Source organism: Panicum hallii, chromosome 6 (genome assembly GCF_002211085.1).
Source record: "Panicum hallii strain FIL2 chromosome 6, PHallii_v3.1, whole genome shotgun sequence".
Taxonomy (NCBI): Eukaryota; Viridiplantae; Streptophyta; class Magnoliopsida; order Poales; family Poaceae; genus Panicum; species Panicum hallii.
This window is the reverse complement of record NC_038047.1, coordinates 42,099,988-42,367,259: the sequence shown is the minus strand read 5'-3', so window position 1 is coordinate 42,367,259 and position 267,272 is coordinate 42,099,988. Positions and strand designations below refer to the sequence as shown.

The 267,272-nt window shown below is 49.5% G+C and overlaps 40 protein-coding genes, 2 non-coding genes and 4 pseudogenes across 63 annotated transcripts in view; 24 read left to right on the top strand and 22 right to left on the bottom strand.

Moving 5' to 3' along the window:
• Positions 1-650, top strand: part of LOC112897521 — a 1,378-nt gene extending 728 nt beyond the window's left edge. Inside the window, exon 2 of the mRNA XM_025965829.1 lies at positions 1-650. This exon is cut by the window's left edge and continues 174 nt beyond it. Within this exon, the coding sequence (XP_025821614.1) occupies positions 1-396 (396 nt within the window). The 3' untranslated portion in view covers positions 397-650.
• A 1,150-nt stretch (positions 651-1,800) lies between these two features.
• LOC112897736 (probable LRR receptor-like serine/threonine-protein kinase At4g31250) lies at positions 1,801-4,368 on the bottom strand. Its single transcript, XM_025966131.1, has 3 exons — positions 3,655-4,368; positions 2,782-3,570; positions 1,801-2,691 (listed from the first exon to the last, which is right to left on the bottom strand). The coding sequence occupies exons 1-3, from the start codon at positions 4,346-4,348 to the stop codon at positions 1,982-1,984; spliced, it is 2,193 nt and encodes a 730-aa protein (XP_025821916.1). The 5' UTR covers positions 4,349-4,368; the 3' UTR covers positions 1,801-1,981.
• Positions 4,369-5,810: 1,442 nt separating this feature from the next.
• LOC112897259 lies at positions 5,811-7,451 on the bottom strand. Its single transcript, XM_025965525.1, has 2 exons — positions 6,150-7,451; positions 5,811-6,060 (listed from the first exon to the last, which is right to left on the bottom strand). The coding sequence occupies exons 1-2, from the start codon at positions 7,414-7,416 to the stop codon at positions 5,924-5,926; spliced, it is 1,404 nt and encodes a 467-aa protein (XP_025821310.1). The 5' UTR covers positions 7,417-7,451; the 3' UTR covers positions 5,811-5,923.
• Positions 7,452-8,337: 886 nt separating this feature from the next.
• LOC112897387 (ranBP2-type zinc finger protein At1g67325) lies at positions 8,338-12,292 on the top strand. 2 transcript variants are annotated; one of them, XM_025965675.1, is made up of 10 exons: positions 8,338-8,596; positions 8,813-8,858; positions 8,960-9,072; positions 9,196-9,478; positions 9,887-9,948; positions 10,171-10,222; positions 10,312-10,421; positions 11,070-11,100; positions 11,337-11,488; positions 12,088-12,292. In XM_025965675.1, the coding sequence occupies exons 1-10, from the start codon at positions 8,585-8,587 to the stop codon at positions 12,163-12,165; spliced, it is 939 nt and encodes a 312-aa protein (XP_025821460.1). In that variant the 5' UTR covers positions 8,338-8,584; the 3' UTR covers positions 12,166-12,292. The 2 variants fall into 2 exon arrangements, with proteins under 2 accessions (XP_025821460.1, XP_025821461.1); XM_025965676.1 differs by lacking the exon at positions 12,088-12,292 and adding an exon at positions 11,638-11,975 and having other exon boundaries at positions 8,339-8,596.
• Positions 12,293-14,989: 2,697 nt separating this feature from the next.
• On the top strand, positions 14,990-15,763 carry LOC112898348 (ethylene-responsive transcription factor ABI4-like). The gene has a single exon (XM_025966682.1). It carries the CDS (start codon positions 14,990-14,992, stop codon positions 15,761-15,763), a length of 774 nt encoding a protein of 257 aa, XP_025822467.1.
• Positions 15,764-16,764: 1,001 nt separating this feature from the next.
• TRNAE-CUC lies at positions 16,765-16,837 on the top strand. Its single transcript has one exon. It is a non-coding gene; the product is annotated as a tRNA-Glu (tRNA).
• A 2,963-nt stretch (positions 16,838-19,800) lies between these two features.
• LOC112898347 (ethylene-responsive transcription factor ERF017-like) lies at positions 19,801-21,411 on the top strand. Its single transcript, XM_025966680.1, has 2 exons — positions 19,801-20,193; positions 21,346-21,411. The coding sequence occupies exons 1-2, from the start codon at positions 19,801-19,803 to the stop codon at positions 21,409-21,411; spliced, it is 459 nt and encodes a 152-aa protein (XP_025822465.1).
• Positions 21,412-23,390: 1,979 nt separating this feature from the next.
• On the top strand, positions 23,391-23,993 carry LOC112898346 (ethylene-responsive transcription factor ERF011-like). Its single transcript, XM_025966679.1, has one exon. It carries the CDS (start codon positions 23,391-23,393, stop codon positions 23,991-23,993), a length of 603 nt encoding a protein of 200 aa, XP_025822464.1.
• A 1,088-nt stretch (positions 23,994-25,081) lies between these two features.
• On the top strand, positions 25,082-25,154 carry TRNAE-CUC. Its single transcript has one exon. It is a non-coding gene; the product is annotated as a tRNA-Glu (tRNA).
• A 186-nt stretch (positions 25,155-25,340) lies between these two features.
• LOC112896980 lies at positions 25,341-27,111 on the bottom strand. The gene is made up of 5 exons (XM_025965132.1): positions 26,318-27,111; positions 26,167-26,212; positions 25,934-26,019; positions 25,716-25,774; positions 25,341-25,555 (listed from the first exon to the last, which is right to left on the bottom strand). The coding sequence occupies exons 1-5, from the start codon at positions 26,837-26,839 to the stop codon at positions 25,453-25,455; spliced, it is 816 nt and encodes a 271-aa protein (XP_025820917.1). The 5' UTR covers positions 26,840-27,111; the 3' UTR covers positions 25,341-25,452.
• Positions 27,112-27,311: 200 nt separating this feature from the next.
• Positions 27,312-29,677, bottom strand: LOC112896981 (putative L-ascorbate peroxidase 6). The gene is made up of 8 exons (XM_025965133.1): positions 29,587-29,677; positions 29,190-29,317; positions 28,719-28,761; positions 28,529-28,625; positions 28,308-28,391; positions 28,003-28,127; positions 27,767-27,833; positions 27,312-27,569 (listed from the first exon to the last, which is right to left on the bottom strand). Exons 2-8 carry the CDS (start codon positions 29,223-29,225, stop codon positions 27,467-27,469), a joined length of 555 nt encoding a protein of 184 aa, XP_025820918.1. The 5' UTR covers positions 29,226-29,317; positions 29,587-29,677; the 3' UTR covers positions 27,312-27,466.
• Positions 29,678-30,667: 990 nt separating this feature from the next.
• LOC112896979 (chitinase-like protein 1) lies at positions 30,668-32,584 on the bottom strand. Its single transcript, XM_025965131.1, has 3 exons — positions 32,104-32,584; positions 31,406-31,562; positions 30,668-31,310 (listed from the first exon to the last, which is right to left on the bottom strand). Exons 1-3 carry the CDS (start codon positions 32,456-32,458, stop codon positions 30,905-30,907), a joined length of 918 nt encoding a protein of 305 aa, XP_025820916.1. The 5' UTR covers positions 32,459-32,584; the 3' UTR covers positions 30,668-30,904.
• A 1,069-nt stretch (positions 32,585-33,653) lies between these two features.
• On the top strand, positions 33,654-38,213 carry LOC112896458 (chaperone protein dnaJ 10-like). The gene is made up of 10 exons (XM_025964433.1): positions 33,654-33,961; positions 34,056-34,115; positions 35,220-35,302; positions 35,734-35,893; positions 36,034-36,163; positions 36,790-36,948; positions 37,081-37,259; positions 37,364-37,444; positions 37,528-37,665; positions 37,793-38,213. Exons 1-10 carry the CDS (start codon positions 33,875-33,877, stop codon positions 37,892-37,894), a joined length of 1,179 nt encoding a protein of 392 aa, XP_025820218.1. The 5' UTR covers positions 33,654-33,874; the 3' UTR covers positions 37,895-38,213.
• Positions 38,214-38,449: 236 nt separating this feature from the next.
• On the top strand, positions 38,450-42,529 carry LOC112896457 (nuclear mitotic apparatus protein 1). 2 transcript variants are annotated; one of them, XM_025964432.1, is made up of 4 exons: positions 38,450-38,696; positions 38,779-39,991; positions 40,751-41,437; positions 41,556-42,529. In XM_025964432.1, the coding sequence occupies exons 2-4, from the start codon at positions 38,885-38,887 to the stop codon at positions 42,141-42,143; spliced, it is 2,382 nt and encodes a 793-aa protein (XP_025820217.1). In that variant the 5' UTR covers positions 38,450-38,696; positions 38,779-38,884; the 3' UTR covers positions 42,144-42,529. The 2 variants fall into 2 exon arrangements, with proteins under 2 accessions (XP_025820217.1, XP_025820216.1); XM_025964431.1 differs by having other exon boundaries at positions 38,450-39,991.
• Positions 42,530-42,852: 323 nt separating this feature from the next.
• On the top strand, positions 42,853-44,719 carry LOC112896459 (tetraketide alpha-pyrone reductase 1-like). The gene is made up of 5 exons (XM_025964434.1): positions 42,853-43,041; positions 43,176-43,342; positions 43,581-43,775; positions 43,878-44,040; positions 44,216-44,719. Exons 1-5 carry the CDS (start codon positions 42,921-42,923, stop codon positions 44,578-44,580), a joined length of 1,011 nt encoding a protein of 336 aa, XP_025820219.1. The 5' UTR covers positions 42,853-42,920; the 3' UTR covers positions 44,581-44,719.
• A 519-nt stretch (positions 44,720-45,238) lies between these two features.
• Positions 45,239-46,645, top strand: LOC112897150 (transcription termination factor MTERF6, chloroplastic/mitochondrial). 2 transcript variants are annotated; one of them, XM_025965367.1, is made up of 2 exons: positions 45,239-45,335; positions 45,499-46,645. In XM_025965367.1, exon 2 carries the CDS (start codon positions 45,510-45,512, stop codon positions 46,506-46,508), a length of 999 nt encoding a protein of 332 aa, XP_025821152.1. In that variant the 5' UTR covers positions 45,239-45,335; positions 45,499-45,509; the 3' UTR covers positions 46,509-46,645. The 2 variants fall into 2 exon arrangements, with proteins under 2 accessions (XP_025821152.1, XP_025821153.1); XM_025965368.1 differs by having other exon boundaries at positions 45,246-45,335; positions 45,504-46,645.
• A 167-nt stretch (positions 46,646-46,812) lies between these two features.
• On the bottom strand, positions 46,813-51,064 carry LOC112897149. Of its 4 annotated transcripts, none has more exons than XM_025965365.1 (13): positions 50,896-51,064; positions 50,365-50,782; positions 50,148-50,268; positions 49,516-49,576; positions 49,274-49,387; positions 48,758-48,889; positions 48,563-48,682; positions 48,012-48,406; positions 47,837-47,936; positions 47,685-47,744; positions 47,505-47,591; positions 47,283-47,405; positions 46,813-47,200 (listed from the first exon to the last, which is right to left on the bottom strand). In XM_025965365.1, the coding sequence occupies exons 3-13, from the start codon at positions 50,234-50,236 to the stop codon at positions 46,901-46,903; spliced, it is 1,581 nt and encodes a 526-aa protein (XP_025821150.1). In that variant the 5' UTR covers positions 50,237-50,268; positions 50,365-50,782; positions 50,896-51,064; the 3' UTR covers positions 46,813-46,900. The 4 variants fall into 4 exon arrangements, with proteins under 4 accessions (XP_025821150.1, XP_025821148.1, XP_025821149.1 ...); XM_025965363.1 differs by having other exon boundaries at positions 48,012-48,415; positions 50,896-51,056; XM_025965364.1 differs by lacking the exon at positions 50,896-51,064 and having other exon boundaries at positions 48,012-48,415; positions 50,365-50,814.
• Positions 51,065-54,961: 3,897 nt separating this feature from the next.
• Positions 54,962-56,438, top strand: LOC112897935 (annotated as a pseudogene).
• A 284-nt stretch (positions 56,439-56,722) lies between these two features.
• On the top strand, positions 56,723-58,012 carry LOC112897825 (annotated as a pseudogene).
• Positions 58,013-58,802: 790 nt separating this feature from the next.
• Positions 58,803-62,101, bottom strand: LOC112897748 (probable L-type lectin-domain containing receptor kinase S.5). The gene is made up of 2 exons (XM_025966141.1): positions 60,656-62,101; positions 58,803-60,180 (listed from the first exon to the last, which is right to left on the bottom strand). Exons 1-2 carry the CDS (start codon positions 62,007-62,009, stop codon positions 59,333-59,335), a joined length of 2,202 nt encoding a protein of 733 aa, XP_025821926.1. The 5' UTR covers positions 62,010-62,101; the 3' UTR covers positions 58,803-59,332.
• A 51,280-nt stretch (positions 62,102-113,381) lies between these two features.
• Positions 113,382-116,503, bottom strand: LOC112896392 (probable L-type lectin-domain containing receptor kinase S.5). Its single transcript, XM_025964348.1, has 2 exons — positions 115,053-116,503; positions 113,382-114,553 (listed from the first exon to the last, which is right to left on the bottom strand). Exons 1-2 carry the CDS (start codon positions 116,404-116,406, stop codon positions 113,673-113,675), a joined length of 2,235 nt encoding a protein of 744 aa, XP_025820133.1. The 5' UTR covers positions 116,407-116,503; the 3' UTR covers positions 113,382-113,672.
• Positions 116,504-122,361: 5,858 nt separating this feature from the next.
• On the bottom strand, positions 122,362-127,858 carry LOC112896447 (squamosa promoter-binding-like protein 15). The gene is made up of 11 exons (XM_025964410.1): positions 127,531-127,858; positions 126,704-127,436; positions 126,285-126,478; positions 125,354-126,198; positions 125,170-125,244; positions 124,953-125,060; positions 124,751-124,868; positions 124,480-124,615; positions 124,254-124,398; positions 123,550-124,158; positions 122,362-123,457 (listed from the first exon to the last, which is right to left on the bottom strand). Exons 2-11 carry the CDS (start codon positions 127,381-127,383, stop codon positions 123,041-123,043), a joined length of 3,327 nt encoding a protein of 1,108 aa, XP_025820195.1. The 5' UTR covers positions 127,384-127,436; positions 127,531-127,858; the 3' UTR covers positions 122,362-123,040.
• A 13,564-nt stretch (positions 127,859-141,422) lies between these two features.
• Positions 141,423-143,411, bottom strand: LOC112897133 (squamosa promoter-binding-like protein 15). Of its 3 annotated transcripts, none has more exons than XM_025965339.1 (3): positions 143,068-143,411; positions 142,624-142,820; positions 141,423-141,875 (listed from the first exon to the last, which is right to left on the bottom strand). In XM_025965339.1, the coding sequence occupies exons 1-3, from the start codon at positions 143,376-143,378 to the stop codon at positions 141,856-141,858; spliced, it is 528 nt and encodes a 175-aa protein (XP_025821124.1). In that variant the 5' UTR covers positions 143,379-143,411; the 3' UTR covers positions 141,423-141,855. The 3 variants fall into 3 exon arrangements, with proteins under 3 accessions (XP_025821124.1, XP_025821125.1, XP_025821123.1); XM_025965340.1 differs by having other exon boundaries at positions 142,675-142,820; XM_025965338.1 differs by having other exon boundaries at positions 141,423-142,820.
• A 1,733-nt stretch (positions 143,412-145,144) lies between these two features.
• LOC112897035 (SAC3 family protein C) lies at positions 145,145-150,366 on the top strand. Of its 2 annotated transcripts, none has more exons than XM_025965218.1 (9): positions 145,145-145,310; positions 146,389-146,741; positions 146,919-147,019; positions 147,939-148,160; positions 148,837-148,903; positions 149,035-149,116; positions 149,350-149,446; positions 149,863-149,955; positions 150,040-150,366. In XM_025965218.1, exons 2-9 carry the CDS (start codon positions 146,486-146,488, stop codon positions 150,193-150,195), a joined length of 1,074 nt encoding a protein of 357 aa, XP_025821003.1. In that variant the 5' UTR covers positions 145,145-145,310; positions 146,389-146,485; the 3' UTR covers positions 150,196-150,366. The 2 variants fall into 2 exon arrangements, with proteins under 2 accessions (XP_025821003.1, XP_025821002.1); XM_025965217.1 differs by having other exon boundaries at positions 145,148-145,310; positions 148,682-148,903; positions 149,031-149,116.
• A 162-nt stretch (positions 150,367-150,528) lies between these two features.
• On the bottom strand, positions 150,529-151,382 carry LOC112897036 (calvin cycle protein CP12-3, chloroplastic-like). The gene has a single exon (XM_025965219.1). The coding sequence runs from the start codon at positions 151,241-151,243 to the stop codon at positions 150,824-150,826; it is 420 nt and encodes a 139-aa protein (XP_025821004.1). The 5' UTR covers positions 151,244-151,382; the 3' UTR covers positions 150,529-150,823.
• Positions 151,383-151,511: 129 nt separating this feature from the next.
• LOC112897034 (serine/threonine-protein phosphatase 7) lies at positions 151,512-155,912 on the bottom strand. Of its 2 annotated transcripts, XM_025965216.1 has the most exons (6): positions 155,226-155,891; positions 153,828-154,331; positions 152,402-152,548; positions 152,122-152,229; positions 151,861-151,976; positions 151,512-151,779 (listed from the first exon to the last, which is right to left on the bottom strand). In XM_025965216.1, the coding sequence occupies exons 1-5, from the start codon at positions 155,691-155,693 to the stop codon at positions 151,887-151,889; spliced, it is 1,317 nt and encodes a 438-aa protein (XP_025821001.1). In that variant the 5' UTR covers positions 155,694-155,891; the 3' UTR covers positions 151,512-151,779; positions 151,861-151,886. The 2 variants fall into 2 exon arrangements, 1 of the variants encoding a protein (XP_025821001.1); XR_003229570.1 differs by lacking the exons at positions 151,512-151,779; positions 151,861-151,976 and having other exon boundaries at positions 152,216-152,229; positions 152,402-152,537; positions 155,226-155,912.
• A 186-nt stretch (positions 155,913-156,098) lies between these two features.
• LOC112897032 (putative disease resistance protein RGA3) lies at positions 156,099-160,315 on the top strand. Of its 6 annotated transcripts, XM_025965209.1 has the most exons (7): positions 156,099-156,450; positions 156,643-157,061; positions 157,211-157,288; positions 157,455-157,557; positions 157,640-157,763; positions 157,848-158,019; positions 158,539-160,315. In XM_025965209.1, the coding sequence occupies exon 7, from the start codon at positions 158,548-158,550 to the stop codon at positions 160,288-160,290; it is 1,743 nt and encodes a 580-aa protein (XP_025820994.1). In that variant the 5' UTR covers positions 156,099-156,450; positions 156,643-157,061; positions 157,211-157,288; positions 157,455-157,557; positions 157,640-157,763; positions 157,848-158,019; positions 158,539-158,547; the 3' UTR covers positions 160,291-160,315. The 6 variants fall into 6 exon arrangements, 5 of the variants coding, with proteins under 5 accessions (XP_025820994.1, XP_025820992.1, XP_025820993.1 ...); XM_025965207.1 differs by lacking the exon at positions 157,640-157,763 and having other exon boundaries at positions 157,375-157,557; XM_025965208.1 differs by lacking the exons at positions 157,640-157,763; positions 157,848-158,019 and having other exon boundaries at positions 157,457-157,557.
• A 132-nt stretch (positions 160,316-160,447) lies between these two features.
• Positions 160,448-164,346, top strand: LOC112897033 (disease resistance protein RGA2-like). 4 transcript variants are annotated; one of them, XM_025965214.1, is made up of 5 exons: positions 160,448-162,236; positions 162,404-162,465; positions 163,083-163,190; positions 163,620-163,825; positions 163,914-164,346. In XM_025965214.1, exon 1 carries the CDS (start codon positions 160,525-160,527, stop codon positions 162,211-162,213), a length of 1,689 nt encoding a protein of 562 aa, XP_025820999.1. In that variant the 5' UTR covers positions 160,448-160,524; the 3' UTR covers positions 162,214-162,236; positions 162,404-162,465; positions 163,083-163,190; positions 163,620-163,825; positions 163,914-164,346. The 4 variants fall into 4 exon arrangements, with proteins under 4 accessions (XP_025820999.1, XP_025821000.1, XP_025820997.1 ...); XM_025965215.1 differs by having other exon boundaries at positions 162,404-162,468; positions 163,087-163,190; positions 163,620-163,792; XM_025965212.1 differs by having other exon boundaries at positions 162,404-162,468; positions 163,087-163,190.
• Positions 164,347-164,749: 403 nt separating this feature from the next.
• On the bottom strand, positions 164,750-166,699 carry LOC112897095. The gene is made up of 3 exons (XM_025965294.1): positions 166,413-166,699; positions 165,316-165,390; positions 164,750-165,220 (listed from the first exon to the last, which is right to left on the bottom strand). Exons 1-3 carry the CDS (start codon positions 166,581-166,583, stop codon positions 165,167-165,169), a joined length of 300 nt encoding a protein of 99 aa, XP_025821079.1. The 5' UTR covers positions 166,584-166,699; the 3' UTR covers positions 164,750-165,166.
• A 1,091-nt stretch (positions 166,700-167,790) lies between these two features.
• On the bottom strand, positions 167,791-172,292 carry LOC112896992 (3-hydroxy-3-methylglutaryl-coenzyme A reductase). Its single transcript, XM_025965148.1, has 4 exons — positions 171,187-172,292; positions 170,680-170,861; positions 169,262-169,608; positions 167,791-168,698 (listed from the first exon to the last, which is right to left on the bottom strand). The coding sequence occupies exons 1-4, from the start codon at positions 172,107-172,109 to the stop codon at positions 168,456-168,458; spliced, it is 1,695 nt and encodes a 564-aa protein (XP_025820933.1). The 5' UTR covers positions 172,110-172,292; the 3' UTR covers positions 167,791-168,455.
• Positions 172,293-176,514: 4,222 nt separating this feature from the next.
• On the bottom strand, positions 176,515-178,627 carry LOC112897744 (cyclin-dependent kinase B2-1). The gene is made up of 6 exons (XM_025966137.1): positions 177,909-178,627; positions 177,611-177,784; positions 177,415-177,508; positions 177,245-177,314; positions 177,011-177,149; positions 176,515-176,929 (listed from the first exon to the last, which is right to left on the bottom strand). Exons 1-6 carry the CDS (start codon positions 178,317-178,319, stop codon positions 176,837-176,839), a joined length of 981 nt encoding a protein of 326 aa, XP_025821922.1. The 5' UTR covers positions 178,320-178,627; the 3' UTR covers positions 176,515-176,836.
• A 128-nt stretch (positions 178,628-178,755) lies between these two features.
• On the bottom strand, positions 178,756-180,636 carry LOC112897745 (psbP domain-containing protein 3, chloroplastic). Its single transcript, XM_025966138.1, has 8 exons — positions 180,248-180,636; positions 180,061-180,126; positions 179,836-179,916; positions 179,669-179,751; positions 179,487-179,562; positions 179,238-179,356; positions 179,085-179,132; positions 178,756-179,000 (listed from the first exon to the last, which is right to left on the bottom strand). The coding sequence occupies exons 1-8, from the start codon at positions 180,522-180,524 to the stop codon at positions 178,974-178,976; spliced, it is 777 nt and encodes a 258-aa protein (XP_025821923.1). The 5' UTR covers positions 180,525-180,636; the 3' UTR covers positions 178,756-178,973.
• Positions 180,637-187,463: 6,827 nt separating this feature from the next.
• Positions 187,464-191,287, top strand: LOC112897507 (AT-hook motif nuclear-localized protein 10). Of its 2 annotated transcripts, none has more exons than XM_025965811.1 (6): positions 187,464-187,729; positions 188,109-188,718; positions 189,195-189,247; positions 189,959-190,090; positions 190,295-190,456; positions 190,678-191,287. In XM_025965811.1, exons 2-6 carry the CDS (start codon positions 188,217-188,219, stop codon positions 190,921-190,923), a joined length of 1,095 nt encoding a protein of 364 aa, XP_025821596.1. In that variant the 5' UTR covers positions 187,464-187,729; positions 188,109-188,216; the 3' UTR covers positions 190,924-191,287. The 2 variants fall into 2 exon arrangements, with proteins under 2 accessions (XP_025821596.1, XP_025821595.1); XM_025965810.1 differs by having other exon boundaries at positions 187,467-187,629.
• A 361-nt stretch (positions 191,288-191,648) lies between these two features.
• LOC112897905 (geranylgeranyl transferase type-2 subunit beta 1-like) lies at positions 191,649-196,323 on the bottom strand. Of its 3 annotated transcripts, none has more exons than XM_025966302.1 (9): positions 196,163-196,322; positions 195,926-196,079; positions 195,680-195,796; positions 195,450-195,516; positions 192,998-193,146; positions 192,511-192,644; positions 192,311-192,409; positions 192,129-192,204; positions 191,690-192,010 (listed from the first exon to the last, which is right to left on the bottom strand). In XM_025966302.1, exons 1-9 carry the CDS (start codon positions 196,214-196,216, stop codon positions 191,916-191,918), a joined length of 945 nt encoding a protein of 314 aa, XP_025822087.1. In that variant the 5' UTR covers positions 196,217-196,322; the 3' UTR covers positions 191,690-191,915. The 3 variants fall into 3 exon arrangements, with proteins under 3 accessions (XP_025822089.1, XP_025822087.1, XP_025822088.1); XM_025966303.1 differs by having other exon boundaries at positions 195,926-196,076; positions 196,163-196,291; XM_025966304.1 differs by lacking the exon at positions 192,998-193,146 and having other exon boundaries at positions 191,649-192,010; positions 195,450-195,521; positions 196,163-196,323.
• A 1,773-nt stretch (positions 196,324-198,096) lies between these two features.
• On the bottom strand, positions 198,097-201,785 carry LOC112897818 (annotated as a pseudogene).
• A 713-nt stretch (positions 201,786-202,498) lies between these two features.
• LOC112898597 (heavy metal-associated isoprenylated plant protein 44-like) lies at positions 202,499-203,858 on the bottom strand. Its single transcript, XM_025966949.1, has 3 exons — positions 203,805-203,858; positions 203,151-203,223; positions 202,499-202,928 (listed from the first exon to the last, which is right to left on the bottom strand). Exons 1-3 carry the CDS (start codon positions 203,808-203,810, stop codon positions 202,738-202,740), a joined length of 270 nt encoding a protein of 89 aa, XP_025822734.1. The 5' UTR covers positions 203,811-203,858; the 3' UTR covers positions 202,499-202,737.
• Positions 203,859-204,947: 1,089 nt separating this feature from the next.
• LOC112897686 lies at positions 204,948-207,449 on the bottom strand. Its single transcript, XM_025966040.1, has 2 exons — positions 206,911-207,449; positions 204,948-205,600 (listed from the first exon to the last, which is right to left on the bottom strand). Exons 1-2 carry the CDS (start codon positions 207,342-207,344, stop codon positions 205,258-205,260), a joined length of 777 nt encoding a protein of 258 aa, XP_025821825.1. The 5' UTR covers positions 207,345-207,449; the 3' UTR covers positions 204,948-205,257.
• A 3,497-nt stretch (positions 207,450-210,946) lies between these two features.
• Positions 210,947-215,085, top strand: LOC112897073 (aminoacylase-1). Its single transcript, XM_025965266.1, has 5 exons — positions 210,947-211,466; positions 212,167-212,619; positions 213,454-213,591; positions 214,337-214,576; positions 214,651-215,085. The coding sequence occupies exons 1-5, from the start codon at positions 211,038-211,040 to the stop codon at positions 214,762-214,764; spliced, it is 1,374 nt and encodes a 457-aa protein (XP_025821051.1). The 5' UTR covers positions 210,947-211,037; the 3' UTR covers positions 214,765-215,085.
• Positions 215,086-215,451: 366 nt separating this feature from the next.
• On the top strand, positions 215,452-217,679 carry LOC112897419 (pentatricopeptide repeat-containing protein At2g03880, mitochondrial). Its single transcript, XM_025965711.1, has one exon. It carries the CDS (start codon positions 215,465-215,467, stop codon positions 217,385-217,387), a length of 1,923 nt encoding a protein of 640 aa, XP_025821496.1. The 5' UTR covers positions 215,452-215,464; the 3' UTR covers positions 217,388-217,679.
• A 195-nt stretch (positions 217,680-217,874) lies between these two features.
• Positions 217,875-221,080, top strand: LOC112897379. The gene is made up of 2 exons (XM_025965665.1): positions 217,875-218,402; positions 220,549-221,080. Exons 1-2 carry the CDS (start codon positions 217,971-217,973, stop codon positions 220,720-220,722), a joined length of 606 nt encoding a protein of 201 aa, XP_025821450.1. The 5' UTR covers positions 217,875-217,970; the 3' UTR covers positions 220,723-221,080.
• A 2,258-nt stretch (positions 221,081-223,338) lies between these two features.
• LOC112897111 (plant intracellular Ras-group-related LRR protein 4) lies at positions 223,339-226,919 on the top strand. Its single transcript, XM_025965309.1, has 3 exons — positions 223,339-224,756; positions 225,092-226,005; positions 226,101-226,919. Exons 1-3 carry the CDS (start codon positions 224,087-224,089, stop codon positions 226,242-226,244), a joined length of 1,728 nt encoding a protein of 575 aa, XP_025821094.1. The 5' UTR covers positions 223,339-224,086; the 3' UTR covers positions 226,245-226,919.
• Positions 226,920-228,432: 1,513 nt separating this feature from the next.
• Positions 228,433-232,814, bottom strand: LOC112898345 (annotated as a pseudogene).
• Positions 232,815-234,971: 2,157 nt separating this feature from the next.
• Positions 234,972-237,652, bottom strand: LOC112897335 (wall-associated receptor kinase 2-like). The gene is made up of 3 exons (XM_025965612.1): positions 237,258-237,652; positions 236,590-237,031; positions 234,972-236,436 (listed from the first exon to the last, which is right to left on the bottom strand). The coding sequence occupies exons 1-3, from the start codon at positions 237,270-237,272 to the stop codon at positions 235,388-235,390; spliced, it is 1,506 nt and encodes a 501-aa protein (XP_025821397.1). The 5' UTR covers positions 237,273-237,652; the 3' UTR covers positions 234,972-235,387.
• A 10,918-nt stretch (positions 237,653-248,570) lies between these two features.
• Positions 248,571-249,082, top strand: LOC112898617. The gene has a single exon (XM_025966972.1). The coding sequence runs from the start codon at positions 248,616-248,618 to the stop codon at positions 249,015-249,017; it is 402 nt and encodes a 133-aa protein (XP_025822757.1). The 5' UTR covers positions 248,571-248,615; the 3' UTR covers positions 249,018-249,082.
• Positions 249,083-250,887: 1,805 nt separating this feature from the next.
• LOC112897574 lies at positions 250,888-252,237 on the top strand. The gene has a single exon (XM_025965908.1). The coding sequence runs from the start codon at positions 251,373-251,375 to the stop codon at positions 251,862-251,864; it is 492 nt and encodes a 163-aa protein (XP_025821693.1). The 5' UTR covers positions 250,888-251,372; the 3' UTR covers positions 251,865-252,237.
• A 6,377-nt stretch (positions 252,238-258,614) lies between these two features.
• On the top strand, positions 258,615-260,737 carry LOC112897866 (protein CUP-SHAPED COTYLEDON 3-like). The gene is made up of 2 exons (XM_025966253.1): positions 258,615-259,115; positions 260,210-260,737. Exons 1-2 carry the CDS (start codon positions 258,615-258,617, stop codon positions 260,735-260,737), a joined length of 1,029 nt encoding a protein of 342 aa, XP_025822038.1.
• Positions 260,738-267,272: the final 6,535 nt, after the last annotated feature.

Sequence of the window (267,272 nt, the reverse complement as noted above, 5' to 3'; positions counted from 1 at the left end):
TACATGATGGCGCTCAAGTACGTCGTCCTCCTCCTCGTCTTCCTGCTCGCCTTCCTCAGCCACAGCCTCGCCATCTGCACGCTCAACCAGGCCTCCTTCCTCGTCAACGCGCTCTCCCCGTCGCCGGGGCTCCACCTCCCGCTCACCAGGGACTACGTCGCCGACGTCATGGAGAGGGGGTTCCTGCTCAACCTCGCCGGCAACCGGTTCTTCTTCGCCGGCGCGCCGCTCCTGCTCTGGATCTTCGGGCCCGCCCTGCCGTGCCTCTGCTCCATGGCCATGCTCCCGATACTCTACAACATCGACATGGTAGAGTACGTCCAGAAAGGGAGCAGCAATGGCGAGGCCAGAGTGGACATGGTGGATACCGAGAGTGATCAGAGCACTGAAGTCTGATGAGCTGATGATTGCAAGTTCAGACAGGCAGAAATTCAAGCAAGAAGCATCAGCATGGAATATGCTCTACATTGGTGCCCATTCAACTGTAGCATGTTGTAATTTGTTGGGATGCATCTGTGCAAGCCAGGCTTCCTTTTCACTGGCAACTAACTAGCAACTGGCTAGTGGGTTGGGTTGGTTATTTTCTTTATTGTATTTGTAAGGAATATCCATGGCATATTGACACGACAATGCAGTAATGCTTCAGTCAATTGGTAGTGCGCCGTTCCACGTCACAAGAAGGCGTTTCCTTCTTGATTCAGGGGGCTAATTTTTTTTTAGATAATGAAAAAAAATTCCGACTTCAAACCCCTCCAGAGAGGGTATCAGTCCGCAATTATTATAAATACAAACTCAGAGTTTAGGCCGCACTGTGTTTAAAATTAATATCCAATAATACGCAAAATAAAGGGCGGCAATGCAATCCATGGAACATGAAGAACTGCATAGTTGAAGAATGTAGAAGCTGGCATGCTTCGACTAGCCGCTCCCGTCAATCATCAATGTGCTGCAACAGAGCCCACAACCAGAGGCAATATGTCCCCCCTAAACAGCACTTGCAAAAAAAAAAATTTGGTCTACAATTGTTAAACACAGTATCATGGCTCTCGTCAATAACATTGTATTGTGCTTGTGCCCTCCATATTTAGACCAGTTATTAAACAAATATTCTATCTTTACTGGTGGTATATGTAACACAAAATGAATTGCACGCTATAAAAATTTTGCATAATGACATTCAACAAAGAGGTGTTGGATAGTTTCCTGCTTATAAAAAGCAACAAGCTTAATTCCCATTCCAATTCCTTCTAGCTAAGTTGTCTTTCGCTAGCATCACTCTTGACAATTCAGGGGGCTACATAGTGAGTTTGAGGGCATAATAAGTTTCAAGCAGGGAAAAATTTCTCGGTGAAAAAAACAAGAAAATCGATAATCGCGTTTATCGCTAGTGACCGTTTTGTCAAAAATTCTCGGTACTGTGCCCACCTCTTTCCTCCTAGCCCATATATTTTCTCATTTTTATGCATTGTGATGTCTTATTTTTCATATTAGATATTTTGGAGATAATCTAGATTATTTTGTGTACGGTTTGAGGGATTTTTTTCTAAATTTTGTCCGATAAATTTTCTAAAAATCCGATAAACGCGTTTATCGACAACCTCCGGTTTTTCCCCTTACCGGTAAAAGTTAACCCTGGTTTCAAGTCCAATTACGAACTACTCTTGACAATTTGCACAAAACGAACTTCTGTTGAATTTGCTGAGAATTTATCTGAGATGGATGAATTTTGCATAATGACATTTAACAAAGAGGCGTTGGACGAAGTTTGAAATCCCAAACGACCACTGTCCTGAGCAAACGAAACTAAGATCCGTGTTATATATATAAGAAGATACATCTTTTCTACCACCGGCAACAGAGATAAGCGTACACATTACTAGTTCACGTTTTATCGTGTCGGCATGCATGTCGCATCGAGCCCAGTACGATGCACACACGACGCGATCCCAAATTGATCCCCGTGCCGGTTCATGTCGATCCATCAGTTGATGGCGACATCATTGAGGTCCTCCTCGTCGTTCACCGACGAGTAGAAGGACTGGTCCTCGCTGGCGCGGTCCGTCGCCTTGAGCTCCTCGATCCTGTCGACGGCGGTCTTGAGCTCCCACCGGCTGTCCACGTTGGTCTCGCAGCACGCCATGCCGATCCTGATCAGCTTCACCATCTCCGCCCTGTCCTCGTCGTCCTCGACCTTCAGGTCCGGGTCCACCACGGCGCGCAGCCACTCGCCCTCCGGCGTCGAGCCCACGACGCTCACCAGGTCGCTGCTGCTGCCCGCCGCCGCCGGCTTCTGCTGGGACGACGACGACGCCGACGGCTCGGCCGCCGCGCCTGCCTTGGGGAGGTCGTAGCTCGCCGGCCTCCCGGCGAGGATCTCGAGGATGAGCAGGCCGAGGCACCAGACGTCGCTCTTCTTGGAGGAGCGGCCGAACTGCTTCCGCTCGGGGGACTTGAAGGCCACCATGAGCTGCGCGGCGTGCGACTGGTTCATCACCGGCACCAGCGCGTAGTCGGTGAGCAGCGGCTCGTACTGGCCGTTGAGCAGGATGTTGGACGACTTGAGGTGGCCATGCGGCACCGTGAGCATGCACAGCTCGTCGTACAGGTAGCTCAGCGCCCGCGCCACGCCCTTGACGATCTTCAGCCGCGCGCTCCAGTGCAGCACCGCTTTCTTCAACCCGCGGCCCTCGCCTGCGTTCGTGCGAGCACCAAGCAATGAGCCTCGAAAAAAAATGGAGAATGATTTTTTTTTTAGCTGATCAGGAGATGATGGCTAGTCACCATGGAGGAGGTTGGCCAAGCTCCTGTTGGGGACGTAGTCGTGGATGAGGAGCTTCTCTTCCTTGCGGTAGTAGTAGGCGACGAGCCGGAGGAGGTTGGGGTGGCTGAGCCGGCCGAGCCGCCGCATGTGCTCCTCAAAGTCCTCCCGGCCCACCCGGTTCATCTCCTTGAACCGCTTGACGACGACGGAGTGCCCGCTCGTCAGCGTGGCGCGGTAGCACACGCCGAGGTTGGCGGTGCCGAGCACCTCCGCCGTCGCCTTGAGCAGGTCCTGCAGCTCGAAGAACCGGCCGCGGTCGTCGCGCACGAAGGTCAGCCGCCCCAGCTCCACCTTCCGCGCCGTGCTGCCGCCCGCGCGGCTGCTGCGCTCCTCGCCACCGCATCCCGCCGCGGCGGCGCCGGCGGCGCCGGCTGCAGCCGGCGCAGCCCCGCGCGCCGCGCTGGCTTCGGCTTTCGCCGCAGGCTGCGGCTCGACCCTCGGCCCCGAGGGCTTCGTCGAAGCGGCCGGGCCGAAGTTCTTGGTCGTGTCCCGCCGCTTGTGCAGCGCGACGAACGCCACGCCGGCGATCGCCAGCGTGCCAAGGACCGCGGCGAGGATGCCGTAGGACGTGAAGCCCTCGGCGGGCTTCTGAACTTCTTGCTTCCCGTCATCAGCGGACGCGCCCGTGGACGCCGCGGCGTCCGGTGCGGCCCCTGCTTTGTCGGAGGTCGGCACTGGCGCCTTTACTGCCGGCGGCGGAGTGGCCTCGCATTTGGCACCAAGCGGCGCACCGCAAAGCTTCTTGTTGCCTGCATCGTACAACAACAAATCACATGCTTTACACGTAGACGTTGAAGGAACAGCATGGTCTAGAAATCCATGGCGTGGCTCACCGGCGAACATGTCGGATTTGATGTTCTTGAGGCTCGCCGGGATCTCCCCCTCGAGCTCATTGTTTGCGATATTGACATCCTTCAATTCCTTCTGTTTCAGATCAGGGATTTTGCCCTGGAACTTGTTGTCGTTGAGCTGCAGGTCGAGGAGCCTGGGCAAGTCGGCGAGCGACGCCGGGATGGGGCCGGAGAAGTTATTGTTGGAGAGGACGATCTTCTTGAGCCAGCCCATCCCGGCGAACGCGTCGGCGGGGATCGTCCCGGAGAACTCGTTGCCGGACAGGAAGATAGCACGGAGGCCACTGAGCCCCCTGACGTCGGGCATCGGGCCGGCGAACTCGTTGTCCATGAAGCTCAGCGTGCGGAGGCCGGACAGGCGCTTGAGGGCGCCCAGGTCGAGCTTGCCGGAGAGGCTCATCCCCTCGAGCTGCAGGCCGTGCACGCCGTTCTTGTTGCACATGACGCCGGCCCATTTGGATTCGTCGCCGTTGCAGGGGCTCGTGCCGGGGGCCCAGCTGCTGAGCGCGCCGCCGCCGTCCTTGATCCCGGACTTGAGCTGGAGGAGCGCGTCGGCGTCGTCGGGCGCGAGGGCCAGCGGGAGGCGCGCGGCGTCAGCGGTCAGCAGCAGCAGGAGGAGGAGGCACCCGGCCGGCAGCAGGAGGTGGCGCGCTAGCGACGGCGGCGCCGCGGCCATGTCCGGGGCGGCGGGGACGGGGAGCCAGCCCGCCGGCGCCAGCGCTTGACGACGGCGGGTGATGCGGCCGGCGGCAACGCTGCGGCCCTGCTCTCGTCGGGCGCGCGCGAGTGGGAGGCCGGCCGCAGCTTTCCAGGGAGGGGGGAAGCGGGAGGTCGACGCGAAGGGAGGCGGAGAAGGGGGAGGAGAGTGGATTCAGGAGCCACCCGCCCGCGCACGCGCGCGTGGCGAGGATGGTGGCGAGAGAGATGAGGCGCGCGCATGGCATGCGGCTGCCGGTGCGTGGCCAAGAATAGCAATGTGCCTTGCTTTTTTCTTTTGAAGAAACGCAATGTGCCTTGCTGCCACCGGCCGTGGGGCGCGCTCCGATGAGGTTGTCAAATCGTTGCAGCGCCTCTGAGCTGCTCCCTCCGTCCCAATATACAAAATGTATCTATCTTTGGTTAAAAACTAAAAAATATATTTAATTCTCTCTGTCAACACTAATATTATTGCATCAATATACATGCGTACGGAGAGAATATGCCTTATATCATGGGACTTGAGTAAAAAGTAATTACGCAGGACGGAGGGAGTAGTAATAAACGTGGCTAAGGCATTAGCAAGAACGTGGATTTCCCGCTTGCACATGAGACCATAACGCTTATTTGGCCATTCATTTTGTTTTGAAAGATATGCAGAAAAATGAAATATTGGTGAGAGAATAGATGGTTGGACGAATATCAGTAAAAAAGATCAGTTGAACGTACGGCTGTGGAGGTGTCTTCCCCAACAAGATGGGAACAAACCTAGCCTTGCCAATTTGCCATGACTCACCTCAATCAGGCCATTTCAACTGGATCAAGCCATTATAAAGAAAAAACTAGATCAAGCGGGGGTGCTACCTTTGTGAGAGCAAGTTTCTCCAAGCCTAAAAGGGCATAACTATTTTCTACCTATTTTTAACTATGGCTTATTTATACCACCAACACTTTAAAATAATTTTAGACATATCTGTGATTGTTTTTGCCATCTCTTCTCGTCTTGTGGGCCTCATCTTACACCAATAAGGCCATCACAAACCAATAACAAAAAAAATATTCTCAATAAAACTAAAAACTATTCTACACATAAAGTTTTCAAAAGTAAGAAATAACAATTTCTATTGGTAAGACGATACGAAATTACTTTGGAGAAAATAAAATATTCTGATGAAAAAAAGGAAAAACACAAAACAATAAGAAAAATGTTTCAACAATGTAGCAGAATTGTCCCGTTGTCGAGCCATTAAAATTATTATGGAGAAAAATAAAAACGTTCCGCCAAGAAGGGCTTTTGATTTGGGCTAGAATAAGTTTCCATTTCTTTAATTTCTTTTTGAGTACAAAAAGGCACATCCGCACATGTCAAAGTAGCATGTTAAACCGGAGGATCATATCACGTCATACGTTTATATGAATACAGATACTACTATCTACTGTTGTAATATAAGGATCATTCATCCCACATTTCTTTTGAGACGAATACGTACCCTGGCGAGCAAAAAATAGTAGCACTACTACGTGTAAGACTATCTTGACACGTGTACACGGGGTCCTACTGGAGGACCACAACTTTGCTGAGGATCCATAGCACCAGAGTCATCTCGAAGACGAAGATGGTGTGGAGGAGACCCCTGTCGAGCGTGAAGCCGAACAGGGTGATCCCTCCGCCGTTGTGGCGAAGGTACGTCACTGCAGAGCACAGCAACAAAAAATTAGCATCACTTGATGGCAGCAAATCAATGGTCAAAATCACAAGTTCGATTGCATTGGTGAAGTACCGAGCGCTTGTCTGCTCTTGTACGAGAACGCCCCGCCGGGCTCCGCCTGGGATACGGCCGCCGACGAGCCGGAGACGCGGGACGCGTCGACGTCGCTCGCCGACGTGCTGTCCGGCGAGGACTTGCCGTGGTGCATGGCGGCCACCATGCTCATGTGCCACTGGCTGGCGATGGACACCATCCTCTGCGCCCTGTGCGTGATCCTCGCCGCGCCGAACAGGCACATGAAGAAGCCGCTCAGCTGCACCGCCAAGCCGACCAGGAGGTCGCCGGTGTTGGAGAAGCTCTTGGCGTCCCCGGAGGAGAGGACGACGAGGAGCGCGCCGAGCTGGCTGACGGTGATGGTGACGAGGCAGCAGATGATGAACACCCGGTACCGGTGGCTGGTGGCCAGAAGCTGCTTTCGGATGCGGCGGTGCTCGGCGAAGATCTCGGCGGCGGCGGCGCGCGCCTCGACGTCGAACATGTGGTGGATGCCCTCGAAGCGCAGGATCTGGAGCTCGCAGGTGAGGCGGAACAGCACGCACACCAGCAGGAACACCCCCGTGCGGTACACCCACGACGCCACCGTGGCGACCAGCGCCACCGCGCGCCAGGGGACCCGCCACGGCGGGAGGAGCGGCGGGAGCACCACGCCCAGCGCCGCGGGGGGATCCACCCGGACGGTGCAGAAGAAGAAGACGGCCTTGTGCGCGGCCTCGACGCAGAGGGACGGGAGGAGGAGCGCCGCCAGGAGGCGGAACGCGCGGTCCAGCTCCCGCGCGTAGCCGCGGCGGACGTAGGTGGTGTCGTCGCGAAGCGCACCGTCCAGGAACAGGAGCTGGCGCAGGCCGCCGAAGCGGCGGAAGAAGACGGCTAGCGTGGCGAAGGAGATGGCGGCGAGACCCGTGACAGGCACCTGGGCGACGCGGTTGAAGGTGATGGCGGACGCGGAGGCCGGGGACAGCGCGGCGTCGGCGCGGAGCGAGACCGAGACGGCGGCCGGCACCAGGAGCGCCAGCGCCAGGAACGCCGCGTACGAGGCGGCGCGCCCGGCGCGGGTGGAGTGGTCGAGCGCGCACCACTGCAGGAACACCCGGAAGCTGCGCAGCTCGTCGTGGATCACCGACTTGCACCGTGCGTACGCCGGGTTCAGCAGCAGCGGCCGCTGCGACGGCGGCGCCAGTGGCTGCGGCGGAGGCGGCGCCATCAGCGGCGGGCACTCCGACTCCGATTCCAACGCCGACGCCGGCGACGAGCCCTGCTCCTCCTCGTCAGAGTACTCCATTGCGCTAGCTAGCTAGCTCGTAGAAGCTTCGACACAGTTGAGAATGAAGCCGTCGAGTCGCAGGATCGGAGTAGGATTTATAGCCGAACATGTGGCGATCGATGAGCGGTGAGGTGCCATCCATGGCGCGCAAGTGTGCGTGAGGACTGAGGAGACGGGAGGGGAAAGGAGAGGCGCGAGAGGGGAGGCCCGTGACCGTTCACAAGGGCGGCGAGCGAGGTCGAAGGCTCGCAGCAGCTCGGTCGTGTATGTGTGTAATGCATCAAAAGCGAGCCAAGACGGGGACTACCAGGCACGCATAGGCGCGGGGGGTGCAGTAGCTGAAAGCAAGAAAAGGACAGAGCAGGAGTTGATCTTCTTGGTTGCCTTTGCTGCAGGTCTTCGATGCACACCTTGCTCATGCACTTGTTTTGCCTTTCATCAGAGGTTGTCAATTCAATTATTGAACTATTTTGGTCTTACAGAATACGATGGAAATGAACTGAGATGATAGCTCAGAACTAACCATCCGATGGACACTTGCATGCGTACTCTTGTGTTTGAGCCTCTGGTTTACTACCGTGCTGTCAAATTCTATTTTTCAAAGAGTACATAGTGACAAAGGCATGCTTATTTGTCATTAAAACTTTCACACTTCGTTTAAGAAATACATTTTAAATTTCATCCTCTACCACAAAAGTATAAATTCTTACAGCATTGTAATTTGTAAATCTAAAAAACAGAAGAAAATGTACATATTTTTGTTGAGGAGAAGAGGAAAATATAGACATGGGCCGGAGCATGCTGCCACGTGAGATCGATCAAAGGGCCCACCAACCCGAGCTGGGCCTAAATGTCACCCTCATCTAGCCCGCACGGCGGAGCAAACCAGCCACGAGTTCCCAGTGGAGTCCCCTGTCCCGTCCGTGCAAGTACACCGCAGGCCGACGCGGCGGAGGCAAAAGCCAATCTGCACCCCGGAAATTTCCCAAGCCGAAATCGCGACAGGAAGGGGAGGGAGCACGCGAGCGCAAAACCCTAGCCCGCTGCTCCGCCGGACTCCCCTCCTCCTCCTCCCTCGCTCGCCGCCCGTATCCGCGGCGTCCGGGGCTCTCCCTCTCCGCTCCGAGGAGCGCAAGGCCTCCCGCCGCGCCGTCCGCCGACCGCCACCGCCGGGTCGCCGCCACCCATGTCTTCTCAGGTACCGCCCCGCTACTTCCTCTTCCTTCCTCGCGCCGCCCTCCTCGATTCCGCCGGTTGATTAGGGTTCGAGCAGGTGTCGCGCTCCATTACTCCATTAGTCGCGGCTGGAAGCTTGCTAGCGTTGCTGGATTTGGACTCTGTACTGTGCTCGTCGATCTCCCTCTGGATCCCAGACATCCGCCGGATCTAACGATATTCGTGTGTGGGTTTGCAGGTCGACAGCCGCAGCCAATCCGCTGGGAAGCGCGCGCGCACCGACGGTAGTTTACCCCGCCGCCTCCTTGTTTTTTGTCACTTCTGATACCTAAGCTGCATCTGAGTGGGTTTCCCCCTTCCTGGGGGACAAATGTACGTGTCTCAGGCAGCCGGCGTGAGGACGACTGGGTTTGCCCCAGCTGCAAGAATGTCAACTTTGCCTTCCGCACCACTTGCAACATGCGGAACTGCAACCAGTCCAGGCCAGCAGATCACACGGTACATAACGGCTTTTGCCTCGCTTTATTCATGTTGTCTACTGAGTAGAGTGTACCTGCAAGTACTTCCGCATGTCGCTAGCGCTTTTGCATTTACCGCGTGTTGCTGTTGCTTGCCATTCAGAAGGCCATGCAAAAGCCTATGCAAACTCCGCCCCACTACACCACATCAGGGGGTTACATGGGCCCAGGGACGCCTCCGTCGATGTACCTTGGTGGGGGTGCTCCCCCGTATGGCACGTCCATGTTTAATGGACCTGCAATGCCGCCGCGCTATGGCATTCCTCAGTTCCCTGGGAGTTCGGCGTATCCATATGGATATGGTGGTCGCGTACCGATGGGGAACCTCTACGGGCCAATGCAAATGGCAGGGCCACCTCCATATTCTGGTGGATCTATGATGGGAGGTAACAAGGTCTTCGGTTATGATATGCATGCCATATTTTGATATTGCCTTGCATTACTTAATCTACCTATCAGATTAAGTAGGCAAAATCCTATGTTTTCAATCCTTCCTTTTATGCAAACCATAGTGTGTAAACAATTGGATTTTACAGAACATAAGAACAACATTTCTTTTCACTTGATCCTCATTTATTCATTTATCATAGATACTTCTTCATTTATCATAGATACTTAGCTTGTCCAGCAGACCAGCACTGCCTCTTTGGGGACTATTTACTTTTGCGTTCTGCCACGTGTCCTCAATGACACTTCCTCGATTGGGGGTCATGATGCATGTTTCCCAATCCAAAGTTCTCCATGTGTTCACTCACAAGTGACAAGACTTATCTCATTTACTGTCCCATGAATAGGTGGAATCTATGGAATGCCCATGGACAGATATGGCTTAATTCCTCCTAGTCCTAGTGCAATGGTATGCTCTTCTGATTACCCTTCTGTACATGCTGCTCATGCTAATTTGAGTTAACTACTGCTATCTTAAATGAAGAATTATCTACACATTGGTTGCTGTTACTTTGCATTCCCTCTTTTATGATAATTATAATTTGTGTCTACTCCATTTCTCAATATGTGATAGTTATAATTTGTGTCTACTCCATTTCTCAATGTGTTCATTGCTTCTTGAACTTGAAAGGGCACAAGGGCTGGCTCATATTCTGATGAAGGTTCCCAGAAGAAGCCTGCAGGTATAAATTATTGAATTTGTAGTTTTTACTGATTTTAAATCATTACTACTTGGTTAATCTCTGCCTATTCTCCTGCACTATCACTGTAGGAGCTGGACGTGATAATGATTGGGAGTGTCCAAATTGCCACAACATCAACTTCGCCTTTCGCACAGTCTGTAATATGAGAAAGTGCAACACACCAAGACCTGAAAACCAGGTCTGAGACAGATGAGCGATTCGATATAACTACTTTCAGTTTCATGTATTTGGAACTAAAATCATTTCAGCTTTTTCTGCAATTATCGATAGTCAGTTAGTACTGTAACTTTGCATATGTGCTTGAAGTTGATTATGCTGCCACAAGATTAGTCATGTGTTTGGAGTGTACATGTCTTCATTGTATACTATTGTTCTAAATGGTCTGCTTATGTATGCCTTGATGTCTCTGGTATGCAGTAACTCATCATTGCATTTGTATGCTTGTTCATTTATTGGACATCAGAATCTCAGTACTTTTGATCACCTTTTCTGTGGTAAAAAAAAAGTTAATACAACTTTCTCTTGTTGAGTGTTCATGAACCTTATCAAAGAAATCGCTCATTTAACTGACAATTTGTTGCTACATGACTCATGCCATTGCAACTGTTTGATGTTCATTAGTCATTACTGTTGGTGTGGTATGTGATAAGCTAAACCAAAACACTTTTGTGAACTTTTAGCAAACAAGTTTTGACTATTTTTTTATATAAAAGTAGTTCTCTTTCATCTAAACTTGGGTCTACATTTCTAATGCTTGGGCTTCTGTATATCGTTTATAGAGCCAAGTATACTTTACTGATTGCTTGCATATCTACTCTTTCTGCAGGGATCTAAGCCTGATGGTTCAAGAGGCTCAAGTAAGTTTCCATACCATAAATGCTTTCTGCTGCTTTTATTGCCAGATTTTTTTTGTATTTAAAATGCCTTTAATTTAGTTAATTTAGAAAACTTTATTATCACTAGAGTTTCTTCACAGGCAATTAGTTTGTTTTCTTTGGAGTTTTACGCATAACCTATGAACTAGTTTATCATAGGTTTATGTAATTTATTCAATCAACTTTATTTAATTTCACACCCAACCTCTCATTGATAGAACCAAAGATGCCAGAGGGCAGTTGGAAGTGCGAGCAGTGCAATAACATAAACTATCCATTCAGAACAAAATGCAATCGTCCTCAATGTGGAGCAGAGAAGCCACTGCAGACAAACAATACAAATGATTCAGCAACAGATCAGGACAATCAGGTCTGTGTTTCATGACCTCCAGTATGATCAGGACATATGCCACACCTTTATTTTGAACATTAAGTTGCATATTAAAGTTATTTTTAATCATTTTCTTGCCTCATGTTTGCTTGCGCATAGCTTGATATATCGTGTCCTTACTGTTACAGTGAGTCCTAGAACAGTAATGAGGGTCAAGAAGGTCCAGCGTCATCGTCAAGGTTCAGTCTGAATGTGGGGTCCATCTGTGTCAGTAGTCACTGCTGTCGTTACAAGTTTCTTCCCCTCGAGACCTTAGTTGAGTCGGGGTCCTAATGGTAAACACGTTGGAGTTGGCAATGGAGTCTTGCCTTTTATAATCACTACAGATTTTGGTCACGAACATCTATTTGTCATGTGAATTGGTCATCTTGCCTTTCCTGGCTGAACTTGGTTACTTGTCTTTGTTACTGATACTCTGGGTAAATTGCCATCTTTATATGAAATTTCTCTAGTTGTCTGTGTCATAGATTGTCACCCCTCTGCTATGAAGTATCACTACTGTTCATCATTTTTTTTGTTTTGTTAATGCTGTGTTTCTGGTTGTTTTTCTTTTCAATTCATGGTTTGGTATTTTACAGGTGTTTTTTCTGAATGGTTGGCGATGGCAACCTTTTTTACCTTCCAAAACAATGTTCTTAGGGATGTTAGCAACTTAGCAATGTGATCTATTAAGATACTTAGGAGAGCACTTCCCCTGGTAGTTACTTTTGCTTGTAGTGACTGTTAGGTCTGAAACAAGTCAACAGTGGACATTTCAGTTGCATGACTGCATATGTTTTATCATCTTCCATGTCCTCCGGGGATTACCGCGTTCAAGTTTCACCATTCTCATGTGCTTGGTTAGAAGAGGTGCTCCTTGGTGAAAGTGATGTGCATCATCACATTGTGCAGTGGTAGACCATCACCTTGCATGCTTGTCTCGATTGTGACTACTTCACTGACATAGTGCCATTGGAACTAGTTTTTGTCATGTAACATTACGAAGCTTTTATCAAAGCTGCGACTTCTGCATGAATCTCAAGACAACAGTGAGCAGACAGACAGATCTTCCTGGTGATGTGGCTGGAGCACCAATGAGTTCTCACGAGTTGTGGATGGCAGCACTCAGCGAGTTGCGGAACAGTCTTACAAACTGATCTGCTACCGTTTCATATTGGAAAACAAAGGTGAGAAATTTGCGCCACGTGGATATGCTTCTGTAATGAGCGTCTGGCAGCGCTATAGGAAGGTTGATATGGTAAGCATTGTGATGGTCAGGGGCCATTGTCTTGATGTAACCATTTCAGTATCTGTTTGGAGTGTCTTGTTTCCTTTTATCCTTTCCTTTATTTGTTCCTTATGCCTAAGCTGGAGCACGCTACTATTGTTCCGTACTCCTAATGTAAGTTTTTCACTTTTCTAAATTTTACCGGAGATAATCCCCCCATGCCATCTGTTACCGAATGTTTCCACCAAAAAAGTTGTTTGATGCACACATGCGAAGGAGAGCTTTAAAGTGGCAGACGCATTATCAAAAGAAAACGTGGCGGACAAAGGGCGTGAACTGTTTTTATAGGTTGAGGATTATTGTAACATTTGATGAGCGCGGTACGGACATTCAAGGGGCCAAGAATTGTTAGGATTAGACCCATTCTTTTCTTGCACCACGACTACTTAGAAAAAACAGCAAAGAACACGGAAGAGACGGCACAAATACTACAATGGAATTAACTACGATAGTATTTCCAAAATAAATAATTAAATACAATAATATTACCTGTATTTTTCTGAAAACTGAGAGTTTAATGCCCTCTAAATTTACATTAAACAAAAGAGCACATGCTAAACTGAGAGTTAATGTGGTATACACAAGGCCCAGGTCGTATGCAGATTGTATTGAATTACTAGGCGAGCTCGAAGTTGAACAATACCAAGTCGGAGCGCGCTACGCAAGGGTAGGCGGTTGAGATCACGGAAGCATTTGCCGAATTATGCGGCGGAATTCTCTGAATTCCTGATCACTTTGAGAAACATCGGCAAAGTTTCAATTTGCACTACCTTCCGGTGCAGATATGGATAGAAGCTTCAAGAAATCAAGATCATGATCTGTTACATCCAAGCCTTCGATCTCCACTTCTCCAAGATCAGTCAAGGAGATGTGCTGATTTGCCCACATGTCAAAACAACTAGGTTTTTGAAATCAAAGCATTCGTAAAGCAACTACCAAAACGAGGACGAGGACACGTCTCGTGTGCCAGCGATGGCGATCGGCCCGGCCACGCCAACGGAGATCACAGGAGATACGGCCCAGATGGGTATCTAATTTCGTGCCGAAGCCAAGACATTTCCCTCTCCGATCGTGTTCTACTACTTGCTGAAATACAAACTGATGAATGCAAAGTTATTAGTAGCGGCACAAGTACGTTGGAAAGCTTCATTAGATACCCCATTGTTTTTTTCTTCCGGAAGGTCAGAAAAAAGTTGCTCTTCCTCCGTAAAAATTCTTAGGTGTACTCCAATGTAACACAGTTCAATCCGGGCAGCAGAGAGAGCGCAGTTCCATCCCAGAAAACAGAAGGAAACCGGGACAACGTAATTTGAGATTCAAGCTTCGAAATTTGTGACGTACAATTGATCTCGTATAATGAAAATTTCATCAGTATTATTGGATTTGTTTTTAAAAGTACTTTCATATTAGGGAGATATTAAGAGTCAAATGTTTCCCTCGCATATTTCTCCATCCAATCTCTAGATCAAATGCAAGCCTCGTAAATGCACAATATCCTTGCTATATCCAAATAAAAGCTCTACCTTCGGCTAGGCATATTTCTTACCAATAACACCATATACATATAAGCAACTATTTCCCTCGTATCTATAAATATTTTCCTCACACAATGTAGCTGTTTCTCTTGTACCCACAAACATGCTTGTATTAAATTAAGTTAAATTAAACAAAGCTCTTGGCACGCTTCCCTAAAGAAAAATATTCTTTTTCTCGAAAGATCCCTAGCTAAAGGAAAATATTGAGTGAAAAAACCCATATCCTCTTCCTAATCTGTCCACACCCAATCCATACCCGAAATAAATGCACTACATCCTTGCTAACAAAGTACTAAACCACATGCAGCCTCTCCATCTCTCTGTGTGCGCTCATCTCCCCGTATACGTACTCAGATGTTAGAGATACGATTAGGTGCGAGGCATCCACAAAAAAAGTCAACTTGAGAGATCCCAGCAACGCTTTTTCTAGAAGGATATCCCCATACTAACCTCCCAGTGGCCAGGTTGACTCTGGTCTCTGACAGTCTCACTGCCTCCCAGGTATCCTCCTCAGCCACCGCGTGCGGCCACGTGTCCACCCGCCGCGGCCTTTAAAACCCCCCGCACCGGCACCCCCTGTTTCCCCGCACACCGCGAGCGCAACGCCCTCGTCTCGTCGTCGTCTTGCCCTCGCTCGTATACGAGTGGTATCTTGCAGCGTGCAGGTGACGTGCGGCCATGGCATCCTCGGCGCCGACGAGCGGGAGCAGCGGGGCGGCGAGGAAGGGGTCACGGCGGGGCGGCAGCAGGCGCCCCGCCATCGCGCGTCCGGCGCCGGCGCGGAGGGCTGGCGGCGGGTTGCACAGGGACCTGGGGTGGGTGGGCGTGCGGGAGCGGCTGTGGGGCGGGTTCGCGGCGGAGATCCGCATCCCGAGCAGCCGCTCCAGGGTGTGGATCGGCAGGTTCGACCACGCCTTGCAGGCGGCGCTCGCCTACGACGCCGCCATGTTCCTGTTCTACGGCCAGAAGCTGCCCAAGCTGCGCAGGTACAACTTCCCGGAGACGCCGCGCCCAAACGTCCCCGAGGTCGTGCGCAAAGGGCTCACCGTCGCCAACGTCAAGGCGATCGCGGAGAAGCACGGCCGGAGCTTCGGCCGCTTCCTTCCGCTTCCACCGCCCGTGATCCCTGCCGCACCACCAGCTGCGGCACCGCCGCAGATGGCGGAGGCTGGTGGCGCTGCTGCTGCTGCTGCTGCTGCTGCCGGCGCAGGGGTTGCTCATGCTGCACCCCTGCAGTTGGCGGAGGCTGCCGGCGCAGGAGGGGTTGCTGTTGATGCTACCCCCGCCGGCGCAGGAGCGACCACCGCCGCCGCTGATAGGCATGGCGCCGACGAGGTCTACATAGATGCTGAGATCTTGACCGCTGCTGACTGCCAGCTCCCCTGCAACCCAGACGATGATTTCATCGGGTTGTTGGACCTGGACATGGACCTGATCTTCAGCGAGATCTGATCGATCCTGCATTAGCTACCTGCTGTGTCACCGTGGCAAGCTATAGCTAACCATGTGTGTGAAGAAACGCCGCACTATATATCGTCGTCTGCTACTACATATGTATATACAATAATTCAGTACAACTTTATAGTATCTGGTGCCGGTGTTTGTAATAAGTTCTTGATGGGACCTGTTCTATGCATGTGTCGTCAGTGTTATGGCATACAGATGCTCAACTGCAGCAGCTATTCTTTTTGGCTAGATCCTGGATGCAATTTGTTTATGGAAAAAGTGAAAGGAGGAAGCAAAGGTAGAAGAAAGGAAAAGGCGCGAAAGCTGATCGATGGCGCGAAATTTGATTTGTGAAATCTAATGCGCGAAAACCAACCCATGGTGCGGAATTTGATATTTGAGACGTGGGAGTAGTTTTAACTATTAGTAGTTCATTGTATAATTTCCTAGAATTAAAATTTGAAGAAGTGGAGCAACTGTAGGAGGAGGATTATAGAATTCTTGAAAAAGACTTGGAGCATAGTTGAATTCTAGTTACCATTGATGCTCATCCCATGCAAGTATATGAAGGAATTAACAACTTCTCCTCCCAAGCCACCAGCTAAAGCATGATTAATAGAGCTATGTAACCGAATCATGGCCTTCGTAATATGGCTTAATCTGAGGAATAATTGTAAAATATGATGGCACGTAAATGTTAGTTTTTTCTGCAAAGAAATATCGCGGTGTTACCCATGGTACATATAGGTAACCTCTTGTGCCGGAAGAAAAAGGAGGCCTCCCAGACCATCTATTTACTGCTATTACTTCTTGTATGGCATATACTCCAACAAGGCAGCAACTATTAACATGGATCGTAGTTGCTATTACTAATTGGAGATAGAGATGTAATAATGCAGTGACATCCCCAAAGATGCCTTGAACAAGTCTTCCACACGTACCAAACATTAATGCATCCTTTTTGCCATATCAAAGTCTTAAAGAATTTTCTTTCACCCTCTCTCAAGTCCGTTGTAGTCTAGCTGGTTAGGATACTCGGCTCTCACCCGAGAGACCCGGGTTCGAGTCCCGGCAACGGAAACTTTTTGCTACTTTTTAGTGCATTTTTTTTGCTACTTCCAGTAATTTCTCATCTGCACTCGGAGACAGTTGAGCCGTTGAGTGCGTGGCGCTGGCGCACTGGCAACCAGCGCCACATCGCGTCGATCCCCACATTCCCACGCGGGCCAGCCAGTCTAGACGGCGGGTACGTGCGGTACGGACCAGAGTCCAGCAGTGGCGCTGACGCTGTGCTTCGGCTTGGTCTCGTGCCCAAGTCAGAGGTCTTCCTTTTTTTTTTCAGTTTTGGGGAAAGAAAGTCAGAGGCTTGTACGCGTCGCGGCCGCGCCAGCGCAGAAGCAGCGCCGCGCGGACGCCAAGGCCAAGCGGCCCCGCGCACGCCGCGACACGTACCGTGCGGTGCGCTCCGTAGCCGTTTCTCTCCGCGGGCGCCCTCGCGTCCGAGGTGGCCGCCGGCCAGACTCATCGCCGATCCACCCCTAAGCGGCGCCAGATCGACTACTACGATCCCGTGGGGCGCGAAGGCCGAAGGCTTCGGTGATTTCGGTCGTCCAAGAAAAAAAAAATTCTTACCACCCAATTGCAACCGACTGAACATGGGCAACAAGCAAAAAGCATCGTGGTGACGATATCTGCCCACTAGCTCAATTTCTGTGATGGAAATGTTCTACGAGTAATCCTGATGGAAATGTTCTACTCGATATACAGTGGAAATCCCTCTTTCTCTTCCCATGGTTTGCACGCTTTGATCTATTATAAACAAGTTTAGTGATTGGAAATGTGAGGGGTAGAATGCATGGTACATCGTTAAACTTGCGCCGAATTCTTAAACGGATCGCTCAGCTTGAAAACAGCGCACGATGCATGACTGGTGATGTGGATCCATATACGTGGGCCATTCGTGATTGCTTGCGCGGGTCATTTTAATAAGGACACCGACCTTTCCATCAAACGACAAGTGGCGAGAAGTCACGTGCACCTATCTTAAAAGGAATGTATTGTTCTATGACAAACGATAAATAACAGAAGTTGCATGTAGCTAATATACAAAAGGAATATTTTATCCTTTTAAGAAACAAGTAACGAGAGTTACGCGCTTAGCGGATTGAAACGTGACCGATGAAAAAGAAGATATATAGGTTTTTTTGACATTGCTTGCGTGTCATTTAGTAACAGCATGGGTCTTTCCACCAAAAGACAGGCAGCGAAGAGTCACATGCATCCTATCGTAGGAGGAATGTACGATTATTTCGAGAAACGACAAGTATGCGGTTGGCGAATGCATTACCTATTACGTGGAAGCAATACATGAGCTCTTTGTAGTTATTTCTACGTCATCTAATAACGGAGTTGGTCTAAGAAGTAGCAAGAAGTCATATACACCTAGCACATATAAAGTACTATTTATTCGAGAAATGACAAGTAACACGCAGCTATTATGTAGAAGGTATATATACTATTCAGTTCTTTTGGAAAACAATATGTAATGGGAGTCATGCACTTAGCTAGAGCATAATCGGTGATGTGGGAGCCATACATAAGTTATTTTCCATTACTTGTGTCTCAATTAATAGCGGTGTTAGTTATTTCATCACAATATCATAAAAGGAATATACTATTCTTTCAAGAAGCGACAAGTAACTAGAGTCACACACATCTATCATATAGAAGGAACATACAATTATTTCCAGAATTGACAAGTAATTGAAGTCATATGCGCCCAACGATGATGACCGATGACGTGGGAGGTTAATTATCTTGATAAGTTGGATTAAGCTAATCACAACGGGGGTTTTATATCCCTGTTTCCAAGAATGCCACGTCAGCTTGGGGGATGAGTGAAACACTATGCCTCAATGGAGAGTTTTATTTCACTATTTCCAAAGCTAACCAGTGTAATTAATGCTAGTTGATCTATTGGCGCACGAGATCCCCCATGAAACAACGGCGGTCACAGTGGTCGTTTCACGCCATTTCCAACATCTTGGAAACGAGTTAGCAGAGTGTCGTGGGAATGAAATTGGATCCTTCTCTTCCCTCATTAAATCAGTGCCACATCATTAAAAATGATGATGTGTCATGGTAATTAATGTTATGAAACTCATCATGAAACTCCTATTGTGATTAGCCTTAGTATCTAAAAAATTGCAATAGTTAACACTACTACAAACTCTTAGCATGTATGTAATTTTCCTCTATAGTTAAATTCTGGACACTCTGCTTTAGTGAGTGGTGCAGATGACATTTCCAATCTCTCATAAATTGCCCTACAAATCATATATAGAATCCCTCCATCTAGGCTTAAAAAAGAGGGAGGATCGGATGTGCACCTTTTTCTTTATTAATTTTTTCCCTCAAATACACACGAGAGCCACGTATCTTTATATATATATATATATATATATATATATATATATATTAGAGGAGAAAACTTGAAGTTCAAATTACAAATATTTTTCTTTGTTAATACCGTGTACCAGTAGTTTTGCAGGCCTTGCTTTGGATTAAAAAAGAAGAAGAAGTGAAAATCACATCCTACCACCGCCCAATCTCTCTATCAACAACATCCAACGTAGTAAATGCCACTATATCTATACCAACAAAACCATGTCCCTCGTCTCGACTTCTACTCAACCAACATGTGTATGCATCAATGTAGGCACTACTCTTAACTCTTAGAGATAGATTCGCATCCGTATTCGGTGGCAAAGGCTTCATCATCGTCATTAATCAATCAGATGAGGAAAAAAATCTGTGCACAGTTAACCTTCCATCAGGATGCATCATGACACTCAGAGGATTAAGCTCCCTCATGTATCCTCGTCAGTGAACACTTGCAGCACCATGTCAACTCATGGCGCCTATAAAATCGAACCCTTCCCCAGTTCCCCCTCCGCCGCGCCCCGTCCTCGATCACACCACCGCAGTCTCTTCTACCTCTCGCTCTCGTGTGTAATTTCTTTGCAGCTTGCAGGTGACGTGCTATGGCGAGGAAGGCGGCGCAGGCCCACAGCGTTGGCGGGCAGCAGCCGGCTGCGGCAGCGAGGCAGCTGAAGCGCTCGGCGTGGACCGGCGTGCGGGCCCGGCAGTGGGGCGGGTGGGCGGTGGAGATCCGCGTGCCGCTCTCCCGCCAGAGGCTCTGGGTCGGCGCGTTCGAGACCGACAGGCAGGCGGCGCTCGCCTACGACGCCGCCATATTCTGCTTCTACGGCGAGGACCTGCCGAGGAACCGCAGGTTCAACTTCCCCGCCGCGCCACGCCCCGACATCGGCGAGGTCGTGCGCGCCCGGCTCAGCGTCGCCGCCAAGGACATCGCCAACAGGCACGCCCGGCTCAGCGTCGCCGCCAAGGACATCGCCAACAGACATCGCCAACAGGCACGCTCGAGGCCTCCAGCTGGGCCTCGTTCTTCCGCCGCCAGCGTGCGCCGCAGCCGAAACCCTGCAGCAGGCGGCTGTGGCGGCTGGTCCTTCTGCCGGCGCGGGTGCACCTGCTGCGCCTGCTGCTGGTTACCATGGGCGCAACCCAAACGGCGAGGTAGAAACTACCTTGCGGCTGTGCCTGTGATAGCCCTTGTGCTTGTGTTGTGTCCTGCGATCACTGAAGCATACATGTCTCCGGGGTCTCAATAACATTTCTGGACTGTCTGGTTACACATTTGTAGTCCGTGCAGCAAATTAAATCACTACAGCAAATTTGTTGTGTGTTTCAGTGTGTAAGATGTAACAAGTTCTAGAAATGGAAATTGTTTTACTTGTCCGAAATTGATGCGAATGGCCATGTTACCGTACACAATGGTCAATTGCAGCAGGTATTTTTTGATATTTGGAAATGATCTGGTAGGGTAGAATGTGAAAGGATTAAATTAGAGAGAGAGAGAGAGAGAGAGAGAGAAACCACGAAAACCGACCGTTCATGCAAAATTTGATTTGAAATCTCAGAATGGGCGTGTACAGAATTTCAGCCTCCTACTTGGGTTGAAATTCAAAGCAGTAAACGACACTGCACTAGTCATGAAAAAAATCATGGCCGAGTTGGTATATCATATAATCTAGTCACTGAAAAATGATTTGGCTCATCTGTACGGTGATGTAAACTGCAAATACTTGACTTGTTTCTTCTTCTGTATGGTCGACATGCTATTCAAAACTCATCGTATATTTGGACTGAGATGACATTTGAATTTATTATGGATTACATGTATGATCTTGATGGATTACCTGTGTAATTAATGTAATTATGTTCCTGATGGCCCGATGGTTCATTTCCCCCGCGGGGGCGGCGGGGGGGGGGGGGGGGGGGGTTGGTGTCCTTTGTTATGAGAGTGAAAGACCATTCCTGTCTGATCGCTTTTCATAACGGCTGTAGTGGCATAAACAATACTTGACCAATCAACCTTAGGCCGCCCGGCTACTCAAGAGCAAAACATGTCTTTCCTGTGTCAGCTAACTCCTCATGGTTAGCTATCAGGAATTCTACTCTTCACGGTTATTATGACTTTCTTGATGGTTTTTGTCATCATGAACTAGGGTATTTTCTATGTGATTGCTTACATGTCCTCTAATAATGAGATTGGTCTTTTCCCTAAAAGATAGGTACTCCTAGTAAGAAGTCACATGCATATATCATAGAACAAATGTACTATTCTTCCACGAAATGATAAGTAATGGAGTCGCATGTAGCTACCATGTATATAGAAGGAATATATTGTTCTTTTGAGAAACGATGAACAAAGCCATTGCATGCACTCAGCGATGCCATGACCAATGACGTGGGGCAGTGGAAGCTATATGTAGGACCTTTATGGTTGCTTGTGCGGTATTTAAAAATGATATTATTTTTTTTCGAGAAGTCATGTGCACCTACCATATAAGCAACATATTTTTTCGAGAAACAAAAAGTAATGAGAGTTACACATAGATACTTACTTGTTCTTTCGAGAAATGATACGTAATGGAATTTATGTGCTCAAAGAAAGCGTGTCCATATGTGGACTCTTTTACCATTGCACTTGCTAACAGCATAGGTCTTTCCATCAAAGTACAGAAATAGCAAAGAGCAACGTGCACCTACCATAAAAGAAACATATTATTCTTTCGAGAATCGACAAGTAACGGAAGGATTCACACATCACAACCATATAAAAGAAATATATTGTTTTTTCAAGAAATGATAAGTAACAAGAGTCATGCCCTCAGTCAAGGCATGACCGATGACATAGGAGCCGTACGTGAGCTCCTTTTGATTGATTGCATGACATTTAATAACGGAATTGGTTTTTTTTATCAAAAGACAAGTAGCAAGGATCTACGAGCACCTACCATAAAAGGAACATACTATTTTTTCAAGAAACGACAAGTAACGAGGGTTACACATAGCTACCATATAGAAGGAAAATACATTGTTCTTTTGAGAAATGATTAAGTAACAGGAGTCATGTGCTCAGCCAAGGTATGAATGATGATGTACTAGATGTATGTGGGCTTTTTGCGATTGTCTGTGTGTCAGTCTTGTCTTTCTTACAAAAACAAGTAGCAAGGAGCCACGTGCTTCTAACATAGAAGCAACATGCTATTCTTCAAGAAATGATAAGTACCAGAGTCATGTGTGTACCCTTATTTCAGGAAATGACAAGAAATTCTAATGACATGGGAGCCATATGCGCTAAACTTAAGTAGGTTCTTTGCGATTGCTTACATGTCAATAACAGCTCTATTAAAGTTGCAGTGATCACAAGTTACCAGCTTAACTAATAAGTTTCAACTTGTGGTTTGTGTGGTGCACCACTGTGAAATATTATCATGAAAACTACTTTCTGATATATAGGTGATCCTGGTAGTGCAAATATCAAAACATGGATGCTCTCAAGTAACAAAATATCCAAAACTATGAATAATATCAGCTTTTGATTTTTTTTTTGTTGCATCACAAGACTAAATTGATTTATTATGCCGGTTATTTCCCTTGTAAAGAACTAAAGATCGAGATAAAACAACTAAAGATATAAACCAAGCGAAGCAGCGTGGAAGTTTATCTTCGATGTTGCTAAAACATAAAAGCATTAGAATAAGACACATGGCCTTTTAGCCCTGAAATATGGAAACTGGCATATCTGATTTCCTCACGTCAAGTTGACCAGGACTGCAAGCACTAGAGTTATCTATTTGGTCTTGAAAAATAGTGAGGATATTCACTTTATTTGTTTTAAGCTTGCACTTTTATCTTTGCAGGCTGTGCTTAGAACTAAAAGAAAAATTGAACTTACAAAATGCCACTGTATCTCTACCAACAAGCCGCATCTCCATCTCGACCTACACGCGTATGCATCAATGCAGGCGCTAGACTCTAAGATCTTAGAGATAGAATTGCATCAGCAGCAGCGACCGTTTTTATTCGGTGGAATTGCATCATGCATGACACTCGGCTCCCTCACCACACTCGTCAGTGAGCAAGTTCCGCCTATAAATCCTCCGCCCCGTTCTCACTCGCCCCACACCGCGCCGGGCTCTTCTTCTACCTCGCGCTTGCGTGTTTCTTAGTTCTTGCAGCTTGCAGGTGAGGTGCCGCCATTGCCATGGCGGCGCTGGCGACGAACGGCAGCGGGGCGGCGAGGAGGGGGACGGCCTGGAGCGGCGGCGGGCAGCCGGGTGTGGCGTTCGGGAGGCAGAAGCAGTCGGAGTGGACGGGCGTGCGGCCCCGGAAGTCGGGCCGGTGGGCGGCGGAGATCCGCGTGCCCACGACCCGCGAGAAGCTGTGGATCGGCACGTTCGAGAGCGATCGGCTGGCGGCGCTCGCCTACGACGCCGCCGTCTTCTGCTTCTACGGCGAGGACCTTCCCAAGACGCGCAGGTTCAACTTCCCCGTCGCGCCGCGCCCCGACGTCCCCAAGATCCTGCGCGGCCATCTCAACGTCGCCAGCGTGAAGGCGATCGCCGAGCATCACGCCCGCTCCGTCGACGCCGTCCTCCCGCCGCTGGTGCGCGACGCGGCCGCAGCTCTGGCGGCGGCGGCGACGGCGACGGAGGCTGGTCCTTCTGCAGGCACTACTACTTACCATGACGCCCCGATCGCCATGGCTGATAACAACCCCGTGGCAAGTGCTGTTGATGACGGCCAATTCTCCTTTGACGCCCACGTGATCGCCGGTTTGATGGACCTTGAGCCCGGCGAGTACTGAGTACTGACCTGACCTCATGGCAAGCTGTGCCTGTGCGAACTGCCGAGCCATACCCATGGCTGCGTCGTCTATGTGGGTCTTAATAAGATCTAGATCGTCTGGTGAGTTGACTATATATGTATGTTGTATGCAGCAAATCACGCCACTACAAGTTTGTAGTGCGTGTCGGTATGTAAGATGTAACAACAAGTTCTAAGATCATTGGGAACTGTTTTATGCATCACTTGCAGCAGGTGTTCTTTGCCATTTGAAGGTGATTTTGTAGGGGGCGACATGAATGTAGGAAATGAAAGAAAAAAAAAGAAAAGGCGCGAAAACCGACCGTTTGAAATTTGATTTGAGCTCTAAGAATTGATACTACATATATGATATGATGGACCCATTGATCTTTCTTCATGCTCGGAATTTGTTTTGATTAAGTCTTCCACTTTCACAACTAGCTTTCCTTTTTATCCTCTCTGTCGTGTGCTCTCTTGCATACCATCTCCTTTTCTCTCTTGTTTGTTTTGCTCCAAAGAATAGAAAAGATATGTAAAATTTTTGTCCCATCTATCTCCTCACATGTTTATTTGTCTTGCATAACATAGTACTCTGATAAAAGAAAACTTGCTCTTACTGATGATAAGTGAGATTAAGTTCTTTTAGAGTTCCAAAAAAAGGTTTTCATTCTTTTGCGATTTTTTTTGAAAGGATTCTTTTGCGATTCTTGCAACAAGGTTCTTCTGCATATATACTTCTTCAAAACAGACGGCCGTAACAACCACTTACTGTTTGAGGCACGGGCCAAAGGATCCTGTACAAATTAAATGTTAGAGACGTGGTGAGGTATTCGGTTTTATTTGAACCTTTTTTGTGTACGTGAATTAAATTTATCAACGCCTGCCAACTAACCACGCGTCTCTACAGTGGGCTGCGTGCGTCGTCTTGCGAGTTGCGAACGTGCGCGTGATGGAACATGTCGAAGAGTGAACCCGAGATCTTACGCGTCGGTACACGATCCAAGGGTGGAGAGTGGAATTTCCAGGCTAACGCTTCTGTACCTTTTTATAAACTGTTATATAGCTCACAGATTTCATGTGTGCAGGAAATCCGTTGTAGTCTAGCTGGTTAGGATACTCGGCTCTCACCCGAGAGACCCGGGTTCGAGTCCCGGCAACGGAAACTTTTTGCTATTATTTGGTTATCTGGTGCTGTCGACTTAAGAATCAGTTCACTTGTGCTTCTGTCGCCTTTTTTTTTGGTTATGGTTATAGAAGTAACTGCACTTGATGAGGTTCTTGACTCGGAAACTTTCATGTATTTGAATTTGTCTAATCCTTCAACAATTGTACTATATAAATCAGCAACGGATAACCCTACGAACCATCCCCACATGGATTCCCAGAGCTCTGAATTTGCAACGCCATCCTAGCATGAAACGCTCAAGGCATCGGAGGATCGTGCGCCGGCTCCCTCTACCTCATGAAGAAGCTTCAGGCTGCTGCTGAACCCAGGAATGGTAGTCCCTCAGCAGCTGCTCCCCCAGCACAGGAACAAGCCTGTCCAGCAGGCCTTGCATCAATCTGAAATAAAATTCAGTGCAAGTGTCAGAGCGAAGTAAGCCGGCATAATTTGAGATGTGTTGTGTACTCGGTAAAGCGTCTAGGCAGGGTGTTCTCTTTCAGAGATTGTTCTTTGTGAACTTTTGGGAATCTGAACAATGCAGTAAAAAGGCCTACATACAGGTTGCCTGGTGTCTCCACTGCTGACAATGGAAGCATGCTGAACGGCTTAGTGTAGACCTGTAAATTGCAATCAACATATCAATCAGCTTCAACTATTCTCTTAACTTGACCAAAAAAAAGGATGAAACTTCACAGCCAGAATCCACGAATTTGCTCATTCAGATGTTATGCCACGTAATACAATGTAGCGCCGAGTACTGAATGCAACAAGCACACCTCCAGAGTGACCTCCAAAGTGACATCGATGTCTAAGCGGGGCTCCTCACCATCGTCGCTCCACGTTATACGGTTACTCATAAATGCTGCCAGGATTCAGTAGATTCAGAAATTCGAACGATGGCAGAACAACAAGCACATCATAGATTCTGCAGAGTGGCTAATCGAAGGCATTGTTGCGCAGAGACAAGGAACCTAGGAAGAAATGTTGAACAAAGCAAGCCTGAACATACCTGAAAAGAGTTCGTTCTGCTGCTCAATTGATTCTGAACCCTCAAACTGCAAACACAGGAGGAAAGGAAGAGCTGGAATCAGACAGAGTTCAGAGAAGTTTTCGCATGGCAAGACCAACCGATGGGTCAGACGATGATCGCACGCGCGTACCCTGCACGACAGCATCTCGACGGTGCAGTCGGTGCTCGTCGGGGCGACGCGGAGCTCGAGCACCGGCGCGACCTCGAAGCCCAGGAACCCGATGCGGCGGAGCGCGCACGTGAACGTGCCGGGCCCGGCCCCCGCCGGCGCGAAGCTCTCGAGCGCGCCGGTGTTGAGGAGGGACTCCACGCCGTCGGGGTGCCGCAGGAACTCGCCGACGTCGCCGCCGGAGACGCCGGCCGGGAGCCGGACGCTCTCCCGCCGCCTCGCCGACAGCCGCGCCCGCCGTCCTCGCGCCCTCCCCGGCGCGACCTGGCCCGCCTCGGCGTCGCCCTCGCCGCCGCCGCCGTCAGCCTCGGCGTCGCTGCTTGCCACAGCGATCCTCCATGACGCCCCGTCGCTGCGGCTCTTCTTGGCTGCCTCGCTGCATGGGCCAGCAGCTGCCGCCGCCGCTACTCTTGCCCGTGGTGTGGGGACCGGCTGCCGTTTGGTGATGAAGATGGCCGCAGGCTTGGTGGCGGCGAGCCTCATTCCATCGCCTGCTACAGCTTCAGCTGCGCATCGAACACCGGGCAACTGATCGGAGCTGAGGCGAGGAGAGAGGAGCGAGCCAACCACTGGCTGGAGCCTGGAGCTTATCGTGTTCGTGTTGTTTGCTCAAGTTGTCCAGGCCGCTCAGCTCTACACATCGACACAGATGTGTGGTTGCTGGGCCTGGCAACTGGCATGTATTGCTGTCGAGGCCTGACAAGCGTCTTCTCATACGGGTCGTGCAGGTGTTGCCTGTGTCTGAGGACTCCGAACAGACTCAACTGGTAATCTTGTTGTTCGTTGTAAACTTGTAGATCATCTGGTTGGAGAATTGGAAATATAGGCTGCAGCTTAACTGTTGAACAGCCCATCAATACACGAGCTACATCAAATTGCATGTCAACTCATTGGTGCTCCAGTGGTTTTTTGCAAGAGACTTCGATTCATTGTTGTGGAGAATGAAGGTCGGATGTGTCTACAAGAGTCTTTTGTGTTCAATTGGCATTTTGCCTGTAAAAAACTGCTCTGTTTTTGGTAAAAAAAAATTCTATGAAACTCGTATGTTTCACACGAGCCTCAGCTATATAGGAAAAATTCATTACATTTTACAGAGATAGAAAATTCTAATTAAGCTGTTCTCCACGTGGCTCCACTACCTACCAGCTTGATGTATGCATCCCTGAAGTTGTCGAAAAATCGAGCTTGGTCCTCTGCATAGATCCTAATCCATCTGCAGATGCAAATGTGCAATATTAATAAGCTGATAGAGCATTTGACATTTCCCAAGCATTAGCCCTTAAGCCATCTTATTTGGTTTATTTAAGCTAGATATATTTGCTTACAACGTACAAGATAACGAAGATCAGCGAACTATGCCATGAAAAAAAGATGCAATGTCAATGAACGCAGATCTAGTTCAGAGCCAACCTTAAGCACTCGTCATCTTCAGTGAGTGCCCAATCCGTGCGCAGCCCCACCATTGCTTCCATGCCAGCTTCACAAAGAACAAAATAGTCAGCACAGTAAATTTTGACAAGCTTAAACTTCAAATAAGTTTCAATGGATAAGTCGTGTCTCTTGAGATTCCTAGGAAGATGGAAACAATTTGTGTCAAGAAAATGTGGTCACTGGACAAAGGCATGAAGATAAGCACATGCACTTACATGAAGATGTTTGTGGCTTCTTCTCAAGGAGCACCTTGAAGTAGGTGTTATCAAAAACGATAGGACTCCCGAATCCTTTGCCTCCAATTGTGTGTGCACCAGATAAAACAACCATCTCCTGCGGCCTGTTAATGTCAAATATAACGCCAGGCATGAATCTAACACTACTTGCTTCGTGAAACAAGAATAAATAAAAAATCTGCCGAAATATCACCAAGTGTGAGGTGATGAGGTAAGCTGATTTGATTCCAAATGAAGAACTGAAACCCATCAAGTATGCAGAATATAAGAAAACGAGAACTCACGAAAAACCCTTTGTGCTGAATAATGTTTTTAGGGCAGCTGCATCCAATGTCTCTTCAGGAAGCTTACCAGCTGGATCAGCAGTACTTCAGAAAGAAACACGCTCTTTCAGAAAAATAAGGATAAAAAAATATAGAAACACAATCTGGAATGACTTAAAAAAGCTTTCTTAACATTGCGAGTTGCAAAGAATTGTATAATAAAAATCATTGTGATGTTGCACCTGGAATCTAATCGTCCTAGCCTTACTGGAATTTCAGGCCCACCACAGAGCGCAACTGCCTCAGCACCAGCCACAGCAATCAAGTCCGCCCATGACACTATCGGCAAGTGCATCAGCAAATTTTACTCAAAGTGAAAACTAAAGGTCCATAAAGGAAGTGCAAAACTGCAAATGATGTGAATTTAAATACCTTTCTGAATATCGTCGATTCCTGCTTTCGCTTTTCCTAATATCTGTTCAGTCATGAAGAAATTAAACAGCCATAAGATGACAACATAGAATTCCTCAATAAATATAACAGTATTTAAGACATTAAACACAAAAAAGATAATGCTTGTCTGGAAAACACTCTCAAGGGGGTAAACCTTTATGGATCTATTTAGCCCAGTATTTTCAGGTCTGTCAACTTCATATATTATAGATCCATTCATGCCACCTGAAAGATACTGATATTAATAGTTTGACAGATGTTAAAGTGTAGTTTTTCCTTACTTTATTAATATGCACATCATATTCCATGTACATTTTCTTTTACATATATTATAGCCTTGCTCAGAAGCTAATATTTCAATCTCAACAATTTTATCTATCTTTTAATCCAAAAGAATTTGATAGTGCGCTATGTCAGCCTTAGATCAGTGAAAATATCAAGAAAGCTAACCTGATTTGTCACTAACATCAAAAGTCCCTGCATCATGGAAAACCAAACGAAGCACGCCAGCAGCCTTGGCCTTGGTTAAAACATTCCTCACGCCACTTCGAATGATTGATTCATTGTATGTCTCAGCTCTGTCAAATCAACCATGATCAACTTCTCTTACAGATATCACACTATCATTTTAGAAGCAAGAAACAGCTTTGAGGATGTCTTCTTTTTTACGGATCACTGTACGTGTTCCTTGCTTTTTTTTTTCTAAATTCATGTTTTCACAGTGTTTACCATTTGAAACATCGATAACATGCTCTTATGAATTTCTGATAATAACTTTAAGAACTGAATAGCTATGGAAACTCAGTGATAAAATACAAATAGCAAGGTAGTTATATAATGCACTTACGCGCTTGAGACATCAACATGAGGAAGCAGTAAAGGGAGAAAAATGGCAGAAGCAAACTCTCTCCTTCTATAATGCCAGGAAGATCTAGGACCTGGGGCCACCATACAAAGAAAATTTTAGTTGACCATACTGAATTTTGTGGTGTGGATTCTCCCTAAGCAACAAAAAACGTTACTGACATCAATCTGAAACTTACAGATTGAGTTCATTGAAAATGATTCGGAACCAGGACATATATGCTGTTCTAACTGAAATGCAAAAAAAAAAAAAAAAAACTGCGGTGTACCTGAAAGGGCATCTTCATTTTGCTGCTCAACAAGCTGTGAACATGCCAAATCAGCAGCACATCTACCACCAGCTGCAGAAGCTGTTATCACCAGGTTCCCAGCCCTTTTTCCCCTGCACATCATGATTTCTCAGGTCATTTGCTTCCACGCACACATAACTGAATCATTTGCATAAGAAATGAGCGAGGTTGCTAGCATCACCTGCAGGTACAGCGACTGTAGCTGGAGTAGAAGCTGGAGGAGGAAGATGATGCAAGATAGGGGATGTTGGTGAGCTCCATCCCCTTCCTGCTTGCCTTCTCTGAGTTTGGAACAACACCCACCAGCCTACCACAGCTCTTGAAATGAAAAAAAAAGGGAAAAGACACTACCCACAACCCACTAGTCAGCCTATCACTACCTGGCTGTACATGTGTGGTTCCCAACTTCTGGTCCCCACGAAATCACTTGGATAAGCTGTGTTCCAAAGATATTTATCCATTCGTTTTTAGTCCTGCAGGAATCTGTCTCCGCAGACCCTTGCTTATCTCTTTAAATTAACCGTGAAATTTGACTGTCCGTAATGTCTCTTTCGTTGTGACACAAACATTTGCCTTATTTGTTTGTTTATGGTTTAACAAGATTGGGGACTGACCTGAGTTGTGCCACAAAATAGTAAAATACAAAATGATCCAAGACACACACTGCCAATTGATAGAATTCACAAAATAAACCAACCTAACATCCCCAATTAACTAGAAGTGATGGCAATATATACTACACCATTTGGCACAACAAATCACCATACAAGGGACTAGCAGAAAAAGGTTTTTTTCTCAAACAATATCAAGGAAAGCAGATTCAATGACAGAAACGACTTAATTTACAGTACAGGTAAATTATGACTGGATTTTAATTATCGTCAAGTACATATGTCATATGGCGAACAACTGTTGTTTCACAGACATGATCACTATAGCTTGGGGAAGCCAGTTAGTGGGCCCACGGCCCAGACACACAGGGTAGCATTCACAGATTTTTGAAACAGTTTCTTAGAAGTCGGAACTCTCAGATGATGGATTGAAAGCCACCTGGTCACCACAATCCAAGTTATCTCCAGAGTGCTCACGGCCAACTCCCATCAAGTCGAGATAATGTTGGTAATGGGATATAATGGTGTTCATCTTATCAGTGGACCCTTGACCACAGATATCATCACCATACAGGACGTTCATGGTAGCACCAAATCCAGGATACCTCTTGGACAATGTGTCATTCTTGGTGGGATTCCAGTTACCAACAAACACATCATGAGCAGATGGCTGCTTCCGCTTCATTGGAGTCATCCACCTCCAAACAGCTGCTTCAAATGCTAGGGTGGCATTCTGTTCCAATAGCTCTGGGTGATTCAACAGATCCTGCTTGATACCATTGCCAACGATACCATAGTTGTGGTTCCTGGTGAACATCAACAAGCAGATCCAAAATCATCAATAACATAGCCTACTCAGCTTCTAATAAACATCAATAAAGAAGTGACATATCAGCCTGACCAGTAAACAGGAATAGCGCCTCTGCCATAGTACTCAACTCCTTCAACACAAGGGTACAATTCGTTGCTATCATCACAGTAGCTCTGACTGGGGCTCAATTCATGGTTGTAGCAAAGCCCCCAAGCTGTTTCACCACCAGGCGCTTCATGATATCCACCTGATAGAACACACCATTACAATACTTTTTAGAAGGTACTTGGCAAAAATTCAGATTAATGTGCAGAAAAATTCAAATCAGCCAAATAGAACTACAATATATACCTAACCTTAGCTAATTTGCACCTACAACGTCTATTGTAGTGTTGTTATTTCCAGATTAACATAGATACCAAATTATTCGGAATTTTGGATGAAATCATACTTTTTTTGCTCCACATCTCACAGCATTCGACTATTAGTAAACTGAAAACAAAAAACACACTGTGTTCCCATTTCCTGTGTTCATGGAGCCTATTGCTACCGATATTCTCTGATATTCACTAGCCAAATCCCAAATACATTCCGATCCTCAATTCAACATCAGCTCTCCTAGTCCGACAGTACTGAATATAATCTAGATGCAGATCTAAGCCTACAAGACATAAGTGTAAGTGATCAGGTATTCAGGTGAAATACCAAATCAGAACAGTCTAGCACTGATCCCGGCGCATCAGATTGCTCGATCGGAATAAGGAGTGGAGAGGAGGTGCGAAGCTTACAGGACGTCTTGGCGCCGACATGGCCGAGGAAGGCAGCGACCTCCCTCATGCCCATCTCCTTGCCTCCTGTGGTGCAGAACCCGCGAGGCTCGAAGAGGGCGGCGGCGGTGATGAAGGCCTGGTAGTTCCAGAAGCCGGGGGCGTGGGCCTGGGGATCGTTGCGGTGGGCGAAGAGCTCCTCGAACTGGTACGCCCTGAAGTAGTCGCTGATGGTCTCGTTGCAGCAGAACCGGCTGCCGCTGCACTCCCACCCCTTGTCGCACACCTTCTCGCCGGCCTTCTCCTTCCTCCCCGCCGCCGCCGCCGCCGCCGATACGGCAAGCAGAAGCAGAAGCAATGCCGCCCGTCGGGCCATCGCGGCTGCAGGTGCCTTTTGCCTTCCCAACGAAGCAACTCACTGGCTGCTGAGGAGAAGCGAGGCGCCGATGATTCGGGGGAGTGGGGGAGGAAACGGGTCTGGTCGTCTGGAATGTTGGTGGCCGAAGACGCGGAGGGAGGGGAGGCGGTGAGCTGTTTCCGTTTTGGGGGTATTATCGTCAATTCCTACCTTTCGGTTTTCGAAATCACATTTCACAGCTGCACGCTTAATTTTAAGATATCACAGAGGAGTACTTGCCTCGTTTTTGAATATAATAGCATTTAAGAAGCGCTATATATTTAAAAATAGATGGAATCTGTAACTTATTCACATTTGAGTTACATTTGCTTGTTGATATTCTCTTCGAGAAAAGTTTTGTAAAACTCTAGTCTTTACAGCGAAGCTCTTGAGATGAAGAAATGCTCTTTTCTTAGACAAACTTTAGATTTTTCTAATATAATACTCCCTCTGTAATTATTAGTCGTTTTGAATTATTTTACCTTCAACTTCACCTATTTTACGCAAACTGAGATAATGTAGCGTGAAATCGTTTTACAAGCCCGTGCTAAAATGAACTGAAAGCCGGGTGAAATTAGTTTTTTGACCGCACCGGCTTTGGCTTAAAACAGCCTAATATATTTTACTATGTATATAGACATAATATATTTCTATCTAGATTATATCAATATGGAATGTTGAAAACCGCGGAATATTTTATTATATAGATCAATTTACACAACTAACACATAGTTGCCTTGTACATACCTAGAAAAATAAGATGTTATAATCTTGTATGTAGAATTTCTGAGGCAACCATTATCGCTAAAAAAAAAGTCAATTGTCAAATTGGCCAGTTTTGTGCAAGCAGTCTAAAAAGGAACTGGACCCTTTTGCATAAATAGAAATAGCTTAAACACGCTAGGTTGTTGCTCATTTTATATAAGTATTAATATTCCACGCTAATAACCTAATAACATCATAAATTTTGCTACTGTATAATTGCTTTTGACTTTTGAGCTGTTTGTTTAATAATACAGTTTCTTTTGAGCTGTAATTTGAATTATTTCGCAGAAATGCAATGGCGGAAGATAAAGATTTCGTGGTTTGGACTACGGTCAACCGGGTGGGTCCCGGTCCAACTTGTCCAACGGCTTGTGGGCGTGGTAATCGCTAAATCCTCCACCCAAAAAATTTAGAAAAAGTATAGTCGACGCGCTTGTGTGCGTGGCCGGAACTCAAAAGCCGCCTCCTCCCCCGACCCCGGCGCCCCACCGCCGCCGCCACCGCCTCCCACCGGCCGGCGCATCCCGTCACCTCTCCACCAGACAGATACGCGGACGGATCCGCCCCCACCTGGAGCCCGATCTGTGGGGAGCGGAAAGGGAGATCGGAGCTTGAGTAGAGGGAGCCAAAATGGTGAAGGACACGGGCTACTACGACGTGCTGGGCGTCGACCCGACCGCCACCGAGTCCGAGATCAAGAAGGCGTACTACATCAAGGTAAGCGGCTGGCTCCTCGCTCTCCCTGCTCCCGCTTGCTTTGCTGCGGGCTTTTGATGATTTGATCTGATTCCTTCTTCTGGTGGTTGTGCAGGCGAGGCAGGTCCACCCGGATAAGAACCCGAACGATCCGCAGGCGGCCGAGAAGTTCCAGGTATAAGTGATTTCACCATTGCTCAGCTCTTTGTATCTATACTTTGCTCAAGCAAACAGATGCTGCTGCGAGCAACTCCGCCTATACTGTAGAATCTTCGATTCAATTAGATTAGGGGCTTATTGCATGATCCCAAAATGCTTAGAGTTTAGGCAATGCCTTCTGCCTGCTTTAAATGGGTTTTGATAGCTGGCTAGGCATAATACTTCCCTGTTGAATGACCGTTCACTTCAAGGATATCTGATTACCTTAATGTTGTTGACATATAGTCAAAACAATGTTATATTACAACAAGTATGATAAATATGAATCTATTTCACAAACAACAATTTGGACAAGTGAACAAAATTTACATAAGACATATGATGCATACTCTGTTTTATACTGAAAACTTATGACAAACCTGAGGCTTGAGGTGCTCCGTATCATCTTGTAATGCACATTAAGATAGCCATATTCTTTGCAGCCTACAAAAAAAAATCTGTCTTCTGCTTTAAGAATGGATATGTGTATTAATTATTTCTAAAAGTAAATTGTTTTGGGACTTGATAATTGTGTCATTTTTAGAAATAAGATTGCTCTGACGTGTGAAACTTGTAAATTTCTCAATTCCGCCACAAACTCATTTATCAGGGGTAATATCCTGACTCCTGAGTGTAGGCTGAGTGGAGCGAGTGCTCTTTGCTAGTATGATTATGTTGAGCTAGGCCATTTATCTTAAGCATGCAGATTAAGATGAATCATATCGAGAACCAGGTTGGTGTCTGATGATGACATTGTACTTGGTGATTGTGATGATATGATATACTGCATACTGTGATATGTGATTTTTACATCAAATCTCTCTTCCTCTTCCTCTTCATCTTCCTCGTTCTCCTTCTCCTTTTCATAGATTTGTGCATAAATGCATGGTTACATAGATTCTACATCAGTAATGAATATGTTTTACATTGCTACTAAATGGCTATGCCTATGATTCCTCATGATTAGTTTTAAAATAAGATTTGATACCATTATGTGGCATGACTTCATGAGGAAGGATGTGATGCTCTTTCCACAGTTTTATTTGTATACTATTTTGTACTCAGAAAATTTTCATAACAGGAACTAGGAGAAGCATACCAAGTGCTCAGTGACCCCACACAGCGCCAAGCTTATGACTTGCATGGGAAATCCGGCATCTCAACGTATGTCCAATCACAAATAAATTACGTTCTGCTGCTTGTGAAAGAAACTAGGGCTTGTTGGAACATGGAAAATTTTCCAATTCTTATGGGACTCGAACTAGCTCCTGTCGTTCAAACTAGCCCGAGGTCCTTTTGGCATCAGTTCTGTTCTCTGCAGAAAAAAAAACCCTGAAGTGCTACCAAATAGCATGATTCTGCTGCCGCTTATGAGTAGCAAGCAGAAGCTGATAAGCTGTACCAAAGGGGTGGGGATTAATCTTATAGTTTCATGGGCTCATGACAAAGCATCATGAGTATCATATTTGGAAGTTTTTTAGAGCAAATAATTTTCTTCCACCCAAGATGGGAATTTCTTGGGATAACTAGTGATTCACCTCACGCTGCAAAGAATCTTATAAGAGAACACAATCCTCACTTGCATGGTTCGACAGGGAAGGAATAATTGATCCAGCAGCAATTTTTGCGATGCTATTTGGTAGTGAGCTTTTTGAGGATTACATTGGGCAACTGGCAATGGCATCAATGGCTTCACTTGATAATTTTGGTGAAGATGAACATATTGATGCAAGGAAGCTGCAAGAGAAAATGCAGGTATGGTCTTTTAGCAGGATTGTTTTATATAACTTAAATACTTAATATCAGCATGGTCATTGGCCGCTATCCCATCCATGTTCTAGCATTTCATACTCTTTCTCAACAATATCCTGCTGAATGGAAAACTACAACTGCAGACTGTTCAAAAGGAACGGGAGGAAAAACTTGCAGAGATCCTGAAAAACCGGCTACACATATATGTTCAAGGAAATAAGGAAGAATTCGTCCGGCTTGCTGAAGCTGAGGTGTCCAAACTTAGCAATGCAGGTCTTTGCCAATACTAGTTACCCCCTCTGTACCTCAACTCTAGATATTTTTTCCTTAAGCTCATGCTGCCTGTGATCTTAGTTGGCGTACGGTATTAAATGAGCTGTTCTTGATCCTTTTATTTACCATATTGTTCAATATGAGTATTACTGCATTTGACATCCTTAAAAATTAAAACATTTTACTTTATTTATTTAAAAAAACAATTTACTTTAGTTGAAGCATAACTGTATATCTGATTTCTTTTACAACCACTTATTGAGTTTTTGCCTAAATGCTGCAGAAACTACAAGCACAAGAAGCACATTCAACTTTCTTAATGCCCTCATAACTAGTAACTGAAAGTAGAGTTTGAAACTGATCTCTTTCCTGTAGTAAAAGATGTAGAAAAGATTGAAGCTGGCAGATATGCCATTCTCCCTCGTTCCTGAAGTATATGATAAGAGTCATAGACTCAATAGTCCTATGGGAAATATTTTTGCCAAACCTGTTCTTTGGTGTTATCAGTTATGCACTAAATGTTTTTTCACTTCAGGCCATTCTTTCATCTGTTCTTTCCAGGTAAGCAGTTGTACTCTGTTAACTGAATTTTTCCCTTTTTTTTGTCTTTTTTGCTTATATGGCAGCATATGGAGTTGTTATGTTGAACACTATTGGCTATGTATATTCAAGGCAAGCTGCAAAAGAACTAGGAAAGAAAGTGATATTTTTGGGGGTTCCCTTTGTAGCTGAATGGTTTAGAGACAAAGGTCATTTTATCAAATCTCAAGTAACAGCTGCCACAGGTAAAATATGGATAATCACTATTTATTCAGAATTCTGTCTGGAAATCCTGGAAGCATATAATGCAGCTTTTGGCACCATCTACGTTGATGCGCTATGTTGTTCATGAATATTGCTATCCTATTATTTGGCAGGTGCAATAGCTCTTATGCAGCTGCAAGAGGACTTGAGGAAGTATATGAGTGCTGAGGGCCAGTACACAGAGGAAGAACTTGAAATGTACATGGAGAACCACAAGAAAGTCATGGTTGATTCATTGTGGAAGCTTAACGTTGCTGACATAGAAGCCACCCTATCCCGTGTCTGTCAAATGGTATGTCCCAGCAACTGCACCTTTCATGTGCTTTGCATTCTTCAGTACTTTTAACATGGCTAGCACCTAGCGTAGCTGTGGATTTCTAACACTATCAATACCAGGTGCTTCAAGACAGTAGTGCTAGGAAGGAGGAATTGCGCCTTCGTGCTAAAGGCTTAAAAACTTTAGGAAAGATTTTCCAGGTATTGCTCACTCAAATTCCGTTTGTATATCTATATAGCTGTTGACGTTTCCAATATCTGAGTTGTATTTTTGCTCCACATAGCGGGTTAAGCTCAACCCTAGCGAGGGGGAAGCATCACAAATGAGGAATATAGACAACATGGACGAGGATGATGGCAGCTCCCCTGATTCATCACCAAGGAGGGAGCCACAGTTCACTCCTAATCAGCCTCATGTCCCGGTAACTGCTCCTTATTGTAAACATGATTATTTTGCCATTGTTCACTATCAAGTGATTGATATCTTGGAAAAGCTCTGCCTGACTCTTTTTCATGCTAGCCACTGATTTGATTTCATCTGTTTGCTAGAGCCCGTATGTGGAGGCGCCCCAGGTTAATGGAACCTATTGCTCGTTCAACTTCCCAATGCCTACAGCTCCTCCTGGCGCACAAAGGGATCCAAGGCCATGAGTCCAGATTAAGTCTGCCTGTACCATTATTTCCGTGTAACATTTCCTGTAATACTAGATCATTTGCATGGTGTGCCATTTATACCTGTAGTAGAGGAAACAGAGTTGCCAGGTGCCCTCTGCCCCATTATTTCGGTTGTTTGCGTAGACTGATGCTAGCGCTGTGTACAGGGGTGTTGTGCTGCCGTTGTTGCAGCAGTAGGTCAGCATCGGTGTCCATGTTATGGTGTTATTCTGTTGCCTGTTCGTTCCATTTTGACATATACAGTTGTTATCTTGCATCCATGGAAAATGAAGTTCTGGTGATTGTTTTGCTTTCAGTAAGCAGTCAGGATCAGTGAAGTTTCTCCAGAGAGTTTGCTGTGCACAATTTACAATTTGAAACGTGGTAATTCTGAACTAATCTCATGGGAGACGTCAAATATGCTGTAAAGTTCTTGTGAGTTGGAAAGTGAGGATTGCTTCTGGAGCATTTCTGGTTCAAGTTCCGCTTGGAACGAAAGAAAGCTGTTTAATTGCTGCGAGAATTTGGAACTTTGGGAAAATTCATGTCAGATTCCTGCTCAGTGCCATGATAGAGCTGAAAAGTTCCGTGTACCTCTGTTTCGGGTAAAACTTGCCGTCCAGCTAACTGGGAAGTGAATTGGTAATTCTGGGAACTGGCACTTCGCGACGGCAAATGCTTCTGACTTCTGAACTCTTGCTTTGCTGCTTCCACGCAAGGCATCGTCGTACCCAAACTCTCGCAGAGAAGACGCAGCGCAAGCAGTTCATCGTCCTCCCCAATCTGATCCAGTTTCGTGGTACGCGACAAAGTTAACAGACTCGGAGTCGGAGGCCACGCGATTGCCACCCGAATCACTCCATGATCTAATCATCTACTAGTACGCAGCGGCGGCGGCGCCCAATCCATTGCTGAGTCCACTCCGCCCTCGTCGTCCCCGATCCGTCAAGGTAGCCACCGGTTGTTGGTCAGGAGGCGGCGGCGGCGATGGCGTCCCAGGACGGCGGCGCTGACGCGTGGGGTGGCGGGGACGACGGCAGCTCGCTCTTCGAGGGCATGGTCCTCTTCGCGCCCGAGCCGGCCGCCGCCGAGGAGGCGGCCCCCGTCCCCGCCCCCGCCCCCGATCCCGAGCCGCCCGCGCCGCGCCCCGACTCTGACGCCGGCGCGGCCTCCTCCTCCTCGGCGCCGCCGCCGCTCGACGAGGACCTCTTCTCCGATCTCACCCTCCTCGCCCCGCAGGAGCCGCTCTCGCTCGAGCAGCCGCCGCTCCCGCAGGGCGAGGATCGGGGCCACGCGGCGCCCGCCGCGCTTGCCCCGGCACCCTCGCCTTCGCCTGCCCCCGCTGCTGCTCTCTCCCGGCAGCCGTCCTCCTCGTCGCTCCGGAAGAAGAAGAGGGCCGTGCGCATCGGGTACGGCCGCTCGCCCCAGCCCGCGCCGCCTTCGCCTCCCGCCACAGTTCGTTCCTCTACCGCTGTTACGTTCTCTGCTAGCAGTATTGCCTTCCTGGATGCTTCACCGCAACCTGCCGCTCCTCCTACGCCTGACCAGTACCCGGAGCGGCAAGTTGACGCCTATGCTAACGGCGATGAGGTAGACTCAGAGGTGGTGGTGGATCCGGATACCAACCCTCCTTGTGAGATAGACGAGGAGGTGAAGGAGGAAGATGATCAGAAAGAGGATGAAGTGGCGGGAGTCGCAGCAGCGGTTGGGATCGAGGAGAGGTTGGTTCTTCTCAGATCCCAAATCTCCAGCAAGCTCGACTCCATCCAGCAGATGGCTGCTGCTGTGGTTGCCAGGAAGAGGCAGCTGGCAGGTCGGCGGAGGAAGGTGGCAGAGGAGGCGACTTCAGTGGCATCCAGGCACAAGGATTTGGAGAGGGAGCTGGAGAAGGCCTGCGAGGCCGAGGACTTTGAGAGGGCAGAGAGGATCAGCGACTCCCTAGCTGCGCTTGAGAAGGAGAAGGATCGGCTGCTGACTGCACTGCGTGATGCGGAGCTCGACTATGATTCGGTGGATTCAGAGCTGCAGGGTGTGCTCGAGTCGCGCATTGCAGCAGAGGAGGAAGCTGCCGCTCTTCTGGAGCAATTTGCAAAGGTATCTTGCTTTGCAGAATTCTTTAACCTCACATAGAACTGTGGCTTGAAACAACAATTTTCAAAAATGAAAGTTAGAAACAAATAGGCATCAGAATTTCCACTCTCAAATATTTGTTCTCGCTAAACATATATCATGTTATGGTTTTTACCAGACAGCATAATCTAGAAGTAATCTTGATTTGAAATGAACATTTAGAGGCATGATCTAACAAGGGACTAATTTTTCAGATAAATTCTGTAATGTCATATCATATTGTGTGTATAATGTCACTGTAAAATATGTTGCAAGCTTGAATATTCCAAACAGTTTTTTTTCCTTTTTCCTTTGGTTATTGTGATGCACTGATGCTCCAAGGTGTAGTTATCCACTAGACCACTATATTTATTATGTCAATACTACTTAAGTTTCAAACAAGACAATATTTCCAACTTTTCTGCTCCAGGTTATAGAAGTGAGCAATACTATGATTGAAAAAGGGTATTATTTTACATCGGACTGGTTGCTGTTTAAGTTCGTGAATTAGATTGTTGTGCTGCATCACATAGCTTTGCCCATTTGATCTTCTCTTCCAGTTATGGAACTTACTGCAATCATCCAGTAGCCAACTTAATAAAACCACTGTTAAAAATTAGGTGCAACATACAGCGATCTGACAACAAGCAATTGCTATTTATGCTATAATTGCAAATGGGTTACTGCATTTGGGGTTCTGCTCTTTATTTGATTATTAATACTTAAAAACTCTACCTTTCTTAGGATGCCACTGACCATGCTGATTCAGAGAGCAAGCAAGCAGAAGAAATATCATCCAAAGAAATAGAAGGGTGGCAAACATCAATGGAGTTACTAGAAACAAAGAAGTTGGAGATGGAGGTTGAAACACAATTGGTTTTAGAAGCACGTTCAGGGTTGGAAGGCTCAATAGAGCATCTGGTCGAAGAAGACAAATTAGAGAAAGATACACTTAGCAAAAAAGGAGAAATCCTCGCTGAGGAGTTAGCTGGGCTTCTAGAGTTGGTGAGGTTGAAAGAAGCAGAGATAGCTGAAAACAATGCTCGGATCCATGAGGTTCAAGAAAGAATCAGTGACGTGGTCTCCAGATTCCATGGCTCTCAGTCTGATATTGACTTGAAGCTCAATTCCTTGAAGGAAGCCCAAAGTAAAGGGGATTTGGAGACTGAAGCACTTGTGTTGAAAAAGAATGAAATTGATAGGTTCATCTCTTTAATAGAACAGAAAGATTCAGAGTTGAGGGAAATTATTGGTGCTTGTTCCTCTGAAGCTAAAATTTGCCAGCAATCAGTTGAAATAAGAAGAAAGCTTGCATCATCAATTTTGAAGTCAAGGGAGGATAGAATTGGGTTGCTAAAAATGGAGGAGGAAATTTTGCAAGACATTCAAATGCTTAGGCAAAAAATTACAGATGCAAGAACTAGTCTTCAGGTACATCCGCTATTCTTTTGACTTTTTTTATAGTATTTTACTGATAAAATACTGAGGTTAATGTTTTGTTTTGGATGTAAGATATTCTAAATATTTTACTGAATTTGATGGCTTACAGGAGATATCTTCAAGGAGAACAAGCATACAGCAAGAGATGGATTCATTTAAGCAGAAGTTGAGTTTCATTGAGAAAAGGGGCCCTGAACTGGAGGCTGAAAAGAAAGTTGCTGCTGCTGCAAGAAACTTTAAGGAAGCAGGAAGGATAGCTGCTGAGGCAAAAGCTCTTAATTCTGAAAAGGATGAACTGCACACTAAGTTGGAGAAAGCTGCTACTGATCTGGAGATAATAGAAAAGGATATTATAGCAACTACTGACAAGATACAGGAATGTGAAGGGCTTATTGTACAAAAGGAAAAGGAGTCTGCTATCACAAGTTACAAAAGACTCCGGTTAGATTGTGCTGCTGCTAGAGCAGAATTGACTGCGGCAACTGAAACGGATGATAATGAAGAAGTTGAGATACTACGCAAAGAAGCTGAAGCTGCGGAATCTAAAGCAGTGGAGCTCAAAGCATGTTATGACCTCCGAATAGAGGATGATGAATTCATGTTTCAGCCTGTTGTCCCTATAGCATTCATAACAAATTCAACGGGGCAGCACTTGGTAGAAATTGCTTCATCATTTGGCTTGTCTCCCCAAAAGTGAATTGGACAGCAGACTTGCATAGTACCAGCGCTGTCCGATATGCTGCGTACAAGTTTCTGCCAGCACCTGCACATATTGGAAGGAACATCTGTGGTGGAGTGAACTCTCTCCCTCTTCCAGGCTGTTTTCCTCAATGCCCCCTCTTTAACTCCCCCATTTGGAATACCCTGAACCGGAGTAGGGGTCCTAGGGGAGATCAAGTGTACAACATCCATTTTGCATACTCTTTAGGAATTTTGTTTCCCTATGCATTTTTTGTGTACATTAAACTGTAATTCTTTTCTTGTTCCTGTTTCCATTGAATTACAGTAACATGTATCAATCACTATGTAATCAGAATTCTTTTTGAGAAAAGGGATGTAATTGGAATAAGATGTTCAGGAATAGTTTTTCTTTTGCATCACCGAATCCTGTTGTCGACAGATTAAACCGACCACCAACAGTCGATTCAAACTGATGAAATAATACCTGAGTAAGACCATTTTCTAATAAGGCAGCATATCAGTAGGGAGATAGTTCATGCAATGCATCTAGGTTGGTAATTCATGCCTTTCTAAGCTGTGATATTGTACAGGATGGAAGTAGTTTGATCCAGTGGAAAATGTGGAACGCAGAAGCTGTGAACCTCCAAAGCCGTTGTGGAATCAGCACATGACCAAGCCAACTCTCTACCTACCCAGCTGAGTCACCAGAAAGGGATGACACCCTAGCCATACTGACTTCTCAGAGCATAAAAGACCTTGGATCAAATGCCAGTTGCACCTGCAGTCACAGAGAATGGCGAACACGGCCAAGGGCAAAGTGTGCGTCACCGGAGCATCTGGCTTCATTGCCTCCTGGCTCGTCAAGCGGCTTCTCGAGTCTGGGTACCATGTTCTGGGAACAGTCAGAGATCCAGGTTTGCTTCATCTTGTTCTGATGATCCGAATGAATATAGCATTAATCATTGGTACTAATTTACGCCCTTTCATATTACTTCTTGTCAAATGAACCGTTACTGAAAGTGCAGTCACTTGTTCGATGACTTGATAGGGAATCAGAAGAAAGTAGGGCATCTCTGGGATTTGGAAGGTGCAAAGGAAAGGCTGGAGCTTGTGAGAGCTGATCTCTTGGAAGAAGGGAGCTTTGATGATGCTGTGATGGCTTGTGAGGGTGTCTTCCACACCGCATCTCCGATCATCACTAAATCTGACTCCAAGGTACGCTAAACACTCGCTCTGACCACTTTACTTGTTGGAAATTGAATATTTTCCATGGTTATATCTAGGATCTGCCCAAAACTCGTTTGATTGCAATCCAGATTTCAAAGCAATTGAAGTGGGATAAGAAAAATGAACTAGCTAGCTGACCCACTACTTGCTAGCTGTGTCACCATTTCCATCCCTAGTTATAGCCTTATAAGTCTTGAACAATAAATATGATGATGCAACTTTGCAGGAGGTAATGCTTAATTCAGCGATAAACGGCACTCTGAACGTGCTACGGTCATGCAAGAAGAATCCCTCGCTCAAGAGGGTGGTCCTGACATCTTCATCGTCAACTGTGAGGATCAAGGATGAAGCTGATCTTCCCCCTAACGTGTTGCTGGATGAAACATCATGGAGCTCCATCGAGTACTGCGAGTCTCTCCAGGTGAGCGTAGGACAATCTGATCCAAATTCACGCTCTGATCTTGTGCCAGTGCAAACATTTTCTCTGAAGAGTGTTTGGTCCCTTTCTGATGTGATCCCGTAGATATGGTACGCTGTGGCGAAGATCCTCGCCGAGAAGGCAGCCTGGGAGTTCGCCAAAGAGCACAAGATCGACCTTGTCGCTGTTCTCCCCACCTTTGTCATCGGACCTAATCTGTCTCCTGAGCTCGGCCCCACGTCTTCAGATGTCCTCGGCTTATTCCAAGGTGCGTTGATCATATCTCATCGCACTGTTCATCAGGTTCCGTAAGCCGTAGTTGCTGGTCCATCATCAATGTCGCCATGAATCCATGAGCAGCTTTCCTGCTTCGGGAAGAAGCACACCCTGCACACACATGCTCCAGTTTCTGATGAATGCCAGTGAGAAAAACCATGTCGCAGGAGAGACGGGGAAGTTCACGGCGTACGGGCGGATGGGGTACGTCCACATCGACGACGTGGCGAGCTGCCACATCCTGGCCTACGAGGCCGCCGGCGCCCAGGGGCGGTACATCTGCAACGCGGCGGTGCTGGGCTGCGGCGACCTCGCCGCCCTGCTCGCGAGGCGGTTCCCGGCGTACCCCGTCCCCAGGAGCCTGCCCAGCATCTACGGCGAGCAGTCGTACGGCTACGACACGGCCAAGGCCCGCGCGCTGGGCCTGCGGGAGTTCAAGGGCGTCGAGGAGATGTTCGACGACGCCGTGGAGTCGCTCGTCGGCCACGGCCACCTCCCGGCGGAGAGCGCGAGCACGAGCTCCCTCCTCTGAATTTTTCTAGCGCATGCGTTGTTCCCGGTCGCATGTATGAAGAGATTGTCACTCGACTCGTCGCCCTAGCGCAAAGACACTTGGATTATATTTTCTAATTTCTATGGAACTGGTCTTTGGACTGTCAGTGGCAGCAGAAGTTCAAGATCATGTAGCCAAAAAAGAATAACTGTTGAGATGTGCTCCATCTTCCTCTTTTATCAGTGAAATAGGTACAAATATCGTGCCCGTTCGTTCCAAAAAAAGAAAGTGTTCCATCTTACATTCTTCAAGAATCACTCATGACCCTCGTTCAAAAAAAAGGTGTTCCATCTTGCATTCTTCAAGAATCACTCATGACCCGCGTATTCGATCAAAAAAAATCACTCATGACCCACTGCAAGTACGATATTGGTCAGAATGCAAATCTTTTCCCCACAAAAACTTTATTAACAAATACCCATCAAGAATTTAGGACTTTCTAGAAGTATATTGCAGAGCCCTTTACATCCAAGACCGTATACACGATTTCCTCAAAAAAAAAGGACCGTATACACGACAAAAAACGTTCTTCCCAGTGCATTCAGCCCATGGGCCTACTGGATTGAGTCCTTCCGGCCTATGGGCTTTTGGGCCTTTCAGATGGCTGCAGCTTTCAGTTGATACAGTCAGACTGTCAGAGAGATAAGCAGCGCCACCTTCTCTTATCCTCTCCTCTCCGCTCATCTCGTTCTCGGTTACGCGACCGCATCCACCGTAGGGAAAGGAAGAACAAGGTGATTATTGCCGCGATCTCGAAATCAGCACTGCCGACTTGCGTGTACAAATCCACGCCACCTTCTTCCTCCTCCTCACGAGGAGACTGGTGGCGGCGGCGATGGTGCGCGCTTCGTGTTCGACGATTTGCCTCGCTGACTTCTCATCATTCATGTTGGACAGGGCAGGTGCCGATGGCAAGCTGTGTCAGCAATGCCAAGAGCCTGGCGCAGTGGCTGAGGGAGAACGGGTTCGACGAGGAGACCGTCGCGCGCATGTCGAGGAGGTGCAAGAACCTGCACAGCCTCGACGCCGGCGAGGCCTCGGGCGTCTGGGACTACCTCCTCACCAGCGTCAAGATCGAGCGGCGGAGGCTGCGGCACGTGGTGGCCAAGTGCCCCAAGGTGCTCACCCTGCCCGTGGACGGCAAGCTCGTGCCTACGGTGCAGTGCCTCGCCACGCTGCAGGCCAAGCCCGGGGAGGTGGCGCAGGCCATCGCCAAGTTCCCGCAGATACTCTTCCACAGCGTGGAGGAGAAGCTCTGCCCGCTCCTCGCCTTCTTCCAGACTCTCGGCGTCTCCGAGAAGCAGCTCGCCAAGCTGCTCATGGTCAACCCGCGCCTCATCAGCTACAGCATCGAGGCCAAGTTCTCGCAGATGGTGGACTTCCTTGTAGGCCTAGGCATTGACAAGGAAGGCATGATCGGAAAGATCCTTACCAAGGAGCCTTACATCATGGGGTACAGTGTCGACAAACGGCTGCGTCCCACTGCCAAGTTCCTCAAGTCGGAGGTCGGGTTACAAGGGGCAGATCTCAAAAGGGTGATCATGAGCTTCCCTGATATATTGTCACGAGATGTGGATAAGATTCTGCGGCCCAATTTAGCGTTCTTGCAGAGCTGCGGTTTCAGCAAGGGCCAGGTTATGGCATTGGTGGCTGGATACCCTCCTGTTCTCATCAAGAGCGTCAAGCATTGCTTGGAGCCAAGGATAAAGTTCCTGGTCGAAGAAATGGGACGGGACATGGGTGAGGTGGTAGATTACCCCCAGTTCTTTCGCCATGGCCTCAAGCGGAGCCTGGAGTACCGTCACAAGGTGCTCAAGCAGAATAACTCGAGTTGCAGCCTCAGCGAGATGCTAGACTGTAATCAGAAGAAGTTTGCCATGAAATTTGGTTTGATTGCAGCAGTTTAGGTACTCATCTTGTCCCTAGTTTCAATGTAGTATGTTCTATTTTTCAGGTGATGTTTTGGTTTGTACCTTTGGGTTGTATTGTTCTTGAACATCTGGGTATTGAGAATGCAAATCTCTCATTCAAGTTTCAACTATTATCTTGATTAGTTGATCTTGAGAATATCTATTTTATATGAGAGCAAGAGAGGGCACGTCATGTGGGCTTTCCTTCTGTTAAATACTTGATTGATATCCGCAAATTTGTGATACTGTGGTAAACACTAATAAGTTTAATTTTAAGTTATAACTTTCCTCTCTATGAAACTTTGTCACAGTCACCTATATACAGTCGCACAAATCAGTTTTCCTTGGTTCATTACTTACAAGCACACATATATAGAGGAAAATAGTTTCTACTCAGCCAAACTCCTATGTACAGTGTATCTGAAAGAAGATTTGTAGGGCAACCACTCAACACACTTGTCAATCCTCCTCCTAAGATATTGTCTGATCTCCTTTTGCTGTAGTTCAGGCATGCTCTCACATACCATGTCAATCAGGTCAGGCAACTCTAGTGCAGCATCCTTCGCATAGAAGTGGAGAACTTTGGGTAGGAAGATGATCTGCTTCCTGACCATAACATTTGCTTGAATGAACTCAGTCCTGGCTTGCTCCAGTTGGTGGTATAATTTTTTGGCTGTGTACAGCCTTACCTGCAGAAGCCAATCACAGTAATTATAACTTAGTACCGTAAGGCTGGGATGGTGAAAAATTAGTAAGCAAAGTGGTGCTTACTGGTGGATCTGAAAATGCCCCTGTGGAAAGAGCAAAGTGAGCAATCGGCTCTGGATGACGAAGTGCATATGGATGTATGGAGCTCCCTGATTTTTTCATTGGCGTAAACAGCGTGCGAACCCACTGTAATTGCATGGCCATAGTATGTTAGTGATTATGATGCGATTTTTTTCCTTTGTTTTGAATCTTGACAGCTGATTGCTGTATTGATGAATGCCATACCAGTGAAGGGCGGTGGGACTGACATCCAAGAATTGAGTTCTGAATAATTTGGGAGTTTACTGAATGTCCGCCCACATTATAAGCAGCCTGGAACAGATTGTTCAACACTGTCAGAAATTCATATGTGATTCCATTGTGTTTGTTGATTTGACTTACTGTCAAAAGCATGATGTATTATACCTTCAGAATCATGTCAGTACTTTTCATGCGTTTTTCCTGTAGCCCATAAGCCATGAAAGCCTGTAATATTTCAGAAGGGATGATAGCTATGTATCATGAGGCTAAAAGTGAATATTATTTAAGGTTGCAATAGCTAAAAATATTGAGCATACATGCATAACCAAAGCATTGTGGATATTAATCCAAAAACAGAGTTGCTCTTCATGTGCCATCTTTGTAGGATCAATCTTCTCCAGACGTTTTATCAGCGTTCTGGGACACAAAGTGACCATCTGTAAATCAAGTTTTTTCCCTTCATATATTCTAATCTTTTACACAGTCGCTTACCTGATTGTATCCAGCATTTTAGAGGCATATTCAAATTTGTCTTCATCTATATGTATCCTTGGGAAAATTATCATCCCAGTGTATTGCCCATTACTCCCATCAAATGAACCATAGGTGTCAGAGGTTGTTTCAGCATTGTAATGGCACCGAGGGCTCCAACTATCGACAGGGTTCGTCAGAGAAAAGGAACTCGATGCAGATGATAAAGAAGGAGTGGACGATGTCTCAGAATTTGCCTCTTTCAATGGCCTGCTTGCAAGTTTGCAGTAGACAGCAGAAATGCACCTAAGTATGTCCTCTGAAAGTTTGCAGGAGATCTTGGGCACATATTCAGTTATAGAAGCACTCAAGAAGTTTGCAAGGCTAGACCGCCCTGAAGATGATCTTGATAGCTCCTGCGTATGCTTCAGCAACATCAAAAGCCACGTCAGACACTTTCATTTGGGAAGAATCAACTACTAAGACAGTTAACAGCGGTATCTTTTGCTGGACTTATTTTTTTCAGGTAGATTGATGGTAAATAGGATGAGTGGAAGTGAAGCTATCCATACGCGTTTAGAATCGGAAAGTGTTGGCAGGTTATATGCTGCTGACTCCTTGATATTTCTGAGGCGAAGGGTGCCCTCGTCAGCAGTTTTTCTGCTGCGTTGAAGTTGCGATTCTTGCTCCACCTGATAATCAACTTTTGCCTTAGGATGCAGCATAACCCCTGATCATTGATCCATTCCAGGTGGCAAGGTTTTTACCTGAGCAGAAGCACGAGGAGAGACGCCGAGGTACTGATCAAATGCTGCTCTGTATAAGGACAACAGGTGCAGTTCCTTGCGAACAACTTCCTCCTCAAGGACTGCTATCTCCCAGGCCAAGTCTGCAACAGACTGCATTCAAACAGATTCAGGAATCAAAGATTAAAAGGCGTAAACAGCACGTACATCTGAACTACTCTTTTTGAGAATTCTTACTTCATGTAGTTCAAAATTTGGACATGGAACACAGTTCCTGAGTCCTGACTATAACACATACACACATCATTAAGAAAAAAAGGAGCATAATCATGACCATTGACTTTAATCACTTCTCCCTAGATATGACAAAGCATCATTCTGTTGGCATCATGATATACTAAGTTATTAAGAAGAGGAAACGTGATTCATAAAGAATGGATGGAAGGCCTGCATTTCGACAGCTTTTCTTCAGCTTTCGGAAACAAATAGACCCTCGAGATTAGGATCATGAACCAATTTGTTAGGGTTTGAACTAACCTTTGAAATAGCTCTTTCAGTTCTCTCTGCTGTTGTGATGATGCGATACTCCGGCAATTGGTCCGGGAGGTTAAGCGAATATCTTTTATGGAGCATCTTATTGCGATTGGTTGTCTGCCAATAAGAAAATGTTGTGGAACAAGCAAAATTCAGTAAAAGTAAAAGTAGTGGCTAAAGAATAATTGCATAGATTATTCAGGAATGGAGTACAAGCAAAACGAAAAACAAATTAGATTACCCACAGGTATGTGATCGGAGAGTCGCGGGGATATGTCAGGGACATTTGCATATGTGCTTGTAGCACTGAAAAAATGCAACAATTGATCAAGGTTAGAAATAAACTTAATCAGACACTTGAGGTGTAACTGAAAGCTTGGCAGCTCAGGACGCTGAAAACTGAATAATTTTGTAGTCAAAGATGTATCTTTTTTCAGTCAAAGGAGACAAGGAACATAATAACGTAAAGATGCGGTGCTGGAAAATGATTTTTCAAGTACAACTGTCTATAATGCTGTTCCTGTTCAAGTTCACAGAAAAGGCACGAGCACTCTGCGTTGCTAGAACAGAAACTTCCAACATTACTTGCAGTACATATCACCTGAGAGTCTATTAAAGTGGTCTGCTGAAGACAATGACAGCACAGTAACACACAGACACTTCAAATAAGTTTATGCATAAAATTCTGCTAATGCAACCAAATAAGGATGAAACGGTACTATCCATAAAAAAAGACGGCGATGGAAACCACTAGGATGGCCTTTTATAGAATATATGCTCAGTTTTTGTTTGCTCAAAAAAGAAAAGGAATGTATGGTCACACTGCTAGATGAAGCTATGCCCATCATGCTGAAAAAAAATATTACTGCATGCTAACCTTCTTGAGTGTCGGTGTTGCTGATAAGAAGATGGCGTTTCTGCACAGGATCCTCTCTCCTTGAGCGCCTCTAGTCCTGGGTCCTCCATGGTTGCTGGGCTAGGCTTCAGTCACCAATAACCTGCAAAAACTAACAAGACTGAGCATGTACTACCGCAAGCAATACTCTTCTCCATGCCAAGCTCCAGAGAAGGACAAAGCTCAGGCAAATCCTTACACTGATGAGCCAGCTGAACCCGCTTATCATGAGTTCTTGCTCTGTACCATGAGCTGACACTGCTGAGGAGAACGAAAGAAGAACAGGAGGGCGACGATGATTCAGCTTGGTAAATTTCACTCACTCACCCAACCAGACAGAGAGCTTATATCCCTTGCCATGCAGAGGAATGAAAGGTGAGGTGCAAAAGGACAAGAAGAGCAACTGGGCACAACAAAAACGATGAACAAGAGAGGTCCTAACGCCAGCACAGCTACTGCATAGGCTGACAACTAACAGTGGCTAGGAGGAGGTTAGGAGCTGGTATTTGTGGAGGATAGGATTAGTAGTAGGAGCTAGCTGCTGAGGAGAGCCGAGGTGGCCCACACGCAAGGGCAAGGGCAAAGGACGCCGCAGAGTTAAAGAAAGCGGATGAAACCTGCAGGAAGATACGGTCAGGGCAAAAAAAAAAGATGGAAAGAATAAAGAAAGAAGGAAAGTAGCCAAGGTTAAAAGGAGGCAAAACGAAAGAAAAAAAAGGAACGGAGGTACCCTCAATCATCACGATGTCCCTGCTGCCAAAATGCTAATCCCTCCATTAAAAGATCGAGCAGGGAGAGAGGTGAGCTTGCCAACGGCTCCAAGCTCAACACAGCGGCGATGATGACGATGATGTGGGGTTAGTGCTGGTGCGTGCCGGGCGGAACGGCCAGGGGGCCCGGCCGCCGGCGACGGCGACCCGTACCAGATCTCAGTAATGGCGCGCTTCGTTCGTTCTCGTTTCGCAGAAGACGATAAGCAGATGGATGGGTGTCATTAGGTGATGGCCGGGTCGGAACTGATGGGGATTAGGTCGCGAGCTGCTGCCACCGCAACACACCTTCTCCCGTTTCTTTCTTCTTGGTCGTCGTTCATGGGAGGGGGGTAAAGGGAGCCGCCGCAACCACTGCGCAACTACCGTGCCGTCGATCGCCGGTCGTCTCCGTCCGCAGGCTGCTCCAGCTTATCCACTTCGCGACCGATGCGTTACGATTTGTTGCACTGAAAGTGCGTGGCGCAGTTGACGGGGGGGTTTTTAGACGGGGAGAATCAATCAGGAAACCGGTGTCATTCTCAGCGATCGGGGTCGGAAAATAAAACGGGGATGACGAACAGCAGGTGAGGAATGATTGGGCTCAGCCGATCGGCGTGAAAGGGACGGATGGGGATGCGGGGGGCCAGCAGAGCCGACGCCGATGGGACGTGGACCGGGGAGACGCGCGCGAAAGCCGGCCACCGTCCTGGCCAAGGCCAAAGACGAGAGCGCGCTTACTGGCTGGCTGTCGAGCTCCATGGGCCATGGCGTCCGGTAAAGGAGCCAGGAGGCAGCCAAGGGGACTCACAGAGCGCCTTGGACGCGTCCAAGAAAGGGGCCGGCGGCACAGGAGAAAGAAGAAAGCCGAGCCGTGTCCGCGTCCGCGATCCAGGCATCCAGCGATAAAAACCGGGTCTTTTTACAGCAAAAATCCAACCACGGCGAGTGGGGTCGGTTCGACCGCGGCCTGAAGCTGCAGGCGGCATCCACCTGCTGCCGACGCGCGCGGCCGGACCTGCCTGCCGACGTTTTACAGCGCGGCGGGCCGCTGCTGGCCGATCGACCTCGCCGCGTGGTGGTAGCCGCTGGAGGCTGGAGCGGTGGAGCCGGCGCGCTGACTGAGCGAACTGCTCCTGTGCTTCCCGTGAGCGACCAACAACAAGTAGAGTGAGCCAGGAGCCCAGGAGTAGGATACTGCCTGCACTGCACGGAGATACTCCTACACACACGGTGATGGGGACACTATCTAGGCTGGAGCCTGGAGCGTTGTTGCCATCTCCGGGTCACGGGAGCACTAAACGCCGGGACGGGACGCGGCGGCAACCGACCCGGCCGGCCGGCCGGCCGGCCGGAGCGACGCCGTCTCCGGCCGCTGCCCCTCCGATCCGCCGGTTTCTTTCTCCCGGTGGTTACGAGCAGGAGCGGCGGCGGCCGATGAGCTAGTGATCCTGGATGCTAGTGTCGTTGTCCTCGTCGTCGACTAACTAACTACTGGGAGTGACCATCGATGGATCATGCATGTGAGGCCCCCCGGAAAAGTATGCTGGAACCACGCACGCATACAATTGAACAAGAATTCGAGCGGTTGTTTGTTCGGTTGCTGCGTGACCATATGAATGTGTATCATTCTTCGAGTGCCTTGGTCAAACCTGGAAAATGGCACACTTAATGTTGCGATGGAGACCGTAGGGGAGAGCACCTGCGGGACCAATCAACTCAACGCGTATAAAAAAATAAAAGATGCTTGGATCCAAGTGTTAATATTCAAATGTGCTAAAGTTTAGCACGAACCTATCCAAACATAAGTAATAATGGGGTGGATTAAAGTTTAGTCAAGACTTAAAAACTTTAGCAAAGATACAAGTGCTAATAGGCGCTAAAATTTAATATTTAATTTTAGCCAATCCAAACAGATTTAAAACATACGGTTGACGACGATAATGCTGCTACTGCGTGATGGATTGACGACGAAATGGAACTATTTGTATATATGTCATATATGTAACTATGTACACATATGGCACTCACGCATGATCATGTTGGTCTCATCATCTGGATGGAGTTCAAGTTAAAGGCTAATAATGATCACTTGTGATCAAAAGGAGGAAAAAGGCTAAGGCTAATCAGTGGACACGTGTGGCTCGTCGTGAACCTTGCAGTGCAGTAGGGGATCGAATGGCCGGAGGAGCAGGGACAGGCGAGAGCGCTGTGCGTGTAAGCGCTGCCGTGTCTGTCGGCGGCGGCGCGTGGTGCCCAGGCCATCGTGCGGCGGCGAGCAGCCCAGGTTGTGGCTACGCTCGCAGCGGCGGCAGGCGATCGGGAGCTGAGTCGGCTGGCAAGCACGCCGCAACCGACGGCCGGATCGCCCGCCCGTCCACCGTTTTCTCGCGAGCGCGCCGGCCGGCGAACGATTCCGGAATAGCTAGGCGTCGCCGACGAACTGCGGGTGGTATACCAGTCAACCGATCGATGGATCATTTGAGGGGGCCCACCAAAAAAGGTGCTGAGCCCCCGCAGGCCATGCAATTGGACGAATAATTCGAGCCGTTGCACGGTTGGGGCGTCGTATCGCCACGAGTGCGTGGATTTCTCTTGGGCTCGTACGACGTCGTGGTCATCAGACTCGAGCCGACAGCGTGCTGCCGTGCCGGTTTCCGTTTCGACTAAACGCGCGCGGCTTTGCCGCGCAGCGTCCCGTATTTCGTATCGTCGGTCGGTTGTAATTGATATTTATACATACAATAGTAATTATTATATGTTATGGTCTATAGCCTGTTGTTATACTTGATATATATTTTGGACTCTCTATTGTCTTGACGATACTATTTAATTATGATATTAATTTTGCTATGTGAATGGAACAATCTTTTTTATATTTAGTATTTTTTATTATAGTTTTTTTGTTATCATTAATTTTAGAAAATTTGTTGTCTAGCAAAGCTTTAGTTTGAAACTTTGAGCAATTTTTATATTCAAAACTTTTTGACGTAAAGTTCCCGTGCCAAATTATAGGAAGAATAGATCTTACGTAAATATTTATGAAGATTAATTGTAAACGCGTTTTGAATTGAATATTTTACTATATATAAAGTTGTAGATTTTCAAATTCTGAGCAACTTTTATATTGAACACTTTTTAATTTGCATATTATAGTTATGACATATTGCATGCAAGCATTTGTGCAAACAAATTACGAAAGCGTTTTGATTTTTAAAATTTGCTCTTAATGAAGTTGTAGTTTTTGAACTTTTGATCAAATTATGTATTGCACAACTTTTGATTTCAACGCGTTTTGGTGTTGAAATTGTATGTATAATGTTAGCTCGTGTAAAAGTAACGGATGAAATGGATTATGGTTTGATTTAATTTAAATTCGAAGGTTTTTCTAAAGAAATTTCTGAGAGGAGAACAAGACAATGGGTTGATTTTATGAAAACTTAAGATTTTATTTGTAAATTTCCCTAAACCAGGAAGATTGGACTGCGGCCTGATTTTGAAAAAGATTATGAACTTTTTTCGCAAAATTATATGAGAGTGAAGGTCGAACTGCGAGTTAATTTATCTAAAGTCCGAGGATTTTCTTCCAAAATGGCCAGAACTTGCATGATCTGACCGTCCGCCTCGCTGATCCGACGGTCGGAAATAGCCCGCGATGTGATCACACTCGCTTGCCCTCTTTTGATGGAGTTCGAAATAAAGCCCAAGTTTTCAGGAATAATAAATAAGAGGTCAAAGGCGCAAAGGTAGTAATCAATCAGTGGCACACGTGGCTCATCATGAGCCATTGCAGCGCCGCAACGGTAGCAGCAGAGAGCAAAAGCTGGGCTGTGCGCGGGCCTCCCGCACCGTACCGTCGTCGGGCCCAGCCTCGTCGTGCAACCAGGCCGCCGCATATGGCTTGGTGGCCATTTTGCTCGCTTCGTCCTGTTGGGTTCAATCCCGGGAGCCCAGGCGATAGACCGGTCGGGTGCGGCCCGAGACATATCTCCTCCTCACTTGTTTACAAGGGTCCGGCCCACTTTTTTCGTGCTTTGCGGGGGCGAGCTGCGGTCCACTTCAAAAAACCAAAAGGAAAAGGAGCTCTCTCCCTTCGGCGGCCCACCGGCCCACGCATACGAACGAGTCCGTCCGCCGTGTGTCCTGGGACGACGACGTGTCGGTGTAACCACCATTTCGCGATACCCTTCGCTGCCGGCTGCCATGGCTGAAGCACAAATTCAGATCGAGCATGGCGGCCAGGAGGAGGGAGAGGAGGGCCTCGCCACATCCACGCTTCCAACCTGGGAAGGGTGATGGAAGCCGTTCTTCCTCTTCCAGGGCTGCTGGCTTACGCCCCAGGTCGTCAAGAGCGTCGCGCTCGTGCAGGCCCTGTTCCGGCCGCGCGCCGGCGACGTCGTCCTCGCCACGCACCCCAGGTGCGGCACCACCTGACTCAAGGCCCTCGCCTTCACGGTCGCCAACCGCTCCCGGCACGCGGTCGCCGGCGAAGGCCACCCCGTGCTCACCAGCCACCCTCAGGATCTCGTGCCGTTCTTGGAGCTGCCCTTCCGGGTCCTCCGCCCAGTCGCGGAGCTCGAGGCGCTCCCGTCCCCGAGGCTCCTCAGCACGCACCTCCCGTGCGAGTCGCCGCCCTCGGGTGCGTCGCCGGCTCCTGGCTGCCGGGTCGTGTACCCGTGCCGGGAGCCAAGGACGTGCTCGTGTCCACCGGCACCAGTGGCGGATGCAGGATTTAGCTACTGTTTTTCTTCCTCCTCTCGCCTCCCTTCCCTTCTCTTCCTCTTCAAATTTGTAAAAAATTTGTAGAGAGATTTAGAGGGTTCTATACGATTTCTGGGATAGGAGAGGCTCAAGCCCCCAGACCCACCGCTAGATCCGCCTCTGCGTGACAACAAGGTGCGCAGGGACTTCCACATAGATTTGGATAAGGCTTTCGAGAGCTCTGCGAAGGGGTCACTCTCTACGGGCCTTTCTGGGATCATTGTGCTGGGTATTGGAAGCGGAGCGTGGAGGAGCCCGAAAGGGTTCTCTTCTTGAAGTACGATGAGATGATGGCTAACCCTGCCAAGCATGTGAAGATGCTCGCCAAGTTCCTCGGTGTTCCGTTCTCCAACGAGGAGGGGAGTGCTGGAGTGGTGGAGGAGGTGGTGATGCTCTGCAGCTTCGAGAACCTCAAGAGTCTCCCGGTAAACTCCACGGGAGTGTCCGATCGGATTGGCGGGCTGCCGATGGAGAACTCTTCGTTCTTCAGGTCTGCCAAGGTTGGAGATTGGCGGAGCTACTTGACGGAAGAGATGGCAAGGAAGCTGGACTCCATCATTGAGGAGAAACTAAGAGGATCTGGACTGTCCTTTTGACATCCATGGGTGGGAATCCTCATCTATAGTTGGTAATCTTCTTCGTCCATGAATGGCTGCTGCTCTATGTGCGTCATTTGACATGTCAGGATTTGTGGGGAAAAAAAGTTGAACTCTTGAAGCTCCAACTTTCCAAACACTTGTACTACACTCCAGGTTGCATCGTGTCTGACTACGTCCATGCTTAGCTTGTGCACTTCGGGTGTATGCATGCCTTGATGCTTTGATCTCCTTTGAGATATCAGCTTGCACTTCGGGTGCAAGAACTTTTTCTGAGCTTATCCGAGCCCTTCTTTTTTTTTTGCGTCGGTGGGAGAACTTTTGCTTGGAAAAGCAGGTGATCTTTGGAGAGAGGGAGAGAGAGAGAGAGAACTTTTGCTTTTTTTTATACAACAAACGAGCTTGCAATGGACGCGTATTTCAATACTAGTTCAAAATGCTAGTGCCTCACGGTCCTTGGATGAGCTAGATGCCTTGTCCACGATTAGTTAGTTTAGATTATTTATTTAGCTATCCTGCTATATAACCAGAACTAGATGCCCGTGATCGCAACACAACCGTCTCACGATCACAAGGAGCTAGCCCCTTTCCCCTTCCTCGCGAATTCGCCATGGCTGAAGCACGATCCGAGACCGAGCCCTGCGACCTGGAGGAAGAAGAGAGCCTTGCAGCGCCAACACTTCCAAAGAAAGGAGAAGCATGGCTCGGGACGTGTTCCCCGTCGCGATTCCAAGGCTGCTGGCTCGGGCCGGAGCTCTCGGAGAGCGTCGCGCTCGTGCGAGTTCATTTCCGGCCACGCCCGGACGACATCATCCTCGCCACCTACCCGAAGTGCGGGACAACCTGGCTGAAGGCCCTCCCTTCGCCGTCGCCGGCCGCTCGCGCCACGCCGTCGCCGGCGACGACCACCCGCTGCTCACCAACCTTCCACACGCCCTCGTCGAGAACCTCGAGTTCCCTCTCCGCTACATCTACCCCGTCGCGGAGCTCGAAGCGCTACCCTCCCCGAGGCTCCTCTGCACGCACCTCCCGCACCAGCTGCTACCCTCAGGCGTGCCAGCTCTCGGCTGCCGGGTCGTGTACCTGTGCCGGGAGCCCAAGGACGTGCTGGTGTCCACGTGGCACTACATGAACAAGGTGTACCACGACTCCTTCACGGAGTTTGGCAGGGCCTTCGAGCTCTTCTGTGAGGGGGTCTCGCTGTACGGGCTTGTGTGGAATCACTACCTAGGGTACTTGAAGCAAAGCATGGCGGAGCCCAGCAGGGTTCTCTTCCTGAAGTACGACGAGATGATGGCTGACCCTGCCAACCATGTCAGGATGCTTGCTGAGTTCATCGGCGCCCCGTTCACCGGCGGCGAGGAGAGCAGTGGGGTCGTGCAGGAGATAGCGAGGCTGTGCAGCTTCGAGAATTCGAAGAAACTGCCGGTGAACTCGTCGGGGGTGATCGATCCGATCGGTGGGCTGGCCATAGAGAACTCTGTCTTTTTCAGGACCGCCAACGCCAAGGTTGGGGACTGGAAGAACTACATGACCGAAGTGATGGCGAAGAAGTTGGACCGTGTAGTTGAGGAGAAACTTGGTGGATGCGGTCTTACCTTCTGAACTGAAGCTTGTCATGTCCAAGGAATAAGCTTACAGAGTGAGTGATACTTGTTTGGAATAGCTCGATCTAATTCAAAAATTTCTCCAATCGAGCATGCTGCGTTTTTTACAAATACGAAAATTTTCTTATTGATAAGATTTCAGCGTGATCCCAACAAAAAATATGTATTGCCAATTGCATGCTCGTACAGTAATATATGTTGAATATATAATGTATTTTGGGATAATCTCTGCTTACACTAGCTCGCTGAATTCCGCACAGAACAATTTAATTTCCCTCTGAATCGTGAAAGTTTGACGTTTGTATCCATGTTCGGCGAGGTATCATTATCCATCAATAGGAATTGTACACCTTCGCGTATTTAGTATTTTTTTAATTACACAGTACAACTCAGACACTCACAACGCACGCACGCTCACCCATATAAACATACGTACGAAAATCCTACCCCTATGAGCATCTTCAAAGACCGAACCGGTAAATTCTCGATATTGATAAAGTCACCGTAGGCGCATCGCTGTCGACGGGAATATCACGTACCACTGAAAGTATAACGTCCTTAAATCGTAGAAAATTTGTTCCCACGCAAAATCAAACCCACTATGGCTCTTGTAACCGGCTACCGGCCCTTGCGCACCTTCGCGTGTTTAGTGTTACGCTAAGGATAAATTTCTGGAAAGGTAGCGCCGGGCCAAGAAGGCAGGAACCACAATGCACGCGTGGGCTGTGGCCTGTGGACAATGGGCCAATTGCGCCAGCCCACATAAATTAGCTGCTTAAAGGGAACAAAATAGTTTGTCTCCAAACAAATAAAAAATTAGTTAGCTCCTCTCGTGAAAAAGAAATAAATCCGCTCAAAAATTGAACAGGAAAAATATTACTAGTGTCTCACAAAAATGAAAAAAATACTACCCCCTCTGTTCCAGAAATGTACATAGTTTTAGTTTTATCATTAGTCAAAACTTTTAATTCTAATAAAATTTATAGAAAAATATATAAACATTTAAAATAACAAATAAAGATACTATGGATACATATTTTATGAGGATTTAATTAAACTTATTTGATGTGCTAGATGCTACTAGTGTATTTTCCACAAATTTTATCAGAGTGGAAAAGTTTGACGATTTTTGGATAATCTTTGCTTACACTAACCCCTGGAGCCTTCATTGCCAGGTAACAACATTAGAAAAATCTAAGGTAATTACAGAGGGGATATAAAAAATCAACGAAGCAAGAAAGAGTGGTAAGAATTCAAACAAAACGTAAGCTGGCATTCATGTCCACACGAACAAACAACCATATCACTGGCTCCTCCTCCTGTCTTCCGTCTCGATCATCTTGCCTTCGTGGAGCTCACTCTGCTTTGGACAATTAGTCTTCACGGCGACAATGGCAGATCGAGCGTGTCCAACAGACCAACAGCTTGCGCACGATGATACGATGGATAAGCGGTCACGGCAATGAATCGGAGACTTCCTGCTCGAACGCGTGTCTCAGGCTGCCCTTCATGAAGTTGCCGCTCCACGTCGACGCCGACGTCAAGCTGAGCTGGCTCGCCGTCGTGCCGGCCGTGCTCGACACGGTGTCGAGCCCGCCGTCGGTGGCCGGCCACACGAAGGACGGCTTGAACGGCGGCACCACCGGCGGGGGCACGGAGCCCAGCAGGATCTGCTGGATGGCCGGCGTCCTGGGCCGCTCGGCGGGGGTCGGGTGGCTGCACGCGAGCCCCAGCAGGAGCAGCCGCTCGGCCTGGTCCCGGTCGAACGCGCCGCCGAGCCGCGCGTCGACGGCCTCGAGCGCGCAGCCGTCGCGGTGGAGGCGCCACACCCAGTCCGCCAGGAAGTGGAAGCCGTCGATGTCGCAGCGCGGGCGGCGGCCGCAGACCACCTCGAGCACGACGGCGCCGAAGGCGTAGACGTCGGACTCGCGCGTGGCCTTCTCGGTGTGGAAGCACTCGGGAGCGATGTAGCCGACGGTGCCGTGTACGCCGCCGCCGGCCTCCTCGATGTAGGAGGTCTTGTCGGTCTCGATGGCGCGCGCCAGGCCGAAGTCGCCGAGGCGCGCGCCGAAGGCGGCGTCGAGCATGATGTTGGAGGCCTTGAGGTCGCGGTGCACCACCCGCTGGTCGTACTCGTCGTGCAGGTAGTGCAGCGCCGACGCCACGCCCTGGACGATGCTGTACCGGAGCTCCCACCCCAGCAGCTGCCGCCCCGGCGCCGAGCTGAACAGGTGCTGGTCCAGGCTCCCGTTCGGCATGAATTCGTACACCAGCAGCAGTTCGCCGTTGTCGTGGCTCCACCCTGCCCGTCCAATCCAAAGATGCATGCATTGGTCGACCATGTCAAAGTTTAATTCAGTAAATTTTTTGCAATTTTCTACAGGTAAAAATTCAGTAAAGGTTTTAAGATTCAAAGTTTGCTAAAGAAAATGAGAATGGATCATGAAGGCTGCTGCTCTGTGTTTGCTTTTTTTTAGATCGACTGCTCTGTGTTTGCTGTTGCATTATGAACACAAATGCATGCATGTTGTTTGTTAATCAGCGGGTGGTAGTTCACTGATTAGCGAAGTTTGAACGCATCGCATCGCAGCTGTAAAGTCTTAAACGAAAAATTGTTGTGCGCACATGCATCGCCTGGAAAGCCGAGCGAATGGCGTTCGAGTTGCCATTGTTAATGGACAAACCATGTGCGAGTATCGCCACAGGCGAATAAAAGAATCGAGAAATGGTTAGGCGGCGGCGGCGGCGGCCGGAGCTGAGCAGGAACGGGGGCTTACCGACGAGGCGGACGAGGTGCTTGTGGCGGAGGCGGTTGATGATACTGAGCTCGGCGAGGAAGTCGTTCTGGCCCTGCGTGCTCGCGCGCGAGAACTTCTTGACGGCTACCTCCACCGCGCTCCCGGGGCCGCCGGGGCTGGTGTGGTCGCCGACCACCACGCCCCGGTACACCACCCCGTACCCGCCCTGCCCCAGCTTCATATTCTCGTCGAAGTTGTTGGTCGCCTTGCGGATCTCGCGGTAGTCGAACTCCCGCGGCCCGCCGGCGAGGCTCCGGATCATGGTGCCGGTGATGGCGCTGCTGTCGTCACCGTGCACCTTCCGCCGCTTCACCACGCACACGTACGCCAGGATGGCCGCGGCGGCCAGCGCGGTCACCCCCACGGGCACCCCGATGGCCAGCGCGAGCGTGCGCCTCCTGGCGTCGCCGCCGTCGTCGTCGCAGGGGAGCTTGTCCAGCGTCATGTCCCACGCCAGGACGCAGTTGAGCTGGTACTTGCGCCCCGTCGACGCCGAGAACCCGAAGTAGGACCACTCCGCCGCGGTCGCCCCGAGGTCCAGCGGCGCGGCGAGGACCGCCCGCCCGGGCTTCGCCTTCCCCGCCACGGCCATGAACACCGCAATGCGGCGCGCGGCGCCGTCGTAGTCGACCCAGACTGTGTAATTCGTCGGCTTGGCGGGCGAGATCTCGATGCCGAGGGGCTTGAGCGAGGTGTTGGCGACGGAGACGACGCTGTTGACGTTGAGCCCGACGTGGTTGTCGTCCGGGTCGTAGGGCTGCTTCTCGGTGTCGAGCTCGACGGCGACGATCTGGTTGGTGGCGTTCCCGTCGGTGGCGGCATTGGTGAGGCCGAGGTACCCGCCGGAGCTCCCGGCGGGCGGCTCGTCCGCGGACGGCGCGATGACGAACGCGAACCCCTCCGCCGGCTCCGTGCCGTTGGGCCGGAAGATGTTGATGGTGAAGACGGTGCTGAAGGACGCGACCCTCTTGACCCCGCCGGCGGTGGCGTTGGCCCCGCTGCCATGGCCCTCGCGCTGCCAGAGCCTGAACGGCGTCGCGTAGAGCACGCGGCCGGACTTGTGGGTGAGGAAGTTGGCGGCGTCGTTGAGCGAGTCCGGCGTGATCTGGAGCGCGCCCTGGTTGATGTTGGCGTCGCCGAGCACCGTCACGTTGACGCCGCGGTTCGCGCTGACGAAGCCGGAGAAGCTGAACCCGGTGACATTGCCGCCGTCGCCGGGAGCCGCGGGCACGCGCGGGCCCGCGGTGGCATTGGTGGCGAGCGAAGCGGCGGCTGCTGCCGAGGTGACGGCGGCGGCTAAGAGGATCAGGTGTACGAGGAAGCGGGCGGCCATTAACGAGGAGGAGCAGGAGGCCGAGACCACCACCACTGCTGGGGTTGGCGCCCGTGTGCGTCCCGTGGGCGCTGCACGGCCGCCCTCCTTATTTCCACCGGCTTTCCTGAGAGTTTCTTCTCTCGCCTAAGGGTATAGACGAGAGAAGAAAAATGGAAGCTTTGTTCAGTAGCAAAGCTGCGTTCACATCAGTGTCTTCTCCTGTCCTGTCCTGTAATCCTGTTTGCCTGAACGACAGAGGGCCTGTTTAGTTGCTGTCAGTGTAAACGCAAAAAAAAATTTGCAAAGAAATCTTGCTAATTTGATGTACTAAATGAAGTCTATTTATAAAACTTTTTGCACAGATGGGTTGTAAATCGCGAGACGAATCTAATGATGCTAATTAATCCATGATTAAGCAATAATTAGCGGATGGTTACTGTAGCGTCAGTGTTGCAAAATATGGATTAAGTAGGCTCATTAGATTCGTCTCGCGATTTACAGTCCATCCATGCAAAAATTTTTATAAATAGACTTCATTTAATACTTCAAATTAGCAAGATTTCTTTGAAAATTTTACGTTTACGGTTTTTTTTGCGTTTACAGGGTGGTGGGAACTAAAAGTCCCTGAGCGAGAGAAAAGAAACAGAGATGAAGGTGCCGTCTTTCTTATCTTTTCGGTCTTGTCAATCTGGCAGGTACCATGCCTTTTCGATCAGACATTCCATTTTGTAACCAGATTGAAAATACATTAGTGTGGCACTCAACACTTTTCTTTTCTAAAAAAAGAAGATGATCATATTCATTCTTCTGACAGAAACATGATCATGCAACTGGTGTGGATGGGCCAATCGGCCAGATGATGAAAACAGCATGTGTGCGACTAACTGAACAGTGATATGATGCTCATGTTACCATCAGGCTTCCAGCGTCAAGCAACCCCGGAGAGCAACTGAAGAATGCTTGAGCTGGTCGCGGTCCCGGCAAGCACGGTGTGCAGTGCAGAATGGATTGGAATGTGAACAGTTTGCAGTGCCATTGTCCTCGATCAAACTGCAACTGGTAGCTTGTCGTCGCTCGTACCATGATGCAACTTGAAAGACCAACATCTGGCTGTACTATTGCAGACTGAATTTGGGGTCCTGTTCAGCACGGGGAGCGGCCGAGGAGACGGCAGATGGGATCCACGAGCGGGCGGTCGGTCACCGCGTGGCGCACGCGGTCAGCAGCTGATCGATTGGTTGGGTAGGCTTTCACCTCTCTGTAATCAGCTCGTCAACTTCAGATGGTCAGCAACACACGCGTCGAGATCGAGCACGATTCGCAGCGCCATTTCCGAGCCATTCTTGGCAGAATCCGCGCTGGATCAGGGCCTCGCAAGTTTGTATAACATTTGGAACTTTTTGCTACTGTAGCGTTTTCGTTTGTATTTGATAAATTTTATCTAATCATGGTCTAATTAGGCTTAAAAGATTCGTCTCGTGATGTACAATTAAACTGTAATTAGTTATTTTTTTTTACATACATTTACTGCTCCATGCATGTGTCCCAAAATTGATGTGATGGAGAGAGAGTGTAAAAATTATAACATTTGCAATGCATCTAAACGGGGCCCAGGAATATCACGGCATCACCATGCCATGTTCGGAGCGGTTGCAGGAATGGCCAAGGACCAAGGTGTCGCTTCAGCGCCAAAAATATTGTTCCATTGACCTGGAGCTGGAGAGCGGATTTTGAGCCCCCGGGCGCGGGAGCGCCGGTTATCTGTACGGCTGCGATTTGGTTAAGATTCATGACCTCGTGTACCGTGTAAGTATTCTGCCACAGTATTTAGATGTATTTTGGTGTGTTAGTTTGATCTCCCAGCTCATCGGACCCTAACGGGCCCGATGGGCCACCTCACCCCTGCTTCCTGATCGGGGGCGCCCCAGCTCGTCCCTAGCTGGTGGGCCCCCGTCGCGCCGCGCTGTAAAGTCAGGTGGGGGCCAGCGGCACGGGACACGAGAATGGCCGGCCGCCGCCACCCCACCAACAGTTAAACCCTATCCGATCTAAGTCGTGCGCGGCAGCGACGGGAAGCTCCACCGCCGGCCACCTTCCGCGCCCTCTGCCTCGACCCCGAGCCCGTGGACGCGACCTGGACCTCGGCCACCGCGAGCACGAACGCCTTCCGCTCGACCAACGCGAGCTCCCGCACTACATCGCCATGGCGGGCACGTTGACGTCAGCCGCCACCCAAGGGCACGAAGGTATACCTGTGTCCCTCCCCTGTCTCTCTCTCATCTCTCTCTGTTGCACGGATTGTATTAGCATCAATATTTTTCCTAATCTAATCAATGCGGTAGCCGATCTGGTATTAACATTGGTATCAGAGCCTATCTACTTGCGTTGATTAGTATTGGAAGATTAAGAGAAAAGAACCCTAGAAAAGATCCCAGAAAGAATCCCAGAGCAAACCCCGCGAAACCCTAACCCTAACCCTAACCCTAGATCACGAACAGAAAAGGGGCGGCGGTCAAAGGACCACATACCTGGTTCTCCTTGCGCCGCCCACCGTCGGCGTGCACGGAACGCCGGTGCGCCGACCAGATCCCGCGAGACCTTGGGCCCCGCGAGGACAAAGACTGCGCGAGTCGCCTCAGGGCCGCTCGCCGCGCCACGGATCCGGGCACCACGGCGATGCCGCTCGACGGCGGCGCGCTCACCTTGCGGTGAACGCGCGCGCCGGCGTGGGGGCTCGCCGTGGCGCCGCTCGCTCGGTCGCCGCCGGTCGCTCACTCGCGAGCTCGAGTGGGAAGAAGAGACGCTGGGGGATCGGGGAAAGAATGGGCTAAGGTTAGCGCGTGCGAACGGCGAAGGGATTTTTGTTCTGCCGAGATCCATGCGCAGCCGTCGATCGTGATCGGACGATCGCGGTTGTTCCGCGCGTGAATGGGCTCCTTTTGGCCCAGGCGGGCGAGCAAAATGGCGGCCCGGGCCCAGGTTGCCTCGACCCCGAGCCGCGAGCGCACGCGGGGGCTGCGTTCATGCGGGCCCAGTTGCTGTTGGGCCACCGCCAGATGGTTTGGGCTGGCTGGGCTGGCTTCAGATAGAAATAGTGCATCTTTTTTCCCTTTTCCAGAGATATTTTTCAATAGACTTTGATTGAATTTCATGCATTTCAAATTCAAACTTGATTGAACTTTGATGCACTGCTTATAAAGACAAAATTAGACATAATTTTGATAGATTTTAAGTTTTTCGCTGCAAAGTTTAAATAGTTCCAATTTTTAATGCATACTTGCCTTGTTATTTAAATTTGAACCAACGGGATAATTTGAATTTCGAGGCACATGGATAATTTTGACTTGTAATATTGTTAATTTTTAACCAATGTTAACAATAATAATATTGCAATGATAATGGTATTATCTTTAATAGATATTTTTCATGTATTATTTCTATTTATGCCCAGCGATATTCTAGATTTAATACAAAAAGAGATTATGACTTAATTTTTTCATAGATAATTTTCATGTATTAACTCTAACTCTGCCCAACGGTGTTTTAGATTTAATACACAAGGTTATTGCATATTTTTTAATTTCGACCAACGTCGTATTTTTTACATATGCAATAATTTATTTGACTTTAATGTTTTCACTGCTCATGAATATTTTTCAGGAGGATTATCAATGATGATTTCCATCATTGATATTCCTATATTAAAGGGAGACAATTACAATGAATGGTACAGAAAGCTGGACCTCTATTTCATCATGGGTGAATTGGATTGGGTCCTAGCTACACCGACTCCCACAGAGCCTGTGCCTCCTGAGAGACAAGACACAGACACATATGCTTCTTGGAAGCAAACAGAGCTTTCTTATAAGAAAGTAAGAGCAGATTATGAGAGGCTTTATGCAAAATGGTTCCCTGCCATCAAGAAGTGCTTGGTAGTGGTAAAGAACACGATTGAGCCTGCAATTATGGGCTCAATCCCAGATTGTGCCACTGTCATAGAGTATCTTGAAAAATTAAAGAACCAGTACACTGGTTCTTCAAAAACTTATGCAACCCAGTTGATTAAACAACTGGTTTCAGAAAGATACAATGGTGGTGGCATAAGGGAACACATTCATCGCATGGTCAACCAGAATAACAAGCTAAAGTCATTGGACCTTGCCTTCAAGGAGGATCACATTGTCCATTTGGTTTTTGCTTCGTTGCCCAAAGAATTTGACACATTTGTTGTCAATTATAACACCCAACCACATACTTGGGATATAGAAAAGACCATTACGATGTGTGTTCAGGAGGAGGAAAGGATAAAATCCACCACTGGTGGATCATTAAACTACGTGAACAAGAAGAAGAATGCCAATTACAAAGGCAATTTTTTATCTTCTTCTTCATCCTCTTCTAAAGGCAAAGGCGCTCATCAACACAGACCGCAAGAGGGACAGGCTCTAGTAGAGAAGGATCAGTGTCTCTAGTGCAAAGAAAGGGTTCACTATAAGAAGAATTGTCACTGATATTTAAAGATGATCATGGAAAAGAGAGGTGAGAACATTATTTCTTTCGTAAATGAATCCTTGTATATAGAATATTCGAAAACCACTTGGTGGAGTGATTCAGGAGCAACTGTTCATGTTGCAAATTCATTGCAGGGATTCCATTCGACGAGAACCACTCAAAGAAGCGAAAAGCAAGTTAGAGTGGCAAATGGAGCCCAGGCAGACGTTGAAGCAGTGGGAGACGTTCATTTGGAACTCGACACTGGCTTTATTATAATTCTTAGAGATATCTTCTATGTACCTTCTTTGCATAGAAACTTAATTAGTGTGTCTCGCCTGGATAAAGATGGTTATACCTGTCTATTTGGAGATGGCAGGTGTTTGATTGAATGTAATGATATAGTTATTTCCATTGCATTCAGAAAAAATGATCTTTATTTGATATCGTTATGCGAAAGTGTGAATTCCGTATGCGATAACAATGCGAATGTATTCTCGTCTACATTCGCGAATAGAAAAAGGAAGAGAACTCAAGATGCGTCGTCGAAATTATGGCACTGTCGTTTAGGCCATATTTCGAGGGGGAGAATAGAGAGATTAATTAAAAATGATATTCTTCCTCCATTAGAGTTTTCTGACTTAGAACAATGCATTGAATGCATAAAAGGAAAATTCGCTAAGAAAATAAAGAAAAATGCTAAGAGGAGCACAGGTGTATTATAAATAATTCACACAGATATCTGTAGTCCGTTCAATGTAAAGAGTGTGGATGGTTATGACTCGTTCATAACATTCACAGACGATTATTCCCGTTATGGATACATTTATCCAATTAAAGAAAGATCTGAGGCTTTGGATAAATTTAAAATATTCAAGGCCGAAGTAGAAAATCAACACGATTTAAAGATTAAAATCGTAAGATCCGATCGTGGAGGGGAATACTACGGTCAACATACCGATTATGGCCAAGTCCCAGGACCTTTTGCGAAGTTCCTGATGGAGCAAGGCATAGTAGCCCAGTACTCGATGCCGGGCGAACCTCAGCAGAACGAAGTGGCTAAACGACGCAATCGTACCCTGATGGATATGGTGCGAAGCATGATCAGTTACTCTACATTGCTAGTGAGTTTATGGATCGAGGCTCTGAAAACCGCCATTCATATTCTCAACAGAGTTCCAAGTAAATCGGTGCCAAAAACGCCGTATGAAATGTGGACAGGAAGAGTACCCTCACTGAATCACCTGCGGGTGTGGGGGAGTCCTGCTGAGGCAAAAGTATTTAACCCGACCATTGCAAAACTAGATTCCAAAATAGTATCTTGCCATTTCATTGGCTATCCAGAAAGGTCAAAGGGTTTTCGTTTCTACTACCCAGACAGATCCACAAAATTTGTAGAAACGAGACATGCAGTCTTTCTTGAAGATCAAATGATCAGGGGGAGCGGAACAGCTAGAAAGATTGACCTTGAGGAGAAGCGGGTGTATACACCCAATCCTGTGATTCAAGAATCTTTCTTCTCGCTGCCCGCTGTAACTGCACCGCCAGTGCAAGTCACTACGATGCCAACACCTGCAGTGGCTCCTCCTGTGGTAACGATGGATGAGGAAGTGGAACCTATTCATCAGGCTCCTGACGAGCCCATTGCCACACAAGAAGGGGAGCAACAGCAGCCCCAAATAGATGAGGCACCGTAGGCTAGGCACCGTAGGCTCAGGCCCGTGGGAGACCTCAAAGAACAAGGAAGCGCGCTATTTCTGACGACTACGAAGTCTATAATAGCGAAGAAATTCAAATGGAGGATGATCCCACTTCATTTGAAGAAGCCATGAGAAGTGAACACTCGTCGAAATGGCTTGATGCCATGGAAGATGAAATAAAATCGATGAGTACCAACAAAGTGTGGGACTTAGAGGAAATTCCTAAAGGAGCCAAAACAGTAGGCTGCAAATGGGTCTACAAAACCAAATATGACTCCCAAGAAAATATAGATAAATTTAAAGCACGACTCGTGGCAAAAGGATACACACAAAGAGAAGGAATTGATCACAATGAGACTTTTTCCCCAGTCTCATGTAAAGATTCTTTCAGAATCATAATGGCTCTTGTGGCTCATTATGATCTAGAATTAGATCAGATGGATGTGAAGACAGCATTCCTGAATGGGGATCTAGATGAAACCGTCTATATGGCACAGCCGAAAGGTTTTGTCATGGAAGGTAAAGAAAAATTGGGATGCCGTCTAAAGAAATCGATTTATGGGCTAAAACAAGCTTTAAGACAGTGGTACTTGAAGTTCGATAAAACAATAAAAGAATTCAGGTTCAAAGAAAATATTGAGGATAATTGCGTTTACGCAAAATTCAAGAATGGGAAGTATCTCTTCCTAATCCTGTACGTGGACGACATTCTACTGGTTAGCAGTGATGTCAGTCTGCTACTAGAAATGAAAAAGTTTTTATCCTCGCATTTCGAGATGAAAGATCTTGGTGAAGCAATAGTCGTTCTAGGAATCGAGATTCATCGAGACAGATTGAAAGGGGTATTAGGACTGTCTCAAAAGACATATATAGAAAAGGTCCTAAAGAAATTCAACATGCATAAGTGCAGTGCCTCACTTGCACCTATAGTTAAGGGCGACAGATATGGGGAATTTAAATGCCCCAAGACTCAATATGAAATCGATCAAATGAAAATGGTACCATATGCTTCTGCTGTGGGAAGCTTACAGTATGCACAAGTGTGCACATATCCTGATATAGCTTACGTTATCGGGTTGCTTGGCAGATTCCAGAGTAATCCAGGACCAGAACACTGGAAGTTAGTAAAGAAGGTTCTACGCTATTTGCAAGGAACCAAATGACTCATGTTAACGTACAGAAAAACAGAATCTCTGCGTATCCTAGGATACTCAGACTCCGATTATGCAGGAGATGATAGAAAATCCACGTCAGGATATGTGTTCACCCTAGCCGGGGGAGCAATATCATGGAAAAGTTGCAAACAAACCGTCACTACATCGTCCACAATGTATGCCGAGTTTGTTGCATGTTATGAGGCTACAGGGCAGGTGAACTGGCTAAAGAAGTTCATACCCGGTCTAAGAATGGTTGATGATATATCTAAACCATTACAGTTGTACTGCGATAATGAGCCCGCAGTAATGTATGCACACAACAATAAGACAAGTGGTGCTGCCAAACACATAGATATAAAGTATTATGTTGTGAAAGATAAAGTCCGAGATCAGATTATAAATCTCGAGCATATAAGCACAGCGAAAATACTTGCGGATCCGCTAACGAAAGGCTTACCACCCAGCGTGTTCAAGGAACACGTAGCCGGCATGGGGTTAAGGGATAGCCTGTGATCTTCGGACTACAAGGGCCCAAAAGGTTAAAGAATCCGTCTCTGAATGGAAGCGTGAATTGTAGCTGCTGATCTATCGATAGATGATCGTGACAATGAGGCATGCTCTATACACAAATCTATGACGAAACGCGAAAAAGTAAAAATAAAAGAAAAGTACAGGGTGAGATCAAGGGGAGACTGTTAGTTTGATCTCCGAGCTCATCGGACCCTAACGGGCCCGATGGGCCACCTCACCCCTGCGCCCTGATCGGGGACGCCCCAGCTCGTCCCTAGCTGATGGGCCCCCGTCGCGCCGCGCTATAAAGTCAGGTGGGGGCCAGCGGCACGGGACACGAGAATGGCCGGCCGCCGCCACCCCACCAACAGTTAAACCCTATCCGATCTAAGTCGTGCGCGGCAGCGACGGGAAGCTCCACCGCCGGCCACCTTCCGCGCCCTCTGCCTCGACCCCGAGCCCGTGGACCAGGTCGCCGCGAGCACGAACGCCTTCCGCTCGACCAACGCGAGCTCCCGCACTACATCGCCATGGCGGGCACGTAGACGTTAGCCGCCACCCAAGGGCACGAAGGTATACCCGTGTCCCTCCCCTGTCTCTCTCTATCTCTCTCTGTTGCACGGATTGTATTAGCATCAATGTTTTTCCTAATCTAATTAATGCGGTAGCCGATCCGGTATTATCATGGTCATGAAAAATTAAGAAAAGAAAGATGGATCCGAGAGGGTGGGCACGTATGTGGTGAGAGCAACGGCTTGGGCTGCGGCTGCAAGTACGGAGAGCCATTAGTGGGCTTTACATACACTAGCCGATGAGCACAGAACAGTCGCAGAGAGTCCCACCGCCTGTACTATTTGTAATAAAAAAAATTTCATGTGCTCTCTAGAATTATCTCTGCTCTTACTCTCTCCATATAGCCCCATCCTCCTGTACCAAATAATCATGAATTCTATTTACTTTATTTATACCAGATACCAGAAAGTTGTGCACCACATTCATATTTTTTCCTGGTGTTACATTCAGTTTATGGTTTTCCTCTGCACCAAAAATAGTGTATCTACAAGAAGGGAGAAACTTTCACAATTGTGCACCAAAATAGCCAAAAAATACTGTGCAAAAAAACCATATATTCAGGTACTGAATATTTCTGTAGTTTTCTACCATGGACAAAAATTATATCATCATTAGAAAAGTTTCTGAATACTTTATATGCAAATATATGTACTTAGTTGATTTGTTAGTCTCATTTAGGATATTGTAAAGTTGCAGTATTGATGTGGGGATGTTTCGAGGCACCTGCCACTTGACAATGTCTGCTCCATGGCACAAGAACAAAGGATAGATGTGTGCTTTATATTTGATCAGCAGCAGCACGAATAGTTCAGACTTTAGAGGACTCCGCTTATCAACCGCCTTTATCCATCACCCTTAAGTTTTTTTTTTGAAAAGAATCACCGTTAATTTTTTAAAATCTATGTTTTCCTATCTTGTGCACAGAATATATTTAAGATTTTCATGTACAGATGTTTCTTCATCAGCAGAGAAAGATGCATACACTACAAAATAAGATTGACTATAATTTTTTTATGCACATAGTATTTGCTCACACCACACACAAATACTTAAAGGATAACGTGCACATAGAAGCGTAATTTCTGTGCTAGAATAATTAATACATTGCCCAACAGTTCTAACAGAAAAAACATGCGCAGGCCTTTTCAGTTTCAAAATTCCGAAAAAGAAGTGTATAGTTTTACAAATAATAAAAATATCTAATTGTCTAACATAGAGTATAGATTTGTACATATATTACATGAGAAAACTAGAAAATGGTGAAATATGAGGGTGCACGTGCTTGTATCGAGAATTACACAAAAATTTTGGATGCACATTTCCTAGAACATTATGCACGGATAGATATATCTCTCTCCACTTCCATTGCTAGGTATACTCAGTATTGTATCGAGAACGGGCTAGCACTTGGAAAGGAAGTATTATATCTTGAATGAGCTGGATGGAAAATCATGGTGCAATAGTGTAATATACTTGATTGCACATATTTTTTTTGCACACAAAAAATTGCAGAAAAATGTTTGTTGATGCACATTTATTTCATGAACCATAATATAGATTAACCAAAAGCTACAAGGATGCACGTATTTTTCTGCAAATGAAATATTCACTGAATCTGCAGATGCATAGTCCTGATAAAACAACAAAAAAATTGAGTCAAATTCAACTAAAAGGCTGCACATATTTTGATCATCCCAATAGGATGCACTTGTTTCTGCACTCAACAATCAATCTAAGTTTTTGATACACAATGAAGCAAATTATTCGGTGCAGAAAGAGTGCAATAAAGAAAAACACAAGAATTATAAATGTGGTTGACAGATCCAGCACCCACCGAATGATTCTCACAAGGATAAAAACGGAGTGCACCTCTGCTTGCTTCAGGTGGTGAGAACTGCTCCTTTTTGTTGGCGGTGTTCTGTGAAGCCCGATATTGCCACCAGTTGTTGCACCAGCACCCAGAGCTCCTCCCCAATCAGCTCGAGTGAGATTCTCACTCCAATCTCCACTGTCTTCTTGCATGCTCGCTTTCCAAACCCCGTGAACTCCTGCATGAGTTGGTGCCAATTGCCAAATGCAGATCCGGTTGCAATAGTCTCGCCTCGCAAGAATCATAGGATCTGGCAGCTTCGCAGATCTCTTTACCGCTCCTATTCCGTGTCAGATGTCATCCATGGTGAGCTGGACGAACATCTTTTTTTTGCTGGGAATAGAAATCGTCAAGAGCAAAGAAGGGGACTGGCGGAGGGGATGCGTGAGGTTGAGGGAGGAGAGGAGAGTTTTTTAGTAGAGCAAGGAGAGGAGAGATTTCGGGTACCACGGAGAACTATCCAGATCTAAATATTTTAATCTATGTGTGGGTCCGTATTCTTATATAGTTCACCTGTATTACGAAATATATACAAGAAAGAAAAAGGTATAATTTAAGGCGGTTTACCGATCTCGAAAAAGAGATGCGCGTGCGGAATGCACGCCAAGCCGTGCATATATCCGGCGCTCCCGCTCCCGGCGGCTACTTCTAATTTCCGGAGCTGCGACTCTGACGACAGATCAGTCAGATCCATCCAGGATTCCAGGTCAATCTCTGCTCTTCAACTGCTGCATCGTTCGTTCAGGAACCACAGTTTGACACCAACAGGAACCGAGAACTTTCTGTGCAGTGGCCCGCAAATGCCGTAAGCTCCGTACAGGCTCGAGCTGTTGAGCAGCTCATGGCGCTTTCTCATCTTTTCCTTTTCCACGCGAAGAGGATCAGTAGCTCGTTGCGCTTTTGCGGTGTGAAACTGACGCGGCGGGCGGGGAGACTGGAGACCGGAGAATGGAGAACGGGGAGAAGAATCGTCATCGGGAGGAAAAAGATGCAGCGCAAGCTGGTGCCTGGATCTCGATGGCGACACCACTTTTTGTTGGACAATGATGAGGGCATGCAGCTAGCAGCAGGTACCAAACTTTATTCTTGTTTTCTTCTCTCTCTTTTTTTTCCACATAGGAACTAGTAGGAGCAAATGCTACAAAGTTCTTTTGTGGTGAACTTGCTGCTGCGTCAAGGTAGATTAGAGGTGAATTTACGGTGAGTTCGGGATGGGAGGAAATGGCACGGTTCATCGTGCTGTTGTCGTCTTTGTCGCAAGTCGCCACGGGTTCGAGTCAGGGGGTCATTGTCGTTCGCTGACGCCTGACGCCATGTCCCAAAGTTGCTAAGCTGTTGCTTCGCCTGTACTAATCTTTTAAGGATTGATCGAAATAGTTTTTTATCGAGAACATCTCCAACAGATTACTCATATCTCATATCCAAAACACACACACTCTCTATTACCAATAACTACTTTTATATTTTCTTAATGACTGCTGCAGCTGACTGTCAAAATCCAATCACCAATAGGACTGCTGCAGCTGACTATCAAAATCCAATCACCAATAGGGTAGAGGGATAAATCTAGGGTAGAGGGATAAATCTTCTTCATTTAGGATGGAGGGAGGTGTGTTTTCGTAATTGCCAAAAAAATTTAGATACTGAAGATTGGATTGGTAATCTGCTGGAGCACCTCCAATCACTAACATTAATTTTTTGATACCGGGAGAGGGATGAGTAATCTGTTGAAGTATTGAGAATTGGATTGGTAATCTGCTGGAGCACCTCCTGTCACCAAAACATCATTTTTTTGATATTGGGAAGAGGGATAAGTAATGTGTTGGAGATGCTCATGGTGCATGCAGCTGAAACTGGATCAAGTAGCGCTAGACCGTTGGATCTGGTCCAAACTGAATCAAATGTGGTGTAAACGATTTGAACCTTATGGTCATGTTGCAATGCATATTGGATGTGGGGTTCCCTGGAAGGCTAGAACTCTTAAAAAAATTAAATTTTGAGCTCACTTGTTAAAATTTCCAGCTAGCCGAAACAAACACTAACTCCATTATTTACCTGCTTCCCAGAAACAGATCAAGATCCCCTAACCTGCAGGCGGGTGCAGCTACTTCATGCATTTGGCCTAGATAAGGGGACTTTCAAGTGTTCGGCCATTGTTCAGGAGAAAAACAAGCGGAAAAATGTAAGAATGATGAGAAAAAAAGTAAGCAGCTGACAAATAGATCCCACATATCATAAGAAATATGGGGCCTTACAAAGTAAGAGCAAACCCTACTCATGAAGTAGGGATCGCTGCTCGATTGCTCTAACCTGAAACGACCACCTCCTCGTATTGTCGGTATGAGTTAAGCAATATTTTATCACCTAGTGTATAAAATAATATGCTACTAATTTATTTTTTAATTCGTTTGTGGGCCCTTAAGAAACACTTTTTACCACCGGATTTGCATAGAAATTAGTGAGCAATTATTTTATGTCCTCATCTTAGTCCTTTTTAGAAAAAAGGCTAAACCCATCGGTGGTGGCCACGTTGCACTTTGACTGCTTGATATGGTGCTGACTTAGCATTCCATATCTCTAAAAATATCTTAGAGCAACTCCAGCAGATCCTTTAAACAAACTCTCTACTATAAATTAGAGGCTAAAACTAAAACACGAACTCCAGCAGGATCCCTACGAGAACCTCTATCTTAGGCAGGCCTCCAAATTCAACCCCACACCCCCAAGTCAGAGTCTGCCCTGGATCGCCATCCTTCCGTTTATTCCCGTGGGAGGGGATTTTTCAGCGCACCCTTTTTTTGCCCCGCGCGCCTTTTCTCCCGCGGCAAATCCTTTTCTAATCCGCGTCACTGCCAGAACGGCCGCCGTGCCTTTTTTCCACCCGTCATCCTCCCCAAGCGCCACCGAGCCCTCCACCTCGGATTCCATCTCAGCAACCCTCCCCTCCCCTGGTCCGCCCTTGCAGCTTCTGTCGCCAGCCAAGCAGAATGCCCTCCTGTGCGCCGGCTGCCCTATCCAATCTTGTGCGCTGACTGCCGCCGGCCTGAGCGCTGCGCAAACCCGGCCACTTCCTCAATTCGGCCCCAACCTCCACCACGGGCGCCACTGCAGGCCACGCCGCCCTGCAAGGTCTATTTTTTTTCTCAATTTCATTTGTTTCTGCGTGCATCAATCAATGACCCACCCTTATCGATGACGCACCCTTATCGGTTCGAGTGCAGGCTTCTCTGGCCTGCTCAGATTCAAACAACGCACATGTGATGCAGACTTGCAGCACATGCAAATGCACGTACATTTTTCTCTCCTAAATAATATGTACAGAGATATGAGTTGTGAAGATTGTTGCTATCAATATGGTTGTTCTGAAAATTCAGAACTTATATACGATATGACCATTTGATTTTTGGTTATAGAATATATTCTGAAAATGTAGAAGATTTTTTGATGTACTGTTTGGGAAATTCCTTTTTGCTTAGTCCATACCATATCAATCTGTATAGGTAAATGATATTGGTTTTGATAGTAGTTCATTATAAAGTTCATTGGTAAATTCTCTTATGGCAATTTTTTTAACCGAATAATCATTTCTCTTATTACATGTGTGTGCTAGCAAATTATTTTTCAACTGAATGATCATTTATATTATTAGATGAATTTTTTTCATCAGCTTCTTTTGTTACTTGTGTGCAGTCACATAGTTTTTCAGTAGTTTGACTATGTTCATGTTGTGTGCAGTGAATTGCATAGCAGCAAGAGCTAGTTCTTGGTCGAACTTGTTGTCCGATGAGACCGATGTAGAGGCACTGGGCTTACAAATACCAATCGAAGGCATTGCTAATCTGGCCAGTGGTGGAAAAGGAAGCACCAAAGGCATTGCTAATCCGGCCAATTGTGCATATCGTGGGAGAGTATTAACACATATCCTATTGCTAGAAATGAGCAGCCAAGCACCGCATATTGGAAAAGGATTGCTGAGCACTTCCATACCAGCCGCACATTCCAATCTGACAGGAGCGCAAACTCGTTTGAGCATTGTTGGGATACCATTAAGAGCATGCAAGTGCATTTGTCCATTGATCACTTTTTATAGATTCTATTTTATCCTGATAACTTACACTTGAGTCTTTTTTCAGATTCTTAAAGCCCAAATATTGTGCTCTAGCAAGGCACAATAGAATAAGGCTTTCCAGTTTCTTCACTGCTAGATCAAAGTGAGGAATTATCCTAAATTTCAATCATCAGTAGATAAAATGCATAAGAGGCCAAGACCCAGCAAGTCTTCCATGCCTTCTCAAGGAGGTGCTGAAGAAGAGGAGGGAGATGATGTTGGTGTTTAACCGGCTGCCCACCGAGGGATATACCCAAGGTGGTAAGTTTTAGGTGAGGGAACGCCGAGATCAGAAACTCGAAGGTGCAAGGAACACAAAGGTTAAACAGGTTCGGGCCGCGAGATGCGTAATACCCTACGTCCTGTGTGGTGGTTTGTATTGCCTTTGGTGTAGAATGATCTGAAGATCTTGTTCTGAGATGGGTCCTTGCCCTCCCTTATATATCCGGGAGGTCAGGGTTACAAAGATAGTAACTAACACCAGCTAAGGAATCGTATCAGAACATGTCTCGAGTAGATTCCCTCTGTATCGGTTAGCTCTATCTCCTCCTTAAACGGGATAAATAATAGATAAACGAGATAAATAAGAGATAAGACGGGCTTAATCTCTTAAACCTCTTTAAACTACGTTATGTACACAGTCCCATGGCCCCGGGTCTGACAAGCCCCCGAGCTCTTCGTAGCTGAGTACGGCAGGCTTATCGAGTACTTTCGAAGTAGCCTTCGGCTTCTTCTAAAGCTCCATCTTGAAGTCCTTCTTCGAGTACTTACTTGGCTTCATCGAAGCTATGAGGTGCTCATGCTCCGAATTTTATTTCTAATATGGTTGAATCGAAGAATCAGGCTGAGGGTCGCATTAGTCTATTAATCCTCCTTACTTTTCAAATAAATTTGAAAAATAAGTAGTCGATGTCACGTATCTCGCAGCCCCCGAGCCTTGAATCCAAATCCTCCATATTTGGAGATAAGGGTTCAAAAACCGTGGCATGCAGGTTAAAAATATCTACACGGTAAAATACCAATATGATGATACAAATGATTGAGACTAGATCATAAATTCAAAAAACCCCTCTTTTTAGGCCAATTAACCTTGAAAAAAATGATTAATCGAATATTTAATCTAAACAATCCACCAAATGACCCCTCATCTTCGGAATATTCCCATAAACGACTCTTCAACTTTGGAATAGTAAACTTTTCCCCAACCGCTGGTTATTTAACCCCGCGGCAACAGTGAAAAAGGACTGTGCTTCCAATCTGCAATCTGCCCAAAGCCAGAAAAATCCCCAAACAGAGCCGTGCGCCCGTCGCCATCCTCCCGGCAAAATCCTCCCGCCTAGATCTCCCCGCCCCTCTCCCCGCAGCTCCCGAGCACCTCATGGCGAGCAGATCCGGAGATGGCGCCCAAGAGATCAGAAATCGAAGGGAAAAAGAAGGAGGCTCAGCCATCAACCGGGGATTGGACATACAGTAAGTGTTCCCTCAATGATCTGAATAGGCTAGTTTCCGAGGGGTTGCTGCAAGACAAGAATCTTGTCAACTGGCGCCCCTTTTTCCGTGAACCTTTCCCTATAGAAAATGTTGACGAAATCGTCATATTTTACCATTTTGCCGAATGGGGATTGGCCCTCCCCTCTTGTTCTTTCTTCCGCGGCCTTCTTTATTATTACGGGCTTGAGCTCTATCACCTCAACCCGAACTCCATCTGCCACATTTCGATTTTTATCCATTTCTGTGAAGCTTTCCTCGGAATCGAACCCCTCTGGGATCTTTTCTGCTTCCTCTTCCGCGTCAAACCGCAACTCACCTCGAAACATCTTTCCATTGCAGGGGGCGCCGGCATCCAACTGCGTCAGCAGGCCGGCGACAAGTATCTGACATACAAATTCCCCTCCAACCTTCCCGGGTGGAAAAATCACTGGTTCTATATCGAAAACCATGCTCCCCAACTCCCAGCAAAATCAAACAATCCACCTGTAGTGAGGCCGGAGTGGAATCTTGAACTTTCCAGGGGAGACATGGATCAAGTCGAGGAACTGTTAGACATCATAGAGGCGCATAAGATGACGAGAGTGACCGGCGCATCCGTCATGTTCTCATTTTTCAAACTCCGCGTCCAGGCGATCCAACAATGCCACAAACTTGGATACGAGTACACAGGCGCTAAAGATTCGTCTCGCATGTGCGCAGAGGAATTATCAGACGACTCTGCGCTCCTCCGAGTCAAGCGGGTGTTACTGGACGTGGACGCCGTGCCTTATGTGCCTGAATTGTTTTCCGCGCGAAATCCGCCCAAACTGGTGAGTATTCGACTACTTGTTGTTGAGAACAGCCTCTGTTATGCCATTACTAACCGAGGATCTTCTGCAGGGACACACAGAGTTGTATCGCAGCTACCCGCCACAGACCGACATCCCTCGGCCAGACCACCTTCTCCCCAGCACCGCTGCCGAAGCAAAAAGGGCTCGAGTAGCTGCAGCTCATCACAGCAGCGAGTCCACGGAAGACGAGAGCCCCTGGTGGAGAAGGAAACCGAAGGGGAGGCGAGAAAGGACAACTCCTCCGGGCCAGCCGTGGAGTTGACCGAAGCTCTGCCCTTGGTGCCGCAGGGTCGTCGGGTGGTGCGCAAGCGAAAGGCGCAGGAAATCAAATCTTCCGGGCACTAGTTTGCTGCTTTGTTGTATTGATGAACATCGACATGGTTGCATGCTAATATTATCCATTTGTAGTCCTTCCACCTCTTCTCCCAGGACCGAGCCTGAAGAAGTGGGAGCGGCTCCATCCGCCACCACTGCCGTCCCCATCGCCGTGGCGAAGACCGCACCACCGGCTGGTGAAACCCCACCACCAGCGACCGAAACCCCGCGCCAGGCCTTGCGGGTGAAGAGGGCCGTCAAAAATAAATCCACACTGTAAGTTTGCATCTGGTTGCACGACAAAGATTCTACTCTTTTTTGACTTGTGTGATAACAGACTCGACTTCACCAAGTCTGCAAGCGTCGTGAAGCTCCAGCTGAAGCCAGCCACGACTACCCCAGCCCCCGGGTCATTGACCCGAGAAGAGTCAACAAGCGCGGGGCCAGTCGCAGCTGCTCCAGCCCCCGAGCCGTCAGCCCCTGAAGGGTCGACGTCTGCGGAGCCAGCCCCCGAGGCAGACACGACGCTGCCCGACTTGCCGCCTCCCGAGCTCCAACAAGGCGAAGCCGTAGCTGGTGGCGAGGAACAAGTCGAGGCCCCTGATGCCGCTCGTACAGATGGTACAGGTAAGCATCTGACCGCCCACGGCTAAGTGCCGAGACCCAAGCGCAATATACTGAAAAACATTTGTACTTGCAGGTGCCCAGCAGACACCACCTGAAGAAGCCCAGCAAACACCACCGGAAGGGACCGCCGGGACATCAAAGGGTCCTGGTGAAATACTGAAGGCCGGGCCCGGATATAAGAACGTCATCAACACCGACCTGGTGGATGACCCAATGCTGACAGCCGAGAACATAAGGGGCTTCAGGAAAGCTTACAAGGAACTGTATGACTTTACCATGGTAAGTCCCGAGAACTTGTCTGCTCGTATGCTTTGTCAAATAGTTTTGACTCGATCTTCTCGTTTGTGTAGGATGTGATCACTCACTCGCAGAAGAAATCAGAAAAACTGCGGGCAGTTGTGAGTGGTCACCAAGAACTCGCTGCTCTGGAAAAGCATGTCGACGACAAGAAGATGAAGAACTTGTATCTGCAGAGGGAGCTCGACAAGCTAAAGCAAGAAAGGACTCGAGAGACATGGCTCCTAAAGAATGACTTGCAGAACCTCGAGAAAGCCAACTCCGAGCTCCAACAGCAACTCGAGGAACAGAAGAGGGCGCTCAAGGAGCAAAGGAACGCGCACCAGGAGCAGCTCAAAGAGCAAAAGAAAGCGCACCAAGGTAAGCCATTGCTTCCCTCGAGTACTTGCATTCATCAAGTTACCCTGGATTCTTAAAACTTTTCACCATAGAACTTAGGAAAATCTTAATGTGTAAAGAAGAGCTGCTTACTGACGTGAAGAACCTGTTCTGTCGCCGTACAGATGACATCGAGAGGCTGCAGAAGGTGATCGGCGATACTGAACGACAGTTCGCCGACTACCTTTAGCAAGTCAAGACGCTGGGCGAAAAGGATGAGCAGCGACAGAAGGAGCTGGAGGACCTCAGGGGGGCCGCCTAGGAGCTGATGGACATGGTGGGTCAACTAGAAGAATGCGAAGCAAGCTAGCGGCCCTTGCTAGAGTGTAACATCCCAGTTTTCATCACTATTGAAAGAAATGCAAAGTAAGGGTGTTTGCGTAATTTTATAAAAGTACAAGGCCTTTTATGCAAATATTTGATTTACAAAAGTAACTTTTAAATTTACTCAGGACTAAAGTGTAAAAATGCGAGTCATCATGACATGTCTATCCAATCATTATGACGAGTCTATCCCGTCATAATGATATGTCTATCCAACCATTATGACAAGTCTATCCCGCCATAATGACATGTCTATCCAACCATTATGACAAGTCTATCCCATCATCATGATATGTCATAAATGCTTGCATTTAGGTCCTGAATTTTATAAAGTTTTACCCTTTAGGACAAAAGCAATTCAAATCCGACTTTTGTTCAAAAATTCAGGTGTAAAAACATAAGCTTTGAGTTTTTGAATTTGAGCCCTAAAGCAATGTTGTGGAGTTTGAAAAACTCTTCAACTTTCATTTTGGGCATTTCTTCATTTGAGTTTTGGATTGATGGGAAATTTTGCCTTACAGATGAGTCCCTGCAGTTTTCTGAAATTGCGTATAAGTCCTTGAGGAATTCCATTTCCCTTTCCCCTCTATTTTCCTTCTCCGGTGCTTTCTTTATCTTCACTGACAGCACCATCCCCTTTGATCTATAAATAGGACCCCCCCCTCTTTTGCCATCCACCCATGAGCAAGGTAGATAAGTTGTGGTAAGGTTAGTGCTGGACTAGCCACTTAAAGGTGTGCGTTCCTTCGTGACTTTGTCGCTCCAATAAGGTAAGTGTTAGTCTCCTGGTTAAACTTGAGTACGTAGTATATAGGTTGTGATTCATCTGTTGGTAGGCTCCACCTCGCCATAAATCAGGGTCGTCGCACACAGCGCCGGCCGAGATATTTTTCCGCCGCGCGAACCACCTCACCTCATTTAAAAAGGAAGCCGACGCACCTCCCTGCCGTCCCCCACTCGTGCTCGCTTTCGCTCGCGCACGCGCGACACACCGGCCCCACGACGGGACCGCGCACTGCCGCCGGCACCGCGCCGTGCCGCCCACCTCCGCGTCCCCACCTTGCCCACGCCGCTGCAGCGTCCTCGCCGGCTTTGCCGCCTCGACGCTCGCGTCTTCAGTGCTGCCACTGTTTGAGCTGACAGCGAACTGCCGCAGCCCACGCCGTCGCCGTCCCTGTGCGACGCCGCTGCTGCTCTCCTTGCCTATAAAAGGAGCGAGGCCGTGATGAACTCCACCATCAGCCCTAACACACCGAGCCGCTTCACTTTGCTAGCTGAACCACTTCTCCCGAGCCCAGTTCACTCACGAGACGAAGCTCCAACAGTTGACCCTCTCCTCAAATCATGTACTATCTATTTCTCCTATTTTCATCTCCATTTGAGCTTATTTTATAGCTTGCTTGTGTTGTTTGCCGGTTGCGCCGTTTCCGCCGTAGATCACGGAGTGACCGAGGAGGAGCCGGCCGGGGAGTACGAAGGCCAGTATAGCGCGCCGGAGCCAGAAGACCCGTACCGCGAGCAGGAAGCCGCCGCCGTCGCCGACGCGTACGTAAGCGAAGGCAAGTTTCATCGACCCCTACGTGAGCGGTTGCATCCATGTGAGGACATCTAGTTGTAGCTCTGGTTTAAGATCGATTACATATACCGATGCTCGAGTGATTGAGTGTGCTCATACATGCATATGAGTAGTTATGCATATCCAGAGTTGAGACTAGTATATGAAGGGTTTTGGCTGAAGCTAGGGCAGCTGGGTATGCTGGAGCCGGCGCTACCGTGGTGGTAGACTGGCAGGTGAGTGCTACTGTGGAGGTAGGCTCGAGTTGACATGTTGAGGAATGATTGCTGCCCTGGTGAACCATAAGGACCGAGTTGTTTTGACATCTCACCTAGCTTACTTTAGTACGACCACGGGTTCCGTTATGGGCCGGACTTAGCCTAATCCCACTGGTTAGCCTGACGGTCGCAGGGATGGTTCACGGGTATAGACCATTGGGGTCAGGGCCCGAGGGTTGTGCGGCCGGGCTGGGACGTGACCACGGCTGGGTGTCGGCTATGTCGGTTGTCCGTTCGGGCAGTCGAGCTTGTGGGTACAGTGTACGACCTCTGCAGAGTGTAGAATCCATTCGAATGGTCCGTGTCCACGGAATGGACAGGCTACGGTGTGGTCCTGACAACTAGTGAGCTACCTACTATGGGTTGTGTCGGGAAGAGTTGTATAACTTAAGTTGCATTACTAATGCATTGTGATTAATGTGCATCGTGCATATCATTCCCCTCCCGTAGGGTGAGGTGGAACTTGCTGATTACTTTTGTACTCACCCGTTTATGACTTGTTGCAGAGGATCCTGATTTTGTGCCTGAGGAAGGCGAGTAGTTCGTGCCCTATACCCAAGTCTGGAGTGGTGCCATCGCAGTAGAAGCCACCATGTCAGATGAAGAGTTTACCCTCGCGTTTATCACCGCTATTGTTGTATTCCTAGTTTATGTTATTATTGTAATCGAACGTATTAAATAAAGCTATGTATGACTGTGGCACCACTTGTGTAATGTATTTTCGCCAGAGGCTGCTTTCTGGTGTTTAAATACATGTTTAGCTCCGGTTGTTTAGACCGGGGCGTTTCAAGTGGTATCAGAGCCATGCTTGGCTGTAGGACACGAACCGGTAGTAACGATGACCGTAGGAGCCCTAGGATGGTCAATCCATGAGACCCTATTAGTCCTTAAAACTTTATCCTTATTATGCTAACCCTACCTTTGTAAGTTAGATGGCGGATGACTGGACCACCACCTACTGCATCAACGAAGATGGATTTCCCAGGGTGCTTTATGCTGCCACGGTGCGACTGGGTATTCCGGAACGACCGGAGTATGCGGGTCGCGAGTTCATGGAGCATGGCACCGAAAGCTGTGAGGTCACCGTCCATATTGGCGCCAGTGATAAATACTTGGAAATGCAACCCTGGAGCATCACCGCCACTGGAGCCCGTATGCCTGACATCATTCAACTTGCCGCTCGCAAGGCACTGCGGTACCTGTGCCAGATGTTCGAATGGCACTTGGGTTCCACTCCCATGAAGTACTTTCCACCGTTGGACCGTAGCCGTCCTGCCTGGGCGGCGAGGATCCGCAACCTGGAAAGCCCCGCAGGGACAGAGAAGAACCCCACAGTTGTCGCTATGTCTGGCTATTTGCTTAGCCTCGACGATTTGTGCGACCAACTACATCAGCGTGTGAGAGATTTAATCCAGCGTGCTGAGGGAGCGGAGTCCCGCTGGCATAAGGCTAAGCTGGCCTTAGCTCAGGCAGAAGCCCGAGCGGCTGAAGCTGAAAGCCGCCTCGCCGTGGCTGAAGAAAACCTTAGGGAACAGGCAGATCGCCACAATCAACTCCTTAGGGGTGTTTACCTAGTGGACCGTGCCAAGCGCAAGGAACGCCATCCCAGGACCGCCGCGGAGCCACCAATCCTGGAGGGGATCCCACTGTACCCTTTGTCCCAACCGCGCAGGAGGATTTGCGAATCAGTGCCGCCCACGCCTCCCGCGTCTCCCCGAGATCCCGGAAACAGTGACCCCGAAGACCGTGTTGTAGGGTCCAGTAGTCGAGTCGTCCCGGCCGACCCTTAAAAGTCGAGCCGCGTTATTGTAATCCGTCGTGTCATGTATCCCTGCTTGTTTGAATGAATGCTTGGTGCTTGAATGATTTGTTTGTGTTGTGTGCTATTATATATATATATATATATGCAAATCTACCCTAGTAATAAATTAGGAGAGCCACCTAATCGTACCTTATCCCTTCTTTACCGCAGATGTCCCGTCGTTCGAGTCGAGTCCAGGGACTCCATGCTCAGGAAGACGGTGACGAGGTCAACCCGAGAAACCAGGCCCCTTTGAACGTAGCCCCAGGAGCACCAGAAAATGGACACCCACCGCCGCCACCTCCCCGTGCCCCAGCACCCATTGATCTGGCAGCCATACTGCAGCAGCAGAACCAACTCCTTCAAGTTCTTGTGACCACTCTCACAGCTCAAGCTCAAGGCAATCCTGGCAACAATAGACCTGCAATGCATCATGGCAATGGCAGCAGAATTGCAGATTTCAACCGCTTGCAGCCACCTAAGTTTGGAGGATCTGATAACCCTATTGAGGCGGATGATTGGCTGCGAGAGATTGAAATGAAGCTCGAGGTGGTTCATGCAGATGACAGAGACAAAGTTTTGCTCGCAGTACAACAGTTAAGGGGACCAGCCCTTGCTTGGTGGCAGAGTTATCGGGAAATAAATGAAAACGCTAACGAGATGGTATGGGCTGACTTTGTCAAGAGCTTCAGAGAACATCACATTCCCAGCAGTGTCATGAAGCTCAAGAGGGATGAGTTCAGAAAGCTTCGTCAAGGTGGTATGAATGTGACGGAGTATCTTCATAAGTTCACGGAGTTGTCTCGTTATGCACCAGAGGATATCAATGATGATGAGAAGAAGCAAGAAGCTTTTCTTGGTGGACTAAACCCGGAAATCAGGACCTTGGTTGAAGTCACCACCCACAGTGACTTTAATGCCATGATCAACAGGGCTATCACCACTGAGAGAAATAGGAAGTCAGAACTCAGTGAGCGCAAACGACGATTTGAAAGCAAGAAACCCCAGCAGATGGAGAAGTTCCAGAAGACTCAGTATCCGGCTCACTCAGGCCAGAGGAGCCAGGGTGCAAATTCATTCAAAACGCACCCCGGGTCTTTCCAGAAGCCAGCCCAGTCAGCTCCGGTTATGCAGACCCAGAATACCTCCCGCACCCAACCGACTGGCGGAAGTCAAGTGACCAATGCGAAGGCCTATTTCCACTGCCGCGAAGTCGGACACTACAGAGCCAACTGTCCGTATCTCAATCAGCCAATCCCTTCTATTTTCTCCAACTCTGTTCAAGGACCAAAACAGCCGGCGGGAGCCAACCGTACAGCACCAGCTAGGAGCCAGCAGCAGTCCTTCGGCAAGGCAAAGGTGAACCATGTGAATGTTGAAGAAGCAGAGGATGCACCAGGAGTGATTTTCGGTGAGTTTCTGGTCCAATCAACTCTAGCCTCAGTACTCTTTGATTCTGGAGCATCGCATTCCTTTATATCCTCCCACTTTGTGGAAAAGCATGATATCCCTACTATAGCCCTTAAGAGGCCGTTAATGACACGTTCGCCTGGAGGTCATATACCTTGCCACTTAGGCATCTTAGATATCCCTATAAACCTAAGTGGGGTAGTATTTCTTGCCAACCTAGTAGTCCTTACTTCCAAAGGGATAGATGTCATACTCGGTATGGACTGGCTCACCAAGCACCGAGGAAACATAGCCTGTGCTGAGAGAGCAGTGACAATCACCAACCACCAAGGGTCAACAGTCACATGTCTAATCCAGCCTAGCCTACCAGACTCCATGGTGAACCACATTCAAGCAGAATCCCCAGAAGATGTGCCAGTAGTTCAGGAATTCGCAAATGTATTTCCAGATGAACTACCCGGTATGCCTCCAGAAAGAGATGTAGAGTTCACTATTGACTTAGTCCCCGGAACCAAGCCTATAGCAAAGAATGCCTATCGGTTAGCAGCCCCAGAGCTTGCCGAGTTGAAGAAGCAGCTTGAGGAGCTCCAACAAAAGGGATTTATTAGACCTGCTGCTTCTCCATGGGGAGCCCCAGTGCTCTTTGTGAAGAAGAAAGATGGAAGCATGAGACTTTGTGTGGACTACCATGACCTGAATGCAGTCACCATCAAGAACAAGTACCCTCTGCCCCGGATCGATGACCTGTTTGATCAGCTGAAGGGAGCTAAGTTCTTCTCCAAGATAGATCTGAGATCAGGCTATCATCAGCTCAGAGTGCGACCAGAGGACATCCCTAAGACAGCCTTCAGGACCTGTTATGGCCAGTATGAGTTCACAGTGATGCCTTTTGGTCTAACTAACGCCCCTGCCTTTTTCATGACCCTCATGAATAAGGTGTTTATGGAGGAGTTAGATCGGTTTGTTGTGGTATTCATAGACGACATACTGGTCTACTCTAAGAGTGCTGAGGAGCATGGACAACATCTTAGAGTTGTGCTGGGAAAACTCAGAAAACACCAGCTATATGCCAAGTTTAGCAAGTGTGAATTCTGGATGCAGAGAGTCAGTTTTCTGGGTCATGTCTTAACAGCCGAAGGTGTTGAAGTGGATCCAAAAAAGGTCAAGGCAGTATCAGAATGGAAGCAACCAACCTCAGCCTCGGAGATTAGGAGTTTCTTGGGATTAGCCGGCTATTACCGGAGATTTATAGAAGGTTTCTCTAAGATAGCCCGGCCTATGACCGAGCTGCTCCGAAAGGACACAAAGTTTGTCTGGTCTGAAGCTTGCGAGGGAAGTTTTCAAGAGTTGAAGAGGCGACTAACTTCTGCCCCAGTGCTAGTCTTGCCAGATAATCAGAAGAGCTTTGTCGTTTATTGCGACGCATCCCGACAAGGATTGGGTTGTGTGCTGATGCAAGAAGGAAGAGTTGTAGCTTATGCCTCAAGACAGTTGAGAACACATGAGCAAAACTACCCCACCCATGACTTGGAGTTAGCCGCGGTGGTGCACTCTCTCAAAATTTGGAGACATTATCTAATCGGGAACAAGTGTGAGATCTACACGGATCATAAGAGCCTGAAGTACATTTTCACCCAGTCAGATCTCAACCTTAGACAGAGAAGATGGTTGGAGTTGATCAAAGACTATGATTTGGAAATTCATTACCACCCCGGAAAAGCTAATGTGGTGGCTGATGCGCTCAGTCGTAAAGCGTATTGCCATCACCTAGTTACGCAAGCCCCAGAGCTGAGTGAAGAAATGAGGAAGTTGAACCTAAGGGTTATACGCCACTCCTGCAACCATAATCTTAGTGTTCATCCCATCCTGAATGACCAGATCAAGGAAGCTCAGATGGGGGATGAAAGATTGGTATGGATTAAAGATCGCAACAGTGAAGGCAAAGCGCCAGATTTCCGGATAGATAAGGATGGAGTCTTGTGGTTCAAGAAAAGATTATGTGTGCCTAAGCAAGGTCATTTTCGCAGGACCATCTTGGATGAAGCCCATAACTCCACTTATTCCATTCACCCCGGCACTACGAAAATGTACCTGGACCTTAAGGAGAAGTATTGGTGGAATGGTATGAAGGGGGATATTGCTCGATTCGTAGCTCAGTGTGATGTGTGCAAAAGGGTTAAGGCAGAGCACCAGAAGCCCAGTGGATTACTCCAACCGTTGCCAATTCCAGTATGGAAGTGGGATGAAGTTAGTATGGATTTTATCACCGGTCTACCCAGAACCCAGAGCGGCCATGACTCGGTTTGGGTAATTGTCGATCGACTTACTAAGGTGGCACACTTCATTCCAGTACGTACCAGTTATGGAGGGGATAAATTAGCCAAATTATATATTGAGCGTATTGTGAAATTGCATGGAGTACCTAAGAGGATTGTGTTAGATAGAGGCACCCAGTTCACTTCGAGATTCTGGGGCAGGTTACATGAAGCACTTGGTACAAAGTTGGACTTCAGTTCAGCCTATCATCCCCAGACTGATGGCCAGACCGAAAGAATTAATCAGATCCTTGAAGACATGCTAAGAGCTTGTGTTCTTACTTATGGTAAAAATTGGGAAGACAGTTTGCCATATGCGGAGTTCTCTTACAACAACAGCTACCAGTCCAGTTTGAAGATGTCGCCGTTTGAAGCCCTCTACGGGAGGAAGTGCCGCACACCGCTCATGTGGACTGAAGTCGGTGACCGCATTACTGAGGGCCCAGATTTTATTAAGGAAGCAAAAGAAAAGATAGCGGAAATCAGAGAGAATATAAAGGCAGCTCAGTCCCGCCAGAAAAGTTACGCTGATAAAAGAAGGCGTACTCTCAGCTTCGAAGTTGGGGACTATGTGTACCTTAAAGTTTCACCAATCCGCGGCACACGCAGATTCCAGGTACAGGGAAAGTTGGCCCCACGTTATATTGGACCTTTCCCAATTATCAAGAAAGTGGGAGCGGTAGCCTATAAACTTCAGTTGCCAGCAGAGATGTCAGATGTACACGATGTATTCCACGTGTCCCAACTCAGAAAGTGTCTGCGAGTGCCAGAAGAACAAGTGGCCCCAGAAACAATCGACCTGCAGGATGATCTCAGATATCAAGAAATACCAGTAAAAATTCTAGATATTGTGACGCGAAGAACCCGCAACTCAGCAGTCAAAATTTATCGAGTCCAGTGGAGTGGGCATTCTGAAGCAGACGCAACTTGGGAGAGAGAAGATGCGCTCCGAGCCGAGTTCCCCAGTCTCTTTAGTGGTGAAGCTGAATCTCGGGGATGAGATTCAACCTAAGTGGGGTAGGTTTGTAACATCCCAGTTTTTATCACTATTGAAAGAAATGCAAAGTAAGGGTGTTTGCGTAATTTTATAAAAGTACAAGGCCTTTTATGCAAATATTTAATTTACAAAAGTAACTTTTAAATTTACTCAGGACTAAAGTGTAAAAATGCGAGTCATCATGACATGTCTATCCAATCATTATGACGAGTCTATCCCGTCATAATGACATGTCTATCCAACCATTATGACAAGTCTATCCCGCCATAATGACATGTCTATCCAACCATTATGACAAGTCTATCCCATCATCATGACATGTCATAAATGCTTGCATTTAGGTCCTGAATTTTATAAAGTTTTACCCTTTAGGACAAAAGCAATTCAAATCCGACTTTTGTTCAAAAATTCAGGTGTAAAAACATAAGCTTTGAGTTTTTGAATTTGAGCTCTAAAGCAATGTTGTGGAGTTTGAAAAACTCTTCAACTTTCGTTTTGGGCATTTCTTCATTTGAGTTTTGGATTGAAGGGAAATTTTGCCTTACAGATGAGTCCCTGCAGTTTTCTGAAATTGCGCATAAGTCCTTGAGGAATTCCATTTCCCTTTCCCCTCTATTTTCCTTCTCCGGTGCTTTCTTTATCTTCACTGACAGCACCATCCCCTTTGATCTATAAATAGGACCCCCCCCCTCTTTTGCCATCCACCCATGAGCAAGGTAGATAAGTTGTGGTAAGGTTAGTGCTGGACTAGCCACTTAAAGGTGTGCGTTCCTTCGTGACTTTGTCGCTCCAATAAGGTAAGTGTTAGTCTCCTGGTTAAACTTGAGTACGTAGTATATAGGTTGTGATTCATCTGTTGGTAGGCTCCACCTCGCCATAAATCAGGGTCGTCGCACACAGCGCCGGCCGAGATATTTTTCCGCCGCGCGAACCACCTCACCTCATTTAAAAAGGAAGCCGACGCACCTCCCTGCCGTCCCCCACCCGTGCTCGCTTTCGCTCGCGCACGCGCGACACACCGGCCCCACGACGGGACCGCGCACTGCCGCCGGCACCGCGCCGTGCCGCCCACCTCCGCGTCCCCACCTTGCCCACGCCGCTGCAGCGTCCTCGCCGGCTTTGCCGCCTCGACGCTCGCGTCTTCAGTGCTGCCACTGTTTGAGCTGACAGCGAACTGCCGCAGCCCACGCCGTCGCCGTCCCTGTGCGACGCCGCTGCTGCTCTCCTTGCCTATAAAAGGAGCGAGGCCGTGATGAACTCCACCATCAGCCCTAACACACCGAGCCGCTTCACTTTGCTAGCTGAACCACTTCTCCCGAGCCCAGTTCACTCACGAGACGAAGCTCCAACAGTTGACCCTCTCCTCAAATCATGTACTATCTATTTCTCCTATTTTCATCTCCATTTGAGCTTATTTTATAGCTTGCTTGTGTTGTTTGCCGGTTGCGCCGTTTCCGCCGTAGATCACGGAGTGACCGAGGAGGAGCCGGCCAGGGAGTACGAAGGCCAGTACAGCGCGCCGGTGCCAGAAGACCCGTACCGCGAGCAGGAAGCCGCCGCCGTCGCCGACGCGTACGTAAGCGAAGGCAAGTTTCATCGACCCCTACGTGAGCGGTTGCATCCATGTGAGGACGTCTAGTTGTAGCTCTGGTTTAAGATCGATTACATATACCGATGCTCGAGTGATTGAGTGTGCTCATACATGCATATGAGTAGTTATGCATATCCAGAGTTGAGACTAGTATATGAAGGGTTTTGGCTGAAGCTAGGGCAGCTGGGTATGCTGGAGCCGGCGCTACCGTGGTGGTAGACTGGCAGGTGAGTGCTACTGTGGAGGTAGGCTCGAGTTGACATGTTGAGGAATGATTGCTGCCCTGGTGAACCATAAGGACCGAGTTGTTTTGACATCTCACCTAGCTTACTTTAGTACGACCACGGGTTCCGTTATGGGCCGGACTTAGCCTAATCCCACTGGTTAGCCTGACGGTCGCAGGGATGGTTCACGGGTATAGACCATTGGGGTCAGGGCCCGAGGGTTGTGCGGCCGGGCTGGGACGTGACCACGGCTGGGTGTCGGCTATGTCGGTTGTCCGTTCGGGCAGTCGAGCTTGTGGGTACAGTGTACGACCTCTACAGAGTGTAGAATCCATTCGAATGGTCCGTGTCCACGGAATGGACAGGTTACGGTGTGGTCCTGACAACTAGTGAGCTACCTACTGTGGGTTGTGTCGGGAAGAGTTGTATAACTTAAGTTGCATTACTAATGCATTGTGATTAATGTGCATCGTGCATATCATTCCCCTCCCGTAGGGTGAGGTGGAACTTGCTGAGTACTTTTGTACTCACCTGTTTATGACTTGTTGCAGAGGATCCTGATTTTGTGCCTGAGGAAGGCGAGTAGTTCGTGCCCTATACCCAAGTCTGGAGTGGTGCCGTCGCAGTAGAAGCCACCATGTCAGATGAAGAGTTTACCCTCGCGTTTATCACCGCTATTGTTGTATTCCTAGTTTATGTTATTATTGTAATCGAACGTATTAAATAAAGCTATGTATGACTGTGGCACCACTTGTGTAATGTATTTTCGCCAGAGGCTGCTTTCTGGTGTTTAAATACATGTTTAGCTCCGGTTGTTTAGACCGGGGCGTTTCATAGAGCGACTTCGCGAAGCCCCAAAATAGGCGCTCAAATTCCTCTCAGAAGCTCCGGTCGCATGCGTCAGCAACACCCTCGCGTTTGTGAAGTCCTTCTTGCCAGACGTACAGCTAGAGATATTTGCTCAGGGAATAGCAGCGGACTATACCGAGGAACAATTCAACGAGTACCTCCGAGAAACCCAACCTGTAGCAGAACAAATAGTGCAAAGTGTACTGCAGGATTAGGGTGTAAGAAACAAATACTCATTCCCCTATATATATATTGTATTTGATGTCTCTACTTTTTGTGTGCCTTGGCTGAATTGGCATCCAGGATTCAAAGGCTAAGTAGTAGACACTATCTTGGGTGCAGTGACCCTGAAGGTAGCCATAGCTCTAAGTAGGAACTCATCTAACGGGTTAACCACAACCCGATCGAGCAGTTGTAAACTGCTAGAAAAGAACGTGAGCGTTGTCGCGAGATTGCCGTGCTTAAGCCAGAAAAATGAAACTACCCCGAGTGCATTGACTCTGAATGTAGTCAAGGTCGCTCCTCATATGAGCGCGCTCAATGAGTTATGTAGGAACTCGACAAGCGGATCGAACCCGTTGGGAGCGATCGCGGGCATCACCGCGGGTCTGCCGTGTTTAAGGCAAAAAACAAAACCATCCTGAGTGCAACGACTCAAGATGTAATCGAGGTAGCTCTTCACGCGAGCCCATCCAACAAACAGGGTATAAACCAATCGAACGGATTGATTTTGTTGGAAGAAATGCAGTAGTGAGCGACCATCCAAGGTCGTGGCGGGAGTCAATTCGTAGAAGGTAGGAACGGAGCCGAGGCTTCCGTCGGAACGTGAAGTCGATAAGATATAAACGTGGCCGTAGCCTCCGTAAAATTCATGACAAGTAGTCGATTTTTATATAAACGTTGCACGTGGCCGTAGCCTCCGTATGTTCACAAAGAGATTTACAACCCGAATCTTGTGGCATATGGCCTCCAAATTTATTCGAGGAAAAAGACCGCCTAGGCGCTCGGAGATTCATCTATCCCCGAACATCTTCTCATGGGTAGAACTTGCGTAGGTTCTGGATGTTCCAAGAGTTCAGGACATCTTGGCCCTCAGGGTATTCTAGTCGATATGACCCTGGTCTTGTAACCTGCTTGACGACAAACGGACCTTCCCATCTTGAGTTGAGCTTGTGTAGGCCGGACTCGTCTTGGATGCGACGTAAGACCAAGTCGCCTATGCTGAACGACCACTCCTTCACACTGCGATCGTGATACCGCTGAATCCCCTGCAGGTATCGAGCAAATTGGAGAAGAGCGGTGCAACGAGCCTCCTCAACAGAATCAAACTCTAATTGCCTCGCCTCGTCCATCTCGCCTCCCTTGTACATTTCAACCCTTGGGGATTTCCACATGATATCGGCCGGCAAGATAGCTTCAGATCCGTATACGAGAAAAAACAGAGTTTGTCCTGTGGCTTTGGACGGCTGAGTTTGAAGCCCCCAGACGACATGTGGCAGCTTATATATCCATTTATCTCCCTGCTTGCTATTTTCATCATAGAGTCTTTTCTTGAGGCCATCAATTATCATGCCGTTCGCCCTTTCGACTTGTCCATTGGCCCTTGGGTACGCAACAGAGACATATTTAACCTTGATGCATGCATTTTCACAGAACTCCCAGAACTGGTTGGCCGTGAAATTTGATTCCAAGTCCGTAATGATAGTATTCGGGAAGCCGAAGTGGTGCAAGATATCGGAGATGAAATCAACAGCCCGATCTGGTGTAAGCTTGGCTATCGGCTTGTACTCGATCCACTTGGTAAACTTGTCGATAGCCACCAACACATGAATGAAACCGCCTGGCGCCGTTATGAAGGGCCCAATCATATCAAGGCTCCAGCAAGCGAACGACCAGTATGGCAGTATGGTGATGAGGCTGTAAGCTGGAACATGAGACTGCTTGCCGAAGAATTGACAATTTTGGCACCTGTGCACGAGATCCTCCGCATCGGATACCGCGGTGGGCCACCAGAAACTGGCCTTGTATGCTTTCCCCACCAGCGTTCTTGAAGCTGTGTGGTTACCGCAGACACCCTCGTGGATCTCCCGCAGTATGTCGTAGCCATCTTCCTTTGTGACACACTTCATGAGGACGCCTGACCGAGCGCCGCGCCGATAGAGCTTGTTGTCTACTAGAACAAAACCCTTGCTTTTGCGCATGACGCGTGCCGCCTCTGCACTCTTGGCGTCAATTCCAGCTGGTAGCCTTTGATCTCGTATGAAGTCGATAAAATCCTCTCGCCAGTCCTCCCCCAGCACCATAACCTCTCGATCGCCGCGTCGATGGTTACCCACGGAGAAGACTTGATGGATGGCTGCTTGAGCTCCTGGATAAAAACTTCCAGTGGAACCTAAGCACGAGTGGACCCCAGCTTTGACAAAATATCCGTGCCAACATTGTGCTCTCGTAGCACATGATGAACCTCCAAGCCGGAAAATTTGCTTTCCAACTTGCGCACTTTCTGCACATTGGCGTCGATCATCTCCTTGTTGCAGTCCCACTCTTTGTTGACTTGCTGAATGACAAGAAGAGAGTCGCCGTACACAAATAGTCGCTTGATCCCTAGTGATATCACCAAACGAAGCCCGTGAAGCAAGGCTTCATACTCGGCTTCATTGTTGGATACCTCCCACAGGATCTGAAGGACATACTTCAATTGCTCGCCCTGTGGAGAAATAAGCAGAACCCCAGCGCCGCCGCCATCGAGCTTGAGGGACCCATCAAAAGTACATGGTCCAATGCTCTGGCTTGTCGACCGGCGTTGGAACTTGATTCTCCCTCCATTCAGCCATAAAATCGACTAAGGCTTGAGACTTGATTGCAGTGCATGGCTTGAAGTCGATTGACAAAACCCCCAGTTCCACTGCCCACTTTGATATACGCCCCGTGGTGTCTTGATTATGAAGAATATCCGCCAACGGAAAACCCGTAAACACAGTTGTCGGAGGAATTCTCCAGCCGGGTGGCGGAATGCACCCGCCTAATCCTAGTTAAGGATGGGTTTGGAAGAGACTTAGGAGTGCTCGATTGGCGAACAGATGAACGCTGGAAGGCCACAGAGATTTAGAGTGGTTCGGGCCGCCGAAGCGTAACACCCTACGTCCACTTTGGTGTTGTTTTGCTTGAAGACTGGATGAAGCTTAGCATACAGCTTGTGCTTATGCAGCCTGGAACTTAGAACGTCTAGCGTGAGTGTTTTTGATCCCGTGTTCTAGCGAGTGCATTCTCCCTTTTATAGTCCAAGGGGGATGCTTACACTGAGCGGGACCCCGACATGTGGGTCCGGCCAACAGGAGCTTGTTCTACGAGAGATATGGAGGTCATCTCCTCGAGCTCCTCTCTGTAGTCCTCTCGATCGGGGAGTTGATGTGCGTATCCATAGTCGGGATACGGCCGTGTACAGCCTTGTCTTGTACAGTGTTCGGTGTCAGCGTTGCCCAACAGTGAAGCCGTGCTGTCACTGTTGGGATCGAACCTCCAGTCAGGGGGCGAGCCAGCGCTGACTCGTGCCATGCGCACTGTTACATCGCAAGCCTTAGCACGCCTATTACAGACCATCATCACACGCGCAGCGCCGTGACGGGACTGCACACAGTCCGCGCACTGTGCGCGGTGATACGACGCGCCGCTTTCAGATCAGGCGGGCTTACCGTGGTGTCAGCTTACCTGCCCCGTGTGTCAGTGGCAGGCCGCACCTTTTGACCTTGGCGCGCCCAGCTCACCTACCGCATTGAATGCTGGTAGGTGGAGAGGCGACCCGTAAGGGGCCTCCGGCCGCAGGCACGCGGCGGGGTCAGCCCCGCTCCTCCCGCCGGGCAGCACATGGCGGCTCCGGACCCCTCCCCGGGGGAAAGAGGGGTCCGGGGCCCCCGTGGCCGGCCGGAGCGGGCTGACCTGTGATGGTCTGGCCATCACACGTGGCGGCCCCGGACCTCCCAGGGGAGGCCGGGTCCGCAGGGATTACCCGAAAGCTCTCCCGCCCACGTGGGTGTGCAAAGGCCCTGGACCTCACGGAGCACGGGGAGGGCCCGGAGACCGTGGTCCCAGCAGTCAGGCCCGGAGGCCGTATGCCACGTGGCCCAGAGGCGAGGGGGAGCGTGGATTATGAGAAGTCCCAGGGCCTGGACACCCTAGCAGGAGGTACCCCTATCTGTATGTACCGACAGAGGCCCCCGGGCCCACCTCGGGAGAGGGATGAACCCGCAGGTGGGGCCAAATCCCAACATCGCGCCGGGTGTACAGCTCGTTCCCGCCAGGCGAGGGCACGGATGTCCTTTCGCCCGTAGCGGGAACCCCGAGGGACCCGTCCTCCGCGCGCATCGGGCGCGTCAGACGGTTCAGATTTTTGTCTCATTCGAACCCGCCGCGCGGCTCGGGCGGTTCAGATTCCGCCCTTCCCACGATCCTCCAGCGCCCACGCCAATGACTGGTGGACCCGAGCCCACCGGTCATTGAGTGTGAGGGTAGGGGAAGGCGGCGCTGGCGACCGCTCGGCTTCCCCTCGGTCGCCGCGGGACACAAAGGGAGGAGCAGTCTTTTGCATAAAAGGTATGCGCCGAAGGGAACGGCTACCTTTTCGCTCTCGCCAACAACAGACGCCGTAGCGCCCCTTCGTCTCCGCATCCTTTCCGCGATCAGCTTCCTTGCGCCCGGCACCTCTCTCTTACCTTGCTCCTTCGCGATCCACCCCAACAATTTCCATGGCTTCACTTCCTTTCCCGCGCCGCTTCCAGACCCAGGATCAGCTGGACGCGGTGCGACGCCTTCTAGGGTGGACTGCGCCGGCGAATGTCGGGAAGGTCAAGGCCGGCGAGGTCCCCCTCCGCGAGCTTGCCGCGGGGAGTTCGTCCTCTTCAACTCGTACATTATGTGCGGGTTGGTTCCTCCGATCTCCTCCTTCTTCCTCCTGCTCCTGGAGGAGTTCGGCCTCCAACTTCATCATCTCACCCCCCACTCCGTTCTCCTCGCGGCGGTCTTCGCCCATTTCATGGAGATGTTCGTGGGGGTGCGCCCCTGCACCACCATCTTCAAGCACTTCTACTCCCTGGTCGGGACCGGGAAGAAGCGCGGCGAGATCGGCGCTTACTACTTCCAACTCCGGCACGGGATGTCGGGCGCCTACATCGCCGCCTTCTCCAGCTCCAAGTGGGAGGACTGGCGTGAAGGCTGGGTCATTGCGGTGACGGACCCCCACGACCGCCTAGAACTGCCGGAAGGGGGCCCCCAGAGCGACCGGAGCACCTGGAAGGCCAGGCCGTCAATTCCGGCAGAGCTCGACCCAGTCCCTGAACCGGATCAAGAAGCTGGCAAGGAGCGGCCTGACTTCTATGATGGTGCTGGGCGACTTCCTGAAGCGACGAATCGCCCCCCTGCAGCATCGGTCCCGGATGGCCTACGTGTACACGGGGCTAAACGACTGCTGCAGGATCGCGCGGGGGCCCGGCGGCGACTTCACCCGGGCGGAGCTGGAGGCGGCGATCCGGGCGATTGACCGGCGAGGCGTTCGTTCCAGAGTCCCTGGTCCTCCCGAGCGGGGTGAAGGCCCTGTGCGAGGACCAGGCTCTGCGGTCAACGGTCCTGGCGTCGATGCCGACCCTGGACGAGGGCGGCCCTGGCGGTCCGGCAACTGAGGGGGGACCCCAACCGCGGGCTCCAGATCCCTGGCGCCACACCGGACCGCCAGCAACGCCCCAGCGGAGGTGCCGGGGAGCCGGAACCCAGAGGTCCGGCCCCCGGCGGGAAGGGAAAAGAGAAAGCGCCGGTGCCAGAGCACCGGCAGAAAGACTGTGCGGGTGCTGCCCCGGCCCAAAGGAGCGGCGAGGCTCAGGGGGCGGCACCCGAGCGGCGCAGCCAAGCCGAAGGGAGCAAGTCCCGGAGGCTCCAGCGAGGCGACGGCTCCTTGGTGGGGGAGCCGGCGCCCAAGCGCCAGAAAACCACGGGAGTGGAGGAGCAGAGCGGTGCTGTTCCTCCTCTCCCACAGCACCGGCCTCCACCGGGACGACAGACTCCACCGCCACCACCGTCAGGGCCGCGCCCAGCGACACCACCACCGCCGACCGAGAACAGACCTCCGTCCCCAACGCCGCCGCCAGGGTCCTCGGCAGGGAGGAAGGTCCCCCCGGCCGCCCGGGGCAGATGGGAGTGGTACGACTTCCCGTAAGTGGTCTTATCAAGGTTTTTCATTTTCTTCCTCAGCTTCTGGTGCTTAACCAAACAGGTGGTACGGCAGGCCGCAACCTTCAGATGCTCCAACTGGGGGACCCGGCCCCCAGCCAGCGCCGGAGTCCTCGGCAACGGCCCTAGCAGGGCCTCCGCCAGGAGCAGCCCCTGAAGCCTCCGGTCCCAGTGGTCCGGAGCTGGAGGCTACCATGCTGCCATGTCCAGAAGCCGCCCCCCAGGAGGAGGCGATCAGGCCCACTGCGACGGCAGATGCCCCGGCCACAGCGCCGGGCGCCGAGGTCGGGCCTTCCCCAGCCGAACCGGCAGCTGAGGGAGTCGCTGCTACGGCGGAGGCTGCTAGGCCAGAGGCAGCGGCGACGGCGGCACCGGAGGCAGCGGAGGTGGCGGCTCCGGAGGCAGCAGAGGCTGCGGCTCCGGAGGCCGCCGAAGTCGCCAGTTGCGCCGCCCCACCAGCGGAGGAGGAGGAACCGGAGGTGGTGCTGGGGAGGCCTCTCCTCCCGAGCACAGCGGAGGTCCCACTCCCCCGGCTCATAGCCAAATGCCAACAAGCTCAACTGGAGCTAGAGGCTGGCATACGACGGGAGTGGGAGAAGCTGGAGGCGGAGCGCCAGCGGCTCTCCGACTGGGAGGTCCGCCTGGGGGACCGCATCAACACTGTCTCCGCCCGCTACGCCGAAGAGCGCGCCAAGCTCGCACAGGGACGCGAGCTCCTGCGGGAGGAGCTGGAGCAGGCGCGCTATCGAGAGGCAGCAGTGCTCGAGCGGGAGAAAGCAGCCAACCGGCGGGAAAAGGAGGCCCTCGAGGCGCAAATCGTCGCGGAGAGGCTGAAGGAGGCGGCGACGGCCAGGGAGCGGGCCGCCCGGGAGCTGGCGGAGGCGGCGAGGGAGGCGTTTACAACGGCCGAGGCGCAACAGGCCTCCCTTGCAGAACAGGTGGCGGCGGCAGCGAAGAAAGAAGAAGAGCTGGCCGCCCGAGAGGCAGAGGAGGTGGCCCGGCTGCAGGAGCTCCAGAAGCGGGAAGAGGCCGTAAAGAAGGAGCTGGCAGCCGGGTACCAGAGGCTCCAGGAGCGCGAGGCAGCGCTCCAGGAGAGGGAGGCCAAGGTGGAGGGGCTCCTGGCAGAGCAGCACGCCGGCGCCAACCGATTGACAAGATGGGTTGGCACGGTGAACCCTCTGCTAGAGGCGCTCGGGGCCAACCCCATCTGGGTGCCGGAGGCCCCTTCACCTTACGGCGCCGCACTCCAGCTGCTGGACTCCACCGCCAGGCGGCTACAAGATGCGGAGGCCGGCCTACAGGAGCTCCTGGAGGCAGAAGGACGAGCAGTTGCCCGGGCGATGGCGGAGTACATCCTCACCAGCTTCCGGAGCCATGATCCTGCCGTCCAGCTGACTCCCGTCCTGGTCGGGCCCCTCCAGGCAACGGTAGCCGCTGCGCGGGAAGGAGTCCAGGAGGCAGTGGACCTGGTCGCGGCCCGTCTCCGGCGACGTCCCGAACCTGCAGAGAGCGGAAGCGCCTCCGGACCACCAGAGCAGTAGTGCTAGTATCTTTTTGTTATTTCTTTTGTAATATAATTTTTGTTATTGTAAAATGACTTCGTAATGCTGTACATATTATCAGTGATGCATTTAAACATTTCGTGCGTCTACTTTTTTGAAAAACTTAGCTGTTTTCGAGTACACCGAGGTCCCCTGGCCCCCTGGGAGGTAGTCGCGATAAGTCGGGACTAGCTGCCATAGAACCGAGGTCCTGCACATAACTTATGATCGACGTTTAGTAGACATCCCCACAGGTTCTCGGTCTGGCCAGCAGAGGCCTCTTAAGTTGCGAAGCGAGTCAGAGCTCTAGGACCCATGTTTAAGGGCTAAAAGTGGACCCGGTCCCCTGGTACATGGTTCAAGGTGCAACGGCGCTTACCCTAGGAGGGCAGGGCGTGTAGGTTTAGGGTGCGGAACCAGGCTAAGCGGCTACACAGCCCTGGACCCTAGCAAAGGGCGAGCGCGTTTCCCCGGAGCCAGTTAACAGGGGTCCGGTTCCTTTTTTCCTTTGAGACAGAGGTCCGGGGCTGGGACGGAGCCACGCAACTTAAGAAGCCGCCATGACACAGACGCGGAAAACATGTGAGGGGTTAGCGTAATCAAGAAGCGAAAAGATGTAGACTTGTATAGACTTCAAGGACACATTCGAGAACAAACTTTCCCTTAATGAATTGGTACAGAAGAGTTGTGCGATGTACGCCAGGGGCCGGGTTTACGAGGGCGGACCTCCACCGCCCTGGTCCGCACGTTAATGCTACCAATTACAAGGGAAAAATTCTTCCTCAATCGGGTCCTAGGGATAAAACTTACGGAGGTGTTCAATGTTCCACGGATTAGGTAGTTGCATTCCATCCTCCGCAGCCAAACGAACAGATCCGGGACGGCACACCTTTGTAACCTTGAAGGGCCCCTCCCAGCTGGGGGAGAGTTTGTGCATACCCTCTCGGTTCAGGATCCGCCTTAGGACTAGGTCCCCGACCCGGAGCTCCCTGTAACGCACAAACCGTTGGTGGTAGCGCCGGAGCGCTTGGTTGTACCGTGCGTTTCGGACTGCTGCTCGCCATCTGCGTTCGTCGACGAGGTCCACATCCTGGCGACGCTCCTGTTCCTGCATTTCCTCATCAAAAGACCGGACTCGCAGAGAGCCCATGGTGATCTCCGGGGGAAGGCACGCCTCGGCCCCGTAAACCAAGAAGAAAGGGGTTTCCCCTGTTGCCCGGCTAGGTGTGGTCCGGTTCCCCCATAACACACTTGGGAGTTCTTCAATCCACCTTGCGCCATGCTTCTCAAGGTCACAGTAGGTCCGGATCTTGAGCCCTCTGAGGATCTCAGCGTTGGCCCGCTCAACCTGGCCATTACTTCTGGGGTGCGCCACTGAGGCGAAACAGAGCTGAATGCCCATATCCTCACAGTACTCCTGGAAGTACTGGCTCGTGAACTGGGTCCCATTGTCTGTGATGACGCGGTTCGGGACCCCGAACCGGCACACAATTGACCTGAGAAAAGCAGTTGCTGACGCCTTGGTGATATTGACCACTGGGGTTGCCTCCGGCCACTTAGTGAATTTGTCAATGGCAACATAGAGGTACCGGTACCCGCCAACGGCCCTAGGGAAAGGTCCCAAGATATCCAACCCCCACACCGCAAAGGGCCAAGAGGGAGGAATCATCTGCAGAGCCTGAGCTGGAGTGTGTATTTGCTTTGCGTGGAACTGACACGCTTTGCAGGACCTTACCAACTCAGCTGCATCCTGGAGTGCTGTCGGCCAGTAAAAGCCATGCCGGAAAGCTTTTCCAACCAGCGTGCGGGATGAAGAATGACTTCCGCACTCGCCTCCATGGATCTCCGCAAGCAAGTCGCGGCCCTCTTCCTGGGTGATGCACCGCATGAGGACGCCGTTGGCGCCACGGCGATAGAGATCCCCTTCTACCACCGTGTATCGCTTAGCCATCCGGACAATGCGCTCAGCGGATGCTTGATCTTCAGGAAGGTAATTATCTTTCAGGTAGTCCCGGACCTTAGAGATCCATGCATCGGGACCTTCCTGAGGAGCTGGGCGTGGCTCCCTGAGGTCTCCGGGTCCCTCAAGGGAGCACACGACCCTTGGCGGGCACCACGGATGGAGCGCCGCCGGGACCGCCAGCTTCGAGGTGCTAGTCCGACCCCCTTCGCCCAGGTCGGCAGGCTGGGCGGAAGGCTTCAGCAGACGTCTCTGGAAGACGCCCTCCGGCACGGGTGCCTGGGTCGATGCGCTCGCGGAGAGTGCATCAGCTGCTGTGTTGCCTTCGCGTGGAACATGTTGCAGTTCCAGCACATCGAAGTCCTTCTCCAGCCTCTTCACATAAATGAGGTAAGCTGCGAGCTGGGGGTTGTTGCAGCAACACTCCCCCCGGACCTATCTGATGATGAGTTGGGAGTCCCCTTTGACCAGGAGCTCTCGGACCCCCAGGGACAGAGCCGCCGTAAGTCCGAAGATTAAGGCCTCATACTCCGCCATGTTGTTGGTGGCCTCAAAATCAAGGTGCACCATGTACTTTAGCTGCTCGCCACGTGGGTCGATGAGGACCACACCAGCCCCGGCCCTCTTGCTGCGGGCGGACCCGTCAAAGAAGAGGGTCCAGTGAGGCCTGGTGAAGACCGGAGCCCTGTCCTCCGGACGCGGGAGGTCCGTCCCTTGGTCCGGACCCCCGGAGGCGCTCGGTGCCGGCGTCCATTCCGCGATGAAGTCAGCCAGGATCTGGCTCTTGACGGCGTGACGCGGCTGGAAGTCGAGCTGGAACCCCGCGAGCTCTGCAGCCCACTTGGCAATGTTGCCTGTGGCGTTGGAGTTGTGGAGGATGGCCCTCAATGGATAGGCGGTCACCACCACAATCCTGTGGGCCTGAAAGTAGTGGCGGAGCTTCCTGGACGCAACAAGTATAGCATAAAGGAGCTTATGTGTTTCAGGATACCTGGCCTTTGTCTCATGAAGGACCTCACTGACGTAGTAGACCGGCCTCTGGACGGTCCTGACTCTGCCAGGTGGACTGGATCCTTCAATTTGGGCTGGGGACCCTTCGGCCCCCAAGCTGCTCAGTGCTTCTCCGGGTCGGAGCCCGGCCGGACCCTCCGAAGCAGAGCCGGTTGCTGGAGTGTAGGAGGCCGGACCTCCTTCTCCCGCAGGGGGGTCCACAGGGGCCCCCTGCGAGAGAAACTCGGACCTCTCGGTGACCAGCACCATGCTGATCACTTCGGTTGTTGCTGCAAGATAAAGAAACAGCGTCTCACCTGGGTCCGGAGCGACCAGGACCGGTAAGGAGGTAAGGTACTGCTTCATCTCTTGGAAGGCACGTTGTGCCTCTTCAGTCCATACAAATGGGCCGGACCCCCTCATCAACTTGAAGAAGGGAAGCGCCTTCTCCGCCAGCCTCGAAATGAAACGGCTGAGGGCTGCAAGGGACCCCGCCAACCTCTGTACATCTTTGAGGCGTGTAGGAGGCCTCATTGCCTCGATCGCCCGGACCTTATCCGGGTTGGCCTCGATCCCCCGGTGGGAGACCAGGAAACCAAGGAGCCTTCCCGCCGATACGCCGAAGACGCACTTCTCGGGGTTAAGCTTGGTGGAAGTCGCCCGTAACTTGTCGAAGACTTGAGCTAAGTTTTCTAAGAGGGAATTCGACTCTCTAGTCTTGACAACGATGTCATCAACATACACCTCGACTATATCTCTAACCAAATCACCTAGAGTGATGTTCATCGCTCGAGCAAAGGTGGGTAGAGCATTAAGCAACCCATAAGGCATCACTATATAACAATAAAGACCATCCACTGTTACAAAAGCTGTATGCTTCCTATCATCACTAGCCATCTTGATCTGATGGAAACCAGAATAGGCATCTATGAAGGACAGCAAATCACACCCGGAGGTGGAGTCCACAATCTGATCTATACGCGGGAGTGGATAAGGGTCTTTTGGACATGCCTTGTTAAGATTGGTGTAGTCGATGCACATCCGAAGCTTCCCGTTGGCCTTTGGGACTACAACCGGGTTGGCCAACCATACAGGATGGTAGACCTCCTCGATGAAGCCAGCCTGCAGCAGCTTGCGGACCTCTTCACGGATGAAGTTTTGCCGCTCGATGGACTGCTTGCGTGGCTTCTGCCGGACCGGCCTGGCGTCAGGGTGGATCCTCAGATGATGCTCAATCACCTCCCTAGGGATCCCGGGCATCTGTGACGGTTCCCAAGCGAACACGTCAACATTTGCCCGGAGGAAGGCGATGAGCGCGCTTTCCTATTTCTCTCCCAGGTTACCACCGATGCGGGTGGTCTGGGAGGTCTCCGCTCCGACCTGGACGGTCTTCACGGGTAGATCGTCCGTGTCAGACGGACGGACCTTCGGTGCTTTGGCCAGGGCCTTGGCTCGTGAGGTCGAGGGGTCGGACCCCTGGGTGCCAGCTGCAGGGGCAAGCCCCGTAGCCAGCGCATGGAGCTTTTCGACCGCTACAACAGCAGCGGCCCGATCGCTTTGGACGGTGAGGACGCCCGCCGGAGAGGGCATCTTTAGAACCAGGTACCCGTAGTGGGCAACGGCCATGAACCGGTACAGGGCCGGTCTGCCGATGATAGCGTTGAAGGGGAGGTTAACTTCCGCGACCTCGAACTGCACGTTCTCGGTACGGAAATTGTCCTCCGTCCCGAATGTAACCGGTAAGGTGATGGTCCCTACCGGGTACACGGGATCGGGGCCCACTCCTGAGAATGGGCGTGATGGAGCCAGCTTGGACTCCGGGATCTGCAGGTGCTTGAATGCCGCATAGCTGATGACGTTGAGGCCGGCGCCTCCGTCAATCAGCACATGGTGAAGGCGTACATTGGCGATGGTGGGTGCCGTGATGAGTGGCAGGATCCCTGCACCCGCCATGTTATCTGGGCAGTCGGATGGCCCAAAGGAGATGGTGATGCCCTTCCACCGCTGGTGGGGCGCCGCCCTCGGCACCCCTGGTTTCACCGAGAGGACCTCCCGGCGAAGGGCCTTCACGTCCCGTCGGGAGACGAGCTCCGAACTGCCACCGTACATAACATACAGCTTTTTGCGGCGCTCATCCCCGCCGGACTCGGAATCGGACTGCTGGAACAGTCCCTTGAGGTCTTTATTGGGGGTTTGATACCCCAACTCCCTCTCAGTCGCAGCTGCGTCGGCATCAGAGGCTTTCTCCTTGCCGGACCGCCGCGGAGGGGAGGAGCCTTCCTTGGAGGCTTGGTCACGCCTCTTGCTGAGGCGTTCCGCGAGCTTCTGGATCTCGCGGCACTCAGCGGCGCTGTGGCGAGCCCCAGGATGAACAGGGCACGACCCGGGGTCGGTGCGCTGCTGTCGTGGGCGCTTGCCGCGGGAGTTCTGGCCCCCGGTCGTTGCAGCCGCAACGGCCGGACCCCCGACCCGCGACTTGTCGAAGCTACGGTTCTTCTTGTTCTTCTTCTTGCCGCTGCCAGGGGCAGCGACACTGGGCCCACTCGTTTGAGCGGGTCCTACCTGAGTTGCAGAGTGCCACGCACGGCCTTCTGCAGCTCGGGCGCACTTGTCCGCCAGAGCGAACAGGGTGGTGACGGCTTCCACCTGGTGGGTCGCCAGCTTCTCTAGCATCTTCTCGTCTCGGACCCCCTGTCGGAAAGCCGTGATAATAGATGCATCGGAGATACGTGGGATGGTTCCACGTACCTTAGTGAAGCGGGAGATGAAGGCCCGGAGGGTTTCCCCGGGTTGTTGCCTCACGGCGTGGAGGTGGGCCTCCACGCCATGCTGCTGATACGCACTGGCGAAGTTCGCAGTGAACTGTGCGCAGAGTTCTCCCCAGGAGTGGATGGATCCCGGGGTAAGGTTCATGAGCCAGGTCCGGGCCGGCCCGGTCAAGGCTACATGAAAGTAACTTGCCATAACGGCTTCGTTACCCCCAGCCGCCGTGATGGCGGTGATGTAGACCTGCAGGAACTCCGACGGGTTGGAAGTCCCGTCATATTTTTCCGGCAGGTGAGGCCGAAACTTGGACGGCCAGGCGACTGCTCGGAGGTGGCCTGCGAGCGCTGCGCAGCCCACGCCCGAAACCGGCGCCTGGGCTAATCCTTGCGGCCTGGCCACAGCCGCATCGAGCTCGGGCGCAAGGTCCCGACCCTCAATGTTGAGCCGTCGGTTGCGTGCTCGCTCGATGGAGATCCTAGCATCCTCTCCCGCATGCCTGCGGTTGAGCTCTGCCCGGAGGTCCTCAGTCCGTGCACTCCTCACTGATGGTGAGTGCACAGAACCGGATGCGCCGCCTTGACGACGGCGCTGCCTGGACACAGATCTCCCCGCTGAGCCTGGGGAAGCCTGTGCCAGGTAGAGGAGGCGGTCGACGTCGTCACGCCATTGTCTGTGCGCGTCTGGCGACGCCGCCTCTCCAGGGGGGTTGCGGAGCAACTCCCTGGCTGCCACGAGGGGCCCGCTCGGTGGGAGCACCGATTGGGCCACGGAGTCCCGCTCCGCTGCGCGTGGTGGAGCAGCACGCGGAGCCACCCTGGAGGCGGGATGGCGCGAGGCGCGTGGCGCTGTTGACGCCACTTCTTCACCGATCAGGAGGTCATGGTGACCATTTTCCTGCGCCATCAAGGTCACGGTGGTCGACCAAACGCAAACCAAACCTAAGTCCCCTACCTGGCGCGCCAAATATCGGAGGAATTCTCCAGCCGGGTGGCGGAATGCACCCGCCTAATCCTAGTTAAGGATGAGTTTGGAAGAGACTTAGGAGTGCTCGATCGGCGAACAGATGAACGCTGGAAGGCCACAGAGATTTAGAGTGGTTCGGGCCGCCGAAACGTAACACCCTACGTCCACTTTGGTGTTGTTTTGCTTGAAGACTGGATGAAGCTTAGCATACAGCTTGTGCTTATGCAGCCTGGAACTTAGAACGTCTAGCGTGAGTGTTTTTGATCCCGTGTTCTAGCGAGTGCATTCTCCCTTTTATAGTCCAAGGGGGATGCTTACACTGAGCGGGACCCCGACATGTGGGTCCGGCCAACAGGAGCTTGTTCTACGAGAGATATGGAGGTCATCTCCTCGAGCTCCTCTCTGTAGTCCTCTCGATCGGGGAGTTGATGTGCGTATCCATAGTCGGGATACGGCCGTGTACAGCCTTGTCTTGTACAGTGTTCGGTGTCAGCGTTGCCCAACAGTGAAGCCGTGCTGTCACTGTTGGGATCGAACCTCCAGTCAGGGGGCGAGCCAGCGCTGACTCGTGCCATGCGCACTGTTACATCGCAAGCCTTAGCACGCCTATTACAGACCATCATCACACGTGCAGCGCCGTGACGGGACTGCACACAGTCCGCGCACTGTGCGCGGTGATACGACGCGCCGCTTTCAGATCAGGCGGGCTTACCGTGGTGTCAGCTTACCTGCCCCGTGTGTCAGTGGCAGGCCGCACCTTTTGACCTTGGCGCGCCCAGCTCACCTACCGCATTGAATGCTGGTAGGTGGAGAGGCGACCCGTAAGGGGCCTCCGGCCGCAGGCACGCGGCGGGGTCAGCCCCGCTCCTCCCGTCGGGCAGCACATGGCGGCTCCGGACCCCTCCCCGGGGGAAAGAGGGGTCCGGGGCCCCCGTGGCCGGCCGGAGTGGGCTGACCTGTGATGGTCTGGCCATCACACGTGGCGGCCCCGGACCTCCCAGGGGAGGCCGGGTCCGCAGGGATTACCCGAAAGCTCTCCCGCCCACGTGGGTGTGCAAAGGCCCCGGACCTCACGGAGCACGGGGAGGGCCCGGAGACCGTGGTCCCAGCAGTCAGGCCCGGAGGCCGTATGCCACGTGGCCCAGAGGCGAGGGGGAGCGTGGATTATGAGAAGTCCCAGGGCCTGGACACCCTAGCAGGAGGTACCCCTATCTGTATGTACCGACAACAGTGATCTTGTATTCATCGAAATAATGGCGCAGCTTTGTTGATGCGATTAGGATTGCATATAAAATCTTCTGGACGGCTGGGTACCATACCTTGGATTCGGAGAGTACCTCGCTGACGAAGTAGATAGGCCTCTGCACTCCAAATGCATGGCTTTCCTCGCCTCGCTCGACTACAATAGCACTGCTGACAACATGAGTTGTTGTCACAATGTAAAGTAGTAGATCTTTCCCCGGCAATGGTGCTGTAAGGATCGGAGGAGACTGCGGGTGATGTTTCAGATCTTGCAGAGCCCGCTCGGCCTCCTCCGTCCATTGGAACTTATCTTGGCGTTTCAAGAGCTTGAAGAAGGGTAGTCCTCTCTCCCCGAGTCGGGAGATGAACCTGTTCAGAGCTACCATGCAACCTGTTAATTTTTGCACATTCTTGATTGTGGCCGGAGCCCCCATATCACTAATGGCCGAAATATTTACAGGGTTGGCCTCAATGCCCCGGTTGTTGATGACGAACCCAAGCAATTTCCTTAAAGGTACTCCAAAAATGCACTTGGTTGGGTTGAACTTCCACCGAAATCTGCGCAAACTGCTGAACGTTTCTTCCAAATCTGTAATCAAATCGCTGGAATCCCTATTCTTGATGACCACATCATCCACATAGGCCTCAACGTTCTGATGTAGCTGATCCGTGAAGCACATCTGGATCGCACGCTGGTAGGTTGCTCCTACGTTTTTTAACCCGAAGGACATAGTCTTGTAAGCGTATGTCCCATACGGGGTGATGAACACGGTCTTGATCTGGTCCTCCTCTTTGAGCGCAATCTGATGATATCCTGAATAACAATCAAGGAAGCAAAGAAGGACATAACCAACCGTCGAGTCGACGAAATGATCAATGCATGGCAGCCCAAAGTGATCTTTTGGGCAGTGCTTGTTGAGATCAGTGTAGTCAACACATATTCTCCATTTATTATTTTTTTTGTACAAGGACGGGATTAGCTACCCACTTTGGATGGATCACTTCTTTAATGAATCCATCCGCGAGGAGTTTAGTTATCTCCCGTTTGATGGCCTCACGCTTATCGTGGGCAAACCTTCGCAGGCATTGCTTTTTAGGCACCGCCTTTGGGTGTACAATCAGACTATGCTCGATCAACTCCCTGGGCACCCCTAGCATATCCGCAGGTTTCCACGCGAATATGTCTCGGTTAGCCCGAAGGAAGCTGACGAGCGTGATTTTCTATTTCTCGCCTAAACTCGCGCCGATGATAGCGGTCTTAGATGAATGCCCCTCCTGGAGCTGGATCGTCTTGAGGGCCACGTCGTCAGTCGACTGGATGCTCGACTTGCTGGCCTTTCTCAAGGGGATTTCCTGCCCGGACTGGGAGAGCTGCTGCGCGGCCGCGAGTACTTCCCCTGAAGCATCTGGCACACGAGTAGTCGAAGCGTACTGGATCGCCTCCTGATTGCAGTCATACGACTTCTTCAAGTCGCCTCGGAGAGTAAGTACTCCACTTAGTCCTGGCATCTTGAGAAGCTGATAAACATAATGTGGCACTGCCATAAACTTGGCGAGTGCCGGACGACCCAATATTGCATGGTAAGAAGATTCGAAGCTGACCACTTCGAATTTGATGAACTCGGTGCAGTAGTTCTCCCTTGTGCCGAAGGTGACTGGGAGAACTACCGTACCAAGTGGGTGCGCCGCGTTACCTGGGACGATGCCGTAGAAGGGGGACTTGCTCGGAACCAGCATGTCCTTGAAATCCAAGCCCATCTTCCTCAGAGTGCTGGCGAAGATAAGGTTGAGACCGCTCCCACCATCGATGAGCACCTTGGTGAGCCTGACCTCAGCCACCACAGGATCCAGAACCAGAGGAAACTTGCCGAGCTCCGAGAAACTCGTCCACTGATCGTCGTGAGAGAACGAGATGGGGACCTCCGACCAACGGAGTGGTCGTGGTACCGCCGGCTCGACGAACATGATCTCCCAGAAAAGCAGTTTCTGGTCCCGCCTGGAGCTAAAATCCCCATCTCCCCCGAAGATGACGTTGATGGTCTTCGAAGTGTCCTGGAACTTCGGATTGCACCCTTGGTCCTCTTGGTCATCATCCTCGGGTTCTTTGTCCGCAGGCTTCTTGTTCTTCCTGCCACCACCGGAGTTGCTGAATGTCCTCCGGAGGTGGTAGCAATCGATGGCCGCGTGATTGGCACCTGGATACCATGGGCACTTCTTCTGTAGGAGCTTTTTGAACTCCTCCTGCGTCGTCGATTTCTTGCCCCGCGGGGGACGATCCACAGCCGCGATGAGATCATCTGGCTTGCGCTTTCGGGGTGGACCCGAATAGTCCCGCTGGCCTTTGTCGTTGCGGTTGTCGTTTGGGCGCCTCAGATTGCTATCTTGGCGCCGCGGGAACCGCTCCCGCATCTTCTCCTCCTGTTCGGACCAATCGTGCATCATATCATGAAGGCCCGCAATAGTCTTCGGCCTGTTCCGCCCAAAATCCCTGTAGATGCCTGTGTCGGTGATGCCGTTGTAGAAGCAGTCAATGATGTCGTCCTCCGAGATGTTCGCGATGGTGACACGGACGTCGAAAAAGAGACGTGTGTAGGACCGCAGGAGCTCGTTACGTTCCTGTTTACACTGAGCAAGATTGTGACGAGTACCTACACGAGCGATCGCTCCCTGGAAGTTGTCGATGAAGACCCTCTTGAGTCGTTCCCAGGAGTCGATGGAGTTACTGCTAAGGCTCTCCAACCACGTGAGCGGTGTAGGGTCCAGAGCCATCGGGAAGTAGACGACCTTGGTGATGTTGGAGCCCCCTACGACCTCGATGGCCGTGGAGTACCAACGTAACCACTGCTGAGGAGCCTGCTTGCCATCGTACTTGGTGATGCCGATCGGCTTGAAGCCCTCAGGGTACTTATAGCTACTGAATCGTACAGAGAAAGCTGGGAAGCGATCACTGCAATCAGTTCCTTCAGTCTCGACTTCTTCACGTACCTTACGCCTGGAGTTGATCACGGACCATGCATTGCGGCCTTCGTTGATGTGCTGGCGCAGGTCTTCTGGAGGAGGCCAATGATTGGCCTGCTGCGGGTTGCCCCCTAGAGGTGGCTGCTACCTCCCGCCAGGGGCCTGGCTCCCGCGAACGTTGTCGTTGTTGTGGCTGGGCTGAGGTCGATGGCGTCCGCCAGCCGTTCGGCTATGAGCTTGGCTCCGACTCTCGCCCACGCACTCCTCCCTGATGGTGGGCGCTGGGTTTTGCTGATCCAACTGGATCCAGGCCCTCTGCGCGTAAAGAAGTGCTTGACGCACGTTTGGATCATGGCTGCGCTCGAGAATGGCCGTAACCATGGCAATGTTGGCCACCGGGGTCCTGAAACCCCGTTCACTTACGGCATGGAGGTGATCATTAGATCACTGGCGCCAAAACAACCCGAAGCCCCCTGGCATGCGGTGGCTTCAGGCCCTCCGACCTGGAGCAGAGAGTCCAGGTCCTTCTCTAGCTCGGAAAGGGATCCAGAGACGCTGGCCTCCTGAAGATCAGTGGCCAGGTTACATAAACCGAATTGAGATTGGTTACGCGAGTCCTTAGATTGGAATGATTCCAACCCAAGGGAAGTTGCCGCAGCGCTTGATGAAGTCGAGCCGGGAGCTGACTCCATCCTGATCTTTGCAGCGGATGCATGGATCGACAGGTTGTCAAGATCATTGATAAACTTGTCGAGGTCGCTGCGAGGATCCGCCGCGGGAGTCTTTGGCTTCATGTCAACGAGGAATCGCCGAAAATCGCCCACACCATCTGCGATGCAGACCCACGAGCCAAAAACAAATGTCGTGCCCTAAGAGGGAACTGACCTGGGGAATCGGAAAGATGCCATCAAGCTCGCCGGTGGATCTTCGACGCGCTCCCCTACCTGGCGCGCCAGCTGTCGGTGTTTAACCGGCTGGCCACCGAGGGATATACCCAAGGTGGTAAGTTTTAGGTGAGGGAACACCGAGATCAGGAACTCGAAGATGCAAGGAACACAAAGCTTAAACAGGTTCGGGCCGCGAGGCACGTAATACCCTACGTCATATATGGTGGTTTGTATTGCCTTTGGTGTAGAATGATCTGGAGATCTTATTCTGAGAGGGGTCCCTACCCTCCCTTATATATCCGGGAGGTCAGGGTTACAAAGATACTAACCAACACCAGCTAAGGAATCGTACCAGAACATGTCTCGAATAGATTCCCTCTGTATCGGTTAGCTCTATCTCCTCCTTAAACGGGATAAATAAGAGATAAACGAGATAAATAAGAGATAAGACGGGCTTAATCTCTTAAACCTCTTTAAACTACGTTATGTACACAGTCCCGTGATCCCGGGTCTGACAGATGAGAGTGGTAAGAGTCAAACTCTCGATTTAGCGCAGGCAAACCAAGAGAAGAGGCCAATTGGAAGGAAGCAAGCAAAGCAAAAGTTGAGAACTGGAGAAGATGAAGGATCATACAAAGAAGCCATTCAGGAGTTGATCCTGGATAAGGAGGAGGAGGAGAAATTAAAGGAGGAGAGGTGAGAGGAGGAGAAAAAAATAAGGAGGAAAGGTGGCAAGAGACAAGGATGATTCATCAGCAAAAAATATTTTTGGAAAAGGAAAAGTTGATGTGGGAGCAAGAACAGAGGATCATGTTCTATGATTTGAGCACCATGGATTCAGATAAGAAGACATATGTGTTAGCAATGAGGGCACAAATTGCAGCATAAAAGTTGGCTGCCTTAAGTGGTGGGTTTGGCAGCGGGTTTCATGATGGTAGTGAAGGAGATTCCAGTGGAGCAGCACAATAGGTATGCACTGTGATATTTTCAGTAAGATTTTTTTAACCAGTATATGTTATGCATCTCTGTTCTCTAATACTTATTTGTATTGCTCGTGTGTCTAGACGGATATGCAATTTGGGACAGCTGCAAATATTCAAGTTTATATTCCTGCATGAACTCCCTACAAGCATAGCTGCAAGTATTAAGTTCATGTTCCCGCATGGACTCCCTTTAAGTATTATCTTGTGTTCCAAGAAACCTAAGATTAAATTATTGCACTTTTTCTTTATGACGCTTGATGCTTTATTCAGATTGAGCAACCTGCATGCTTTGGAGCAAACTAAGTTGAGTTATTTATGTCACCATAGGAGGATCTGTACATTTTATGTTGAACTTGCACCGAGTTTGAACTATGTGGTGTGCTGGATAATTTCTATATGCATACGATTTTTATATTGAAATTTTTAAGTTTGAATTGTCATGTTTGAAATCACCATTTTTCATATGGTTCATTGCTATGGTTTAGAAATATTTATGTTTGAATTTTAATGATGTGATATAAAGGATATACATGGAGAATAGGCTGAAATACAAGAGAAAAAGAAATAGAGGCTAAGATCTAGTGACTTTTGCTGAAGTTTGGTGTAAAAAATAGAGCCCCCAAAGTAGAGGAAGCCTCTACTTTCTAAGTAGGGACTCTTATTTAGGAGTTATTTAGTAGAGCGTCTGCTGGAGTGTATTTTTTATTCCACCCTCCAAATTTGAGATAGGATTTATTTGGAGAGTCTGGTGGAGTTGCTCTAAGTTAAAAGCAATTACTAAAATCGCACTCTAACTTCGTTCTTTATCTGCTTCCTAGAAACAAATCAAGGTCCCCTAACGTGCAGGCGGGTGCAGCTATATATGCATCTACCTCAAACTTCATTCATTTGGCCCAAAATACAAGGGACATTGCTCATCAGGAGAAAAAATAAGAGAAACAATACAAGAATGAGGAGGGGGAAAAGAAGAAAAATATAATCAACATTTGCGAGCATTGGATTTGCGTAAATTAGTTAGCAATTTAGTCGGGTCATCATCTTAATTTTAAAACAAACTCCCAACCTGCGGCCACGTTGCACTTTGACTGCTTGACGTGGCGCTCACTTGGCATTTCAGCCTGCCCCTGTTTTATGGTTAAGCTTGTATTCTCAACTTGAACATGAATGCCTATTTCACTTTAAAAAATCAAAGATGAACGAATGCCCTTTATTATTCAACTGATATAAATTTTGAAGACCTCGCTGAAACAGTTGGCAGTACAAAACTAAAATTTCTGACTAGCCCAAACACACTCCATTCTTGATCCTCTTCCCTGAAACCGATCAAGCTCTCCTAATTTGCAGTGCAGGTGCAGCTATATATGCAGCAATGCATTGCACGACCAAATTAAAACTCCTTTAATTACGAAATCGATTTCTACGTGTATTTACATTCCATTCACATGTAAGTTTCTAGAACTGCGACGAATGAAGCAAGCACTCGATCAGCGGCCGGAGGAGAGGGCGGGGAAGTAGCCCTCGCTGCTATTGGGCGCCGTGTGCGGGTGGAAGCTGTCGTAGGAGGTGTCCTGCGTTGCCATCGCCGACGACGCGCCGCCGTTGCCGGTAGTCCCGCTCGTGGTGGAGACCTCAATGTCGCTGAGCTCGAAGTGCGCTCCCCCCTCCGGCGGCCACACGAACTGCGGCTTGAACGGCGGCACCTCCGGCGGCGGCGAGGCCTTGGACAGGACCTGCATCACCTGCGGCATGGTGGGCCGGTCCCCGGGGTTGGGGCTGCTGCACGCCAGCGCCAGCAGCAGCAGCCGGGCGGCCTCGTCGTGGTCGAACCCCGCCGTGCCGAGGCTCTGGTCCACGGCGCCGAGCAGCGCGCCGCGGCCGTGCATCTGCCACACCCAGTCGGCCAGCACCGGGCACCGCGGGTCGGCGCGCAGCGCGTACTGGCCCGTGACCACCTCGAGCACGAGCGCGCCGAAGGCGAACACGTCCGTCTGCCGGGAGGCCTTGTGGCCGACGAAGTACTCCGGCGCGATGAAGCCGCGCGTGCCGGCGACGTTGAGGTCGGTGAAGGAGTTGCGGTCGTGCTCGAGGACGCGCGCCAGGCCGAAGTCGCCGAGCCGCGCGCGGAAGGACGCGTCCAGGAGGACGTTGCTGGCCTTGACGTCGCGGTGGAGCACCATGTGGGTGTACTCGTGGTGGACGTAGTGGAGCCCCGCCGCGACGTCGGCGACCACGGCGTAGCGCCTCTCCCAGCTGAGCGGGGGGCGCTGCTCTTCGGTGACGCCCCGGCGGAACAGGTGCTGGTCCAGGCTGCCGTTGGGCATGTACTCGTACACCAGCAGCAGCTGCCCCTTCTTGTAGCACCAACCTGACATCAGTCACACACAATGCAAGATAACACATTCAGAACTGTGATGCATCGATCAGAAATTCAGAACATCGCTGCATCATAATGCTGAGTCGTTGAAGATTCTTCTGAAATCAAACGACAGAGTTGAAAATTCAGAACGTGCTCATCGCCAGGATGGTTGGACAGATCAGAATAGTAGTAAGTTGTTTGTTCCTACACGATTTCATAAACGCGTTGGAATTTGAGTAGAATATCCGTCGCCTCTACTTCTTCTTCCATGGGGTACTAGTTTACCACTGACGACTCGTCAAGGCATGATGAGAATACAAAGTGGATGTTGCTTGCTCAGCTACTAGAAACTGGTCAGCTCTTATCAGCTAACGAACAATAACGGACAGCTAAATCTCAACCACCAACATTAAACCCAATCTGATAACAATGTGGACCAGGCGTCATCATTCTGATTTGAGATGAAATTAGGCGCGCGATGGAATGAAGCAGGATTTTTTTCACGTACCAATGAGAGGGACGATGTTCTTGTGGCGCAGCCGGTTGATGATCTGGACCTCGGCGAGGAAGTCGCTGACGCCCCTGCTGTCGTCCCGGATGAACCTCTTCACAGCGACCGACATCCCCTCCGACCGGGCGTCGTCGGCGGGGAGCACCCCCTTGTACACCATGCCGTACCCGCCTTTCCCCAGCCGCAGCCGCTCGTCGAAGTTCCGGGTGGCCTTCCTGAGCTTCTCGTACTCGAACCCCCGCGGCATACCGGGGAGGTTGGTCAGCTGGTGCTCCAGCCGCTCCTGCCGCCGCTCCATGGACCGCCTCGCCCGCAGCTTCTTGGTCAGGAAGAAGGCGGCGACGGCGACCGCGGCGACGCTGACGGGCACGACGACGGCGACGATGATGATCCACGTCCTGCTCTTCTTGTCGGGGATGATCTCGATCGACAGGCTCCAGTCGAGGATGCAGTTGAGCTCGAAGCTGGTGCCGGTGGACGCCGAGAAGCCGAGGTACGCCGTCTCGGGGACGTACAAGCTGAGGTCGAGCGGCGACTCGAGCACGGGGGACGGCGGCTTGGGCCTGCCCCTGATGTCCATGTACACCGACATGTGCCGCGCCGCGCCGTCGTACTGGATCCAGACCGTGTAGTTGGTGGCGGTGGTCTCGTTCGTGGCGATCCTGAAGCCCGCGAGGCTCGCCGTCTTGTTGGAGACGACGGAGCCGATGTTGAGGCCGACGTGGTTGTCGTCGGGGTCGTAGCTCTGCTTGAGCGTGTCGAACTCGACGGCCACGAACCGGTTCGCCGCCGGGCCGGCGGCCTCCAGCGTGGAGTTGGTGAGGCCCAGGTAGCCACCGTAGCTCCCGGGGGGCGGCTCGTCGCGGGAGGGCGCGATCACGAAGGTGAGGCCCTCGCCGGGGCTCGCGGCGGTGAGCTGGTACACGTTCATGGAGAAGGTGGCGTTGAACGACACGACCTGGACGCGCGGGGCCTGCTGGGAGGCTGTGGCATTACCGCCGTCGTCGACGCGGCGCCACAGATTGAAGCGGCGGCGCAGGAGCACGGAGCCGGACTTGTTGACCATGATGTCCCGGTAGGTGCCGGCGTTCCCGGTGTCCGGCGTGACCTGGAGCGCGCCCTGGTAGACGCGGGCGTCCTTGCTGTACACCAGCTCGGCCGCCTCCCGCGAGTTCCCCGCCTGGAACGAGGTGTAGTTGTAGGTCGCCACCGCGAGCGGCGGCAGCGGCTGCAGCTGCGCCTCCGCGCGGCCGGCGGCGGCGGAGAGCAGCAGAAGAAAGACGGCGACGAGGCAGCCCAGGAGAGGCGACAGAGGAGAGCGACCACGTCCGCCGCCGCATGCTGGCGCCATGCCGCGCACACGCCGGGCGGGAGTATGGAACACGGCCGCACGGGCGACGGGTGCTGCTGGAGAAAAAGCGCCGCGGAGAAAAGGACCCAAAAGGCGAGAGCGAGAGGGGGGAGGAATCCACGGTGGTGGCGCGCGCGCTATTTGTACCGGTGGGCGGGCGCGGCGCGGCCGAGCCAGCGTTGACGAGGCCGCGGCGCGGGTACCTGGAGAGAGAGGAGGGGTTGGTGCGCGCGCGCGGTGGGGAACTTGCCCGGCGGATTCCTCCCTCACCCGGCCCGCGCTCGCGTCTCGTCCCGGTCCCGGCGAGACGCGGAACGTGCCGGGACAACGGCCTGCTAGTCGGCGACGACACTGACGTGCCGCTACAGAACGCAGGCGTACGGCTTCCGGGGCATTTCTGCTCGTATGGGTGGTGCCCAAAACCTAGTCGCGGTTTCTAGGGCCAGGTCAGGGATCGGCCGGCCGGGACGGTCAACGGGCAGCCGGCAGGGGTCGCCGTCGAGCGTGCGCGCGGCAGCGTGACACCCGGCCGGGGCGTTACGGCAGCGGCTGATGAGGCGCCCGCCGGTCGCCGGAGCCACGCGCGGCGACGTCGCGCTCGGACGCGCGGGCCCCAACGGGCCCCCACCTGCGGCATCAGTTTTGGGGGCTTCCTTGATGACTTGAACAACCGCGCGGGAAGTCAGTCACCTTTCTTTAAACGGGAATTACAGGCATCAGCCGGCCGGCCGGGCTTATCTAATTCAGTGCAGAAACTGCTTGAAATGGCAGCGAGTGAACAAATGCAGAGCAAAAATAGGCTTATCCTAGCACTTCAGTGCTAGTTCCTCATCCTCCAAATTCCAGAAATAAAATACTGAAGCTGCAAGCTATTTTTGAATGGTGAACGATTCCATTAGCGTGTTGGAGTGAGCATTCGTTAAGGGTGAAGTATCTCAGTACCTGGAAACTCCTTGCGCTTTGGATTGAATCTTAGATTGATAAATCGGAAGTGTTCTGCAAGCAAAAATAAAAATAAAAAAGGGTTGACTATTGCCAGATCCGTTGGAATTGTACACCCCTACATAACATCAATTTTCAAATTCAGAGTCAAAACTTGCAGCTAAATATCCGATTATTTAACTGCAAAAATATATTGTTCCATCACCAGGAAGGTTTTCATTGGTCTTCCCCTTTTGTTTTTGCATTTGATGCTTTCATGCTTGGAGATATGTCATTGACTTTTGGGTTAAACTATAAGAACTTGCGCGTAGCGGTGACGAGTGAATTGTCTGTTATCCTACAATTAAACTTATCATGACCACCGCTGCTTTCACTCTCCACGCTTGGGAATTGGAATACACACACATTAAAAACAAAAAAAGAGTTTCCACTAGGCTGAAAATGGACTATGGATCCAATCGCACACCGGTCACATTGTGCGCGATATTCTTCAGAGATCCACGCTTCCTGACAGAATTGCAGCACATAAATAAAGCACCTGCAAGCAAATCCGCATCATCAGTATAGATTCAAACAATTGTCAAATTTTTCAGTGGCGCAACTGAATCTCAAAGTATTATATATAGGTTGTTCAGTCAGTCCATAGTGCCATTTGTGCCTCCGGGTGGAGAATAGTAAGACTTCTGTGTCCATAGCTTATAGCCTTATACTATACCTTGCTGAAGTCTCAGTACTGAACGTTTGGCGATTATCAAGTGTAAACACAGCTATATACACCAAGTACCTGCCTGGGACTTTCTCTCTCTCTCTCTCTTGCTTGATTTCTTCTGAAGTGCTCTCAGGTCTAGTCCTTCAGCACAATCCCATTTGCTTACCCTTCCACCGGTTGGCAAAACCCGTTATGCATTGCAGCTTTCTCTGAAATGCACTTATCAGAATAGTCATTGTCTGAAATGCACTCATCAGGATAGTCGTTGTCTTGCTGAGATATCCGTACGAAATTATTTATCTTTTATTGCACAGTTTCTCCTCAACAGCAGCTCACCTGTTCACACACGAGATGGTCACGATGCAACGCATGAATAGCAAGATCAGGTCAAACTGAAATGGAGGCATCGTGTCATTTTCTGCTAAAGAAAAAAACATTCATCCATTCTGGACGGCAAGGCAAGCTTGGATGGTCAAGCAGACCAAGTGGCCAATCTGCCGGTCATTGGAGTAAGAAGGCAGCTCCAAACAACACCCGAATCCTCACCAGATCACCGAGGAGATGGTCAATGGTGTGCATCTCCATCTCAAGGCGGGGAAAAAAGAGAGGTCAGCATCTCCGATCATCGTAACAGTTTGATAATATGTTAGCAACCGTAGTTTAGACCCCCTAAACGCGTCTCGGGACGACTCTAAAGCAGCAGGTGGACGACAGGTGGAGGGTCAATGTGTATGCATAAGCTGCAGATACCGTACAATTTGACAGTTGCAACCCCTTTGCAATGATCAGAAGCAACTACCCCCTTTTCCCCCTTCCCTGAGGAAAGTATGAGTCACATGTTTCATCTTAATTTGGCTGTTTGTGAGTAATAATCTACCCATAGAAGGAAAAGCAAGTCACTATCTCTTGTTCTTGGCCGCTAGTGAAGTAAAGATTCCCACTTTTTGCAAATTGTATGAAGAACACACGACGAACGAGCATGTTGAATCAGCAGGCCAATAGGAGCAAGGCAGGTGTAGCAAGTTAGCAACTGAAATAGACAACTGCTGCTTTTTCTGGGCAGCCATGGAATTCTCAGAGATTAAAACGAGAGAGATACCAACAATGTATGCAAGAATTTTCTGATGCAGATGTTGGAATGCTAATTGGAGATGATCTGACTAGCTTATGATCGTGGTAACTGCAAATCGAAGTCCCTTTCTATCACCACCCCCACTGCCAGCCTTTCCTTCTCTCCTTACCTGGTAGCGGTAGGTTTCTGAATTCTGAATCCTCGTCAGCTAGCACAGCAGCAAGCTTGCCTTGCCTCTTCAACAAGCTCTCGGAAGTCTGAAAGTTTCAGCAGCTACTGGATTCAGCAAAAGAACAGAGCCTTGGCGAAAGTACCCGGGCTGTACCACCACTAATCTCGTCAGGAAGCCAAGTCTGGGCATTGGGGCATCGCATTTACGGCGAAAGGTGCATCCCCCGTCGCCTTTGTGTGCAAGAGTCTGGGGGCGGGATGGATTTGGCAATGGATTGGACGAGGGCTCCGGCGGAGCGGCCGGCGGCGGCGGGCGAAGCGCGGATCGGGTGCGTTCTGTTGGCGGTTAGGTTGTTAGGTGCTGCCCGATGGGCGGCGTGCGCGCGCACGGGCCCAATCGCGCGGGCATCGGGCTGGGCTGCTGAGCACGGGACGCTTTGTATGGACCGTGGGAAGAAGATAGATGAGGTCGTCATGTGGGCTGCCGAGTCTGACACCGGAGTGGATCGAGCTGGGCCTTCAGTTTGGTAAGCATCAAAACTCGTGCAATAAGTTGTTGGGCCTTGGGATTGTTGGGCCGACCCGACGACGACGAACCAGCAGCAACGTATGCTCGTGGGCTTAAGCCAGCGAGTCCTTTCATTTCAGCCCGCCCATTCAGTTCAGTGGGCTGCTTCCGCTGCAAAGGTCTGGTCTTCTTTGGTTTACATAGGCTTCGGACGGTTTTTCAAAGAAAAGATAGACTTCGGACCATCTCATGTGTTGGGCTTTTGTTTCAAGAATGTTTACTGGTTCTGGCAAGATTTTACCGCGATAAGTAGCTCCTAGTGAACTAAATGCTCCATCCATTTCTCTAAAAAAATGCTTTTTAAGATGCAATCGCAATGCCAGGCACAGCCTAAACAACGAATCGAGCCTCTTAAAAAATGGACTGGTGCCCAAAACTGCCACTCCGTGTTTGGTTGTATGATCTTTTTTGTTTGGTTGTATGATCTCTAGTTTCTTCACACCTCCCTCTGTTAGGTGGGCGTGTGGTTCTCCTCCTCTGTTTCTCTTGATTCTTAGGAATCAACTCTGTAACTGTTTCCTCATTTATTCATTTATGAAGGTTCAGGCTGACCCAATGGGTCCGAATCCGAATCTCCTCGCGCCGCGTCGTGTCACATGGCGACAGCATCCTCCCACCCTGCCGCCGCGGGCGCCCCAGCCGCCCAGCCCGGCCACCGCAGCTGCCGCGGCGGCAGGGTGGTGGCTGGCCTGGCTCTGATTGGATCGCGCCGGCAGGGGCCGCGAGCCCGGAGGAAGCGGACGGCCACGCTGTCGGCGCGCACGGGTAACATGCGAGGGCAGCGCACCCGTCTCAGGCAGGCCACCCCGTCAGCGTCAGGGCACCTCACCCCACGATCCCCAGCCGCGCCCGGCGCCCCCGCGCGCGAAACGTCTCCTCCTCAAAAGTGGTTGGATGCCGCCGCGCACGCCGCACGCGCCCGGGGCCCCGGCGCGGCCGCGCCTGCGTCCGGGCGTCGCGTCTGGACCAGCGGCCACCGATCGTGACGGCTGACGAGGAGTCCAGGACCGTCGCTGGTACAGGCACACCGGCCGCGGACGCGCACTGACACGACTGCGCGCCCGGCGCCCGTCTCGTCCGGAGATGCCATCGCCACGTCCGTTCGACAACCTAGTGTCCGTCCGGATGTGTCTCCGGCTGGCGATCGATCGTGCAGTCATTCGCGGCGTTGGGCTAGTTGCCAATCAGCCCGCACGTGTCGAGGACGCGCCGGTGCCCCCATCCAGAGCTCGAAACTGTGTCCTTTGACCCGTGGAGTCGCTTCACACCGTGCGTCTATCCAGAGGCTGTTTGCAGCTGCCACGCCTGGGCGACTGGACTGCATCAGCAGGGGAGGGAGATGCGAGTCCAAGTTGTGCTCATCGGATCATCCACTCTCCCATGGTGGGCCCACGCCGACGCACACGGCGGCGTCGCCTGCTGCCGTGACGGGCGGCTCGTTGGCGTGTTCGCGAGTCGCTCGCTTCGGCTGCACCCCACTCCTCGTCCTCGGCCGGACGAACGGAGCGGTGGAGTGGCTGGCAGGCGAGACCGGCCACTTTTGCTCCCAAAAGCAAACGCGTTACCGCTCTAGGCCATAACCTCCTCGTGACACCCTCCTCGCCGTGTCCGGACCTGCCGCCGACTGCCGCCGCCCGCACGCAACAACGTCGCCGTGCGCGTGGTCCACCGTCTTTTAGGCGTGAACGGACCGGCGCCGCCTCCTCGTCGTCACCCGCAGCCGTGAACACCAAGGACCTGTCGCCGTTGGTCGACGGAACGAGGGTGTCCGTCGCACGGGAACGGTGAGGAGGGTTCACGTGGCCGTGCCGCGCGACCACAAGAACGCGCAGGGGGCGCACGGGGGCCGCGGCGACCCCACCGATCACTGTGGCGAGGGTTGGCATGGCACCGCACCGCGCCGCGCCGGCACGGCATCGTTCACGAACGTGGCCAGCGCGCGTCCAATCCGACAGCCATGTGGCGAGGGAAAGCTACCGGCCGTGCGACCCGGGCCGCGCGTGCATGCACCTCGCGAGTGCGGCCTGCCGGCCGGTGCCCGGCGGGGCCGGGGGGAAAGGCGTGGCTCCGAGCTGCGCGCATCACGACGCATGGTGCCCACCTTGCCGCGGCCGTGGGTGCGGGGAGATGGAGCCCCCGGGCGGGGCATGTCGCGCCCCGGCCCCGGCTGGCCGCCACTCGCCGGAATCTCCCACCGCCGTGTCCCCGGGGCGATCCGCACACGGCGACGTCCGGAAAGGGCCAAGCAAGGCATCGCATTCTCGTCACGCGGCCCCCGGCGTCCACCACCGGGACGACAGCAACGCACGATGCCAACGCTGCGGCTGGATCAGTACCTTCTTTTTTTCTTTTACGTGACGAGCCACCAGAAAGTTAGTTGCCACACTGTTTTCCTAGAGCCACCAGAGAATGTAGTGCTGATATAAAGTTCGAAACGATAGCAATCAGCACTTCAGCGGGAAGAAAAAAAATCATAGGAAGATGCAAGAGAGCTTATTCAAAATGGAATCTTACGGGGTTATGGTGGGTGTCAAATAAAACAGTAGAAATTCAGGTACACTTCAAATCTGCCTATTTTTTCTATTTAGCTACAAAGGCACTATGAACGATACAGATGTGCAAGCTTCTTTTTCATTTACCCCTGCTACTATCTAAAGACAAGATAGGACGCGTCCATGCTAGAGTACAGTATTTAATACACAAAAAATAAAAAATCTGGAAAAGGTGAGCAAGATAATTAAACACTATCTTTTGATACATGAACCAAGCGATTCGCACGCTTACACCGGCAAAAGACAAAATCAAGGTTACTTACTCATCGTCCAGGAACTGTGATTGCATCCATCTACCTCGTGGATTTGTAGGGGAGCACAGTTGCTATGTCCCTCCCCCACAAAGAGCATGTGCCAACAACTCTGCTCAAGTTCCACACCATTTTGGGTTTTCCCAGTTTTCCTGTAACTTCGCTGTAGCACATATAACATCTCCAGATCCTCATCTATTGACACTTGTTTTACCCCGGGAAGGAGTTGTCCTTCATCAGCAGTACTTTCTGCCACTCATCCATGGATAGAGTTCCAAGGACACTTAAACAGTTAATAAAAAAGTATCTGGTTCCATTCCCTCTGCTTGTAAACTTAACAATACCACATGGCTCAGGTGTCCTTGATGTTTACATTGTACCATAATCCAGCCTCTCCCACTTGAAGGACCTCCCAGAATTAATCCGCAGCAAAGCTCTCATAAATACACATACACAAACGCAGACTGCTGCTATGGCAAGCATTGAATGGATATATGGCCGAGCAAGCAACCCTCGTGACCGCGAAGGCTTCCTTAGCACACCAGACTCCAAAATGGCGCACTGGGAGCAAGATTGCATTTGCAATGCTCGAACCCCACCAACATTTCCTGACTGATCCATACGAATTTCATCCTTATCGACCATTATGGTAACCTGGCTGTTCTTCCTGTCCACCAGCTTTTGCGCTACAAGCTCATTATAAGAATTATGGTTCCTCAACTTGGCATATGTTTCAGGAGACTGACCATCATCATCTAGAACTGACTGCCAGCAGTTTAAACCGATCTGCAGTGATGTATGCATTATCAAAAGAAATATTGAAGTGAAAAACTTAAAAGTGAAAGTGCGAAACGCAAACTAAACTTCACTGAACATACCTGTTGAGGATCATCTGTCAAGGCATCAACTATGTCCTCTGCATTCTCGATTGATGCAGCAAGATGTAACGGAGTTAAACCACCAGGGCCAGGAAAGTTTGGTGGGAAGGGGTAAACTTTGGAATCATCAGGGCAAATTACAACAAACTTTACGAGCAAATGTACCATGCGGCTACTCTTTCTTTTCACTGCTCTGTTCAGAAGATGAACCTCTGCTAGCATCTCCATAGTTTCCTGTGATAGTTCATCACTAACCAAGCTCCTCTTGGCAAGGATATCCAGAAGTGTTTTAGTAAGAGAGAACCAGTCACGCTCACTAGAGAACAGCAAAAGATACTTGAACCGAGGAGTTGAGAACTGAATCAAATCCAAATCAGAAACATCGGATGTACAGGCAGCGGCCCTTTGAAAGAGCCAGCCAAGTTCGTTAAGAAAGTGCAGAACTTGATCCCTTGGCTTTGATTGCCTAGGGTCGTGAACCTGATCATCTGAAGAGACATCAGGAATCTGTGAATCCTCAAGCTCAACTTCAAGGTTTCTCAATTCCTGACAAACACTTGAACTTGCAACAATAACAGGGAAGCTGTTACCCCTGAACCTGTTCTCCACCTGTAAATATCAAACATGGAAGTTGCAATCATCTTTACCAATGTGAACAACTAGTTTCCATATATCAGAAACAATAACAACATTGAATTACGAACCTCAATAAAGCAGCGCCCAAGAATAAGATCTGGTTCTGCTGGCAAGTCAAAGGTCTCAACACCTGAATCATCATATATGGTACCTGGATATGCTGAGCACAGCACTTCTTTGGATATGTACTTCCCCGTGCTGGTACAGTGGATCCTGCATTGAAGCAAGGTTCAGAAAGTCACTAAAATTGCCGATATTATTGTTGATACAGCACTTTTATGACTGAAAACTTACTGGGTGCCAGGAATAGTTAAATTACGACCCTTCAGAATGAGAGAGGTCTTTTGCCCACCAACGACAGCAATTGGTGACACAAAGGTCAACTCAGGGGTATTCCATGTTCTCCACGATTTCGATAAACGGGTCGTTCCTGAAATGAATTAGCAAACTTGGCATCAACAAAATGAAGTGACAGACAAACTCATAAGCAAAAATAAAAGTAAGCTCTCAGATGAACTGGGAAATATTAAAAAAAAATGGCACTATTGACTGGTCGTGTGCATACCCTCATTATATGATACCAGCTTGGAATCAGTTCGAACCAAAAACCTTCCTTCCCTCCAAAAATCCAAATCAGGATTTTGAACTAGCGCATTTACTCTCTGGAGAAGATTTTCTTCAAGCTGTGTTCATATCACAGAGGTTCCGCATTAGATATATTAATTATAGGTGTCTAATTTTGTTGTCTGATTGAAAGGCAAACTTACTTCCTCCCATGCAATAGCTGGCATTGATAGGTACATGGATAGTACAAGGCAACCAGGGCGAATGTATCCTTCCATCTCAGTAGGGCTGTGTTTGAGCCAATTTACAATCTGAACAGAAAAGAAAAGAGAATCATTTCAATGACATAGTCATGTAGTAAACAGGCTAAAGGAGGACTTCAAGTGATACTGTTAAAATATCTAACTAGTTATACCATACCTCGTCACGAAGGTTCCCAGGTATTGTGCTTGGCTCCTTGCCAAACAGCTTGAATATAATCCTACCAGTCCGATCCTATAAAATGGTAAATCAAGAGAATAACGGAATTTAGTATATAGGTAATATATGACATCTTGAAAAAGTGTGCGGACAACTGGAACTGCAAGCTTCTAATATGACCTACCTGTCCATCTGAGTTTGAGGTAGAAGGTGAATGATCTGAACAAGACGTTGAGGCATAACACGACTGATACCCAGGATTTGGTGGTGATCCATTCTCAATTGGCCGATCTGAATCCTTGAACAGTTCAAGTGGTGGTGCACACCATGCCCGACTTGTGCTAACCTCAACCATTGCAGCATCTTCCCCATAATCATGAGGGTGCCTATCCTCCTCATCCACTGAATGTATGGGGAAGAATTTGTGAGTTATAGGTGGAGAGGATGAAGGAGATCTCTCATCCAGAGGATTACTACTCTCTGATGATAAATACTTGTTTGCAGAGTCCATCTTAGGAGGAATGTCCTCCTCAGTGCCACCGAACAGCTGCAGTGACAAGTACGGCCGAGTTTCTTGATCTGTCTGCATGTATGTATGAGGTTGACTTTCGTGAGTGCTGTTGCTTCTCGTGAAACCAGCAGCAGGAAAAGCTCGGATTGATTTATCATGTGAATTTACAACAGTCGCAGGCTCTGTTGAATGACTCTTGCTCTTGTTGTTACCACTGCTGTCACTGCTACCTTGGGACTGAGATGTATTTGTCTCAGGGGTTGAAGTCGCAAGGCCAGTTGATAAAACTGCTAGCAAGTCCATGGTTGACGGCACAGTTTGCTTGTCAATTCCATTAGCCGTCTTTTGCACAGAATCCTCTTGTTGCTCTTGTGAAGCATTCAAATCAACAACTTCTAAAGGAAGAGACTTTGCAACAGAGGTTGTGTTGTTCAATGAATTTATTTTGCTTATAATTTCGACCAGATTCTGTTTATCTGGTATTGGAGCGATGCTAGGCGCTTTACCAGCATTGGAACCTGTGATTGCAACAATAAAATTCAGCACTTGTTAAAAACCACAAAGTTGTGAAAGAGTATACTGAGTGCACAGTGAGTGGTGGTACCTTGCAAGCGTGCAATAACCGTAATCAGATTGACAATATCTTGTGTCCTATTTGCTGCATTTTCTTGGTTTCCAGGTAGCAGCAACTGTGAAGCAACATCTGTTGGCTGAGTTTTTCTTCTCCGTCGGTTGTGTCCGGCGAGCCTACGTCTGCAGCTCCTCTTACCCTCATCAAACTCCGCGAGTGGGTGAAATCTAAACGATTGACCAGAAGAACCAACTTATTAGTAACTACATGCTCTCACTCATAGCCTACCCACAACACTGGCAGCACCATGACAGAGAACCATCTCTCCGGCCCAATACGCACGGCGTATGAAGAAGCGATCAAATCATAAAAACAGATTCCTACGAGTAGCACATCATAACAACAAAAGTTGTCATGAAAGTTTTGGAGGAGGATGCGGTTACTATCATTACCTACTGCACTGCTGGCAGAAGCGCTGCATCTGGCTGGCGACGAGCGCCTTGGTGGTCTTGCTGTGGGTCTCGCAGACCTTGTGCCTCCTGTGGTAATCCTTAGCGCTGGTCAGATCCGCTCGGCAGTCATCCACCTGACACATCGGGTAGCTCGCGCCTCCGTTCGCGCCCCCACCGCCTCCCGATCCCCCAGCGCTCCCCGGCGATCCGGACCGGACCCGCTTGCTCGGCCTGACAACCGGCTCCTGCCCCGTCGCAGCCGACGCGGGCGGGGATGGCGAGGACGCCACGGGGGCCGGCGGGCTGGCGTCCATCGGTGTCGCGGCGTCCTTCCGCAGGCCGAGCTGAAGGTTCAGCGCGCCGTTCCCCTGCCGATGCGCCTCGGCCGCCTTCGCGGCCGCGGAGGCCGGCTGCGGCTGCTGCTGCTGGCCCTGCGCGCCGCCGCCGCCGCCACCGAGGCGGAGCGCGTCGGAGGACGGCCTCGCGGTGAGCGCGCGGCTGTCCCAGTCCCACATCTTGGGGTTCCAGTTCCCGTCCCCCGCTGCCGCCGCCCTGGCCGGCGCCACGGCGGCGGGCCACGGGTGGGCGCGCTTCTTCGCCGCGGCGGCATGGGGCGGCAGCGGCTGGATCTGGTGTAGGAACAGCGGGGGGGCCACCTGCGGCCCCACCTCCCGCTGCATCGCTTCTCAAGGCCTCCTCCTCCCCCGACGCCGCCGGTCCACCCCCGACGGATCTGCACCACGAGGTCGGTCAAACGATCAGCGACGCGGAGGCAGCAGCAGCAGCGGGAGACACCAGCGGCGGCGGCGGCGGTAGGTTCCAGCTACCTGCTCGGCAAGTCTTCGCGGTGGGGGCCAAGTCGCCCGCGTCACGTCACCCGCCCTCGCGGCCGCCCCCCTCCCCAGAAATAGCGCCAGAAATATCCCGCCCGGGAAGGAAGCGATGCTGCGATGCGGGGGGAGAGAGCTAGCGCGAGCGAGCGAGCAGAGGTGGTGGAATCGGCGGTGGAAAGAGCGCGGCGCGCGGGCGGAGGTTGGGGATGGGGGCGAGGGAGGGGAGGAATGGGCTGGTGGCGTGATGCGGCGCTGGAAGGGTGGCGTCAAAGGGGAGGAGAGAGAAAGGGAGGGAGACCGCGGGGAATCGAGGGGGGGAGGACGGCTCGGGCCTGGCCTGGCCTCGGGGTAGCGGGGTGGCGTCCTGGCGCGGCAACAGGGCGCCCCGGCCGGTGGTGGCGTGCGCGTGGGCCGATCCATCCACCGGTGGCAGGCGCGCGTAATTAGCGCGCGGGCGCGGGGGCGGGACGGGGAGCACGCCGTGGGTGGTGGGTGGTGGTGCCGTCCCACGCCGCGCCGTACGACGGGGGCGGGAGGGGGGGTGGCGAGAGCGATCGCGCGTTGCGGGCACGGGTACCGGTGGTACGAGCCCACCACCACCACTCGTGCTCGTACGCGCGGCGTGCGTCGCCCCTGGCCTGGCCAGGCCGGCGTGGTGCGGTGGCGGTGTGCGCGCCTGCTTTTCCCGGTACGGCCCTGTCGCGCCGGCCCCGTCGAGGTGGACTCGGATCCTCTGGCGCCCTCGTACGACGATGCCATCTGCCACATGCATTATTGTACTTGGTACGTACCATATTTACCCCGACAGTACTACTGCGCTTTTTTTTTTACCCTCCGCGTGGTGGGGGAGGTTTGGGTAAAATAGCTGTAGCGCCTGTTTGTTTGGGCTTATAGATTATACAAACGAGGGTATTAGCTAGCTTATATAATCTAGCTTATTTTTTTAGATTAAATAAGCTAAGTCTCGCTGTTTGTTTGCCTAGCTTATTTGGGTCTAGCTTATTTGTCCTAGACGTGTAAAGACAACAATGCCCTTTGGTACTAGACTTATTCATTTGCTTACTATTTTCACAACATTAGCAGTTTTGAAGGTCAGGAAGAGAGGGGCGCGTGGGGAGGGGAGGAGGGAGCGAGCCAGAGAGAGGGGTGCGTGGGGAGCCAGCCAGGGAGAGGGGCGCGTGGGGAGGGGAGGAGGGAGTGGGCTGGCGGGACCCAATGGCAATTACGGGTAATTTGTTCCTCTTTGCCATGGGTAGTGGGTCTTTTGGGTAGAAATAAGTTGAGATAAGCTCCACTTGACTAGCTTATGAGATTGTGGTGTTTTTGACTCTAAATTATATAATCTGAGCAAATAAGTTGCCTGTTTATTTCCTTTACAAATTATTTAAGTTGGTTTGTATAATCTACAGCTTATTTAAGCTCAAACAAACGGACCCGTAGTCGCCAGCCCCGCCTTCTACCCCGAGTGCGACAGCCCTCGATCTTGCCAATAAGCTTTTCCTTTTCTTGATCCACAAGGCGCGAGCTAGCTAATGGTTAGCGTGTCTAATAGAGTATCGGGCGTGAGAAGAATAGAACATAAGATTTGTGGTGAGGCTAATAAGTAAATAAATAAGAAAATTTAGATCCTAAGCCACAGAAAATCAGCAAATGTATAATTTATTGCATTTCCTTGTGTTTTTCTCCCAGAAAAACCCATTATGCCTCGTAACATCCATGCTGCAACCTTTGACCCAATACATGAACTGAGTGGCCGAAGAGCGTTCAACCCTCGACGAACACCAAATCGGGAAGCACAGCTGCCCACTCGTCACCCCCACGGCCGATTCACCGTGCGACCACCGGCGTAGTGCTTGCCCGTCACATCAAGCATCGTTAGCACACTCAACTGTGCAAGGGCGCGTGCTTATCTGACGGTGAGACGGGAGACTCGCACCAGCCGTCAGCTCGTCGCGGGACGGCCCGCCCGAGGGGCAGAACGGGGATGGAAATGCCGTGGTGGAGCGCGAGGACGACGCGCGGGGCCCGCGCCCGGCCTCAATTATTTGTCCTCCCGGCGGATTCCTTTTCCTCCGCCAGCCGCCAGCCGCCCGAGCCCGTCCACGGGGTCTATACGCGCTCGGACGCTTCTGCCCCCCGGCCCCGGCTCGTTTCCCTTCCCCGGCGCCGGCGGGTCGGAGCCCGGCCTCTGCCGCGCAGGCGCCACGCGTGGCGCGGGGTCAGTGGCCGTGCGGCTGCCGGGGGCGGGGCGGGCCCGTGCGGCGCGAGTCCTTATCTGCCAACGAAAAGGTTGCCACTGCACTGGACTGTACTCCCCCTCGAGTAAAAATAAGGCAACAGGCAAATGGTTTATGCGGTCAAATGGCAATCTTTCGGGAAGCTGGAGAGGGAGCGAGGACGTGGATGAATAAAGATTGGACAAGAACTTGTATCCAACCGAGATTTGATCGACCCAAGTGGTTGCTTTTCGCAGTGGAACGCTGAAATTACTTTACCAAACCATGGTCGTTGTGTGTTTATCAATCTTGTTTTGTCTTCAGCTCACCAGGTTTCTCTTCGTCCATGGTCGCTGCGTGTTTATCAAGCTCGATTCGTCTCGTCTCTTTTCGCTGTTAGTTTACTGATACTCAGGGGCGACGCCACGTTTCACTCATCATGCTGCACATGCACCAGGGTCCGAATCAAACTATAGTGTTGTTTATGGAAACCTTGCTTGAAAATTTTGTTGCCAGTTTATAAATGATGAAGTCCGGCACCAGGATCTTCTCTAAACTAGCCTCGCCCCTGCTGATGCTTTGCTTTTGCTACTGGAAAATAAAAACTTTACTTCCGTAGAAGCTGGGAGTAGCAAAAATCCTTTTTTCACAAAAGAAAACGTATCAAATACTTTTGTTAGCCAGATAAAACTGTATGCGCGTTTTTAGTTCTGAGAAATAACTTTGGTGCATGGCAACAGTGTGTTAAATTTTTTGCAAAGTTTTTATCAAGTGCTAGACTGTCATGGTGAGTCTCAAAGCTTACTAATCCGAGGAACCTTACTTAAGATCAAATAATAAACTTAAGGGCGGGAACGTATAAAAAGGATGCAACTGACGTGAAGCTCTCTGGGACACAGAAAAGAACACTTCGGCCATACACCATCCGCGGCCACACATTAGGATGCCAAAACTAGTGATCTTTGTCTAAAAGCTAGGCATCAATATTGTAGGATTCGGCTTCCCATCTCCAATTCCGACACTACTTATTCTCTTCTAATCCAGACACATTTCCACCCCTTTTTTTCTGTACGCATACAACAAAGCAGCAGTAAATGTTTTGCTGCTAAAAAAATTACTGCAGATGGGTAAGCCTAAGCCCGTGCTGACGCTAGCATCTCCGAGAGTGCCAAAAAAATAAGCCTAAAAAATCATGTTTTGGGACCTTGCCAAAAAATATTGAGAGTAAAAAATAACACCTTCTTCAACAGTTTCCAAAAATAGATGCCCAAAAAATTTAAATGGTGCCACCTCACCTAGAGTGGGTCCAGATCCTAATTTTTTTCACCGGATCCTAACAAACTTTGGCTCCTATTGGCCTCTTTTTCTGATCACGGATCTTTTCTACCGGACGCTCACCTCCCATGCCTTGACCCAGCACGCCGCAGCCAACTCCATACTATGCATCTCCCTAGCTCTTGATCTCGTAGAACCTGGCTCCGGTAGAATAATCATCGTGATCAATCTTTGCGGCCAGCTGCGCACATCAGCCAAGAGCGGGCAGGGGCGCAAGTGCGTTGGCAAGAGCAGCTTTGCCATGAGTCGTCATCCATCCCTCTTTCAAAGTCTATTGGACGAATCCTCGTCGGCCGACGATGACGAGCTCATTCTCTCTGCTGCGGAAATCGTGGGAAGTCATTCGCAGCCTACACGGAACACATGGTGGTTCTATCCCAGAACATATTGTCATGTATGGGGATAGAGAAGGAGGGCATGTGAGAATGTATCAAGATTACTTAGCGGATGATCCAACTTATACCCCAACTATATTCCGACGGAGGTTCGTATGTATTAGATTGGTTTAGTTAATCCCTATTGTAAATTATAAAATGGATGTCTTATTTTTCTTTATTTGTACATGTATAGAATGACTCGTGATCTATTTTTACGCATAATGCATGCTGTAGAAGCTCATGACGAGTACTTTATGAAGAAGAAAAATGCAGCCAATATATCTGGATTAAGTTGCTTCCAGAAAGTCACGGCTGCATTCCGTATGCTAACTTATGGAGTACCGGCAGATGCTGCAGATGAGTATGTCCGTATTGCAGAGAGTACTACTATAGAGAGTCTAAAAAGATTGGTCACTGTGGTTATTGAAAATTTTGGAGATGAGTACTTGATATCACCTAATGAGGATGACATAGCTCGACTGCTTGCACTTAGAGAGAAAAGAGGTTTTCCTGGTATGCTAGGTTCATAGATTGCATGCATTGGAAGTGAAAAAATTGTCATTCAGCATGGCAAGATATGTACTCAGGATATGTGCACGAACCTACAATAATTTTAGAAGCCATTGCTTCCAAGGGTCTTTGGATTTGCACGCTTTTTTTTTTACTTGGGTCTCATAATGATATCAACGTTCTTCATCGCTCTCCACTCTTTGCGAAGCTAGCTGAAGGTAAAGCTTCTCAAGTGAATTTTAGCATAAATGGCCACAATTATACAATGGGTTACTATCTTGCTGATGGCATATATCTATCTTGGGCCACGTTTGTGAAGACCATACCACAACCATAGGGCAATAAGAGAAAGTATTTTGCTAAAACACAGGAAGCAATAAGGAAGGACGTGGAATGAGCTTTTGGAGTTCTACAATCTCGTTTCGCCATTGTGCGTGGTGCAGCTTGATTTTGGGATGAAGCGACACTAGAAGACATCATGAAAGTTTGCATCATTATACATAACATGATTATTGAAGACGAGAGGGAAGTGGACCCTAATGATCATTTTGAATACGGTGGAGAAAATATGGTACCTTCCCATGAGCACAATCTTGATCTTGACGAATTTATTTGCGACAAAAAAAATTAGAGACCACGAAATTCACCACCAGCTACAAGAAGACCTAGTGGAGCACCTATGGCAACATCATCCAGATGAATATTAAGTTTTATTTATTGATACTCACCTCCTATCATTATTATTTTTTATGAACAATAATTTGTATTTTAGCAACGTGTGGTCTCTAGAAGAAATAAATAGAACTTTTTCTTTCTTAAATCTTATGTTGCCAATATGATTAATAATATATCCTGATCTTGATATAAATAAGAGAAACAGCGCTTATGTGGCGACTTGTCGTATAGCAATTGTTTCACAATAGTTCAATTGAAACAGCAAAGCGAAGCAAAACAAGTGTTCCATCCACATCCAGCTAACACTGATGACACATCGGAAATCAAAGGAAATAGTTCGAGTACTCAAATTGTATTCAAGGTAAATTGGAAATCTAACAAACTGAAAAATAGATATAACACATGGCGATGAGGACATCTCCACATCTTCACTTGTGCCCGAAGAGCAGTAATTTTATTTGGAGTTGACCAAACTTAAAATGATGCAACATACAAATGTAATAAGATTGTAGCAATGCAAGCATATTCATAAGTGAGGTATCTGAAAAGAAAATATTGTGAGAAAGGAACCTGTCCACTTGAGCTAGTTTGAAACACTACGAGATATGATCCCATCTTGTAGGCTCTTGTAGTATTGCTGCTGCAGGAAAGGCATGGAAACAATGTCCATAATCATAATTCCCTTTTTGTCTAACATTCTCTTGTGCTCCAATTTAATTTTATTTTGCTCCAATTCAGTTTCCTTTATCTCGAGACTTTTTGCCTCATTTGCAGCCCTTGCTTCTTCAACTTCAACCCTTCTCTTTTCTAGCTCAAACCTCTCTTTCTCTAGTGTATATGATTGGTTGTATATCTCCTCTTTCTTCTATTCTTTCTCTGCATCACTCTCCTTTTTTGCCCACAAATGGTCTAAAGCCTCCACACTAGCTCCACCTCGCCACAATGCTTCTTTTACCTTCTTCTTACCCATTGGTCTTTTCCGTACATCTGTCTCTGGAGGTCTATTCTCAGTGATATCCAAGTTGGTACTGTCAACATCGATCGGGGTGGACTTTCTTGGACTTGAATCTGTGTTTGTCTTTTATTTTTTGTTACCAAGTTGCTTCTCAGCTGCCAATTCCTTCTGCTTGTCGTGCCACTTTGTTCGATTTTTCAGTATATTCCAGCAATGCAATAATTGAAATGACTTGTTCTCACAGTCTTCAGCCTTGTAGAAAGCCATTGGCTGCATAAGCTGCACAAGTTGGGTTAATGTAGTTAGTAGTTAGCACATATCTGAATGTAGGAAGAAACGTGATGAAAAATCAAATAATTAATTTTACCTTGTCTTGAAAAGTAACCCCACTCTAATTTCTACCCTCAATGTGGGTTAAACATCCACAAAACTTGTTGACACTCACTAGAATACCTTTCCATTGATGTAAAAGTGAACTCTGAGTGCGATTTGATGTGAATTCTTTGTTTGAGTGGTAGTACTCATAAACCCTCGTCCAAAATGAACCTTTAGTTTGATTAGTGCCTTGCACGGGATCTGTACTAATGTTCAACCAGGCCGACACAAGTAATTTATCCCTATCCTCGTTAAAAATTTTCGCCCTTTTCTGGTTTGGCCTTGCTGAAGGAGTTCTTCTAACAACGGGTGTTTGCTGCTCCTCTTGTGGGCTACCCAAATCATCCAAATTCAGGATACCGTTTCCCTCCAGTATGTTAGTAAAGTATCCCTATCCTTCGATTGTCAATCTCACTGAATGTAAAAGCCTAGAAGCCATAACAAATAAGCCATGAACAAAAGGAAACAGTGCAGCAGAATTACTGTAATGTAGTGAAATGTTTTTATGGTAAAGTGATGCATCTTAAACGCAAAGCTGTGAACCAACAGATAGACTCTACTCTAATTTGACCATTGTTTGAATCAATATTTGGACTTCTAATGCAGCACAACTAACCAAATTGCTTTCTATTCAAACAGACAACATGCATGCAAATCATACTCTCTTTCAAAGTTCGAACTCAACTTTCAGAAATAAACAAGGCAAATATAGTATTACTGCATCACAAACCCATCATATCAGACCAATCATGCATTAGTGTTAACTTCAGTTACTAGTGGCTACGGCAAGCTAATCAGTACAATCCTCGCAGTAGGTGAAACACCTGTTACAGTAAAAATCAAAACATCTAGTCAGTGCAAATTTGATATTTACACTAACAAAGGGATACTTGATAGATTAGTTCTGTCAAATAATGTCTCCTACTCAACACTGACACGTGACGATGGAGTCAATCAAATATTAAAATAATGGAACTTCAAGAAATAATCATGGAGATAAAAATAGAAGCAGATATTCATATGCTGTATAGGAACCAGTTTATTTTCAGACAGTCGAGGGAGGGGATCCAACAACCAGCGACGGGAATAACTCCGATTCAAAAGGGCAGCCTGCGCTGGGCGGAGAAGAGGCGTCTTCGTCGATGGAGGGGAGACGCCGCCGTGGACGGAGGGAATCTGGCGCCGTTGGACAGACGGGAGCTATGATGTGGACGGAGGGGAGCTGTCGCCGTGGATGGATCGGAGGCTGCGCCGGCAGGCCAACGCGACCTGTACGAAGGGAAGGAGGGTCACGGCAATCAGCCACCAGGACGGATGGGAAGCGGCGCGCTTGTACAGAAAATGACGCGAGGAGGGAGGGAAAACAGGCGAGGAAACGCGAGGAGGCGCGCAGGAACCGAGAATGCGCGGGCATCGGCGGTAAATTTTGAGATTGGGAGCGCCGAGCGCTGGCGAAAATCCGGCTCGGGATGACGCTGGTTTTGGGCGCGAGGAAAAATTGGGCAGGTGATTGGGCTACTGTTGTAGACCTGGTTTTTAGTTTTTTAGCCAAAAACAGATTTTTAGGAATGGTTTTTAGCCACACTTGGAGATGCTCTCGCGGTCTACGGTTCGCCTTCACCAACCCTCGATGCGAGCCTAGGACATGGGCCCACCGTACAGGTACGTTTTGCCCCTATTCTTTTTTCTCTCGGACAGGACGGCCCCCGCCTTTGTAAATTGCGGGCGGATCCCATCTCGCAACTGGGGAAACGTCGAGCGCTGCGGATTGTGCTCTGCCCGCCGATGCGACGGCCGCGATCGCGACGGGATTATGAAGCTTTCGCCGTTATTCGTCGCCGGTTCTGAGTCTCGTCAGCTGCTATTCAGCAGCTGCTGCCTCGGAAAAGAAGGTAAAAATCCGGCTTTCTTTCCCCAGCGATTCCGGAGCAACAGTGGAGCTTGGTACTGTGCTGATTTGGTAAGATGGCAACAGTGATCTGACAGCTCATTACCAAAACTAAGCTCAGCTAAAGGAAATTTAATTGGCGCACAACTTTTTGAGAAATACGCATTGGAGCTCCCACGGAATTGGTACGGAATCCTAATCCTCGCTTCCAAAGAGGGCCTAACGCCGCCTCGGCCGTGTTTAACGACACTTGGCACCCCCACCCACAGGTTTCCATCATTTCTTTGTGTGCGCGTAGCCATACTCGCCATGAAAGAAAAAAAAGAAAAACATAGTACAGTGCTAAGGCTACATGGCTATCATCATTGTGAAATATAATACGGCAATCATAGAAGTCCTTGGTCGACCGGGGGATTAGAAAAGTACAGGTCCGGGAAGTGGTCCGTACGTCCATTTTATTTCTTTCTTTCTTTTCCTTCACGTCTGTTTCCTGCGGGTACACGCCCCGTGGGGGGAGAGGCCCTGTCTCGGCGAGGCGCCTGGCGTTTACCGACCGTCGCATGTGCGGTTAGCCGAACCGCATGGTCAAAACAGCGTCCGCTTCAGCCGCCCGATCAAATCTTGCACTGGCTTCTTGGGTTTTTTTAAGCGAGAGAGAGAGAGAGAGGGTGGTGTCAAGAGATAGTTGGCTCGCGAGGAAAATAATTTATATTCTTTGGGCCCCTTTGAAATGGGCAGCGATGCTACTGCTGCGGATCGCACCATTTTTCTTTTTCTTTTTTCTTTTGCTGCTGCTAATCATGGCGTTGTGATCTACTTACTCTTACCGGATTGAATTTTTTTCCCACTGATTTGGAGAGTTAAAAGGGGCGAGCTTGCTGTTTTGAACAATAATAGTGGTGGTCTTTTTTAAAAAAAAACGAAACGGAAGTGTGCATTTCCAGTTTGTGTATGCATTAACCAACGATTTCCGTGTGTTGGCATTTTCTTTGCAAGGAGTTGTACTTGCTATTTCCTACTACAGTTTGTCATATCTTTTCGAATGCTGCCTTATTCCAAATTTCCAATCAAACAGTATTCTCTTCGTTCTAAAAAGGTTATCTATTTTTAATAAGTTTATAAAAAAATGTGTTACCGTGCAAAAACAAAATAAATGTATGGTACCGACATATTTTGTGGTAGATTTGATCAAACTAAAAATTGGTGTATTTTATTGCAAATTTGGTTAGAGTTAGTGAAGTTGACCTACGGAGGAAGGACTATTCTAAACCGAGTCCACCCAAGGAAGCATGGTCCTTTCCTTCTAGATCTACAATTCATAATGTTTGCTCGAGCGTGACAGTGCCATCGAACACCACACTCTCCTCTCTGCAAAAGCCTATTTTTCTTTTAAAGCCGTGCTACCGTCACGCGACGCCGATCACTGTTGGCAGGATGCACTTTGTTTCTACCCTACGATAATAAATCTTTGAAACAATCACTATAATCTTACAAAGAAAAAAAAAGCAGTTCACGTCGTCAAATAAATTACGTACCTTGCTGAGCTGCAAGTGGCCCCCACTTGCCCACTCGCCATCACCCCTTGCCCTCCCTGCGATTTCCTAATCGCCCTCCCCCGTCACGAGCTCCATAGCTAATCAGCTTCTCATGTCACGACGCCCTTGTTTACGCTTCTCCTAGGCGCCCGCGTATTCTAATCCCCCGGAGGTTATCCCGCCCCGCCCAATCCCCGGCCCAGCCACCCGCGGAAAGCGTTGACGCGCCCGCGCCGTGCCCATTGGCGACGAGGTAATCTAGTCCCCCGGGCCGCGGCCGCCGGGCGGCGCGCACGCAAGCACGCCGGCGTCGGCCGTTCCTTTCGCCGGTGCCCCCCCGTGAACGTCGACACCCGCGTCCGTCTCCGCTCGTACGCCTCACGCCCACGTACGACGTACCGGCCGGCTACCTCTCCCTCTCTCCCCCTCGCCGTCGTCATCCCGGCGGACCCGGCCCAGCCGTCGTTCTAGCCTTCTAGGCGGCGTACACGCCTGCGTGCAGCGTACGCGCCACGTGTACGAACGGCCGTGCTCCTAGCTCCGGGCCCGACGACCTGGCTTTTTGGGAACAAGATAATCATGGGTGGGTTGAGATGGAGACGGGTGCGAGCGCGCCACTAGTAGACACAGCCTTCGCCCTGAAGGCTACGCGAGGATTTGGATTTCGATCTCATCAGATGTTATGGTAGTTGGGTATGAAATACGTCTGGGTTCGTCGAGCAGCCAACCGGTTCTACTTTCACACACGAACCAACCCTTGACTGCTGGGAAACATCTTTGGGCAGAGTAGTTATCACCACCTTTGAAAACTCAATTTTTTTCGTAAAAGATGAGGGACTTTGCAAATTTCTGTTCCACCGAGAGCTAGCGAGAGAGCAGTTTTGGTGGCATCCGGGTCTGGGTCCGGACCGGATTCTAGAACGCCGTCTCCCCGGGCACAGCCGGTGCGAGGATTCCCAGCAATCATGGCGCGTCCGCGGCCGCGAGTCGCCGGCGGCCCAGCCCGAACATTTTCCTCCTGCTGCAGGTACGTCGACGATCGCCGGCCGTATCTCCCGCCGCCTATCGCCGGGTGACATGTACGGCCACATGGTTCCCGTCGACGGGATGGGTGGTCGTATTCCCCGAGCGCTCGTTGCCGGTCGCGTCGCGACGGGTGGTGGCGGAGTAGCAGCAGCAGGGGAGGCGCCGCCACGAGGCATATGCCGTGCGCGTCGCCGTCTCCCTGCACGCCGTCGCCGTCGCCTCGCACCGCCCGCCCCGCCCCGCGCCGCGCGTGACGTGACGTGACGCCAGCCTGCGCGCGCGAACGACGGAACGGCCCCTGCGCTTGCGTCCGCTCCAGCCGGGCGGCCAGCGGCAGCCGGGCTCGACGCTTCCGCGGCGCGGCTCGCGCGGCCGCGACGTGACCTGCCCCGCGCGGCGCCCGCCCCCCGACCCCCCTGTCGCTCGTCACATGGCGCGGCTGGCCTCGCTTCCCCCGGCCTCGGCACCGGGCCGTTCCGTGCCGGCGTCGGCGCGCGCGGGCACGGGCGCCGAGACGTCACCCGAGGGTGAACGTGAACGGTGACCCCAAGCCGTGCCGTGCCCCGCAACGTCGATCGGCGCGGCGGCGACAGGATAAGGATAGCGATGGCGAGCGACCGGCCGGCCGGCGCCGGCTGGGCGCGCCCCGGCACGGCACGCAATCACTCGTCCGTGCGACGCGACGCGATGCCGGGCGCTCGGCGCCGCGAGCCACGTGCTCGCGGCGGCGGGTACGGGCTGGGGCCGGCCCAAGCGCAATCATTCCAGGGCCGTACGTCCTCTGCGTGGGCTCTGTGACCTGACCATATTTTCCCCCGCTTTGGGACGCGAGATGCAGCCCTGGGTCCGGACGTCCGGTACTCCGGTCCGGCTGGCCGGCCGGAATTCGAACGGCGACCTGGAGGAGGACGCCGCCGTGCGGGTCTGCCCTGCGGCCGCCTACACGGAACTCGATCCCGTAACAGGCCGGATATTTCCGCGCAACTTGCGCCTGCGCGATCCAAATAGTGTCGCGTTGATGAGGACTCGCGAGCTGCACTGTGTGTGTGTGTGTGTGTGTGTGTGTGTGTGTGGATAAACCATTCGGCCGCGCTTGGCAGGTAGGAATCGGTCAGCGACGAGAGCCGAGCCGAGCCGAGGTTGACTAGGACTTGGACCCGAGCCATCCACCCACTGTGCTTTCGTTCTCACCTCCATTCCCGCGCACCAAGCTGGACGCTGCCACGCGGATCGCCATGCCTAGAGCTCTAGGCCTCTGGCGCGCTCTCCTGGCCCGCCCTGTGAGCCATGACCAGTCGAACAGACAGACCTGCTGCTGGCTAGAGAGTAGAGGCCTCTCTCCGCTGGTCACGCTCGCTACCGGCCGACGACGCAGAAGCCGACCAACCTTTGCGCGAAATTGAATGAGGCGCGTACGTCTCGAGATACGGATACGATCCGCTCGTCGTACGCCGGGCCCGGGGACCCCCCAACCATCGGCGCCAACAGACTGCAGCGTACCAGCAGTACTCGGGGGCAGCTGGCTGGCCGCGCCCCCCGTCCATGTTAGGTCTGAGCTGGTCGGGATCCAGCCGGATCCCTCGTACCGCGTAGGCCGGAGCCCATCCATCCACGGCCACCCATCCGTCCACGGAGATGGAGGGAAGCCGGCCTCGTCGCCGACGGAGAGGGGGTTTCTTTTTCTGCGGAACATGCAGCAGGGCCTGGGGAGCGTGAGTCAATCAGTGTGGCGTGCAAATGCTACCTGTTGCCATGCCCACCTCGAGCATGCTGGTCTGGTCATTGGGCTAGGAGCAGTGGAGTACATCCTCACATGCGCCTGGAATCGGGGGGTAGCTGAGCCTGAGCTGACCATGGTCCAGCGGTTGCTGTTGGAGAAAACAAATCAGGAGAACTTTTCAAAAAAAAATAAAAATAAAAATCAGGAGCCACCTCAAACCGATGCGGCCGCGAGCACGCGTTCGGCGTGTGCGTGTGCTTGACAGGTGTCTAGGTGCTTGTGTGAGTCTAGCTGAGAGCCGTGCTCTGAATCTGTCACCAACGCAGCTATGGGTTGTTCGTTCGAGTCTTTCAGTAAACAAACAGGGGTATCGGGCACCGTACCGATCGTCTGAACATGGCGACATGTTGTCACCTGCACCAGTGGAGGGGTGTTGTTACTCCTCACCTGCCTATCAACAGTTCGGTGATCGCTATTCGTACACACTATCTCGATGACTGATTGAAAAGCGCACACCATGAGGGTGTTCCTGATACCCACTTAGGCTGCGTTCGTTTACCACGGAATGATGGCTTGGAATAATTCCGAGTCGGATTACTTCACAAATTTATATAAACTTTCATCAGTTGGAATAAATCCTGGAATGTTCCGGCACAACCGAACGGCCCCTTAGACTGACTCCAACCCGGCGCAGGCATTTTGGGAAGCCATTTCGCGGTTTGCCTGGCCACGGCATTATGCCGGCCCAGTTTGCCCGCCGCTTCTCCAACGCGCAGAGGCACAATGCCTTTTGCGGCCCATAATCTTCCGTGGCAGTCGCCGTTCGCCTGGTCGCTGGCGTGCGCGAATCGTTTTTTTCTGGGGCTGGCGGTTGGGCGATGTGTTTGCCTTCGGGTCCGCGCGCCTGGCATTTTGCCGTTCCTCTCTCTTCGAATCCATTTTGCCACGCGGGTATGCCTGGCCGGTTGGAGCGTGTGCCTCGCGCTACAGTGCGCCCAAAGCAGGCATTTTGACTTTGCCTCTCGTATTGCCGCCCCGGTTGGAGTCAGTCTTATCCTTGCAGAAATTAGATGGGCCGTGTCCAAATTTTGGGAAGGACACATCATTGCTTGTGCCTACGGTTTTCGAGTTGCCCGCACCAATATTGCTCAGGGTACAGGAACTGGGCCACAAGCGGAAAAACGCTCGCCGCATTCAGATTCAGGGTACAGGTGCAGCTGGAACGCCATGATACTGAAACAAATTCCTGCACTCTCTGATGAAGCAAGGCCGACGACGCATGAACACAGGAATTTCCTTTTTTCCCCCAACACAAGGGGATTTCAATCAAACAGACTTGGCATTTTTCCCGGCCACGAGCTCGTGCGCAAAGACTGCGTCACGAGCTCCTCCGTGTAAGCTGCCCATGCATACATACACTACAATCCGAAACAAGCAGACTATTTACAGTGCGAGATCATATTTATTTCGCTAACACGATCCGCAGCCAAATTAGTGAAGCCACGCGCGCCGCTGATGGCTCGGTCAGTCTTATCGATGCAGATGACGGTGCAGTCCTCGTCGTCGTCGGGTTGTGCGCGCAGAAGGGCTCGAGGGGGTCGCCGGCGGTGGAGGTCGGCCTTGGCCCGGCTCACCTCCACCTCGTCCCACGCCGCACGGCACCCACCTCCCGCCTCCTGCAACAGCGCACACCTTCATTGGCCACCTTCATGTGGCCTGATGATTAACTATGTTGAAAGAAAAGATGGAGTAAGAATGCGAATTCAGAACTGATATAGTCCTATCATAATGTCAACTTTCAAATGTTATGAAGCTACATGCTCCATGGACCACAGCTAGCGATGCAAGTGAGTACCAGGTAGTGTTTTCTAAGACAACTAGTTTAGTCCATTTCTCCCCAAAAATTCACTAAGAACCATGCAGTTATAGTTCGTTTCATCAAGTTTAGGGCCTACCAAGTAACCCAAAACTAGCGGACTTGCATCCCTATGGCAGCTAACCAAGTTCAAACATTCGCATAAATACTCAGCAAGGCATATAAAAAACACTGGACACTAACGCGGAACAAATTAGAATCATATAACTCAATCTCATATTTAGGCATTCAGGCGACATGATGGCATCAAAGTATCAAACTGACATTTGCGCCAAACTGCCAATATAGAAATTTTCAAAAAGAGATGCTAGGATGTTACTGCATGCTTGTCCCTTGAAGCACGCAAGGAGCTCTACCCTACTCAACCAACCAGCCTGCTAAATCATTGCACATTCTCAAAGTAAGCAAGAAATTGCTTCAGGACAGAGAAATCCAAGGAGAATCAAAAAGAAAGAACCAAGCCACATAGTATGCAGTCATCATTTGTCATGCTACATCCTATCTTTGTGCTGAACCTGTCATTACGACAATGAAATTCTGTACTGATTAAATCACAAAGCTGTGAAAGAGTATACTGAGTGCACGGTGAGTGCTAGTACCTTGCAAGCGTGCAATCACCGGAATCAGATTGACAACATCCTGTGCCCTACCTGCTGCATTCTCTTGGTTTCCAGGCAGCATCAGCTGTGGAGCAACATCTGCTGGCCGATTTCTTCTTCTTCGCCACTCGTGGTGTCCGGCGAGCCTACGCCTGCAGCTCCTCTTATGCCCATCGAACTCGGCGAGGCGGTGGAATCTAAACGATTGACCAGACGAAGAACCAGCTTATTAGTAACTGAATAAATCCTCTCATAGATCATATATAGCCTGCACCAACACCGGCAGCAGCGCCATGGCAGAGGACCATCTCGCCGGCCCGTACGGCGCGGCGCGTGAAGCAATTTCAGATCATAAGAACAGATTCCTACGAGTAGCATTGTACTAGCAACAAAAGTTGCCATGGAAATTTCTGGAGGATGCAGACATGGAGTTACTGTCATTACCTGCTGCACTGCTGGCAGAAGCGCTGGATCCTGCTGGCCACGAGCACCTCGGTGGTCACGCTGTGCGCCTGGCAGACCTTGTGCCTCCTGAAGTAAGCGATGGCGCCGGTCAGATCCGCGAGGCAGTGATCCACCTGGCACAGCCTCCGCGCGCAGCCCCGCCGGCTCCCGGCCCCCCGGCCCGGACCAGCGCGCTCGGCCTGACAGCCGGCTCCGGCCCCGCCGCGGCCGGAAGCGGGCGGAGAAGGTGAGGGCGCCATGGGAGCCGGCGGGCTGGCGTCCATCGGGGTCGCGGCGTCCTCCCTCTGCATCGCCGGTTAATCTGCTCGGCAAGTGCTCGGGCAAGTCGCTGGCGTCACGTCAGCCCGCCACCCTCCCACGACCCCAGAATTATACGCCAAATGGGCCGCCCAGCCCAGCACGGCACGGGCCCATCTTGGCACGGTCTGTTCGCGGCATGGCCCAGTCCGGCCCGAGCACGTCGGACCGGGCACGTTAACAGGCTGTGCCGGGCCAGGGCGCCCGATGTGCTGCTCCAATGACCCAGGCACGGCCCGAGGGCAGGTTAATCGGGCCAGGCCGGGCCAGCGAGCACGATGGGCCTTGTCGGCCTGCCAGCCCGTGGGAGGCTAGAGTGGAGAGGCCAAGCGGCCGGCCAGAGGGGCGGTGACCGATGAAGTGCAGAGCGAGAGGTCGAAGGCGCGTGGCGGCGCGGTGAGGCTGGAGGAGCGACAGTCAGAGCGAAGGGCGGAGCGGCGAGGTCGGAGCGTCGTCGCGGGGAGGCCGGAGGGGCAGCACGGGGAGGACGGAGCAGCGGCCAGAGAGAAGGGCGTAACGGCGAGGCCGGAGCGGAAGGCGGGGCAAGAAGGATGGAGGAGCGGCGGCCCGCGCCGAAGCGGAGGGTGGCGAGGAGAGGCCGCCGGCCATCAGGCGCGCGTGAGGGAGAGAAGAAAGAGAGAGGCGGCGGGTGGCGGCTGTCGGCTGGGGAGGGAGAGAAATATTAGGGTTAAAAGGAGAGAGTTGAGTACATATATGACAACATGGGGGCTGCTAATGGGCCGCTGTTGAGCCTGGTTCTTAGTCGGGCTGTGCCTGGGCTAGCACTATGGGACAAGGTGGCGGCCCAGGCACGGCCTGCTCGATCGGGTCGTGCCGGCCCGGGCACTATGGCAACCATGCTAGGACATGCTTGGGTCGTGCTTTTTTCGAGCCGTGCTTTGGGCCGCCCATTTGACCTGGCCCATTTGGCCAACTATACCTAGAAATGGCACCATAAATATCCCCGGGGAGGTGATGTTGAGACAGAGGGAATAGAGGCGGATTCGGCGGTGGAAAGACCACGGCGTGGGAGTGGAGGCTGGGGATGAGGAAGGGAGGCGTGAAGGCGAGGGGAAAGGTAGAGGAGATAGCGGGCGGCCCCGCTGGGAATCAATCAACTGGGGGTACCGCAAGAAAAAGGAGCAATTAGCTTTTCGGAGATTAGTGAACAAATGTTAATCTTTGTAATTTTACGCTTTAAGTTTTGAAAATGAATAGCCCGTTTGTGCTTGAGGGCGGAATAAAATTTTTTAGAAAAAGTAGAAGACAATATTACCTCTGAGTAGATGGAGAGGTTCTTGCATTTTTGCAGTATGCCCCTAAATAAAGAGAAATCACAGAAGACTCTTTTGGCAGGCAATAAGAACATTAAATAGAGTACAATAAAAGTTTATATTAGATCATGTTTGGATCTTCCCAACTAATGATCAGCTAGCTAATTGATAATAGTCTTTTTTAGCTAGATTAGCTAATTAGCCACTAGTTGAGTGTGTTTAGATCCACCAACTAATTGCTAACTATTAATATTAATAGACCATACAACCCCTATGTTACGGCCAAGAGGTGCGGTAGGTGGAAAATTAAACAAAAGGATTGAAGGTAATATGTTTTTAGCTGGATTAGCTGGTTCAATTAGCTAATAAAAAGCTACCGTTCTGATTAGCTAAATAATCCATTAGCTGATATGTTTGAATTTATAATAGCTTAATTTAGCTAGCTAACTATTAACCAATTACTCAGAGGATCTACGGAGGACCTTAAGAGTACAGCCCTTTTCTTCTCCACACCCGCCTGTTCATGGCGGAGTTCCTAGCTGAGGCCTCCCCATCCTCGCCTCCTCTTGCAGTCTCCCGTCTGGTGGCCGCAGCGCCGCTCCTCCCTCGCGGATTGGGGTGAATGGGGTATTGAGGTTCCTTCGTCCCTTGGTGAGTAACCCGAGCTTTCCTCGGACAGAAACCCTTGATGCGAGGCGAGGGTCAGTCTTAGTGCCTAGCCGGATCCACGCATTTCTTCCTCCGCTCTCTGTCTGTTGCGGGGTTCGTGTGCCACGTGGTGCCCTAAATCCAAATATCCAATCCGTACCTGTATCTGCGATTGGGTTAGGCTTCCTTGGTGGTGTTCTTCAGCGCGCGAGATCGATCCACTTATTCAATGGGGGCCGCACCGTAGAAAATACTTTGGTGCCTGTGACAGGGGAAGTTTCTTCCGGGAAAGAAAATGTTGTTTCTCTTCCACTTTGATCTTCCCAGGTTGTTAGTGTATTTGGAACACATCGACCGCACGTATTCTAGTACAAAAGCAAAAGAAATTCACGTTTGGAATGAATTGTCTTGCCTCTCTTCTTATTTATCGTTGCCTCCTATTGAAGAAAAACTAGTTCAACCACAGGCACGGGGTTTGTTTGGAAAGTGAGTTGGAGAAAAGCTTGTCTACGGTGAAGCTGTATGATTTGCACCGCCAGAATTCACATCCTAGTCTTCTTAAGGCATGTTTAAGAGTTTTTAAGACATGTCAAGAATGTAGTTACTTGATTCATTAGGAACGGTTGCATGAAGATTTGCATAGTTTTATATGTTTCTTGGAACAATCTGTTCATTGTAAAGCGAACTACTTTATCTGCTTATCTAGAAAGCTTTGTTTGTTTGTTTTTTGAAATTCTTAGGTATTCAATTCAGTCTTTTCAGTCTTGTATTTATATGGTTCTGATCATAGCTTTTTTAATTGACTTTGTTATATTGGGTCTTTGTTGAAGCTTGTGTGCATGATTATTAGTTTGGTTATACTCTTTTATTCTACTAATATAAGCACTGGTTACAATATTGTGTCCTAGTCCCCGCTAAGAATTATCAAACAAACCCTAAACAGTGCTCTGATTAGAAAGCCAATTTTTGTGTAAATCTACAGAGTAAAATTTTTTATAATAAGTTCAAACATTCAAAACAAGTTTTCTTGTATCACAAATTCACAATGACTGAGCAGTTTAACGTTTGTTGGCTGAAGCAGCTGCTCCAGTCGCTTCCTCAACCACCTCCAACTTTCCAAACTACCCCCAGCCCCCAGGAGCTCCAGATCGAAGCCATCGCATCGCAGGCAGGCAGCCATGGACCGGGGCTCGAGCTCCTCCCGCGGCAGAGGCTGGCAAGGACGGGGACACCACGGTGGCGGCCGCGGTGGCGGAGGCTGGCAAGGATGTGGACGCGGACGCCATGGTGGTGGCGGCGGTGGCAGAGGCCGCCCCTCCCCACCAACTCCTTCCTCCACTGCCTACCGTGCGACGGTCAACCCCACTCCGACACCTGCCAGTACCGTCGACGACGCAGCGCCGATCGTGGGCACCTGCCCTGACATGTGCCCAGGTAATCCCCTCCTTGCTCACATCAGTGCAACCTGCCTGTTTGGTGAAGGCACAACCTGCCGGGTTGATGTTCCCATGGCGCCAATGCACCTACTCGATGAAATTATGCGAGAAGTACGGTCCAGTTTGATCGATTGTGTGGTGATTTACCTTATGGATTCTGTGGTCTCTGTTGCAGCGAGGGAACGAGCACAGAGGGAGCGGCTGAGGGACCTGGCCGTGCTTGAGCGGGTGGGCGGTGACCCTGCACAGACGTCTCCTTCCCTCGCCGTCAAGAAGGTGAGCTGCCCCTTTTGCGATTGGCCCTGCGTTTGTTCATGCTGATGTGTGAGGTTTATACTTCCTTGCTGGTCCTTTTTGCCTGTGTGTGCTTGATAACTTGTAGTCTTCTCCCAATTCAAATGGCCTCACCAGCTTCATCCTTTCATGTGGTAGTTAGGTCAGCGCCGGCTCTTTGTGGATTTATGTCGCTGGATGCATACGTTCATGCAACTGTCCATGTACTTTTGCTTACAGGGAGATCCGCCATGGGTGCTGGAACTGGCGAACTCTTTATGTTAGTTGCGATTTGTGAACTATTGTTGCATATGCCACCGATGTCGGCACCTGCCTTCAGGTGCATTATTTATGTCGAATCATCTCCAGGATAAAAACGAAGCTGTATTGTTATGATCAACAAGGACATATTGCAGACGTTGGCCCTACATTTTAGTTAGACAGGCATTTCCTTTTGCTTGGGATTCGCTCTTTTTCTAGAAAGTCACCGGATAAGAGACAATCCTGGGTTCCTGAATTGCTCGGATGGAAAGTCGGCAAGGAATAGGCTTAATAACTTGTAAAATAATTCCGTTTAATTTGTCATCACATTGGCAGAGAAAGAAACAAGTTTGTGAGAGTAGATGGTGGTAAATCAGTAGAGCCTTTTCTGTAGCACCCTAGAAGGCCATCTTTAAATGATGATAAAATCATAGAACTCTCTGTCCTATATCTTTGTGGTCTTAAACTCTTTACTAACCACCGGAAATTATATATGGTAAGTAGCAATATGGACATTGCAATAGTTAATTTTACCTCCGGTAATGCTTTTCTGTTTGTCTGAATGACTGCAAAACGGCATATATATTATAAAAGAATGAAATAACCTCTAAGTATTCTGTGAATTTCATTTTTCTTTTTCTAACCCCTGTTTTCATGCTAGTTCTGCAGAACTATATCTTCCACAAATGTAATGGCTTCAGATATACGTCCTCTGCCGGTTTTGCGAGAAACAATGGATTATCTTTTGCATTTATTGGATTCTTCAGAGCATCCGTTTGAGACAGTCCATGATTTCATCTTTGATAGGACAAGGTCTATAAGACAAGACCTCAGTATGCAGAATGTAGTGAATCATCAAGCAATTCAAATATATGAGGATGTGGTATATTCCCATCTTGTGAACTCCCCTTATCGCATCAACCATGTTTTGTAATTCCAGATTGTCTTTGTTGTTCTTGAAGCTTCAATTTATAACATTGAACTTTCAATAGAATCTAGTCTCATGACCCTTAAAGCTAACTTTTGGGAGGTCAGATAACAGTTCTCTTGATTCAAAAACCATATTTCATTTAGTTTAAGTTAGATTTTCTGTACTCACAAAACAATCTTAATTTTCCTTTTATTTGCTTGAAGGAATGTTGCAGTGTTTTTTTCTTACCAATTGATCACTCTATGCGCATGATATCAGGCAGGATAACTAAATATGCTCAAATGGTTGTTTAGGTTATCTTTTGTTCCCAATTCAGGAGGGAAATTATGTTTTTTTTTGTCTGAACTATTGTTTAGTGGGTGGTAATTTCTGTCAGGCCTTTTTTTCCATCAGTTTTTACCATTGCTTCCAGTGTAACTTTATATTAAAGTATTCCTCTTTAAGGCTTTATCTAATACCTGCCTACTTCCCAGGTAACATTTCATATTAGGTCCCATCAAAGACTTGCTAGGTCTTGTCAGGATTCAGATGCATCTTCATTGTGTTTCCTAAACATGGAGCAACTAACAAAATGCCTCCTTTCTCTGTTTGATATGTATCACGCAATCCATGAGAGTGATTCCCACAGCAAAAGAGAGGCCGAATATTATTCCTTCTATGTGCTTCTACATTTGGGCTGCAAGATACCCAAAATGGTAATTCTTTCCACATTCTTATTGCTTCCATGTTCAAATTTGTTCTATTTACCTGTTCATGTTATTTATGCTTTACCTTACTCCATCTAGTGAATACTACATAGCCTGACTTTCTGCTTATCTTCAGGTAGATTCACTCTCTTTGTGGTATAGCCAATTAGCTTCTCAAGTTAGACAGTCAAAGGAAATGATATTGGCGAGAAATTTATTAAGGTAACTTCTATATGTATTGTTTGCCAATGTGAACTTTCCTTTTTGTTCATGCTCCTATTTCCATTCTTATCATTGAGCCCAAAGCCTATGGCATCATTTTGACTTTCTGTCTGTGTATCCGGTTGTATGATTTAGTCATAAGAACATCTTGTTGATTCCTAGCTGACTGCCTGACTAATTTCATGCTGAGCCATGTTTTTTGAATCTTAGATAATTGTATATATTTATTGTAGATGCTACCACCTAGGAAACTTCAAGCGCTTCTTTTGCTTGATAGCAGCTGAAGCAACTGATCTTCAGTTGCGGCTTGTGGAGCCGTTTCTCAATGAGGTGAGTCCAGATGAGATGGCAAGGTTGGCATTCTCAGTTGGCATAAACTTCTCTTCTAGACTGGTTTCTTAGCCCTTTTCTTAACAAGCCTATTATTTTTCTCATTGAAATGCCTTTTAAGCCTACATAATACTGAACATATGATTGATTTCGTGGCAAAAGGATTTCAAGTTATTTTGATTGTCAATTAATTGTGTTTTGATCCTTTCATCATATTAAAAGTAAAACCATCTGGAGTTTCTGATGCTGGTGACATTTTTTTTTCCTTTCAATTGTTCTATATCAAAACTAGTACTGTCATTTTTGGGAGGAAAATAAAGAATATGCTATTGTTTGCCTTGCACACAAGCTTGAACTGTGGCTGATCATTTTGTGTTTGGGCATCAACTTCAATCTCTCCAATTTTGCTGCTGAAGGTCCGAGCTAGAGCCTTAATGTACTTTAACCATAGCGGCTACAAACTCCAACACCACCCTTTGGAGCATTTGTCAGAAATCCTGATGATCGAGGTAATCTTTCTGTAAGCTAGAACCTAAGAATTGCACTGCTGTCGGGGATTTGGGAATATCTGACGCTTATTGGCAACCGTTTAGGAGTCGGAACTGGAAACTCTTTGCAGAACATGTGGACTTGAAATCAGGACAAGCGAAGGTACGAAAGCTTTTGTGCCTAAACAGACAAGTTTCAGCCTACCGGCATCCATGCCCCGAAGTAATGGCATTTACATCTCAAGGGAGGTTGGAAGATGAAAAGAGCATTGCAGTTCAGGTTTAATGGATTGTAGAATGTATCAAGAAAGAACTTGTCGTGATGTTACATGTAAACCATTGCTCCATGCCCCCACACGAATACTCGCTACTGTAACAAGAAAATGTGTCGATGACATTGTGTACAATAATAATAGATTTGCACGCGGTTCAGATGGTGTGACAACAAAAAATAAAGTGGTTCATTCTTCGTACGAACTTGTGACAATTTCAAATCGAAGCACGTACGTGTTCTCGTTTTGAATTGCAATCAATCGTATAAAACACTTAAGTGGATGCTACTATCCGTGCCGAATTTTGTGAAGGATTACATCATTGCTCGAAATTGCGAGTTCACCAGTAAGTCACCACGGTCAGAAATGCTCGTCGCATTCAGATTCAGGGTACAGGGGGCAGCTGAAACCGCCATGAACTGAAATAAATTCTTGCGCTCTCTGATGAAGCAGCGCTAATGATGCCTAATCATACCAGTTGTTATTACTAACGTGTCTGTGATAGTTCAATGCAAAGCAGAAACATGTTCTCCCTCTGGAGCCTCGATCGTTCTGCAGGCAGCAAACGAGCATGATGATTCAGAGCAGAAACGAGCCGCGGCGGACGGACGGCGCAGTCAGTCGTCGACGTAGACCACGGCGCAGTCGTCGTCGGCGGGGTTGTCCGCGCAGAAGGGCTCGAGCGGGTCGCCGGGGGCCTCGGCGATGCGGCGGCGGAGGTCGGCCCTGGCCTGGCTCACCTCCTCCACCTCGTCCCACGCCACGCGGCACCCGGCCTCCGCCTCGCGCCCCGCGCACGCCTCCATCGCCTCCGCCACCTTCCGCTCCACCAGCTCCGCCAGCGCCGCCTCCTTCCTCGCCGTCCCCTTGTACCGCCGCTTCGCCGCCGCCGCCGCCACCACCAGCCGCTGCAACTGATGGTGCGTGCAATTGTCGTGGTGCCACGCGCGGGCGGAGGGCGGCGATCGGCGCGTGCCGATGCCGGCGGGGAGAGCCGATGCGGCGGAGAAGAGGGAGGCGAGGCACGGTGACGCCATTGGAGAGATCACCCGTGTGCTCCGATCGGCCGGGCGGAATTGTGGAGAGTTGGGAGGACTGACTAATCGAGGACACGCATAGAAAATTCGGCAAGTTCAGCCGTCGTAGTCTACAAAGAGCCCTTGGCTTTGCTTCCTCATGCTTATCCTCTCCAAAATTTTCCTTCTTACAAATGAAAAAAATGTCAAGCGGAAATCATTCGTTCCATAATAATTTAAAGTTCTTTCTGGCATGGCAGAATCAGGGTCGGCAACGCCAAGAACAAAATTGCAGGGAAACCTGTTGAAACATGCATCATTTGCTGAAAGACTACATCGCAGACAAGCTTCTTCAGATAACATGATATGGATGCAGAGATCTTCCGAAGGCATCGGCAGGAGGAAGGCTCGCAGATTACGATCCTTGCAACCGTCTGATTTTCTCGCATTCAATCTCAAGATGTCATATTTCTGGGTCACTGCGTTTTAGATGCAGATCAACCAAATCTGAACCAACAAATCAGATTGGCACACATGACAGGAGGCTATGCCATCACCTGCAACGTCACTACGTTAGCATCAATTACAACAAAAAATTGATGGCACGCTTCTTTGGTGACAGTTGGCATGATAGGTACAATGATACAAGGCGAGAAAGATATCATCACTGGCTCGACGTGCCACTGTCCATGGCGTCTAGATTCAACTCTTCATCTGAGTCGATCACCTCTTCAAAATCATAGAACGGATGCGCCTGCATAGAAAATAAGTACTCCCGAGTGATTATTTAAATACTGAAACCATAGCCCATAGCCTCAGGTGTGCATCACAGAATCAAGTATTATTCATTATTCAGGCTTCAGGATTTGTTAAGCCTAGGAGCACACTATCTCACATACCGGAGGTCGAGGCTTGACAGCTTCAAAGCTATGGAAAACAGGGGTAGCAAAATCTGGTGGATCAAGGACAATATAAGCTCCGCAGTTGTTGTATCGCTCCTCTGAAGCCTATACCAGGTCCAGAAACAAATATTATTAGAAAACCATGTGGCAAAGACACATAAAACAAAAGTAGAACTTCTACATTAGCCACAAATTTTTCTTAATTCACTAAATACAAATTGGCAATTTGACAGCAAATATTTGTGCATGAACAGCAGATATGTGATAGAAATATAACCTGAAATTGCGGGTAGTCAGGAGCACTGAAGAGAGTAATAAGTTTCCCGCATTCTACTTCATGGTCGATTGTATATCCTTTATCCATTCCTAATAGATCGTGCCGCTTGTCTCTAGCATCTGGACCTTCATGTGACCTGATGATTAACTTTGTTGAAAGAAAAGATGAAGTAAGCATGTGAACTTAAAAAATTGATACAGTTCTACCATGATGCAAACTTTCAAATGCTATCAAGCTACATGCTCAATTTGCCACAAGATATTATTTTTGAACCAAAATGCCAACTGAACAAGTTCAAATATGCCCATAAATACATAGCTAGCTAAATCACATAAGTATGTCATATTTACGGTATCTACGTGCTAGGTTACATACTGAAATCAGTGCCAATACATACATTTTCAAGAAGAGGCTGGGATGTTACTGCATGCTTGTAGCTCAAAGCACACAATGAGTTCTACAAGACTCAACCAATCAGCCATGCTGCTAAATCAATTGCACATTCCCAAAATAAGCAAGAATTTCTTACAGAGAAATTCAAGGAGAATCAAAAGAAAGAACCAAGCCAGACAGTATACAGTCTTAATAATCATCGTTTGTTATGCTCTTAACCAAAAATAAGGCAAGCATTCTGACAACTGACACTTAAGAGATAATTGTGTAATGTTAAAATGCACTAAAATTATCATTTTTAATTTACAGATAACAGTAGGCTAGATACAGACCAATGACAGTAGACTCGCTAAAATATCCAAAATATTCTTTTTTGATGTCAACTTATTTCCATTAAACAAAGTGGGTACGTCGCGGTTTAAGAAATTACCAGGGCAAGCAAACAATAAGCTATGTCATTTGGGTTGACTAGTGATAGATTGAACAGCACACAGCAGGAAGAACCAGCTAGTGGCTTTCCCTATAGAAGCTCTGACTGCTTCTTTTAGGATCTTCTTGCTTGCCTCAAAGTAATCATACGGCTGTGCTTTTATAGCCAGCCCCTAACAAACTAACTAATTATGCTAACAAAGTAATATCAATCCTGATTTGCCTAACAACTTGGTAAAGAAAGATGCTAACAGATTAACCAACTAATCCTCATCTCCTCTAAGTGACATGCTGCTGCCATACTGATGGGGGCCCAGGCCAAGGCCCCCATCCATAACACTATGAGATATATCAATTAGCAGGAAACACATAAATGAACTCCAAATAGCAATAGAATAGCATGTTACTACTCATAGCTCTGTAATCCAAACAAACCAAAAACTTTACAAGAATTTAAAAATGCACGCAGCAATATAAAATGCAAGCGCTTAACTAGCAAAACCGGCACCCTAACACTTCATTATCATCAGTTAGTAATAAATAAATCTATTAACCAACAACTTTCAAATGTAACAGGAACAACAATAAATGAAACACAACGAACCTTCAAATTATTTGCACGCAGAAACTGCTGAGTGATGTCCGGACCCCAAAGCAAACCGATGCCTCTTTCTTGATTCGGTGAAAGACCCATCTGCAAGGAAGGGTCGGACCAAAGCACATCTCCAGGGATCAAATTTTGACCCTCCCAAGGAGGGTCAAGAACAGTTCTCCTTGCCTTCAATAACTCATCCAGGGATCCAAGCCTAATGCAAGTTGGATCAACAGTAAAATTGGCCTTGTTTTTGCGACCTTTCTTTCCCTTTTTTGATCTCTTTGATGGTAACACAACTGTCCCACGGAAGATCCCACCATGGGCGGTGTACACACATCCTGCTATTATTGTTGCTAGAGGAAGGTCCTCAAAACATCTTAAGAACTTCCGATAAACCTGAGGGCCTTGATCTTTATATTTAGTCATTACCTCCTTTTCGAAACCATAAACCGAAGTGCAATACTTGGATTCATGATTCCCTCGGAGAAGAAAAACACAATTCGGAAGTAACACCTGAAAGAATTGAGATATATTAATGACCATCCACTTATGTTTCACACCACTTGATAGTTGAACAGAATTAAGTATAAATTACTATTGGAATGCCACAGGAGTGTGCAATTTAACTGTCAAATATCCAAATATTTTTCACAATGCCGATATGGTGAGGAGATGTGAACAAGTACCAATAATAATTATTGTGAATTGTGCCTCAGAATTCTATGCTGATTCCCGATTCATTGCATACAAAGTAAAATGAGCAAACTCATAATTGTCAAGCCCAATCCAAACAAAAGGTGACATCATTACAGTCATGGCTGACATTATAAGAACTCAGCCTGCTAGCATTACCTATAGAAAAATCTAAATGCCTTTCTAAATGTGCCCATCAACTTAGCAGAATCCACAAACAAACAAAAAGGAACCACCGGTGCTGTAATAGAACACCTAAAATGAGTTGAATAGAACATAGCTTAATGGTCGAATAAATACAACCTAATGGTTGAATGGAGTGGTCAAATAAATACAACCTAATGGTTGAATGGAGTGTAGCATAGGCTACATTTAAGTAGGGCGAGCATGCTAGTAGTGCATGTGAACTGTCAATCTCCAAATATTTCACAACATTTATGTTGGATGCTGAGGAAATGTGAACAGGTACTATCAATGATAAATAGTGTGAATCATGCCTCATAATTCTAAGCTGATTTCAATTAAGTTAAGTCTGGGTAATAAAAGACTAAATGAGCAAACTCGGAATTGTTAACTAAGCCTGCTTGCCGCACCTATCGAAAATCTAAGGTCGGCCGCCCATTCCATAGATCAAACAGAAGAAAACGAAATCGAAACCCGCATATGCTGGGTGGATATCAAGCTTAGAAACGAGTTGAATCTGCGGAATCGAACCTTCCAAGCGAGGAGCAGGAGGAGGGTCTCGAGCCCCCAGGCGCCGCGGTCCACGTAGTCCCCGTTGAAGACGAAGACCCGCTCCTCGGAGGGGAACCCCGCGTCGCGGAGCAAGAAGATGACGTCGTGGAGCTGGCCGTGGACGTCCCCGACGACAACGACGGACTGCCCGGGCCGCGGGTCGACGCGCACGAGGTTGGGCTCGCGGTGCAGGATGGCGGCCGCGGCCAGGACCAGCCGCTGGACAAGCGCAGGCGGGAGCACCGTCGGGAGGCGGTCCGCTGGGAGGTGGCGCGAGCACCAGTCCAGCGTGGACGCCAGCCCCGCCACCCAGTCCCGCGTCAGCGCGCCGCCCTCGGGCCACTCGACCACCGCCGGCGGCAGCGGTGCGTGAGGCGCCGCCGGGGACGGGGACGGGGAGGGATCCATCGCCACGGCGTCGGCGTCGGCGGCGGCCGGCTGCGACATGGCGTGGTCCAGGTTGGACGCGCTGGGTGGGTCTCCCGTGATTTCCTTTGGTTTGGTTGGTTTCTTTCCTTCTTTTGCTGGCAGAATTGCAGCAGGCGTCGTGTGCTTTGGGGGGGAGAACGAGACGAGGGCTCTCGGGCGCTCGGCCGCGCGGGCTCAACCCAGTTGGCTGGCTGCGGCGGGGCCGGCGGCCGCTGCTGCTTTCCTTTTCCTTGCGCGTCCTCAACCCGTGACCTGAACGCTGTTTCAGTTGGCTTTGGCCGCCGCGGAGCCGCGGGTTTCCAATCCAAGGCCGTGGAGCTGACACGGCAGCGAAAGCGAGCCGAGCGCACGGCAGGAAAAGAGGAGGTTTCGTACTCGCGTGGCGGGGCCGAGGGCGCACACGGCCTGTTCGACGAAATGTGTCGCCGGCATCTACCAGCTCGCCGCGTCTCGACCCGGACGTTCTCCTGATCTGATGAACCGGCTCTGTCTGAGCGGTGTTCATCCTCAATGACTCGAACTCGAGTCTTGTCGCGGACTAGCTGTTGTTGGCCGCCACCTCCTGGGGCTAAGCAATCCCAGCCAACCAGCTTTGTCAAGAAACAATGCCGTGCCAGAAGCGGACGCTCCTGGGCTTTCTCCTTTCATTTCATACAGCTGGAGTCACGCCGGAAGTCTGAAACTATCTCTGATTTGCATAGGATCCCTAGGAGAAAAGGAAAGAAGATCAATGCTTGTTTGGAGATGACACAACAGCACATCTGCATGGCACCAGGTATTCCCTTTATTCTCTTTTGTTAACCAACAGCACATCATCCTATTAAACATAGTTTCTTGCCCATGTAACATTTGTTCGCATTTCTTCTTCCGCTTGTACCTTCTGCTTTCACCGCAAATTCCTTCACCAAATATGCTTGCAACTGCTCCAATATTATAGACTCTCTTATCCCACGTTTCCTATCACCAGTCATTACTTAGACTGCAAGTGGAGCTTCCCAACCACCGTATCTTGACCAAGATCCACCAAATGGAGTGCAGACACAACTCGCAAAGCATTTGCAACAAAGTCACTACTTCTTAAGGACTATACACTGACCGCATAGTACATAGTATTTGTTTGAGGTCACTGGTGTGATGAGAAGGTTTGTGCTTGCCTGGAATGTTACTTTAGCCACCCACGTATGTTTATATTTTCCCTGAGACTGACCGACCCTCAACCTCCCTCCCAAGTCCCAACTACTACCTCTGCTGGTTGCTGTCCTTGCTCTGCAACTAAACTAAGCATAGTTGATAACACTTGCTCTCCCAAATCTCCAATCCGCACACACTGCTTGCAGTGTTTAGAGATGTCATGGGCGAAAGCAGCACGTTTCACCTAAACTCCAGGTATTCATACTTCTAACCAAATCCTCTTCATCCCCCCCCCCCCCCCCCAACACACACACACACCAAAAACTGCACTCTCTTCCGCTTCTTTTCACTGGTAATTCCTTAGGCGAATAATATGGACTTCATGTTGTTTCGACAATTCTTAGGTCTAACATCCCAAGTCATCATATGCAAATCATAACAGCTACAAGGGTGCTATTGATCCTGCTCTACTTGATGCTGTGGTATGTTCATCCTACCGTCATCAACTTATATTCACCTGCTTTTACGTTTCCTTATATGTTTGAAGCACCTTTTATTTTCTTTCAAGAACACGCTCGTTTCTCTTCTGATCAAGCGTACATGGCAATCCCATCGATCTTTCCTTTTTGTGCCTTCTTATGCTGCTAGAGACATCCAAGAAGGCTGCCTTTACAGGGTCTGTCTGCATATTAAGCACTCTGGAGGTTCATCAGAGGCTAAAGGGCTACAGATACTGCACTTGCTGTCACAGGTTAGATGTCAATGCCAACAACCACTGTTTAATTTGTGAACTTCCGTCCACTCATTTCTGATCATTGTTCGCACTGCACTAGTCACACTGATAGCGTAACAAGATCGGCTTATGAAGCTCTCTTCTATGGAGCAACCCTCTTTAAACCGAGCAAGCTGATTTGGAAGTCTTGGGCCCCCAGGAAGTGCAAATTCTTTCTCTGGCTGGTCACGCATAATTGCTGCTGGACTGCAGACAGGCTCTCTAGACACGGCCTCCCTCATCCTGACTGCTGCCCTTTTTGCGACCAGGAGGAGGAGACGATCCACCATTTGTTGTGTACCTGCATTTTCTCCTGGCAGTTTTGGCAACAGCTGCTGTGCTGGTTCGTCCTCCCTGACCTGGCACCCCAATCAGTCTTGGTCAGTCTGTTCGAGTGGTGGCAGCAAGCCGGAGACACCCTCAACAAGGATACCCGACAAGGTTTTAATTCACTGGTCGTCCTAGGAGCTTGGATCCTTTGGAAAATGAGGAATGATATAGTGTTTAATGGTGCCTCGCCGAGGACCGATCAGGCCCTTCTTACTGGCACAGAATGAGGCCGATCTCTGGATGCTGGCAGGCGCCAAAGGTTTGTCAGGCATGGTCGCTGCTCGACCTGGTGGTTAGCAGCGTGGGGGGTAGTGTGGTCGACGCTTGTTTGATACGGGCGCGAATGTAATCTGAGGGTGTGGGGGGGGTTTGTGTGTGTTTGTATGGCTATTTTAGCCTTTCTACTTCTTTCTTTATGCAATGATATGCAGCTCTCCTGCATATTCGAGAAAAAACAAGATAATCAGACATGAAAGCACTAAGCCTCGATTAATATAGTTGCAACTCGTAAAACCACCCTATTCTGGAAGACTTCACCTTGCAAACCCTTTTGTTTTCAATATTATATAACTGACACTAATTTCAAAAGTTGATTTGTATCTGCCACTAATTCGAAAATTTGATTTGTAGGGCGAAAACATGGTTTCTATGGAAGCTGCTGTGGTAACAGGAATATTGAAGGTTGTGGGCAACAAGTTAGCTCCACTGGTTATCAAAGAGTACAGGTCTGTAGTGGGTGTCAAAAAGGATCTCCAGGAGCTTCAAAATCTTGCTATGGAGATCAACTCTTGGCTGGAAGCACAAGGAGACAGAGCAGAAGGAAATTGGCTCAAAAAGTTGAAAGATGTAACCTATGATGTTGACGATGTTTTGGATGAGTTCCAGCTAGAGGCTGAAAAAAAGGATGCCAATGCTGATGGTGGCGCAATGTCCCGATTCCGCACAAAACCAAAATCATTTTTGCTTCAGTGCATGGCGGCCTGGAAAATCAAAGACATCAAGAAGCGGTTTGCTGAAATTGTGAACCAAAGAACTGACATCAATGAAATAAAAAATAACATACCAGACGCTCATCCTGCACGACATACAACTGTGGAGTTGCTACCATTACCCAATGTGGATGCCTCATCAGTAATCGGAAGAGATAGAGAGAAGCACCAAATAATATCCAAACTGGTAGAGAGCAAACACCAACAGAAAATCAAGATAGTTTCCATCATTGGACTTGGTGGCTTTGGGAAAACAACCTTGGCTAAACTTGTTTTCAATGATGGGAATATAATTGCAAAGGATTTTGAAGTTAGACTGTGGGTTCATGTGTCGCAAGAATTTGCCGTTCAAAAGCTTGTTGAGAAGTTGTTTGAAGCATTTGCTGAAAATAAATCTGACCACCATCGCTTGCCTCATATGAGCAAAAGAATATCAGAAAAGTTGTCTGAAAAGAGGTTTCTGCTTGTTTTGGACGACGTCTGGACAGAGGACCGAATTCAATGGGAAGAACTCATGGCATTTCTAAATGGGATTGCACCTGGTCCTGGAAGTACGATTTTGCTCACTACTCGGAGTAGAGAAGTTGCGGTAACAGTGGGATCCACTGACCACTTTGACCTGCCATTGTTGTCTCCGAACGACAGCTGGCAACTGTTCCAACAAAGCATAATAATGCCTGCTACAGGTTGGAATTTTCAATTTGAAGAGGTTGGGAATCAGATTGTGAAAAAATGTGGTGGGTTACCGCTGGCAATTAAAGTTCTTGCATGTGCCCTCACTGGCAAGGAACGAATAGAAGAATGGACGGCCATGAGAGACAATAGTTTATTAGATGCAGTGGGTGAAGAAAATAGACTATTTGCTTGCTTGAAGTTGAGCTATTTCCATTTGCCATCCCATCTAAAGCCATGCTTCACAATATGCTCACTTTTTCCCAAAGGCTACATGATTGATAAAGAACGGTTGATTGACCAATGGATTGCCCATGATATGATTGGAGTGGAGGATGGTGTTGATTACTTCGAGTATACTGCCCACAAGTACTTTAATTCTCTCATTCAGAGGTCCTTTCTACAGGATGTAGATGAAAATTCTTATGGAAGAGTAAAATACAGGATGCATGATTTGGTTCATGATCTTGCTCAGTCCATCTTGGGTGACAAAATATCACTTGTCGTGCCAAAGGAGGCATCCAGTTCCACCAGGAGCTACAGATATTTTTCTTTAACTAAACAGACAATCCATTTACTACCCAAAAGTCTCTTCCAGAAAGCACGTGCTCTATATGCTGATAAGTGTGAAGTTGATTGTAAAATATTCGGCATGGCACTAAAGAATGCAAGACACTTGCGCAGTGTCACCATGGATTACGTCGATAAAGAACTAGTATAAGCCGTCATATTGCAGGTAAAAAATCTGAAATATCTTGAGATTTCAAGACAGTATGGTGAAGAAGCACTTCCAGAAGCTATTTCAGATATCTGGAGCCTGCAAGCTCTTCATCTAACATATAGTGATCTTCTCGAATTGCCTAAATCCATAGGTCAGCTGCAGAAGCTAAGAACGCTGAACCTGTCGCACTGTGAAAAACTAAAGTGCTTACCAGATTCTATTGTTGATTGCCAAATGATTTCAAGCATTGATCTTTGTAATTGCAAGCAGCTTACGGTACTGCCAAGCTCTATTGGCAGAAACAAAGTGCTAAGAGTTTTGAGACTAGGCAACACCAAAATGGAGAGGTTACCATCAAGTATCACATCATTGAGAAATTTGGAGTGTTTGGACCTTCACGAGTGTCGGGAGCTGGTAGAGTTGCCTAAAGACATTGGCAACTTGGAGAAGCTTCATGTTTTGAACCTCACAAAATGTGAAAAATTGGGAGGCGTGCCGGTTGGAATCGGACAGCTTAGTTGGCTACAGAAATTGGGTTTGTTTGCTTTGGGGGAGGGTGAAAAGTTCGCAGGAATCTCAGAACTTGCAAATTTACCTAGGATTGGTGGGGAACTAAGTATCAGAGGTATTTATCATGGGCTGGACCCAGAGGATGCATATGCGGCATGCTTAAAACAAATGACAAATTTACAGGGATTGGACCTATGGTGGAGAATGAAGGACGAGGGTGAGGTGAACACTGAAATGGAGCAGGCTGTCCTTGATGGTTTGGAACCACCACCAGGGATTAAAAAGCTAATGATCAGTGGGTATTCAGGTAGGCAATACGCATCGTGGATGCAAAATCGAGTTGATGGCGGAGTAAATGGGCTTCCTTTCTTCCCATTTTTGAGGGTGATGACGCTATTTAAGTTGCCGAACTTGAAGCATCTACATGGGCTTGCGGAGCTGCCTTGTTTGGAGGAGCTTGTGCTGCGAGCAATGCCTTGTCTTGAGACCATAAGCGGAGGCCCATTTCCTTTGCTGGTGAAGTTACTGATGTGTGAACTGCCTAGGTTGGAAGAGGTGTGGATGGTAGCAGAGAGGATCATGCCTGATGAAAAAGAGGGAGGAGGCTGCAGCAATAGCACACCTCATGTGGGACAGCTCCGAGTTGGTAGTTGCTTATCAAATTTGGATATAGTTAAATGTCCTAGGTTGAAGGTGAAGCCATACCTGCCTTCGTCCCTGCACAAGTTGCTGTTGGCCGGCCGCACCGAGCAGCTGCTGCAGTCCTCCAATTTTAGCCAGCTGAAGAAGCTTGTGGTATGGGGGAACGGAGGATTAGGATCTGGGCGTGGGTGGGAGCTTCTGCAACCAATGACGGCACTCGAGTTATTGGAGATTCAGCATTCCAGTGATCTAATTGAGCTGCCAGAGAGTTTGGGGAACCTCAAGTCCCTCCGGTCTCTGCAGGTGTTTGCATGCTCTGCTATTCGCATGCTGCCCATGTCGCTAGGGGACCTTCAGTCTCTGCAAGATTTGACCATTACGATCTGCCATTGCTTCGTCAGCTTTCCACAATCAATAGGGCGTCTCACATCCCTTCAGGTGCTCAAGATACTATTGTGTGATGCACTTCAGCAATTACCCAAATGCCTGGGAGACCTTCGCTCTCTACGCAAACTCTACCTTTCTGGGCTGCCGCGGCTGACTTGCATTCCCCAATTCATTTGCCACCTCACCTCCCTTAAAGAGCTCAAGATCGGGCGCTGTCCAGGCATCAAATCCTTGCCAGAAGGGTTAAAAGGGCTCACTACTCTGCAGGAACTGGACATTCGTGGCTGCCCTGATCTCGCAAGGCACTGCGAGAGGGGGAAGGGTGAGGGCTGGCACCTCATCTCCCACATCCCTCGTCTGCGGATTGGGACAGGAGAAGCTTGACGCCACATCATCATTTTATTAAGGTAAATGTTAACTGCAACTGAAACTCTTGTCGATATGTGCTTGGACCATTTTATTCCTGTTTACATTGTTGTCTTCAGATTACTATCTGTGTTCTTTATGTATATGTATGACCCATCGATATCTATTACGTATTACTTTGTCTTGACATTAATACAAAAAACTGCAGAATATTGGAGCTATGTTCTTTATTTGACTTCCTTATGCCTGGCTTTCTCGGATGGAAAAAAACAGGTAAGTTATATTTTGGATACAACTCCATGATATAATTTTCTTCCTTATGAATCTCAAAGCTAAGAAATTTGTAACTTATGCTAGTACCTTACAAGAAAAAACATAGTTTTTGGCATCTTCTTTCTAAATTTACCCAAGCTTCCCTGTTAGTGAGTTTTTTTGGTGACACTCATCTGGTTTTCAATCTGGATTTTTGTTCCAGAGATTCAAACTCGTAAGTCACCACATTTTTTTAAATATTCCTAAACGTATATATTTTAATTCTGCTAATGTACCTGGCTACATGGTAGAATAAATTAATCCAGGTTGGATGAAGAAACTTGGAACATTTACAACCTGGAACGTTTATAAAATAAATTTAAGGACACCACTGAGTAGTTTGCTATATTAGGTTTTATAAAATAAATTTAAGGACACCACTGAGTAGTTTGCTATATTAGGTTTTCATAAGTTTAAATTGAGTGTAATTCCTAAACAAACAGACTGATTTGTGTTTTCTGAAGAGAGAAATGCTTACTTATCACCCTAAAGTAGACGTCGGTCTTTTTGCATCTACCTCAGTCTCTTCATGTCTGAAGTATTTTGTGCTGAAGTCTAAACTAACATTATTCTGTACAGTTTCAAGCTACGTATGGAAACCCATTGCTAGCAGCTAGAGATTCAAAAAGTTCACCAAAGGGTGCCGAAGCTGGTATTCTTGCAATGGTGGTGCTCATAAGCAGGTATTTGTAATTTGCAATATATTTTAAAAATGGTCATATATTGTGACCTCTGAAAATAAATTTGACCCAATGAAGGATCTTCAAGTTAGTTTTGCATATGATGAGAGGATATCTATTTGTATTAGGTTTTGCTATACTATTTGTCTTGATATCTCAAAATCGTTAATCTGTTTCACAACCCATGTCAATTTTCTTGGGAATTCTTCACGAGTCATGAGGAAAGTAAAGGTGTATCTATTGGTGTATTTTCATTCTGTATCCTAGTTTGATGCTATTAAAAGAGGCCAAAGTAGTTAACATATTAGTGAATGGAAGTATGCACGGTCCTATGCCATCAGTTATGCCTTAGACTCGGTGGATCCTTGGTCTGTGTACGTGTTTTCTTTAAGCAATATTCTGAAATGTAACAATATGATTCTGCTCTTGTAGGCCATGAACAGAGCACACCGTTTGGGTCAAAGGAAAGTGGCGAACGTTCACTGTCTCATCATGTGTGGCGCCCTTGAGGAGAAGGTGATGAGTCTTCAGAGGTTCGAGGTATCAGTTGCCAATGCTGTCATCAATGCTGAGGACTCCAGCTTGAAGACCATGAACACTGACCAGTGCGTGATCTGTTCGCATCCACCCCGAGAAAAGTAAACCTTGGGCAGTTTTTTTTTTTTTGCCATCTAGTGAAACACGTGCAAATGGTTTGTTTCTGATCCTTTCTTTCTCCCATATCAGGCGTCAGTGCTTCCACGAGATTCGAGTGATGATCCGAGTAAAGATTTAAAGAGGAAATCTGGTGGCCAAGGCTTCAAGTCCATTCTCAGTGGGCTGGGCGAGCTTTAGGATCATTCGCAGTATGCGGAGGATCCATGGCGAAGATGAATGGCTGAAGATCACCGGCTCATGTACAGAGTACAGTGTAGATAAATTGGAACGTTTGATCCAGGCGGTTTGCAGATTTTGTCGCCAACTCAGGAAATTCTTTATGTTGTTTGATACTGAAGGAAAAGAGAAGATCACAATATCAAACATGACACGGCTAGCATGCTGGTGGTTGAGTTTACGATCTCAACTTTTGTTAGAAGGTTCAGGGCTGGGAGGGTGTAAAGTTTTGACGAGTCGTATACACTCACTGCTTACATAATTGAAGACTGAATCACCTTTGTTATTCGTGTGTTTGCTGTTTTTAACCCTCCTTCGCGATGTCTCGTGATGGAGTCCTGACTGATGATGCATTTTATCATCAGCTGTGGGGAGCTTGATGGTGTCAAATGTTCGGAGAATAAATTTGGTCTTTGGAGCATTTTAGGCAGACAAAATCAAATGTGGGGTTAAATCGCTTTGTTTTCAGATTAATGCTAAGTGGAACAGCGCAACTAATGACTAGTAACATAAAAGCAGCCACAACTTATAAAACAAAATCATCACCCGTACTTCTGAGAAATCTAGTAGGAACTAAGCCATGAACCGTGCAACAAGTGAATAAAGCCATAACATAAGCCGATATCAGCTCAATCTCATCGCAAATTCAGCCAAAAGCTCATGGAAGGTCATAGGCAGACAGAGTGGGGTCAACAAGTTCGTCTCCACTGTCAGCGAACAACGGTATTATTACTCAGCACTAACAGTATGCCATAGAATAAACGTGTAGTCCCTGTCATGGTGTGCATTGATACAGTAATACATAAACATGTCAACATCCAGATCTAGCTATCAAAAAAGTATAGAAAAGTTCCTCTCCTTTTTTTTCTATTCTGAAAGCATTTACACATCTCTCATGATCTGAGCAAATACGACAGGCGATGGTGACAAATTACTTCCTGGAGCTCAAGAACTCAAACTGTGAAAAACTCCATTTACATGGCTAGCACAAAGCAACAGTTCCATGAAACGTTTATCATTTAGCCACCAGATATGCAGAAAACCATTCCTTGCATTGTTGCGCATAAATGGGTGGCACGTTTTGGTACAGGATGTGCCCAGAGTAACTAATCTTCAGATTTTGAAGGCTCCTTTTTCTTCCCGTAACTAAGGCCAGTATCCTAGTCATCACATGCAGAATTAGCACAGGGAAAATGGGAAATAAGTCAATAGCTATACAGCCTATCTGCCAATAACATATAATGGATGTAGCTACCTGTGGATCAGGAATTGGTTTCCGCTTCTCAACATAACGATAAGGATCCGAAGCAGCAGCCAAAGCAGCTCGCTCCTGGAGTTAAAGGCATATAATTTCTTCAGTGAATGGACAAGGTGATAGCAGTGCAGCTCTGAAGTAATTTTGCCGTATCCACAATCAAAATATTCTCTGAGGAACCAACGACACACAGTTGAATAAAGTACACAAAAAAATGATAGCATGTGACTACATGATATCAACGCTAAGATATACTACATGATATCAACGCTAAGATAAAGAAAAAAACACTAACCGATAGACTATCAGGTGCAACGAGAGATACTGCAAGAAAAAGGGCCCATTTGGTTTATCAACTTTATCAAAGCTAAACTTATGCCAATTGGATGCCATACCAAAGAGCAAAACAATTAAACCACACTTCAGAACACAGGTTTGGAGTGTGGAGGGCTCAGATTACAATTGCAGATTGTAGTTTTACCATCTTTTTATAAGCTCTGTGTGTAGAAGAGCTGCACAGAATTGTAATGTATGAGAGAAACACCATCATTTGCCCCCGATGAAGGGTACTATCCACAATTCTCCTGGTATCATATGATACAGGCGCCCCATTTGCTGCAGCACTACCTATAACCATTACACTACTACAAGAGCACCACTAAAGATTCATAATTTGATTCCCCAGGGAATAAAAACTAAATTAAGAACTAGCCTCCACAGCTCCCTACAGCCACAAGTAATCCGTGGTTCCACGAATCCTCATGTCTTGATTTGGCAAAGAAATAGGAAAACTTCGCATCAAAACCAACCCCAGCGGCAACATTTTTCCAGCAATCCAATGCATATTTACCAGTGACTCAGTGAGCCAAAACCTCTCGGCGCCTAGAGCTACCGAAACAGTTAACAAACTGCTGGATTCAACAGTTCGCCGGGTCTAAAACGAGCAGGCGCGGCTAGATCGATCAACAGACGATAGCAGCCGCTCGTGATCTGATGGCAGCAATTCCACACTGACCCAACTAAAAGTCCCGACTAGTGGCGTAATCCGAATTAGCCGAGAGGGAGGGAAGGGCGCGCGAAGGGGGGTAGGTCCTCACCTCCTGCTCCTTCTGGAGCTCGCGCGCGGGCTTGACCCAGAGGTAGTAGGCGAGGGTCCCGGCGACGGTCCAGGAGGCGAGGTTGCTCCACCCGCGGAGCCCGCCCAGTGCGTTGCCCACGAACGAACGCGCGTTCCCCACCACCCGGCCAAACCCGCTCGCCGGCGCCATCTCCCCCTCCCCCTCCGCTCCGCAAGCGCCGGGACCGACCGGCCGACGACGCCTCCCCGACCCCGACCGCTCTCGCCTTCGTGTCTCGAATTGGTCCGCAAGAAAGAAAAGTGGGGAATGGGAGAAGGCCAGAAGGGCACTGCGCGAGGCAGAAGCAAGTCATCATCTGGGCCGACCGGCCCATGTGCACGTGTCCAGTCGGCCCGTATATGGGCTCATTATTGAGTGAGGCGAGTTACAGAGGCCCATTAGTGGTTGTCTAAAAAAGGCCCGTTAGTGGTTGTCACAAAAAGAGGAGGCCCATTAGTGCTATCTTTATTACATTTTGAACAAGGAAAAAAAACAGTGGGACGAGCGGAAAGCCGGAAAGGCCTTGATGGTTCTCAAACTTTGCAAGGCTACTCTTACGTGTCCGTCCAGACGAAACGGGTTCCCCGGCAGGATCCCGGCCGGCGGTGATGGTGATCTGACGACCCATCCTGCCGGAAGAGGCTTACGACACTCGGACATGGGTAACCCTAACAACCAGGGGCTCCGGTTCCGGCTCGTCACACCTTGCCCGCCCGCCTGCCCCGTGCCCACGGGCGCGCCACGCAATCACGCACCATGCGCTCGGGCCGGCGCGTGCCCGCGCGGCAGCGCCCCCCGGAGCAGGAAGATCACCGGAGATCCCTGCCCCCAGCGCTCGGCCTGTAGCGCACGACCTGTGAACTGTGATCCGCCTGCCTGCCTTGCTGTCCTCCCTTGGCCGGGAGCTCGGCGCCCGGGTGACAAGTGGACGGCATGCGCGGACGCCGCAGAGGCCGCGGCGGAGATCCGGGGATCCCAGAACCGGCCGGCCAGCCGGCACGGCCATGTGCCCGTGCCGGACGGATCCGATCTGCCCACCACGCCGTCACATGCGGGCAGGCCCCTCCGCCGCTCGCCGGACCGAGCAACTTGAGCGCCCCTGACCCGGCGACCGCCCCCACACACGCGCAGAGAGAATCTCGGTTACTTTAAGCCGCCAAAGCAAGCGAGACGGTGATGGCCAGAGCAAGGTGATCTCCATGTCCGTCCAAGTCCAGCCAAGCTTGCTGGGGACGGGCACGTGTGAGGACGCCACCGGAGCGTCCGGTGGCAAAACAAAACCGCCGATGCGGAATCGGGCGGAAACAGAAAGCTTGGGGTGCTGTTGCAACCGGAGAAACGGACATGGAGTAGGAGCTCCGGAAGGGTTAGCCAGTGGCCATGCTTCCCTTTATTTTTTTAATTTTTATCTCACAACCACATCACCGGATTCTCAACACGACAGCGTTCGATTGCGAAAACGGATCAAACAACGAGAAGAGAGAAGAAAATAGTTACAGATCTGAAAAGGGAACAGAAAAAGGTTCACAAGCAGCTGCTTCCTGAAGCAAGGGGGGAGAGATCTACAAGGACCTACACCAACAACAACACAACACTACTTTCTGCACCAAGGTGGTCGAAGCTTTATGAACACGAAACACAGAGGAGGTTGGTTAGCTCGCTTCTTCGGTGGTCAGCGCGCAGGGGACGGCGGCGGCAGGGTTTCATGACCGAGTTGGACGGGCCGGCCACGGTGGCCGGCATCAAGAAAGAAATGGGTCAGCTCCTGAACAAGGAGCTGGCCAATTCACAATCTTGAGGGTTTCGCTTGATGCACACTGTTCGCAGCTCACTTGATGTCGACAGCGAATTCTTCTTTTGGCTCTTGGGAAAGTGACCAGATGTTAAACAACCTCAGCCCTGTCCACACCCAGTCCCTCCAACCCTACCTCTGCGCTTCCACCGGACATGAAAAACTTATTCCACGGCATTTTCACTATCCGGATCCGTCCATTTTTCCCCTGCAACGATCCAAATCCAGGATCAAGGCACGATCTTGGTCATGTCCTTGCTGGATCTGTTGTACTTCATGTGGCTCTTCACGAGCTGGCCGGCGGCGAGCGCGGACAGGAGGGATAGCTCCCCGGCGAGAACACCGCCAGCCACCACGGTGGCCAGCAGCCTCGCGTTTGATCCAGGAGAGTCCCGGTTCGCGCCTTTCACGCCGAGGAGGTCTAGGCATGCTGACTGGGAAGCCAGCTGAGTCCCTCCCCCAACTGTGCCCACCTGCATTTTCGGAAACATTCAGAGCATGATGAACATTGTATGCTTGGAGCATAATTTCAAAGGGTGTTAAACAAATAATCTGAGATGCCTTGATACTGGGTTATGCCATCATAATCAACAAAGAAAAAACACTGCAATAATGTGCCTCATCCTAACATCATCATAAGAGACGAGATGAACAGGAAATAAAAATAAAAGATTCCCTTCTCTTGGGATCAGAAGAAAAATATCCTTTGGGATCAAATCAGATGACCATGCGGACAAAGAAATGTAACCAAACCTAATACATTAAATAAACTCTTTAAACCTAATTCATTATGTCACCTTTTCTTTATGAACAAAGGAACTTGCTAGATGGAAATGCTCAAGAGATTTGAAAGGTCAATTATTCATGGAAAAGGATGCGCAAGTATATAACCCATTGGGGACCATAAGATACGTGCAGAACATTTGTTGCAAAACAAAATCAAAGTGGGACCAATCATAATGTAGACAAAGCATATCACCAACACAAGACGCAGATATGCTAGCGCTTTCATACAAACAAGGGCATTGTTGCGTACCTCGATAGATGGCATCGTGACAGAGATGTGAAGATCTTTTCCATCATTTATGGATTCCAGCATTGTGATGCAGTGAGAGCTTTCTACATTCTGTGCGGGATCCTGGCCAGTGGCAATGAAGATGGCTGTTACGATATTGCTCGCATGAGCGTTGAAACCCCCAAGAGCTCCGGCAATAGCAGAGCCAGCAAGATTCTTGATCATGTTCAGCTCAACTAGTGACTGCACATCAGTTTTTAGAACCTTTTTCACCACTTCCTCCTTGATAACTGCCTCACAAACCACAGACTTCCCACGCCCTTCAATCCAATTCACAGCAGCAGGCTTCTTGTCAGAGCAAAAGTTACCTAATTTGAGGAGCGAAAGATATTGGTTATCTTACGAGAGTAACATAAATACAATTTTTTTCTCTCGAATACGCAGGAGAGCTGCGTATCTTTGTATTAAGAATAACATAAATACGCAGAAGATATTGCTTGGGCGAGAGTAGTACTAGGATGGGTGACCTCTCCTAGGAAGTCCAACATAAATACAATTGTAAAAGATGTTCTGAGCTCTTGTAACTACAATTATGTACGGTTGTTTATGAACACAATTATTCTTATGACCAGCACAAGTCATAGCACGCAGACACAATTATTCTTATGACCAGCACAAGTCATAGCACGCAAAGCTGCCAACTTGGTAATGGTGAACTAGTGATGCGCTGGCTTTTAAATATTCTTTCTTGTGTTTTAAAATATTATGCTGATGAAATCAGGCTACCAGTACAGTCAAATAAGAAAAGCATGGCATATCTAGGATGCTAACATGTGTAAAAGTAGCTTGTGTGCTTTCTCCTGAAGACTAGTAGTATGCATGACCATCAAGAAAAGCTAGTTCCTATTCAGAGTGAGTTTTAGTCAATACTGTCAAAGTCAGTATTGGTTTATGCGCAGTAAACAGGACATTTCGAATGCTCTTTCTGTCACTCCTACATCCTATCCATAGTGACGAGCAACACAAAAATGAAGAAATACAAGAAGTACATATGTCATGCCATGTTGGTTTCACTGACCATCTAAGTTTGAAAAGGCAGAGCTGAATTGAACAAGCCAATGTGTTGTGCGCAAGTATCCCTCACTAATTCGATAGGACAAGTAGTAGTTGGTACTAGTATTTGTATTACCAGTCTTTATACTCATTGTTCACTAAAGACCATTCAGCATGGTCTGATTTCAAACATGATGGCGTTTGCAGGCAAGTAGAAGAGCAAGTGATGAAGAATTTTAGGGGCCTATGCGCACTTTACATTAAATGCGACAAGGAATTTAGGATTTACTAATTCACAATCAAATAATGCGCTGAAATTTGCAAGCAGTCAAGTGACTCAGGTGAGGCTATTCAACTTATCCAAAAAGCAGGAGAGCAAAGCGAACCTGAGATACTAATGACATCCATGTCAGGGAAGTCATCCTGAAGGAAATCCAGCACATTCTGCACGCCCTTTGAGATCATGTTCATACCCATGGCGTCCCCCGTGCTGCAGGTGAATCTCATGTACAGGTTCCTGCCTGCCATCGCGCACTGCACACCCTGCAGCCTAGCGAACCTGCTTGACCTGCTCATATTTGATAGTAATTAGTTCCAGCAATCCAACCATCACGTCATACTCATATCATCATTACATAACAATTTCAAAACCTTGCAAACAGAGAAACTACGAGATGAGAAAAAAATGTGGTTTTGATTAAGACATAGGTGTCTTCCACCAGAGAGCCGTATCGTCGAACATAAGTTGCGTGCTAATCCAGTGCCATTTGTCGCACTCCGGACGCACGAGTCAAAAAGGCCATTAGGATTAAACGTACACAAGCAGTTGCGGCATCAGCACGTAGACATAGCTATCAAGCAATTTTTTCCTTTTTTGAAGTTTCGGAGTTCACCTGTTGAAAACCATGGAGAGCGTCTCGAAATTGTCAGGATCCTCGAGGAATGCCCTGACCTCGGCGGCGCGGCGCGCGGTGGGGAGGCGGGCGACGGGGGCGCGGGTCATCCCGTCGCGGAGCACGACGCTGGTGGCGCCGCCTGACTCCGCGATGGCCTTGCATCCGCGGTTGGTGCTGGCGACGAGGCACCCCTCGGTGGTGGCCATTGGCACGTAGTACCTCTGGCCGTCGAGCAGGAGCGGCCCGGCGATGCCCACGGGCAGCTGCACGTACCCGACCGGCAGCTCGCAGCACTGGCCGAGGATGGAGGCGTAATCGAAGCCGTCGAGCGGGAGCCCCTCGATCTCCCTCCCCGTGATCCTGCGCACCGCCTCGCGCCGGATCCCCGCGGCGCGGCGGCAGTCCCCGAGCCTGGTCTCGAGCACGTAGGACGGGATCTTCCCGGCGACGACCGCGGCGACGATCTCCTCGTCCTCCTCCGGCATTTTCTCGGGCGCGGCAGCGGGGCTCCCCAGCAGCGTGCACGGGGCCGGCGCCTGCCGGGCGGGCGGCGCCGCAGCGGGAGGCGGAGCCCCGGCCCCGACGCCCAGGAAGTCCTCGTCCTCGTCGCTGGAGGAGACGATGGACTGCACGAAGGCGATGCCGAAGAAGCTGAGGAGGTAGATGAGCGAGGCGACGAGGCCGAAGATGGCGAGCATCTCGGCGAGCCCCACGGCGTGTAGCGGCGTGGAGCTGCGGATCTTCTCGCGCCACCGGCGCATCAGGTAGGCGAGCGACGCCGCGAACAGCGCCGAGAAGATGAGGTTGGTGTGCCGGATCGGCAGCGGCAGCGCGTCCCCGGCCTGCACCCTCGGCTGCCGGGGCGCCGCCGCGGCGGGGCCGGCCGCCCCCTGCTGCCCCACCTTGCGGCGCACCTCCATGGCGGGCGGCGCTCACACTTGTTGGTCAACGAGTCAAAGGCGGTGGTGCCAGTGGTCGGGGGGTGTTCCGGGTGGGATGGCCGCGCCGCGAGCCGCGAGGAGGTTGGGTGGAGGAGGCCGGCGGAGGAGCGGCTGTCTCGGGGCGCTCCTCGGGACGCGGGCGGCCACGAGGCCGGCAGCGGCCGGCGCGGGCCCTTTTAATAGCGCCGGAGCGGGAGGCCCCCGCAGCCAGCCCACGACGACGAGCGGAGCCCGGTGCGCTTACCGCACGCACGGGGGCCCACGAGGCCACGAGGGACCACCACGAGGTCGGGTCGGGCCCGCGGCGCGCCGAGGAGCCTCGCGACGCGAAGCGAGCCGGCGTGGGCCCATCGGCCCTCAGGCTCTGGAAGCGTGTGGAGGGAAGAGAGAGAGCCCACCGTGCTCACGCATTTTTCAATTTATTTCATGTTTTTGCTGGACCGGAGTTTGTGGAACGATGCATTTTCGCACGAAAAATTGAATCCGTGGAGCGGAGCAGTTCCACGCAGATCTTAAATTAATCTAAAAATACTAGCTTGTGCCACCGCACGACGAGGAAGCTTGATTTCATTTCTACTGCTACTAGTATATAGTATCAGTATGCATATGTGGTGAAGTCACTGGTTGGTGTCCACCTCCAACTATCGCTCCTAGTTTGAGTTTCGCTTTCACTAGATACTTTCCTTCAAAAAGAAGAATTTTACTAGAGCATTTTTCTTAGGGTACAGCGACGACACCAGTAGCGTCTCCGCGTGACCGTGAAGGTGTTTGGTTGCGAGCAGTAAAGTTCAGTGCTTATCCTGTCGAATCTTTGGATGCTGATTAGAAAGACTAATATGGGGTAATTAGAAAATTAATTATATAGATAGAGTCTAATTTGCGAGATGAATCCATTAAACCTAATTAATTTATCATTAGGAGTTTAATAGATTCACCTAGTAAATTAGTCTCCATTTGTGCAATTAGTTATATATTTAATCTATATTTAATACTCCTAATGATAAATTAATTATATAGATAGAGTCTAATTTGCGAGACGAAACTACTAAACCTAATTAATTTATTATTAGTACATATATATTTGCTGCAGCACCATACTATTAAATTATAAACTAATTAGGTTTAATAGATTCATCTAGTAAATTAGTCTCCATTTGTGCAATTAGTTATATATTTAATCTATATTTAATACTCCTAATCCTAATTAATTAGTAACCAAACATTTGATGCAACAGAGATTAAATTTTAATTCATGGAAACAATCACCGGAGGTTCAGTACTCAACAATTTTGGATCTCGGGCGTTTTGATGAGACGGTCGGAGGATTGATTGATCTGAGCTTCCAAACAGTAGTACAGTACCATGACTCTCTCGGGACCCCGGATGGCTACACTGCATGGCAATATTTAATATGCACGCGTACCACGTGCGTTCGTCCTCTACACATGCACGCACCGGTGGCGACGCGTCCCGGATCTGGAGTCAAGCCTGCTTGCGTACTACGCGCCTGCCTCAAATCGATCGTACGGCTACGGCTCGATCGCAGGCGTGTAATGTGTAGAAGCAGCTATTTCTTTTGAAAAAAAAAATAATGAGGCGAAGTTAACCGGCGAGCGAGAACCGAGGTGGCTGCTGTAGCCACAGCCTCACCTAACGCTCGCGCTGACGTAGTGACGTCTCCACCGCCACAACTGACACTTCCCCCCTGGGCCCTGGGCTGAAGGGAGTCGAAGGGAGGCGTAGCGGCATCATCGTATCCGCGGGTAGGCGGGATCCAGGACGATCCGGCCGGATCGACACGTTTTCCGCGTGGCTGCGATCGACGGCACCGTGCGCCGTCGCCGTCGCCGTCGCGCTATCCTGGCCAGCAGTTCCTGGGCTCCCGGCCGGGACCGGCGCCGGTTGCGCCATCGGGGCCCGTCTGGTTTCACTCACGCATCCAACGTGCATTCGGCGGCACACGAGCGCGCGCGCGCGCCGGCCGCTGGCCGGTAGCCCGGCGGCGGCGAGGGTCGCATGGCGGGCGGGCCGGGCATGCATGGATGGGTCGTCGCGACGCCGCCGGCCGCGCGCGCCTGCCTCCAACGTGCGTGCCGTGCCGATCCTTGTGCGAGACCGGCCCGACGACGAACGAGATAAGCCCCGGCCGGCACACGCGTCGCGGTCGGCGGCGTGCGGCGTTCCGCATCATGCATGGCATGGACGAGTCGTACGCCGCGCCGGCCCGCCGTCGTCCCAACCGCCCGTGGCCCGCGTACGTACGCTGGTACCTCTGGCCCTCGCTCGGCCGTGTCAGTGTCATACTGTCAGCGCAGCCGGCCGGTATGGCGGCGGCGTGCGTGCACCGTGCACGGGTCGGTTCGGCGCTCGTACACAACTTTTCTTCGTGCTTGATTCACCAATGGCGCCCGGCCGATCATGCAGCGCCGGCCGGTGGCTGTTGCACATCGCCCTGCTCCGTCAGTTCGCCCGCTTTGCTACGGTATGGCCGGCCGGCCGGCTGCCGTCCTCCCGGTCGCTCTCCTCGCCCGTTTCGACCTGGCGAAAGCGTTTTGGTAACGGAAAAAGGGAACGCAGTCTTCACGTGTGCATGCATCCTGCCAGGGTGACGGGCGGCATGGGCTCGTTGCTCCAGCTAGCCACTGATACACGCGGCTGGTCCTTGGCGCCGGATGGGATGACCACGGACCACCTAGCGGTGGCGCTCCCAAGCAACCGAAGGGCTAGCCATGCTGGGCTCGTGGCCGGCCGACACTCGGCGCCTTCCCACGGTTTCCAGGAGCGTGGGTATGTATCAATGCGTGCACCTCACCCGACACCTAGCTAGCTAGGTGCAGCGTACGGGACCACCACCCCTGACGCGTGCAGGCAGCTGGGCGCGGGCGGGCGGCGCGTCTCCTCGTCGGACGTCGGCGTGCGCGGCGGAAAGGCCTTGCAAGGACGGCCGGACGCGCAACCATGCCCGTGTTTAGACCCGCCGCGCCGCCGTCCCGGCAGGCGTCGCCAGCTTCTGCTGCTCCTGGCGCGGTGGAACGTAGGCGTAGCACGCGCCCGCCGATGCCTTCCGTTTCGCCGCCCTGGGCCGACGGCCGACGGCGAGAGCAGCCGGAGCGCGCCGTTCCGGCAACAGCTGGCCGTGCCCAGGCGAGACGTGGTGCAGTCAGGACGTGACACGCACGGCTAAATGCGCGCGATCACTGGTCGATTGATTATGTACCTGAAAGTGTTGATGCACCGACGTTTTTCTTCCGAGAACGTAATATTAGGATATCTTTCGTCTGCAAAAATTTCTTACTATAAATACGCGCGTACAATCTATTTCTATAAATATATTCGAGAGATTGAACTGCCAGATCGTTTTCGAGACACACATCATGTACCTGTGCCGAATCGAGAACTTGAACTAGATGAGCAGATTTCAATCCTTGAAATTTTGCCAGCTGATTTACACGCTAAGTTCGACGATGCACCGGTGTTTCATAACTTTCTTTTTCGTACAACCGAGTCCCCCGTTTTCTGGCGTCTTGTGAATCGAGTGGCTAATTATAAGCCCACAGATACGTCGCCTTGCACTTGGACAAAGTACTGATGGTCTCTCGCGGCATCAGTCATCACTCTGATGTGCGCGTGGTTGTTGGCCGTCAGTCTCGCACGTAAACGACGCGCGCGTGCACGCAGACGCAGATCTATCAGTCACGGCCATCCTGACCGTCCCTTGAACGCCACTGGGTTCAGCTCGATGATAGGCAAGGTGTAGTAACGTGCCTGCTCCATGGCCATCCATCGACGGAAGAGGACGGAATGGACAGGGCCGGGGACCGGGAGGGCGGGAGGCTTCTCGACGTCAGTGTACTATCGCCGCGACGAGACAAGACGATGGGACCTAAATCCTCACCATCCAACCCACATGGTGCTCCCAACCCACCATTCTTTCACATATACTGAAGCTTCTGCTTATTTGCAACGCCCATCGAGAGAGAGAGAGAGCCTTCGATCAACACCGTTCTTTCGCAGAACATGGTAGCTTATAGTAGCTATGCACGTGACCTTGAACGCTCGTTTTATTTTTGACAAAACATTCGGAAGTGAGGTAGATCTGGTCTCCATACCCACTTAATTCGTGGTTTGGTACGACGTCATGCCCTCCCGTGAGGCTGGCGCCCCTGTCTCATTCTCAATCATTTTCTTGGTCCTTTTCACCTCCTTTTCACGCCATGGATACAAACCAAAACATGCCGCTCGGCACGTGGCCTCTCCCCTTTACGGGACAGCAGCCTGCCTGCGGCGCCTTCACCGCCGATGGACAACGAGCTGCTGCACAAACAGTGTCCACACAGCTCGAGCAAAACGATCAGGCCACCATGAAAAGTTTCACAAAACCAGGTAGAAGATTGCAGGCCTTCCACTCGTCAACACGAGTGCTTGCTCTTAACAAAATAAGTGATCAATATGAGTTTGCTTTACGCTGAAATCCTTCCGAGTTTATCCATCACAAGCAAAGTGAATGGCACGGCATACAGGAAAGCAGGTACTAGAAAACAGACATACTCTACTACTACTACTACTGTCCTGGAAGCAAAAGCACTGCTACAGGGCAATCAAGTTACACATCAACCAAGCCAAGAATAGGTTATACAAGCCACGCACCTTCATGCCCACCCATGAAGGTTCTCTAAGGATTCCTTATTCCCGCTTCTCGCATCGCTTCAGTACTGCTCCTTGTTCACATCGTTGAAGTATGGGTGCTCCAGGGCCTTCTTCGCAGAGATCCGCCTCGCCGGCTCGTACTCGAGCATTTTCTGCAGCGACAGCAACCAAGTTAAGTTAGAATGCAATCACCACAGCGTAACGCGCTCAGCATTTCATGGTTCAGTACTCACCCCAAGCAGGTCGTAGCCGTCTTCGTCGAGACCGGGGACAAGAGTGGACAGCTTCGTGGGCTTCCACTGCGGGTACTCGTGCCAGTTGGGCAGCTTGCCGACGCCTGGCCACACCTGCTCATTCGGGGTGCCAAGCAGCCTGGCATACAGAAAAGCAAGACGGATCATCGTCAGTATTCAGACGCCCACCAAGAATGTAACACAGGAACAACGAACGGTTGACGAGTATATTACTTGAAGATGTGCAGGAGCTGCTGCAACTCTGAGTCCCCGGGGAATAGTGGGTTGTTAGTGACCAACTCAGCTGCAATTTAGCACCAGATTAGGACATGTATGTGCCACTGTAAATTCTGAATCAAACAGTTCTTATGGACAAAGCATCTCTGGGTCCATCGGAATCGTACCAAATATGCAGCCCACGGACCAGATGTCAACCGGCGTGGCGTAGTGCGTGGCGCCAAGCAGAACCTCGGGTGCCCTGTACCACAGCGTCAGGATCTGCAGACACAACAATTTCAGGTACCGCTGGGAATCGGATCCAAAGAGCAGGGATCAAGCGGAAACATCCATGCGGCTGATGGGGACCAGAAGGATTCATACCTCGTGGGTGTACTTCTTTAGAGGGACGATGATGGCGCGGCTGAGGCCGAGGTCGGCGATCTTGAGCGCCATGGTCTTGCGGTCCATGAGCAGGTTGTGCGGCTTGAGGTCGCGATGCAGCACCCCGCGGCCGTGGACGAAGGCCACGCCCTTGCACAGTTGGTACATCAGGATCTGGGAACACGCAGCATCACCATCCACCGGGATCAGCCACGGCTAACGCATTCGCACAAACACCTCGCGTGCACGGGGGTCGGAGGAAGGGGGTGAAACCACGAGAGGGCAAGGTGTTGATTACCTTGACGGTGAGCGCGGGGATCTTCTCGTGGTTGGCGCGGTGGCCCCGGATGAACTTCTTGAGGTCGGTGTCCATGTACTCGAAGACGAGGTAGAGGATGGTCTGGCCCTCCTTGTTGACGCCCTGCTTGAGGTCGAGCAGGCGCACCACGTGCGGGTCCTGCGACAACATCCGCAGCAGCGAGACCTCCCGCAGCGCGGTGGGGGGCACGCCCTCGTCGTCCTCGGGGAGGCGCGTCTTCTTCAGCGCCACGATCCGGCCCGTCGCCTTCTCCCGGGCCTTGTACACCTTCCCGTACGTGCCCTCGCCCACCTTCTCCAGCTTCTCGTACAGGTCCATGGCGCGCAGCCCGCCGCCCGTGGTCGTCGACGGCGCCGCCGCCGGCTTCGGCTGGTGCTGGAGCGTCGCCATCGCGCGGGTCCGGTCCTCTCGCTCTCTCGCGGTGGATTTGGGCTGGCGGTGGCGGTGGCGGGCGGATCTGGAGTGGGGGAGTGCGTGGATTAGGGGTTGGAATTGGGGGAGGATTTGTATGCGGGAGGGAGCGGGGGGAAGGAGAGAGCCGTTTGAGGGGAGGACGCCGCCGAGGAGGCGCTCCAACGGTTACTTGGGATTTCGAATTTCGAATCCTGTACGCTTTGGGGGGGAAGCCAAGGTCGGCGGAGGTGTGGGCCGGTTTTGCTATCACACGAGTTATGGGCCGAACTGAAAAGCAGGCCTAATGAAGCTGCAGCTCAAGTTCGTAATGATTGGTGCATGAAAAGCCTATGGGCCGTGGGAAGGTGGAAAGGCCGTATCATTTCAGTCTGTTTGTTTGATCTCTAAAAAAAGAAAGAAAGAAAGAAAGAAAGAAAGAAGATTTACTTGTTACACCTCTGAAAGACATGATCACTCATTTTTTACAGTGTTTGAGAAATGAGTATCGCATCTCCTAAGGAACGCCGCATACATGTTGGTCGATTTACAAGCACAAGAGTTTCGTTACTGAACTTGGGTTCCATCAATCCATCCACCTTCTCTTGATCTCTTCTCTGCATACCTCTGAATGCTACACAGAGCGAAGCCCTCTCATGTCAACCTGAACGATCGAACAGCCTGCGAAACGGGCGAAGAAAGCAGAACCCACATTTCAGCTCTCATCAATGGAAGAAGAAGGATAGAATTGGTGCGGGACCTCACCTTCTGTATCTGGGCCCTGTACTTCTCCGACTCCTCGTCGTCGATGTACTGAAACAGGACAGACGCGGGGAGGGGTTACTACTAAGCTTATCAAGTGATTTCAGATGCGCGCGGAAGCGCTCGGTCGAGCCTAGCAGGTGATGGCCGCCTCACCTGGCCTGTCACGGTGTAGAGGCGGTTGTACCAGCCGTTGAACGCCATCCCGATGGCCGAGAGGATGTGCCGCCGCCGCTCGCCGGGGTTCTGCAGCGTGTACTCCACGTAGTACAGACCTGCACCGTGCGCCGCCGAGGTTCAGACGTTCAGGGATCAGGGGTGACGCGATGCATTGTGACTGAGCCACTGATGTGCACGCGGCTCTGAACTCTGAAGAGGGCGATGAGCTGAGGCTGAACTACTAACCGTTCGCAGCCTTGGAATCGATGAGCTTCGCGGCGAGCCCCGGCGGCCTCTGCCAGCTCCTGTCCAGGCCGTTCACCTGCTCACAACGGAGATGAATGGCCATCAGCACTCAGAGCACGACTCGGTAGCGAAAGCATCCAGGTGTGTTCAGATTCGAGCAGGCTCGGCCCCCGAGCGCGTACCAGGCCCTCGGCGAAGGCGTCGACGTCGCCGAAGGACTTGAGGCTGGTGAAGTCCGGCCCGATCCCGGTGATGGCGACGCTGACTGAGAGAGCGGCAGAGCTCACAACGACGCTGATAGCAGGTGCTCACTGCTGACACAAGGTGGAAGAAGAAGAAGGAGGCGTACCGTTGGAGTCGGCGGCCTGCTCGGGGTAGAACGCCGTGACGGACTTGATGCCGCTGGACTCGCCCGCGCCGATCAGCCATCCTGCACAACAATAATAATTGCAGAATCCTTCAAACTGTTTGTCACCTGATTCTGCCTGCTGGTGTTTTTTTCCCCTTCAGTGACCGCCTGATTTTAGCCTGCATGTTCGTTCCTTGTATAAAATGAAATCTGAAGAAGAATCACCTTGTGGAACCGCAATGCTGAACTTGTTGGCCTCATCCTCGTACGTGGTGAAGCCCTCCTGCAACTCTGATCAGCGGACAAGACTGAAGAAACAAGCATCGTTTCGCCGGAACGCATGAACGAACAAGAACACATTTGCAGACCGCAGGCGGGGGGCAAGACCGCGAGAGCATAGAGCCTGCCGTACCGGTGCCCTCGTCCGCCGGGGCACCCGCCGGAGCGAGCGCCGGCGCGGCCACGGCGGAGAGGAGGATGCCGAACACGGCCTCCCTCCGGCCCACCCCTCCTTCAAGTAGAGTTGTGGACCGAGCAGGGCGGCAGTGGCATGCTATTGCCGTCTGCAGCCTCCTCCCGTGGTTGCTGCTGCTGCTGGACTTGCGCCTGAACGACGACGACGGTGACGAGGAGGAAGGGAGGCCGGCGGCCGGGCAGAGGGAAGCGGTGCTACTGGTGACGGCGGCCATGGCGCACGCCGCGCGTCCTCGGGTACAAGATTGGTGGTGGCTCGCGCGCTGTTTCCTGGGATATTTTGTTTCGGCCGCCGTATGTAAGGCGACGGGCCGCCGAGCGCTTGTGGTCGGCTGGTCGCCTGGCCAGGCTAACACTAACAGGAGTGGACCAGAGGCGCAGCTTCGGGTCGTGAATTCGTGATGGCGACGGTAGAGATGATGCCCTTGCTGCTCACCTAGTCCCTAGCAGTAATTTCTGATTCAGTGAAGCAAAACAAAACTGGAATTTGGAAGAAATTTGGAAGAAAATTAAACAGTTTGGGTGCTTTTCAAGAGATCATCGCAGCTGAAATGTTTGTGTCTTAAGGCACCAGTCAGTAAGACTATGCCGACACGTGGCCACTGCGACGTGGGCGCAAAACCACTCGGAGCTTGCCGGACATTGCGATTTGCGATGCCGGTGAACGGAGCTGAACGTCACCCTGACACGCTGAGTCCTTCGTCTTTCAGTTTCAGCTTATACTAAGCTGACAAAAAGAAGGATAACATCCGAGCTGCCTTGTTGGCATTGGCAATGAGCTCAAGTTCATTCAACCTAGCACACATAAGAAGCAGAAAATAACATTCTTCAAAAAAAGAAAAGGCAAGCATGGTTCATTCTGATAGAGCCAGTCATCCAACGTTTATCAACAAAAACTGAACAGTAGTACTTGCGTTTTTATCTCAGCTTCCCAAGCTGCCCATCGAGCTTACCAAGCAGCCGATTTAGCACCCCATTCAGTTGCCCATGCTGCCATTTTAGCATTCCTGGAATTTTCGTGCCGCTTGTATGCAGTGGACGAAAAAGATCCCTTTGCCCCTCTGGAGGAATCCACACATGCAAGCTTCAGGCGATTGATGATACTTGAGGGCATGCATGCTAGTTGTTGAGCAGTTTGTTTGAATAGCAGCATGGGAGCATGGGAATGTGTTGAGTACCTTGCAGCCTGCATTAGGCAGGATCAGAAATCAGGATGAGAACTTGTGATAGAATTTCTTTTAATCTTGTGGAAGAAGAATCTCTGGAACACGAAGCGGGAGGCGGCCATCTGGAGCGAGTCGATCCCGACCGGTGGACCTCCGGAACAAGAAGGATGATCTGAAACTAGCGGCCTCAGTTTATTCCCCGGCCGATTTGGTCTCGTGTGCTTAGCACGGAGAGCAAGAAGAACCTGCTCGAAACGAAGAGGAGGAACTCGATCGACCTGCTATGATTGGTAGCGGGTACGACGATGCAAATAGGTTTTTCCTCATCACGCAAGGAAACGGACTCGTCGAACAATCCAAACCGCGCAGGAAACAGACGCCATGGAAAGAGTCCTCCCACGACGGCGAAGTGACCAATGCTCCACGACCGACCGATCTTCTTCTGAGGTGGCCGGCCGCCATGGCCTCCGGCTGCTTCTGCCGCCGCCGTAGCGCGCCGCGGATCACGCCATTCATCCATGGTCCGAGGTTCTGACCATGACGAGGACGGAGTGGACGGCCGAACGCCCACGCGCCTGCGATTGGTTCGGCGGCCAGTACGGCGGGGATCGAATGCGTCGTCGCCGCGCTCGTCCCGCGGCACTCCCTGGCTGGCAGGATCGCCGTCATCGCGCCGCGCCAAGCAAGCAAGTTCGGTGCCCCGAGGTCTCTCCTGGCGCGCCGATGCCAGTCATGACCGAGCAGCTTCCTCTCGCCTCCTGTCCGGGCGGCGCATCCGGTGCGCGCGGCACCAGAACAGAACCCTCGCCGGACGGCCGAGGGCCACGAACACGTCCGGTCGCGCTCGCGCCGTGGTCGGCTGCCGTCGCCGCCGAATCGAGCAAGTCCTCAGCCAGCGCCCAGCAGAGAGCCTTTGGCTGCCGCCCGCCTGACGAGGGAGACGAAGACCCTCCCGCGTTGCGCCGATCTGGGCTGCAGAATCCTGATTGGACGGCTGATAGGTGCCCGGGGCGGACGGTATTTCAAATACCGTCCACCCGGTCGGTATCTGAAATACCGTCCGCCCTGAGCCACGGCGCGCCGCCGAATTCATGCCGTCCCTAGCTTCCAGAGTTCCATTCTCTTCGTCACGAGCACCTCGGAGAGCCTCGACATCTTGCATCTAGCCGCCGCCGCGCTCGTGCGCCTGGTGGTGGTGGGAACTGTGATGGCCGGAGGCGAAGGGGCCGACCGCGACGAGGTGCTGGGCGCGGCGGGAGTGCGGGACGGCCGACATGGCAGGCGTGGCGCGCCCACGAAAGAAGCCCTGCCGAGAGAGACGTCCGCTCCTCTGCGTCGCCCAATTCCTTAGCCTCGCCGGAGAGAGAGAGAGAGTCGCGGCCGTATGACCACCGCTAGCCTCCGTCCCTGCTCTCCCTCTCGCCGCGCGCGCCACCGACCCCGCGCGTGCGCGACCAGGGGCCTCACGCCCCTGTTCCTGTTCAACACGCGGGTGCAGATTGCAGAGACAGATGATGTCGCGGTGAGGATGACGTTGGACATCAAAGGCAGTAACGAACGAACAGAGTCTCTACCACGTTGGCCGGCGGCAATGGCTCCCCCGCCGCAAGCAACGGCCAGACCGGCGCCGCGGCAAATTCCTTTTCTGTTTCCCCTGGCGCGCCAATGCCACGGCAGCTTCTGAAGGCAGCGGGCACCGGGAAGCTTTGATGGTTCGATCATTCTTATGACTATTCATAGTACTGACTACCCGTCGTATCATCGAACATATCCAGATAATAATATATCAGAATAAAATAAATATTCCAAGAGAATAAAATAAAATATTCCAAAATATTTTTATCTTGGAATATTTTATTTTATTATGAAATATTATTATCTCCAACGGATATGTATGATGGTATAGCAGCTAGTTTCACGTGCGATGAATAGACGTCGCCGTAGACAGGGCACTTTGCTTCTGCTCAGGATTAATTCCCTCTCGCGTAAGAGTTTATTGCCCTCAAGCATCGTCTAATCAGTGACCAGGTTTTGTTGAGATGAGAGGCCGGTTCACCGCTGGGCCTAGTTACAAAAGGGTTGGCGCCTTGTAAGGACTAAACGCTGGACCGAGCTTAAAGTTGGGATGGGCAGCCTCCAGTACGGCCTAGCCCAAAATGTTTAGGCCCAAAAGTAGAAAGGCGTTTGTTAATTTTCGAATAGAGTATCATTATTTTTCCGGTGAAATATATGGGAATTCATCAGAATGTTTTCTTTTTTAAAAAAACAAAAGAATGGCGTCCTGCCGTTTTTAGTTGCTTAGTTATGCCGTTCAGAAATTGACTCAAACTGCGTCTTTTTTTAAAAAAAAATGAGCGAAGTAAATACTATTGGAAGAAACGGTTGGTTTCAGAAATGAGCAATCAATTCTTTGCCGAAATGGCTGTTCCTTCGTGCACTGGACATTGTGGTGAGGAGAGGCTACGGGGGCTATGGCTACGCCAAAGAGAGTTTCAGGTCACAGGGGTCCAAAGGCTATGATGTTAGAATGACTTTGTGCGAAAGGTGTAGCCGATCTGATCATTCCGATGGGGCACAGGGTTCTCTTTTCCTTTAGTCAATAGTCATTCTTTTAGTTTTTATTTTCCTCAATTATGATCTGCCAAGACTACTTTTTTGCTACTTGAGCAGACACTTATGACTTGACGGTTTGATTTTTTTTTGTCTTTTCTTATTTTTAAATGGAAAAAGTCTGGTTTACACCCTTGAACTATCGCAAAAGTCCGATTTTCAATATTCAACTACAAAACTGGGTAACATAGGCCATCCAACTATTGAAACCGTGCAAATTTGGCCATTTAGGTGGTTTCAAAGGTGATTTTATATTTAACTTTTTTTAAAAAATCTAATTATATCTAAAAGATCAAAACTAATCCATTTTAAATTAGAAAAATATGAAACTAGTATCAATTTTTTCTAAAAATGTAACATATCTATTATTGCTCTATTTGAAACTTATTTATTAAAAAAATAGGCATAACTACAAGCAACCAAATACTATGAACATAAAAAAGTTGAATCCGAATAACTGACAAGTAGAGTGTCAATAGGTAAGTTACATTTTTAAAAACTTTGATACCCATTTCGTATTTTTTATTTAAAATGAATTACTTATGAATCTTTTAGTTTAAAATTGTATATTTTTTATTTTCACAAAGTGAAAAACCACCTTTGAAACCACCTAAAGGACTAAATTTGCACGGTTTCGATAGTTGGATGGGCTATGTTATCCAATTTTGTAGTTGAAGTTTGAAAATCGGACTTTTGTGATCGTTCGAGGGTGTAAACCGGATTTTTCTCTTTTTTAATACCTGCCGGATTACTGTTTCCTCACCTTTGGTACACCTTTTTTTTTCTTTTTGTCAGAAATTATCTAGGATCAGGAATTCAGGATCACCAAAGCTATGTTCCTTTGAGAAAAGAGAGATACCTGCACAGTCAACAACAGCACACATCACCTGTGTTCTTTCTGGCACCAATTCGTCTTCAGATCCTATCATTCTAACTTGGTTGAAAAGTTGATGCTACTTTCTTGACATACACTTCCAAAATGCAAATTCAAACACATCTGCAATCCGGACTAATCATTCGCAAGGACATGTTTTTCTCCCTACCTACCAATCCAAAACGCTCCCACGCCGACTTCGGGTTCAAATTCATCATACATACTCTCCCAAGAAATTCCTGTCCTTCCTGACAAAATGAAACTAATAACCCTTAGCTCCTGATCTTTTTGACCTGAGCAACTAGCATGGCTACGACCAAAGACTTATTACATGGTCTAGATCAGTAGAGCCACCATGCTTAAGGGAGCCTGCCGAATTCGAATTTACACCTGCAAACATTTCAAAAGATTCGTCTGCACATGTCTGAACCCGCCAAGAAAATCTATGTGCTCTGCACCTTCCCCCACTAGCAGCCCAATTCTCTGAACCTGAAGCACCAGCAGCGCGGCGCGTGCGTCAATGAGCCGCTGCTCAGGAACAGCGAAAGATTCCGAAACAGAGAGCGATGTGGCGGGAAGTCGCTGGCCGCCATTCCTACCCGCCAACAGCTCTCCCTATCTTTTCTTTGTCTTAATCTTTTTTTATTTTAAATCATTTTTTGTCAATTTAGGATAAGCTTGCTGATGGACAGGCAGGCAGGCAGCTCGGCAAACCACTTGGGATTAGTGTAGAATAGTGTCACGCTGAAAAAGTCGGGGGCGACAGGATATGCGTGGAATAAATGGCGCGCCCGTCAGGAAATTTGGAGGCATGCAGGTAGTATCAAATTGTTTTTCCTGGTACACCTGTTCACCGGCCGTTCTCTGCGTCGTGAGCAAAGCAGGGCGCATGTTCCTGGCCGACGTGTTCCTGCTTGGACATGTTCCTGTCTCCTTATGGATCGGTGTTGGATGGGTTCATATTCATTCATTGTTCACGTAGAAATATACTACTAGCATTCTTGCAATAGATCTCTGTTTTTTTCTCTCTTTTTTGTCCTTCGCCTTCCGGGTTTTTATGGTCTCTCTTTTTTTTGGTGGTGTGGGGGGGGGGGGGGGGGGTGTTCAATTTTAGGGGTTTATACTTGTATTGGATGTAGAGGTTATGAGGTTATTCGGATCATGATATTTGTTCTCCAATATTTTTTCTTCGTCTTGGCATTCCAAGGGGACAAAATGGAGTATATCTTTTTCACTTGTCTCCTCATAGATCTTTTTCACGGAGGAATCTCTAATGGAGTGCCAAATTGGCAATCCAAGCTAGTATGCCTTGACGCAAACCGTCACCAATAATGCTTCCTTTTGGATTGATGCCCCCAAGTTATTCTACGTGGACAGAGCTATCAAACTCGAACCAAACCAAACCTCCTTTTTCATGACAATCGATTTGCACACAAATGCTGGCCAAATGGCCTTACGTAGTCATGTTTATTTGACGGCTTTGCAATTTGGAACTAGTTGTTGGCTAAAGTGACAATGAGCATCTAAGCACTAAAGCATGGAAAACAAGAAAGAGAAACAACCACACACGGTTAACAAACGAGGTAAGTAACACAAAAGTTTTAAGGTACGAACACATAAATCAATGCCTTGTTTGCAAGGAATGTTGCCATGCCTATGGCCGGACGTCCACCTATTGTACGACCACGCACCGAGCAAAGGCCCTGGTCCCATGGCATAGCGCAACAGTATACTCTTGCAGTAAAAAAGTCAGAACTTATGTGAAGTATTCTTCTTCATCAAAACACTGTTTTTCGTGATTTAGTATAACCAAGTGTTTCTTATTAGTATGTGCTTGATCTTTAGCTGTGAAGGATCAAGGACAAATTAAGTTCAGTTCTGAAGATTTGAAGATAGTGATAGTTCTTGCTAGTTCTCGGTACTTAGCATTTCGCGCACGAAATGAATACTAACTTGCAGTGCCGCACCGGATTTCATGAAGCGCGAGTACTTCAAGATAGTTCAATTTAACCAGCCAAAAGCTGAGATGCAATACTTCTTATAGGAAGAAAATGCATACTTCTATCGTTGACAATTTTCGGTACTCAAAATTCAGCACAAGAATAATTGCAAGTTTTAACACACCTGTTTTTATGGACGAACTACTAAAAAAGCCACTCGAAATCTAAAAATCTATATAAATTGCTCATTTCACAACCAAGAAGGAGACAACAAGTTGCAAGATTTTGCAGCAATTAGTCCAAAGGCAACATGTTGTTCTAGTCTTTGAATGCCAGTTGGTTCCTTGCAGGGAAAAATGATTGGTGAAATAGCTGCGGTTCACGGGCCAGTGTAAGCGAAACAGGCATAAAAAGCACAGAAAATCACTTGAGCTTGAGGGGGATCTCAAAGTAAATTGCACAAGTGCTGGGGTCAAACGGGGTAGACCGCCGCATCCGTGATCCATCTACTCCGGTTCCCCTTCTTATCTGCTACAGCAATTATATAAATTCTCCCGAGGCAATTTCGGCGTGCTTTACTTACCGGCTGCCTATTTTCCTTTTTCCCCCGAAAAAACATTTTTGTTAATTGCGAAAACGAAGGAGCCCGTGTGAACTAGAGAGCTCAAGAAGAAAAGAGGGAAAAGGAGAGATAAATCGGAGGCTATTAGCGGGAAACCATGCGTGCTAGGTTAGCTGAAATCTCCCTAATCTGTTCATCTCCCTGTGTGGTGGTAGTGTGACCCTGTGATGTCTTCTCCTACCTCATGAGCTTCCAGTCTGGAACTGCGGTAGCTTCTTGTTTTTCCTAATCTCTTTTCAGCTCAGATATTTTCCTTCTTTTGGAACCGCCGGGTCCCAAATTCTGGTGATTTGTTGGGTTTTTCGCCTGCGAAATCCGGGCAAAAATGGGGATCTGCAGCTTCTGTGCTTTGTTAGCTAAATCCTGACCCAAATTTGGCGCTTAAACCTACCTTTTCTTGGACCTTTTACCATTTCCTTCGCCTATTTTTATCTCCCATTTTTGCCAGTAATTTATTTTCCTTTTCTTTTCTACCTATTTTCATCTTCCTTTTCTTCGAGAAATTTCGTTCTGTGGTAAAACTGCGTGTTCGTCGCGAGAAAGATCTTGTACTTGAGCACTGAAAGGGTTTTATGGTTTATTTACAGGTTCACAATTCACAATCCGTAGTCCTGACCTCAGCGCTCGTGAGCTCGCGCCGGTGACTAAAGATTGCAGCTTTCAGTTCTAGTCCAAGAAACGAGTACTCCGCCGCCATGGAGGTGAGGTCCGAGCAAGGGCTGATGGCGGGCAGGGATCTGTTTGGCATGCCCAAGAGCCCGCCAGCGCAGCCGGCGTCCGCGGCCATGCAGAGCGTGCGCATGGCGCATACCGCAGACGGCACCCCTGTGTTCGCCCCGGTGACCTCGGCAGCGCCGCCGTCTTACCAGCCGCAGGTCGGGGTCCACGGGCCTAGCATGTCCACTGCGGCGGTCACTGGAGGCAATGGCGCCATCGCGTCGCCGGGCATGGGTGAGCCAGTGGCCAAGAAGAAGCGCGGGCGGCCAAGGAAGTACGGATCCGACGGGTCCATGTCGCTGGCATTAGTGCCAGCATCGGCGGCTACAGGGTCGCCGGCGATGGGGCAGGGTTCTTCCGGGCCTTTCTCACTGGTGGGGCTGAATCCGGCGAACTCTGTGTCGGGGGTGTCACCGGACGGAGTGAAGAAGCGGGGCCGGCCCAAGGGTTCTACCAACAAGCCGCGCATGGATGCTCTTGGTAAAATTTCTACTTCTATCATTTTATTTTTCTTATTGTTTTGGTATGTTTTCACGCTCAAGATTAGTAGGCACTGAAGAAAAATCTGTTCACATTTTCCTTATGGGTAGTTTCGTCATAGAATGTAATATCAGAATAAAATTTTCTTCTAATTGGTTCAAGTGCTGATTGCGTTGCTTTAGAGGTTGGATGTGCTTCATAGTAAGAGTTACAAATGGAGGATGCACTAAGAGAATTACCTTGCTGGCTTTTATCAATTCACTACACAAAACTATAAATTCTGGATGACCTTATTTCTTTTCAATTATTCCAGTGTACAATTAAGCATGTGTGACATTTGGTTATTTCTCAGCTGAATTGGGAAATACACGTGCTGTTTATTCTAAATTATGCTAAGCTAAAAATACATTGATACATTGATTTCCTTTTTGCTTGGTGATTAACGTAACTAGACCTTATATAAAGTCATCTTGCAGGGTCAACAGGAGTTGGATTTACTCCTCATGTTATTACAGTTCAAGCTGGGGAGGTATTGCATTTGAACTTGTCAATTGTTTATTCTCGTTTTATTCTCAGAATATATTCTCGTATATTTTTTCTGGATTCTTTGCACATGCTCACTTTATTTCGGACTTTCCTTTTTTTTGGCACTACTTTTCTATATATAGTGTTCCCAATGAGCAACCTTTTTGCAAAAGGAAAAAAAGGAAGTATGGTTTGTCATTTCTATAATAAGTTGAATTGCCAAATTGTTCATCTAGACATGTAACTTGTAGCACAAGTAGAGCTAAGCTATCACATTATGTTTAGATGTATTCCTTCTACCATGTGGCGCTGATGACAATTATGAGTTTACATAAACTACCATTTTGGTATTTCCTACTGTGGTAAGAGGTAACTGATTATTTTTCTCCTCTTGATAATTTGGAACATTTCCAAGTTTTGTCCTCCTAATTCTGGCTTGTGCATATCACTGTCTCTGCTTACCTGCTTCATGTCATTGCCATTCTACCTTCATGCTGATAACCTTCTTTTATATAGTCTTTGATGTCAAATTATTTATGTTGCTGTAGCTTTGATAATTAATGGTACTTGCATAGCATCTTTATTTCGGAAAGTGATAAGGTGTTAAGTTCTGAACTTCTGGCTGTTCATTAAACCAAAGCTCAAGGTTCCAGGATCATTTATCAAGAGAGTTTTCTGAAATTTAACGAATCAATACTTCCACTCTTCTTTTTAGGACGTTTCATCGAAGATTATGTCATTTTCTCAGCATGGGACACGTGCGGTTTGCGTTCTTTCAGCAAATGGTGCCATATCAAATGTAACGCTTCGCCAGACTGCTACTTCAGGTGGAACTGTAACATACGAGGTTTGTTCTATAGCCAGTCGAAGCTAATAGAGATAGTTTTCTGTAAAATAGGAATATTTTCCTAAGCTCTTATTTGCTAAGTTTCCATATATTATGATTGGATCATGAGATGTGTAAACTTCCTGTCTATTTACAGATGCATTGTCACTGTGCAGCATAGAAGATTTTAATTACAAATGCTAATAATTCCCTTTTTTTACATAGGGTCGATTTGAGATACTATCACTGTCAGGGTCATTCCTCCTGATAGAGAATGGAGGCCAGCGTAGTCGAACAGGAGGGCTCAGTGTGTCACTGGCGGGTCCTGATGGTCGTCTCTTGGGTGGTGGAGTTGCAGGACTTCTCATAGCAGCTTCACCAATTCAGGTATTTTTTTTCTCCCTTGCAGTGGCTATTGGAAACAATACATCATCATTGAAATTTTCTTACTTTATCTCTGGTTTACAAATGAAGTTGTGTTTCAAATTTGGGTTGATATCCTATGAGAAGTTCGAACTCACTGCATAATTTCTATTGCCTTACTTAATTGTCTGTTATACACTCAAGAAAATGACACTAATTACCAGTATTGCATGTGTTATCTGCAGATAGTATTGGGAAGCTTCAGTTCCGAAGGCAAAAAAGAGCCAAAACAGCATGCTCCTTCAGACCCTGTATCAGCACCACTGAAGGTCGCCCCGACCACCTCTATGGGACCCAACAGCCCCCCTTCAAGAGGCACATTGAGTGAATCATCTGGTGGGGCTGGAAGCCCACCACCACTGCATCAAGGCATGGCTGCTAGCAACAGTAATCAACAACCACCAATCATGTCCAGCATGCCCTGGAAATGAGCTCTGCATCCTTGACCAAATCAAGGCAGGCTCAGATCTACGATTGGCGAACTGCCTTCCAGGAGGAAGTAGCAATTTGCGCTTCAATAGTGCTCGTTCTCTGACTAGCTTATATGTAGTGTAATTCGGAGCTTGAGTAGCGAGAGTACTGTAGCCAGAAGTTTGTAGCTCTCTTGTAGGTTTCACCCTGAATTCATGTGCTAGGTAGCTGTCTGTTGTCATCTAGAGATGATGTATTGAGCTTTGTCCATGTGATCCTTTGCAGTGTTATCAAATGTTATTTGGTTCTATGTTCAATCAAATGTTATTAAGTCCTCTATCCTAACAATTCAAATTGATTTGGGCTGGAAGATCCTTCTATGAATTTGTTGTTTGCGCTTAACTACTTTTGCTCTTGACAACATTTGAAACCAAGGATTATGCCCAGATATGTTTAGACCTATCGAATTTCAGCATTTTGTGTTGAAAATTTGGCTTCCTTGATGGTATGCCGTCCTCTTAAAGGCTCAGTGTGGCCGCGCTATTGTGTACTAATTGGCGTGGCTATCCTTTACTTTCATATGTAAAAAAAAGGTTTGGGGGGGGGATCAAATAGCCGATTTATTTTCTTTTTAAGTATGCATAGCTCAATGACCCGATTTGTCAGATCTGTTTTATGTATCATCGAACACAATGTCACCACGCACATGAATCAGATCAATTAGCAAAAGAAATCTTTCATGATATATTCAACAAAGCAAGTGGCAACTGCCAGAATAACATTAACTAAGCACAATTGGAGACAGTGAAGAACAACCAGTGTTTGCCGCTGTGTTAAACAGTACAACTTCAGTCCAAATGTGTTGTCGACGCTCAAAAAGTTGAAGTATTACTTTCATGATATATTCTACACCTCAGCAACTTTCCTTCCAAACCTAACTACAGTGATTCTATAGAGAAGCATCCACATTAGACGACATCATCTGTGGAGCAAATCTCATACATGTAATGTTCTATTTTCTCAAGAAAATCCGATTGACAACATCCAATGGCAACGCATAGGCAGGATCCATAGGCTTCACTCCAGGGTACTCCATCAATGAAAGCCCTGCTTGCAAGAGTGGTTAACTGGTTAAGCACAGAGTTTATAATCTAATTCATTCACGTGCCATATACAAGATCCTTGCATATGTTGAAATACCATAGTATGGAAAGAAAATAAGCACCTGCAACTCCAAAGTATGTGTGATAGATATCTACTGCATTATCTGGTCTGTCTGAAATGCCACCATTCTCTTTATCCTGACAATCAACACCAGTGAGAAGAGTTGGAACTGATACTTATGATTCAAGGGACGTATAAATTATGATTATCCAAATAGCAGTGATAGGAATAATAAACAGTTACCTGACAGTTTAGTATGAATTTTGCAAGCTTTTCCTTGTCAATCCAATGCACTCTATCAATCATGATCAAGCTTGATAACACCCACCAGGAGTAACAAACCTTGAGAATTTTTAACAGTCAAATTAAATCCATAGTGGCAAGGTACAGTGACGAATGCAAAACATACACACATCACTTATGATATACAAAGTAAAACTCACATCAGCTAGTTTCTCAGGTCGCCCATTAAGTCCTCCGTCTTTACACTGGCGCTCACAAAGCCACCATCCAAGGAGATCTCTATCAATGTGATGTAGAGACCCAGTGATTGCAAGAGCGCCAACACAACAAAATACTGCACATGGGTTCAGGTAATATAAAAGCGAAAATACATGAGTTTGGAAATAATGACATCCGGCAAAGTTAATTTCAGGCAATGACAGCTAACTTAAGGGTGATGATACAACAGGTCAATTAAAATGCCACCAATAAAAGAGGAAGTTGTAATGCAACACTAGATTATATGTGCAGAATTTTAGTAATATTCATTTGAAGATAGTCTACTGCACTCCATAGCCAGTTCTCCCATTCTTCTTCTTTGATTAGGCGTCCTCCAGAAACACATACTTTGCCCACTTATGACAAATTACAGGTGCGCTCAGAAATACCACAAAGTAGGGTTTCCAGTGAAGTCAAAGTAAGACATACTTTGCCCAGCATGTGACTCCCCTCCTGGCATAGCTCCAAATCCACCATCCAAATTCTTACAGCTAACAACAAAATCTACAGCCTTTTGCATATTAATTTTATGCAGACGATGCAGTAGTGATAAGGTACATAGGGCAATATACGAGAACCTACAGAAATAGAAAAAAACATTAAGTTTGAATTACTAGCTATGGATTGTTATGTTGGAAACACAAAGAGTAAATGACATGCCCAGTGCAACAACTTGTACGGTGGGTGCAATTAGGACATACTTCTTGTAATGTGCTCAAACAGGTCACAGATTTTGTTTAAGTGGTTTATTCGAGATCAAAAGGGGACTTATTTGACTGGACCATGCTGACATGGCATTCACGTCACCTCCAACGTGGATGGATATTTGCAAAAACATCCCTTATCTCCGATTAATCACATGCCCATTTGTTTCCTTCCTCTTGATCCCCACAGCAGCAACAGTTTCGGTGGGTGCAGGAACGACTCCCAACACCCTCGAGGAGATCGCGCAACAAACCATCAGCGTATCATCCCAGATTTAGAAACAGGAGCCATCGATCTAGGGAGAATACAGCTGCACGTCATCCACAGCGCCAGCCACAGATGGCACCTGCGCGTCGAGCTGCAGGGTCTCTGCCTCCTCCTCACTTTTATAGAGTTTATAGATTTAATTGACAGAGCATAAGTTCAGAGATTTGTCACCTTATACTACAAATCTGCTATTACACCCAATAATTTTGTCATGCAGGACCTGACAATGATGAATTCAGCGTTGAGATGCATCATGGTGGTTTTTTTCTGCGGATCTGGAACCAATATGACGTATCTTAATGAAAAGATTAATTGGTTTGACCACTGTGAATCAGATTCATGGTCATTACTATGGATTGATGATTTTATTGAGGAGCTGGGGCATCAGAAAACAGTAAAAACTAAGTTGTATTGGTTGCTGCCTGGAAAAGAAATCAATGATGGTCTTGGTGATATTGCTGCCAGCAAAGGAAAGAGTGTGGTGTTGGAAGACATGAGCTTAGACGACGCTTCCTTTGGAGATGAAGGGCTTGATTTACCTGAATCTTCAGAAGATGAAGACAATAATATTAAGATTAAATTTAAGAATTTTCAGCCTGTAGACATGGAATCACCCCAGTTTAGTGTTGGCATGATATTTGGGTCAGTCCAGGAAGTACATAATGCAATAAAACAATATAGCATCAAGAATAGGGTTGCCATTAATACTCCAAGAACCAGAATCCATTGCACATATTGTGGAGATGTAAACCACAATAAGAGAGGCTGTAAGAAGAGAAAGGCTGACCTAAATGGTGAGAAACTACCAGCAAAGAGGTCCAGGGAATCTCCACATGGAGAAGAACCAGACATCTAAGGTGGAGTACAGCATCATTATCCAATACAAGTTATTATTGTGGAATGCCCACTTTTCAATTGTTTAAGAAATTGTAGGAAACTTCCTTCAAGCTTACAATGAGTACTAGCCAACAAGGCAGTTCCTCGATCACTCAGGTGGAGTAGAATTGTTGTTTTGCACGAGTAATTTTTTTGTAATCATCTACCTTCAACTATTTGTCCTCTAAATTTTAGGATATTCAACCTTCTAACTGTAGCCAACAAAGCACCTCTGTCATGCAGACATTCATGAACGAGGTATGAAAATAAGCTATCCTTGCTATGTGTGAACTTTTCCATGGTACCTATATGAATATAAGCTTTTAGTGATATTTCTTTTTGTCAGGCTGCCAATAGCCAAAAAGATCGAGACGGACTACCAGCTCCAAAATTGCCAGAATGTGCTTTCATTGCTATGCTTAGGAGAGATGGTCTGCAACCTCCTAGGACGACAGCAATAAGGGAGGGGACGGAAACAATGAGGAAGAAGAAGGCAGCACCAAAAAAGAAAAATGTAAAGTAGTGGTCTTATTTATCCAGTGAGGATGTCGTTTAAGAAAAATTGAACACGTCAATGGTTTCTGTTTTTCTTAGGTGGACATAAACATACTTATTATTTTGCATTTCAGTTATGATTTATGGAACCTGATGCTACGAATGATGTGCCTGCTTTTCTCACTTCGTATATCTCACCTTAATGTAGAAAGGCTGTAAACTTGCAGGCGACCATGGAAATAAAAAAGAAAACAACCGTGCATCTTGCAAAAAAAAAACAAGCAAACAGGCTGGAGATAATGGGTGTTTTTGCAAAGAACCGTCCACGCTGGAGGTGACATGGATGCCACGTCAAGGCGACGCAGCCATGCAGTCCACTTTTGACCTCGAATGCACCATTTAAACATAATCTGTGACCTGTTTGAGCACTTACAAGAAGTATGACCTAGTTGCACCCCATACAAGTTGTTGTAGTTCGCATGTCATTTACTCAAACATGAAAGTGGGGACTCAAAACGATCATTTGAACTGTTTTTACCTAGTGTCGACTTCACCCCAGATATCACCAGAAAATGATCCATCCTCATTTTGCAGTCCAGCAACATCTGACATGATGTAAATAAGGAAAAGAAACTGGATCTCAAGTTCAGTCAGCTTAATAAACTAGGGTTGCAGGATTCGCTTTTCTCATTAAGGCATTGGTAACCTCAAGTTTACAAAGATGCTCCAACAGTGTGAACCAATTCAAGATATGGGGAAAAAGGATACAATCGGCAACCTTGTCGATGTCAAGGACATCGAGCCGATCGAAGAGGCAGAGGACTTGCACGGCGCTTAGCGTGTAGAGGACATGCGGGTCGTGCCCCACGTTCCCTCCAAATCCACCTGCACCGCCCCACACATCCAAAGGATAGCATGCGTACAAATCAATTAACTACCTCTGCACAATCCAATCATCGGGGAGGAGGGGGGGGGGTGGGGTGGGGGTGAAGAGGATCGGCGGAGGCCGAGTACCAGATTCCGGGTGGTAGCAGGACATGATCCAGTCGACGACCTCGGCGGCGTCGACGGCGTGGAGCTTGTGGAGGAGGTCGAGTGTGGTGAGGCCCCAGTAGGCGCCGTTGAGCCGGATGTGCTCCATCACCAGCGACTCAAAAGAGTCCTTCTTCTGCGCCGAAAAGAGCTGCCGTTGGAAGAGCCGGAGAAGTCGAGGAGACAGGGGCGAGAGGGCGAGGTGGATGAGTGCGTTACCTTCTCCACGGTGACGATGTAGCGGACGTGCTGGTCCGCGGCGAGCTCCGCCATGGCCGCCTCGCTTGGCTCGTGCTCCTCGTCTTCCCCTGCTCGAACTCTCGACTGAACTGAACCCCTCCGCACGGCTGCAAAAGTTCCTATCCACCCAGGGGGGTATATGAAAAAACTAGGGTCCTTATTGCAAATATTCGGATCGCTATTATTAATCGCGATCCGAATTAGAGGGTTATTAGTAAATATCGATCAGAATATTTCCATACAACCCCCTGATTCGGATCGCGATTATTAATCGCCATCCGAATTAGGGGTCTTTTTGCAAAGTACTTTTGCAAATATCCCCTCCAGTGAAATGGCGCCCTGGGAGCTCGCCGGCGACCTCCGCAGCGGCAGCGGCAGCGCAGGAATCGGCGGAGCGGAGGATCACGCGGATCAGCTTCCCCCAACAGAGTATACCGGCGTCGATCTCCTCGTCCTCCCGGGATGCGGATCGGCGACGGCGGCGGCGTGAATGCGGGGCCCGACGAGAGCAGATGCAATGTCGCTGTGCACCATAGAAGATTTTATTAATTAGAAATGCTAATTATTCCTTGTTTCTCCGTAAGATCGATTTCAGATAAAGAATGGAGACCAACGTAGTCGAACAGGAGGGCTCTGTGTCACTGGTTGGTCCTGATGGTCGTCTCTTGGGTGGAGTTGCAGGACTTCTCATAGCAGCTTCACCGATTCAGGTATTGTTTTTCTCCATTGCAGTGATTACTAGAAACAATACATCATCATTGCGATTTTCCTTACCTATCTCTGTCTGTTTTAGGAATGAAGTTGTGTTCCAAATTGGGGTTGATCTCCTATGGGAAGTTCGAACTCACTGCATAATTTCTACTGGTTTACTTAACTGTCTGTTATGCACTCAAGACAATGACACTGGTTACCAGCATTGCTTGTGTTAGCTGCAGTTAGTATTGGGGAAGCTTCAGTTCTGAAGGCAAAGAAGAGACAAAACAGCATGCTGCTTGAGACCCCACCTCTATGGTGGTGGGCTTCCAGCACCACCAGATGATTCAGTTCTGAAGGCAAAGAAGAGACAAAACAGTTCTGAAGGCACATCCGTGAATCATCTGGTGGCCACCATTGCATCAAGATATGGCTGCCAGCAACAGTAATCAACCACCAATCATGTCCAGCATGCCCTGGAAATGAGCTCTGCATCCATGAACAAATCCAGGCAGGCTCGGATCTACAATTGACGAACTGCATCCCAGCCAGGAAGTAGCAATTTGCGCTTCAGTAGCGCTCGTTCTCCGACTTGCTTATATGTAGTGCAAATCGAAGCTTGAGTAGTGAGAGTACTGTATCTGGCAAGTTTGTACCTCTATTGTAGGTTTCACTCTGAATTCCTGTGCTAGGTAGCTGTCTATTGTCATCTCGAGATGATGTACTGAGTTTTGTCCATGTGATCCTTTTGTGGTGTTATCAAACATTATTTAGTTCTATATTCTATCAAATGTAATTTAGTTCTAAATTCTACCAATTCGAATGATCTGGGTAGGAAGATCCTTCTATGAATTTGTTGTTTGGACCTGACCATTTTTGTTCTTGAGAACATTTGGAGCCAAGGATGTTGCCCAAAAATGTTTGGACCTATCCAATTTCAGCATTTTCCTTTGAATGTCTGTCTTCCCTGATGGTATGCCGTGCTCTTCAAGACTCTCTGGCAGCCTATTGCGTACTGATATGGCGTGGCCAACCTTTACTTTCACATGAAAAATTGAAAAATTAAATACCTGATTTTTTTTAAAAAAAAGTATGCATAGCTCGATGATCCAATTTGTTAATCTTTCTCTTATTATGTATCGTTGAACACAATCACGCAAACGAGAGAATCAGATCAACTAGCAAAACACAACTTTCATAGAAATATTCAACAGAGCAACTGAGCACGTGGCAAATGCCAGAATAACATTATCTGAGCCAGTGAAGAACAACCAATGTTTGCCGCTGTGTTAAACAGTACAACTTCAGTCCAAATGTGTTGTCGACAGTGATTCTATAGAGAAGCATCCACATTAGACCACATTAGACAACATCATCTGTGGAGAAAATCTCATACATGTAATGTTCTATTTTCTCATGAAAATTCGATTGACAACATCCAATGGCAACGCATAGGCAGGATCCATAGGCTTCACTCCAGGGTACTCCATCAATGAAAGCCCTGCTTGCAAGAGTGGTTAACTAGTTAAGCATAGAGTTTATAATTCTTATTCATTCACGTGCCATATACAAGATCCTTACATATGTTGAAATACCACAGTATGGAAAGAAAATAAGCACCTGCAACTCCAAAGTATGTGTGATAGATATCTACCGCATTATCTGGTCTGTCTGAAATGCCACCATTATCTTTATCCTGACAATCAACACAAATGAGAAGAGTTGGAACTGATACCTAGGGGTCAAGGGACGTATGATTATCCAAATAGCAATGATGGGAATAATAAACAGTTACCTCATACCTGACAGTTTAGTATGAATTTTGTAAGCTTTTCCTTGTCAATCCAATGCACTCTATCAATCATGATCAAGCTTGATAACACCCACCAGGAATAACAAACCTTGAGAATTTTTAACAGTCAAATTAAATCCATAGTGGCAAGGTACAGTGACGAATGCAAAACATACACACATCACTTATGATATACAAAGTAAAACTCACATCAGCTAGTTTCTCAGGTCGCCCATTAAGTCCTCCGTCTTTACACTGGCGCTCACAAAGCCACCATCCAAGGAGATCTCTATCAATGTGATGTAGAGACCCAGTGATTGCAAGAGTGCCAACACAACAAAATACTGCATGCAAAAATATGGGTTCAGTTAACATAAAAGCGATAGCTTTTAGAAAATACATGAGTTTGGAAATAATGGCATCCGGCAAAGCGAATTTCAGGCAATGACAGCTAACAATAGGGTGATGTCGACAAGTCAATTAAAATGCCACCAATAATAGAGGAAGTTGTAATGCTACAATAGTAGAGCTAGATTATATGTACAGAATTTTAGTAATATTCATTTGAAGATAGTCTGCTGCATTCCGTAGCTTCCTCTAGAAACACATACTTTGCCCATTTATGATAAAGTAACCGTGCACGTGCTACATTTTGACATAGTAAACAAAGTTCTACAAAGAATGAATAAGTCATTATTTCAAAATATATCGTGTCGATTTCACAACAACCATATAAATTTTAAAAATGAAACGGAAAACTAAAATAAGTATGTGCATCAAACCTGAATTGCTCAAGTCTCAAGAGTGCATATAGCCGGAATAAAGCAAGCTAAGCAGGTAGCAGCAATAGAATGAATACAATACATGTAGTTCAAGATAAACTCTCCTTTTAATTTTTCTATTCCAGATTCCCTTTGCTATACTAATCGCTAGCTGCTGTTCTAATTTCCATGTGATGCTTGAAAAATTGTTGATTTAATCATTAAGCTATCTGTTTTAACCATAACATAGGTGACTTTCAAACCAAGCGAAGAAAAATGGCTACATGACAAAAATTGATGTACTGTAGAACATGTTTGATTTAGGAAATTGACCAGAATCGTTTGATCTTGTCTATTAATCTTTGTAAAGGCTATTTTCCAATGCTTTCCTCATGTGATGGTTAAAAAGTGCCCATTTGCCAGTTGGAACAGCCAATTGAAATGACAGTGAAAAACGGTTAAATGGGAACGTACAAGGTTCAAAAGAGAACAAGTACTCTACCAATCGCAGCAAGCAGATTTAGAGAATGGAAAAGGATCATTTTGAGTAGGTGTGGAACACCCAAACCTCCTTCCTTCTTTGATTTACAGACCACTTACAAAGAAATATTTATTCACATTAGAAGCAATGTAAATTATCAGGGAAGCACATGTATTCAGACCTGATATCTACAATCTGAAAACTAATAATTTCTCCCACTGCTCCTTTTTTGTTTAGACCTGATAATATTTCTTTTGGTAACTAACAGGAATACCAGGTTTATTGCTATATGTAATAGGCAACATTGATCACCACCTTACAACATCCTTTCTAGGTGACATGGCTATAGCCAGACAAGCAAGTTAAACAAGTTAGTGGCAAACATAAGCATATATGTAGCAATACCCAAATGAACTGATGAGTTAAGACAAACAAGCTAAAAGAAGCAAACCGCAAGTTCAGATTTCAACTGGTTATCTCGTACTGATGCACAGGAAATCATATGTAGTGTATGGAACATTCCATTTTATATTACAGATGATGAATCGAAGGCATACTTTGCCGCCACCAATTACAGATATTGTTGAAGCACCATCAGTTTTTGTTTCCCTAGCTTCCCACCCTAATAGGGTGCTACAACATAATGTACACACGCAGTCCTGCCAAAACCCAAAACGCAGTGATTAGGCATTAGGACAGAAGATGGTTATGGAGCAATCATAACACAGATTCCGTGAATAAAGCTGCTAATGGTTTGGGTGGAAACCGGTTGCAGCGGTTTGGATTTTGCTTTGGTCCTACTTCAGTCTGGTGGAAATTGGTTGCTGTACAAGCAGTTCAATTTGGTTTAGTTTTACAAAATAAACGCTTTAATTTGGTTTGGGACACCAGCAGCACGAGACGGCTGCTGTGCACGTCCTGCTTGTTTCTCTAGTCATCCTCATCATCGTAGTCAACGGGCGGCAGCAGCAGTGCGTTAGCACTTAAAAGCAACATTACCAGCAGGCTTTTGCACCAGTTTCAGGTCTCCACCTTCCTCTCTGTTGCTAATGGGGTGGTGTGGTTTGGTTTTTACATGTGACGGGGTGGTCTGAGGTGGTTTGTGTCAACGTGTTTAAGAAAAATAATTCGGTGCGGGTTTGGTCTGGACTACAGACCATTAGCAGCTTGATCCGTGAATGCCCAAGACCGCCACCCCCCCCCCCCAAAAAAAATTCTTTTACCAGGCACTTATATTATTAATAAGCATGTTCTAAGGTGTTGTAGTTCTCTACATGGTTTATATTGACAATAAGTTAACACTGGTGGCACTAATAGTGAAGTTACTTTTTCCCGCAAAAGGAAGCAGATAGCCAAGCTATGCATTTTAATTCCATGACAATCAAGGTAAACAAAAAATAAATAAAATTCCAACATGATTAGATCTTTGGTTGAGATAATAAGCTGTTAATTCTTTATCGAAAGAGGATTTAGCGGAGGCGGAGTACCGGATTCGGGGTGGTAGGAAGACGTGACCCAGTCGACGACCTCGGCGGCGTCGGCGGCGTGGAGCTTGTGGAGGAGGTCGAGCGTGGTGAGGCCCCAGTAGGCGCCGTTGAGCCGGATGTGCTCCATCACCAGCTTCTCAAAAGGTCCTTCTTCTGCGCCGAGAAGAGCTGCCGTTGGAAGTGCCGGAGAAGTCGAGGAGACGAGGGCGAGAGGGCGAGAGGGCGAGAGGGCGAGGTGGATGGGTGCGTTACCTTCTCCACGGTGACGATGTAGCGGACGTGCCGGTCCGCGGCGAGCTCCGCCATGGCCGCCCCGCTCGGCTCCAGCTCCTGCTCCGTCTTCCGCTGAAGGCCCGAGCTCTGGAGTCTGAATGAAACCCCCTCCACGACGGCTGCAGAAGCAACTATCCGTCCAGGGGGCAATACGAAAAATATCGAGGATCTTTTTGCAAAGGTTCGTGATTACTAATCGCGATCCAAATCAGGGGGGTATTTGAAAATATTAGGGTCTTTTATGCAAATATTCGCATCGGATATTTGCAAAGTACCCCCTTATTGGATCGCGATTATTAATCGCGATCCGAATCAGGGGGCGTTTTGCAAATATCCCGTCCGGTGAAATGGCGCCCGGCGAGCTCGCCGGCGACCTCCGCAGCGGCGGCGCAGGAATCGGAGGATCGGGGGTTCACGCGGATCACCTTCACCCAACAGAGGATCACGGCGTCGATCTCCCCGTCCTCCCGGGATGCGCATCCGCGACGGCGGCGGCGTGAAGGCGGCCGGCCGACGGGAGCGGAGCTTGAGTCACGTTCGCTTGGGGGAAAGAGACCGGCTGGCGTCGCGTGCCCACGAGGCGTCCTCCACGGTGCCGAGGCCGTCCGTCGTCGGCAGCCGCCGGAGTGGAGTGAGCTGTTCGCCGGAGCTCGCGCACGGCGGGTCGGATCAGTCTAGGACTCCAGGTAATAAACTAACAAACAAAGCGGCGACGGCGACCGCCGCAAGTTTCTTCGCAGATCATGCGCTGGAAGCCATGAACATACAAGGATTGAGTCATCGATTCCCATCTGCACCATGGATCAGAATCAGATCATGCGCACGCCATCATGCAAGGCACCGTCTTGATTCCTTGCCTGCAGAACATTACATTTTACATCTCCCTGCCGCCTCGCCGGCTACCACCGCTCTCCGCCACTCAACACCGTACCCAAAGGAAGAGAACCAAAAAAAAAAGTCATCTCATCTCTGTATACATTGTGGAACGCCTTCCCGTTCCCAAACCCCAACAAGCAGAGAACGAAAGAAAGTAAGAAACCAAAAGGCAACAGCGAAGGATCGTCGGTTCAGAAGAAGCTGTAGGAGTTGTTGAACATGAGGCTGGTGGTGGCGTAGGCGCTGAGCAGCTCGTTGTGCGGCGACCACGGCTCGGCGCGGAGCCCCACCCGCCGGAGCGCCTTGAGGATCTTGCTCCGATTCACGCACCCCGTCACCACCACCTTCTGGAGGCTCGCCTCCACCTCCACCCGCTCGATGCCTGCATCGCGATAGGTCATCATTGCGTCCACGAGCAGAAGATGCAGCTACGTCAGAGATCGACAGAGCCATCGAGAACCAAAGGAAAAGAAAGGGAAGGCCTGGCTTTGGTAATTGGTAAAAGAGCAAAAGGATCGGATCTACACTTCTATACAGTGAGTGAAAACAGACACATGGATGATGGATGGACCAGGGTAATCTGGATGGGCTTTGGCTTGCTTACCTTTCACTTTGGACAGGCATTTCCGTACCCGCTTCTCATGCAGCGCCACCATCTCCACTTTCAGCTCCGTGCTCTGCGAACGGCAGCAATCAGGAAATGTGCACAGGATTGCCATGCATGCAGGTCATGGCTGCTATTAGCTCATGCAAAAGGAAAAGCATTTGTACTAGATCATCGTGATGTGTCGTGCTAGTCCCTATTTACCGATGTCTGAGGAGATGCACTTTACGAAAGTTGGACCGTCTCCTTGCTGACAAAACATGAATGCACAAGAACACAGGGGTGGGTGATTCTATCTGATCCGCTATCCATCGTATACTGAATCCAACAAGTGATTATTTCTCTCTATATGTTTTACTTCTACGTCAGGGATAAGAATGTTCCACTGTTTCTGCTTGAAATTGCAATTGATGAACAGAAAGTGATCAATGAAGAGACTGGATCGAGATGAATAATGTAATGCACTTTGCAAATTCTTAGTCCAAACTTGTCCCTTTTTGCAGGCCAGCATTTCGAACAAACTAAGCTCTAGCTGAAAACCTCACTGAATTATCATCTCTACTACATGAACACCACTCATATTGAACAAAGCACACTTTTTATGAGGCCATGATGAATATAATTCCAGTGATGAGCTAGCAAATTAACCCATACCTCCATGGAAGAAACCCGTCCAAGGTTTGTCGATGATCTTGCACCGCCAGTCGCCGGCTTTCGAAAGGGGAGAAGGGAATAAGATGGGAGCGGGGCAGACCTCTTATAGCGGCAACTGCAAGCAACCCACAAGAGGTGGTAACAGAAAAGGGCCAAAAGAGCACCGGCAGGATGTGATGAAGGGAAAAGGTTAAAGACGGTGTTCAAGCTAAGAGATTCCTGCTGGTGTTGTAATCTAAGCTGATGGCCTCCAAGACCCCTACTGACCTACGACCCTACCCAGCTATACGGGCGGCACAGTGATCTCCTCAGCTTTCCCAAAGGCAGCCCTAGGTCTACATGGAGAAGAGCGACCGGTGGTCTCACCGATCGAGGCCTGGGTCTCTCTTGCAGTCTTTCTGATCTTGTTTACTTGCCGAGAGCTCCGTTCTCAATGGTCCATGCAGCAGGGCTAGCTCATGCATGGCACAAAAGGAGAGGTTGATTGACCCCTGATCGACTGCATCCAGATTCTTCGAGATGCCACACATGTGTCCCAGCATTGGGACTGCAGTTAAGAGAAGGTTAACGACCCCTGATGATGGGCTAGGGAGTGATCGGTAGCAGAGGATCCCGGCCGCGCGATGACATGGACGCCATTGACGGGTCCAAGAGCTTTGCTTTGTGAGGTGTCGAGCGGATGACGGTGGGCATGGCAGGGGCATGGAATGCAGTTTGGAATGTCTGGAGATCCGCAGGGAGTGACCTAATGGTTACAAAAAGAGCAAAAGCGCAAAAGGTTAAAGCCAGCCATGAGGAGGCCATGGAAAGAAAGCGGGAGAGGGGGGAGAGACAGCAAAATGCATGGACCCTGCCTGACGCAAGTTTGGTATTCTTGCCCTGCCTCCACACGCATAATAACAAATTTAACAAGCACGTGAATCTTCAAGAACACCATGACGCAACTGGTCATGCAGTCCAATGCAACTACTAGTTTACTTTCAGTAATTCAGTTGACTCAAGAGAAGAGGGAAAAAAAAAGGGACAGATGAAATGGTGATGTACTGATCGAGCTGATGCATTGCATCTGCATGACAGTGATCACATGAAACACAATGGCACACTCTGGCATCAATGGCGCAACGCAAAGGGGAAGATTACCAAGAGCATGAGAAACTTGTCACCACATGATCCCATCCCATTTCTTCATACCATTACTATCATCCACATTAAGCCCAGGTACAGACACCTCCCCAAAACTTTATGCTGCTGATCTGATAGAACTCGCTCAACATGCAGGCACATGACTCGCAACAGATTGTACACTCGAAAAGGAAGGAGCAACCTTGACTCACTGTAACTAACTGCAGTCACCTGGTAATCGACGCCTCACCGCTGCTAAAGCTAATTCTGCTAGCTACTAGCACCTACTCTGCTGACGACCATGCATCTTTTCAAGACCGCACAGGTTCAGCTAGTACTTGGGGAGGAGATCCTTGAGATGGACGGCGAAGAAGTCATAGCCGCCGCCGGTGGCGGCGGCGGCGCCGGAGGCAGGGTGTCTTGCGCAGCAGCCCTCCTGGTGGCAGTTGCCGTCGACCTTGCGGAGGTAGCCGAGGTCGGCGCAGCTGACGCCCGGGATGACGTGGTGGCCGAGGTCCCCGACGGCGCCGTGGCGGCTGCACATCTCGAAGGTGAGGTCGTCCAGGGTCCCCTCCCGGTACACGATGAGCCCGTCCTCCTCCGCGCTGAAGTTCCGCATGGGGCGGAACACCTTGTCGAACGCCCGGTCGTGCGGGTTGGTCACCGGCATCAGCCTGGGGAGGAACAACCAAGAGATGCACGATCAGCCAATTTTTCCTTCAGACGCTCGATCACAAATTTACAAGCTGGGAAAAAAATGGCCATATACTGTAGATGATGCTAAAATAACAATGTAGGAAAATAGAAAGAAATGGGAAGGAAACATGAAAGGTGACCATCCAAAATTGGGCCTGGCCCAACTGTTAGGTGCTATGGTTGTTTGGGTTGGGCTTCCAAACTCAGGAATTGTGCTAGGATGGGCCGGCTAGAAAGCCCAACGCAAGAATGGCACCCAATTTTAGATTTTAGCACAAGAAAATGCCTGTTTTCCTCTCAAAGAGAACGAAAAACAAAATGCTTGCCTTCACTCTCTAAATGATTTCACCAATCGCACAGTGCTTTGAAACTCACACGGCCGTAGTTTCTGCATGGATACAGATTTCTACCACGGTTTCTGAGCAGGTGAAACCTGGCGGTACAAGCAACACGCACCAATTCAACCATCTACGAGAGGCATGACGGCGACACTTCAGTGCTCACGCGGTATAAATCCATCCTCGATGATAACAGGACACCGGCCGGGCTCGATCTTCGTGAGCAAGAACCAGTTATTTCCCTCTCAGCAAGTTCGATGTGACAAACCAAACTCGACCAAGCTCACGAGATGGGAAACCTCCTCCGATCCCACGAAAAACAAATCCCCGTCAATTCTGCCCACGCGAACACTTCACCACCAGCAAGCTACTCACCAAAAGCTAAACCTAACTTGATTAGCGCCCACCTAATCTTCCCCATCCCGATCACTTCACAAACACAAAACATGACTAGCAATTTCGCCCAATCAGATGCACTCGTAAACCAAAACCATCCTTTTCTAATAGCATGCACAAGATGATCCCGATACAACCCGCGGCCCTAGTACAGACGCACAGCAGCGCAATTCTTGAAGAATTCAAATGCCATGCCATCCACTAAGAGACCATCAAGGCTCACGCACAAGCATGAAGTCATCTTATAATTTCCATTCCAGAGAATCGGAGTGACGAGAAGAAACAAGATCACACAACGACGATGGCGATGTGCGCGAGCAACCGAGCCAGGGGGGCGGACGGTCGCAACAAACCCGAGCCTATCCAAACCGGAAGCCAACAAAATCATGGGAAGAGAACAGAGGCGCCGGGCGCGGGTCAAACCAAACCAGACCCGGGGGCGGCAACGAGACGAGGCGGCTCCCGCACGCACGCGGCGGCCGGGGCGGCGTTCGCGTGGCGCGATGCAACCGACGAGCGAGCGAGGAGGGGGCGGGGCGGGGGCGCGCGCGTACCTGACGTGGAAGAGGTTGGAGACGCGGTCGGCGCCGAGGTGCGCCTCGACGGCGCCGAGGAAGGCCTCGTAGGTCTTGAGGTGCAGGCCGTCGAGGCGCGGGTGCGGCAGCCGCGGGCGCGGGCCGGGGCGGCGGCGCCGGCGCGCCGCCGCCGCCGCGTTGGCATTGCACCCGAGGAAGGCGTACTCCCGCCACGCCACGGCCCCGGCCGCGGCGGCGTGGGCCGTGGGGAGGCACTCCTGCTGCTGCCTGGGCGCCGGCGCGGGCGGCAGCGGCACGAAGCCGGCCGCGGCCAGGATGGGCTCCAGCTCGTCGTGGGTCAGGATGGGCCGGAACGTGGCCGTGTGCCACAGGGACAGCTTCTTGGCCACCTCCTCGATGGACATCCGCAGGTCCCGGCCCCTGGCGCCCCCGGCGCCGGCCGGCTGCGCCATGGCCGTCGCGGGGTTTCCCTCGGGGTTTATGGCCCGGGTGGGGGGAGGAGAGGGACAGGGAGACGACTCCACCCCGCGTTGTTTATGCGCGACACAGAGATTGTTTTTTCGAATCAAAGCAGAGAGAGAGAGAGAGAGATAGGATCGCAAGCTTAAAAGGAGGGGGGGGGGGCAGCCGGGCAGAGGGAGGTGGAGGAGATGGAGAGAGAGAGGCGATGCATTGGGATTCTCTCTGCGTGGCAAATATTTTTGCAGGGCTCGGTGCCGGGATAAACGCTCCCCGTACCGGCACGCCGTGCGAATGCCCCGCCGGCCGCGTCGCTGACAGGTGGGGCCGTCCTGCGCCGGGGTTGAATGCCTGCGGTATCTGCCTGGGCTGGCCCACCGGGGCGTACGTCAGGGGGAGGGAGGGGAGGGTCAAGCTTGGAACGGCCAGTCCAGTGAATACTGTAGGTGGTAGTATTATGCCACTTGACCAATGCTTGTTATCTTAGCGCCGCGTGTGATCTTTTTGGAGTCGTCAAGGCTCACCAAACACAAAAGGATCATGTTCGAAATCGAGCAAGTAACGCCACGTCCTGGAATACGCTGGATCTTCTAAAGTTGTCGGGTGCTCACCAAACACGAGCTCATGTTCGAAGCCACGATAAATTCCTGATCTATGATGGTTACTGATTGTTGTCTCAGTGACATGTCATTTAGGATGCTAGATCTTTTGAAGTTGTCGGGTGTTTAGCGAACGTAGGCTCATGCTCAAGTATGAAACCACACGAGTGTCTAACGGTTGCTTTATAATGCTGGCTTTGGTGGCGCGTATGGTCATCGTGAAACTAAGAGCGATAAGGTCGCCTTTACTCAAAGTAGAAACTCACCGAGTGTTCAGAACCTTTCATTGCCTTTTTGAACGTTAATATTGCTATACTTAACACTGTCAACTACAATTTATTGTTTGACGTTGGTTCGTTTTTTAAAATAATTTCAAATAATTCCTCCAACAGGCGTGGCTTGCAAACAACACGGTGACGAGCAGTACCTCTATGTGTCTAAACAGCAAAGAAAAATGTTTAGAATAAAAAAACTATGGGGCCCACTGTCAGTGGTCGATGCGCGACACCTCGACGTAAAAAACCGTGCGTGCGCCTAACCACCGGCGCGTCCCATGGGCGGCCATTCGGTGGGGAATGGGGATGGCCAACATGGCTACACCAAGGCAGGCAGGCAGGCACACCCACACAGCCAGGCGCTAGCAGGTCACTGGAGCGGGATCGGCTTCGGCTTCGCGGCTTGTTTACTCGCCGCGAGGCTGGCTGGCCGCCGCCAATGATCTCCCCCGCCTGCGCGCAGCTCTAGCTAGCGTGGGATGCAGCGGCCGCCGCTGCTGACTGCTGATGCCTGCGGCCCACCTAGCCGCACCTCCTCGGCAGTTTCCCATTCGGCTACGCCAGCCGCTTGGCGTTACCTCCTTCCATCCCTATTCCCATGTCATCTCTGTCAACGTGCTCGGCGATGTGGCGGTTGCAGGCGCGGCGCGTGTCGCGCGTGCCCGGTGATGGTGCCCGCCCGCGGCCTACGGCCGGTGGCGGCGGTGCCAGTGGCCCGACAAGCAAGACGGCAAGAAGCCGATGGAGCAACTGTCCCTAAAGAACCGCGGGTGAAATGGTAGGGGCCAGGGGCTAGGGGGCAGTGCAGGCGCCCGGCAGCCATCGATCGGAGGCAGATGCGTGTGCCGTGCGCCACCGGCTAGATTGGTGTACGCATTTTGAGCAAGGAAGTTAGGATCGGATCGGTAATCAACCGCAGAACCAAGTTACTACCTCTATTCCGATTTATTAGTTGTTTATCTTTTCTAAATATATAGATTTTAGTATGTATCTAGATATAATAAATATTTAGATGTATAGCAAAAATTATGCACCTAGAAAAGATAAAAACGACTAATAATTTAAAACTAATAATTTAAAACGAAGGGAGTACAGATCTACGTCTTCCAGAAAAGAAACTTACAAGTCTACAACCAAGGTGTTAAAGAAAAAATAAAAAAACATCAAATTGTGTTGTTTAAATCGAAGACAACGGAAACGAGAGGGTTCTCGTTTTAAAACTATGTAAGTGGATATCTGTTTTGGAAATACTGGGTGCATAAGGAAATTATTGTATCAATGTGTTTGTTGGAAAAAATATATAAAGGAAGAATCAGGAAGAACAAAACTAATAAAAGTATTGCATCAATGATAAGTGTTCTACTTACGTTAATTTATAGTGCTTGTTGATATACGTTATGTCTTAAAACTACGTCCTAGAATACGAATATACGATATATCTTTTAAAGTTGCCGGCGTTTATTAAACAAGAGCTCATGTTTCAAATGACATGAATGCTTAACATATGTTGACTTATTGTACTTGCTTTTTTGGTACGTTGAATATTTGGTTTTAGAGTGATACACGTGAAATATGTAAGCAGTGGACTGTCTTTTCTCCACAATCATCACAAAACCGAGAAGCTCGTTCACTCAAAGTGGATGGCCAGAACAATTCATCATCTTTATCATTGTTATATTTGAGAGTTCAGACTGTTAACTTAGTACTATAGATCCGGAACCTACTATTAGAGAATAATATTACAACTAATACATAGTGGAGCTTCCACTTTATTTACTGTAGGACACTTGTAAACAACATCGTGATGCACACTAAATTTTGTGTGCCTGAACAACAGAAAAGTGGGTTAAAAAGAAATTTGGTAAAAAGGTCAAACTATACTGAAATTTGGGTAAAAAGAAAAAAAATCAAAGTTTTTATGCAACCCCATGAGAACATGTATGTTGAAGATGATAGGCTCTAGCTTCTCCCTTAGAGGTAGAGCATCGTGTCGGTAAGCTCTAGCATAGCTGCCAATGATCCCTCTAACTTGCACGTCACGCTGCGCGTTCTTAATTCTATTTTGTTAAGAAGGTAGCTAGAGTTCGCCAAATTGTTCCTGCACTTCAAGGTACGAATCCAAAATAACAAATCCGAGCCCGAACCCATTTAGCCCGAAGCCCGATACCCAATGGGCTCCCGCGGGTATTGAATCGTGAAACCCGAATTAATTTCGGGCTTGTTCGGGTAGTAGGCCGCGGTACCCGAATTACCCGAATAGCCCGAATTTATGTTGTGTTCTACTGTTCTATACCTTTACTCTTGTTACGAACTTCTCTTAGTCTTATTTTTGTTGACTTGCAGTCTTGCATGCTCTTTAATACCCGAATTACCTGAATAGCCCGAATTTCCCAAAAACCCGAAAAGCCCGATCCAAAAAATTCGGGTAGCCCGAATGCCCAGACTAAAGGGCTGTTAGGAGTGCCGCCTAACCCGCCACAGCGTGCCTAACTTGTGGCGCTCAAAACGGCCGCCACACCTGCGGCGGAAAAAGTGTGGCGCGCCGTGGCGGGTTAGGCGGCGCTCCAAACAATCCTTAAGTCTGCTAGGCAGCGCAGCCGCAGCCGCAGCGGCAGCATAAGCACAAGCGAAGCTCAATCCAATGAAATCAGGCACGAAGCTCAATCCAAAAAAAGGGAAAAAAAACATTTGTGCCACGTCACTTCACGATCGCCCTGCTACTCCCAGCCGCCGCCACTCGCCGCCACCAACTGCGAGTCCAAACCCACCACAAACCAGAACCCACACCGCCACACGAGCCCCTTTCGTCGCCATGGGAACCAAGAATCTGAGACGGAAACCTCCCGCTTCCATGGCGACGGCATCCACCACGCTGCTCCTCTCCCTCGCCCTCCTCGCCTCCGCCGCGACTGCCTCGCCGTCGTCGGACGCGGATGCCATCTCCCGGTTCCAGGAGTACCTCCGCATCGACACGGCGCAGCCGGCGCCGGACTACGCTGCGGCCGTGGCCTTCCTCCGGGGCCAGGCCTCCGAGGCCGGTCTCGAGGCGCGCACGCTGGAGCTCGCCGCTGGGAAGCCCCTTCTGCTGCTGCGGTGGCACGGGCGGCGGCCGTCGCTGCCCTCGATACTCCTCAACTCCCACACCGACGTCGTGCCGTCGGAGCCGCAGAAGTGGGACCACCCGCCCTTCTCCGCCGCCCTCGACGAGGCATCCGGTCGCATCTACGCCCGGGGCTCCCAGGTCAGATGTACTTCCTTACTGAGAAGGTTGCTTAAAGCTGCTATTTTTGCTTGTTTAGTGTGAACTGTATACATGTGGTATGCATCAATCATCATGGACATAATTGCTAGGAGTAATTGGTGTAGACTTGTTTTGGGAAGCCCAATTTTTAGTTAATGGTCTACGAGTTGGCTTGAATCCTTAATGGTTAGTTAGGCCTGGTATTTGGATATTCACTTGGGCTATCTACCTCGAGCAGGAAGGTCATCTTTCTATTTGGATTTGCTCAAGATGCTTTATTTTGTGGCTGGAATTTCTTAAAGATGCTTTTACTGTTGTTGTGCCAAATGTTCGGATGCTAGAGATGTTAAGCAGTAAGTGTATATTAATCTGCAAGACTCCATGTCAATTTTAAGTGTGAAGTCGCACAGTTTTTTACACTGAATGCACTACAGTTATCCCTTTTTGCCTGAAAAACCACTCTTATGCTGTATATTCATGTTCCTCATACATCTCTACCCAAAATGTCCATCTTCCCTTGCTAAATGCTAATTTATTATCTTAGCCTGTTTGCTCAATCATTTGATTCTTTTTTGTCTATATCCATGCTCAATTAGGATAAGTTTTCACATCATGTTTTTCATGAAATGGTTGAAAGCCCCAAAGCTCTAAAAGTCCTCTAGTTTACGTGTTTACTTGGACTTCCCTGTGTTTCACGCAGGACATGAAGTGTGTGGGGATGCAGTACCTTGAAGCCATCCGCCGTCTCCATTCTGCAGGATTTGTTCCAGATCGTAACATCTATATAACATTTGTTCCTGATGAGGAGATTGGTGGGCATGAGGGTGTTGAGCTGTTTGTTTTATCTAAGGAATTCAAAGAATTGAACGTGGGATTAGTCCTTGATGAAGGGCTTGCATCTCCTAGGGAGGAGTATCGTGTGTTCTATGCAGAGCGTAGCCCTTGGTGGCTTACTATAAAAGCAAAGGGTGCACCAGGGCATGGTGCAAAATTGTATGATGGTAGTGCAATGGAGAATTTGATGAAGACCGTGGAGGCTATTAGGAGATTCAGGACATCACAGTTTGATTTGGTGAAGTCCGGAGAGAAGGCTGAAGGAGATGTTGTGTCGGTGAATTTTGCATACCTGAAGGCTGGCACACCTACCCCGACGGTTAGTTGATCTATGCTTTTGTGTTACATATGTTCAGTCTAAGTTGCAGTTTTAATGTTTCAAGAATTTTAGCTGACCATTACTAGATCTGATTAAATCATATTGGTAGCTTGAACACCTAATCTCTCATGGGTTGCTAATTATCCAATGATATTGTTGATAATGAGAGGATGCATTTATAGTAAGCCAATTAATATCCTATGATATTATTGGTATTTGCTAGAATCGGCCAATTAATATCTGTTCTTTGTATTGGTTTTGTTTAGCTTTTGATATCTAAGAAGATTTGGTATACTGTGAGTTCAACATGAACCTATAGGCCGATAACCAACAAATGAATATGGATTATACATCTGCTAAAAAAAATACTACCTTATACTTGGGGTATCCGGTCATTTTATCGTTGCACGAGTGTTATACTTCAAGTACATTGGCTTGTTTTCATTAGTGAGATGGTTCTCTTGAGTTATTTTTATATTTACAGAAACACATTTGAGTTTAAAATGACATTGTTCTTATTCTTACATCACCTTTTTTCCTTCCCAATATCTGATGATTTTTTTTTGGTACTGTCCGTCCTTTGTTGGAGCAATAAATGATCATCTAGATCTCAAAATTGATCTTGTTCAGAAATACATTCTTGAATTGACAATAATGCTTTTTCTAGAATCTGATGTACTTCCCATTCTTTTTGATCCATTGAATTCTTACCTGTCTAACTTATATACTTTTGCATAAATTGGAGTAGTTCATGATCGTATGAAACCATGTCAACTCATGTTCTGAGCTGTAATATTTCCAACTAATCAGTTTATCATTTACCCTTCTTTTCAGGGTTTTGTCATGAATCTCCAACCATCTGAAGCAGAGGTAGGTCTTGACATCCGGATCCCTCCTAGTGCCCATGTGGAAGCACTACAGAGGCGCCTTGTTGAAGAATGGGCACCATCTTCACGCAACTTGACCTTCGAGGTATGATGTTCATGGTTGTTCAATTGATGGCATATATACGGTATAAACATGCTAACTAGCTCCTTACCTTTTCCCTTTTTTTTTGTGTGTGTGTGTGGGTGGGTGGGGGGGGGGGCAACAAAAAAGGCACAGAATCTAGGCAATAAGTTGTTTAGATTAATTGAAGAATAGTTGAAAACATCCCTGCAGTTCTATTTTCTGTATTAAAGTTCATCAGACCTCTATGTACTGGCATTCAATATTTCTTTGGTATTTTTGCTGACAAAGTTAGTTCATCTAGAGAATATGCTTCTATTTTTTCAATCTATGCACTCTCTTTTGCCACTCGAATGGATTTGTATTTATCAACGGGGCTCATTATTCTCTTTATTTTGTTAATGGGGCGAGCTGCTGAGCTAATTATATGAGGTATTCAATTTCCGTTTTTTTTCTTTGTGCTTCTGTTAGAGGTGTTATTCTTTTGACTGCCTTAGTTTACCGAACATAGACTTCTGTATATATGATCTAGCACACGAATATTTGACTTTTACATGATTTGAGAATAAAACCTGTTCTGTTAATGTCAAATGTTGACAAAGATAATAACACATTGCATTGTGATGTCCAACATAAAGGTGGTCCTGCAGTTCTATATTCTGTATGCAACTATAATTCTGTGATGTCCAACTACAAACGTATGCATGACCTGGTTATGTGAAATTCAGAAAGTTTCCAATTATATATCTTCTGGGTATCTGTTGTGCAGTTTAAACAGAAGATGTCTGTCCTGGACAACTTTGGGAAGCCAGCCATCACACCTGCTGACAGCACAAACCCATGGTGGTTGTTGCTTGAAGAAGCTGTGAAGAGTGCTGGTGGCAAACTTGGTAAGCCGGAGATTTTCCCAGCCTCTACTGATGCCCGCTACTTCCGGCAGATTGGGTTGCCAGCGTTCGGTTTCTCACCTATGGCGAACACACCAATATTGCTTCATGACCATAATGAGGTTTGTGTTAATTCAATAAACTAATCCCATTATATTCTTTGTAGATTTTAAATCAGCATTTTTGTATCATGTAGTTTCTGCACAAAGACGAGTACCTCAGAGGAATCGGGATATACCAGTCCATCATCAAGGCACTGGCCACCCACAAAGATGGCGTTAAAGACGACGAGTCCAGGGCAGAGCTATGAGGGAAACCTCGACCTTACCTCACCGTGTTGCCATTCTTGCCGCGTGCGGCCCAACTGGAGCACAGAAATCATGTGCCGGCAAAGCAGCTGCTTACATTTCTGCTCCTGCGGCAAAATGATAGAACCGCAAACACCATCCCTGTACATTCAATAAGCGTGCTTATGCGCTGAATAATTGGCGTGACATCTGCGGTTCCTCTGCGCAATTCATGGTTCAGCCTATGGCAACTTGGTGCGTCAGTCGTGACTGTTGTATCAAACCTACATTGGCTGTATCAGGATCCTGTTCCTACGTGCATGTTGCTATGTGTTTCACTATCCTGTTCCTTTGTTGCCTTTCGTTGGATAACATAACTGTCACTGATGCACAAATCTTCCAAAAGTCTGTAGCTGATGTGCAATTTGCAAGCCCGCGGCTGTCATGTATTACACACAAATTCCGTAAGATCTAAGAATCCATGGACACACTTGAGGTTGAGTTATTGATAATTCACAGGCTATTGGAGCAAGGAAACACAAATTTTGTACAAATTCATTTACTTGGGATTTAGTTATTGTCACAAAATTCGTGGCTATTTAAACAAGAAAATTTTCTCCAACTTTTACCTACAGAATTCCTACGGGTCAGGCCTTCAGGTAACTCCAACTTTAAGCCGCCTCGACTCACCTCACTGCCTCACCTGCGTTCTGCCTGCATCTGATGAACTCCCTGTCCAAACGCCTCCCTCGCAACCGCCTTGCCGCCACTCGCCGGAGCAGCCGCCGCCTCCACCACACACAACCGCACCCGCACCCTCTCCTCGCCACATTCTCCCGCATCTGCGTCGAGGGGCCCTTCCGCGCCGCGCTCGCCCTGCTCCCTGACCTCGCCTCGGCGGGGCTCCGCGCGGACCCCGTCTCCCTCACCCGCCTCGTAAAGCTCTGCGTGCGCCACGGCACGGCAAGCGACGGCCGGCTCATCCACCGCCACGTCGCGGACCATGGAGCGCTGTCGCACGGCGGTGGCGGCGGCCTCTTCGTCTCCAACTCGCTCGTGTCGATGTACGTCAAGTTCGGCCTGCTCGACGACGCGCTCAGGCTGTTCGACGGAATGCCGGAGAGGAACGTCGTCACCTGGACGACCGTCGTCGCGGCGCTGGCCAACGCCGACGGGAGGAAGGACGAGGCGCTGAGGTTCCTTGTGGCCATGCGGAGGGACGGAGTGGTTCCCAACGCCTACACGTTCTCAAGTGTCCTCGGCGCGTGTGGCACGCCGGGGGTGCTCGCTGCCATGCACGCCAGCATTGTCAAAGTTGGGCTGGATTCGGACGTGTTCGTGCGGAGCTCATTGATCGACGCGTACATGAAGCTTGGGGATTTGGATGGCGGGCGTGGTGTCTTTGATGAGATGGTGACTGGGGATTTAGTTGTGTGGAATTCAATCATTGCAGGGTTCGCACAGAGCGGAGATGGTGCTGGGGCGATAGAGCTATTTGTGAGGATGAAGGATGCTGGATTCTCGGCTAACCAGGGTACCTTGACAAGTGTCTTACGGGCATGCACTGGGATGGTCATGCTTGAAGTGGGGAGGCAGGTGCATGCTCATGTGCTCAAGTATGAGAAGGACTTGATTCTGCACAATGCGCTTCTTGACATGTACTGCAAGTGCGGGAGTTTGCAGGATGCGGATGCCTTGTTCCGCAGGATGCCGCAGAGGGATGTAATCTCATGGAGCACCATGATCTCTGGTTTGGCGCAGAATGGGAGAAGCACTGAGGCGTTGAGGGTTTTCGACTTGATGAAATCTGCAGGAGTGGCGCCGAACCGCATAACGTTGGTTGGAGTTCTCTTTGCCTGCAGTCATGCTGGTCTAGTGGAAGATGGATGGTACTACTTCAAGTCAATGGAGAAGCTCTTTGGCATTCGACCTGAGAGAGAACACCACAACTGCATGGTCGATCTCCTTGGCCGAGCAGGGAAGCTCAATGAGGCTGTGGAATTCATCCATGAGATGAGCCTTGATCCAGACTCGGTTATTTGGAGGACTCTCCTAGGCGCTTGCAGGATGCATAAAAATGCCAATCTTGCAGCATACGCAGCCAGAGAAATACTTAAACTGGAGCCTGACGACCAAGGTGCTCGTGTATTGTTGTCAAACACATATGCGGATCTGCGGCAGTGGACAGATGCTGAGAAGTTATGGAAAGCGATGAGAGACCGAGGTATGAAGAAAGAACCAGGAAGAAGCTGGATTGAGGTGGAAAAACAGGTCCATGTGTTCATTGCTGGTGACTTATCACACCCATCCTCAGACTCCATAGTTCAGGAACTGAACCGGTTGATTGGAAGGATCAACGCTCTTGGTTATGTCCCGCAGACAGAATTTGTGCTACAGGATCTCACAATCGAGCAGAAGGAAGATCTGCTGAAATATCACAGCGAGAAGTTGGCGATAGCATTTGGAACTATGCATGCTATGCTAGGGAAGCCTATCAGAATCATGAAAAATTTGAGGATCTGTGGTGACTGCCATGCGTTCGCGAAGCTCGTCTCCAAGAGCGAAGGCAAGGTGATCATCATCAGGGACCCTGTTCGGTTTCACCATTTCCAGGATGGAGCTTGCTCCTGTGGTGACTACTGGTAGCCAGAAGGCACTCAGAGCACCTCTAACAGCCTTTCTAAAATCTACTCTCTAAATCATCATTTAGAGAGTCATTTGAGTAAAAATTATTTTCTATATCTTTGTATTTTCTAACAGATTTTATATATCTTGTACGTAGTCTAGAGAGTCATTCTCGCTCTCCATCTTTAGCTACCTAGAAATCTTGAACAGAAGATGTCTACATTTAGATATCCAATTGAAGAGATTGTTGGAGGGTATTTTTCCACCAAAATCTCTATTCCTATAATCTATTCCTGTAAGTTAGGAAAGATATAAACAGTCTCTTGTAGATGCCCTTATAAGGCGTTTTTAATTGGACTCACTTTATGAGGTTAGTGTTTTTCTTTTGATACTTGTGAGGTTTAGTGGTTGGCGACAAGTACTGCTTCTTTGATCCTTGTGAAAGTGGTCCTCTCTGTTCGCTGGTGGCCAGAATTATGTAGATTTTCTGTTTATTGAAAGAAGAGTAAGAAAAGAATGTTTCTAGTCAAAAAGAGCAAAGGTAAAAAAGATTAAAAAAAGGTAGGAAAAGGATGTTAAAGATAGCAAGCAGAAGTCATGGCCCATGAAAGGCCCACTGGGCCACCTTTCTCCCTGGTCCACCTCATCATCTACGCAGCATCGCAACAGGCGCCCGCAAACGCCCCGAAAACAAACGACGCCGAAGTTTCCGCCGTCCTCCTCCGCCGAGACCCAGCCACGGCCCGTGGAGGCCGCCGGTGACACGGCGCCGACATCAACAGAGCAGAGGAGGAGCGGGGCGGTGTCCTACTGTCCTTTGTTGCCGGTGGCTGTGGTGTTGGTGAGGCGCGGCGAGATGTCGGTGCGGATAAAGGCGGTGGTCGACAAGTTCGTGAGGGAGCTCAAGGAGGCGCTGGACGCGGACATCCAGGACCGCATCATGAAGGAGCGGGAGATGCAGAGCTACATCGCGGAGCGCGAGCGCGAGGTCGCCGAGAGGGAGGCCGCGTGGAAGGCTGAGCTCTCCCGTCGTGAGGTACGGATCCCAACCCACTTCCCTCCTGCTCCATTATTTGCTCCATCCGCCTCATCTAGTTTTGGGCTCCTGGCCAGCATCTTTTACAGCCATCTGTTTTGTGATCACGAACTCGGAAGATATTGATTCTGAAACCACTTGGATTCATTCCTTGTGATTTATGAATCGTATGTTGATGATCTGATTGTTCGTGCGTTTTCAATGATCGTTGTAAAAAAAATTGAGATGAGTAGAGGGCACTAAACTTGCATCTGCACTGCAGAGAGTTTCTTGATGAGTTGAGTCAATGCCCTTCAGTTTTCTCAAATGATGAACAAGTACATTGTAAGAGATTATTCCTTCCTTTTCACTGTAGTAGCCATGAAGGCTGCAAGGGGAATAAAGCTTGCTCTTTCTGTTCCGTAGAGAACAAGGGAACCATAGTAAGGTGATAGGTCATTTGAAGATAAGAATATAAAAGATTCCTGCGAAGCATAAAACTGCGCCTCAAGTAGTCACAACTCAAATAACTGACTTGGAGAGAAAACATTATCTTAAATATCCATTGACTTCTCAAGATAGCTCATTGTTTTCTCTGCAATGTATAGTAGTAGCTTTTACATGCAAACCTATTGACGTCTGCTTTGTATTATCTGACAATGTAAGTGCTTTACTATGCTATATAGTGGCCTGATAAACCATACAAAGGTGATAGGCAGGTGTAGTTGGAGAGATTCTTCTAAGAAAAAGAAATGAATTAGGTGTACATTAACACTATTGACTTGTGGTTTATAAGAGCACAAATTATCAGCACAGATCAAGGCAACATAATTACAACTTTTATACATGAAAAAGATGCACTAATAATGGTCCTGGTTTCAATGTACTAAAGAACAAGTCCAACTCCTGTTCTCAACCCATGAACTATATGAATATGTATCTTCTTGCTCTTCTATAATTTCCTAGAATTCCATTGAGGCAAGAAGTGAACTTGACTTGAAGACTCATCCATCGAGCATAGATGGAAGTCAGGCCTACCGACCTGATGGTCGACGATGCCAATAGAAAGGTATGCCACAGCAGAGTGAGGAGAGCAGGATCTTCCCTTCCTCCAGGAGTCTGCATCAACGAAAGGTTTAGCCCTCGATGATGGCTCTTTGCCACTTGGAGCTGTAGCTATCCTAACGGTTGGGCTGTTTACCCAATAATGTGAATAGAAATACACAAGACGGGAAAGTGACCCTGTTTTGTGGAGCTAGAGGAAACAACTCCCACATGGAAAACAGTAGGAGTGGGCCAGAACTTGGAAAAGGTTCTTCCGTTCTTGTATAGATCGGGTTGGGGGATGAGCTTAAAATCCATAGAGATGAATGCTTGGGCCCTACTATGGATACACCAATCTTGGCCTGGGTAGAGTCCCTACTCCCATACTGATTTGATGCTCTGTTTCCAGCGTATAAGGATGTTGTTGCTGTGTATTGCGTGCTGCTATCTTGAAGGCCTCAGTACTAAAGGACCTATCCTTTTATTTTCATCAGCTCAGGCTATATAATTCAGTTGTACCTTTTTGGTTGACGTCCGGCATCTTCATGGCCAGATCATTATCACTCGAGACAACTTTCTGTTGCGACCACAATGAAACCCCTCATGTAACCTGATTGCAAGCATCATATGCTGTCAAATTCTAGTCAACAAACTATATTAGGATATAAATTAGATAGGCAGCAACCAAATGACCAAGATAGATGTCATGATTGTCAATAGAACAGATTTATCTTTGGAAGATAAATCTAATCTAGTGCACTCATGATGACACTGAGTTTATCATGCAAAGAAAAGATAGCAACACTGAGTTGCTTGATTACGCAGTGGTGCTCTTTATCCTAGTCAAATTGGTCACTTCTTCGACACAACGATATCCTTACCTAAATTTATCTTTTAGGTAAAGTGAAGACTAAGAAATAAAGACAGGTGATCCATGTAGTGGGTTGTCAAATAAACACTTTCTCTATTTTATGTCATAGTATTCTGATAGGTGAGCTGAAGGATCCTCTGAGGTCGAACACCAACTTTTTATTTTTCACCTTTGTAATTTCTTGGTAGCTCATAATGTTGACACAACCTTTGGGACACATAATTTGACACGCTGCGCCTTTCTTTCTCGCAGGCTGAAATCGCGCGGCAAGAAGCAAGGCTGAAGATCGAAAGGGAGAACCTGGAGAAAGAGAAGAGCGTCCTCATGGGGACGGCCTCAAACCAGGACAGCCAAGACGGAGCCCTGGAGATCACAGTCGGCGGCGAGAAGTACAGGTGCCTTCGGTTCACCAAGGCGAAGAAATGAGAGCTTCGCTGAGCTGAGCTACCACGACACTACTGAACCAGTCACTGATAGTACCAAGTCGGAGCCAATTTGAAGCCGTAGCATCTTACTCTATTTACAATCTGGAACTCTACGAGAAATTCTGAAACCTGCCTGGACGAGTAATGGGGAGGAATCTCTCTCGTCCGGGGTGCCTGGTTGGCTGCACCCCTCCTGTTCCTAACTGGTAGTAGCTACTAGGGTCACTGAACCAACGCAAACCTGAACATGACGCGGTCCGGTACCGCCAATCAAGTGCCCCTGGGTCAGGCACTGTAGCATGGATCTCTCGCTTCATCCTAATCTGAATGCCAACTTTTGATCCATCTTGAAGATGAAACCCTGTACAGTCTCCATCTTTATCTCTCTCTGCACATGCCTGTTGAAAATTTTGCTGTTCCAGATTGGACGTGAAAACAAACTGAAATTTCATCTTTCGCCCTGTAGGTTTTCCCAGGACGGGGCGTTGCGATCGGGACCTCTGTCTGAACGGCTACCGTCGGGATGGGGCCCAGGGTTACGAGCCCCTGCCCTCTGACAGAGACCGTTACCTGAAAAGCCAGAGGTGTTTCATTCATGTCTGTGATGTGCTCACCGCAACCGTCTGGCCCTACCCAGATCCCGTTCGCAGTGACCATTCTTATATTCAGAAATCAGCAGTAGCAATTCTTTTATCCAGCAGTAACCATTCTTACATTCAGTAATGGTAAACTACACTGAAGATTAAAGAAGACGCGACGCCATCATGCGCAAAAGCATCCGGGCACGTCACGCTGTCGTGTGGAGCGAGCCGGCGTGACGGCCGCGTGGCCTCAGATCCGTCAGGCCGCCGCGGATCAAGCACCTGTGGTCTGTGGAGATCAGAGAATGGAGACTGCGTAGCCATGTGACGCACACAGAGCCGCCGAGGAGAGGAAAAAAAACAAAACCGTGGCCAGCTAGGATGTCAAGCGGGGCTGGCGCTCTGCTGGACCCACTCGTCAGCGACAGGATCTGGGAACCTTCGGTGGCGCGTCGTTCCAACCATACTGTGATGAACGTTGAAGGTTAAGATGGAACCCGATCGGATAGGTATGGAAATGAATTTAAATATTTTAGATATTTATTTTTAAGTCAAATGAAAACTGGATCGGATATATATGGAAAAACAGAGTTGGATATATTGGATATTTATTTTTCTATTTTCTTTCTATTTCCGTACTATAGGAGAGCCACCCGCGCATCCAGCTGCTCGTGTGCTCGTGCCGCCGCCGCCGCTGCCGCGGAGGGGATAAGACAGCGGCGAGCTGCGGGCGGCGCGCGCGCGTGCCGCCCTCGCCGACGTGCCGGACAGGCGGTGGAGGCGGGGCGGTGGGGCTGCCGGCCGGGCGGGCGGTGGAGGTGGCGGCCCATGCGTGGCTGCCGCCGCCGGCGGACTCGCGCCCACGAGCCGCGGAGGGGACAGGGAGGACGCGCTCCCGAAGCGAGCCGTTAGCGTCGAGGTTCGAGGCGGCTTCCGCGCGCACGTGGCCCGGCCGCCCCTCCCGATGCGAGCAGGGCTCGGCCGCCGCTCGTGGCTCATCATTCGCCTTCGCCGTTGCCAGGACAGGCAGATGCCTCTAGCAGCGGATCATGATAGGATCATCAATGATCGATTGAGTATTTGTTGATGTGAAAATGTTCACACAAGAAAAATACTGTAGCAGTGAGGAAAAAAATGAAAGTCCGTATGAATTGGCAAGGTTAAAAAAAAGAGAGAGGATAGTTTTTTTCGAGGAATTAGATGATATAGTATTTGTTGATGTGAAAATGTTCACACAAGAAATTACTGTAGCAGTGAGGAAAAAAATGAAAGTCCGTATGAATTGGCAAGGTTAAAAAAAAAGAGAGAGGATAGTTTTTTTCGAGGAATTAGATGATATCTTTTGGTTTCTATTGAGCATCTTCTATGCTATTTTGTTTGTTTAAATTTTAAATTTTAAATTTAAAAGATTGTAGTAAAGTCCATCTAATTAAAGCAATATCAATATCAAAAAATAATTGCATAGAGAAGGCCATGAAGCTAATCAAATGCTAAGTAGATGTTACTTTTCGGGTTCCAATGTATTTGTATTTATTGAGAATCTAGAGAATCAAATAAATAGCGTTGTCTTCAATTACAATTGTTATAGATAATTAGGGGTAATATTATTATTTTTTACTGCCAGTAATACGTCTCAAAGGAGCAGGAACAGTCGCTACTTCTAGGAAGAATGTGAGGTTACCGAGAGATTCTCTGGTGACATGGGAGGTGGTCTTAGTACTAATTACTCCTCGGCTTTTACCTTGATTGCGTATTAATTAACCCCCCGGTGAGATAAACTTGCATCAAGGTGGTATCGGTAATGGATTTGGTATCCTGTAATGGCATCCGAAACCTAGAGAGATGCCGCCAAATCCACAAAGGGCTATCCATCCCATGATCCAGACCGACAAGGGACCAAAGGATGCTCACTTTTTTAATCCTTTTTCACTTCCATCCACCCATTATTCCGTGCGGAGAAAACAAGATTCACCCGACCCCGAATGGAGGAGGCGATCGGCATCCCAAGGCGGTAGCCGATAGGACAGCTCGCTCTCTCTCTCTCTCTCTCTCTCTCTCTCTCTCATCCCCAGGCTCGGAGGCTCCCTCCATTTCTACGTGACTCGAGCCTGCCTGCCTGCCAGTGCCAGCCCGAGCTGTTCTAATCCAATTCCCCATCCCGAGAACCGCCCCCAGAAACTAGGGGCAGGGGCGCACCAAGAACCACCCACGGCCACTGCACATTGCACAAACCTCGGTGAGCGCGAGGGGAGAGAGAGGGAGCCGGAGCCCGATTCCCCCAATCCCCGCCGCCCACCGGAACCGGCAATTCGGTCGGTGTCCCTCCTCCCTCCCTGCGCGCGCGCAGCCCGGCGAGTGTGACTCCTTCGTCCCCGGGTTCGCTCGTTCCAGATTTCCGCCGGGACGAGCCGTCCACCTCGCGGTGGTCTTGGATCGGGCCACCGGCGCCGCGGAAAAAGCCGCCTCTTTTTTCCGCGGTCGGGCGCCGGGCTTTTTGGTCCGCCGTCGCGCCACCTGTGCTGTGGTGGTTCCGGTTCTTATCCGGAACCGGAAGGGCATCTGAGGAGGGTGGGGCGGGCCAGGAGCGGCACGTGACGAGCGGTTGGCGATGGCGACGATGGGGGTGAGAAAGCGCAGCGGCGAGGGCCGGGCGCCGAGGCGTGCATAAAGGAGGAGGCGGGGATCCCGTGGCGTCGAGAGGGAGGGAGAGGAGATCTGGGCTCCTGAGCTGCTGAGCCGGGCGAGAGGTAGGCGGTGAGCCGGTGAAGCAGAGGTCGTCGAGGAATGGGGACCGCGGTGGATGCGGCGGCGTTCGGGTCGGTGGACGGGGTGGTCGGGGAGGTCATGCGGCTGCACCGCTCGCTGCCGGCGCGCCCGTCGCTGGAGGAGGTGGAGGCCGCGGAGGCGCTGGCGCACGCCGCGGACCGGGAGGAGCGGGCGCGCCTCGACGCCGTGTCGCGCCTGCGCAGGTCGCCCGCCGTGCCCGACGAGCTCTTCGGCGTCGCGCTCGAGATGCACCGCGCGCTCGCTGCCTTCCAGTGCCGGGAGCAGAAGCGCGACGCCACGCGGCTGCTCGAGCTCGACGCGCTTCACGCGCTCTTCGACGACCTCATCCAGCGCGCGTCGCAGTGCGTGCCCTCCAGCTCCAGCTCCAGCTCCACCCGCGCCGCGCCGCGCGTCACTGCCGCCCCCGCCGCTGCATCCACCTCTGCCGCCTCCTCGTCGTCGTCGGTGGCTGCGGACAGCAACACCGACCGCTACTCGTCGACGGGCACTAATGGGTTCAGTGCGGCGAGGAAGGTGACGGGCACTGGGCGCGTCTCCATGGATGACAGCTACGTCAAGAAGGCCAAGGCCGCAGTATGGGACGATGGTGTTGTGCCAGCGAGCTTGCATACGCCCCGAAGAGTTGTTGAAGCAAACTCCATGGCGGCTCGAGTGGATGGCGGCTACGGTGAGCCCATTATACCTTGGTCTTTATTACCAAATTTGTGATTCAGGGGAGTGCTTAACTGTACTGCCATTGAAATTGTTAGTATTAGAGTTTTCCTTTTTACGAACGTGTTAGCATTTTGAGTTTCAGTGAGTTAAATTGGATGCATATGCATTGTTCTGTTGTACACTATTGTGTTTTTATGACAAATGGATGTTCCTTAGCCATCAACTAGTCCATAATTTGGGTTTACGACAAATGGAAGTTCCTTAGCTATCAACTAGTCCATAATTTGGGTGGATAATCGATTGACCCTTGGAAGTATGTGTGTATTGATTGATTCTTTGCTTTTGCAGGCGACAGCGACGAGAAGTTGTCCCTCATTAAGCTAGCTAGCATGATTGAAGTTGCTGCAAAGAAAGGCTCTTGCGATCTCAACCTCCAAGGCAAACTCATGAACCAGATTGAGTGGCTGCCTGATTCTATTGGAAAGCTCACTAGGCTTGTTACCCTTGATATTTCGGAGAATCGGATCTTGGCTTTGCCAGATGCAATTGGGAGGCTTTCTTCTTTGGCCAAATTGGACCTTCATTCCAATCGAATTGCGCAGCTCCCTGAGTCGATTGGGGATCTCTGCAATTTGATGTATCTCGATCTGAGGGGTAATCAGTTAGCATCATTGCCCTCTAGTCTTGGCAGGCTGGTAAAGCTTGAGGAGCTTGATGTGAGCGCAAACCATCTTACCTCACTCCCTGAATCAATAGGAAGCCTTGCACGTCTGAAGAAGTTAATCATCGAGACAAACAACCTTGATGAGCTGCCATACACTATTGGCCATTGTGTTTCACTGGTAGAACTGCAGGCGGGCTATAATCATCTCAAGGCCCTCCCAGAGGCTGTCGGAAAGCTAGAGTCTCTGGAGGTCCTCTCTGTGCGGTACAACAGTATCAGGGGGCTTCCAACAACAATGGCATCTCTCACAAAGCTGAAGGAGGTTGATGCAAGTTTCAATGAGCTCGATTCTATTCCTGAGAACTTCTGCTTTGTTACTTCTCTTGTTAAACTGAATGTCGGGAACAATTTCGCGGACCTGCGATCCCTGCCTCGTTCCATTGGCAACCTTGAGATGTTGGAAGAGTTGGATATAAGCAATAATCAGATTAGGGTGCTTCCAGATTCTTTTGGAAACTTGCAGCGTCTCCGTGTCCTCCGCGCAGAAGAAAACCCTCTACAAGTGCCACCAAGAGATGTAGCTTTAAAGGGAGCTCAGGTGATTTTTTTTCTTGCTTTTCTTGAACTATTAGCGACCATTTGTGATAAAGTTTGTTCATTGGTATTTTGTTTTCCTTTTGTCCTGTTTTATAGGCTGCTGTGCAATACATGAGTGAACATGTCGCCAAGAGAGCCACAAGGTCACAACCGACAAAGACAAAGAAGACTTGGGCTCAGTTCTGCTTTTTCTCCAGGCCTAACAAAAGAAAGCATGACCGGATAGACACTGCTTCATGATTTATTCGGAGATTGACGACACTGCTATTTCATCCCTTACATCTGCAGAAGTACAAATGGGTGCATCCTCTTCGATTGCTACCATTGTGAGGATGGGTCAGCAAGATGTGATGCCCAGAGCTTTTCCTTCGACAATTCTGCAACTTTCTTCTGTGGAACCAAAATGGTCAGGTTTTATCAAACCTGCTCACAATCCTTTCCAACAGGCCAACTCAACTTTGAATAACCCCTGGAAGATCCCTACTTCAGCTAAAGAGTCCAGAAGTTATGTAGTCAGTCAGGCTTTTTCATGGTCTGAGTGCAGCTGAGTAAAGAGAACTAGATTGCTGAACTTCGTTAGCCTGCCGCACAACTTGTCAATATGAAAAATATACATGCATCTAGTGAAACTAAGACTTTTTTTATTTATAAAATTTGCTTTTGGCGAGCTTTTTCTTTCTTTCTTTGACCAAGTGTTCTTTTAAAATTCTAAGACAGGACCCAAATCCGCAAGGCACAACAGGATGGTTGGATTGAAAATTAGTACAGTCAAAGTCTTACGGATATGCTGGTGTAACTTTGTTTCCTTTTGTAATCCGTACTGTTCAATGCATTCTGAACAGTTTTCTTGCAACTTATTTAAGTCATTAAGTGTACAATCTTTCTGGAGATATTCAGGAAACATAACATTTTGCATGTCCTGTTTCGTTCTTTGATAGTATGATTCTTTCCTCTCTTGTAACATGGTGCATTCAAAAGACTCCTGATGCTGTTTGCAGTTTGAACAATACCAGCATTGTTATGCCAAGTTCAGTCTGACTGTTTTTGATCCAAGGAAGACATTTTTTTTCTTAATCTGTTCAGCATTGGGTTTCAGATAACTAGATGATCATGGGTTTTTTGGTGACATGTAAGCTCATTTGACAAGAAGGTTCGATTTCCACATCAATGACCAGTGGACCGGCCCCACCAAAGCATGCCACCGGCAAAACCGGTCACCTGACCATGCTTTTCCTCCAGGACGCAGCAGCTACTGTTTATCGCTGTCCATGGTGGCGACATGGAAGCTTGCAAGCATTGCCTTTGCACGCCAGCTACTGCCCGCCGACCCGTGCATGATAGCTCTGTCCCCATGGAGAAGAGGACATGGGAGCCTGGATGCCAGCTACTGCACATGATCCATGACAGCTCCGTCTCCATGCCAATGCCATGGAGAAGAGGAGATTGGGAATTTGGGTATCATGGGAGAGCTTCAAAGGCTTGCATGGCGCGATGCTCCAGCATGATGTGATGCAGCATTATTGCTGGCTAGCTGCTGACTTCTCCCGTTTCTCTACAGTGTTACGTTCAGAATAATTTACAGATTAGATCACCTTCCAGGATCCAACAACGCAACTAATCTGTGCCAGAGCCAGACTGCCAGTGCCATGGAGCTGGCAGGCAATGGGGCCGCCTTCATTTGCTGGCAAACTCATAAAATTCTGGCAGAACTTGTAACTAGAGCAAATTCATATCCTGACAATCATCCTGGATGTATCATGCACAAATTCATGATTGATTCTACATGTTTGGTTGTTTACATGAATAAAATCTGTAGGGTTTAGTGACCAAACATGTAACAAGCAAAAATGGGGTCTCTCACGCTTCTATGCAAAACAGGGATGGGAATAGGAGACCTTTCAGAGACGAAAATAGGAGAGCTAGATCAAGGGCGGCATGATAGATGTAGGCATATGCTGCAGTTGGAGACAATTGGCGGTGGTGTCAATTTTTTTAAAAAAGGACAATTGGTGGTGGTGGTGGTGTAGCCTTGTTTTTTTTTTTGAAATAAGTAGCCTCGTAAGCTAATGAGTTACACTTCATATGAAATAAGTACATGGTGTTTGTGCAAAAACTGTCGTAACCTGAATGAGCACATCATATGATATATCTTTACGTTTATTGGGATAGCTTTCGATGCAGAAACAAATCAGGCCAAAGAGATCTTAATTTGACACCCTATCTGAAGGTATATGGGGTCTAATCTGAATACGTGCAAGTTTCCCACATCGCCGAGTCAGCAAGCCATCTTGCTTTATTTCATCCAGGAACCAGCAGTCACTGCTTGTCACTATCCCTGATAGCTATGTCTCCATGGAGAAGACGACATGGAAGCTCGCAAGCCTTTGCTTTCCATGCCAGCTACCGTAGCTGCTCACTTATCCCTGTACATTGTAGCTATTATCTCCTGAAAGGGCAAGCTACATGAATCAATATGCAGACTAGAGACTAATTCAACGCCCAGATTCTAATCCCATAGCAACTTTCTTCGTGATGCTAAAGTTCCCTGTGCTAAGGATAGTCCCTGAGTTGACCGAGGATGACTCTCCAAGCAAGCTGTCCAGCTCTTCAGGATCCTTATGTGCCCATGGATGCTGCAGGACCTTCCTCAACCTACCAAGCTTATCTGCAACCTCCTTCATCGATGGCCTATTCACGCCACACATCTCCAAGCACTGCCTGGCTAACTCTGCGATCTCCTCAAGAAACTCCAAATTCTCATCATTCTTGATTTCATCATCTAGGATATCCTCTAGCTTGTTCTCCTTCATCGCCTCCAGAAACACCATGGACAGGCTCTTCTCCTGCTCAGGTCCTTTGAGGTTGAATGGCTTCTTGCGTGTGAGAAGCTCCAGGAGAACAACTCCGAAGCTGTAGATGTCGCTCTTATCTGTCAGTTGGCATGTCTGCATGTACTCCGGGTCAAGGTAGCCACAAGTTCCTTGGACAAGTGTTACAAACTGTGACTCGTCGCTTGGTGCCAGAATGGATGCGCCAAAGTCAGATACTTTTGCTGTGAAGTCACCATTCAGGAGGATGTTAGCAGACTTGACATCGCCATGGACGATTGGTGGGGATGCAGAAGAATGAAGGTAATCTAAAGCTTCTGCAGACTCATGAGCAATCCTTACACGAGTGTCCAAGGAAATGTGCCCGCTGTGGTTGCCATGGATGAGCTGGAACAGTGTTCCATTTGGGATGAACTCGTACACCAGCATGGGGACTTCAACTTCCAGGCAGCAGCCAAGGAGCTTTACGATGTTCCTGTGGTTGATCTGGGATAGGATTAGCATCTCCTTGCCGAATTCTTTCTTATGTTGCTGGTTGATTGTCATGCATCTTTTCACGGCTACTTTGACGTTGCCCTTCAAAACTCCCTTGTAGACTTTCCCATGGCCCCCATGGCCGATGACTTGCTGCTCCGCAAACCTGTTTGTGGCTTCCTGCACTTCTTCCTCGGAGAATATTTTGAACAGAACTCCTTGCTGCACTTCATCTCCTGGAATAGCAGTAGGCCACCATGCTGTCGGAAATACTTCTGCTTGATGCGGTGCAGGTTTCGTCTATCTTGGATCGAGCATGCACAAGCGATGGCAACCACAAGAAGCACAAGTCCAATACTTGTACCTGCTGCATGATCATACATAGAAACTGAGCACTCTGATTGGGATATGCCACAAAATCAACAGTAAGTCACGTGAGTTTCTTTGCAACCTACCAACAGCTGGCGCCGTCCAAATAAACTTGGGATCTTTCGTGCAAACGTCACGGATCATCCCTCCCCCCCCCCCCCCCCCCCCCCCCCGGTGGGCATGAACAGGTCCGGTGTATTTTTGCAAATTCCAGGACACGGGTAAGTAACATTGTCTAGGCACTCATCGATATCTGAAATTGCACAAGTATATATACTCAGGTTAACTTGTTGGTTATTTTTGCGTATGTATCAATCGACCACCATTTCTACGCGATGATGAGCATGAAAAACTAGAGGGAAATGACAGAGACGAGTGAAGACGAACCTTTGCACCCGTCGCTGATGTAAGGGTTGCCCTTGTATCCCGATGAGCGGTTACAGGCGTAGCCTGCATCATTCGTGATACAATGGCTATGGTCGCTAACACAAGCGTAGGACGTAGTGTTGATTCTGGCTTCTTCACATGTAGTATTCCTAGTAATCGCCCATTCCATCACAGCGGGTATCTTGGCGTGGTCCTTGTCATAGAACGCCGTTGAGGTCAGGTAGGTGGTGCTGAACCTGAAGGCCGCGCTCTCCATCACACTGACATAGTTGCAGGGCGTCCTCCTCCAAATTTGGGTGGTGTTGTAGAGCGGGTTGAAATAGCCTTGGTAATACCGCACGCCCTTGGGGAGGTCCACCTGGCAGCAACCATCAGTCCCAGAGCATGAGCCGTTCTTGAGTGGTACGCCGTCGTCGCACGTCGACACGCAGCCGATGGCGTACTGCACGCAGGTGTTGCAAATAAATAAAGCAGCACAGTTAGCAGACAAACTCCAGCAATGGCCTTTAAACATAATCTATGCCATGGAGCAGGGCTGCAATGGACCATGCCCAACCAACGAGCAATGGTGTCACACCAAGGCCTCCATGCATACGGCAAATAACAGATGTAGCATACAGGCGTTAACACCAATCGACTGGCAAGCACATCGCACAAAAACCGAACAATCATAAGCAGTAGCCAGCAGGTACATGCATACAAGTCAAAGGTATAGGCCATTAACTGAAGATGCTTACTGTTGCTACCGTGATTGCTTATTATTTTGCCTTTTACTACATTTACCGTAACCACTTAAATAGTTAGCAAAAAGATGATTTGTATATGAACTAGGAAGTGAAATAGCTAAACATGGGTCTTTGCAAAATGCAATTAATTAATTAATTTGGAAAGAAATAAAAAAAGGTATTTGATTTCCTTTGAGATTGGAAACCAAATTACTATTTATGTAAAGAGCCCATGTAGAATACAAGGAGTTAAAGAGCTAATTTTTGAAATAGACTTGAAATTACCATTGCTAATCAAAAAGTAAATGGATATGCATCATTTATCTCTATGACAATCTATGTTCTAGAATAATCCAAAGTGTACATTTTGGGAATGATTAAAGAATAGCTATATTCAAGATTGAAATTAACAGAAAATTAGTAAATTCCTTATGAATCGGAAGATAAAAATAGAAAAATAAGGTGTTTGTGTCAAATACAATAAATAAGTAAATTTGAAAAAGAAAATAATGAAAAATATTATTTCAACTTTTATTGATATTGGGAAGGAAATTACTTAAATAAAGGGCCCATGTAAAATAGAATTAGTAATAAGTAGATAAATTTTTGCAATAAAAGTATATTTTCAATACATATATGGTAATGCTATTCTACACCTTAGGTGTAGCAATTATTCTGCACCCAACAATCAAGTTACTGAACAACTAACCAGAAATTACTAAATCAAAGTACTCTATTACTGAATCATGTTCAGTAAAAAAGATGTCAGTAATCATGCATAATAATTATTAGTGAAATTTATTCAGTAATTAGTTAGGTTTAGCAACACATAGGGTATAGATCATCTCATTTGTGTGTATCTAAATACTTAGTTGATAAATTTTAAAAGAAAACTTATAAGCCACCACAATTGTTCTGAGGGACTAGCAATTACCACATTAGTTGGTGGATGTAGAGAAAAATCTACAAAAATTAGCATGCATAGAACTAACGTTTAGATTTTTAAAAGAATAGATAAAGTATAGAAATTTAGAAAATATTGGATTGGAGTCATATATGGATATTGTAACTTAGGCTCCAAATGGAAATTAAAATCCACATTGAATAGAATAGAAGCTACCATGGTTAATATGTAGATAAAAGAAAAAAATCAAGATGCGCAAATATATGCCATCTATCTGCTAGCACAATCACGTGGTTTGCACGTGGAGGAGCTCGCAGTGATGAGGTCTTCAACTTTTATGATGATATACAACCAAAGACCAAAAAAAGGTTATATTACTTTCAATTAATACCGAAAATTATGTTTCTACATAACTAATTTTCCTTTATGTTGAAAATGAACTCATGTTCCATGCCATAGAATATGATGATGAAGGGAACATGCCATAGAATATGATGATGAAAGAGAGACGATATATTGGCCTAGTCCAAGCTACTTCAAATAAAAAATGATAATGAAACAACATTATTTAAATAAATTTATTTTTAAGTTAAAAAATTCAAACATTAGTATGAAAAAAAATTAGCTAGCTACCCGCGTTATTTGCACGGGTACTTGTCAGTTGATATGTACTCAAGAGTCTTATCTTACTTACGGAATCGCTGAGCATGTAGGCTAAACCTCGACACCCTAGGACGATGATTCTGTTATCGTTTGCCGAGAGCACGTAGACAGTGCCGGTAAGGTTCATCCACGCGTCGTTGTAGATCATCCCCTCCCTGGACTGGTCATAGCACTGCCGAGAGATCCATGTCTTGAGCCAGGCCTTGTTATCCTGCACGGAGATCTTGGTCACCTCCATCTTACCGTGAAACAGCTTGGAGACGCCGTCCACGGGCGTGCAACTGAGATGGAAGTCCTCGTGGATTGCGCACTCTTTGTCCAGGCCGTAAGGGTACCGGACCTCGACGTTGCCGCACCACGTCACGTTTGGGCACCGGGGGCTCCGTGCCGCCGCGACGCCGGCGAGCAACCACGCGGTCACCAGAAGGCGGAGGCCATGAGGGGGCCGTGAGAACTCCATGGCGCGGCGCGCGCAGGGAGCTAGCTAGTTAGTGCTTGCTCGCTGCTCAGAATATGGGACTCTGGCTGGGCGTACGTGCTCGCGAGGTGTCTGGTTGTTATTGGCAGTGTTGTGGGCACCGTAGTAGCACGTAGCTAGGCTACGTATATATAAATACATGCAGAGCCGCAGAGTGACATGAGTTAACTTGGAACTGACGTATGTATCGGTGCACAATTTTATTACACTGTTATCACTGACTGATTATCAAGCTTAAGAACTTAGTAACTATACCGGCTGGATTTTACGAGGATGAAACTCCTCCTATCTTATAAAACTTTCATTCATCTCTCCTATAATACTGCTAAATCAGTAAAATTACTAATATAACATATTATTTAATATTTATAAAATTTCTACTAAGACTGGCCAAACGTTTACGGCTACATGAGTTTGTTGAAGCCTATCGCTGAGAGTTTGTTGCGGCGTGGCCGGCGGTCATATGTGGTCAGTGATTATTGGTCGGTAATGGCTGGTGCCTGGTTGGAGAATCTCTCGGTAAATTGATCTATATATTATATTTTTTCGATCTATATATTATATTGCTCCCACCCTAGAAAAATTTATATTACTTCCTCCGTTCTAAATTACAAATAAATTATTTTGCTTGTCTGTGTACATAGTTCCATATTACTACTGAAAGAATAACAGCGTTAGTTTCTAGATTAAATGTAAACACGAGCACCGTGATGACTTAAACCGGCCGGGTTATTTATATGTTTCATCTTAAGGAACATAACCAACTGGGCTACGTTCCAACTGAGCATCAGGATTTAACACACGATGTGGTGATGAGTTATATGACTTGTAAGATTATTTGACATGAAGCAGCAGGCTCGATTTTCACGTCAGGTTGCTACATCAATGACCAGTGATCATGCTTTCTTCCAGGACGCAGCAGCAACTGTTGATCGCTGTACATGACGGCAACATGAAGCTTGATTGCAAATGATCCATGCATGATAGCTCTGTCTCCACGGAGAAGAGGACAAGGGTGTGCAGTGTGCTTGGATGGCAGCTACTGCTGTGTGCTACACAGTCTGCACACTGATCCCTGTCTCCCTGATATAGCTAGCTCCGTCTCCATGGAGAGAGGAGGAGATGGGATCACAGAAAGTTAGCAAGCCTTGCACGGCGATGCTCCGGGCTCCGGCATGATTACGATGCGATGATGCGTCTCGTCACGTTCATTCAGAAATAATTCAGTTCCGATAGTGTTCGTTCCAGGCTCCAATATCTAATAGTAGTCTCATGGCAGAGGCCGTGCCACGGAGCATTGGAGTTGGCTGCCAGTGGGTCCTCCACTTTAAGCAAAGTCGTAGTCTTGGCAATCATTCTGGATATAAAATGCACGAATTAATGCTTGGAAGTAGCCAGATAATCATCATCATCATCATGCTATTTTTTTTTTCACACCTCTCATGGCCGGTGGCATGCTCGCCTGGCTCTACTCCCTTCTTCCTCCCAATACCGAATCCCTCTTTTAGGAGCTAAAACATCCTCATCGAGAGGCTCTCTTGGATTGACGGGCGACCTTGCGACGACGCTCGTCGATCGCACCTGTTCAACCTCGAATCAAGCAAAGCCGCACGGTGGCTCGATCAGGCGTTAGAAAGCATACACAATGGGTACGGTTGAGTGGGCCGTTGGCTGTCCGCTTCGCTTTCGGGCTGGTCCACATGAAACAGACTAGCTTCTTTTCTTTTTTTTCTTCTATTTTTTTCTTCCATTTAATTGTGTGGCGTTGGTTATCTTTTTTTACCCTTTTAACCCTGACTCTATTTTTTTTTAACTTTTGTTCCGGAAAATGGACCGGTGTTTTGAATCCTGAGAAAGATAGACCGGTGGCATGCCAATGTTAATATGTTATCATGGCAACTTGCTTTCATTTACTAATTGCCGATAGTGTTCATCGATGTCTTCATTTTAGTTTTCAAACTGTCTGCATCGCACATGATCTGCCTCACATCATTGCAAGCACAAATAGGCCTAGAGAGAATACTTTAACTGCATTCTCTCAAGGATACAGTTGTCTAATACTCTGCTTTTAAATCATTGATCCTTACAGGCTTACAGCAAACTAGAAAACACATCAAGAAAATTTGACGTTCCACTAATTAAAATTCAGCACTTGACCACTACTTTTATGCTATTTATGGGAACCATGCCAAATCTACAGTACATCAAATGCTTGTGCTCAGAGATTTGCCGAATAATTTAGAAGATAACTAGGAAGTTCATCGTTGTTCATGACAACACAAGTTCATCGAGGTTAACTTGCCGATAATAGTATTTCCTCTTCCATACTGTATTGTCTGCTTGACTCGTTAGTTACCGGTTCAATTGGCATGTATTGGACCTGAGCTTCATCCTCATCATTTCTCCTTCTTGTTGTAATGCTTGGAATTTGCTGACAAGTTTTCAAGCCTCATCTCCACTTCCCTCATTGTAGGCCGGTCTTCTCCCCTCAACTTGGTACATATCACTGCAAGTGTGGCTACTTCTTGTAGGTCTCCATCTGCTTCCTTCATAACTTAAGGATCTATTATATTAACTAGGTTGTTTGTTGCAAGTATGTTCTCAAAATGTGAAACAAGATTGTCACCACCATTGGATCTGTAGATGAATGGTTGCTTTCTAGTAAGCAATTCTACAAGAAGAACACCAAAACTGAAAACGTCGCTCTTGTCTGTTAGTCGGCCTGTATAATGATACATAGGGTCCAAATATCCCATCGTTCCTTGAATAACAGTAGTTACTCCTGTTTGATCAATTGGGATGTACCTTGAAGCTCCAAAGTCCGATACTTTTGCTGTTAAACTATCGTCAAGAAGTATATTCGATGACTTCATATCTCTATGAAATATTGGCATAGAAGCAGCTGAATGTAGATAGGACAAAGCTCTAGCAACTTCAAGTGCAATCCTTATTCTATCAACCCATAGTAGAGATATTGGTCCTTCAACATGGAGATGATTATAAAGGGTTCCGTTAGAAATGAACTCATAAACTAGCAACGGGACTTCTGTCTCAAGGCAACATCCTAGGAGCTTCACCACATTTCTATGGTTCACTTGAGAAAGAACCGCGACTTCATTGATGAATTCATCGATTTCTCTTTGTACAACTATCTTTGATTTCTTGATCGCCACAACATGCAGATCTAGAATTCCTTTAAACACAACTCCATGCCCTCCGCCACCAACCACTCGAGCTCTATCAAAGTTGTTTGTGGCCTTCTCCAGCTCCCTTAAGGTAATTATCATTCTCTCACCAATGTCTGAGTTGTGTGATACTAATTGCTGCAGTAGTAACCCGTGATTTTGTTTGAAAAACTTTTGCTTCATCTTCTTTACCTTCTGTAATTTGATTTTACGCACGATGCATGGTCCACCGAGTGACACAAGCAAAAGACTTGTACCAACAACTGGCGCTATCCAAATTATCGACTTTCGATGATCTTTCACGCAAACACCATCAATCATGCTTTTCCCTCGTGAGCATGAACAGGTGAAACTCCCCGGTGTATTTTCACAAATTCCAGCACACGGGTAAGTAACATTTTCTAGGCACTCATCGATATCTGAAAATTGCAGAAATACACTTATTAGGTTAGTCTTATGTTTTGGGACCTGGGTGCATTTTTTAGGAACCTCTGACTTGAAATATGACATTTGGCCACTGTTTCGACACGAGCAGCAAAAACTGAAGGAAAATAATGGATGTGAAGACGAACCTTTGCACCCGTCGACGATGTAAGGGTTGCCCTTGTATCCCGATGAGCAGCTACAGGCGTAGCCTGCATCATTCGTGATACAATGGCTATTGTCGCTAACACAAGCGTAGGATGTAGTGTTGATTCTGGCTTCTTCACATGTAGTGTTTCGTGAAACCGCCCAGTCCATCACAACTGGGGCCTTGGAGCTGTCTCTGTCGTAGAACTCCGTCGAGGTGAGATAGGTGGTGCTGAAGTTGAATGCCGCGCTTTCCATCACAGCAACGTAATTGCAAGGGGTTCTCCTCCAAATTTTGATGGTGTTGTAGAACGAGTTAAAGTAGCCTTGGTAATTCCGCACGCCCTTAGGGAGGTCCAGCTGGCAGCAACCGTGAGTAATAGAGCATGAGCCGTTCCTAAATGGTACGCGGTCGTCGCATGTCGATAAGCACCCGATGGCGTACTGCAAGTGTTGTGTAGAAGTACAGAGGAAGATTTTATTTTCTTTTGCGAAAAGCTAGGAAGATGATTTTGAATTGAGTAAAAGACACCACCAGACATTAAACTTGACTCGGGATGTCATTTAGATCCCTAAATTTTCAAAATGCGTGTTCAGATCCTTGAACTTGCTAATTGTGGCACTTGATGTCCAAATCATGAACAGGCAGCAAAACATCGAGAGTACTTACGGAGTCGCTCCGCATGTAGCCAGGCTTCGACACCCGAGGACGATGATTTTGTTGTCGTCTGCAGATACCGCGAAGGGCGTCTTGGTAACGTTCGTCCACGCGTTCTCATATATCATCTCCTTCCTAGATTGGTTGTAGCACTGACGGGCGATGTAAGTCTTGAGCCAGGCCTTGTTATCCTTCACGGAGATCTTGGTCATCTCCAAGGCACCCCGTAACAGCTTGGTGGCGCCGTCCACGGTCGTGCAGTTGACACGGAAGCGGCGGTTGATTGCGCACTCTTCCTCCAAGCCGAACGGGTACGGGACCTCGATGTCGCCGCACCTCGTTTCGCAGCTGGGGCTCCGTTGCGCCGCCGCGGCGTCAGCGCCGGCGAGCACCAGCAGCCACACGGCCACCGGAAGGCAGAGGAGGAGCCGTGAGAACTCCATGGTATGTTGGTATGTAGGTGCTCGCCTGCTGGAATCTGATTTTTTTTCCCCTCGCAGTATTGTAGGCTGTAGCTGCAGGCTGTATTATAGAGGCAGAATGGCCCGAGTTAACGCGTGAACGCACGGCATACGCCAGGCGTGGACTGACCGCTCTTTCAGGCTATAGCTGCTGGGACAGTTCGTTGTTGACGCCTTAAACCGAAGCGTGCGCGGTCATTCCGTGCCTGAATTATCAGAAGCATGCTTTCATTGCAGTACTAGCTCTCAAAGACTTGGGATCAGACTTTCCTCGAGTCCTCGCGACGACTCCCGCACTGCACCCCATGATCCGTGTCTCCATCAATTTTTGCAAGAAAAAATATTGGTGAAAACTTCGATCGTTGGCATCCCGGCCCATCTGCACAATTTGTTTGATCTTGAAATTTCGCAGCACAATTCAAATGCCGATCGAGTCCGCCTGCTGCTAGCTTCCTTGGCTGCTCGGATGTACACCCCCACTGGGCATGGAGCGCATCGTGCTCGTGCACGGTACGGTTCAGCGCCGCGGCGGCGTTCGCCGGTGGCGCGAACGTCCACGGCTGGAGAACCGCCCGTGTGCCTGCTACGGTGGGCGTGCCGTCGATCGTCTTGCCCGCAGCGTCGACCTCCCGCTGCCGGGCGGTAAGCCGATGCAGCCGGAAACTCCAGGCGTTCGCCGCTCGTGATGAGGATATGCAGAAAGGGAGACGTAGGCCTGGACGAGCTGCCAGCAACGGCGAGACGATCCTCTTAGCAGCACGGTGTCTTGCCGTCGTCGAGCCGGGGCTCCAAGGGGCAGATGTGAGCGGCAAGCGGACGAGACCGCGAGGAACTCGCAGGGCTTGGCTAGCTTGCAGGCGATCTAGGCCGTACGAGTCCGATCCAACGGATATGAGAGACCCAGGGGGTGGACGGGGTTTCATTTACCGTCCACCCCTGCTGCCATCGGGCTCGGGCGTTCCTCGTCATCGTCACCGAGAACCAAGTAGCCCCGGCGCCTCAAACGCGAGCTCCCCGAGCAAGCGCTCGTCGGCATGCCGTGCGCCGGGGATGTGGGCCGGCGGGCCTTGTCATTGAAGCCGACAAGCCGGCGGTGGACGTCCGCTGGCACACGCCGAGCGAGCTCCGTGCCTCTGTCTGCTTTGTTGGCTCTAAGATTCCATTATTGATGCTGAGGTGGGATCCTGAAATTCAGAGATGCCGTCATAACAAACTCTGACATTGTTAGCTTTAGATGAAGATGAACTCCTCGTTTGCATCCAACCTGCCGATCTCGATGTTGTCGAAAGATGTTGTTGAATTTGCAGCCCGTGGGGAAGAGATCGAATCAGCCCACCAATCTCAACTCTATTGCGTGGAAGAGCTGGCAGTCTGACCGGGGCCGTCGCCGGCACGCACGGCGTCTTGATCGTCTGGTCGACCTCCACTTCACCGCGGACTCCACGGGCCATAGCTTCTGCGTTCGCCAGCCCCACAGCGCGTACTTCGAGAAGGCACCTGGCCAAAGCTCTCTGGGCTCTCCCATAAACCCGTTCTGAAACATGCGTCCTTTTGAGGAGAATGCATCCCATGACATGTTTCCACTGTTCAGAAATAAGTTCAGAAATAATGGATAGAGCCTTTTGGGGTGGCGTCAGCTGGTAACCACACGTCCACACATAGGCGGCGTTAACCGGAGTCGAAGACCCCTGTCCGTGCCAAGCGTGCTCGCTGCCTACTCCATCATCCAGCGCCCAGGCTGGCCATAACAGAGGGCGGTAAGCCTTGCCATGGCGTTGGGTGGCGCGGCCTCCGGGACAGAGTGGTATAGGTCTGTCGTCGGAGGAGGCTCTTTCACGCTGCCGGACTGCTTGTAGATTAGAAGCGGCTGGCGTTCGCAGCGAGGATGAGCGAGACATAGGCCCGTCCGGGAGGATCTGGCGGCGACGGCAAGACAGGACGGGAGGTGAAGTGCGCCGCGAGCCCGGCATGCGCCAGCGCCGCAGGCGAGCCGAGCACCGCGCCGTGGCCAACGCCGACATCGATCGGAGGGTGCGCCTCGCAGTGCAGGGGGCAGGTGGCCGTCGAGGTGCCGCGCCCTGGCCAACCTCGCCGTGGTGACTCGCGCGCCTCGGCATGGACCAGGGCTCTCTTCCTTTTCCTCTTCTTCCGCGGTCAACGCGAGAGGAAGGCGGAAGGGCCTCGTCGCTTGCGGTCGATCCAGACCGCACAACTCCGATCCAACGGACACGAGAGGCACAGGGGGTGGACGGTATTTCATTTACCGTCCACCCCCGGACGGCAAACGAAACGACGTCCACCCCTGGGCACGGGCTGGCCAGCGCCATCGATGGCGACCACGCCGCGCTGACCCCCACCGCGGGCGTTCACGGCTTGCGCGCAGGGCATGGAGGTCCTAGGGGCGGTTGAGCTGATGCCTGATCCACCGCAGCTGGCCGTCCGATTGTTGCCCACGCCGCCACGCGCACCGGCGAGGCTGCCGCGGCACGACCGTCCTCGTGCTCCTGGAGACCTGGACGGGCTCGCCCGACGCGGCTGCCGCTGACACACTCGAGATCCGCCTGCTTCCTTGGCTGCTCCGATGTACACACACATTGGGCATGGAGAAGCATGGCTCGCCGTCCGTCTCGCGGTCCTGCACGGTACGGTTCAGCGCCTCCGCGGCGTTCGTCTGTCGCGCGAACTTCCACGGCTGGAGAACCGCGCGTGCGCCTGGTGCCCGATGCCGTCGATCATTTTCACAGGCGAGTTGGACACGCGCGCCAGCGCGGACACCGGCCGCCGTCCACGAGGCGTTTGCAGGCTTGGAAGTGCATTGCCTGCTAGTGGGGCTGCTTGCCCGGATGGAAGGGTTGGACGGCAATGCGGCGACGAACCGGCGCCGCTGCAGAGCGGCGCTGGACCCGCATGATCGAGCTCCCGCTGCCGGGCGGTAAGCAGATGCAGCCGGCGTCCCAGGCGTTCGCCAGTCGCGACGAGGATGAGCATAGAGGGAGACGTAGGCCTGGAGGAGCTGCTAGAGCGACGGCAAGACGATCCTCAAAGCAACACGGTGTCTTGCATTGCCATCGTCGAGCCGGGGGAAGCGGCAAGCGGACGAACCTGAGAGGAAGGCGGAAGGGCCTCGCTAGCTTGCAGGCGATCTAGGCCGCACGAGTCCGATCCAACGGACACTAGAGGCCCACAGGGTGGACGGTATACCGTCCACTCCGGACTGTAGACGAAATACCGTCCACCCCTACTGCAGTCAGGCTCGGGCGTTCCTCGTCACCGCCGACCTCGTCGCGATCGTTGACGAGAACCAAGTAGCCCCGGCACCTCAAACGCGAGCTCCCAGAGCCTTCCCCGAGCACGCGCTTGTCGGCATGCCGTGCGCCGGGGATGCGGGCCGGCGGGCCTCATCATTGAAGCTGACAAGCCGGAGGTGGACGTCCGCTGGCACACGCCGAGGCGAGCTCCGTCTGCTTCGTTGGCTCTAAAATTCCATTGATGCTGAGGTGGGATCCCGAGCCAACACGGCCAGGCATGGGGCGCGGCTTGGTCGACGCCGCGCCTTCGTCTCCTCCCTGAGACCCTGAGCCCGAGCATCGACACTGGAGGGTGCTCCGCGCCGCGCCGGAGGTGGCCGTCGAGGTTCCGCCGTTATGATCGGAGCCGAGCCCGCGTCGCCCCACTACTTAGCGGCCGGCGGCCACTTACACCTTCCGCGCAGGAGATGGAGGTCTGATCCAATGGCGTCCGAGTCGGTCCGAGCTGCTGCCTGATCCACCGCAGCTGTAAATAGACATGCATTCCATACCTAAGGAAAGAGTGATAGTTGTGTGGGAATTGCTCATTGAGTGAAACATAGATGCATCTCCCGCGTTCATCATGGACATAGAAGTAGGGAAGAGCTTGGAGCCATCTTTTTCTTCTCCTTTGGGTCTTTGTATAGTAGTCCTTGTTGGAGTTCGCCGGGAATCCGATCGCCGGCAAGCTCAGGAACTAGCACTCAAGAACACGATGAACTCTAGGTGTTTTGGTGCTGCGAAAGCGGCAGCTTTTCTGTGTTGATTTCATTGCTTTATATAGAAATCCTACAGCTAATCATGGCAGTGATATAGAATCCTACAGCTAATCATGGCAGCGATTCTGCCTACATGCGCAGCACGCACGCCACTACCAGCCGTGCCATCCCACGACTCACGTACTGCCGAACATAGCTCCTAGCGAGCGAAAAAGAAGCACACGATCCCCGCACGAACACAGCGCGCGTCAGGCTCGCGATGGATACGCTAACGGACTAACCAACCAGCTAACTAGCTATTTACAAGTCCGACTCGATCACAGGGTTAAGCTCCAACATTTCTTCCCCCTAAGCCTTGACCGAGTCACCTGCGATGTTGCCGACACCGATCTGTGCGCGCAACTCCTGGAAGCGCACGCGCCCAAGCGCCTTGGTGAGCATGTCAGCGAGCTGCTTCTCCGTGGAAACGTGCCCGATGACAATGCGATTCCCGTCGATGCACTCCCTGATGTAGTAGTAACGAGTGTCTATGTGTTTGGAGCGGTCATGGTAAACGAGATTCTTACTGAGTGAGATGGCGGACATGTTGTCCACCTTGAGCTCTGGCGCTGCAACTTCTGAGCCGGTGAAGTCGCCCAGTAGCCGAGCAAGCCAAACGCCCTGGCAAGCAGCGTTGGCCGCCGCGATGTACTCTGCCTCGCAGGAGGAGAGTGCCACGACCTTCTGCTTGGAGGACTGCCAGGTGATGGGGTTGCTGCCGAGGAAGAAGACGGTGCCGGTGGTGCTCTTGCGCTGGTCGATGTCGCCAGCGAGGTCGGCGTCACTGTAGCCGATTAGCTTGGCCGGCTCGCCATCTCCTCGTGTGTAGCGCAGCCCGTGGTCGCGCGTTCCAGCGACATATCGAAGTATTCGCTTCACGGCGACCAAGTGCTCCTCATGCGGTTTCTCCATGAACCTGCTGAGGAAGCCAACAGAGAAGGCGAGGTCCGGCCTTGTGTGGATCAAATACCGGAGCCCTCCTATGATCCGCCTGTACTCCGTGGCGTTGACCTCCAGTGTGGAGCTCTCCCTCCCCATCTTGAGGCGAGGCTCCATGGGTGTTGCTGCTGGATTGCAGCCCAACAGGCCGTTGCGCTCCAGGAGCTTTTCGGCGTAGGCTGCTTGACAAAGATTGATCCCGGAGGGTCCCTGGCTCACCTCGATGCCGAGGTAATAGGACAGCAGGCCGAGATCACTCATCTTGAAGATGCTCTTCATTTCATCCTTGAACAGCAAGATGTCCTTGTTGCCGTAGCCGGCGATTACCAGGTCGTCGACGTACATGCCAACGATGAGCCGAGACGCGCCCCTGGTGCGCGTGTACACGCCGTGCTCCGAGCTGCTCTTCTGGAAACCAAGAGATGCCATGGCGGTGTCAAACTTGGCATTCCAGGCCCTGGGCGCCTGTTTCAGGCCATAGAGCGCCTTGCGGAGGCGCAGAACCTTGTGCTCAGCACCGTCGATGATGAAGCCGGCGAGCTGGGAGACGTACACCTCCTCCTTGAGATCGCCATTGAGGAAGGCGCTCTTGACGTCCATATGATGGACTTCCCAGCCTTGGTTCACCGCCAGCGCAATTAGCAGACGAACAGACTCTATACGAGCCACAGGTGCGAAGACCTCATCGTAGTCGATCCCGGCACGCTGGACGTAGCCCTTGGCCATGAGACGCGCCTTGTGTCGCACGATGTCGCCGTTCTTGTCGCGTTTCACCTTGAACACCCACTTGAGGCTGATCGGGCGGTGTCCTGGTGGAAGGTCGACGAGGTCCCAGGTGCTGTTGTCGGTGATCGACTTCATCTCCTCCAGCATGGCGCCTCTCCAGCAGGCCTCCTTCTCAGCCTCGCGGAACGAGGCCGGCTCCTCGGCTGAGGAGAGGTGCAGCTCCTCGTCAAGTGTTTTGGACGCCAGTCTAGGTGGAGAGGCGCTGCCGAGGATGCTGTCGAGGGCGCGGAACCGAAGTGGGGCGTCATCCTCGTGATCGGCGTCCAGATCGTTGAGGTAGCCTGGTGGAGGTGAGACGAAGGTTGGAGGAGAACCTGGGGTCGGTGGCATGGGAGCAGGTCCTGGCGGCGGTGGCACGGAGGCAGAGCCTGGCGTGGGCACGTCTGGTGTCGGTGCCTCCTGCTCCATCTCCCCTGCGACTGGCTCGTACTCCGTGGAGTACTCGATGGTGAACGGCTCGGGGTCGATGTTCTCATCGCCGCTGGAGTCACTCCACCTCCACTGACCTGCTTCGTCGAAGACGACGTCACGGGAGACAGTGACGCGCCTGGTGCAGGGGTTGTAGAAGCGCCACGCCTTGGAGCCGCTCTCGTACCCGACGAAGATCATCGCCGAGCTGCGGTCGTCGAGCTTCTTCAGGTGTGGCCGCGTGTTCTTCACATGCCCGATGCAGCCGAACGTGCGGAAGTAGTGGACTGGAGGGCGCTCCCCATGCCAAGCTTCGTAGGGGGTCTTGCCGTTGAGGGCGCGCGTCGAAGCTCGGTTCAGAACATGGACCACCATGGTGACGGCCTCCCCCTAGAAGTAGCCAGGCAGGTCCTTCGCCTTGAGCATGCACCGCGCCATGGTGACCACGCTCTGGTTGCGGCGCTCAACCACCCCGTTCTGCTGTGAAGAGTAGGGGGCAGTGAACTGCCGCTGGATGCCACGCTCGGTGCAGTAGCGCCCGAAGTCGACGGAGGTGAACTCCCCCCCCCCCCCCCACAGTCGGTGCGCAGGGTCTTCAGCTTGCGGCCAGTCTCCACCTCGACGGCCGCCTGGAAGTTCTTGATCGCCGCCGCCGCGTGATCCTTGCCGGGGTGCAACACGAGCCACATGTAGCGGCTCATGTCGTCAACCCACGGCAGGAAGTATTGGTTGCCGCTGGGCGTCGTCGGCGTGATCGGGCCGCAGATGTCGCCATGGACGAGCTCGATGGCGTTCACGGCGCGACGACGCGCCTGCTCGGGGAAGGGGGCTCGCCGTTGCTTGCCGGCGAGGCAGGCGTCACACATCTGATCCACCTGCTCCAGGGTCGGCAGCCCGCGCACCATCTCATGGCGCGCGAGCTGGCGTAGCAACTGGAAGCTCAGATGCTAAAATCGAGCATGCCAGCGCCACGCCGCTTCTTCGCTCTTGGCCGACAGGCACACAGGTCGGTCAATCTTGAGGTCGAGGATGTAGAGGCGCGAAGGTGAGCGCTTGACCCGGGCCAGCAGCTTGCGGCCCTGCTCGAAGATTCTGAGGATGCCATCCTTGATGTTGATCCGGCACCCTGACTCATCCAGTTGCCCGACGAAGATGATGTTCACTGTGAGACGGGGAAGGTAGTAGACCCCCGTCAGCGCGCGGTGCTCTCCGTTCTTGCAACTGAAGACGATGGTGCCACTTCCCTCGATCTCCGCCACAGACCCGTCGCCGAAACGGACCATGCCGCAGACGCTGTTGTCAAGCTGGGAGAAGGCGCTCCGCTCCCCAGTCATGTGGTTCGTGGCCCCGGTGTCCAGAACCCATCGATGGGGCTCCGGATCCGCACGAGGGCCGAGCTGGGCGAAGACGCGGTCCTCGCGAATGTCGACGTGGCGGGGAGGCGGCGGAGGAGGCGTGACGGCGCGAATGGATCTCGCCGGGGTCGATGCAGGGGAAGGGTTGAGGGAGATAACAGCGTGGGCCATCAACAGGGAATGCTCATCTTCCTCACCTTGGGCCACATGGGCCTGACCCTTCTTGGGCTTGTTGGGGCAGTAGCGGGCCCAATGGCCCATCTTGTTACACTTGAAGCACGGGGTGCTCGGAGGCTTGTTGGGGTCGCGAGTCGCCCCTCCTCCACCGCTGGCGCCGCCACTGCCGCGACCGCGCCGAGGCTTCCCGGACTTCTTGCCGCCGGAGATGGAGCCGCCGCTTCCGTCGTCGCCGCGCAGCTTCAGCTTCGCGAGCCACTCCTCCTCACTGAGATGGAGTCTGCCCTGCTTGCCGTAGATCTGGTCCGCCGGTGGTGTTGGCGACAGCCCCAACTTCTTCTTGCGCCGTTCCTCCACCTAGCGTAGCCGCCCCACCACTTCCTCGACGGAGAGGGTGTCTACAGCGAGGAAGGTCTCGATGGCAATTGCAATCTGAGACAGGTGGTCGGGCACTACCTGGAGCATCTTCGTGACGATGTCGGCGTCGGAGATGTCCCAGCGAGGGTGCGGACCTGGTTGGCAAGGCCGACGATGCGCAGCGAGAAGTCGTCGACACTCTCCCCGTCCTTGAAGGTGATGTCGTTGAAGTCCTTCAAGAGCTGCTTGGCGTGGGCGTCCCGGACGCGCTGAACACCGACGCGCACCGTCTTCACCGCGTCCCAGGCGGAGCACGCGGTGCACTTGCGCGTGAGGGAACCGAGCATCTCAAATGGGACGGCGCGGAGGATGGCGGCCAGTGCGAGGCAGTCCTCGCGGTACTCGATGATGTTGCCCTCCTCCGGCTCGACGGCGTGCCAGAGCCCCTGCGCCTGCATGTTCACGTGCATGAGGAGCACCCACTCCTGGTAGTTGGTGCGCGTGAGCATGGGGTAGGTGGTGGAGCCGCCGCCGCTCTCCCTGATGCGCTCGATGACGACCTCGCCGCCGCGCTAGCGTCCGCGGCGGGGAGCTGGAGAGGGCCAGACACGGCACCGTCGTGGTGGAGGGGATGGGGAACGTCCGCCTGTTCCCGCCGGAGCTGACGCGCTGGACATGGTTGCCGAGGAACGGTAAGTAACCGCTCTGGTACCAAATGTTGGAGTTCGCCGGGAATCCGATCGCCGGCGAGCTCAGGATCTAGCACTCAAGAACACGATGAACTCTAGGTGTTTTGGTACTGCGAAAGCGGCAGCTTTTCTGTGTTGATTTCATTGCTTTATATAGAAATCCTACAGCTAATCATGGCAGCGATTCTGCCTACATGCGCGGCACGCACGCCACTACCAGCCGTGCCATCCCACGACTCAAGTACCGGCGAACAAAGCTCCTAGCGAGCGAAAAAGAAGCACACGATCCCCGCACGAACACAGCGCGCGTCAGGCTCGCGATGGATACGCTAACAGACTAACCAACCAGCTAACTAGCTATTTACAGGCTCGTTGATTTTTAATGTAACAATTCCCCTGTTCTTCTTCTTCTTCTTCTTCTTCTGATTTTCTCTCTTCCTTATTTCTTTCCTTCTTTCTCCCCTCTAGTCCTCTAAGGCTATCTCCAGCGATATCCTCCAAATCCCATCCTCTACATCCTTCATTTACAGAATTCTCTACAAGATTCTCTCCTCTATATCTCATTTCTCTCCAACAACGTTCTCTAAATCTCGTTCTCTATACATTAAACTCTATATTAGAAACGTATTTTGTTCCAAATTTTTGTACGTACGTATTTATTTATCATACCTCAAACGCTATGGACATATTTTATTTTTATTTAATTCAGTGTTTGAAACGTAAAGAAAAAATAGAGAAGAGGAGACAGAATCTCTATATATAGAGGAAACCTGTAGCGTTCTGTATTTTAGAGGACCATTTAGAGAACGCTGTTGGAGTAATAGAGAACGGAATCTTCCTCTGTATATAGAGTACAGAACGTTTTACAGAACGCTGCTGGAGACACAGTCTAATGACCGCCGGAGAACCTATTAACGTTGAGGTGTATTTTTATTTACCTGGTGCCCTTGTTCAGCATCGGGTTTCGGGTGATCAGAAGACACACGGCGCTTGTGCAAATTAAACTGACATAAACTGAATGAAATCGCAGCCATGTTGCATTATGAAATTTGCAGAAATCACAATGCCGGTGAGTGACCTGTACGGGGTTAGTTGAAGCTGGAAATCAAAATTCATTTATTTTTTTGAAAAAAACATCAATGATCACACAGACCCACCCGATCAAGCAACCGGCAAACCAATCACCTCACCTGATCATGTGTTCTCGCTTTCGTCCAGGAGGCAGCATGCAGCCACTGCTCATCCCTATACCCTGATGGCTACGTCCCCATGGAGAAGAGGACATCGGAATGAAGCTTGCAAGCCTTGCCTTTGCAAAGCCAGCTGCTACTGCCCACCGATCCATCCATAATAACTCCGCTTCCTCCATGGGGGGGGAGAGGATGGGGAAGCCTCCCTCGCATGGCGACGCTGCATTAACGCATCGTCGCGTTCGGAATAATTTTCAGATTCGCTAGTGTCCCATGCTCCAATAACTGATCTCATCATGCCACTGCCTTGGAGAGTTGGATGGCAGAGTGGCAGTGGGCCCCTCTTTATTCAGTTGCTAGCTTGTGAAATCCTGTCAGAGCTTGTGGTATAAGCAAAGTCTCATCCTGAAGAATGACAGTCACCCTGGATATGTCAGTCACAGGTTCATGCTTGGAAGCAGTCAAACCATTCATCATCTGAAATTTCAGCCGCTGCAAAAAGAAAGGTTGGATGAATTAACATGCAAAATGGTCTCTCATCTCATGCTTCTACAAAACAAAACAGGGAAGGGGATCGAAGAAGTTTTTCAGATGAAAAAAAATAGGAGAAATTGGACCAGGGCGAAATGATAGCCGGAGACAGTTTGTGGTGGTGACGTGGGCCCTGCCGCGCAGAATGGGGGGAGAAGGACGGACGGGCGGACGGAGACCTGCAGCTGGGGGCCCATCGCGCACCCGCCCGGCCCAAACCATCGTGCGGCAGCGAGGCACGCGGTCCACCACCACCCCCAACCCAACCACGCGGCGGAAGCCCCAAACTGCCCCTGTACCTGTACGCGCCCAAGCAAAACGTTACGAACGCACTCGGCTCGGCGCTCACCCATCTGCCATCTCGGCATCTCGCGCAGGCCTCGGCAGCGCACCACGCCAAAACTAGCTGCGCGCTGCGGCGCAGGTCTCGTGATGGGAGGAGTAACGTACCAGCGGCTGCTCTCGTCGGGGAGCCAGCGGCCCGGCGTGCGGGCGCGGGCGTGGGTGCTGCTGCGGTGGGCGGCCGTGCGGCTGGGCTGCGCGGCGCGGCGGCGGTACTGGTGCGGCGCCCGCGCGCGGCGGCTGGCGTGGGCGGGGCTCTGCGGGAGGGCCTCGGCGTCCGCGCCGGAGAGGAGAGGAAGGAGGAGCTCGGCGGTGGCGGCGGCCGGGGTGGTGGTGGGGTACGACTCCGCGAGCTACGCGCGCAACTTCGACGACGGCGCGTGGAAGGCCGAGGAGGGCGTGTCCTGGGCCGGCCCCGGCGGCGCGTTCTCCCGCGCCAGCGCCAGCGCCGTCATCGCCACCGGTGATTCCCTTCCGAGCTCCACTAGCTAACCGGTGAACTGTTGTGTAAAGGGTTCGGATGCATTTATCAGAAGTTTACATTCTTCTGCTTTCTGCTTTGCAAACAGTCTGGACTTACTTGCCCAGGCAAAATAAAAAATAAAAAAATCAGTTCTTTTACCCGTTTCCAATTTCAATGTGTCGTTTACTACTACCAGTAAAACTTTTTCAGAAAATTGACGGCAATAATAAGGCTAATCACAATGGAGGTTTCATAGCGAGTTTTATATCATTAATTACCATGACACATCAGCATTTTTTGTGACGTGGCACTGATTTAATGAGGGAAGAGAAGGAACTAGTTTCATTCCCACGATACTCTGCTAACTCGTTTCCAAGACGTTGGAAATAGCGTGAAACGACCACTGTGACCGCCGTTGTTTCATGAGGATCCCGTGCCACACTAGATCAACTAGCATTTAATTACACTGGTTAGCTTTGGAAACAGTGAAATGAAACTCTCTATTAAGGCATAGTGTTTCATTCATCCCTCATGAAAATAGGGATATGAAACCCACATTATGATTAGCCTAACTGTGCACGCGCATTTGAACAAATGCAGATGCATAGGGAAGACTCAAGTCCAGGGAATCCAATAGAATTTCGCGAAGTTAGGCTGGTTTGGCGTGGCCAACGATTCAGTGATCCGGGACAGCTTGTTTGCTCCTTGTTCATTGCACCAGTGTCGGTGTTGGTCTGATCAGATTCTATTTGCAGCTGTTGCTGAACTGAATTCTGAAGTCTGAATGTGCCTTTGAGAAAAGGAATTGTTCATCCAGTGTATGTCTGCCTTGTAGTGTCTGCGTGAGACCTGTTCCAGCTTTGGTTTCTCAACCTGAGGACAGAAATGGGGGCGTGGATTTAAAAGTCTCGTAGTGCTGCTCCATCACTTGAATCTGGACTGAGGCCATGGCCATGCCTCCGCAAGCCTGCAGCCTGTAATCAACGCTCATCCGTTTCAAAAAGGGTAAAGGTGGCCCTTGCAGATTCTTCAGACACGGCTCGAAAAAAAAAACACGTCAGACACGAGTGACGCGTGTAGACAGACGACAACATGGGCGGCGCGGCTCTAGTGGTGTGGGCGGCAGCCCACCAGTTTTGCCCCATGAAGGGAGGTCATGGCCCATGAACTTTGTTGTTTCTGTCAGGCCAGATCGCTGTGTGTAGTGGACCGCGGGCCCGCTACCTTACTCAGCCTGGCCCAAACGTCAAAGACGTCTCTGTTTCTGTTCGTTTTTCTTTTTCTTTCCCCTCACTTTGCACAAACGTATGCAGCTGTCTCCCCTCCTGCAAACAAACAATGGTGTGTGCATCCAAAAGTCTTCGATTTTTCTACTCAGTTTAACTCGCACCCAACCCAACCAAGTTTGCATTTATTTCACCTTGTTCTAATTTTTCTTTCGAATGTGATGGGTATACGCCCAGCTTTTCTTTGAAAAGAGGAAGAAGAGGATAGGTTTTAGAGGCTTTTAGCAGAAGACGAATATAGACGACGAACTACCTACCCTGTCCTCGTCCTGTCTCTCCTGTTCTTTTCCCCGGCGATAGCAGCGTCGGCTCGTCGGGGATCAGGCCGGCGTCAGAGAGAAAATCAAGCAGCAGCAGTTCGGTTCAGAGACTCCACAGCGGATGAACCGCGTGGGCGGCACGCACGGGCGCGGCGCGGCTCCCGACGAGGCAACAACGACCCACCACCACCAACGGCCCCCGGCCGCCGTCCTCCTCGGTATCTCCGCGTCGGGCGCCGACACGGCCTGCCGCCCCTCGCTCCCAGGCATCATGCCTTGCCAAGTTGCCATGCGAGACCGGTGAGCTCGATCGCTTCGCCTTGATGCTTCAGCTTCAGGTCCAGGAAGTTGACGACCGACGGGGCACAGTAGCCTGCCGTCGGCTTTGCGTTCTGCAACTCGGAGACCATGAAACGATCCTGAATTCCAGACCGTGGCTTGAAAAGCTCCCTGCTTTACTGAAATACTTATCTGCAGCCTTGAAGAGAGAACACATGCGCCACACTTCGTACGCACGCGTAGTAGCAGTAGCGTCAGTTTACTACTGGGGGAGTACAGCAGTTTGGTGTAACTAATATCCAGCAGGCACGAACAGGAACAAAGCTGGTCCCACTTGTCCGTGCACCAAAATACTCCCTGCCTGTGCAGCAGCAGCAGCTCAGGACTCGGGAGTTCACCCCTTCGCCTACCAACCAACGCAACCAAGCTCCAACAAGTCGCACACCACCAAACGAAACCCCCCAGGACATCAAGGAGGTCGAGCGCTCAACCTCCTCATCCAGAGATCTCGTTCCCTCTCCCGCTCTCTCTCTCTCCCCCCCACGGTCGTCGCCGGGCAATGGCGACCGACGCGATCCTGGAGACGATCAAGCCGCGGCGGAGCGAGGACGAGCAGCTCCCCGTGACCGCCGCCGCCGCGGCCGCGGGAGGGTCCGGCGGCGGGATCGGTCTGCGCCGGCGCATGTCGTCCCTGTCGGCGCACTTCGGGCCGTCGCTGTCGTCGGCGCCGTTCCGTCGCGCGCGGTCGATGCCGTCCGTGAAGGCGCTGGCGGCGGCGGGCGCGCTGCGGCGGTGGTGGGAGTGGGGGCTCGGGTGGGTGATGGCGCGGCGCCCGCCGTTCGCGCGCGGGCTGGAGATGAGCGACGACGAGGCCGCCGCGCTGGGCGGGTGCCACTGCCGCGGCACGTGGCGGCACGTCCTCTACAAGGTGCGCGCCGGGGCGCGGCGCCTGCTGGGCCGCGACGGCCGGCCGCTCAAGGCCGCCGCGCCGCAGGGATTCAGGTACGACTCCGTCAGCTACGCGCAGAACTTCGACGACGGCGAGGCCTGACGCCGGAGAGCAGAGGAGGAGGGGATCGAGCCGAGCCGGGGGGGGTCTGCTTCTCCCTGCTCGACCCATCGGCGCGGCATTGCTTGTTGTAAGCTGCAATAAAGCAATTCATTTTGTGGTAAATACAAACGGAATCTATGATATAGTATGGTGTGTATGAAGGCATGGGTCGATCTGGTCGTTGCTCCAAGATGTAATTTCCTTCCGTTCTTGTCGTCGCCATTTTGCGTCAGTGCCTTGGATGTTCGTCCATCGGTCTTGGACGAACGCGTCCATGGATCAGATCTTCAATCCAGGACAGGCAAATGTAAATGATCTGTAACAGTTCACTGCGATCGCAAACAGTGGCACCGCAGCATTTGTGATTCGTGAAGGTGAAAGCAGTCAGAGAAGATCAGAGTAGAGAAGCTGCTTCTTCGTCTTCCATTTCCACTCGTCAGGTCCACCAGGTTCAGATTCAGATCTGCTTCGGCTCCAGCGTCCCTGTCGCTGCGGCTGGAGCATGACATGGCCCTACAGCTACATCGGCTCGGCCTGATCGGTCCGGACGGGTCGCCGAGACAGCAACCGGGCGCCCGACTGCGGGGAGCCGGGGAGGGAGGTGGTAGGTTCGTGCCTGCCTGCCCCTCCCCGTGCTTCCTTGCCAGCGGAGCGGCGCGGCCTCCGCTACCGGGAGCGGGAGGAAAAGGTGCCTGGCGGCACGCGACCTCGCCGACCAGCCCGGGCATGTGGCGGGTCGGGTGCCGAGGGCACGGGCCGTTGCAGCCGGCGATGTGCACGTGCTCAGCGCTCTCCTGTGGGCTTGTTGTCACGTGGAGACCCCGTCAACAAGGTCTTTGTTTTTCCCCCCGAGTCAGGTTGACCGACCAAAATTCAGAAAGGCCGGGCCAACGGTAAGCCGTCGTCGGTTGAGGCCATAATCCAAAGACAAAACTGTCTGTGTGCCATTGGAATCTATGATAATTTCTTCCATGCCATCCAAAATTAGAGGATCCATTCGTTGCCATCGATTGTAATTTTTCTTTCCTTATCTGGCATTACCGTCGCTGTTAGTAGCAAACGCCTTTAAAATGTGAGAAAATTTAACCGTCATCCCAATTTTACCCCTCCTCACCTTATCCTCAATTGCCGGGCACACACGGGTCATCTGGTCCCTCCTCCTCCTCAAATCTCTCCATTCCTCTCCTGCACCCCCAAATCTCTCCATTCCATTCGGAGGAAGCCCCAGGGGCGAGCAGCCGCGCGCGGGACTTGGGCCGCGCGGGCGAGTGGGCGTGCGGATCGGGCCGCGGCGGAGCAGGCGCTTGCGGCACGGGCGAGCAGCGCGCGCGCCCGGTCACGCGCCGGCCGAGGGGCCCGCCTGCAGCGCCCCTCCCCACTCTCGAGAGCTACTGCATCGCGTTCTTGCCTGCTCTCTCGCCGTGCAGTGAGGGATCGAGGCGCCAGGGATTTGCCCCGATTCATCTTGGCTGCCTGAAGTTCTGCTCTTCTCATTTTTCTTCTCCATTGTTCTGAACTGCACCTAAGAAGGATCGCTGTAGTATTCTTGTGTAGTTCATGCACGGATGAATTTCTATTGTTCAATAATATATGTTGTGCTGTTCCATAGTGTAATATAGTGTAACTGTATGAAAGGGATGAGAGAACAGAAAAATGATCCATTCCAACAAGGGTTAATAGAAGGGATTGTAATTATCTTTTGATCCTTCATTGAACAGCAGTCTGACTGTTCAGTGACGGTAATAGCAGATAAGGGAAGAGAAATTAGAATCCATGGCAATGAAGGATCCTCTAATTTTAAATGGTATAGAAGGGATTTTGTTATAAATTTTAATAGCATACAAGGAATTTTCTCTAATCCAAACCGGGCCATTTTTGGTCCGTTTCGGCGGCCCAATGGTGTTCCTACTCAGAAAGGCCTCAAGAGAGTAGCCCAGACCCCAGATAGTAGCAGACTGGCAGGGTTGCAAAATCCAGAAAGGCCCAAGGCCGCTGATTCAAAGACATTTTAGTTTTTAGTATTTTTACGATCTCAAAAGATTAAAAAAAGCTCGAAATAAAGGGAAAATAAAATTTTGCCCTTCATTTTGAGAAAGAGTTTAGCCCTACAAGCTGCATCTTAGTACCATTCCATACCAGGACTCCATGGGAAACGCGATATTAAATCAAAGAGAAATCTGTTCATATTTTGATTTCTGATAAATTGGTTCCTACTGGTACTATCCCTGCTACCTGAATGTGAAGGACACACAGCAGTAATCCATTCGGTAACTTAAATGGAAAATAATACGGAACTAGAAACAATCTAGTACTAGCAACACTACCACTCCTAAATAAACTGGAGTGCGTGTTTCACCGGGCGCATGCATGCGAGCAGAAACTTCCAGTTCCTGACACACCCAGCAGGCAGCCGCAGCAAGAAGCCTGCACTGCAGGGCGAGCGGGTCTCCCTTCCTGCAGGCTGCAGCGCCCCCAAGCTATCCACCAGAACGCCCAGACACGGCTGCCTGCCAGGCCTCGCCGCGCCCGCGCTCGCGCTCCCTGGCGAGAGCGATTCCAACCAAAAGGCTTCCGAGCCTTGAATGCCCACCGCGACGGGAGCCCTGCGCGGCACACGCAGACGCCGCGTGCATCATCCACTCCCTGTCCCACTCCCAGTCTCCCCGAGGCTCATATCCCATGCTGTGAGCCTGTGACTGAGCAGGTTCATCAGGTTGTAAATCTTGCTTATGACACAGAGCTGGGGCAGTGCCATGCCACTTGTTGGGCGGCTGCGCTTGGGCGGCGGCCGGGAGATCCTAGCCGGCGCTGGAGCTCTGGCAGCGAGCAGTGTTGCACACACGGGCACAGAGCCGCGGCAGGCTACAGGCGTTAGGACGACGAGCGTGTCGATCGGTCGTACCGGTACTGTGACGGGGTAACCACCAGTACACGATTTTGCTTGCCGTCCAGCCCCTCGCCTGCGCTCTCTAGGCTCTAGCAGTCTAGCCTCATCAGGTGGTGGCGACTGCGAGGCCTGTTGGGGCCGGCCGGCCGGCCGGCCTTGTGGGAGAGGACAGGGGAGAAGAGGGGGGAGAAGTGTGTGTGCGGGTACGCGCAGAAAAGCACAGGGCGCGGCAGGAGCCGGGACGGGGCGCGCAGTGCTGGACGCGGGGGGAGGGAAGGGATGGGCAGCGGCACGCCGCGGCAGCGCATGGCAAGAAAGCTGGGGGGCGCGGCAGCAGCAGCAGTAGATTGGACGATCGCGTGTGCGCGCGCACGAGCGTCCCCGACCCCCGACTTGTCACCTCCGCCCGCCGCTCTCGCACGTGGCCATGCCCCCCCTCTTCTCTTCTCCCCTGCAGCTGCAGCTCTGCAACCCTGCCCCCCCCCCCCACCTTCTCTCTCTCTCTCTCTCGCTCGCTCGCTCGCAGGGGCAGCTAGTAAGTAGCTGGGCGCGGCTGCCATGGCAGGGGCGCGCCCTGGCCCCTGGGGCGTGGCAGTTTGGCGCCTGCGACGCCGCGCGCGGCGAGGTAATTAAAGGCTGCCCTGCGCCGCGCCCTCGCCGTGCCCTGGCGCGCGCGGCTTCCCTTTCCTTCCTTCTCCTCCGGCCGTCCGGCGGGCCAGGCCAGGCAGGGGGGGGGGGGGGCGACAGTGGCCGGCCAACAGTGCTCGCCTGATTTGCACTGCACACGCTCTGCCGCGCCCTCAAGCCCTCCTGCAGTACGTCGTCGTCTGCGCTCTCTCCCTTTCTTTCTCTCTTGCATGCTCCCACCCGTGTGCCCCATGGGTTTCTTCGCGCACTGTGCGCTGCCACTGCCTCTACATGCATGTGCCGCCGTCCTCAGCTCGTCCGTCACCGTACCATTCTTACCGTTCCTTCTTACTGCACATGAGTGACAAGGTTTAGTCATGTGTGTTACTCCAAGAGAATGACCTAGTTGGCCAACTTGGTTAACGTACCCTAAAACCCAGCTGAGCTAGCGGATCAACGCCTATTTTTTTTTATCTAGAAACGATTTTGTGAACAGAGCTTTAGGGCGTGTTCGTTTCCTGCCCTCTAAATTTTAGACCCATCACATCAAAGAGAATCTTGTCATTTAAAAATATTAAATAAAGTCTAATTACAAAACTTTTTGCACAGCTGGGTGCTAATTCGCGAGACAAATTTAATGAGCCTAATTAACCCATAATTTGACACAGTGATGCTACAATAATCATCCACTAATCATGGACTAATATACCTCATTAGATTCGTCTCGCGAATTAGCACTGGGGTTCTGCAATTAGTTTTGTAATTAGACTTTATTTAATACTTCTAAATGACAAGATTCTCTTTGATGTGACCCCTCTAAACTTTAGACCCCAGGAAACGAACACACCCTTAGTTAGGGTAGGTTTGCTACAACCTAATGACATGGTGGTCGGTGGATAGTGGAACTCCAATCAGAGTAGAATCCACACACAATTACCTAGAAAAATAGTAAAGTGGTGACCCATTCCGAACGCAGCGATGTTGCAGGTCGTTTGGGATTGTAGTGTCCATTCTAAATTCTTGCTTTCTCTACCGATAACCGAGTTCGACTGATAATTGGTAAGCTTGTAGACATGTAGAATAGGTGAGATGAGAGGAGATGTCACCAAGTTCGAAACTGAATTCTTTACTAGGGGGCTACGCTGAAAGCCTGAAAAGCTCACGTTCTAGCTGTCTTCAGCTGATCAGCTCCACACTACTATGAGTTCGCCATTGCAACGGCAATGCGCCAATGATTGGGGCTCGATTACCAAATTATTGCCACCTAGCTACAACATCCACCACGGTATAGGTCATTTGTTTTTTCTCACCTAGCTAAGCCTTAAAATATTTTTACCACTCGCGCACGCACGCACGGCGCATGTCCGACGTTAACCTTCTCGGAATTAGCGCCGCACCGCCAGCAGCCGGCCGGCCGGGGCAGAGGCTGGCCCTGGCCCTGAATGAGGCCAAAGAATTGAATCACATCGGCCTGCCTCCTCTGGGCTCTGGCCGCCTTTCTTTTCCCCTCTGCTCCTTCCAACCTCTCTCAGGTCGTCGTCTTCCTCGGGGGCGCCAAACTTTTGTGGACTGGCGCACGCGCGGGCAGAGGGGCGGGTGCCTCACCCAAGTTTCCCTCGTGCTGGAGGAGTGTACTACCTCCCCCTGGCCCATGCGGATTGAGGAACCGCACATGCGTCTCATGATCCTGAGCTTGCCTATTCAGAACATGGCCTTGGCATCGACATGAAGCTGAAGCTGAGATTGCAAGGTTAAAATTGGAGAGGAAGCTAGCTATCACCATTCCAGGGCACGGCAAGCCCTCTCTTGTTGGTGACAGTTCCCTGTAAGGTTATCCACTGAACATTGTTCCTTTTTGGAAGACGTTAGCTGAACATTGCAATAGTAATGATCGATAGGTCGATCGATCGTTGATGTTATCTGTCAGGTGTCGAAGCTAAGAGCTCAGGTTTGGGTTTTGGCAGCGTTGTTGATCCAACTGGAAAAGGAGGTACCGGGATTCCGGAGGCCATGTACGGCAACAGGAGAAATTTATGGCCGTCCTCGTGCAAACTCGCTCCGATCGTCCTCCCAAACCCCGATGCACGCAGCACCTGCCATTCCTTCTTCTGGTAGTCCAAAATAAATGCACAACCAGACAAATGCACCGAGACAGAGACAGTACCATGTCCATGTTTGAGAGAGAGAGATGTGAAAGTTTCATGGTGCAGACAAAAAAGGTGGTGCATGCAACTCGCAAGTAGGCCTGCATTGTACAAAGGTAGTGCATTTGGCATGCAGGTTATCTTCCGATGCAAAAGCGTCTTAATCGTTTTATATGTAACTATATAGGGTTACCCAGCTATATATGCTGTCGATGGTGCCTTGGCAAGCAGTACATTGTACCTGAAAGAAGTACACGTCAACAATCTGCACCTGGCATGTATACATGCTTGACTACTCGTGAGGTATATATCTGCAGCTGCAAGGCCCATTGCACCATCTGCATCCTCAGTATTTGCACACACATCTACCCACACGAATGCACATATATGTGCAGAAAATGCCGGTACACATTCCCTCGTGTCCTTTTCCTTTTCTTCTGCGTTCAAAAGTCGCGTTGCGTCAATGCATGCATGTATACAAGTATTTGTTCATGTGCGCACGCATACTTGGTACATGCTGCGCGCGGGCTCTAGGCAGGTGTAGCTACCCGAGACTTTTCGGCAGAAGCTAGCTAGGTAGCTTAGTAGCTAGATGTGCATGTTAGTAGTGCGTCGCTACGACGTGCAACAGTTTCCCGTTAAGCTCCATCAGGTTTCCTCATCGGGCCCATGCCAGGTGCCACCATGTCCATCGCCATCCTTTAATCTCACCATTCCTGCTTGCCGTCCCATCCCCCCCCCCCCCTCTCTCTCTCTCTCTCTCTCTCTCTCTCTCTCTCTCTCTCTCTCTCTCTCTCTCTCTCTCTCTCTCTCACACACACACACACTCACACACACACGCGGGGTGGGGGGGGGGGGGGAGTGAGTTCTCATATACTGTTATGGAGGCATGGTGCTGCTACCTCGGCACTATATAGAGCCCCCCATTGGCTTCATCCTCCACACACCACACGAAAGCAGCTCAGAACTCCTTTTTCATTTCGCAGAAGAAGAGAAGAGAGAAGTTAGCTTGGGTAGGGTTATTGGGCAAGTGTCTCCCACCGCTTGATCTTTGTAGCTCTTCCAGCTTTCGATCAGATCCCGGTGGCGCCTATGCACCACCAGGCCATGGGCGACGCGCTGTGGGACCTGCTCGGGGAGGAGATGGCGGCGGCGGCGGCCGGCGAGCACGGCCTGCCCCCGGGGTTTCGCTTCCACCCCACTGACGAGGAGCTCGTCACCTTCTACCTCGCCGCCAAGGTGTTCAACGGCGCCTGCTGCGGCGTCGACATCGCCGAGGTCGACCTCAACCGGTGCGAGCCGTGGGAGCTCCCCGACGCCGCGCGGATGGGGGAGCGCGAGTGGTACTTCTTCAGCCTCCGCGACCGCAAGTACCCCACGGGGATGCGCACCAACCGCGCCACCGGCGCCGGCTACTGGAAGGCCACCGGCAAGGACCGCGAGGTGCTCAACGCCGCCACCGGCGCGCTGCTCGGCATGAAGAAGACGCTCGTCTTCTACAAGGGACGCGCCCCGCGCGGCGAGAAGACCAAGTGGGTCCTCCACGAGTACCGCCTCGACGGCGACTTCGCCGCCGCCCGCCGCTCCTGCAAGGTACATGCATCCTCCACATGCCTAGCAAACTGCACATGCTGACATGCTCACAAGACCACATAGAAATAATGCAACCATCCTTCTAAAAAAGAAGAAAAAAGAAGTCATCTATGTTGCATAGCAGCACGTAGCACTGCATGAGTCCATGAACCGATTTCTTTAGGTTTTTTCAGGGAACATTTCTTCAGTTTTTGTTTTTTAACACTAAGATGCCGCAGCTGGTAGCACTGTATTACTCCATGAATGGATTTGTTAAGGTTTTAGGGCAGATCTTTTCAGTTTCTGTATAAGATCCTGTCCACGACTTGAAAACGCAACAGTGTGACAGTAGTAGAGATGTAATATCATTGACAAGAAGTAGGAGTTGCAGATATGCTGGCTGCAATGAATGTGGCATGCATGGATATGCACATAGCTAAGGAGGGGACTTGGGTGACATGCGCATGCAGATTGATAGACGTATGCTCTATATACTTTTGTGCATTCAATGGTGTTTGCTGGTGTAAGCATGATAATGTGCTAGTATGTACAACCACAGTGGCTGTGCTCAGCTTCATGTTCAGGCTTTCAGCAGCAGCATGCAGATGCATATGCATGGGCAGGAGTAGTTCCATCTCTGCCCAAGATCTATTCTCACTGACACACAGGATCCAAGCCACCAGCCAGTAGTGATCCCTGCTGGTGCTGTGTTCGTGTTGTGCCCTCAGGGTGCATCATGGATGCATGTACTTTGCATATCTACAAACACTGACATACCCTCCCTTCCAAATCTTTGTCGTACAGATAATGAAATCATCCTAAATAAACTAGCAATATTTAGGAGCATCCAATGTGCTCGTTGGCTCCATTTTTTAATCTGTAAAGTAAACGTGCCATCTGCAGTAGTTCTAGTTCAGGAGGAAATTTGTATACTGGTACACCCTTGTCTGTCCTGCCTACAGATCACAATCCACAGAAAAAAGTATTTTTTATGTTTCTATACCACTGACTGATGATTTGATGAATCTAGCTTCTGTCTTGCCTATAGATCACAATCCACAGAAAACATCTTTTTTTATGTATGATTTGCTGAATCTTTTCTTATACACATGCAGGAGGAATGGGTGATCTGCAGGATACTCCACAAGGCAGGCGACCAGTACAGCAAGCTGATGATGGTGAAGAACCCCTACTGCTACCTCCCCATGGGAGTAGTGGACCCCTCCAGCTTGTGCTTCCAGCAGGACCCCGCCGCCCCTCCTCTCCCAAACCCTAGCGGCTGCTCGAGCGCCGGCCTCCCCTTCCACCACGGGCACCACCCCGGCATGCAGCCTCCACTGCTGCCGACCAACCAGCTCAAGCTCAGCAGCGGCTGCGGCTTCCCTGCATCGGCGCAGGAGCCGCCGCCGAACGGCTGCGGCGGCAGCAGCAACGCTGCCGCCATGGGCATGCCGTCATACCCTTCTCCCTTCACCTCCATCGTCGCTGGCAAGCCGGCCGCGCCGCCGGCCCAGGCGGCCGCGGTCGTCAACGCCGGCGCGCAGGAGCCACCGGCACCGCCACCTACCTGGATGGAGGCTTACGTGCAGCACGGCGGGTTCCTTTATGAGATGGGCCCGGCTGCAGCGCCCAGGGGCGCATGATCCGGACCGTTGGTCCCTTAGGGTTGTCGCGCTGGTCGATCGGTTTACCTTGTGATCTTCTCTTGCGGTTGCTAGTCGATCTTGTTGTCTTCTTTTTTCAGCTTAGTAATTTGGAAGTGCGAGGATCAGACAAGAGCACTTGTAGCTTAGATCTGTCAGTCATTTTCTTGCTGTTAGCTCCTTAGTTATCAACAAATCATGTGTACCTAGCTAGCTAGTTCTCGGTAATTTGCATGCATGCATTTGGATCATCAGAGAGCAGTGGTAGCACTTGTACTGTTGATCCATCCACATGCAGTGTGCTTGGTAATATATGTATCACTTTGTTTCATTGGCACTGAATGGCATGATGATATCCTTGCTAGTCTGAAAACCAGTGCCCTATAACATGATGTCTGTGGAGCTTCAGATTGTGATGTTACTCTATGCACCATTGCCATGAATGCATATGCATTCCCATGCTTGTCGAATGCACCCCATGGAAGAAATTAGTAGTTTAGGAATTAGTACAGTGCACCGTGCATGCCTGGGGTGATACGGTAGTGTTTGTTCAGTCATTCGCGAGTCGTACTCAATGATGGCTACGAACAGTAGAGTAGTATATGCAAGTATCGGCGCCACTGTTTTGCACAGTGCGGTGAGGATTTGGTCCCTGGCGCGAGATCTCTGAAGAGGGCGTGCACACCTCCTGCAACCTGATCGATCCATCTGCAATTCATATAGTACATATTCAAACATTTAGTTAAAAAAAGCACATATACAAACAAACAAATTAAACATGCACGCACGCACAAATCATTTCAAACTCGCCCGCGCAAATAACGTGGGCAGCTATTATTTTTCATGCTAACATTTGGGTTGATTAGTTGTTTCATTATCATAAAAGCACATCTATTTAGATGGTTTTGTTTAGTTGTTTCATAATTTCATTATCATTTTTTTGTCAAGTAACCCAGACCAAGACATTATCTCTTCGTATCATCATATTATATGGCTTGTAACATTAAATTTAAAGCTAAAAGGAGAAACCCTAATCATAGTTTTTCAATATTAATTGAACGTAATATAACTTTTTTGTCTTTAGCTTTATTTGGTTTCCCCTTTTGTTTCCCATACAAATCAGGGTCTCTTATGTTCTATTCGATGTAGATTCTAACTGGCACATGGAAGCCTGAGTTGCAATATCCAAATACGGATCCAATCTATTGTTTTCATCTTCCATACTTCATCTATTCTTCTAAAGGATCCTGCTGTTATAACACAAACCTACGCTTGTTAATGGTGTAGATTTTTCTATTCATTCACTATTTATTGTGATCATTTCTATTTTCTCTAGACGAACATGATAGCTTATTAGTTTTATTTTAGAATCTAACTGCTACATAGATTGACAGAGGTACCAATATATATTTTTTTTGAACTATGAAATTTATCTACAATCTAATTATATTCTACGTGGGCTCTTTATTTAGGTAATTTGCTTCCAGCAATGAAATTTTTCTCATTATTTTTATTTCTAAATAAGGTATTTATTTATTGTATTTGACATGGTCTCCTTATTTGGCTATTTTTCCAAATTTATAAAGAATACTACTAATTTTCCTATTAATTTAATTTCAGTTTAGCTATGATTACATAAGTAATAATTTGCTTCCCAATCACACGAAAGACGAAATACATATTAATCATATTGGACATGGAACTTTTTGTCAACAATTAGATTTCTCATTTTTTTTAATTCTGAATTCAGCTATTACTAATTATACTAAACATAGATTGTTTGAGTTAGTATAGATCACTAGATAATCCAACCATGCATCTTTATTTCTAGTAGTAGCCCGTGCAATTTGTATAGTTAAATTTATTATGTATCTTTCTATAATTCTCTGTCCAATTTATATTATATTTATAATCGATCAATACACAATAGTTCTAGGGTTCGTATGGTCAGCCATTATGTCATTATTAGTGTTCTTTAGTTTTTACAAATGGTGTAATTTAGACGAAACCATGAAACATGGAGATAAATTTGATATAGACTCTTTTATTCTATTTTCAATCTTAAATTGTCTTCTTACAAATTAGTTTATATGTAACCTTTCTTTATGTGGTTTTCTTCTTCATATATATGAAAATCTAACTACCTATCAATTTATTTAACTCTTTCTACTAAAAGCTTAGGTATCTATTTGTACCTATTTATATTTATTTTGCATAAACTCTAATTTGATTATTTTAAAGCCATTTGAATGTAAACCGGTAATTTTACTTAATGTTATTGTCTCCTTGAAGTCAATTTGAAATTCAAATTCATGCCATACATTAAGAGGGAGCTCTTTATATGCTTAAGTTTACATCTTTATGATTATCAAGTGAGATACATGTGGGTTGTCATCAATTACCAAAAAGAGGGAGATTGAAAGATATCTAGACCCCTTAGTGAATTTTCGCGTTAGATGACAAAGCACATGTATATTTCATCATATTATCAAGCATGTGTGCAGGTGCTAAGGGTAAATAAGCAAAGCATATTATAAAGCATGACCCCTCAAAAAGGAAATGAAAAGCGGTGTTTCAAATTTACTTGAAGAGTAGATTTTATTTTGAAATTGAGTATAGAAACGCCGTACTATCAAGAGAGACTTTGATCTATAGGTGTTGATATGGTAGTTGTGCTCAAAAGAATCTACAAAAACTATAAGAATCAAACTTACCACTTTAAACAGACTTCTTATGAAATTCCCTGTTAAACACGGAGTGTCCGGGTCCTGGTTTGGAATGTCCGGACAAAGATGTCTGTAGTATCTGGATATGTACCTGGAGTCTCCGGGTAACCATTTCCCGTCCGTAAATTGCTCTGAGTCCGGAGTCTCCGGATTCCAGTGTCCGGATATCTGGACATATACCCAGAGTATTCGGGTACCTTTTAGCCAACGGCTAGTTTTCTGTGAGAGGGGGTATAAATAGTCCATACCCCTTTCACTCAGATTCTCTTGCTCATTTCGACCAGAAACGTCCACAAGCTAAAGAAGAACTCTCTCACTCCCCCTTTCTTCATTCTTGAGTGATTTTCTTTAGGGATTCAAGTGAGATTGTTGCAAGAGCAAAGATTTATGCTACTGAGGTTCCATTCCATCTCTTGAGCACTTCATTCTTATCTAGCCGGTGGATTCAAGTTTGTTATTCTTGGAGCTTCAAGCTCCTAGATGGCTAGACGTCGCTTGTGAGTGCTCAAGCAAGTTGTGAGCACCACGGAAAGTTTGTAATCGTCATTCCTCTCCGTATAGTGTTCAAAATATTTTTAAGTTTCAGATTAGCCTATTCACCCCCTCTAGGCATCTTGAGGTCCTTTCAGTCCGGCGCAACATGTGGTTGGGTTGGGCCAGGTTTTGGCGGTCAGATAAAATCCGATTTTATGCACATTTTCTAGCTTGGATCGAGTTTCTTCAAAACATGAATTAGAAAAGGTTGACTCGAGCTTGAGTCAGTTTTATGGCAGGCTGCAAATCTCAGTCCAAGCCCGTGCAATACATTGACCGGGCCACGTTAGGTTGGGTTTGTCAGATCACGTTGGATTTGTCGGGGCGGATGGCTCATGATCAATTCTACTCCCATGCAATGATTATGAAATTTTCTAAAGGGGGTAAATCAAATTTGTCTTCTTTGACTCTTGGCTGGTTCATCAAAAAAAATTGTCTTCCAATGCTTTCGCAAATTCATTAATTTTTTTGACGCTCTCATAAAATTGATTTTTTTTCCTCGTACACTTCCAACTCGTAGGAATCTATACACATCCTTCTTTGTGTCGAACTATCACATAGTGGCACCCACTTTGCTGCATTGGGATCACCCAAACCGAGGGTCTTTTCCTTTCTATTTTTATGCACTAACGGGTGGGATATGTTTTGGCCAGTAACCCCCGATACATCTATCTCCTTTCATCTCTTTTGTAGAATCTTGATAGGATTGCTAGTTTCTCTTCAAATTTCAATTCCAAATTCAGCTACATAGTAATTGTATTTGGCATGAATTCTTTAGGTTATTTTGGACTGTTATATCTTTATAAAATTCGAAGGTGTATATTCCTTTTTATTAATGTGTGGTAATTTCCGGTTCCTTTCGGCGAACGTGATGGTTTCTTTTAATATTTTTATATTAAAATAATAATAGATAGATAGATTATTTTGTACGTGCACGCAGCGTGAGGTTGTGGAAGAGCTCAAGAACATTACAAAAAAAGGAAACAGTTGAGGTTTTAAAAGAAGCGGTAGTGCGATCACTGCTGATCCGTGATGGATGGAGGGATCGAAAGACATGGGATGTGATTTAGGTCAGGCCGTAAGAGCGAGAGCTGCGACGGAGACGGAGAGGATGCATGTGCAGGCGCAGTGGGCGAGGGCGCCGCGTGCATGGCGGGCCGCCTGGCCGGGGCCTGGGCGGCGGGGGATGATTTGACGGGTTGCAATAATGCTGCTGCTTACTACCAGCTAGGAGTAGCTGCTGCTGCTGCTGATGGCGTCCCGTAGGAATAAGCGGGGAGGATCCTGGCCTGCCGCGATGCGGATGCTGCGACGCCGAAGATGCAAGGGCAAGCATGCACATGCACCGTGACGTGGTGCGCCTCAGGCGATGGGACGGGGGCGCCGACGTGACCCCTAGTCGGGCATCGCGGGATGGATCGGTCACTGCAGCGCCCAGCTAGCGGCAGCGATCTCGTCGTCTCTCTGATCGACCCGGCGCTGCGCCCGCCGCGCGCTAGCTTTGCCGCCGAAGTCAAGGCGATCCAGTACTGCCAGTTGGCAATGGCAGCTGCCGAAGCTTGTTAACTCCCCCCGTGTAAAAGCGAGCGGGCGGAGGCGGCTCGCCGGGGTGAAGCTCGGTCTCCGCTCTCGCCGGCGAGGGGTACGTCAGCCACCGGGCTAGCACTCTAGCAGGCTCTACATTGTTGCTCCCAGGTTCGCGTGCTTTAAGCTGGCTTGATGGGGGGAAATTTCTGACGCAGCGTGTGTTGCTGCAAGCCAATCGTGGGGGAAAAAAAAAATCAGAAATCAGTTTTTTTAAGAAAAAAGGAATGACAGAGTGTTATCGAGATGACAGGATGAACTTCATATTTAGACCATATATATGGACATTAGTACAGACATTTTAATTTTGTTTGGACCAAAGCAAATCTAAACTTGTGCCACTAGTACTAAACTAGTTGGTGTTTAGCCTTTCAGGTGGGGGTGCGGTGAATGTGAATCCATACACGGAGGTGCAAGCGGTAATAACCGTATCCACTGATCCACTATCGTAGCCTGCCTAGTTGGTTACTCTGTTATCTTGATAGTACTTCTATAAGTATATTTCATCCATCGTGAAATATAAGATATTTTGTTTTATCCTAAGTTAAAATAAGTAAATTATGAAAATATATTTTATAAATAGATCTAATTATTATCACTTGACATTCAAAATATTATTACTCTTTTCTATAAATTTAGTTATAAACTTGGTCAAACTTAGAATAATTTAACTAAGGACAAACCAGAATATCTGCATTTTAAGACGGAGGCAGTAGTTCTGTAACAGAATCCAATCCACTATGGTAGTTTATCTATAAGTACTACTTTTCCAAGTGACAAAAAAAAGAGCTAACACGAGTAGTTTGGTTGAAGTGAGCTAGGTGAGGTTCAAGCTGAAAAAGAATTAAACCCCTAAACAAAATTACCGTACTAATCGACCTCAGGCTTTTACGGTTTTACTCCTAGCTGCAAGCAGCCCCTACGCGTCATCAGTGCTGGAGTGGATAGGCAACGGCCAAGGAGAACGAACGGAACGCCTTCTTGAATGCGATCGCTCGCCTTCTTGTCAAATTGCTGTCGGCCGGCCGGCCGTCCGACGGAGCGCTGTAGCCGGTACTGATGCGGAGGCGTGCATGTGGGCAGCCCCGTGGCCGGCCGGCCGGCCGGCTTGTTACGAACTGTCGGTCCATCAACTCCGGCCGGCCGGCCACCGACTTGTCGCATGCTCTCTGCAGCCGTTGATGGTAAGCACTCTTGGCCGGCCGCGGCGTCCACTGTAGAAACTGGGCCGGAACTGTAGGACAGATCTTTTTACAGGACGGCACTGTAGCAAGGATCCTTCAGCGGCTACTGTTGCCTGAGATGTCAAAGCGTTTGATCGGGCAAGGCCGCAAGGATGAATCCAAGCGAAGTCGACGACCCCGATGACATCCCAAAAGTACCAAAAGTAAAGCATGCATGGTGTGCCATCTCGGCATCTGAGCGAACGTCTCTCATGCCACGTTTCTGGAGAAAACATAGGAACTTTGTTCCATTTTAGTCCTGTAGAAAAATTCCATATTGAACGAAACAAGCTGAAAGTTGTCTGTCGTTGTCCTTACGCTCCAGAATTTAAACGGGTCGTTTAGCTTTTTATATTATCCCGAGGCATGCTTGTCTAACTTTCATTGCCTTTGTAGAAAACAATCAAAGTATTGCGTCAACTTGCAGGCGGGGCGGGTTGTGGCCAGCCTCCAGCTCACAAAGCTGGT

What these genes read in the sequence shown, in the direction of transcription:
- LOC112897073 (XM_025965266.1), top strand. Translation starts at nt 211,038, where the DNA reads ATGGGAACCAAGAATCTGAGACGGAAACCTCCCGCTTCCATGGCGACG. An exon ending in CTGGCACACCTACCCCGACG is followed by an intron (nt 212,620 to 213,453) that starts GTTAGTTGATCT and finishes CCTTCTTTTCAG; the next exon opens with GGTTTTGTCATGAATCTCCA. An exon ending in TGCTTCATGACCATAATGAG is followed by an intron (nt 214,577 to 214,650) that starts GTTTGTGTTAAT and finishes TGTATCATGTAG; the next exon opens with TTTCTGCACAAAGACGAGTA.
- LOC112896992 (XM_025965148.1), bottom strand. Translation starts at nt 172,109, where the DNA reads ATGGAGGTGCGCCGCAAGGTGGGGCAGCAGGGGGCGGCCGGCCCCGCC. An exon ending in CTCTCCATGGTTTTCAACAG is followed by an intron (nt 170,862 to 171,186) that starts GTGAACTCCGAA and finishes AAATATGAGCAG; the next exon opens with GTCAAGCAGGTTCGCTAGGC. An exon ending in TCACGATGCCATCTATCGAG is followed by an intron (nt 168,699 to 169,261) that starts GTACGCAACAAT and finishes CCGAAAATGCAG; the next exon opens with GTGGGCACAGTTGGGGGAGG.
- LOC112896459 (XM_025964434.1), top strand. Translation starts at nt 42,921, where the DNA reads ATGGCGAACACGGCCAAGGGCAAAGTGTGCGTCACCGGAGCATCTGGC. An exon ending in TCACTAAATCTGACTCCAAG is followed by an intron (nt 43,343 to 43,580) that starts GTACGCTAAACA and finishes GCAACTTTGCAG; the next exon opens with GAGGTAATGCTTAATTCAGC. An exon ending in AGTACTGCGAGTCTCTCCAG is followed by an intron (nt 43,776 to 43,877) that starts GTGAGCGTAGGA and finishes GTGATCCCGTAG; the next exon opens with ATATGGTACGCTGTGGCGAA.
- LOC112897866 (XM_025966253.1), top strand. Translation starts at nt 258,615, where the DNA reads ATGCACCACCAGGCCATGGGCGACGCGCTGTGGGACCTGCTCGGGGAG. An exon ending in CCGCCCGCCGCTCCTGCAAG is followed by an intron (nt 259,116 to 260,209) that starts GTACATGCATCC and finishes ATACACATGCAG; the next exon opens with GAGGAATGGGTGATCTGCAG.
- LOC112897035 (XM_025965217.1), top strand. Translation starts at nt 146,486, where the DNA reads ATGGACCGGGGCTCGAGCTCCTCCCGCGGCAGAGGCTGGCAAGGACGG. An exon ending in CTGCCCTGACATGTGCCCAG is followed by an intron (nt 146,742 to 146,918) that starts GTAATCCCCTCC and finishes TCTCTGTTGCAG; the next exon opens with CGAGGGAACGAGCACAGAGG. An exon ending in GCTGCAAGATACCCAAAATG is followed by an intron (nt 148,904 to 149,030) that starts GTAATTCTTTCC and finishes GCTTATCTTCAG; the next exon opens with GTAGATTCACTCTCTTTGTG.
- LOC112897111 (XM_025965309.1), top strand. Translation starts at nt 224,087, where the DNA reads ATGGGGACCGCGGTGGATGCGGCGGCGTTCGGGTCGGTGGACGGGGTG. An exon ending in TCGAGTGGATGGCGGCTACG is followed by an intron (nt 224,757 to 225,091) that starts GTGAGCCCATTA and finishes TTGCTTTTGCAG; the next exon opens with GCGACAGCGACGAGAAGTTG. An exon ending in TAGCTTTAAAGGGAGCTCAG is followed by an intron (nt 226,006 to 226,100) that starts GTGATTTTTTTT and finishes CCTGTTTTATAG; the next exon opens with GCTGCTGTGCAATACATGAG.
- LOC112896457 (XM_025964432.1), top strand. Translation starts at nt 38,885, where the DNA reads ATGGCGTCCCAGGACGGCGGCGCTGACGCGTGGGGTGGCGGGGACGAC. An exon ending in TTCTGGAGCAATTTGCAAAG is followed by an intron (nt 39,992 to 40,750) that starts GTATCTTGCTTT and finishes TACCTTTCTTAG; the next exon opens with GATGCCACTGACCATGCTGA. An exon ending in ATGCAAGAACTAGTCTTCAG is followed by an intron (nt 41,438 to 41,555) that starts GTACATCCGCTA and finishes GATGGCTTACAG; the next exon opens with GAGATATCTTCAAGGAGAAC.
- LOC112897036 (XM_025965219.1), bottom strand. Translation starts at nt 151,243, where the DNA reads ATGGCGTCACCGTGCCTCGCCTCCCTCTTCTCCGCCGCATCGGCTCTC.
- LOC112897748 (XM_025966141.1), bottom strand. Translation starts at nt 62,009, where the DNA reads ATGGCCGCCCGCTTCCTCGTACACCTGATCCTCTTAGCCGCCGCCGTC. An exon ending in GCACCTCGTCCGCCTCGTCG is followed by an intron (nt 60,181 to 60,655) that starts GTAAGCCCCCGT and finishes TTGGACGGGCAG; the next exon opens with GGTGGAGCCACGACAACGGC.
- LOC112897149 (XM_025965363.1), bottom strand. Translation starts at nt 50,236, where the DNA reads ATGGAGGACCCAGGACTAGAGGCGCTCAAGGAGAGAGGATCCTGTGCA. An exon ending in CTGAAAGAGCTATTTCAAAG is followed by an intron (nt 48,890 to 49,273) that starts GTTAGTTCAAAC and finishes GTTTGAATGCAG; the next exon opens with TCTGTTGCAGACTTGGCCTG. An exon ending in GTACTGACATGATTCTGAAG is followed by an intron (nt 47,592 to 47,684) that starts GTATAATACATC and finishes AATCTGTTCCAG; the next exon opens with GCTGCTTATAATGTGGGCGG.
- LOC112896979 (XM_025965131.1), bottom strand. Translation starts at nt 32,458, where the DNA reads ATGGCCCGACGGGCGGCATTGCTTCTGCTTCTGCTTGCCGTATCGGCG. An exon ending in TGTCGGCGCCAAGACGTCCT is followed by an intron (nt 31,563 to 32,103) that starts GTAAGCTTCGCA and finishes GTGTTCTATCAG; the next exon opens with GTGGATATCATGAAGCGCCT. An exon ending in GGCGCTATTCCTGTTTACTG is followed by an intron (nt 31,311 to 31,405) that starts GTCAGGCTGATA and finishes GATGTTCACCAG; the next exon opens with GAACCACAACTATGGTATCG.
- LOC112897133 (XM_025965338.1), bottom strand. Translation starts at nt 143,378, where the DNA reads ATGCAGAGGGAGGACGCCGCGACCCCGATGGACGCCAGCCCGCCGGCT. An exon ending in TTCTGCCAGCAGTGCAGCAG is followed by an intron (nt 142,821 to 143,067) that starts GTAATGACAGTA and finishes TCAATCGTTTAG; the next exon opens with ATTCCACCGCCTCGCCGAGT.
- LOC112898346 (XM_025966679.1), top strand. Translation starts at nt 23,391, where the DNA reads ATGGCGGCGCTGGCGACGAACGGCAGCGGGGCGGCGAGGAGGGGGACG.
- LOC112897032 (XM_025965207.1), top strand. Translation starts at nt 157,445, where the DNA reads ATGCTGCTAGAGACATCCAAGAAGGCTGCCTTTACAGGGTCTGTCTGC. An exon ending in TACTGCACTTGCTGTCACAG is followed by an intron (nt 157,558 to 157,847) that starts GTTAGATGTCAA and finishes TTTTGCGACCAG; the next exon opens with GAGGAGGAGACGATCCACCA. An exon ending in CAACAAGGATACCCGACAAG is followed by an intron (nt 158,020 to 158,538) that starts GTTTTAATTCAC and finishes TTTGATTTGTAG; the next exon opens with GGCGAAAACATGGTTTCTAT.
- LOC112897905 (XM_025966302.1), bottom strand. Translation starts at nt 196,216, where the DNA reads ATGGCGGAGCTCGCCGCGGACCAGCACGTCCGCTACATCGTCACCGTG. An exon ending in CTGCTACCACCCGGAATCTG is followed by an intron (nt 195,797 to 195,925) that starts GTACTCGGCCTC and finishes GGGGCGGTGCAG; the next exon opens with GTGGATTTGGAGGGAACGTG. An exon ending in CACATACTTTGGAGTTGCAG is followed by an intron (nt 192,011 to 192,128) that starts GTGCTTATTTTC and finishes TCTTGCAAGCAG; the next exon opens with GGCTTTCATTGATGGAGTAC.
- LOC112896458 (XM_025964433.1), top strand. Translation starts at nt 33,875, where the DNA reads ATGGTGAAGGACACGGGCTACTACGACGTGCTGGGCGTCGACCCGACC. An exon ending in AGAAGGCGTACTACATCAAG is followed by an intron (nt 33,962 to 34,055) that starts GTAAGCGGCTGG and finishes GTGGTTGTGCAG; the next exon opens with GCGAGGCAGGTCCACCCGGA. An exon ending in CTAATCAGCCTCATGTCCCG is followed by an intron (nt 37,666 to 37,792) that starts GTAACTGCTCCT and finishes TCTGTTTGCTAG; the next exon opens with AGCCCGTATGTGGAGGCGCC.
- LOC112897033 (XM_025965214.1), top strand. Translation starts at nt 160,525, where the DNA reads ATGATTTCAAGCATTGATCTTTGTAATTGCAAGCAGCTTACGGTACTG.
- LOC112897574 (XM_025965908.1), top strand. Translation starts at nt 251,373, where the DNA reads ATGGCGACCGACGCGATCCTGGAGACGATCAAGCCGCGGCGGAGCGAG.
- LOC112897379 (XM_025965665.1), top strand. Translation starts at nt 217,971, where the DNA reads ATGAAAGGCCCACTGGGCCACCTTTCTCCCTGGTCCACCTCATCATCT. An exon ending in CTGAGCTCTCCCGTCGTGAG is followed by an intron (nt 218,403 to 220,548) that starts GTACGGATCCCA and finishes TCTTTCTCGCAG; the next exon opens with GCTGAAATCGCGCGGCAAGA.
- LOC112897095 (XM_025965294.1), bottom strand. Translation starts at nt 166,583, where the DNA reads ATGGCGCCGGCGAGCGGGTTTGGCCGGGTGGTGGGGAACGCGCGTTCG. An exon ending in AGCTCCAGAAGGAGCAGGAG is followed by an intron (nt 165,391 to 166,412) that starts GTGAGGACCTAC and finishes CTTTAACTCCAG; the next exon opens with GAGCGAGCTGCTTTGGCTGC. An exon ending in AACCAATTCCTGATCCACAG is followed by an intron (nt 165,221 to 165,315) that starts GTAGCTACATCC and finishes TGTGATGACTAG; the next exon opens with GATACTGGCCTTAGTTACGG.
- LOC112897259 (XM_025965525.1), bottom strand. Translation starts at nt 7,416, where the DNA reads ATGGAGTACTCTGACGAGGAGGAGCAGGGCTCGTCGCCGGCGTCGGCG. An exon ending in CAAGAGCAGACAAGCGCTCG is followed by an intron (nt 6,061 to 6,149) that starts GTACTTCACCAA and finishes TGTGCTCTGCAG; the next exon opens with TGACGTACCTTCGCCACAAC.
- LOC112897387 (XM_025965675.1), top strand. An exon ending in TGGTGGATCTATGATGGGAG is followed by an intron (nt 9,479 to 9,886) that starts GTAACAAGGTCT and finishes TCCCATGAATAG; the next exon opens with GTGGAATCTATGGAATGCCC. An exon ending in CTCCTAGTCCTAGTGCAATG is followed by an intron (nt 9,949 to 10,170) that starts GTATGCTCTTCT and finishes TGAACTTGAAAG; the next exon opens with GGCACAAGGGCTGGCTCATA.
- LOC112898348 (XM_025966682.1), top strand. Translation starts at nt 14,990, where the DNA reads ATGGCATCCTCGGCGCCGACGAGCGGGAGCAGCGGGGCGGCGAGGAAG.
- LOC112896980 (XM_025965132.1), bottom strand. Translation starts at nt 26,839, where the DNA reads ATGAGGCTCGCCGCCACCAAGCCTGCGGCCATCTTCATCACCAAACGG. An exon ending in GCAGAACGAACTCTTTTCAG is followed by an intron (nt 26,020 to 26,166) that starts GTATGTTCAGGC and finishes GAATCCTGGCAG; the next exon opens with CATTTATGAGTAACCGTATA. An exon ending in GTGGAGACACCAGGCAACCT is followed by an intron (nt 25,556 to 25,715) that starts GTATGTAGGCCT and finishes ATTTTATTTCAG; the next exon opens with ATTGATGCAAGGCCTGCTGG.
- LOC112898347 (XM_025966680.1), top strand. Translation starts at nt 19,801, where the DNA reads ATGGCGAGGAAGGCGGCGCAGGCCCACAGCGTTGGCGGGCAGCAGCCG. An exon ending in CCAACAGACATCGCCAACAG is followed by an intron (nt 20,194 to 21,345) that starts GCACGCTCGAGG and finishes ATCATGAACTAG; the next exon opens with GGTATTTTCTATGTGATTGC.
- LOC112897744 (XM_025966137.1), bottom strand. Translation starts at nt 178,319, where the DNA reads ATGGCGACGCTCCAGCACCAGCCGAAGCCGGCGGCGGCGCCGTCGACG. An exon ending in CAGCTCCTGCACATCTTCAA is followed by an intron (nt 177,150 to 177,244) that starts GTAATATACTCG and finishes TCTGTATGCCAG; the next exon opens with GCTGCTTGGCACCCCGAATG. An exon ending in ACGGCTACGACCTGCTTGGG is followed by an intron (nt 176,930 to 177,010) that starts GTGAGTACTGAA and finishes CTGTCGCTGCAG; the next exon opens with AAAATGCTCGAGTACGAGCC.
- LOC112897150 (XM_025965367.1), top strand. Translation starts at nt 45,510, where the DNA reads ATGGCAAGCTGTGTCAGCAATGCCAAGAGCCTGGCGCAGTGGCTGAGG.
- LOC112898597 (XM_025966949.1), bottom strand. An exon ending in ATGCCTGTCCAAAGTGAAAG is followed by an intron (nt 202,929 to 203,150) that starts GTAAGCAAGCCA and finishes ATCGCGATGCAG; the next exon opens with GCATCGAGCGGGTGGAGGTG.
- LOC112897507 (XM_025965811.1), top strand. Translation starts at nt 188,217, where the DNA reads ATGGAGGTGAGGTCCGAGCAAGGGCTGATGGCGGGCAGGGATCTGTTT. An exon ending in GTGGAACTGTAACATACGAG is followed by an intron (nt 190,091 to 190,294) that starts GTTTGTTCTATA and finishes TTTTTTACATAG; the next exon opens with GGTCGATTTGAGATACTATC. An exon ending in TAGCAGCTTCACCAATTCAG is followed by an intron (nt 190,457 to 190,677) that starts GTATTTTTTTTC and finishes TGTTATCTGCAG; the next exon opens with ATAGTATTGGGAAGCTTCAG.
- LOC112897686 (XM_025966040.1), bottom strand. Translation starts at nt 207,344, where the DNA reads ATGGCGCAGCCGGCCGGCGCCGGGGGCGCCAGGGGCCGGGACCTGCGG. An exon ending in TCCAACCTCTTCCACGTCAG is followed by an intron (nt 205,601 to 206,910) that starts GTACGCGCGCGC and finishes GTTCCTCCCCAG; the next exon opens with GCTGATGCCGGTGACCAACC.
- LOC112896392 (XM_025964348.1), bottom strand. Translation starts at nt 116,406, where the DNA reads ATGGCGCCAGCATGCGGCGGCGGACGTGGTCGCTCTCCTCTGTCGCCT. An exon ending in GAACATCGTCCCTCTCATTG is followed by an intron (nt 114,554 to 115,052) that starts GTACGTGAAAAA and finishes GACTGATGTCAG; the next exon opens with GTTGGTGCTACAAGAAGGGG.
- LOC112897335 (XM_025965612.1), bottom strand. An exon ending in CATCGTCGACGGGTGCAAAG is followed by an intron (nt 236,437 to 236,589) that starts GTTCGTCTTCAC and finishes TGCAATTTTCAG; the next exon opens with ATATCGATGAGTGCCTAGAA.
- LOC112898617 (XM_025966972.1), top strand. Translation starts at nt 248,616, where the DNA reads ATGGGAGGAGTAACGTACCAGCGGCTGCTCTCGTCGGGGAGCCAGCGG.
- LOC112897419 (XM_025965711.1), top strand. Translation starts at nt 215,465, where the DNA reads ATGAACTCCCTGTCCAAACGCCTCCCTCGCAACCGCCTTGCCGCCACT.
- LOC112896447 (XM_025964410.1), bottom strand. Translation starts at nt 127,383, where the DNA reads ATGCAGCGGGAGGTGGGGCCGCAGGTGGCCCCCCCGCTGTTCCTACAC. An exon ending in CAGCTATTGCATGGGAGGAA is followed by an intron (nt 124,869 to 124,952) that starts GTAAGTTTGCCT and finishes ATATGAACACAG; the next exon opens with CTTGAAGAAAATCTTCTCCA. An exon ending in GCTGGTATCATATAATGAGG is followed by an intron (nt 124,616 to 124,750) that starts GTATGCACACGA and finishes AATTCATTTCAG; the next exon opens with GAACGACCCGTTTATCGAAA.
- LOC112897034 (XM_025965216.1), bottom strand. Translation starts at nt 155,693, where the DNA reads ATGTCGCAGCCGGCCGCCGCCGACGCCGACGCCGTGGCGATGGATCCC. An exon ending in TCCTGCTCCTCGCTTGGAAG is followed by an intron (nt 154,332 to 155,225) that starts GTTCGATTCCGC and finishes CAATTCTTTCAG; the next exon opens with GTGTTACTTCCGAATTGTGT. An exon ending in CTGTCAAGCCTCGACCTCCG is followed by an intron (nt 151,977 to 152,121) that starts GTATGTGAGATA and finishes TTTTCTATGCAG; the next exon opens with GCGCATCCGTTCTATGATTT.
- LOC112897736 (XM_025966131.1), bottom strand. Translation starts at nt 4,348, where the DNA reads ATGGCCGCGGCGCCGCCGTCGCTAGCGCGCCACCTCCTGCTGCCGGCC. An exon ending in CAAATCCGACATGTTCGCCG is followed by an intron (nt 3,571 to 3,654) that starts GTGAGCCACGCC and finishes TGTACGATGCAG; the next exon opens with GCAACAAGAAGCTTTGCGGT. An exon ending in CTTGGCCAACCTCCTCCATG is followed by an intron (nt 2,692 to 2,781) that starts GTGACTAGCCAT and finishes GCACGAACGCAG; the next exon opens with GCGAGGGCCGCGGGTTGAAG.
- LOC112897745 (XM_025966138.1), bottom strand. Translation starts at nt 180,524, where the DNA reads ATGGCCGCCGTCACCAGTAGCACCGCTTCCCTCTGCCCGGCCGCCGGC. An exon ending in CCCGGCGGACGAGGGCACCG is followed by an intron (nt 180,127 to 180,247) that starts GTACGGCAGGCT and finishes TCCGCTGATCAG; the next exon opens with AGTTGCAGGAGGGCTTCACC. An exon ending in CAGCATTGCGGTTCCACAAG is followed by an intron (nt 179,917 to 180,060) that starts GTGATTCTTCTT and finishes ATTGTTGTGCAG; the next exon opens with GATGGCTGATCGGCGCGGGC.
- LOC112896981 (XM_025965133.1), bottom strand. Translation starts at nt 29,225, where the DNA reads ATGATGCAGGGACTTTTGATGTTAGTGACAAATCAG. An exon ending in TGATGTTAGTGACAAATCAG is followed by an intron (nt 28,762 to 29,189) that starts GTTAGCTTTCTT and finishes ATGACTGAACAG; the next exon opens with ATATTAGGAAAAGCGAAAGC. An exon ending in AATCGACGATATTCAGAAAG is followed by an intron (nt 28,626 to 28,718) that starts GTATTTAAATTC and finishes ACTTGCCGATAG; the next exon opens with TGTCATGGGCGGACTTGATT.